This window comes from Papio anubis, chromosome 19, assembly GCF_008728515.1.
Source record: "Papio anubis isolate 15944 chromosome 19, Panubis1.0, whole genome shotgun sequence".
Classification (NCBI taxonomy): domain Eukaryota; kingdom Metazoa; phylum Chordata; class Mammalia; order Primates; family Cercopithecidae; genus Papio; species Papio anubis.
Genome location: NC_044994.1, coordinates 4512196 through 4800553, shown reverse-complemented (window position 1 = coordinate 4800553; position 288358 = coordinate 4512196). Strand labels below are relative to the sequence as shown.

The 288358-nt window shown below is 44.7% G+C and overlaps 2 protein-coding genes and 1 long non-coding RNA gene across 9 annotated transcripts; 2 read left to right on the top strand and 1 right to left on the bottom strand.

Moving 5' to 3' along the window:
* Positions 1 to 45892: 45892 nt before the first annotated feature.
* RAB12 (RAB12, member RAS oncogene family) lies at positions 45893 to 73284 on the top strand. Its single transcript, XM_003914170.4, has 6 exons — positions 45893 to 46321; positions 60128 to 60188; positions 67375 to 67513; positions 69698 to 69787; positions 70417 to 70521; positions 72078 to 73284. Exons 1-6 carry the CDS (start codon positions 46087 to 46089, stop codon positions 72189 to 72191), a joined length of 744 nt encoding a protein of 247 aa, XP_003914219.2. The 5' UTR covers positions 45893 to 46086; the 3' UTR covers positions 72192 to 73284.
* A 73040-nt stretch (positions 73285 to 146324) lies between these two features.
* MTCL1 (microtubule crosslinking factor 1) lies at positions 146325 to 269554 on the top strand. 7 transcript variants are annotated; one of them, XM_031658705.1, is made up of 16 exons: positions 146325 to 146708; positions 157009 to 157233; positions 158918 to 159076; positions 215501 to 215560; positions 221123 to 222436; positions 223538 to 223693; positions 230413 to 230535; positions 233626 to 233856; positions 235518 to 235715; positions 244285 to 244452; positions 250337 to 250591; positions 255658 to 255954; positions 258228 to 258259; positions 261505 to 263038; positions 265679 to 265735; positions 268384 to 269554. In XM_031658705.1, the coding sequence occupies exons 1-15, from the start codon at positions 146673 to 146675 to the stop codon at positions 265715 to 265717; spliced, it is 4827 nt and encodes a 1608-aa protein (XP_031514565.1). In that variant the 5' UTR covers positions 146325 to 146672; the 3' UTR covers positions 265718 to 265735; positions 268384 to 269554. The 7 variants fall into 7 exon arrangements, with proteins under 7 accessions (XP_031514565.1, XP_031514563.1, XP_009190660.3 ...); XM_031658703.1 differs by lacking the exon at positions 265679 to 265735 and having other exon boundaries at positions 255742 to 255954; XM_009192396.4 differs by lacking the exon at positions 230413 to 230535 and having other exon boundaries at positions 146475 to 146708.
* A 5081-nt stretch (positions 269555 to 274635) lies between these two features.
* LOC110741775 lies at positions 274636 to 282023 on the bottom strand. The gene is made up of 3 exons (XR_002518608.2): positions 281527 to 282023; positions 277416 to 277453; positions 274636 to 274814 (listed from the first exon to the last, which is right to left on the bottom strand). It is a non-coding gene; the product is annotated as an uncharacterized LOC110741775 (long non-coding RNA).
* Between the last annotated feature and the right edge of the window lie 6335 nt (positions 282024 to 288358).

Here is a 288358-nt window from a genome sequence, read left to right as displayed (position 1 = left end):
CAACTGACTGAAAGGACCCCCTCTTGGCCAAGGGGACCCCAGAAAATTCTTAAAAACTTAATTCTCTGCCGTGACAGGAAGGGAGGTCAGACATGCCTCATAATACCCCCTTCCTTTCGGAGTTCAGGCACAACTGACCAGCATTATCATTAAAATAGAGATAAGACTGACAGAACAGACCCTCTGTGGCAATAAGATACCGAATTATAAATAAGACAGAGCAAGACTCAGTCTCAAATAAATAAATAAATAAATAAGACCCAAGGCTATGCAAGGATAAGGTTAAATCACACCCTACAAATGATAAAATCTCCTTAAATTGTTTTTTTCAATTATATAACGTGGCTTATTTTCCAACCTGACTCTAGTATAGCATCACATGAGAGACAGCAGACCCCCTTATGTTAAGCATTCCTTGTTACTGACTTCACGTCTTTAGATGAAGCTTAACTCCTGCAATCGATTGCCAACTAAAGAATCCTGAAAACCCACCTATGACTTGTAACCCCCTGCTTTGAGATGTCCTGCCTTTTCTAGACAAACCAATATATACCTTTCATTTATTGATTTATAATTTTACCTACAATTCTTGTCTCCCTGAAATGTAGAAAACCAAACTGTAACCCAACCACTTTGTGATCACTCACTCAGGGATTCTTGGGTTTGTGTTTTCTCCTGGCCACAGCCACTCCTTTTGTTAGCAGTAGCAAATCCGACGGGTGTGCAGCAAACTCAATTCTTCCCTCGGAGGAAAGAATTCAGCCCAGCCAGGGGTCATAAAGCAGAGTGAAAGACCGAGGCAAGTTTTAGAGCGGGAGTGAGAGTTTATTAAAAAGTTTTAGAGGCCAGGCATGGTGTCTCATGCCTATAATCCCAGCACTTTGGGAGTCCAAGGCAGGGGGATCGTGAGGTCAAGAAATTGAGACCATCCTGGTCAACATGGTGAAACCCCATTTCTACTAAAAAAAATAATAATAATTAGCTGGGTGTGGTGGCACGCGCCTGTAGTCCCAGCTACTCTGGAGGCTGAGGCAGCAGAATCACTTGAATCCGGGAGACAGAGGTTGCCGTGAGCTGAGATTGCACCACTGCACTCCAGCATGGCGACAGAGCGAGACTGTGTCTCAAAAAAAAAGTTTTAGAGCAGGAACAAAAGGGAGTAAAGTACACTTGGAAGAGAGCCAAGCGTTCAGCTTGAGAGATCCACATACACTGTTTGGCCTTTGACTTGGGGTTTCACACATGGACATGGTTCTGTGGTGTAGGTCTCTCCCCGCTTGATTTTTCGTTAAGGCGGGCCGTTCACATGCACAGTGGCCTGCCAGCACTTGGGAGGGGCTGCGTGCACAGTGCGTTTGCTGAAGTTGTGCACATACTCATTTGAGACAATTTTCCCTTACCAGTCAAGTGTTCCTAAAGGAAGGTCGGATTCCAGATAACTCTGCTATTTTGCCTCTTCGTGCACATTCATGAGCCCTCTTGCCCAGTTCCCAAGATCTCATCGGGGAGCTGCTGATCACCACCTTCAGGTGACTGCCTGTCCCCGGCATCAGCTGCAACCAATTGTTATTTTAGAGAGACAGTTGAACAACTGCCTGACCATCACCTGATGGTCGCCTGACATTCCTGGGCAGGAGTGCGGCGGCCTTTCCCGCCCTGCTCATGTCTGCCTAGCTACCTACTCTGACAACATAGGCTCAGAAACAAACCTCTTTAAAATATTTTACAGAGTTTGTTTTTTCCAATACAGAAGATAATTCTGACACATGCTACAACATGGATGAACCTGGAGGGCAAAATACCAAGTGAAAGAAGCCAGATACAAAAGGACAAATACTGAATGATGACATTTCCATGTGGGAGCTGGAATAGCCACATCCATAGAGACAGAAAGTACAGTGGTGGCTGCCACAGGCTGGTGGAGGGAGACATGGGGAGCTATTGTTTAACAGGTCAGAGTTTGCGTTTGGGATGGAGAAAAAGTTCTGGAGATGAATAGTGGTGATAGTTGCACAACAATGTGAATATACTTAAGGCCACTAAACTTTACCCTTAAAAATGGTGAAAATGGTAAATTTTCTGTTGTGTGTATTTTACCACATTAAAAATAAAAATAAAATAAAATTACTTTCTTTCTTTTCTTTTTTTTTGAGACGGAGCCTCGCTCTGTCGCCCAGGCTGGAGTGCAGTGGCCGGATCTCAGCTCACTGCAAGCTCCGTCTCCCGGGTTTACGCCATTCTCCTGCCTCAGCCTCCCGAGTAGCTGGGACTACAGGCACCTGCCACCTCGCCCAGCTAGTTTTTTGTATTTTTTTTTTTTTTTAGTGGAGACGGGGTTTCACCGTGTTAGCCAGGATGGTCTCGATCTCCCGACCTCGTGATCCGCCTGTCTCAGCCTCCCAAAGTGCTGGGATTACAGGCTTGAGCCACCGCACCTGGCCATAAAATATACTTTCTAAACTACAGTTCCTTAGTATAATTTGTCTGAGGTTGTGTTAATAATGAAACCAATAAACAATGTGGCTGGGGGCGGTGGCTCATGCCTGTAATCTCATCACTTTGGGAGGCCAAGGTGGGCAGATCACCTGAGGTCAGGAGTTTGAGACCAGCCTGGCCAACATGGTGAAATCCTGTCTCTACTAAAAATACAAAAAAATTAGCCAGGCATGGGGGTGCATGCCTGTAGTTCCTGTTACTCAGGAGGCTGAGGCAAGAGAATTGCTTGGAACCTGGGAGGCAGAGGTTGCAGTGAGCCAAGATCATACCATTGCACTCCAGCCTGGGCAACAAGAGTGAAACTCCATCTCAAAATAAATAAATAAATAAATAAATAAATAATCGGACACAAAACACTCCTCTTGGAGCCCTTAGATTGAGGAAACCAAGGCAGACCAACATTTGAAGCTACAGGGAAGTGGATTTTGACTGAATGGGATCATTAATATACCAAAAACAAAGTCTAAATCAAGTACTCCGAGATGGATAGGACAAAGGATAAGATATGCCAGAACAAGGCAAATGAATGCAAGTCACTTAAGAGATCACAGAATTTAAGAAATAAAATGGAAGGCAGGTAGGAGCAGGTGATAAACCAGGTGGCGGTGTTTGAGGTGTCCGTAGCACTTGGCCTGGGTCTCCAGAGTGACAGAGACCACCCACATGGACCCTTCTTTGTAGCCCTTGATCTGAGATGCAGAGCTGCTTCCTCCGTAGGCCAGGACACCCACTGACTGATAATAAAGGTACTAGCATGGTCATCATTCTTGAACCTTGCTGTGTGTTAGAAGCATGCTGGGCCCACGTACATCACTTACTCAGTCCTCCACATGGCTTGGGGCCTCACCACATGCCTGGCACAGAGCTGGGCCTCAAAAAAAATCTGTTAAATTGCTTAACAATGCTGGGAGGAAAACGGTATAATAGTTGTCACCAAGGTATGGGCAAGAACTCTGCAATTCAGAGAGGTTAACCTACATGTCAAGATCACCCAGCAGGGGAGCCACTGTTCTAGCTTCCAGACCCAGCTCTGTCTTTCCAAGGCTCCCCCAAAGTCTTCTGTTCTGACGTAACAGCCAGAGAATCCTTTCGGGACAAAAATCAGATCAAGTCACTCCCCTGCTCCCTATCCTCGAAGGCTTCCAGCCCACTTACTGTAAACCAAGTGAAGGTGTTCTCCATGGCCTAGGAACCCCTGCATAACCCCTGCATACAGGCATCTCCCACTGATCCCTGTACCATCAGGGCCCGACTCTATCCTCCACCAGCACCACCGCCTCTCAGGGCCTTTGCACTGCTGTGCTCTCTGCCTGAGGTGCAGTTCTGGATTCTGGATTCTGCTCAAACAGCATCCCCTCAGAGAGGCCTCTCCTGACCACATCGTCTAGAGGCATCGAACACTCTGCAACCCCTCACCCTGCTTTATGCACACAAAATTATGTTATGTAATAAGATGTGAATTGGCGATTTCCCCCTTTAGAATGGAAACTCCATGAGTTCAGATACTTTTCACATTTTGGTCACTGCAACCCCAGAACCTAGTGGTCAGTAAATATTTGATGAATAATGAAGGAGTGACTGACAAGCTATGTAATCTTGAGGACACTAAGTTGACCTTACCCCAGGTCAACTTCCTCTTGCTACGAAGCTTGTGCAAACTGTCCCTTGAGCACAGAAAATCATGCCATAGCATACTTACTGAGTGTGGCATTTCCTGTGCACACACATCTGAAGGATATCACAACACACCTTGTCTCATTCCATAGGCCTCTCACCTTGCACACACGGCACAGTGTCTCTTCCTTGACTTCTCCTATGCCCATGGCTTTGACCTTCCTTTCTTAGCACCCTTCGCTCCCTAACAACCCAGATTCCAAGGCTTCATACCCTTAGATAGGTGTTACCCAAATCACCCCACACCAGCTAATTAATGGGGTCATTTCAAGGGAAGAGGCTCTCACAGTTCAGAACTTCAGCAGATGTCTTCAGGGTAAAGGATGGGGGATAGGCAAAAGGGAGCTCAAAGGAATATTAGTCTTTCTCCTTCACCTCACGTCCCTTGACTCAGGATTACTCTGAAAATAAAATTCATTCCTCACTCACAATGGCTCTTGGCTAAATACAATAGACAGCACGTCACTAATCCCAACTCTCTATGTGGAGTGGCCAGCCAGGGGAGTGTCTGCCACAAGAAGTCACCGGGCATAGCAGGACCAGCTGGGCATGGTGTCACGGACTCCTGCATCAGAGGCAGGTTGCAGTCGATATGCTCCAGGGACACTGGCATTGCCACAGTGCTCTGGTGATGGCTCACTGTTGAGTGGACAGCAGCTGCTCTTTTATAGGCTACTAGTTGTTGAGCACTAACTCAGCCCCAGGCACACAGCACCATCACATAACAAACCTATGAAATACTGGAGATTCTTGTTCCTGCCTGTATCTGTTAGCTCTTGCTGCATAACAAACCCTCTCAAAACAGCATAGCTTAAAACAACTGTTTATTTGTTTGCACTTTGAGCTAAGCTTGCTGGGACAGCTGGTCTCCACTCTGTGCGATTGCAGCAGTGCTCACACATGCATGCCATCAGCCACCAGTCGGTGGCCTCACTCATGTGTCCAGCAGTGACTATCAGCAGGGCCCGTGGAGAAAACCAGGTCATGTCCCTCTGATCTAGCAGCCTAGGCAGGCTCCTTCAAAGGGTGTTGGTTCAAGCATTTCCAAGAGCAGCAAGAGAGGCAAGTTCCAACATGCATGCACTTTGCAAGCCTCTGCGTGCTGCGCATTTGCTAGTGTCCCATTGGCCAGACTAAGTCACACGGCCAAGCCCAGCTTCAAGAGGTGAAAAAACAGACATCTTTTCTTGACCAGGGAGCTGCAATAATATGTTGTGGAGTGTTGCAACACGAATGGGAAGAATTTGTGGCAATGTTTGCAATCCACCGTATTGCCTGTTTCAGCATAACGCCACATCCGAAAGAAACATAAGTCCAAACCCCAAAAAAGAGACATTAAATTGCATAACACACAGCAGCAACATTTCCTAGAAATCTGTTTTATCCATCCAAATCCCTGAAGTCCCCAATTTCAAGGCAACTGTCACAGCCTTGTTCATATCTACCCACAAAGTTCATATCTACCAGTCCACAATGACTCTCTTCAATTCCCCATGTCTCCTCCCACCTCCAGCCTTCCTCCTGCCTTCCAGATGTTTTTTCCATCTTTTCCCTTCTTCCCCATTGACACTCCCCTTCACTCATGAACCTAATCAGCACCATAAATGACCAGCAGCAGAGAAATACAAATACAGAATCCTTAAGCAGGATCAGGGCCTATAGTACCCAGCCACTTGGGAGGCTGAGGCAGGAGGATTGCTAGAGGCCAGGAATTGGAGGCTGTAGTGAGCTATATTCATGCCATTGCACCCCAGTCTGGGCGACAGAGCAAGACCTCATCTCTAAGAAAGAAAAAAGAAGGGTTAATTGTCCATATCGGTTTATCACGTACAAATGAGTCCTTGTGTGGTCACCCTTTTTTGTGATGGTGAAACTTCACTCTGAGGCTGAAGGAGGATGAAAGCACTGCTTTGAGCTCTGTGTTGGGTGGCCTATGAGCCTCTGCCATTTCTCAGGCTTCTACGTATTGTTTCTGGAGGCTATGTATTTGAGACAGGGTCTTGCTTTGTCACCCAGGCTGGAGTGCAGTGGTGCGATCTCAGCTCACTGCAACCTCTGCCTCCCAGGTTCAAGGCTCCCACCTCAGCCCCACAAATAGCTGGGACTACAGGCACACATCACCACACCTGGCTTTTTTTTTTTTTTTTTTTTTTGTATATTTTATAGAGACAGGGTTTCACTATGTTGCCCAGGCTTGTCTCAAACTCCTGGACTGAAGCAATCTGCCAGCCTTGGCCTCCCAAAGTGCTAGGATTACAGGCATGAACCACCACACCCGGCCTCTGGAGGCTATTTCAATATTTCCTCTGCCCCTGTGGGTTGGAATTACCAAGTGTAAGTTCATTACTGTGGGGTTAAGTGTTCCAGCTTTTAATATCCCATCTTTCTAAATACTATGGGGACATAAAAAAATAGAAGATAGTTACAACTACTAATTCCGAAGTCCATGCTGTGTGCCAGTCTCTGTATTTGGTGTATGATAGTTGACATCTCAATTAGTCTATTCCTCCCAACAGTCCTATTAGGGAGACATTATAATCTGCTTTTTCTACAGAAGGGAACTGATGTTCAGAGAGATTGAAGTCTCTCAGAGAGTGGGGTCATCCTGGCTCATAGTCCATTCTCCTGAATCTGGCTGAGGTCTGGCTTCTTTTGAGAGAATATCTTCTTGCTTCTTGACTGATGCTTGGAAGGACTTGCATAGAGCCTTTAGTGCCTGCTGGAAAAGTGGGCTGGTGTTGCCCAGCGGACTCCAGCCTTCACAGCAGAGCAGGAGTTCTGGTGCCAGGCAGCTGCTTACTTTGGCCCAGAGCTGTGTTCCTCAACGTTGGTTGCTGACATCCTTGGTGGTCTATCAGTGACTCCACAGGCTGCTGAGTAATTTCAAAGAACAAAATACATGAAAGAAGTGATTTATATACGTTCACGTTTTCAATGTAAAATGAGATTTTTTCAAAGAAATCCCAGATAGTCTTAAAATCACTTGGCTATAAGAACTGTTGGTCAGGCCATCTCAGCTATCAGTCTGTAGCTTGTCCTCGCTAACAGAGTTTCACATTATTTCGGTTGTTTCTGTTCATTAAATTGGAGTTTTCATTTCTTTCCACCGTGCATCTCATATTCACAAATCACAAATATGGAGCAGTGATTCACAAGCGGCTCACCAGGTGTAAAATTAGTGTTGAAAACGATGCTAATGCATTTCAAAATAATGTGAAAACAAATGTGAGTGCTACTTCAGTAAATTTGTAGGTGTTAGAACAAGCGAATCTCCAACTGGGATGGTCTTGCTTAAAATGCCAACATTGAAAAATGCCAATGGATGGGAGTCCGTCACTGTCTTAAACTTTGCCAAACGAAAGTCCAAAACCACTGAAGCTGTTATATTATTTTTAAGGCCCCATGAAATTCCTTTGGTAAACTCCATGAATTCTCCCTAGAAAAATCTCAAAATAATGATTTCTTTTCCTCTTCTTTTTTTTTTCTGAGACAGAGTCTTCCTTTGTCGCCTAGGCTGGAATACAGTGGCGCACTCTCGGCTCACTGTAACCTCCACTTCCCAGGTTCCAGTGACTCTCCTGCCTCAGCCTCCCGAGTCGCTGGAATTACAGGTGCACACCACCACGCCCGGCTAATTTTTGTATTTTTAGTAGGGATGGGGTTTCACCACGTTGGCCAGGCTGGTCTCAAACTCTTGACCTCGTGATCCGCCCACCTTGGCCTCCCAAAGTGTTGGGATTACAGGTGTGAGCCACTGTGCCTAGTCAGTAATGATTCCTAGAAAAAAAAAAAAAAAATCAGTTGTTTACGCAGAAAAAAAAAAAGACCAAAACAACCTTTAGAAACTGCATTTAAAGTCACATTCCCTATAGCAGAAGTAGGTGCAAGTCACAGGATTCTTCAGAAACTTGGGAAAAGTAATGTTAAAGTTAATTAAAAATGTCATGCTCAGAAGGAGAAATAAAAACTACTTGTAGAATCCCTTTACCAAAGGATGCAGTAGAGGGTGACATGGTGTCAATGGCAGATAATGTGGAAAAGCAATTACTATCACACGTCCCCGCTAGAAGACACCGTGCTTGACAATCGGACAAAACCACTGCAGAGCAGAGGGTGAATCAGAGCTTGCGTGTACAGACATGACACGTCTAGGACGGGGAGTTGTTTGATGCCATTTTATTCGTTTATCACCGAAAACTCATCCAGAAAGAGAAAAGATCTTTGTTTAGGTAACTGTTGTAATGTGAGTCATAACACAGGCTGGAAAATGTGCATCAAACTCTCAGCTGATGGAATATTATCATTCAGGGTCCTCCTGTGCCAACGAGTCTGGGTGCTGGGAACTTCTGGAGTCAACATTCTGGCCCAGCACAACTCTTAGGGAAACACCATTCCTCGGGGATTGCACTCAGATCTCAAGCACCAAAACCAACATTGTCTGTGCTTGCTTTTCTGTCTGGACTTTGCTGGCTGTTGAAAAAATGAATGAGATTTTCCAAAAGTTTCTTCACAAACTGCTAATGCTAGTACAGGCCAGTTCCATGATTTTACCAGTTCAATCCAGTGATACGGCTCAGCAATACAGACAGGATCTCAAATATTCTGAACCACTCTAGGGCTGGATAGTATGATTTCTAATGTGGAGGGCAAAATTAGTATAACTGGCTTGGGCAAAGAGTTTTGATATGCTCATGTTTAATGTTGTTTTTCAGCTGTAAGATTAAAAAACAACAGGTTTATGACTTGAGTGGATTTTTAAAAACTCATCCAGATATAGTACATGAAGAAACACTTCCCGAAAAGCCTACTGAATACAAGTAAATGAATGGCATTGACTTGTATTCAGTAGCCTGAAGGGTCACACCAAGTGTGCGGAGTCTAAGGATTTCAGGGCTGTTGCAGAAAGACCGGGAGAGGCAGGTTACCAAAAATGGAAGTATAACTTAACCAAACTCAATTCGTATAATTTTTAACAAAAAATTGTAGAATGAGAAGATGAAGAGAGGGAAAGTGAAGCAGAGATGTTATTTGAGCACTAAATCCTGATTTCCATGACAGAGGATGAATACACTGTCACAGCCCATACAGCCAGAAATTTTAAAGAAGAAAGCAATCCCTCTCCCTCTCCCTTCCTCTGCATCCGTCCCACTCTCTCTCTCTTTTCCCTCCCTTCCTCTGTTTCTCCTTCTCTTTGAGTATTTGTTATTAGGTATTTGATATATATATTTTAGACTTAGTGCTGCTCTGTCACCCAGGCTGGAGTGCAGTGGCACAATCTCGGCTTACCGCAATCTCCACTTCCCAGGTTCAAGCGATTCTCCTACCTCAGCTTCCCGAGTCTCTGGGATTACAGTCGCTCACCACCACGCCCGGCTGATTTTTGTATTTTAGTAGAGACGGGGTTTCACCATGTTGGCCAGGCTGGTCTTGAACTCCCGACCTCAAGTGATTCCCCAGCCTCGGCCTCCCAAAGTGCTGGGATTACAGGCGGGAACCACTGCTCCGGGCTGGTATTTGTTACATTAATCAAGAATATAAAAATATTTTTTGACAGTTTATAATATTGTTACCAAAAAATGTGTTACGTTGGTTAAAAATAAGAAAGTAAAGTCACTTAAAGCAGAAAGGAAGCAAAGGGGGTATGGGGGGAAGGAGAATTGCAGCCAGCCAAGTGCAGAACTGGAGAACGGACGAAGCTGCCAGAGACCTCGGGAGTGGAGGGAGATTTGAGGACCTCTGAGCGCAAATCTCCCTCGCTTTTCCAGTGGCTCTGCTGGTTCGTTTTTCTACTTGTTTACTGCTTGATATGGCCTGAAAATGTGCTGCCTAGAGACAGGGTTTCTGTCCCCTCTCAGCTCTTTGCTTCTAATCTGTTCAGCACACTGGCGTGGCAGCCCTGTGACATTCAGGCACCGTGCCCAGGGCTGGAGAATGCCTGGCTGCCGTGGGATTTGCAGGATCTCTGCCTTTATTATATATCATTCCTCCTTAGTCCATGGCACTGCATCAGCAAGTGGCCTGCGTCAGCTACGTGTCTTCAAATGTGTGTATTTCAGGAGCACAGTTGTCCTTGCACACAGCCACCCATGTATTGATGAAGCTCCTGCTGTCTTCCCAGCACCGTTCTACGAGGGCCTTGAGTTGACATTCAAAATCCTGTGAGCCTTCCTCATAGAAAGCATTAGACTGCCTCAAAACCCTTGCGCAAAGAGCGGGATAGCAATAGATCTCAATCAACTCATACAGACCACCTGATATTTTCCACTAGGGTCACCCTTTTAGTTTCGTACCAGTTCTGAAAATATGAGAGACCTCATCCATGTATCCTGACCTATAAATAAGTTTAAAAAAATAAGCTAAAACCTTCAGGTCACATTGTCAGTAAGTTGCAAAATTGTCACTGGCACAGTGCAGATCAGTGCCACAGCGATGCCAGGAAAGGGCTGGGGACAGGAAGGCTGCAGCCAGGGGTGGAGTCTAGTTAATGCCTTAATGATGGCTTGGGCGGGAGGTCATAATTGGTTTGTAGTAATTGTTTTTACTTTCCCATAGCATGGCTTCCTTTGACCTAATTCTTCCTGGGCCCGAGCCCAGTGCCCTCTGCTAATTAAGCTGGCCGTATATGGACCTTTGGACATCACTGTTCCAGTGTACGCTGCAGTAGGCTGCTTCATGTTTTGATCTTCACACTGCATACTCAATACAGGTAACAATCGATTTTTCTTTTTTTCAGAATTAACGTACATGTTGCCAAAAGGTTTTTTTCATTGTATTTTGAAAAGCTGTTTTGGATTGTCAAAAATACCTTCACTACAAAAATTGTTGGAAGCTAGAGGCTTTTGTTCACAATTTATAAGATATTTTATTTCTAATACAGAAAAAAACATTTTAAAATTTAGATCTGTGGCTGGAGGCAGTGGCTCGGGCCTGTAATTCCAGCACTTTGGGAGGCTGAGGCAGGAGGATCACTTGAGGTCAGGAATTCAAGACCAGCCTGGGCTACATAGTAAGACCCCACCTCTTTCTTAAAAAATAAAATTAAATCAAAATTTTTAAGAAGAGAAAAATTTAGATCTGCTTATGGCTTGAAGTTTTAGGGCAAGGGAAAGAAACTAGTTTTCCAAGCAAAGGGATTAGCATGTGCAAAGGTTCAGAGGCAAGAGTAGGGGGAAGAAAGACAAGCCCAGACTCTGAAGAGCCTGTAAACCAACATTTGCCTGTGAAGCCACAGTAGGAATTAGATAAGTCAATGTACAAGCAGAGCAGGCCACGTTTCAAGCTCTGGGCAAGGCTGGGCGCAGGACTGACAAGCAGATGCAGTAACCCGGGGAGGCACTGGCAGCCCTGCACACTCACCCGCCCTCCTCCGTGAGGCGCTGGCGCTCTTCCCTGCAGGATCAGAAGCCTGACAATCTGAATGCCAAGTGTAGGTGCCCTCTCAAGGACAGACTCACTAACCATGCCGCTTTTTCACAAGTGTGGGAATGGTCAGGAGGACCTAATACCTGCAGCTGTTCTGAGCAGGCCAGCCTCTCCCCGTAGGCACACCGGCAAGGGCAGTTCAGTGAACTGCAATCCCAGCAGGAGATGAAGAACGCAGGCAGCCTGTGGCCGAGACGCCCTCCCTGCCAGACAGCACTCAGGGCGGCACCGAAAAACCCTTCTCTCCTCACCAATTTTCTGAATTTCCTTCTGATTCTCATGGTCATGCTCTAGGGCTGCCCTGTCCGATACAATGGCCCGTGCCACCTGCAAGCAGCCACTAAGCACCCGATGTGTGGTTAGTTTGCAATGAGATGTGTGGGAGTGTGAAATACGTAGATTTCAAAGACTTCGTAGGAAGAAATCAAATGTGAAGTAGTCCTTAATTTTGATACTGATGTCACATGGAAATAATGCTATTGTGAATATACTGGGTTAAGGAAAATATCATTCAAATACATTTCACCTATTTCTTTTCACTTTTCTAAGTGACTCCCAGAAAATTGGAAATCACACCTGTATCTTGCCTCTGGTTTCTGCTGGACAGCGTTGCTGTGGACACATGATTAAGTACAGTGGCATGAAAGTCAGGTGTCACTGGCCTGAGCACCCTTCTGCCTCTCTGAGATACATGTATCTGTCCTGACCATTGATGTGTTGTTTTCATATGAAACAGTCAGAGGGTGCCCAAAGTCAGGCTCCCCAGAAGTAGATTCCAAGGAAGCTTCATGTGCAAGTGGCGCACCAGGGACAGGTTTGTAGGGAGATGGGACAGACAGTAGGAAAGCAGGACGGGGGAGAAAGGCCAGCCAAGGAGAGCTCAGGCCCCGCCACAGAGGGGCAGCCTCCCCACCCGAGCCAGGCAAGGTGTATTTTCACATGCAGTCCCATCTGGTGGTCAGGGGTCAAGGGTTATACCGAGGGTGTGTGCAAATTTGCAGGATATTGGCCTGGGGAGATTTTCCTGGATAACTTGGGTGGGCCCAGTGTCATCTCAGGGACCCTCACAGTTAGGGAGGCAAGACAGTCAAAGTTAGAGAGAGGAGATGCGATGCAGAAACACAGATTAGAGTGATGCAATTTCAAGATGAAGGGAGGGGCTATGAGCCAAGGAATGCAGGTGGCCCCTAGAAGCTGGGAAAATGCAAGGAATAAATTCTCCCCTGGGGCATCCAGAAGGAGCACAGTCCTGATGCCACCTTGATCTTATCCTTGTGAGACCCGTTTTGGACTTGTGATCACCAGAGCTGTAAGATAATAAATCTGTGTTGTTTTAAGCCACTGAGTTCATGATAGCTTGTTACAGCAGCAGTGGAAACATATGTAATGGTCAAATACATAGCAATAACTTATTGTTGCCATATTCTACATGATAAATAACAGTATCAGTGTGTCCAGACTTGATGGCCACTCTACAGTTTAAAAGCTCCTGCAGCTTTCTGGTGCACAAATTAGAATGGCCAGCTATGAAAATTATTTTAAAGCTTATGATGACTTAGGTGTAAAGTCTGGGTGGTCTTGATCGAGAACAAAAATGAAGGCAGTCTGCTCTTCCATTTCCAAATTACAGAGCGTAATTCATCTTTTGAAGCAACTGAACAGCAGGGACACTACACTGACGCCCTGAGACTTTTTTCTAAGTCATGCCCCACTGCAGCCACTGAGGCCTCCTCTGCATAGGAGGGCCGGCTGTGGGCCTTGCTAGCCAGACGCTGGAGAAGGTTGACTATATTCCTTTAGCTCCCACGTCAAGGCCACAGTGACAAGATGTAGACCTTCTCTCATGGCAGGGAAGCTGGCAACCTCAAAGGCTTGGGGGTTAGAAGAGGCAGGATATGGCATGGGAGAATAAGAGAGTGCCCTGTCCCTCCTGGACTGATGGCACCACGGGAAGGAGAGGGAAAGGGAGATGGAAGAGGAGAAAGGCAAGCATTTGGGCTTTCCTGTTTGATCCTCCTCACCATCTCCTCTTTGAGACCAAGCCTTGTGAGGGGAGAGTTTAGAACACGCAGGTGATACACAGCATAGCTCAAGGTCGGAGGGTATCTGCCTACTTTCTGTCTGTAAACTGCTCACTTCTTCTCTTCAAATCTGGAAGAAATGACTGTTATTAGGCAGAGGGAACCCCAAGTTCTCCTGAGAATCTCCCTTGTGAGAGGGAAGGTATCCAGAAAAACCCCTATGACTAGACCCAGAAGGTAAGAGCAGAATGTATAGTTGTTCAGACTGTGCCCTGCACAAGAACACCACATATAAGGAGAGAGTCATTCACATGAGAGACTCTCTATCATTATAGATTTTGAATATTATATCTTTATCCACTTAAAAATGGGCAATTTGGGCCAGGCGTGGTATCTCACGTCTGTAATCCCAGCTGTTTGGGAGGCCAAGGCAGGTGGATCACTTGAGGCCAGGAGTTTGAGACCAGCCTGGCCAACGTGTCAAAAACCCATCTCTACTGAAAATACAAAAATTAGCTGGGCGTGGTGGCACACGTGTGTAATCCCAGCCACTCAGGAGACTGAAGCATGAGAATTGCTGGAACCTGGGAGGCGGAGGTTGCAGTGAGCCAAGATCGCACCACTGCACTCTAGCCTGGGTGACAGAGCAAGACTGTGTCTCAAAAAGAGTGTGGGGAGCAGGTTGTATAATTATGATGACAATTTTCTAGGAGATGGCAGTAACATATCTTGTTTTAACAAAATAAGTATACTTTGATCATTTTTGATGGATAGAAGGAAAAGGTTTTCTCCAATAGTGTAGAATATAATGATTCTTCATTGACTTATGAAGATGGAATCAGTCAATAATCAAAGCCTGTTAATCAAATTCATTAAAATAAATATGTATTTTTAGACAAGGAGCCGTTTTTGATCTGATGTACTGGTCAGTGAGCATCTTTAAACATTTTTTAAACCCTTTACTGATATCAGTGCACTGACTAAATTTTATATTTCATAATTCAATTATTTAATTTGCTGTTATAAAAATCTTGTTAGTAAAAAACTAAGTGCTGTTAAAGTTGAGAGGTTTGTTAAGCACGTGTTATTTCTTAAAGTTAAAAATCTAATATAAAAAACTAAACTATTATATAGTTTCCCCCAAGATGGCAAGAAAAAAAAAATTAATCATCAGGGTCAGTAAACAGAAAACAAAACCACAAATGATTGCAACTACTTTGATCATTAAGTAAATATTTGAAGAAAGCAAGTAAAATGTAAAACTAAAATGAAGCATCTCCAGAGAAGACTGTAACAGGGCTGTATCATCAATGAGAAGCACGGGATCAAACGCTTTGATTCCATGTCAACTGTAACTGTCGATTTCCAGAAAAACTAGAAGATTTTTTTTTAAGAGAATGCATTAAACCAAATATGTTTTCTGCCCAGCCAAGTACATGGCCATGTGATTGAACATTAAAAGCCAGATCATCTTGAAAACCCTTATTAGCAACATTCTGAAAGTAATACAGGCAGAAAGATTTAGAAACTTACTATACACAAGTTATTCCCAAGTGGAGAAAGAAGATTATCAATGGATCCTCCTTATTTTGTTGTATCTCATAGACTCTAAATTGTCTGTGTTGCAAACTCTCTAGGGATAAAAATAAAATAATTAACTGAAGTATGAGAATGGACGTGGAGATTGTCAGTAATTGTCACATGTGCTTGGTAAACATGAAATAAGTGAAATGTACATCTTCAATAATGTTAAGTATTTAAAAATAGGCCGGGCGCAGTGGCTCATGCCTGTAATCCCAGCACTTTGGGAGGCTGACGCAGGTAGACCACCTGAGGTTAGGAGTTCAAGACCAGTTGGCCAACATGGTGAAACCCTGTCTCTACTAAAAATACAAAAATTAGCCAGGTGTGGTGGCGGGCGCCTGTAATCCCACCTACTTGGGAGGCTGAGGCAGGAGAATCGCTTGAACCCAGGAGGCAGAGGTTGCAGTAAGCCGAGATCACGCCACTGCACTCCAGCCTCGGTGACAAGAGCAAAACTCCATGTCAAAAATAATAATAAAAGTAAAAATGTGGGGGAAAAAGTAATAGTCTAAGCCATAGGGCAGAAACTATGTGAAAATACAAAAAACGATTGTCACACTGAACGCATAATATACATGATACAGTTTTTTTCTGTAGACGATGTCTAGTGCTCAGAGGATTATGAGCTTTTATGAATATGATAGTGGCAATTTTCTCCATTTGGTAGAAACAATAGCAAAATTTAATAACATTATAACTGAACATTTACACAGAATGTAAGGATCAATGTGAAATATCACACATTATTTAGGGAATAAAACACAAAACCACATAAAAGTGCAGTCGAAGTGGTGAATGAACTAACTTTGATAAGGTAAGAAATGTAAAATGCTACACATCTGTTTTAGATAAAATCCCATATGTAGTCACGTAGAACAGATAATTATTGCTTTACTTCTGGATTTCCAAGACGCAAATATTCTGTATGTGAGCGCATCATGTGATTTTGCCCAGGAGATGACATGGCTAATGAGAATTTGTGCCATTTTTCAAAGGCTAATACCAAAACTAGGTTAATAAATGCTTGATAGGCCATAAGTATGCCTAGAAAACAGAATAGACTGCAAGAGTAGAACCACCAAAAAAATTCTAGGGCATCCTAGATTTCTTGTTTCGAACATTTTTAAGCATGTCGGTGAGCATTGCAGCAAAAACTTTTTTGTGACACTGAAATTTTTGTTAATATCCGAGAACTACACAACAACTTTGGTGCTTCAGTGAATATTGGAGTGTAGTCAGAAAACACTTGGGCCGGGTGGTGGTTCACACCTGTAATCATTATTTTATTCTGTCTCAAAGACTCAAGACTTGGACTATCCCCTTGGCTCAAGTGACCCTTCTCCCTCAGCCAAGGAAGACCAGCCTGGGTAACCTAGTGTGACTTCACCTCTACAAAGAAACTTTTTTTTTTTCAATGACAGTGTCTTTCTCTGTCACCCAGGCTGGAGTGCAGTGGTGTGATCTCAGCTCACTGTAACCTTCACCTCCTGGGTTCAAGCTATTCTCCTGCCTCAACCTCCCAAGTAGCAGGGATTACAGGCATGTTCCACCACACCCAGTTAATTTGTGTATTTTTAGTAGAGATGGGGTTTCACCATGTTGGCCAGGCAGGTCTCGAACTCCTGGCCTCAGGTGATCCATCCGCTTTGGCCTCCCAGAGTGCTGGGATTATAGGCATGAGCCACCGCACCCAGCCTCTACAAAAAAACTTTAAAAATTAGCCAGTTGTGGTGTGCATGCCTGTAGTGTCAGCTACTTGGAAGGCTGAAGCAGGAGAATCGCTTGAGGACAGGAGTTTGAGGCTGTGGTAAGCTATGATTGCACCACCGCACTCCAGCCTGAGTGACAGAGAGATTCTATCTATAAGAGGGAAAAAAAAAAAAAAGAATTAAAAAAAGAACACATGATAGGACACGGTGGTTCACACCTGTAATCCCATCTCTTTGGGAGGCTGAGGGAGGCAGATGACTTGATCCCAGGAGTTCAAGACCAGCCTGGGCAAAATAGGGAGATTTCATCTCTACAGAAAATTTAAAAATTAGCCAGGTGTAGTGGTGTGCACTTACAGTCCCAGGTACTTGGGAGGCTGAGGGAGGGGGATTACTTGAGCCTGGGAGGTTGAGGCTGCAGTGAGTTGTGATTATGCCACTGCACTCCAGCCTGGGTGACAGCAAGACCCTGTCTCAAAAAGAAAAGGAAAAAAAAGAAGATATTTGCTAAGCATAAATTTGAAAATGTTAAATCTCAATGAGAAGGCAAGGTTGATGACATCAGGCCTCAGATTAATCCACATACAACTTTTTGAAAATATAAATAAAGATGCATATTCTAGAATGCAAGCGAAAGTTATGCTTTTTAAAAATACCTACTTTCAGTTGTATTTGCTCAGCACTTATTTGGAATCATGATTTAAGTAAAATTAATGTTATAAGCAAAGTGATGCAGTAACAAAAATTTAATGTACTAATGACCATGAAAGCATCAAAGGAATTGAGAAGTTCTTTGAAGAAAAAATGCAGTAGTATTTATTTTGAAAAACATGTTATTTAGGTGAAACAAATTGCAGAGTTTTCTGACACTGAAACCAACTTTTCAAAATTAGAAAATTCTAGAAGAAGAAGAAAGAACACTCATTTTGGTTACAGGTTGCACAATTTATGACCCAACATTAGATTTCAAAATTAATTATTTTTGCCCTTCCTGCCCTCTGAGCATTTTCATAATTCACAAAATACATTTAACCCTGCCATTTTCAGTCACCTGTGGAGAACACAGCTTCTCAAAATTAAAAATTTTTAAAAATTGCTCAAGGTCTACAATGTCACTACAAAATCTAGTGAGCATTTCTAGAAATCAGTATCTTGGAGTGATTACGCATTGGAAACGCTATGCAGATTTTCAATGCAGAGATTTTTCAACCAACTCTGACTCGAAGAACCTAATTATTGTTACTGACCCATTTACATTTTATGCTATCTTACATTCATTTATTTGATGTGGATAACTTTTTTCACTTTTATTTTTCATAAAAATTATGTACTTAAGGTGGACACCATGGTGTTTGATATACATGTACAGTGAGTGAATTACTACAGCTGCGGAAGCTGCCCAAAGACTCTGTGCATTAGTCCTGTCATTGAATTGCAGCACAAATTATGCAGATTTAGGGGTCCATTGAGAGTTTACCCAGAATTTTTTTTTTTTTTTTTTGGAAATGGCGTCTCGCTCTGTCATCCAGGCTGGAGTGCAGCGGTGCGATCTTGGCGCACTGCAACCTCCACCTCCCAAGTTCAAGTGATTCTCTGCCTCAATCTCTTGAGTAGCTGAGATTACAGGCACCCGTCACCATGCCCGGCTAATTTTTGTATTTTTGGTAGAAACGGGGTTTCACCAAGTTGGCCAGGCTGGTCTCGGACTCCCGGCCTCAAGCATCCCACCCTCCTCGGCCTCCCAAAGTGCTGCGATTACAGTCATGAGCCACCGCACCCAGCTTTTACCTAGATTTTATTAACCAGTGAGAGCCAAGGTAGGAGCCGGCCAGCAAGAAGAGACGGTCGATGCTTTCTGGAAATATCTCTCAGACCAAAAGGATGGTCCAGATTCTTCCCCCATGGATTTCAGCACCAGAGGCCCCCAAAGACCCAAGGTATCCCTCTGCAAAGAAGCCACGGTGAGCTCCTCCACTAACACAGATGCTCTTGCAGGAGAAGAAATTGGCTGTGGGGAGAGCCTCTGAGACTGAATATATTACAAAGAACAACTAAACATTTCCTAAGTCGACTGAATGGAACTCAATGAAATTTTGACTCCTTCCCCTAGTATGCAAATGATGAGCTACAAACAAAATAAATGTTTATAATGGACACCTGAATGGTGGTGTGAACAGGTCTGCACCCTCTCTACGCTTCCATGGACAAGGGACACCCCACTTTCTCTAAGTCAGCCTAGAAAGAGGGTACTCCTGAGACTTACCAGTGTCCACCCTGAGGGCCACCGTCAGTCAGCCTGGCTGATTCATAGGTCTTGATTTTCTCCCAAATACACTGAGGGATCGTGAAGATTTTCCCCACATGGGGCTGAAACAAGAAAATCACAATGACAGAAAACTTGACTAAAAATCAATAAAACCATTTATTCTTGTGCAGCTCTTTGCATTCTGTTGACCATGGCAAACTGAGTCAGCGGCTCTATATTATGATTCTTATTAAACTTATTTTAGAAACATTTATCTAAATAACATGTATTCAGAGACAGGCACATTTGTAGACATACTCTTCCTCCTGAAATCCCACTAAGAGGATAATAATGGGTTTGGGTTTTGTTTTTAAAGAAAATAATCCCACAAGGATGGAAAAGGAGACAACAACATTTAGATACGAAAAGCAGATGGAAGAGTTATACATTACATGACCCAGTAAACCCAAGGAAATTTACTTAAGCCAGCCGTAGAGAAAGCTGAGAAGCAACGTGATAGACAGCACAAAAACTGCCAAAGGACTCAGGAATTGCAGCCCAGATACTGCTAGAAGCAAGAGATAAATAGGAGAATTGGTTGTTGTACGTTTCATTAAAAAAATAAAATAAAATAGAATTCCCAACCCTCCTCCTGATTTTATGCAGTAGAAACTCCTCCTCTTCCATCTCAACATAAGACAGGGCTTTACTCTCTAAACTGGTAGAGTGGAGGGTCTCTAAAACAGAATTGAGTGTCCAGAAATTCAGACGTGTGTATCTGAATTCATGACAGAGGCAGCATTGCAGTACAGGTCCACTTTTTCCCAACTGATCACTGTAAAGTTGTATTTCATTGGAGGTTGAGCACTGTTTCGTCAAATAACTGACATTTGGAATTCCTCTTTTGTAAAATGCTTGTTCAAGTATTTTGCCCATTTTTTAAAAAACTGGGCGGTCTTTTTCTTATTAATTTATGATCATTCTTCATATATTCTAGATGGATAGAAATTCTTCAATTTAAATGTAGTCAACTTATTGCACTTTTCTGTGTGACTAGAGCTCTTTGTGTCTTGCATAACAAATCATGAAGTTTTTTTTCAAACAAAGTTGTAAATCTTTTATAGTTTTGTCTTTTCATATAACCCTTAATCCACCTGGAATTTATTCTGATGGATGGCATGAGATGGGGGCCTGATTTCATTTTGTGGCCATATGGATGCTCAATTCTCCTAGAGCGGTTCTTTAAAAATATAATCTTTCCCTCACTGTTGTATGGTGCACCTCTGCCACAAACCAAACGTCCACATCAATGTTTCTGGGAACTTTTTCCTGTCCTGTTTGTTAATCTATTCCTGTATCAGTACTGCACTGTTGTAATTACTTTTGTGTTGTAATAATCACTTTGGTATTTGTGCAGCTCAGGTCCAGGACCCTAACCCACGCCCAGTTGCCTGTGTTGCAAGCTTCCTAAACTAATGAGGGCATGCAGGACTCTTAGGTAAATAATGGTAGCCACCAAAATATTTGAGGTGAGTCAAGATTGCCTACAGTGAGTGCTAAACTATCATGAAAACATGTCTCGTTGGGTGCGGTGGCTCACGCCTGTAATCCCAACACCTTGGGAGGCTGAGGCAGGCGGATCACGTAAGGTCAGGAGTTCGAGACCAGCCTGGTCAACAGAGTGAAACCCCATCTCTATTAAAAATACAAAAATTAGCTGGGCATGGTGGCACATGCCTGTAATCCCAGCTACTAGGGAGGCTGAGACAAGAGAATTGCTTGAACCCAGGAGGTGGAGGTTACCATGAGCCGAGATCATGCCACTGTACTCCAGCCTGGGTGACAAGAGTAAAACTCTGTCTCAAAAAGAAAGAAAGAAAGAGAGAAAGAGAGAAAGAGGAAGGAAGGAAAGAAGGAAGGAAGGAAGGAAGGAAGGAAGGAAGGAAGGAAGGAAGGAAGGAAGGAAGGAAGGGAAAAGAAAATATGTCTCAAAAGGGATTCTTTCACATGCATAAATATTGAATAAATAAATATTTATTAATAGGCAGGTACAAAGCAGAAAATAAAGTCTCTTTTGTAAGCTCTATGAAATCCTGAGTTGATGACCACCCTACAGGAAAGTGTTCCCTTGAGGCAGATGCAACAAGTTTTCAGGGGCAGGAATCCGTTTTCCTGACAGTGGATATTAGGCAGCCAAATGTTCTGCCAACACACAGGCAGTTATGGCACAGGAGTGTTTACAGATGGAGCCCTGGATCTCATCTCTAAGTATGGAGTCCTCGCCAACTCTTATATCCTCTTTGTGCAGCTATCTCTACAATACTTTAGCCCATCTATGTATCTTGCATTCAATTTCATTAATTACATGGAGTTCAAGTCTAGCAGTCACATCCCTGTCTGGCCAAGCCATTTGCCACTGCCCAGGAATCTATGGACACTTGTACCTCTGACCACTTTCCACATAGGGGAACAACTGAGAATACCACTTGCAGCTCTGCCCACTGGAAGAGTTTCTTTCAGTCCTGTTTTGTTTTGTTGTTGTTGTTGCTGTTTTGTTTTCGAGATGGAGTCCCTTTCTGTCACCCAGGCTGGAGTGCAGTGACGCAATCTCAGCTCACTGCAAGCTGCGCCTCCCGGGTTCATGCCATTCTCCTGCCTCAGCCTCCCGAGTAGCTGGGACTACAGGTACCCGCCACCACGCCCAGCTAATTTTTTTGTGTATTTTTAGTAGAGACGGGGTTTCACCGTTTTAGCCAGGATGGTTTCGATCTCCTGACCTCGTGATCCGCCCGTGGTCACATTTGGAATAAGTGGTCAAGTTTGGAATAAGTGCGATGTGGTGCTGAGAAGAATGTATATTCTGTTGATTTGGGGTGGAGAGTTCTGTAGATGTCTATTAGGTCTGCTTGGTGCAGAGTTGAGTTCAATTCCTGGATATCCTTGTTAACTTTCTGTCTCGTTGATCTGTCTAATGTCGACAGTGGGGTGTTAAAGTCTCCCATTATTATTGGGTGAAAGTCTAAGTCTCTTTGTAAGTCTATAAGGACTGGCTTTATGAATCTGGGTGCTCCTGCATTGGGTGCATATATATTTAGAATAGTTACTCTTCCTGATGAATTGATCCCTTTACCATTATGTAATAGCCTTCTTTGTCTCTTTTGATCTGTAATGGTTTAAAGTCTGTTTCATCAGAGACTAGGATTGCAACCCCTGTTTTTTTTTTTGTTTGTTTGTTTTCCATTTGCTTGGTAGATCTTCCTCCATCCCTTTATTTTGAGCCTATGTGTGTCTCTGCATGTGAGATGGGTCTCCTGAATACAGCACACTGATGGATCTTGACTCTATCCAGTTTGCCAGTCTGTGTCTTTTAATTGGACCATTTAGTCCATTTATGTTTAAGGTTAATATTGTTATGTGTGAACTTGATCCTGTCATTATGATATTAGCTGGTTATTTTGCTCATTAGTTGATGCAGTTTCCTCCTAGCATCGATGGACTTTACATTTTGACATGTTTTTGCAGTGACTGGTACCGGTTGTTCCTTTCCATGTTGAGTGCTTCCTTCAGGATCTCTTGTAGGGCAGGCCTGGTGGTGACAAAATTTCTAAGCATTTGCTTGTCTGTAAAGGATTTTATTTCTCCTTCACTTATGAAACATAGTTTGGCTGGATATGAAATTCTGGGTTGAAAATTCTTTAAGAATGTTGAATATTGGCCCCCACTCTCTTCTGGCTTGTAGAGTTTCTGCCGAGAGATCTGCTGTTAGTCTGATGGGCTTCTCTTTGTGGGTAACCCGACCTTTCCCTCTGGCTGTCCTTAAGATTTTTTCCTTCATTTCAACTTTTGTGAATCTGACAATTATGTGTCTTGGAGGTGCTCTTCTCGAGGAGTATCTTTGTGGTGTTCTCTGTATTTCCTGAATTTGAATGTTGGCCTGCCTTACTAGGTTGGGGAAGTTCTCCTGGATGATATCCTGCAGAGTGTTTTCCAACTTGGTTCCATTTTCCCCCTCACTTTCAGGCACACCAATCAGACATAGATTTGGTCTTTTCACATAATCCCATATTTCTTGGAGGCTTTGTTCATTTCTTTTTACTCTTTTTTCTCTACACTTCTCTTCTTGCTTCATTTCATTCGATTTTAAATCACTGATACTCTTTCTTCCAGTTGATCGACTCGCTTACTGAAGCTTGTGCATTTGTCACGTATTTCTCGTGTCATGGTTTTTATCTCTATCAGTTCTTTTATGGTCTTCTCTGCATTGATTATTCTAGTTATCCATTCATCCATCCTTTTTTCAAGGATTTTAGTTTCTTTGCGCTGGGTACGTAGTTCCTCCTTTAGCTCTGAGAAGTTTGACCGACTGAAGCCTTCTCCCCTCAACTCGTCAAAGTCATTCTCCGTCCAGCTTTGTTCCATTGCTGGCGATGAGCTGCGTTCCTTTGGAGGGGGAGACGTGCTCTGATTTTTTGAATTTCCAGCTTTTCTGCTCTGTTTTTTCCCCATCTTTGTGGTTTTATCTGCCTTTGGTCTTTGATGATGGTGACGTACAGATGGGGTTTTGCTGTGGATGTCCTTTCTGTTTGTTAGTTTTCCTTCTAACAGTCAGGACCCTCAGCTGCAGGTCTGTTGGAGTTTGCTTGAGGTCCACTCCAGACCCTGTTTGCCTGGGTGTCAGCAGCGGAGGCTGCAGAAGATAGAATATTGCTGAGCAGTGACTGTTGCTGTCTGATTCTTGCTTTGGAACCTTCGTCTCAGAGGTGTACCCAGCTGTGTAAGGTGTGAGGTGTCGGTCTGCACCTAGTAGGGGATGTCTCCCAGTTAGGCTACTCAGCGGTCAGGGGCCTACTTGAGCAGGCAGTGTGTCCACTCTCAGATCTCAACCTCTGTGCTGGGAGCACCACCGCTCTCTTCAAAGCTGTCAGACAGGGGCATTTACATCTGCAGAGCTTTCTTCTGCTTTTTGTTTAGCTATGCCCTGTCCCCATAGGTGGAGTCTACAGAGGCAGGCAGGCAGGCCTCCTTGAGCTGCAGTGGGGCTCCACCCAATTTGAGCTTCCCGGCGGCTTTGTTTACCTACTTAAGCCTCAGCAATGGCAGGCGCCCCTCCCCCAGCCTCGCTGCCGCCTTGCAGTTAGATCTCAGACTGCTGCTGTGCTAGCAATGAGGGAGGCTCCGTGGGACCTTCCGGCCCAGTGTGGGATATAATCTCCTGGTGTGCCATTTGCTAAGACCCTTGGTAAAGCGCAGTATTAGGGTGGGAGTTACCCGATTTTCCAGGTGTTATGTGTGTCAGTTTCCCTTGGCTAGGAAAAGGAATTCCCTTCCCCTTTGCACTTCCCAGGTGAGGCGATGCCTCATCCTGCTTCAGCTCTCGCTGGTCGTGCTGCAGCAGCTGACCAGCACCGACTGTCCGACACGCCCCAGTGAGATGAACCTGGTACCTCAGTTGAAAATGCAAAAATCACCCATCTTCTGGGTCGCTCATGCTAGGAGCTGGATGCTGGAGCTCTTCCTATTCGGCCATCTTGGGCACCCCCTGTGCCACATTTCCTTCATCGAGTCTATCATTTATGGATATTTGGGTTGGTTCCAAGTCTTTGCTATTGTGAATAGTGCCACAGTAAACATACATGTGCATGTGTCTTTATAGCAGCATGATTTATAATCCTTTGGGTATACACCCAGTAGTGGGATGGCTGGGTCATATGGTATTTCTAGTTCTAGATCCTTGAGGAATCGCCACACTGTCTTCCACAATGGTTGAACTAGTTTACATTCCCACCAACAGTGTAAAAGTGTTCCTATTTCTCCACATCCTCTCCAGCACCTGTTGTTTCCTGAGTTTTTAATGATCGCCATCCTAACTGGTGTGAGATGGTATCTCATTGTGGTTTTGATTTGCATTTCTCTCATGGCTAGTAATGATGAGCATTTTTTTATATGTCTGTTGGCTCCATAAATGTCTTCTTTTGAGAAGTGTCTGTTCATATCCTTCACCCGCTTTTTGATGAGGTTGTTTTTTTCTTGTAAGTTTGTTTGAGTTCTTTGTAGATTCTGGATATTAGCCCTTTGTCAGATGAGTGGATTGCAAAAATTTTCTCCCATTCTGTAGGTTGCCTGCTCACTCTAATGGTAGTTTCTTTTGCTGTGCAGAAGCTCTTTAGTTTAATTAGATCCCATTTGTCAATTTTGGCTTTTGTTGTCATTGCTTTTGGTGTTTTAGACATGAAGTCCTTGTCCATGCCTATGTCCTGAATGGTATTGCCTAGGTTTTCTTCTAGGGTTTTTATGGTTTTAGGTCTAACATTTAAGTCTCTAATCCATCTTGAATTAATTTTTGTATCAGGTGTAAGGAAGGGATCCAGTTTCAGCTTTCTACACAAGGCTAGCCAGTTTTCCCAGCACCATTTATTAAATAGGGAATCCTTTCCCCATTTCTTGTTTTTGTCAGGTTTGTCAAAGATCAGATGGTTGTAGATGTGTGGTATTATTTCTGAGGGCTCTATTCTGTTCCATTGGTCTATGTCTCTGTTTTGGTACCAGTACCATGCTGTTTTGGTTACTGTAGCCTTGTAGTATAGTTTGAAGTCAGGCAGCGTGATGCCTCCAGCTTTGTTCTTTTGGCTTAGGATTGTCTTGGCAATGTGGGCTCTTTTTTGGTTCCATATGAACTTTAAAGTACTTTTTTCTAATTCTGTGAAGAAAGTCATTGGTAGCTTGATGGGGATGGCATTGAATCTATAAATTACCTTGGGCAATATGGCCATTTTCATGATATTGATTCTTCCTATCCATGAGCATGAAATGTTCTTAATTTGTTTATGTCCTCTTTTAGTTCATTGAGCAGTGATTTGTAGTTCTCTTTGAAGAGATCCTTCGCATCCCTTGTAAGTTGGATTCCTAGGTATTTTATTCTCTTCAAAGCAATTGTGAATGGGAGTTCACTTATGATTTGCTTCCAAATCATAAGTTTGTCTTTTATTGGTGTATAAGAATGCTTGTGATTTTTGCACATCGATTTTGTATCCTGAGACTTTGCTGAAGTTTCTTATCAGCTTAAGGAGATTCTGGGCTGAGACGATGGGGTTTTCTAAATATACAATCATATCATCTGCAAACAGGGATAATTTGACTTCCTCTTTTCCTAATTGAATACTCTTTATTTCTTTTTCCTGCCTGATTGCCCTGGCCAGAACTTCCATCACTATGTTGAATAGGAGTGGTTAGAGAGGGCATCCCTGCCTTGTGCCAGTTTTCAAAGGGAATGCTTCCAGTTTTTCTCATTCAGTATGATATTGGTTGTGGGTTTGTCATAAATAGCTCTTATTATTTTGAGATTCGTCCCATCAATACCTAATTGATTGAGCGTTTTTAACATGAAGGGCTGCTGAATTTTGTCAAAGGCCTTTTCTGCATCTATTGAGATAATCATGTGGTTTTTGTCTTTGGTTATGTTTATATGATGGATTACGTTTATTGATTTGTGTATGTTGAACCAGCCTTGCATCCCATGGATGAAGCCCACTTGATCATGGTGGATAAGCTTGTTGATGTGCTGCTGGATTCGGTTTGCCAGTATTTTGTTGAGAATTTTTGCATCAATGTTCATCAGGGATATCAGTCTCGAATTCTCTTTTTTTTGTTGTATGTCTGCCAGGCTTTGTTATCAGGATGATGCTGGCCTCATAAAATGAGTTAGGGATGATTCCTTCTTTTTCTATTGATTGGAATAGTTTCAGAAGGAATGGTACCAGCTCCTCCTTGTACCTCTGGTAGAATTCAGCTGAGAATCCATCTGGTCCTGGACTTTTTTTGGTTGGTAGGTTATTAATTATTGCCTCAATTTCAGAGCCTGCTATTTGTCTATTCAGGGATTCAACTTCTTCCTGGTTTAGTCTTGGGAGAGTGTAAGTGTCCAGGAATTTATCCCTTTTTTCCAGATTTTCTAGTTTATTTGTGTGGAGGTGTTTATAGTATTCTCTGACGGTAGTTTGTATTTCTGTGGGATTGGTGGTGATATCCCCTTTATCATGTTTTATTGCATCTATTTGATTCTTCTCTCTTATTCTTTATTAGTCTTGCTAGCCATCTATCAATTTTGTTGATCTTTTCAAAAAGCAGCTCCTGGATTCATTGATTTTTTGGAGGGTTTTTTGTGTCTCTATCTCCTTCAGTTCTACTCTGATCTTGGTTATTTCTTGCCTTCTGCTAGCTTTTGAATGTGCTTGCTCTTGCTTCTCTAGTGCTTTTAATTGTGATGTTAGGGTGTCCATTTTAGATCTTTCCAGCTTTCTCTTGTGGGCATTTAATGCTATAAGTTTCCCTCTACACACTGCTTTAAATGTGTCCCAGAGATTCTGGTATGTTGTGTCTTTGTTCTCATTGGTTTCAAAGAACATCTTTATTTCTACCTGTTTTCATTATGTACCCAGTAGTCATTCAGGAGCAGGTTGTTCAGTTTCCATGTGGTTGAGCGGATTTGATTGAGTTTCTTAGTCCTGAGTTCTAGTTTGATTGCACTGTGGTCTGAGAGACAGTTTGTTATAATTTCTATTCTTTTACATTTGCTGAGGAGTGCTTTACTTCCAACGATGTGGTCAACTTTGGAATAAGTGCGATGTGGTGCTGAGAAGAATGTATATTCTGTTGATTTGGGGTGGAGAGTTCTGTAGATGTCTATTAGGTCCGCTTGGTGCAGAGTTGAGTTCAATTCCTGGATATCCTTGTTAACTTTCTGTCTCGTTGATCTGTCTAATGTCGACAGTGGGGTCTTAAAGTCTCCCATTATTATTGTGTGAAAGTCTAAGTCTCTTTGTAAGTCTATTTATTTTAAAAATTGAATCAATAAGTAATAACCTTCCAAAACAGAAAGCACCTGGCCTAGACGGCTGGTGAATTCTAAACACTGAAGAAAGAAATTATACCAATTCTCTACAATCTTTTTCAGAAGAGAAAATGAAAGAGAATACTTCCTACCTCATTCCCTGAGTCCTGCATTACACTAATACCAAAACCAGATAAAGACATAACAAGAATGGAAAACTACCAACCAATATATCTTATGAACACAGACATAAAAATGCTCAACGGCCCGGTGCAGTGGCTCACGCCTGTAATCCCAACACTTTGGGAGGCCGAGGTGGGCAGACAACTTGAAGTCAGGAGTGCGAGATCAGCCTAACCAACATGGTGAAACCCCGTCTCTCCTAAAAATACAGCAATTAGCCGGGTGTGGTGGTGCATGCTTGTAATCTCAGCTACTGAGGAGGTTGAGGCAGGAGAATTGCTTGAACCCAAAATAGCGCCACTGCACTCCACCCTGGGTGACAGAGTGAGACTTTGTCTCAAAAAAACAAAAACAAAACCAAAAAATGCTCAATAAAATATTAGCAATTCAAATCCAACAATGTGTAAAAAGAATTATATACCACAATGAAGTGGAATTTACTCCATGCAAGGATGACAACATTGAAAAATCAATTAAATGTAATCTATCACATCAACAAACTAAAGAAGAAAAATCACATGATCATATCAAGAGATGCAGAGAAAGCATGACAAAATCCAACACCCACTCTTGATAAAAACTGTCAGTAAACTAGATATGACATGGTGCCTATGGTTCATAACAATGTATTATATTCTTGAAAAGTACTGAAAGAGGATTTTAAGTGTTCTCATCACAAAAAAAATAAGTATATGAGGTAATGTTAATCAGTTAGATTCAGCCATTCCACAATTATACATATTTTATAACATGTTGCACAAGATTGTACATGATAAATATATGTAGTTTTTATTGGTCAATTTAAATACATGCATGCTTACATAATAAATATATAAATAAGTAACTCACTCTCAGTAAATTAGGAATAGAAGGGAACCGTCTTCAACCTGATAAAGAATATCTGCAAAAACCTTATAGCTAACATCATGGTGAGAAGCTCAAAGTTTTCCTGCTGAGATCAGGAACAAGGCAAGGATGCCCCCCTCTCACCACTGCTTTTCAACTTTGTACTAGAGGTCCCAGCTAACACAATAAGACAAGAAAGGAAAATAAAAGGCATGCTTGATTGGGAAGGAAGAAATAAAACTGCTCGTGTTCACAGATGCCATAATCATCTCTACAAAATATTTGAAAGAATCAACAAAAAATAAAAACTCCTAGTACTAATAAGCAATGATAGCAACATTGCAGGATATAAGTTTAATGAATTGCTTTCCTATATACTAGCAAAGAACAAGTAGAATTTGAAATTCAAAACACAGTACCATTTACATTAGCATTCCCTCCAAAAAATGAAATACTTAGATATAAGTCTAACAAAATATGGAAAAGATCTATATGAGGAAAACTGTAAAACACTGATGAATGAAATCAAATATGAAATTTTAAAATGGAGACATATTTCATGTTCCTGGGTAGGAAGGCTTGATATTGTCAAGATGTCAGTTCTTCCCAACTTGATCTATCAGTTCAATGCAATCCCAATCAAAATCACAGCAAGTTATTTTGTGGATATTGGCAAACTGATTATAACGTTTATAGAGAGAGGCAAATGACCCAGAGCAGCCACACAGTATTAAAGGAGAAGGACAAGGTTGGAGGACAGAAGCTACCCAATTTCAAGACGTACTATAATGCTGCAGTAATCAAGGAATGTGGTATCAGCAAATGAATAGGCAAATAGATAAATGGAACAAAACAAAGAGCCCAGAAGAAGACCCACATAAATATAGTCAACTGATCTTGTAATCTCAGCTACTTGTCAATACCATAGGAAAAGACAGTCTTTTAAACAAATGCTGCTAAAGCAACTGGACATCCACATGCAAAAAAATAAATGTAGACACAGACCTTACAGACTTCACAAAAATTAATTCATAATGAATCACAGACCTAAAGGTAAAATGCAAAACTATAAAAACCTTAGAAGATAGTATAGGAGAAAAGTCTAGATGGCCTTAGATTTGGCTTTTTAGATCCAACACCAAAGGCACAATCCATGAAGATTAAAGAAAGAGTTGATAACTGGACTTGACTAAAATTAAAAATTCCTGCTCTGTGACATCTTACAGAATTCAAATAACCGATATGACTCACTAAAATTCACTTAAAAATCAAAGTGGAATGTCATCCTTCAGCTATCAAATTGGCAAGAATTTTTTCTTTTTTTGAGATGGAATCTCGGTCTATTGAGTGCAGTGGCACAATCTCGGCTCACTGCAATCTCCGCCTCCCAGGTTCAAGTGACTCTCCTGTCTCAGCCTCCCAAGTAGCTGGGATTATAGGCGCCTGCCACCATGCCTGGCTAATTTTTTTATTTTTTGTAGAGACTGGATTTTATCATGTTATCCTAGCTGGTCTTGAACTCCTAAACTCAGGTGATCTGCCCACCTCGGCTTCCCAAAGTGCTGGGATTACAGGCGTGAGCCACTGCGCCTGGCCAGATTTTTTCTTATAATTCTTAGTGTTATCAGAATTGAGGAATACAGAAAAGTATACACTGGTAGAATATGAATTGGTTCACTCTTAGGTAATATTTAATATGCCTTTAAAAGGTGCGTAACCAAGGATGTTTAGGGCAGTGAAAGTACTCTGCGGTATCCATGATACTATACTGATAGATACATGTCATTATACGTTTGTCCAAACCCATAGAAAGTACAACAGCAAGAGCAAATCCTAATGTGATCATGATGTGTTAATGCAGGTTCATCAGTTTCAAGAAATGTTGAACTCTGATGGGGGATGCTGCTAATGGGGGAGGTTGCCCATGTGTGAGGGTGTGTGCCTTCTGCTCGGTTTTGCTGTGAACCTAAGACTGCTCTAAAAAAGAAAGCCTGTGGCAGGCCAATTCTCCCTGACAATCACACAGACAGGCCTGTATGCCAGTCACGAGACAGGCCTGCATAGCACTTCAGTTACACAGACAGATTTCCTCAGAATCGCCTGAACATTGAGCAAACAGTTAAACCTAGAGAAATCAGTGCCCAGACATCAAAGCTAGAAAAGAAACATATGGTCAGTAGGCGCCTCGCGTGAGCTTCTCCCTAACCTGGAGCAAACCAAAAGAATAAAGACAGTCTTACATTCCTAGTGCCAGGACCCATCTCGGGTTGTCGGAATCTGAGTCAAGGTAACAGAGGCAGCTGTTTGAATAGATTCAATGGAGAGTCTAAGGCAGCTCTCCGGCCCAAGCTGTAAAGGAGATAGGATAGAAAGAATCACTCCAGTACCACAGTAGACAGGCCTTGAAGGTACTGAGGCCCTTTTAAGTGGACTTGGCAAGCATTTTTTTGCCTGTGACCTTCCATTTGAAACAAAATTAGTTACTAATAGACTTAAGCAAATACTGTACTTCATGCAGGCACAGAACCCCAACCAATATAACCACTAAGAAAACTGTAACGCTTTGAGTTGGTCTGGTGGAATTATCTCCAGCCTTCTCCCTGTATCCAGTTACAGCAATAAATTCCCTTCTTTCCTAGTTTGTCTGCTTCTTGTTATTGGGCCTCAAGAAAACGCTGCCGGACTCGGCTTGGTTCCGGGAACAAGCCTATTTTTTAAAAACTAAGTGTAGGGGCAGGGTGCGGTGGCTCGCGCCTGTAATCCCAATACTTTGGGAGGCCAAGGCCTGCGGATCAACTGAAGTCAGGAGTTCAAGACCAGCCTGGCTAACATGGTGAAACCCTGTGTCTACTAAAAATACAAAAATTAGCCAGGTATGGTGGCACATGCCTGTAATCCCAGCTACTTGGGAGGCTAAGGCAGGAGAATCGCTTGAACCCAGGAGGTGGAGGTTGCAGTGAGCCAAGACTGTACCATTGCACTCCACCCTGGGCAACAAGAGTGCAACTCTGTCTCAAAAAATAAAAATAAACAAAATAAAGTAAGTGTAGGGAGATGGTGGGCTACTGACAAAGATTATGGGGGCAGGAAGGAGATAACACCATGACCCTCACAAGTCATCTGCTGTCTGTGGCACTCCCTTAGCCCGACTACGTCACTGTGGCTCTCCTTCCCAGAACCTACTGTGTCCCTCCGCAGAAGCTTCCCGTTTTTGAGGGCACTGCTATCGCCTAGTGGCAGGTGGGGGTTCAGCCAGGTTGGTTTCTGGGATTCCAAGATGCTGACTCTGGTTTCATTAGAGCTAGATCCTAAAAGCAGAACATTGACTAGGTCTTTGTAATGATCGCCAAACACATTACAGGGACAGAGAGAAAAGAATTTCTGTTCTGAAAAACACAACCAGCTGACCAAGCCTATACCTGGAGCACCAGTAAAACAGAGGCACCAAAAAAGAGGGGCAGGGAGAGATTTAAAGAAAGAACTTCATAAAGGGATAATTATCAAGACAAACATCAGAATCCTTCGGCCCTTTGTTGGTTTCCTACAACTGCTAACAGCAAAGTCCCGCAGAGAGGATGCTGAGAAGTCTGTCATCAAGGGGCCAGCAGGGCCGTGCTGGCTCTGAAATCTGCAGGGAAGAATCCTTCCTTTCCTCCCCCAGCTTCTGGTGTTTTGCTGGCAACCTTTGGCATTTCCTTGGCTCTCGGCTACAGCACTTCAGTCTCTCCTCTGCCTCTGTCATCATTATGTGATGTTCTTTCCTGTGTCTCTGGGTGTCCTCCTTCTTACAAGGATGCCAGTCACACTGGATTAGGGGCCCACCCTGCTGTAGTATGACCTCGTCCTAGTTTAATAATATCTGTGGCAATCCTACCTTCAAATGAGGTTGCATTCTGAAGAGCCAGGAGTTAGGACTTTAACATATCTTTTTGAAGGACACAATTCAACCCCTAACACCCGTCTCACATTTGTATTGAATTCTGCTGTCTCTTCTTTGGAATGGCACACAGGGGAGGTAGCAGTGGAGGACATCCTCTTCATGACTTCGGGCATCTCGAGGTTTTGGGTCACCCTGGGACTTCACAGACATGATAACATCGTGGCTGTTGGGGGGCTTTGAGTAACCTTGACATACTCAAGATTACTCAAGGGACCAAGGGACACACCTTGTCCCCCTTCCTTCCTTGCAAACTTACTGACCACCACCCACCACCGCTCTTTCCTCTGAGGAAAGGGGCAGCTGTCTATTTGCTCAGAGCCCTCCCATCTCTTCCAGGGCTTTGCTCTCTCAGTTCTTCCCTCAGTAGCTTTCAAACTCTTCTTCTTGTCCACAATTTTTTTTTTTTTTTTGAGACAGGATCTCGCTCTGTCACCCAGGCTGGAGTGCAGTGGTGCGGTCTCAGCTCACTGCAACCTCCACCTCCCAGGCTCAGGTGGGTTTCCCCCCTCAGCCTCCTAAGTAGCTGGGACTACATGGGTATGCCACCATGCCTAGCTAATTTTTCTATTTTTAGTAGAGATGGGGTTTTCCCATTTTGCCCAGGCTGATCTCAAACTCCTGGGCTCAAATGATCCTCCCTCCTCGGCCTCCCAAACACAAATTCTCTTTTTTGTTGTTTTTTGAAGAGGCGTTTTGCTCTTGTTCCCAGGCCAGAGTGCAATGGTGCAATCTCAGCTTACCACAACCTCCACCTCTCGGGTTCAAGCGATTCTCCTGCCTCAGCCTCCCACGTAGCTGGGATTACAGACATGTGCTACCACACCTGGCTAATTTTATGTTTTGGGTTTCACCATGTTGGTCAGGCTGGTCTCAGACTCCCGACCTCAGGTGATCTGCCCATCTCGGCCTCCCAAAGTGTTGGGATTACAGGCATGAGCCACAGTGCTTGGCCTCTTTTCTTTTTTACTTGTCCATCAAGTTTCCAACAGACATAAATTCTTATATTGATTCCCCAAGTACAAAACACATTTTTTTAAAGTGTGTTTTTTAAAATATAAATACATCTTATACTCTCATATTTGAAATATTTATTCACCTTAATTGTCATGAGGAGAAAAAGGTTACTTTGATTTGGAATAATATACAACTGAGAGTTTGGCTCTATGCAGATTTATCATAAGTCACGAAGTATAAGTGTCAGAGCCCTTCATTTGCAGAGGCCCCTCTGAGGCTTGGGAAGGGTCCTAGCACTGTGTCCCTGTGGTCAAGTGTTTTTGTAAAATTTGGGCCAGGTGTGGTGGCTCACGCCCATTTTCCCAGTACTTTCGGAGCCCAAGGCAGGTGGATCACTTGAGACCGGGAGTTCAAGACTAGCCTGGCCAACATGGTGAAACCCTGTCTCTACTAAAAATACAAAAAAATTAGCGGGCAGGCACCTGTAATCCCAGCTACTCAGGAGGCTGAGGCAGGATAATCGCTTGAACCCGGGAGGCAGAGGTTGCAGTGAGCCAAGATTGCACCACTGCACTCCAGCCTGGGTGACAGAGTGAGACTCTGTCAAAAAGAAAGAAAGAAAGAGAGAGAGAGAGAGAGAGAGAGAGGAAGAAAGGAAGAAAAGAAGGAGGGAGGGAGGGAGGGAAGGAAGGAAGGAAGGAGGGAAGGAAGGAATGAGGGAAGGAAGGAAAGAGGGAAGGAAGGAGGGAAGAAAGGAAGGAAGGAAGGAAGATTGCAGGAAAGTACTTTGACCGTGATTTGTTCAGGCCACTGTCTTGTCTCGTGCCTTCTCTGTCTATCACACTTCCCCTTGTGTCAGGTGATATTTGAGTGGCCAGACCTAAGGGGAAATTAAACTGTGGGTACTTTCAGTTCAAGCTTAATGGGATCTATTTATGTGGTTCACAGTCACTTCTATGGATAGCCAAATTACTGCTAACAATTTCAAGTTAAGAATGAGTTTTCTGTCCACGGTGCCAACTAACCCAAGGCCGTGACACAAAGGGTCATGGTCATAAGCTGCACTGCGATTGGAACATGTCCTACAGGTGTGCGGGCAATGGGGAAGCAGCATATGGACCTGCAAACTCATCTGTGAAAATAAAAGTTCAAGTGGAGAATCAGTCTTCATCAATGTCTAAGCAAAGTGGGGTTCTCCCTTGTAAGGGATGCTCTTCATGATGTAGCATAGGCAATGGTACATTTTGTTTTATTTTGGGATGAAAATGGTGTGAAAAAAATCGGTCATAATTCCCATATTTCTAGACACAAGCCTAAGGCACAGGTAATAAACAGGGAGTATGTCTGAATAGGAAGTCACATAATTTACACATTTCAACACTTAATCACACGCACAAAACCCAGTCAACAATTCTAAAAGAAAGATTGCATTTCAGTTATCTCTCTAAAAGATGATATTACAAAATCATCGTCATATGATTAAATGTATACAGCCAATAAATGTAGTAAAAAAAATTGTAGAAATGGGCTGGGCGCAGTGGCTCACACCTGTAATCCCAGCACTTTGGGAGGCCAAGACAGGCGGACCACCTGAGGTCAGGAGTTTGAGACCAGCCTGGCCAACATGATGAAACCCCATCTCTACTAAAAATACAAAAAGTAACCAGGCACGATGGCGGGCGCCTGTAATCCCAGCACTTTGGGAGGCTGAGGCGGGTGGATCACCTGAGGTCGGTAGTTCGAGACCAGTTCTGGCCAACATGGCGAAACCCCATCTCTGCTAAAAATACAAAAATAAATGAGGATGGTGGCTGGTGCCTGTAATCCCAGCGACTCCGGAGGCTGAGGCAGGAGAATTGCTTGAACCCAAGAGGCGGAGCTTGTTGGGAGACAATCCTCCATGGATCTCTCATGTTTCTGCACATCTTGTGAGCAGGGGCACTGACCACTTTTGTTCCAGAGTATCTTTTTAGGAATGGTTGCATAGTAAACAACTTTGGAAGATAGAGATTGTGTCTCCGTCCAGGATAGAGGGAGGAGTTGCCTGCTGAGCAGTATAATAATGTCTCCCTCTTGGGCAGTTTGGGCAAGTTAGCGGCAGTCCCTTTAAAAACTGGGGTTTCCTAAACTTGAGGTTCCTCTGCTGTGATACAAACCTGCTGTGTGTGCCACATTCACCTGGGTGCAGCCCTGTGTCACTATGTGGGACTTGGGGGCAAAAGGAACTGAGGCAAATATAAAGCTCATGTGGTTTGCTGTACTGTAATAAAGTAACCAGCTAAAGTAATAAATTGAATCCTGGCAAAAACAGATTGAGAGCTTGCTTCCCTATGTCTCTATCTCTGACCCAGGGGGTCTCATGTCTTCCAGCAGCATCTATGAAACTTTGAGAGGCTATTTAGCTTGTGAGTAGAGCGAAGTCTCAGACCCTTCACAGTTCTTGGCAGTTTTGCGTTTGTATTTTGAAATTCCTTTCCTTGAAGAGGAACCCCCAATTGTAAAAGCTTCAAGCCCCACAAACCTGGATCCACTTTTAAGTTTATAGATGATGCTTTTTGATATCAGTTGCCATATTCACTAGATTTTACCTTGACTTCTAATATTGGGAGATATACTGAACTCAGCATTCTCTAGCTGCTCCTATCTGTTACCTTCCCCCATAACTAGTATGTAGTACAGTTCTCAACTACAGTACCATCAAACGCTTGATCAGACGTAAGGCAGGGCACAAGTGATTTGTTACTGATCACTAAAGTAACAATGTTTATCAATTGTCTTCTTTTTTTAATAGATTAGGGGTGATTCAAGCTTACCTCTATAATGTCATTATATTTGTAAGGATGCATTCATACATTTGTTAGAACACTTTTAGCTCCAAATAATGAAAAAGCCTAATTCAAATGCTTATCTAGGAAAAGAATGTATTATCTTGCATGGTAAGAATGTCCCTAGATGGGAGCCTTCATGGTTGATTAATTCAGTGACTTCACAACTACATCAAAATTTGAGGACTTTTTATCTTTTTACCCCACTGTCTACAACCTATCAACTAGCTCTCCTCAAGACTGCAAATGGCAACAGCAACTGTAGTGGTTACACCCTTCCACACAGAGATTCTGAGGCCAAAAAAAAAAAAAAAAGTAGGGTGTGGTGACTATCTCTCCCTTCAGTCATTTTTCTTTGTTTTTGTTTTTTGGTTTTTTTGAAACAAGGTCTCACTGTACTGCCCAGGTTGGAGTGCACTGGCACAATCACGGCTCACTGCAGTCTCATCCACCTGGGCTCAAGTGATCCTTCGACCTCAGCCTCCCAAGTAGCTGGGACCACAGATGCATGCCACCATGCCTGGCTAATTTTTTATTTGTAGAGACAAGGTCTCACTATGTTGCCCAGGCTGGTCTCAAACTCTTGGGCTCAAGGAATCATCCTTCCTCGGCCTCCCAAAGTGTTGGGATTACAGACATGAGCCTCTGTGCCCAGCATGGTAGCTTTTAAATTATTATTTTATTATTATTATTATTATTATTATTATTACTTTGAGATGGGGTCTCACCTGTTATCCAGGCTGTAGTGCAGTAGTGTAAACATGGCTAACTGCGGCCTCAACCTCCCAGGCTCAGGTGATTCTCCTGCTTCAGCCTCCGGAGCTGGGAGTACAGGTGTAGGATCACAGTCAGCCGATTTTTTTTCTTTTTTTTTTTTTTTTTTTTGTAGAGACAGAGTCTCACTATGTTGCCTAGGTTGGTCTCAAGCTCTTGTGCTCAAGTGAGCCTCCTGTCTTGGCCTTACAAAATGGTCAGTTTTAAAGAGCTAACAACATTTTGTCAGAAGTCTCTAGTCTCCTAAAAATTCCCTTCATGTCTCACTGACCAGAGTGTGGTCATATGCCATTTCCTAAGCCACACTCTGGAGAACAGAATCAGAATGACTGACTTAGAAAATCAACATTCAACTTCCAGTTCTGATGTTTGAGCAAGCTCTGGCCGAAACACTTGATTTCACAGAGCAGTGTGGGTATCTGAACAAAAGTCATGGTTCTGTTAGCATGGAGAAGAATGAGGAAGTGGTGGTTGTGTGGATAACCAACAGTGATTGCTGTAGTTGCTCACTGGCATTCTGATGTGCTTTCTTGAGGAAGAACAGAGGGATTAAGGTATAATTAGAGCAATAGGAATGGCACATAATGTGGTATGTCTCTATCAGAATGTGCGATGAAAATGGCTAAAATGCATCTTGGCTGGAACCAGATTAAGACCTGCTTGCTTCTCTATATCTCTGACCTTCACTTTGCATGTGTTACTCAGTCTAGTGCAATCCCACTCTCAAGCTCATTACAATGAATGTTTTAAATATGGACAGTCCTCTTTGCATGGTAGAAATTTCAGTTACCACAGCTTAGTTAAATAACACCAGTTCCCCAGCATTTCAGATTTCAGTTACCATGGTATATTAACTATGAGTAATTGCAGGAAGTGCAAACTTCACAGCTAGCTCTTTAGTTCACAGATCACTACATAAATAAACAACATGTACATCATAATCAGTGATCAATGATGTCTGTTGTGGACACTTTGAAGAATAGGATGAACTCCCATCAAAATTTTTGGTTTGGATGTCAAGACTGATGACACCATAAACACACACCAAGAAGGTGTATGTGTTCTTTACATTGGTTTGTTATTTCTGGGAAGAATAGGACAGCCCTCCCAAGCTGGTTTGAAAATGGCTTGAACAGAGGAAGGGAGACTGGCTGGGGGTATTTATTGTGCTCTGGGGAGTGAACTAGGATGAGAGTTTTACACATAAGCGGGGACTTGCATGGTTTGAATCTGTCACCAAAGGAGGGAGCACACAGGCTTTCTTGCCCAGATGTGGGGCAGAAGGTGAAGAGGGCGAGGTGAGACTTTAGCAATCAGACATCAAAAAAAGGGGTTAGGCCGGGCATGGTGGCTCATGCCTGTAATTCCAGCACTTTGGGAGGCCGAGGTGGGCAGATCACAAGGTCAAGAGCTCAAGACCAGCCTGGCCAACATAGTGAAACCCTGTCTCTACTAAAAATACAAAAAATTAGCTGGGTGTGGTGGAGGACACCTGTAATTCCGGCTACTCGAGAGGCTGAGGCAGAAGAATCACTTGAACCCAGGAGATGGAGGTTGTAGTGAGTGGAGATCATGCCACCACACTCCAGCCTGGGAGATAGTGTGAGACTCCATCTCAAAAAAAAAAAAAAAAAAATGGAGTTAGATTCTTTACTACAACACCACTTGTTTCAAAGTCTCTTGGTGACTGATTTCTGTGTAAGTCATTCAGTTCATACACAGACAGCAAAGCATGTAGCAGCGATGCCTCCTTGTCTTTCAGTGGTAATAAGCCCATGTGACATTTCACAAAAATAGGCAATCAAAAGAAGAAACTGGCCAACAAAGATCAAAGCGCAGCAGCAAAGAAACAAAATGTGCCACACGGCAGCCATGGATGGAGATGTTGGTTGGGGGCTGTGCACTGGGGTCTGTGCACAAGCCCATGACGGACAGGGGTGTACTCCGTTCCTAAGAAGGACAGAAACTGGAGAACCCAGGTTAGCCCATCCTAGCAGACTTTTTTGGAGTTGTGCTGAAGGGAGGAGAAAGTTATTTAAAGGAAGTTCCAGGGCAGAAAGAGAGGAAAGAGAGAATGAGGCAGAAAAAATAGTTGAAGAAATAATGGCTGAACACTTCCCAACTTTGGTGAAAGATATATTTTCAGATTCGAGAAGCACAGTAAAACTCAAAGCAGAATTTGAAATAAAAAAACAAAGAAGTGTCCCTTGGCACATCATAGTCAAACTGCTAAAAAACAAAGAGAAAGAGAAAATGTTGAAAGCAACCAGAGAAAAAGAACACACTGCATACACAGAACAACGTTTCAATGTCACTGTTTTCTCATGAAAAATGATATAGGCCAGAAGACAGTAGAACATCTTTAAAATGCTGAAAGAAAAAGTCAGCTCAGAAATGCTTTTCCTGGCTGGGCATGGTGGCTCACGCCTGTAATCCCAGCACTTTTGAAGGCTGAGGTGGGTGGATTGCTTGAGCTCAGGAATTTGAGTCCACCCTGAGCAACTAAGTCAGACCCCACTCTACAAAAAACACAAAAATTAGCCGGGCATGGTGATGTGTGCCTGTAATCCCAGCTACTTGGGAGACTGAGGTGGGAAGATCACTTGTGCCTGGGAGGCGGAGATTGCAGAGACCCAAGACCATGCACTGCACTCCAGCCTGGGTGACAGAGCAAGACCCTGTCCTGCAAATACATATATAAATAAACAAGCAAACAGATGCATAGAAATGCTGTTCCAGTGAAAGCATTCTTCCAGAATGAAGACGAAATAAAGCTGCTTTCAGATAAAAGAAAACAGATTTTGTTATCGGCAGACCCACACTATAAGAAATGCTAAAAAAAAGTTCTTCAGAGAAAAGGGAAATGAAACCAGACGGAAGAACAGAGCTACAGGCTGGAATAAAGAGAATGGTAAATTTGTAGGTAAATACAAAATACATTTTTCCTTTTAATGTCTTTAAAATACATCAAACTGTTTCAGGCAAAAACTCTACGGTTGTATTGTGGGGTTGGTAACATATGTAGATGTAACATATACGAAAGCTACAGCATGAAGGATGAGGGGGTGGACTCATACAGTTACAAGTGTCCTGCACGTTACCAGCAGTGCTGCAATATAAACTTGGAAAAGACTCAAGAGTTCAGGACGCAGACTGTAATCCCCAGAGCAGCAGGTCTCCATGTGTGGTCTAGGATGACCCAGAGTCCCTAAGATCCTTTCAGGGGGTCTGTGAGTTCAAAATTATTTTCATAACAATAAAAAGGAAACAAAAAGTGATAATGCTGGAAGTGAAATCTGAATCTACTGTAAGTGGAGTCGTAAAGGAAATAGCTGACTGTGGGAAAGGTGATTTTGCTGCCACTTGGGAGGCTGTAGATGTGCAATCAGGAATTCCGTAACAGCGAGCTCGTCGCTGTCATCAGGAGGAAAGTGACTGTGATGAAAGGACAAAGGTGGCCCTGAGGAAGAGACACAGGCAAAAAGCCTAACATTAAAGAAACTCTCAGAGCTATTTCATGACATTGAAAGCTCAAAGGATGAAAAGTTAAGAGGCCGGGCGCAGTGGCTCACGCCTGTAATCTCAGCACTTTGGGAGGCCGAGGTGGACGGATCACTTGAGGTCAGGAGCTTGAGACCAGCCTGGCCAACATGGTGAAACCCTCTCTCCACTAAAAATATAAAAATTAACTGGGCGTGGTGGCACGTTTCTGTAATCCCAGCTACTCTGGAGGTTGAGGTAGGAGAATCGCTTGAACCTGGGAGGCAGAGGTTGCAGTGAGCTGAGATCGTGCCACTGCACTTCAGCCTGGGTGACAGAGCGAAACTCCATCTCAAAAAGAGAAAGAAAGAAAAATTAGAAGCTGAGCCAAATTTAGAATGGAGTATGATAATTCAGCAAGGCACAAAAAAGATGTTAACTCCTTATAGTAAGTATATGGGCTGGGCGCCATGGCTCATGCCTGTATCCCCAACACTTTGAGAGGCTAAGGCAGGTGGATCGCTTGAGCTCAGAAGTTCGAGACCCGCCTGGGCAACATGATGAAACCCTGTCTCTACTAAAAACACAAAAATTAGCTAGGTGTGGTGGTGCATGCCTGTAGTCCCAGCTACTTGGGGGACTGATGTGGAAGGATTGCTTGAGCCTGGGAGGTCGAGGCTTCAGTAAGCTGAGATCACACCACTGCACTCCAGCCTGGGAAACAGAGTGAGACCCTGTCTCAAAAAAAATAAAGAAAGAAAGAATTAAGTTATATGGCAAGAAGAAGACAAGCACTGTTCAAACTATTATTTATATTTTTTTTATTATAATAGAGACGAAGTCTCACTTTTTTGCCCAGGCTGGTCTCGAACTCCTGAGCTCAAGTGCTCCTCCCACCCCAGCCTCCCAAAGTGCTAAGATTACAGGTATGAGCCACCATGCATGGCCCAAAGTATTCCTGGTAAGTATTTAAAAAAACAAAAAACAAAATACTTAATTCTCAATGTTTCTGGCACTTTAAATTAGTGTCCTAAATAAACACTAACTTTACAATTTTTTTCTTCATGTCTTTATAGACTTATAGTAATAGTTGGAGTGTTCTCAATGTTTTGACAAAAATTTTAAAGGCCATGAAATAATAATAATAATTTTCCCATTGGTTATTAAGATCACTTTGTACTATTCAAGCTTAAACAATGATTTTTATGGTGTCTACCTTGCAAATCTGTGACTGTCTGTACTTATTTTATGTGACCGTTCTGTGACATAGGGCTCTTTTCATCATTCCCGCCTTTGTGAAACACAATTGTGCCCTGTTTTTCCATGACCCCACTATCTCCAGTATCCCCTCCCTCCCATCCCAGGTTTCTTTCCAGCTTCTCTTCTCTTGCTTATCTTTTGGATGTTGGTGATCCTGGAGCTCTGTTTTTGACCTTTTGTTTCTTACTCTACACACTCTTCTGGTTCTGGCCTTTGTTATACTTGAAACTTCTCCCCTGTATTAGCCTGGTTTCATGCTGCTGAAAAAGACATAACTGAGACTGGGTAATTTATAAAGAAAAAGAGGTTTAGTGGACTCATAGTTCAACGTGGCTAGGGAGGCCTCACAACCATGGCAGAAGGCAAAAGGCACGTCTTACATGGCACCAGACAAAAGGGAAAAGTGAGAGCCAAGTGAAAGGGGAAACTCATTATAAAACCATCAGATCTTGTGAGACTTATTTATTACCATGAGAACAGTGTGGGGGAAACCACCCATATGGTTCAATTATCTCCCACTGGGTCCCTCCCACAACACGTGGGAATTATGGGAGCCACAATACAAGATGAGAATTGGATGGAGATACAGCCAAACCACATCATCCACCTCAGGTGGTGATGATGATGTTAAAGTGGAGAAAGGGGAAAAAGGGGACTTCACCAAATGATAGGAGGCAGGGTTTTTTTGGGGAAAAAGCAGGATATGGGGTGTCTAGGTTTAAGACAGAGCCCAAGGAGCCAATGAAGTTTATGGATAACCTATGAAATGTTCTATATAGATATCTATAAAAATGGATATCTATGGATATAGATAGCTATAAAAATTTCATTAATTCATTCACTTCACCAATATTTACTAACTTGTACCGTGTATCAGGCACAGTTCCAGATGCTAGAGCACTGTGGACTGATACCGTGTGCAGTACAATTCGATATCTTGCGAGAGAAAGAGACCACATTCACATAACTGTTATTATAGTATATATCATCATAGTCATTCTACAGTTGACTCTTGAACAATGCGATGGGTAGGAGTGCTGATAGCATGCAGTCAAAAATTTGTGTATACTTTTGACTCCCCCAAATCTTAACTAATAGCCTACTGTTGACCAGAAGCCTCACTGATAACATAAACAGTCGATTAAGACATATTTTGTATGCTATACACATTATATACTGTATTCTAATAGGAATATTATATTGTAAGTTACAAAATACGTAAGTTAGAGAAAAGAACATGTCATTAAGAAAATCATAAGGAAGAGAAAATACATTTACTATTCACTAAGTGAAAGTGGATCATCATGAAGGTCTTCATCCTTGTCATCTTCACACTGAGTAGCTGCAGAGGAGCAGGAGGAAGAGGAAGCGGAGGGGTTGGTCTTACTGTCTCAGGGGCGGCAGAGGTGGATGAAAATCTACATATAAACAAACCCATACAGTTCAAACCTGTGTTGTTCTAGGGTCAGTTGAATTTTATTATTAGTTATTGTTAATCTCTTACTGTGCCTAATTTTTTAATTAAACTTTGTCATAGGTATGTATGTATAGAAAAAACATAGTATATAGAGGGCTCTATACTCTCTGAGGTTTCAGGCATCCACTGTGGGTCGTGGGACATATTCCCAGGGGATTAGGGGCACTATCATAATTGGTTTAAAATGGTGAATATGTACTTACCTGTCCTCCAGAAATACTACCCAACCTCTGTCATTTAGTTCATTAATTATTCTAGTGGCAGAAACTACAGATCTACCTTATGGGGAAGGTATTTTATTTTGGGCAAGAAAGTCTTCAGCCCCACAAGCCATGCCACATGCATCTGCCCATTAGGACAGGCAGTGCTATGAATCAGAATGGACCAAATTAAAAATCTTGAGATTACCTTTGCAGATGCGTCTTGCTTTGTAAAATCACAGTATTCCTGAAAAGCCATGCATAAATCAGTTTCTTTAATTCCTTACATTTATATAGTGCCTTATGGTTGCAACAGACTGCAGAGATCGTTAGTTGTTTTTTTCCTAACAATGATAGATGAAAGGAGGGGTCACTACTCTCATTCCCATAGAACAGAAGAGAAACTCACAGCTAAGAAATGTTCTGCGGCGGGGCACAGTGGCTCATGCCTGTAATCACAGCACTTTGGAAGGCTGAGGTGGGAGGATTACTTGAGGCCAGTTCAGGGTCTCACACTGTTGACTAGCCTGGTTAACAGAGCGAGACCCCATCTCTACAAAACATTTTTAAAATTAGCCAGGCGTAGTGGCACGTGCCTGTGGCCTCAGCTGCTCAGGAGGCTGAGGAAGGAGAATCACTTGGGCCCAGGAGTTCCAAGCTGCCATGAGCTGTGATCGCACCACTGCACTCCAGCCTGGGCAACAGAGCAAGGCTGTCTCAAAAGCAAAACAAAACAAAATGAAAGAAAAAGAAAGAAAGTAAATTCCGTGATGGTAAGTGATGGATCTGTGTTTCAAATAATACAGAGGGATCATATTTTACATATTCTCAGAATTCATATTATAAAGATCCCTACAGTGATTGCACTGTTAAGAATAGTCTCATAGATGTAAACTTCCACTCTACACTGTGGGCAACGCTAGATTTTTACACATCAGGTTTGCTGTGTAACACACGCATGTACTATGCATTACTAAACCTAGTTCTAAATACAGTACAGCTGAAATTTGGTGGGTAACGTGATCATCCAGCAAACGCTGCCAGCCCCTATCATATTCAGAACCCTGTGTTCTGAGGTGCTCAAGTTCAAGCTGAGGAATTTGCTAAACAAATCTCTGGCAAGGAATCAGCAGTGATTTTCTGTATCCTTAAATCCTTCCAAATAGAAATGGCAAGACATACGACCCGAGTCCGTAATTCCCAAAGTTTCGATCTCCTCGCACTGTTTGAGTTTTAACTCGTTTATTCCCCCAAAAGGGTATGCCATTTACTTAATTTAAAAATTAAACAGCATAAAAACTTCGGAATCTGAGACAGCAATCAGAGTTAAAAATAACTGATTTCGTGCGTTTCCGTGGAAAATGGGAAACAGACGTGATGGAGGGTGTGGGGGTGTTTGTGCGAGAGCGCGTGTGTAGACACGAACGCAACGCGGGCGGCCCGGGGGCGCGGGCCTGGGGGGGGAGGCCTTCCCAGCGTTCCAGCTACACCGAGCGCGTGGGGGCGAAAACATGTGCATGGTGTTTGGCGACTGTGCGCATGGGAGTGTTTTCACTGTCAACCAGGGTTCTTTTTCTTATTTTGAACCTATTTTCATGATGCACTGAAATACTTAGTTTAAAATTGCCTACGGAGAATTTTAAGACTAAAACGACACTAAGTTTCTTGTGTTAACTATAAATGCGCGTCAGAGTGAAAGCCGAGTAGGGAGGAGTGAAAAGGGGGAAAAGGGAAGAGGTAAGAGGAAGAAAAGAAGAAAGAGCCGACGGAAGAGTGAGGGAAGCGGGGGCGGGCAGAAGGGAGGAGGCAGGAAAAGAGCAGCGCCGGTTGCGGGAAAGCCCCGCGCGCAGCAGCCGGCCGAAGCCCGGGCGCGCGGTCCTCCCGCCGGCAGGGGGCGCCCGCCCTCCCGCCTCCGGCCCCGCGCGGCCCGCCGCCCCGCCCGCGCCTGCGCTTCCTGCCCCTCCTCGTCCGGGATGCTGCTGCCGCTACTGCGGAGTAGCTGTTTCCCTTCCTCCTCTCCCGGCGGCGGCGGCGGCGGCAGCGGCGGAGGCGGCGGAGGAGGAGGAGGAGGGGACCAGGGCGCTGAGAGCCGGCCGGCGGCGCAGTTGCAGCGCGGAGCCCACGGGCGGCGGCGGAGCGGCGCGAGCCGAGTGGGAGCCGCATGCGTGCATGGATCCGGGCGCCGCGCTGCAGAGGCGGGTCGGGGGCGGCGGCGGCGGCGGCGGTCTGGGCGCGGGCTCCCCGGCGCTGTCGGGCGGCCAGGGCCGCCGGAGGAAGCAGCACCCCAGGCCTGCCGACTTCAAGTTGCAGGTCATCATCATCGGCTCCCGCGGCGTGGGCAAGACCAGCCTCATGGAGCGCTTCACCGACGACACCTTCTGCGAGGCCTGCAAGTCCACCGTGGGTAAGGGCGCCGCGGCGACCCCGGGCCGGGCCTCCTGGCGCCCGGGCCGGTGCCCTTCGCCCCAGGGGCTTCGGGTCTCATCGAGCCTGGGAGCCTTTCAGACGGGAATGGGCCTCTCGGTGAAACTGGGGGCGGGGGTCTCCGTGGAGGGCCCTACATCCCGATCCCAAAGCCTGGCAGAGGTTTTCGTACCGCCTCCGTGCAGACGTGCCCTTGGCCCCCGGCCCTGCCTCAAAGGTCCTGGCAGCCCCTGGGGCCTGTGGGGGCGGCTCTCCATGGAAACTTCGACCCTTTGCGTCCTGGCCCAAGAAAAGGCTGGGTTCGAGTGGGGCGCAGGCAGGCAGGGGAGTGAACGCCGAAGGCCGCTCTTGCCCGGGCCGCCCCGGCCCACCAAGGCCAGCGTGCGCCGTCTACTGCGGGTGTGATCCCTTCGCAACCAGGGCAGTTTTCTTATTTTGAACCCATTTTCAAGAAATAATGAAGTTTAAAGTCACCTATGGAGAACGTTAAGACTAAAACTACAGTAAGTTTCTCATGCTAGCCGTAAGTACGGGGCAGAGGAACTTCAGCTGTATTTATCCATGACCTCAAACAACCCGGTGACTGGCGGGCGTGGGGCTGATTCGTCCAGTGCGGCTCTTTTCGGTGAAGGACAGGAGTAAAGTAAATACAGGAACGCTCCAGGGTCAAGGAGGAGAATAGCCGCGTATCTGAAATGGAAACTGCAGGGGAAATTTTTTTAATGAAGTCATGCTTAGAGGACTTGACATTGAGATTTGTCACTTGGATGCGGGTAGCAGTTCCTTCTGTGGAAAACCCCTTAAAAGATATCCAAACTAGGAGAACCCCATTCTTTAAAGGGCAGTCACCACCTGTGATATAGGAAGTGAGAGATTTCCCCAGGGGCGGTCCAAGAAACTGAGTAGTCAGGAGATTTGATAGACAGAATTGAAAGTATAATTTCATGTAATTCTGTTTATTAATAGTGTTATAACCAGTGTTAGTTCCAAGGCTGTCAGTACGATTTTGAGATGACTTTGTTTGAAATTGTCATGTAACAAAACAGTACTACATTTAAAGTGTCTTATTGGAAAATTAAACCTCCAATTTTTGTGTTGTCTTTTTGTTTTGTTTTCAAGAACTTACTTCCCTTAATGCTTTTTTGGAATGGATCATTTTGGAAATATTTGTGATGTCTGTACCGTATGTTTTAAAAATGTTGGCATTGGGTACATGGTATTAAAATGAGTCGCATAACTATACCTGTTTCAAATATCCAGTCTTAGATCATACAGAGAACAGGGAGTTGTTAAACCATCAAATGAGAGGTGGTTTAGTACCTGACATAAATAAAGCAGGGTTAAATTCAATTCAGAATTGTCAATCTTTTATGGCTGCGTACTTCAGTATATAAAAATGAGGGATAATAGAGTTGCGCTGTGTGATGAAGAGAAATCAGGGGGGTAACTGAAAGCTTCAGTGGATGGAAGGTGAGATGGATGAGCAAAGGTGTGCTTTAGAATGCACAAGAGGAGAGAGGAAGAAGGATTTTCTAAGCCTGGCAGCAGTGGAGCAGCCCCCCACCTCTGGGGAGGGGTCCTTAGGGGACTTGGGAATGGATGCTGCGAGACCTTCACTGCCATGCTGAGGAGAGTGGACCCTATCCTATGGGCACCTGGAACCAAAATCTTCTTAGTAAGGCATTGGCACGAAAACAGTGAAACTGATTTGGCAGAGTTGCATAGGATGTTTGCGAATAAGGAAGAAACCAGGAGGCAAGGAGACCAGGCAGTTTGTTTCTGTGTCCCTTAACAAACATGCACCTACCCGAGCACATACTCCCTACTGAGTGTGGTTGAATTTCTGTCTTGTTCATTTTCGTTTGCTTCACATGTAGCCTATAATACCTGGAATACTGGGGTACTCTAGTACTCAGGGCATGCTTCTAACTGTGGGATGTTCAGAGAATGATCATGGCCCCTGGCCTGCCGCAGAGCGTGAAGACACTGTGAGAAAGGTGACCAGCTCCGCTTTCGTTTCTGCTTCAGAGCTGCTTTTCCCCTCCGCTCATCAGATCGTTTGTTGTGCACCTACTGTGTGTTGGGTGTTACGCTACCCAGTAGGGATTCAGTGGTAAACGGGACACGGGCTCTGCCCAGAAGTGGATCGGAGCTTCTGGGAGCTGCATGACCGCTTGTCAGGGCAGTGACAGATGTGTATGGATATTTGGGAGCACAGTGAAAGCGTCTCCAGTTGGGGCTAGGGATGAGGCCTGGGCAGAGAAGGCTTCCTCGTCATTGGAATGTTTGAAGATAACTTTGTTCCTCTAGTTCCTTTAGAAACATGCAAATTAAATATGGTAGCGGCTGTGATGTAGAATTGTGGTTGCCTCACCTGAACGGTTACCGTTTGAGCAGTTAGCTCACAGTGTTCTTCCCAGGCTGGTTTTTCTAGTTTGATCTTCATGAAGTACAGTGAGTTCCATATAGAGCAAGAGTCTCTTCCACAGTGGGAGTTTTCCCTACCCTGTCAGGGCTTATGGATGTGTGCTGCTCACGACAGCCGTCTGGGAAAGATGGTGAGCCTCACAGCATGGCCCAGAGAAGAGTCCCCGAGTGTGCCTGGACCAAGACGGGTCACTAAAGTGGTAGTATTGTGTAATTCCGAGGCTAGGAGAGTGTTTCCAGTAAGTGCCTTTTTATTTTTATTTATGTATTTATTTTGAGACAGTCTTGCTCTGTCACCCAGGCTGGAGTGCAGTGGTACGATCATGGCTCACTGCAGCCTCGACCTGCCAGGCCCACACAGTCCTCCAGCCTCGGCCTCCTGAGTAGCTGGGAGTACAGGTGTGTACCACCAAGCCCGTTTTTGATTTTTAGTAGAGATGAAGTCTTGCTATGTTGTCCAGGCTGGTCTCAAACTCCTAGTCTCAAGCACTTGGCTTCTCAAAGTGCTCAGATTACAGACGTGAGTGAGCCCCTGCTCCTGACCAGTAAGTGCCCTTTTAAAGTAAATGGGATTCACTTGAACTTTCTATAAAAGATCCGTAGTGGAAGTCCTTAGGGATTCGAGATGATGAACTATTATGTACAATTATAAATGAAGAAAATGTTGATTTTTTTTTTATTGTTAATCACATCAGAAACTGATTTAAAAGATACACAGAATTCACAAGGGTATGAAAAACTGAGAGATTGTGTTTACTAATTGGCCTATTTAATGGAAATTGTGTGATGGAATTGTCTCTTATTTTCAAATGGGATTTTGTTTTCATGGAATTTAATTAGTCTGATTATAATTTACAAGTTCTTTTTAAAAGTACAAGAGTAGCTTTTCAAAGTTTGAGAAACAGAAAAAGTAATTGACTAAAGAAATTTACAACTAACGTGCCTGGTCCACTGTTTTTCTCATAGCAGTGCCTGTATGACAAGCATACGCATCCTCCATGAATCTGTGTGTGCTTTCGCAAGTTGACATTATTACTTCCTGAGTGAAGCTGTAGAAACCATTTCTATCTAGTAATGCCAAATTCTTGATCTTGATTCCTTCTGTTTGACTCCCACTAGTTTTAGCATAAACAGGTAAATATGCTTTTTTTAAAGTATATTTCAAAAAACAACTCCATAAAATTATGTATCTGTCCATCTTTGTTTTATTTCTATGTTACTGTTGGAAGCTGTTTAATTTTGTTTAGTTTGAAATGGTTTTACCTGTTAAAAATCTACCCCCACCCTTGCTCCAACAGCTTTGCATGCTAAGAAAAACACTAGAGTAATAAGAAATGTGGATTCTTGCTCCAGGCTCTTCCACTAACTAGTTTGTGACTTTGGATAAGTAATTTAGTTGTCTGTGCATATAAATAGAATATTGTATTAGTAGTCACTGCTACATGGTGAGCACTTAACTACACCAGCAGAAGGCCTCATCACAGCCCTGAAAGTTATCCCCATTTTACAGATGAGGACACGAAGTCTCACAGAGGTAGAAATTTATCTGCTGCGGCACAGCTGCTCAACAAGTGGTCAGGGCCAGGGCTGCAAGTGAATTCTTTTTAACTGTCTTTCTGTCTGTTCCTTAGGTAGATTGACTTTGCTTTGTTGGAAATACTGACGGCTCACACACATAAAGGTCAGACGTGATGGAGCCCTTTCCTCGTTTTAGAATTTGGTCCTTGTTACAGCACTGTGAAGATAGTGACGTAATTATCCTATGGTATTAGTGAAACTGATTTTCTTTAAGTGTGTCCCTGTCATCGCTTGTCACTTGCCTTTTGGATATTAAAATAATGCTCCAAGAACTGCTTTTTAATCTATATATTCCATCATTCAAATTCAAATGTCTTAAGCCTTTTACATACTAAAATAGGTATTTTGAATACAGGAGAAGTCAAAGTAAGGCAATCTGACCAGAATTCTGATTTTTCTGGGTAGTAAAATTTCCCTTAAAATGCTGGAGGCCAGGATAGGATTGCCAGTTCTTTATTTTACCAAGTTAGAATGTTAAAAAAAAAAAAAAAAAAAAGACTTAAAATGACTTTTAAAAATTAGGAAAGATAAGATATCACAGTTTAAAAGTTTTTTATTTATTTTTTATTATTATTATTTTTGAGATGGAGTCTCACGCTGTCACCCAGGCTGGAGTGCAGTGGTGCGATCTCTGCTCACTGCAAGCCTCTGCCTGCCAGGTTCAAGCAGTTCTCCTGCCTCAGCCTCCCAGGTAACTGGGTTACAGGCGCTCACCACCACGCCTGGCTAATTTTCGTATTTTTAGTAGAGACAGGGTTTCACCATGTTGGCCCGGCTGGTCTCAAACTCCTGACCTCGTGATCCACCCTCCTCAGCCTCCCAAAGAGCTGGAATTACAGGTGTGAGCCCCCGCCCCCAGCCAAAACTTCTTTAAATTTATCTTCATTTTTTTCATTGTGTGGCAGTGCTCTAAACTTCACAGCCCGGCCCCTTTAAAGGATGGCAGCCCTTCGGTGAAGCCCTTTAACTCTGCTGCGGGCCGCAGTCCTGTGTGCTCTCTGCCTGACTCCCCTCTGGCCTGTGTTGACACGAGGGTGCACTCAGGATGCCCACTTTTGGGGCCTTGGCCTGAGACTGCTTGCGCTGGGGAAGTAGGGTAGTGCGAGCGACTCTGTTTCTTTGGACCTGCGGTTGAGCTGGCAACAGAATGGAGAGGTCCGAGAAACAGGTGAGTGTGAATCTCCTGCAGAAATGCTCTCTGGGGGTCTGCCCTTGAATGTTAGGTCGCATGACAGGTCAAGTGCAGTCCACCAGGGTCTTCACCTGGAAATTGACTACTTGTACTTTATTCTGGAAACTTAGGGCAGAGATTTTTGTTAGAAAACCCAAAATGAACATCTCATACTGGATTTAAATGCTTAACTGTATTTTATTTTGCTCTTCTGTATTTGTACACAGTCTTCTAAGCCATGACCAATCTGCCCATGTTTCACTTAAGAGAGAGTTGAGGAAAATCGTCCAGAATTCCCAGTCCAAAAGCCCAAGCTCTGCAGCCCTGCAGTGTGGTTTCGCTCCATCTGGAGAGAACCTCACACGGACTCCCCTGCCAAAATGATGTAACATGATGACTCAGGGATGTGAGCATGAGAGGAACCAACATTTAGTTCTTATACCCACATATGCTGTGTCTTGTGTGATCAGGTTTATTTAATGAACTTAATGCAAGCCGGGAGGCTTGACAAAACGTCCCCTTTTGTGGATTAAAGTAGCCATCTTTCAGAGAAGGCATGCAAATTTAGTTGGTGTTAGGTTGTTTATGTTGAATAAAAATCTATTTAAAGACCTGGCTGAAGTGCATTCAGCCTTTCTCTCACTGTCTGCACTTACACTAAAGAAGAAAGATTTTATTATGCATGACAGAGATCCAGATTCTTAGAGATTGCCTCTTTCCCTCTGCTCTGTGGAATCTGCCAGAAGCCATCTGTTAATGGATCTTGGAACTGACTGTAGAAGGCAGAGTAGGTTCCTTTGAGAACTGATAGGTCCAAATTATTCTCTATCCTTGGGTGCCAGATACATTGTTCCAAATAAGCGTTAGTTTGTAAAGAAAACAGCTTTGTACAGTAGTCATTCTACAAAGAGTTTTAAGAAGCATTTTCTCTTTATGTAAGACACTGTCCTGCTCGACCTTCCCCGGGGCACAAAGCTCACACCTGGTTTACCCTTTTCAGAGAGGAGGGGAGTCACGGAGCTAGCCATAATAATGTGTTAGAAAAGAGTGCCTCCTGCTTCAGCTGAGGAAGACATTTATCGTCCTTTTGTCCTTTAATTCACATCTTTGACATTTGGAAAGTATTTGGAAAGCCAAAACTACAGACCAAAAATTGTGCCCTTAATTGAGTGTGATTGTTAAAAAAAAATAAAAAAATTAAAAAAACTTTTAAAACTGGGAAACACAACACAAGCTGAGCAGAGCACTGGATTCCATAGAAAATGTTTTCCCTCCAACTCTGACAAACTCCAACCTTTGGTTTCTGGTGCCTGGTTAACCAAACAACCTGCAATTCCAACTCCATGTCAGCACTTGGGCGAAGTAATGGGCCCCTGTAAATGAGGAGCTTTTGTGTTTTTCACATGCCTCCTCTCCCCTCTTCAAGCCGTGTGTGGTAGGATCTCGACACTTTTGTCGACTGGCAATCACACCTGCAATCACATTTTCACTTTTAATTTTTTACTTGAAAAAACAGCAGCCTGGGCTACATGGCGAAACCCCATCTCCACAAAAAAATACAAAAATTAGCCTGGTGTGGTGGTGCACACCTGTGGTCCCAGCTTCTTGGGAGGCTGAGGCGGGAGGATCGCTTGAGCCAGGGAGATGTGCCACTGTACTGGAGATGAGCCAGCAGTGATTGTGCCACTGTACTCCAGCCTGGGTGACAGAGTGAGACCTTGTCTCAAAACAGAAAAAATGCTCCACCTTCTCCTTGGCCACCACTATCTTCCCAAGCCATGGTGTTTGTGGAAAGAGATTTCAGAGGCAGGCATAGAGTCCTGCATGTAAGTTCCAGCTCCACGGCAGGCTGCCAGCTGTCCTTAGGCAATAACTTACCTCAGTGTCTTAACTCAAGAAGAAAAGCAAAGCGGGATTTACACTTTCTTCACATGTCACAGTATAGGCGTAAATGAAGTTAAAATACCTTACATGTCTGGCATAGAAAAGGCAATTTATAATTCTCTTCTCCTCATTTATCCTGTAGATCCGAAAACTCTGAAACACTCCATAAAACAATCCTTACCCTTTAATGATTTACACTGATATATACAGATGATACAAATTTCAAAATGTAATCACATGTCCTGGATAAAACATAATCTGTTTGACAGTCCCTGCGTTTTCATGGATCCATTCTGAGTAGTAGTGAAGTTCAAGTTTTTGCGTATGAAGAAAATGTTAACAATCCACTGTTTGATCATGAGTTTTTTCTTCTCTTCCCTTTAAATATTCGTCTCCTCTTTTGACCAGGAACTCAAAATAACATGGTAGCATTTCGGATCGGAGTTTGTCTGAAGCCAAGGAGTGGAGAAGGCCGCCTGGCGCAGGGATGGAGTCTGTCCCAGCCAGCCAGCCATCCACCGTGTCTTACTGTTAATTTTATATACTTGCCTAGCAATGCAAAGTTCTTTTTCAGCCTTAGGTGTATGTTCTTAGCTCCCTTCCAGCCTCTACCTCTTGTTCATCAGGTGGGGCTGTACAGTGCACAGGGAGGAGCACGGCCCGGAGCCAGGCAGCCCAGGTTCAAATCTGTGCCCTCATGCTCACCAGCTTGGTTACCTTAGGCAGTCTACCAGCTTCCCTGACTTCCGTTTTTTCATCTATAAAATGTAGACAGTAATATCTATCTCATAATATTGTTAATGAATATACATTGCAGTAAGTTAATGAAGGCCCTTAGAATATTATCTGAAATATAGCAAACACCACAAGTTCTTAATCTTTTGATTTGTGAAGAGAACATACACCTTTCTGTGGAATTCTCATACGTATATAGTTCCGTGAGAGGAACTGTCCACTCGCTCTGCTGGGCTCCAGCCGTGCCTCTCCTTGGAGGCCCAGGACCTCCAACTGTCCCTCTGACCTCCCCTCCCTGATGCAGTCCGTGGGTCATTGTTCCAGTCAAGTGCAAGGCTGTCTCCTTGTGCTGCTGTGTACAGGGTGGGCTTTATTTGCTCGGTGGGAGTATGCCAACCCTGGAGTGCAAACGGGGACAGAGCTGCTTACACCTGGATGCACATTTGACATCATCAGGCCTGGATAAGCATTTTTTTAATGACACATGGTAACATTAGGATTTTAATAGTACCTGCTTCTGCGTTGATCAAAATATTTTACAGTTATGGTACTTAGTTTCTATTTAAATCCTTACCACACAGCTTAGATAGGAAAAGCCAGATAATATTAAATAGTAGGATGTCACAAGACAGGTCTACTAGCAATGAGTTTGCATTCCCTTTTCCTTTTTTTTTTTTCTTTTTTTTTTTTTTTTTTTTTTTTTGTGATGGAGCCTTGCTCTGTCCCCCAGGCTGGAGTGCAGTGGTGCGATCTCGGCTCACTGCAAGCTCCACCTCCTGGGTTCACGCCATTCTCCTGCCTCAGCCCCCCGAGTAGTCGGGACTGCAGGTACCCACCACCACACCTGGCTGATTTTTTGTATTTTTAGTAGAGATGGGGTTTCACCGTGTTAGCCAGGATGGTCTCGATCTCCTGACCTCGTGATCTGCCCACCTTGACCTCCCAAAGTGCTGGGATTACAGGCGTGAGCTACTGCGCCTGGCCACATTCCCTTTTCCTTATATGGGACGAGAATTCATTTTGAGTTCTTCCCTCGTAGGTGGTAGAGTTTGGGCAGAAGACTGGCCTTGTGCCCACATAACTTGTTTTTAATGCTAGATTTGCCTGTCTCTGTAACCTTAACATGTTCCTTAATTTATTTTCTCACAACTCACTGAAAATGCTTACAATCCAATCCCTTAGTAGAATATTACATCCAATTTTAGATAACATTGTGTAAGATACATCCTTCGAAGAAAAGCCACTGTTCAAAACTTAAGGTCATTATTATAAATTAGCAGTGACATCACAACCACTGGTTGTATTGAGACTTACCTTCAAGTATATGGAAATCCTTCAACTTCTCCAAAGTATTAAGTAAAATCTATGGTCTGGTCCAAATCTATGGTCTGACCTGGGCATGGAAGAAGAGGGCACAGTCCACTCAGCCATAGTCCTAGATTTGGACCACAGTGGTGTTTAGGCTTTTTACCTGAAAGGAGTGTAAAGAAAGAAGTTTCTGTGTGTTTTTGCCATTTTCACTTTTGTAACTTCTTGTGGCCCAGCAAAAAGAAACAGTAATGTGCAAATGTCTTGCGTGAAGGGGAACATAGAAATCTTACAAGCACTAAGTCCAGGGATTCCTCCTGCTGTTGCTACGACGTGTATGTGAAAGACAGCCAGCAAGAAGGCAGAGCGCAGAGTCAGACGTTGTCTTCACAGCTTGGCTGTGGGAACTATGAGCCACTTGAGAACATCTTACACTTTTCTGTTTTTTTCACCCATCTGACTTCTACTATAATAACCTTTCACTGTGGGCAGTGATGTAAATTTGAGTCTTGGTTCTGCTACTTCTCTGGCCTGTGGTAGGATTATAGGCAAATTACCCTGTCCTGTCTCTGGTCATCATGATGTCTGTATGAAAAGGGGGTAATAGTTTCCCCATCACTGGGCTGCTGTGAGGCTTGGATATGGAGTATTTGACTGATGTCCAGTGTCTAGTACTAAAGGAAATTAAGGTCAAGAATAAGACACAGGCACAGTTGCTCATGCCTATAAACCCAGCACTTTGAGAGGCTGAGGTAGGAGGATCACTTGAGCCCAGGAGTTTGAGACCAGCCTGGGCAACATGGTGAGATGCTATCTCTACAGAAACCAAAATCAGTTAGTGGCAGTGGTGCACTTCTGTAGACCCAGGGACTCAGGAGGCTGAGGTGGGAGGATCACTTGAGCGCAGGAGTTGGAGGCTGCAGTCAGCTGTGATCCTGCCACTGCACTCCAGCCTGGGTGACAAAGCCTTCTTTTGTTTGTTTGTTTGTTTTTTTTTTTTTTGGACTCAAGGGGAAAAAAAAAAAAGACTGACTTAAATAGAGCAGTCTAAGACCTTTGATAATAGTGTAACTCTGTAGCCTGCGTGCTTTTCGATAGCATTGTTAAAATACTTTTAGAAAGACTTCCATAAAATTGGTAACCCTAAAGAAAAGCAAGCTCCTCTCACCGGAATAATTCACCTAGTAGACCAGTTCTCTGTCTAAGGGACTGGATGGAGAAACTGTTACCGTAATCCTCTGGGATCAGTGTGTGTAGGGAGAGGCTGTGAGCAAGGATGGCTGCCCCATCCTGTGAGGAACTGGAGGAGGAAAGAGGCTGTGTTGCTGCGCACTCATATTTCTCCTGTGTGCTGGGCACCCCTGCGTTCACTGCTTCCATTCCACACCTGCTACTCAGATGCCTTTTTTTTTTTTAACTAATCAGTCCTGAATTTCCCTATTTTTTCCAAAAATAAGTCACATTTCTTCTTACATATACAGCATTTGATGGAGAAGAAGGAGCAATTTCCAGCCATCAGATTTCTTGAGTTGCCGTTGTGTGCCGGGCAGTGTCCTAGACTTTAGGGGGCTGAAGATGACTGCATCCTCAGAGGGTAGGCACATAGCCTGTGGGGGAGGCCAGCAAAGAAGGAACGATGTGATATGGGCTAGAAGAGAGTTCAGGGCCAAGAACTGGAACACAGATAAAGACAAGAGTAAAGGCGGGTGCAATCAGAAGAGTTCAGATGGGAAATCTAGGGCTTCAGAGGGTTCTGGGCAGACAAGGAGGTTCTCGAAGAAGAGAGAACAGCAAAGAAAGACGCTCTGCCAAGTGCATGGTGTGTTACGTTAGGTCAGCATGACTGAGGTTTTCGAAGGCAAGGACTGTCCCCGTCAGCTGAGCAGTGAGGGCGTGGTGTTTCCTCCCTTCGTCAAGATACCTGTGGGAAGCTGCTTTTCTACAGGGTTGGAGACAGTAGTGAAATCACCACCCTCTTTGTCCCTTGGTTGTTTGTAAACATTTCCTCTTCTGTGACAAGAAGTCTGTTGATTTTTCCTAAATAATCTGCCAGATATTTGAGGTTATTGATGACTTTTTTCCTTTTATTGAGGATCATTATCACTTCTATGACATCCCAATATTTAAAATAGACAATATGAAGGGATATTTTTGACTTTTAATGTAAGAAAGTTTTTAGAAATGTTTAGTTGTGTACTTTGATACAGGTGTATGTTTCTAAGCCAAAAATTGGATTAAGTTTCCAGTCATTGCAGGCTACGTAATGGCTGTTAGATATGGTATAGGTATAGGGTATTTCATGTAAGAGCGAGGACTGTTCTAAGGAACTGATTTTACTCACGGAACCGTAGATCTGGCCCCTGGGTGTTTTCCTGTTGTGTTGTTAATTGTCATTCATCTACTCACTGTAAGATAGTCTTCATTTTGGCTAAACAGATTCTTTTTTTCTTTTGTTTTTTCCTTTCCAACTTTTATTTTAGGTTCGGGGGGTACATGTGCAGGTTTGTTACATGGGTAAATTGCGTATCGTGGGAGTTTGGTGTACAGATGATTTTGTCACCCAGGCAGTGAGCATAGGACCCGACAGGTAGTTTTTCAGTCCTCTCCCTCTTTCTACCCTTCACCCTCAGGTAGGCCCCGGTGTCTGTTCCCTTCTTTTTGTGTGTGAGTACTCAGTACTAAAACAGGTTCTTAGCCCTGTTTACTGTCAGGTAATCTTTGCTTTGTTTTCCTATTAGAACTCATAATGTGTTTATAATCACATAGTGATAATGTTACCACTTATTTCCTGATTTTGAATATTAATGTCCTAGCCTTTTATTTTTATTCATTAAATTTTGTGGTTACAAAATAGTCCTAGTGTAGGACTGCTGGAGTTGGATAAGTTGCTCAAGTTGGTTGGAAAAGGCGGTTTGACATATTCAGACTCCATTGTTAGCAGAGAAAACAGTGTAGTCAAAACAAAGGTTATCTGCTCTAGCCCTTTCAGGGACTCTTACTCAATTTGAAGCAGAGCTCAAAAGAAGTATCATCTGCCAGTTCGTTTCAATAAAGTACCAGCCACTGCCACAAGGTTTACAAAAGTTACAGCTGCTTTAATTACGTTTTAAAAACAAACTTACTTGAAGTAATTGGAAACAAAAGTAAAATAGACTAGTAGTCATCACAGATTATGCATTTGATTAGTAAATTCCATCACAGAGTAGCATGACAGCAGTGAAATCCTAATTCTGTGTTAATAGGAAGACAGTGTTTTGTCATTAAACTGTGCTGCTTTAAACCAGATAGCAAATATCTGCGCTATTTTGTGTGTCTTGTATAGTAACACTTGAAGTTGCGGTTTCCTTGCAGCTGAGTTAAGCCACTCTCTTCAAGGTTCTCCATCATGCAGAACCTGCCTCCTGGGTCAAGGCAGTGTCTGAGCTTCCTTTGACTTTGGAAAGCAAATCATTTCCAGAACTGAAAGTGAAATTGAATTAACTAGCTTTCCTTCAGGGACATCTGAAATTATGTGTTATGTGAGAGGTTAACAATTGACATGGAGTAGTGCTCTCTGGCGTTGTTTTCTTGTAACATTTTATATTCATGCAGCTTCTCTCCTGGGGCAGGAGGGCTGCCTCCCTGGCCACACACCGCCCCAGGGCTGTAAACATGCTTTTGTGTGGCATTGGTGTCCACAGTGTTACTAATTACAAAAATCCGTCACATGTCTTCCACTTCCCCTCAAGAGCCCCATCTGACTGCAGCACCTCATCAGTGCCCCAGAGCGTGGCCAGGGCCTGGTCCTCTGCGGCCACCATACCACTCACAAACGTGGGCACCTGCTGGCCCGGGGAACTGGGATCATCTATACCCTGGGTCCCAGGGAAGCTGTCAGGAAGCCGTTCCTGTAGGGGAGGTGTCTCTAGTTCTAAATTCAGCCAGCATCCCTTTTGTTTGCCTTAGTTGTGAAAATTGTGTAATAAAATATTGTGAAATATTTACGTTTTGTATAACTGGAAGGCATATAAGGGAGCATACACAAATGAAAACTTGGTTTTAAAAATATATCTGAAGCTTTACAGGCTAAACTGAAAAGAAAAGATGCATGATGATTGGCTTAGCAATATTGAAACGAATAAAAATTAAAGTTGGGTATGTTAATTTGTATAAAAGTAAATTTTTAAATCTCACTGTTGATAATATAATGTTATGCTTATATTTACCTAAAATTTTCATGAGGACTGAAATTTTTAGTACAATAATTTCTAACTTCAGACTAAGGCTGTTTGACTAAGGTTGATTAAGTTTGATTAAATTTCCAGTGTTCCATGTAAGAATTTGCCCTGAGAAACCCTTTTAAAGCCACTTATTTGTCCATATAGTTATTAAATGTAATTTTAAACTGGTTTCTGTGCTGAACTGTGGTAGTAGTAAGTTGTGTTATGAACAGCAAATACTAGACCAATTACTCAGGATAAGACATAACATGGCCCAACCTTCCCAGTGTGGACTGAAGCGTGAGAGATGGGAGGTTACAGATACTGATGCAGATGTTCCTTTTCCTTGGAATTAAGTGATGTCAGGTTTCGTGGGGTTTTCTTTTTTTCTGATAATGATATCAAAATACACGAGTAGGATTATTTTATATGACAAATTGCATCTTTGTTGTTCTTGCTTCACATTTATTTGTTTTATTTACAGGTGTTGACTTCAAAATCAAAACTGTAGAGCTAAGAGGAAAGAAAATTAGATTACAGATCTGGTAAGTGGGAGAGTCTGCACCCAGTAATGTGCTTTGTGTGTTTAACAGTCCATGCACTTGTCTAATAAAATGAACTGTTTGAGCTGATTTGCCTCTCCTACTTTTCTCCTCTTTTGCTCATTTTAAAATTAAATGGACAGTGTTTCCATCAAGAGAGAGAATTTAGATAAGGCTGTTACGTTATATGCCACTTGCACATGGGGAGCAGTTGTGGACAGAAGAATGTTACCTTAATGGTAACTAGTTTGGAACCTTTTTGCCTCTATTTTCAAATCATTTATGTGATATCAAAAGTGTCACTACTAAAATGATTGCTCAGATGCTTGTCTTCATGTCTTCATTTTGTATGATAGTAGTCAAAGAAAGCCCAATATGTTCATAACCAGATTTGCGCAATCTGAAGGCAGGTCCCTGCAGACAGTTCCAGAGCTTCTTGGCACAGTGTGACTATGACTACGAGTGGGCATACCCCTTCCGGCTGTGCTGCTGATTCCACGGGACGTGAGCCCCCACTCATGCCTACCAGAAATGAATCCAGACCCCTTCTCAAATCACAGTTGGAATGAGAGGCTCAACCAGCTGTTACAACCGCACTCAGCACTAAGAGCTTTCTGTTCGCTATTAACCTGTTAACAGCCCGCAGGTGCTAGCGACCTCTCTGTGGAAGAAGGGATAAGATCTGGTCTGGTGGTCTGGCGGTGGCTTAAAAGTGGCCCCATTGAGGTCCTCTGAGAATGCCGTTTTGTTTTGAATGCCACAGCTGCAGTGTACTCAGCTTACTAACTCCTCTTGGCAGGTCACCCTCAGCTCTGATTGTTTGTCCACCATGTGTGTGTTTGCTTTCATCTGCGTTAATTGCTGCTTCATCTGTGGCATCATCGGTCACCTAATGCTTGAATGTTAGTGCCATGTCTTCATTCTTCATCCGTGTCCCTGTCTGGGCCGCAGCTGCAGCCGAGCCGCAGTGCCTGCCTACTGGAGGTGTCTGAGGTAATATCTTCATTTGGTCGCCCTTCACTGTATGACACACTTCAAAGATTTTTTGATTTGGGTTTTTTGTTTGTTTTCTTTTGTGTTGTGCGTTTGGTCTGCATATTTTTGTTTTTGGCTTGATTATGAAACATTAAGCCTTGTGTAAACACTTAAATAAATAGCAAATAGATATTTCTTCCTGTGCTAGTCCTGCAGACTTTTTGTACATTGCAGCCCAGCTTTTAAACGCTGGAAATGGCAACAAAGTGTTTTGCACACAAGCTGCTGTTTCTAATGATGAGCTCTGTAAGGTAAAAACTATCTTCAAAAGGATTTGGGATATGCCTCTCTCTGTTCCTAGTACCTGTGTGAGGTACTTTTTGATGAGAATATTGCCCCACAAAAGTGATGTAAACATTATTAGAATATGTGACACCTGCCTGAATGGGTGACAGCCATGCCTGATGACTGTGGCACATGTCTTAATTAATGCACTAATACTTCCATCTTCATCTTTGGTGGCAGTATTCTGGTTTATAAAGTATGTCCAAATGTCCTGGTGCCTCCCTAGAGCTCTGCCCACTAAGTCTGTGCTGGTGACATTGATTACTCCTGGAATCTGACTACAGTGCCCTGGACTCTGAGCTAAGAGGGCCCTACCTGATGGAATCCCGTCCATGTGAAAAGTGAGATACTGTGGTCCTGCGAAGAGCAGCGGGCACTCAGAAACCATTTTTCTCTTGTATGGAACAGCATTCTCCAAGTGACCCCTCCCTCTCCTGATTCTCCCCTGACTCTTGACTACTTTTTCATTCTGTAAATCTGCAGCTGTACAGCACTGGCAGCGAGCGTAACTAAGGGAGGAAGAATGACATGCACTGGACTTATGGAATGGTTGATTGCAAGTTTTCTACATGGAATATTCCAGTGACTCTTTTCCTGCAGGGTTGTCTTTTCCTGCAGGGAGGTTTTGAACAGTGACTCATATATCTACTACAGGCCAGCCGTTTTGTTGGTCACATAATACTCAAAATAAGATTTTTATCTTCTGAAATATTTTATGTAAAAGATGAAAACCTTTTTCTTCATTATTGCTATGCAGTAGGTAAAAAGGAAGTGTTAGAATCATGATTCTAACTTGTTTTACTGTTTTAAAGTAATGGGTGGCTTCTTTTGGAGTGAGGCGCAGCCCTCGTGCTGCTGCTGGCGTAGTCTGCATCGTTGTGGGCATGTTGTCGTTTCACTCTGATCCATTGAGGGCGTAGAGGCGCCTGTGTAGCTGGAAACGGTCCCTCAAGGAGGTGCAGTGGATTGTGCTATGCTAATAATAGATAGCTCTGCTCCGATTTTCTAGACTGGCATGAAAGCATTGCCATTCGGTTTTCATAGGAGGGTCTTGTTGAAAGAAGTGCGTTATTCACTGTAGATTCCTAAAAGCTAAAAGCACCAAAAGCTGCAAGTGTCTGTTACATTTTTACGTCACGTCTTATGTCATTGCCACATATGTCAGTTAGTTGATTATCTGTGGTCAGAAAAAGGACCATTTTTCTCTTCTCTGTACTTTAAAGTATTTCTAATGAATGTTAGAACTCTATGTAAGTAGCTAAAATAAAACGTGTTGACTAGAATGTAGTTTGATGAATTTATATCCAAATGGTGTCCTGGAAATTATTTACACTGAACTTGGAGTTGTGTTGAGATGGACTTGAAGCCATGAAATTTGCCTCTTACCTTTAGGCAAACACAGAATTGAAATGCTTCGTATAAGGGCCCTCTGTTCTGCCTGTGGAAGCAGTCCAGTGTTGGGGGACTTGGTTTTAACCAGCGTTCTTAGGTTGGCATCGTTCCTTTTGTTCTCCGCTTGGAAGAGGGGGAATATTTCATACCCTAAATTGGTGTATGCCCTGAAAATTAGTAATTAAATGATTTAAGTGGATGTATTAAATACAGCAAATAAGAAGCTTTGAATTCTCCAAGCATTGTTTTATTACCAAACTGGGAAAACAGAACTGCAGGATTTTTCAATTTGCACAAAAAGCAGGTAGAGAAATCAGAGTAAGGTGGCATATGCTAACTGTGGTAAACGATGATTGAGCTGCCATTAAAAACTTGCAAACCTCTAGAAATCCGTACCTTATCATTACAGTGAAAACTCAGGTTTGTGGAGAAAAAGAGGGAAATAGTAGGATTCTGCCTTTTCATAGAAAGGTGAAAGCATGATCAGTGCATTGATATAATCTAATTTTCTGAAAAGTAGAGATTTGTGTGGGATTTTTATGGTGCTGGCACATAGTAGATATTTAAGAAATACTTGCTGAATGGAATTAGCATTTCACTTATTATTCTTTGGTTCTACATGACAGCAGATAATTTAGTATGTAAGGGAAATCAAGCAAAGGCAGTTTTGAGAGGAATAGAAAATAAAAGCTTTCTCAGCTCAAATATTTTGGGAGTATGGAATCATCTCTCAAAGAAACATGCTTTTCTACCCCCAGCCTTCAGAGCCAGGCCCAGACAGTGGCATTTAAGGAATGGGCTTAAATGGGGAGTGCTGAACTAGTTCATGTTTCCTCATTGGGATTTTTGTAAACTAAACCAATCTGCTCATTTGCGTTAGAACGATTGCCTCAGGTTTTGAATTTTGAGGTTTCTATCCTCTTTCCTTACATTGGACTTAAAGTCAGTAGAGGCAGCTGACTTCTTCATGTTGAGGCTCTTAATGTTTCTACAATTCCTAAGTGTGCTATTCATGCAAAAACATTTTAAGCTACATCAAAATTGGCTTTTACTATCCCTGTTCTTCGATTGTTTTTATTAAAACTCCTATTATCTGTAATTTCTCTGGTTTTGTGCCTCCAGTTTCTGGATTCTAAAGTCATTCGATGTGTATAGAAGTGCATGTGAGTTGACTTATACCGAAAACCAGATTACAATTGCCTAGAATAAAAGTTTATTGAAGTATGTATTTCCTAAAATGCTTATTGAAGATCTTAAATCTGATTGTTATTTAAATTTGTGATTCAGCTATATTGTGTTAACCACCGATTTCAGAGTAGAAAAAATGCTCATTTTTTTTTAACTTTTTAAAGAACTGGAAAATGTTTTGTAACAGTAATCAAATAGCACAAAATATTTCTCAACATCAAAAACGTTTGATTGAAGCCTGATTTAGACAAGCTATAACTCGTGAGGATGGTAAAGCACTCTCTGAAAGATTTAACTCTTTGTTGGTTTGGAACTAGTAAAGTATACCCCTAAATGCTTAGGATTAGAGAAATAATCTTATTCACTGACTCTTTATGGAAACCAAATGGGATCAACTCTGTTCCTTCTCAGCCGCCTTGAAGGTGACTATTAGTGTAGTCTTTAAGTTGCTTTTAGAAATCCTGAAAAATTCAGTCTCCATCTATCATATTCTTCAGATTTCCTTTTTTTTTTTTTTTTTGCAGTTCTGAGGTCAAAAAATGAAGTTTCTTTGTCTTGCCTGACGTGGCGTCAACTTTCTAATTTTCAAACATGTTACCAGCGCATATCTACTGATCGTGTACTGCAGGACCTGGGTAGACAGGAACATACCTGCCTCTGCCCTCCTCACCTTCCAGTCAGGGCAGCAGGGGATCCTCATAATCTGAGGCAAAGCAAATGGCTTCGCTTTATGTGGAAATGAATTTGCCAGTGAGCTTTTCTGCTTGTTTGATGATAAGGCATCAGTAATGTAAACTAATTTGGTGGCAGGTCTCCTCTGAAGAAAGCCATAAATTATAGCAACATGGTCAAGTGGTGTTTTTAGGGACCCAGTCCCACAAATGCCTAAGGGAAGTGTTCTCCCCTTTCAGGAACTCCCTGCTGTGGGATGAGAGGCTCTGGTGGCCTTGCATGGAAGAGCCTGTTGCCCCCCAGCTTACTCCACTGTGGCGCACTTGGTTGGGGTTCTTTGGGTAAAGATAATCATAGATGGTCTTTAAAGAAATCGCTTTGCGAGTGTCAGTCCTTCCTATTGGAAGCCTTCTCCATTGAGCCTTATTGGAATTAGAAATTTGCAGTGGTTCTCAGTTTCTAGGCTTATCACAATACAAGATATAAACCAAAAAGTATCTGAGACAGGTCTGAATCAATTGGAGAGTTTGTTTTGCCAGGGCTAAGGACACACCTATCACACAGCATCAGGTGGTCCTGACAACCTGTGCCCAAAGTGGTCAAGAGTACAGCTTGCTTTTATACATTTTAGGGAGACATAATACATCAATCAGTACATGTAAGATTTACAGTGGTTCGATCTGGACAGGTGAGACAGCTCAAAGGGCTGGGGCTTCCAGGTCATAGGTAGATTTAAACATACTCTGATTGGCAGTTGGTTTAAAGAGTTATTATCTATAGAAAGGAATGTCTGGGTTACTCTAAAGAGTTGTGGAGACCTAGGTTTTATCATGTAGATGAAGCCTCCAAGTAGCTGACTTCAGAGAGAAGAGACTAAATGTTTCTTACCAGTGGCGCGATCACAGCTAACTGCAACCTTCGCCTCCCGGGCTCAAGCACTTCTCCTGCCTCAGCCTCCTGAGTAGCGGGGATTACAGGCTCCTACCAACACGCCCAGCTGAGAAAATTGGGAAAAAGCAGCCCACTGCCCAATTCCCGGCACATCTTCACTATTCCTTGGGCTCCCTCCGTGTCCGTTTCGCTCTGAGTGCGGTAGATTGGGGACTCAGAACCTTCTAGAACAGAAGTTATGGTTTTGTAAGGGGAAGAAATATGGTCAAGTACACATCTATAATTTAGAGTATTAAATTTCCTTGTACCCTTATGATTTATTCTAGAAGGCCAACACATTGATTACAAAGCTAATGTTGGCTTACATTAGTCCTTCAGGTATGAGGTAAGAAATAAAAAATTACTTTATGCTTTATTTCTGCACAAAATTTCACACTGGAAAGATATTTCATTTGAAAAAAAAATTTTAAAGTTTTACTGTGTACAGGATTTTCAGATCTTTTTTGCTATGAAAATTCTTGTTTTCTAATTTTCGAAATCTTGATTTGAAAGTAATTGGAGACTGGGCTGGTAGCTTACACCTATTACTCCAGCAATTTGGGAGGCCAAGGCAGGTGGATCACATGAGGTCAGGAATTTCAGACCAGCCTGGCCAACATGGTGAAACCCTGTCTCTACTAAAAATACAGTGTTAGCAAGGCATGGTGGCGGGCGCCCTTAATCCCAGCTACTTGGGAGGCTGAGGCAGGAGAATCACTTGAACTAGGGAGGCGGAGGTTGCAGTGAGCCAAGATCATATAATTGATTGCACTCCAGCCTAGGTGACAGAGCTAGACTCCGTCTCAAAAAAAAAAGTAATTGGGACTTACTGATGTTTTTGTTTGAGTGTGACTAGTTCAGAAAAGCTGCTCTCACTGACAGTAGTGGCTGTGCACAGATGTCAGTGCAGACGTGAGGAGCTCCCAGTGGCCGGACCCAGACAGAGGCATTCTCAAGAGCTAGCCCTGCTTGTCTCCACAGACTCAGTGCTGCTAGCCTGACTGTGCCTGCTGGGGTTGTAACTGTGGATCTTTTCTCATCTGAAGTGGTCATTGTAAGCTGTCACATGTGCCCCACGCCTGCCCCCAGCACTCTAGGTGGTGGCTAGTGAGCGAGAAATGAATTCTTTGTGGCTTGGAGGGCATTCATTTTCATAGTCCTAGGATCCCCACCACTTACTGTGTGTGCGCGCGTGGAGTCGGTCATGCATGTGTATAAAGTGTGTGTTCCTTGTGTGGCATTGTTGCTCTTGGGTGTAACAAATGGTTTTGTAAATCACCTACAGTGTGAATTCTTAGGGATGGATTGTTTGGAAATTTGTATTTTAAAAACTTTTCCCCCATTTTATTTTAGAAAAACATCATATATTTTGATGTTATATTAGCATTCCTATTGCTGATTTTCTGTCTTAAGGGAAAAAGTTATTCAGGAGAGTATGTTGATCTCGGTTCATAATTCATCTCCATTCATCTAATTTAGTTGTTAAATACAAAGGTATTTTGTGTGTCATAGTTTTAGTCAACCTGAATTTTTCCTACTTTCTTTAATTGTAGTCATCAGGCCAAAGAGAAATAGGGGTTACTCTTGTTCTTTTGTCGCAGAAAAACTGAAGCGTAGTCTGCTTTGCAACGTGGTGGTGCTCACTTTGGGCATTGTTTGGGAACTAACTTTGGCTGCTTTTTCTTAGGGACACAGCAGGTCAGGAGAGATTCAACAGCATTACCTCAGCTTATTACAGAAGTGCCAAGGGGATCATATTAGTTTATGATATCACTAAGAAGGAGACGTTTGATGATTTGCCAAAATGGATGAAGATGATTGATAAGGTAAATGTTACATTTTTCCGTCCAGTGTGAACTCTCTGCTTGTGAGTCTTAATCATTATTAAAAGAAGTGGCAGAAACACATTTATTGAGCATGTTTTTATACAGACTAAACATCATTTAGCCCATTATAGCCTTCGGGATAGGGATGTAGTCCTGTATTGTGGATGAGGCAAAGAAGAATTCAGTTTATCCAGAATCAGGATTTTTATTCTGGTAGCATGGACTGTCTAGACTACAGGGGCCAAACATGCTCATTCCACTACATCCAGCGCTTTCGTGGAATAGTTACAGGACATTTCATTTCTGCGGAAAGGTCACGTGGACGCTCATCTCCTGCACATCCGCTGAGTGGCAGCCTGGAAGAGACGGCCGCCTCCACGGTGCCTGTGGCTGTCCCACGCGCCTCCGTCACCCACTGGACATCTGTCCTTGCAATTACAGATGCCCTTTAGCTCCTCATTTTGAACAAGAGGAGCTCGCGTTCTCCTTTGGCTCATGATTGAATCATACAGATAGCCTGCGTCCCTGTGGTTAATGTAAACCGTGGGTTCTCCTCTAAGAAACGTGTTCCCAAATACACATTTAGAAGGCAGAGCAGTTGGGAGTGGGATGTGATGGTATACCGTTGACCACATTTTGAGTTTTTCCCCCTTGTGCAGTAATTTCATGTTTAGTTCCTTTGCATAACAAGCATATGCAATATAAATTGGATTTTGTCTACACATTGCATTTAAACCTGTCTGCTAGATAACGTTGGAGGATGTTTGTTTGGCAGCTTTACCAAGCATGTCATTGATGATGTATGCCTCTTTAAAATGCGTTAGGATTGGTGGCCGGGTGTGGTGACTCACACCTGTAATCCCAGCACTTTGGGAGGCTAAAGCAAGAGGATCACTTGAACCCAGGAGGTCGAGACCAGCCTGGGCAACATAGTGGGACTCCATCTCTCTTTTTTTTTTTCTTAATTAAAAAAAAAGTGTTATGATCAGGGTTGCAAGGTTGGATCAGACCTGAGGTGGGTTGCCTGCCCCAGCCTGCTCTGCACTGGGCATCAGTCATACTGGGCTCTCCATTGGCATGTCAGTGGATACTGATGTCCCTTCATGTGGAAGTCAGAGTGCAGTCCTATGGAAATTAGAAGCGAACAGTCCTGATAGTCTAAAACTTTTAGAACTAATAGGATGAATACAAAACCAAAAGAAATGGGCTAAATCCTACCCCATTTGGTACTTGAGTAAGTCTGTGCCCAGGTCTTGAGGTCTAATGCTGTCTCCTTTTGTCATCAACTGCTGCTTTTCACCTTACTTGAGTGACAGCATCATTTCCTGAGTGCTTCCTGAGCGCAGGGCCCACTGCCCCAGCCAAGTGCTGTCACTGTGACCCACAGCTCCCTGATAAGGGGCCGGCACTCCTCACCTGGCTGCATGACTGGGCGATGGCCACACCATTCAGGTGCCTTTTGTTGCAATTGGTTTCAAAGAACTTTCTAGAAATATGCAATTAGTTGCTCAAGAGACTTTAACTTCATTTTTAAAGAGAGAAATCTTATTGTGCCTGTATGTATTTTTAAACTTAAAAGTGTAGCTTAACTTTTTTTCTTGGTTATAAAATTAATGATACCTTCGTTATAGAAATTTGGAAAATGAAGAAAAGCACAAACGTAAATTAAAAATCTGTAGCTCTGGCATCCTGAAAAAGCAAATTGGCTTCACTCTATTTAGCATTACATCTTGCTTATTTGTGAATATTCTGTCACGGAGTCCTTCCTGTGTCATTCCGTGTTCTTCTGCAGCGTGTGTTTTTTTAAATGCCTGTGTTTTTGAAATAACTTGATTCTTCAGCCATTTTGTTTGACTTTTAGGTTTTATTCAGTTGATAACATTTTGAGTATAGAGCTTTGCCTGCATTTTGAATCATTTCCTTAGGAAGGGATCTTGGGAATTGTTGGGTCAACAGCTAAGAGCATTGTGGTTCTTAGTGCTTGTGCCCCATTTCTTTCTAAGACGTAGTGAGCCCTGCCTCGCACCCTGCCCAGTCCTGCCTGGGACGTGGAAGACCCTCAAAGACAGTGGAAGTGAATGGACAAATGTAAATTAATGAAAAATACCGTATTGGTTTACATTTCTGCTGTCAGTGTATGGCAATGCCCATCTTTGAAATGTGGCTTCTTTTAAAATTCCACAGTATGCTTCAGAAGATGCAGAGCTTCTCTTAGTTGGAAATAAGCTGGACTGTGAAACGGACAGAGAAATCAGCAGGCAGCAGGGGGAAAAGGTGAGAGGGAGCGGGAGGCACGGTTGCCACACACTGTGCTTAGCGCTTGAGGTACTGTTTCTTTTAATAAATTACTTACTTTAAAAATTACGAAGAAATGATTGATACAGTGATAACTCAGTCAGATCCTCATTTGTTTGTGCTGTTTTGACTTCCTGCTCCTTTAAATTCATTCTGAAATGGAGGGAGAAAAAAACACATCAGTGTATACAGCATTATTACCTAACCTGACATTTTATACAGAGAAACATATTTTAAGCCATAAAGTTGCTTGTATAATTTACTTTAATGTACTTTAAACTTCCTTGGTTTTTGCTAAGGATTGAATCATGGAGAAATGATGCTATTCACATTTTAAATGTCCGATATGTTACCCTTTTAGAAACTTAGGCAAGTCGTTTCACTGGAAGGTTCTGGCATCACCTTAAGGATTTTGATTGTCTTTTGTTTTGCTAGTTGCTTATAATGTAAGAATGTGCTACACTTGTGAACTTTATATTTGAGCATCAGTGGGCTTTTCTACCCCTTAATCCCAGCCCTTCCCTTGAAACTGAACCCAGCGGCCTCATGCTCGCACGCTGGTCTGTGTGACACCCACACAGAGGAAATAGGTGTGTGTTTCTTCTCAGTTTGCACAGCAAATAACTGGGATGCGGTTCTGTGAAGCAAGTGCCAAGGATAACTTCAATGTGGACGAGATATTTCTGAAACTTGTCGATGACATTCTGAAAAAGGTAAAAAGAGTCTACATTTTGAAAGTATATCATCTGAAACCTGTTGTTTCCTTTATTACTTTTTTATTGAGAATATTGTATTTAGAAACCAAGGAGTCTACATTATGAAAGTATATCATCTGAAACCTGTTGTTTCCTTTGTTACTTTTTTATTGAGAATATTGTATTTAGAAACCAAAGTACAGTCGTCGTGCTCAGGCGCAAGAACCAGGTGTGGTTGTTAACTCGGCCACGGGCGCCCGGCCTGCTGTACCGACAGCCGCTTCCCACCCGGGGCTTCTGCTGTGCTTGGAGTTGGTATATGGCGTACTCACTTCGCTGTAAGATATGGCAGGGTAGACTTAAACCAGGTGTAGCAATGTGCTGTGTTTATTTGACATTCGCTTTTTTCCCACCCGTTTTCCTGTGAGAATTCAGTTGGAGACCTAGCCAAGTCTGCAGGTGTCTTAGCGGAAAAGAGTCCTGTGGTGCTGCGCTCGCATCCCTTCCAGCTCTGCTCCCTGCTGGGAGCCACTTCCTTACAAAGACCTTTCCGTGATGCTGAGTTGCAAGAAAATTGCTGGACAGCTTCATTGAGCAGCAGCGATTTCTTCAGGCATCTTTAGGCTTACATTCAAAAATTGTTAATAAGAACTGAAGTTTATGTTATTAAGTGAAATTTGCTCAGTTCAAACATAATTCAGAAGCTTCTAATAAAATAATTGTTTAGGCTGGGTGTGGTGGCTCACACCTATAATCCCAGCACTTTGGAAGGTGGGAGGATCACTTGAGGCCAGGAGTTCAAGACCAGACTGGGCAACATAGACCCCATCTCTACAAAAAAACTAAAAATGAACTATGATTGTATCTGCACTCCAGCCTGGGTGACAGAATGAGATACTGTCTCTCAAAAAAAAAAAAAAAAGTTTATATAATTGCCAACATAGGTTATGTCTTTCTTTTTAAGTATACAACTACTCCTTGGAATGCAGACCATTTTTAAAATTTATTAATGGATTTTTATTTTACTTGGTTCTGTGAAAATACATGTTTATGAGGTTGATCTGGTCTCTTCTACCATAGGGTACTAAGTAGGCTGGGCGTTGTTGATGTTGATATGAAGTGTCTTGAACGTGGCTTTTTTTTGGCTTAATATTTTAATGTCTAATTGATCTTTAATGATCAGAGGACTTTCAATAACAATACTTTTTTTTTTATATAATTGTATAATTTGGAAAGCATTTACAGTTGACCCTTGAACAACAAGGGGGCTCGAGGTGCTGACCCTCTAAATAGTCAGAAATCTGAGTATAACTTGACTTTCTTAAAGTAAGCCAAGAAAATATTAAGAAAATCATAAGGAAGAGAAAATATATTTACTATTAAGTGGAAGTGGACCATCATAAAGGTCTTCATGAAGCAATGTCGTCTTCACACTGAGTAGGAGTGTAGGGGGTGGGGTTGGTCTTGCTGCCATATATAGGTGGACCTGTGCAGTTGAAACCCATGTTCAAGGGTCAGCTGTATGTGTACCTTCTAAGGTTAACATGGATTTGTCTTTTCTGTTTATCCTTCAGATGCCTCTGGATATTTTAAGGAATGAGTTGTCCAATAGTATCCTCTCATTACAACCAGAGCCCGAGATACCGCCAGAACTGCCTCCACCAAGACCACACGTCCGATGCTGTTGATTTCCTACTTTGGAGACAAAGTGGAAACGATTCCTGGAAAGGGGAAAAAACGTTCTATTCTGCACTACAATCATTTTGACAATTTCCTTTCGCACTTTGTAATCCAAGTCAGAGCTATACACTAACTTGTAAATATGCATATATGCAATCCTGGGTAAGTTTTGGTTATAAGTTACCTATTTCCCTCCAAATTATTATATTTCATTCATTACCCCAGTGTCTAGTGTACATACACTGGGAAACCTAGTACTTCTAATATGAAGAATGGGAGAAATGAAAGGTATAATGTTTCTTGAAATAAATAATTGTCCTTGTTAATTATATTATGAGGACAGAAGATACTCTGATAAGAGAGAACGTGGTGCTTTGCTTACTGTTTTAAAGAAAATTTGTAAAACTAAAGACTTTTTGGAAAAAAGCTATCTTAAGTGCTTTTTCTTTATTTACAAGACATTTCCCCCCGTGGTAGCATTTGAAGTATTGGAGTGTCTCTGCCACGAAGCAAAGCTCCATTCATGGCCGTCATTGAAGGTTATTTATTAATGTTACGTAACAGTAGAATATTACTAGTTAGAGGGTTGGATTTGACTTGGTCCTAAGGCCGCAGAATCTCTCTCATGGCTTCCTAAGGGACGTACCTTTATGCTTTTAAGAACTACAAAAATTCAATAAAGAAAGAAGTGTTTTTGAAACTATAGAAAAAGATTTTAAAACACGCTGCTGTCCTAAACAAATCCTGTTTAAAGGAATTTTAAAGAGATGCATTTTACTATATCAGAGAACATATGTGTATTTGCCTAAACACTCTGTACCTTTGTAATGATGAAACTTCCCCCTTTACAGTGAAGCTTATTCCGATTAAGCTTAGACTGTGTGTGTGTGTTTTTTTTTTTTTTTTTTTTGGTCTGATAATGAATTTGTGAACTCTATCTTTGGTATATCTTTTATTAAACTGCACTGTTTTGTTTAGTCAAGGTAAATAAGTAATTATGTATTTGAATAACTTGGTGTGTCTTGAGTGTTGTGGTATGAAAAGCATTGTGGTCTTTCTACACTAATGAAGTGCAAATAAAATTTTGTATTTATGAATGAAGTTGAGTTGCCATATTTATTTATCCAATTATAAATTGTACATATGACAGGATTCTCCATGAGCTCCACAGCTTAATCCTTTTGAGTGTTCAGACAGGAAAAGCCTGGTCCTCCACTGGGGAAAAGAGTTTGATGGTTTCTCAAAGGGCTGAACATAGAGCTACCATATGTTCCAGCAATTTGACTTCTAGGTTTATATCCAAAAGATCGAAAGCAGAAACTCAAACAGGTACTTGTACACCAGTGCCCACAGCAGGATTGTCCACAAGAGCCAAAAGGTGGAGACAGCCCCAATGTCCAGCAGCAAAATAATGGATAAACAAAATGTGTGTTGTACAAACAATGGGATATTCATCCTTAAAAAGGAAGGAAATCCTATCACATGTGCTGCGTGGATGAACCTTGTCATTACGCCGAGTGCAATAAGCAGTCACAGAAGGACTGATACTGCCTGATGCCACTTACATGAGGTGTATGGAGCACCCAGATTCGTAGAGACAACGTAGAACGGTGGTTCCCAGGCAGGCAGGAGAGGCGATGAGGCATTGTTTCTGGGTGCAGAGTTTCAGCTGGGGAAGATGGACAGTGGCGATGGCAGCACCGCAGTGTGCAGGGACTTTAGTGCCACTGAACTGTAGCAAACTGTGTGGATTGTCGTGTCCTCTAGAAAAGAGTTTCAGTTCATGTATATGCCTTTATCAGCCACAGTTGATCACGACAGCCGGTGATTTCCGACCCTCACCTTCCAGCCTGCCCTCCTGTGCTCTGCTCTGTGATGCTGGCGCTGGGACTCCCAACTAGATTCGCCAAACCCTCTTCCTCTTCCTGCTAAAATCTGCTGGTGGAGGAGCTAGAAGTTGGGAGGGCGGAGGAAGGGGCTTGCTTGCCATTTTTCCGTTCTCATCAGCCTCCCTGGAGCAACATCAGACCACCAGCTCTAGCCTCCAGCTTCCTGCGGGACCCCCGGCTCCAACCTCACTGTGCCCTGTCAGAGGTACCAGTGGCATCGGGGCTTGTCAGTGTCTTGCCAGCCGGGTCATCCTAGCCCTTGCTGGACTGTACCCTCAGCAGTCCCTCTGCCCCCTGGGATCCCGCTCCTCCAAGTCTGCATTCCCCTCTCAGAAGCTTGGACCCAGCCTTGCCGGCGTCCTTCCTCTGAGCTCCTGAGTTGTGGCAGTGCCCTCCTCTTTTTGCCCCCAGGGCCCTAGGGATGGTGGCTGCTTCCTTCACTTCTTCATTGGTTTAGAATTTGAACAACCATGTAGTCCCCTGTATTAAATCCTTCCGTTTAGATATCCCTCATTGGTGTCTGTCTTCCGGACAGAGAGGACCTGGAACCAGGAGTGATCTCAGGAAACAGATCCTCAAACATGAGTTCAACAAAAAAGAGGTGGTGCTTGGCATGGGCGTTTGTAGCTCATTCAGCAATCTGTGGTCTATTTTATGTTTACAACTCAATCTTGCTATCTGCGTTTTCAGTCTGTCAACTGTAGTATTAACAAAAGTGCTATTCTTGTTTAGTAGGATAGTTTACGGGTTAAAGTTGGATTTTGCAAGAAGGCAGTGTGGTTGGTAGCCCTTAATTTTTTTTTTTTTTTTGAGTTTCGCTCTTGTTGCCCAGGCTGGAGTGCAATGGCGCTATCTTGGCTCACTGCAACCTCCACCTCCCAGGTTCAAGCAATTCTCCTGCCTCAGCCTCCCAAGTAGCTGGGATTACAAGTGTGCACCACCACACCCAACTAATTTTGTATTTTTAGTAGAGATAGGGTTTCACCGGGTTGACCAGGCTGGTCTCGAACTCCTGACCTCAGGTGATCCACCCGCCTTGGCCTCCCAAAGTATTGGGATTACAGGCGTAAGCCACTGGCCCAGACTGATTAAATTTTTATTCTTAGGTTTTCCAGTAAGTATACTTTTGGGTTTTTCTTCCAATGAATGCGATTTATGAGAGTGGGACTAGGGCTAAATTTTCTAGACTGTTAATCCCCACATTGTCTTAGGGGCTGGTTATTCAGTATCTGGGCAGTGGTTCTCATGCTGTCAGTGGCCTGTCTCACCTTTGGACAGCCCAGCAGTCCATTGTCTGATCAACTGAAACGCAGTTTGATCCCTCTAGATTTTTGTTTTGTTTTTTGAGACAGAGTCTCACTGTCATCCAGGCTGGTGCAGTGGCGCAATCTTGGCTGACTGAAACTTCCTCCTCCCAGGGTCAAGCAATGCTCCACCTTCAGCCACTCAAGTAGCTGGGATTATAGGTGCCTCCCACCATGCCTGGTAATTTTTGTATTTTTAGTGGAGACGGGTTTCACCATGTTGGCCAGGCTGGCCTTGAACTCCTGACCTCAAGTGATCTGTCTTGGCCTCCCAAAGTACTGGGATTACAGACGTGAGCTACTGTGCCCGGCCATTCCTCTAGATATTTTAAGGGAACTGTCATATTTTTTTTTGTTTTTTTGATTTTGGGAGAGGGTCTCAATCTGTCACCCAGGTTGAAGTGCACTTGTGCAATCATGGCTCACTGTACTCTCGACCTTCCCAGGCTCTGGTGAGCTTCCCATCTCGGCCTCCTGAGAGCTGGGACTACAGGTGCACTCACGACACCATGCCCACCTAACTTTTCTATTTTTCGTAGAGATGGGGGTCTCACTGTGTTTCCCAGGCTGGTCTCAAGCTCAGGCTCAAGCGATCTGCCTGCCTCCGCCTCCCAAAGTGCTGGGATTACAGGTGTGAGCCACCATGCCCAGCTAGGAACTGTCTTTTTGAAGAACAGTTGCAAGTAATATTTTAAACGTTTATAGCTCATTGTACTAGGTTAGTGTCTTATCTGGTTCTCACAGAGACTCTGAAGTAAGTAGAGCCAGATATAAAAGGAATTTTCAGTCATCTATGCAGATAGAAACATAATCCAAGAAAGAACAAATAAAAACCACCCAAGACCACAAGCTCTGCAGATGTTGTTATGGCCACAAAGTTGTATTTCTAGTCTGTGAACTGGATGCTAAACATCCTGGAGTTGAGTGGCTTCATGAATTACAGTGGAATTCTTGTCAAGCAGTGGGGAAACAACAGGTTCATTCTCTTTCTATCTCCTCAGGCTTCAAAATGGAGTCACTAGTGGGCAGCTGGTTTAATTTAACTAATTGCTTAAATTCTTTAAAATGAAATGTGAAGGGTGAATATTCGTTGATGACAACAGAACAGGAGATTTGCCTCGCGTGTCACCAGCTCTCAAACAAGCTTCCTCAAATTAGGGCTTTTTCCATGAGTGACTTACATTACCAGGGAGAGGGAAAGTCCTTGTGTATAGATGACGTGTTGCCTAGAATTTGTAACTCAGCTTACAAGCTGCATAAGAGTGATAAGAGTGGGTCAGGATGTGATAGAAGGAACCCGTTATTTTTGTTGTGACACTGTACTCACAGTTGAAATTTGCTGCGTGGTTGCTTTGTGCAAGGCCTAGATCAATACAAAAACCCTTGAGTTTCAGGTGCAAGGGATGGTGGATCCATAACTGGAACACGCAGCAGGGCAGCCTCTGTGAATCCACAGAAGACGCACGAAGTCCTGGGGAAGCTCAGAGAAGACAGAGGTCAGGGTCCAACTGTCAGTGTACAATGGCCCAGCCTCCACCTGTACACTGATGACTTCCAAGACTGTAGTGCAGACTACTCCTGAACTCCAAATACACCCATCAGACGACCTACTGGCATCTCCGCCTTGGTTGTATAGACACCTCTAAATCAACTGACAGTAAAACTAATATTACCTTCTGTTTAAAAACCAGCCCCCTCCAACTTGCCCTCTTAACAGTGAAAGTAACCACTGTTTACCTAGCTTCCCAAATCTGAAACTTGGGAGTGGTCTTAGACCTCTTCTATTCCCTACATCCCATTGGTCTTCAAGCCCCATTGAATTAAATCCTCTTCTCCAACCTTCTGCATTAATTGAAGTCCCTAGTTTCTCATTTGCATGCTTGCAGCAGTCACTGGTCTGTGCATATATTGTGATTATTCTCCCTGTCTACAAAAATACTCCCAAGCTTACTGTGACAAGTCATCAAACAGATTCAGAAATTCCATTTGTCATCCTTTGTCATCCAAACAGATTCAGAAATTTCTTTTTCTCTGGACTTTCCCCAAATGGAGAGATTTTTTTTTCCCCAACTGTGCCCAAGATTTAGAGAGAGTTCCTCTGATTGCTTGTAGACGGTATGATTTTGCCTATTTAACTGAGTCTCAGGAAGATTAGGCAACTGCCCAAATCTCTATAGCTAGCAAGGGGTAGAGCTGGGTGAGAGCCCCAGGTCTTTAGACTCCTTGCTGTCTTCTCACAGTCTGAAAAGATTTACTAATGTTTTGGCTTAAGTATATAGTAGCATGTTCCTTATTTATTTCTAATAACCAAGCAGGCTTTTGGCTTCCCACCAACTAGAAGATGGCCCAAATGGCTTATGTTCTTAGTGTCATTTTAATTTGCTAGAAATCACTATAAGCACAAATCATTATAAGATGAGCACTGGCTTTAAATATCTACAGAAAACAATTAGCAGGATGGTTTTTTTGTTTGTTTTTTTGTTTTGTTTTGTTTTTAAGACAGGGTCTCGCTCTGTTGCTCAGGCTGGAGTCAGTGGCATGATCACAGCTCACTGCAACCTCGACCTCCCTGGTCTCTGGTGATTCTCCCACCTCAGCCTCTCAAGTAGCTACAAGCATGTGCCAACATGTCCAGCTTTTTTTTTTTTTTTTTTTTTTTTGGTAGAAATGGGGTTTCACCATGTTGTCTAGGCTGGTCTTGAACTGGGCTCAAGTGATCTGCCCACCTCGGTCTCCCAAGTGCTGGGATTGTAGGCGTGAGCTGCCACACCTGGCCAAGATGGTGAATTTAATCCAACTGTATTAACAATTACATTAACTATAAACAGTTTAAACTTACAAATTGAAAGAAGAAATTTGTCATATTGTTTTGTTGATTTTGTTTTGTTTTGTTTTTGTTTTTTTGAGATGGAGTCTTGCTCTGTCACCCAGGCTGTAGTATGGTGGCATGATCTCAGCTCACTGCAACCTCTGCCTCCTGGGTTCAAGCCATTCTCCTGAATCACAGTAGCTGGGATTACAGGCACGTTACCACCATGCCAAGCTAATTTTTGTATTTTTAGTAGAGATGGGGATTCACCATGTTGGCCAGGCTGGTCTCAAACTCCTGACCTCATGATCCACCCACCTCAGCCTCCCAAAATGCTGGGATTACAGGCTTGAGCCACCACACCCGGCTGTATTTTTTTAAAGACCTAACTATATACTGTCTACAACAAACCCACTTTAAATATAAGGATGAGTTAAAAGGATGGAAAAAGAAGTATCGTGAAAACACTAATCAAAAGAAAGCTGAAGTGGTTCTATTGCTATCAGATAAAGTAGACTTCAGAACAAGAAATATTTCCAGGAAAAAGCTAAGCATTATATAATAATAAAGGAGTCAATTCACTAATATGACAGTAATCTTAAATGTGCATGCACCTAACAACAGAGCTTCAAAAGACATGAAGCAAAAATTGATAAAACTACAAGTAGTTGACAGATTCAGAATTACAGTTGGAGATTTCAATGCTCCTTTCTCAGTCAGCAGAACAAGTCAATATAAAATCTGTGAGGGTATAGAAGACCTATTTGACTTACGTGGCCTAATTATACTCAACTTAATTGAACACTATCAAAAGGCATAATATATTCATCCTTTTCAAATACACATGAAACATTCACCAAAATAGATTATATTCTGGGCCATAAATTTTTAACAAACTTTAAAAAAAATCATATAAAGCATGTATTATGCCACAGCTGAATTAAACTGGGATAATAACAAAAATATTTAGAAAATCTCCAAATATGTAGCAGACAAACAATGCACTTTCAAATAACCCATGTGGGAAAAAATGAAGACAAAAGGGAAATTTTAAAGTATTTCTAATGGAACGAAAACCCAAATTCAATATATCAAAATTTGTATAATGACCAGCCTAGCCAACACGGTGAAACCCCGTCTCTACTAAAAATACAAAAATTAGCTGGGCATGGTGGCAGGCACCTGTAATTCCAGCTACTTGGGAGGCTAACGCAGGAGAATCGCCTGAACCCAGGAGGTGGAGGTTTCAGTGAGCCGAGACTGTGCCATTGCACTCCAGCTGAGCGACAAGAGTGAAACTGTCTCAAAAAAAAAAAAAAAAAAAAAAAATTGTATGATGTATCTGAAGTAGAAGAAAAGAAATAATACAGATGAAGCATAACTCAATGAAATTAAGAACATGATAATAGATAAAAACCAAAACTATCCAAAGAACTCAACAGCAACAAAAACCCCAATTAACAAATGTTTAAGGACTTGATAGACATTTCTCTGAAGAAAATATGCAAATAGCCAATAGTGCATGGAAAGATGCTCAACATCACTCATCATTAGGAAAATGCAGAATGAAACCACAAGATTCCACTTCACACCCATTCGGATGGCTATTATATGTGAAAAAATAACAAGTGTTGGTGAAGATGTAGAGAATTTGGAACTCTATGTATTGCTAAATGAGATATAAAATAGGTAGCCACTGTGGAAATTGTATGGTGATTCCTCAAAATATCAAGTATAGAATTACCATATGACCCAGCAATGCCACTTCTGGGTATATACCCAAAAGAACTGAAAACTGGTACTCAAACAGATATTTATACATTCATGTTCATAGCAGCATTATTCAAAAGAGCCAAAAGGTAGAAACAACCAAAGTGTCGATTACTGGATGAATGGGTAAACAAAATCTGGCATGTACATACATGTACAATAATTAATGGAATATTAATTATTCAGGCTTAAAAATAAACTTTTCTTTTTTTTAATTTTATTTATTGGGTGGCTCGCAAGATGGCCGAATAGGAACAGCTCCAGTCTGCAGCTATGAATGAGATCAATGCAGAAGGCAGGTGATGTCTGCATTTCTATCTGAGGAACCCAGCTCATCTCACTGGGACTGGTTTGACAGTGGGTGCAGCCCACGGAGGGCAAGCAGAAGCAGGGTGGGGTGCCGCCTCACTCCGGAAGCATAAGGGGTCAGGGAACTCCCTCCCCTAGCCAAGGGAAGCCATGAGGGACTCTGCTGTGAGGAATGGTGCATTCCGGTCCAGATACTACGCTTTTCCCACGGTCTTTGCAACCCACAGACCCGGAAATTCCCTTGGGTGCCTACACCACCAGGGCCCTGGGTTTCAAGCACAAAGCTGGGCAGCTGTTTGGGCAGACACTGAACTAGCTGCAGTTTTCTTTCATACTCCAGTGGAGCCTGGAACGCCACCAAGACACAACTGTTCACTCCAAAGGAAAAGGGGCTGAAGCCAGGAAGCCAAGTGGTCTAGTTCAGCAGATCCCACCCCCACGGAGCCCAGCAAGCTAAGATCCACTGGCTTGAAATTCTTGCTGCCAGCACAGCAGTCTGAAGTCAACCTGGGACACTAGAGCTTGGTGGGGGGAGGGCTGTCCGCCATTACTGAGGCTTGATTAGGTGGTTTTCCCCTCACAGTGTAAACAAAGCCGCTGGGAAGTTTGGACTGGACGGAGCCCACCGCAGCTCTGCAAAGCCACTGTAGCCAGACTGCCTCTCTAGATTCCTCCTCACTGGGCAGGGCATCTCTGAAAGAAACGCAGCAGCCCCAGTCAGGGGCTTATAGACAAAACTCTCATCTCCCTGGGACAAAGCACCTGGGGGAAGGAGTGGCTGTGGGCGCAACTTCAGCAGACTTCCTGCCTGCCATCTCTGAAGAGAGCAGTGGATCTCCCAGCACAGCGTTTGAGCTTTGCTAAAGGACAGACTACCTCCTCAAGTGGGTCGTCCCTGACCCCCATGACTCCTGACTGGGAGACACCTCCCAGCAGGGGTCGACAGACACCTTGTATTAGAGAGCTCCAGCTAGCATCTGGCAGGTGCCCCTCTGGGAGGAAGCTTCCAGAAGAAGGAACAGGCAACAATCTTTGCTGTTCTGCAGCCTCTGCTGGTGATACCCAGGCAAACAGGGTCTGGAGTTGACCTCCAGCAATCTCCAGCAGACCTGCAGCAGAGGGGCCTGACTGTTAGAAGGAAAACGAACAAACAGAAAGGAATAGCATCAACAGCAACAGAAACACATCCACAAAAAAACCCCATCCAAAGGTCACCTGCTTCAAAGCCAAAGGTAGATAAATCCACCAAGATGAGGAAAAAACAGCGCAAAAAGGCTGAAAATTCCAAACACAAGAACACCTCTTCTCCAAAGGATCACAACTCCTCACCAGCAAGGGAACAAAGCTGGACGGAGAATGAGTTTGATGAATTGACAGAAGGATTCAGAAGGTGGGTAATAACAAACTCCTCCAAGCTAAAGGAGCATGTTCTAACCCAATGAAGGAAGCTAAGAACCTTGAAAAAAGGTTAGAGGAATTGCTAACTAGAATAACCAGTTTAGAGAAGAACATAAGTAACCTAATGGAGCTGAAAAACACAGCACGAAAACTTTGTGAAACATACACAAGTATCGATAGCCGAATCAATCAAGCAGAAGAAAGGATATCAGAGATTGAAGATCAACTTAATGAAATAAAGCATGAAGACAAGATTAGAGAAAAAAGAATGAAAAAGAACAAAGCCTCCAAAAAATATGGGGCTATGTGAAAAGGCCAACTTAGTTTGATTTGTGTTATCTAAAAGTGACAGGGAGAATGGAACCAAGTTGGAAAACGCTCTTCAGGATATTATCTAGGAGAACTTCCCCAACCAAGCAAGAGAGGCCAACATTCAAATTAAAGAAATACAGAGAACACCACAAAGATGCTCCTCAAGAAGGGCAACCCCAAGACACATAATCATCAGATTCATCAAGGTTGAAATGAAGGAAAAAATGTAAAGGGCAGCCAGAAAGAATTACCCACAAAGGGAAGCCCATCAGACTAACAGTGGATGTCTACAGAAACCCTACAAGCCAGAAGAAAGTGGGGGCCAATATTCAACATTCTTAAAGAATTTTAACCCAGAATCTCATATCCAGCCAAACTAAGCTTCATAAGTGAAGGAGAAATAAAATCCTTTACAGACAAGCAAATACTGAAAGATTTTGTCACCATCAGGCCTGCCTCACAAGAGCTCCTGAAGGAAGCACTAAATATGGAAAGGAAAAACTGGTACCAGCCACTGCAAAAACATTCCAAATTGTAAAGACCATCAACACTATGAAGAAACTGCATAAATTAATGGGAAAATAACCAGCTAGCTGGTCATAATGACAGGATCAAATTCACACATAACAATATTAACCTTAAATGTAAACGGGCTAAATGCCCCAATTAAAAGACACAGACTGGGCTGGGCACAGTGGCTCATGCCTGTAATCCCAGCACTTTGGGAGGCCGAGGTGGGTGAATCACCTGAGGTCAGGAATTTGAGACCAACCTGGGCAACACGGCGAAACCCTGTCTCTACTAAAAATACCAAAAATTAGCTGGGTGTGGTTGCAGGCGCCTGTAATCCCAGCTACTCAGGAGACTGAGGCAGGAGAATCACTTGAACCCGGGAGGCAGAGGTTGCAGTGAGCCAAGATTACACCACTGTACTCCAGCCTGGTGACAGAGTGAGACTCCATCAAAAAAAAAAAAAAAAAAAAAAAAGAAAAAGAAGAAGAAAGACAAGTAAGCAGCGGGGAAGAGCCCCATAGGCAGAGACCCAACAAGTACAAAGGACTCAGGTGAGAGAAGGTGAGGGCTATGGGCTGGGAGACAAGAGCAAAACTCCGACCCCCAAAAAAAAAAAAAGGACACAGACTGGCAAAATGGATAAAGAGTCAAGACCCATCATCAGTGTGCTGTATTCAGGAGACCCATCTCATGTGCAAAGACACACATAGGCTCAAAATAAAGGGATGAGGGAATATTTACCAAGCAAATGGAAAGCAAAATAAAAAGTGGGGGGTGGGGGGTTGCAATTCTAGTCTCTGATAAAACAGACTTTAAACCAACAAAGATCAAAAAAGACAAAGAAAGGCATTACATAATGGTAAAGGGATCAAATCAACAAGAAGAGCTATCCTTTTTTTTTTTTTTTTTTTGAGACAGAGTCTCGTTCTGTCGCCCAGGCTGGAGTGCAGTGGCCCGATCTCAGCTCACTGCAAGCTCTGCCTCCCGGGTTCAGCCATTTCCTGCCTCAGCCTCCCAGTAGCTGGGACTGGGTGCCGCCACATAGCTAGTTTTTTGTATTTTTTAGTAGAGATGAGGTTTCACCGTGTTAGCCAGGATGGTCTCGATCTCCTGACCTCGTGATCCACCCGTCTCGGTCTCCCAAAGTGCTGGGATTACAGGCTTGAGCCACCGCGCCCGGCCAGAGCTATCCTAAATATATATGCACCCAATACAGGAGCACCTAGATTCATAAAGCAAGTTATCAGAGACCTACAAAGAGACTTAGACTCCCACACAATAATGGTAGGAGACTTTAACACCCCACTGTCAATATTAGACAGATCAACAAGAGAGACAATTAACAAGAACCAGTGACAAAAACCACATGATTATCTCAATAGATGCAGAAAAGGTCTATGATAAAATTCATGCTAAAAACTCTCAATAAACTAGGTACTGATGGAACATATCTCAAAATAATAAGACCTATTTATGACACACCCACAGCCAATATCACACTGAATGGGCAAAAGCTGGAAGCATTCCCTTTGAAAACTGGCACAAGACAAGGATGCCCTCTCTCACTACTCCTATTCAACATAGCATTGGAAGTTCTGGCCAGGGCAATCAGGCAAGAGAAAGAAATAAAGGGTATTCAATTAAGAAAAGAGGAAGTCAAATTGTCTCTGCAGAATGACATGATTGGCCGGGCGCGGTGGCTCAAGCCTGTAATCCCAGCACTTTGGGAGGCCGAGACGGGCGGATCACAAGGTCAGGAGATCGAGACCATCCTGGTTAACACGGTGAAACCCCGTCTCTACTAAAAAAAATACAAAAAACTAGCCGGGCGAGGTGGCGGGCGCCTGTAGTCCCAGCTACTCGGGAGGCTGAGCCAGGAGAATGGTGTAAACCCGGGAGGCGGAGCTTGCAGTGAGCTGAGATCTGGCCACTGCACTCCAGCCTGGGCGACAGAGCTAGACTCCGTCTCAAAAAAAAAAAAAAAAAAAAAGAATGACATGATTATATATTTAGAAAACCTCATCACCTCACTCCAAAATCTTCTTAAGCTGTTAAGCAACTTCAGCAAAGTCTCAGGATACAAAATTAATGTGCGAAAACCACAAGCATTCTTATACACCAGTAACAGACAAACAGAGAGCCAAATCATGAGTGAACTCCCATTCGCAATTGCTACAAAGAGAATAAAATACCTAGGAATACAACTTACAAGGGATATGAAGGACCTCTTCAAGGAGAACTACAAAGCACTGCTCAAGGAAATAAGAGAGGACACAAACAAATGGAAAAACATTCCATGCTCATAGATAGGAAGAATCGATATCGTGAAAATGGCCATACTGCCCAAAGTAATTTACAGATTCAATGTTATCCCCATCAAGCTACCACTGACTTTCTTCACAGAATTAGAAAAAACTACTTTAAATTGTATATGGAACCAAAAAAGAACCCGTTTAGGCAAGACAATCCTAAGCAAAAAGAACAAACCTGGAGGCATCATGTTACCTGACTTCAAACTATACTACAAGGCTACAGTAACCAAAACAGCATGGTACTGGTACCAAAACAGACATATAGACCAATGGAACAGCACAGAGGTCTCAGAAATAATACCACACCATCTGCAACCATCTGATCTTTGACAAACCTGACAAAAACAAGCAATGGGGAAAGGATTCCCTATTTAATAAATGGTGTTGGGAAAACAGGCTAGCCATATGCAGAAAACTGAAACTGGACCACTTCCTTGCACCTTATACAAAAATTAACTCAGGATGGATTAAAGACTTAAATGTAAGACCTAAAGCCATAAAAACCCTAGAAAAAAACCTAGGCGGCAAGATGGCCAAATAGGAACAGCTCCAGTCTCCAACTCTAAGCATAAAGTGACACAAGAGACAAGGTGTTCTACATTTCAACTGGTACTGGGTTCATCTACTAGGGTGTGGGACAGTCGGTGCTGGTCCTTCTACTGTGGCAACGGAAACTGAAACAGGGCGAGCGAGCCTCACCTGGGAGAGCAAGGGAAGGGAATCCTTTTTCTAGCCAGGGGAACTGAGACACACAACACCTGGAAAATCGGGTGCTCACTGGCCACTGCACTCTACCAAGGATCTTAGCAAACAGGCATACAGGAGATTATATCCCACACCTGGCCCGGAGGGTCCACTGACCTCCTGCTAGCACAGTGTCTAGATCTAACGCTTAGCAACAAAGACTGGGGGAGGAAGCACATGCAGGCTTAAAGTAGATAAACAAAACGGCTGGGAAGCTCAAACTGGGTGGAGGCTCACAGCAGCTCAGGTCCACCACACCTGTCTCTGTAGACTCCCACCTCTAGGGACGGGTGCAGCTAAACAACAACAACAACCAAAAAAGCAGCTGAAACCTCTGCAGGCCTTGACTCTGTCTGACAGCTTTGAAGAGCAGTGGATCTCCCAACCACGAGGAGGCTGAGATCTGAGGAGCAGGGGACCCAGACTGTCTCTGCTCAGAGTGGGTCCCTGACCCCTGGGACCTTCTTTAAGGGAGCAGCTATCCCCCACTGGGAGCAGACTGACACCCACACCTCTCCTGAGTGGGAGTACACGCTGAGAGGAAGCTTCAGAGCAAGAATCGAACCGTACCTTTCGCTGTTCAGCAATATTCTATCTTCTGCAATACTCTGCTGCTGATACCCAAACAAGCAGGGTCTGGAGGTGGACCCTCAGGCAATCTCCAAACAGACCTACAGCTGAGGTCCTGACTGTTAGAAAGGAAAAGCAAACAGGAAGGACACACACCAAAACCCCACCAGTACGTTGCCATCATCAAAGACCAGAGGCGTTAGCCACAGGGTAAGGAAAAAGCAGGGGCCAGAAAAGCTGGAAATTCAAAAAATAAGAAGCATGCATACCTGCAAAGAACGCAGCTCATAAGCCAACTTGGATCAGCTGGATGGAGAATATTTGATATGAGATGAAGAGAAGAGCTCCAGTCCATCAAACTCTCAAACTAAGGAGGAATTACGTGCAAAGCATAAAAGAAACTAAAATCTTGAAAGGTGGAAAAGTGTGCTAGAATAATTAATGCAGAAGGCCATAAATGAATTGACAGAGATGAAACCATGACCACGAAAATAAGTGATAAATGCACAAACTTCGGTAAACCGACTCGACCAACTGGAAGAAAATTGTATCAGTGATTGAGGATCAAATGAATGAAATGAAGTGAGAAGAGAAACCTAAAGAAAAAGAAAATGAACAAAGCCTGCAAAGAAGTATGGGATTATGTAAAAAGACCAAATCTACGTCGGTGGGGTGCCTGAAAGTGAGGGGAAAAATGGACAAGTTGGAAAACCTCTTCGGATATCATCAGGAGAACTGACTAGTAGGGCAGGCCAACATTCAAGTCAGGAAATACAGAAGCATACAAAAGATACTCCTCGGGAAGAACAACTCAAGACACATATTTACTTGGGTCACAAGAAAGTTTGAAATGAAGGGAAAAATGTTGGGGCAGCCAGAGAAAGGTCAGGTTACCCACAAAGGAAGCCCATCAGACTAACTGTAGATCTCAGCAGAAACTCTACCAAGCCAGAAGAGTGGGGGCCAATATTCAAGCATTCTTAAAGAAAGAATTTTAAACCCAGAATTTCATATCCAGCCAAATAAGTTTCATAAGTGAAGGAGAAATAAAATCCTTTTACAGATAGAAAAACCGTCTTAGAGATTTTGTCACCACCGAATCCTGCCTTACACAAGAGACCCTGAAGGAAGCACTAAACATGGAAAGGAAAACCCGGTACCAGCCATTGCAAAAACATGCCAAAATGTAAAGACCATCGATGCTAGGAGAAACTGCATCAACTAATGAGCAAAATAACCAGTTAATATCATAATGGCAGGATCAAGTTCACACATAACAGTATTAACCTTAAGTAAATGGACTAAATGCTCCAATTAAAAGACACAGACTAGTAGAAGCTGGATAGAAAGAGTCAGACATGAGTCTCCTGTGTTCCAGGGCCCACATCTCATGCAGAGACATACATAGGCTTAAAATAAGGGATGGAGGAAGATCTACCAAATGAAAATGGAGAACAAATAAAAGCAGGGGTTGCAATACTATTCTGAAATAAAACAGACTTTTAAACCATCAAATATCAAAAGAGATTAAAGAAGGCCATTACATAATGGTAAAGGGATCATTCAACAAGAAGAGCTAACTGTCCTGGTAGTACTGGCCACAGGGCACCCAGATTCATAAAGCAAGTCCTTAGAGACTTACAAAGAGTCTCAGACTCCCATACAATAATAATGGGAGACTAGCACCCTGTCAACGTGGAGCAGATCAACGAGACAGAAGAAGTGAACAAGGATATCCAGGAATTGAGGCCAACTCTGCAGCAAGCAATTGTGAACATCTAGAACTCTCCACCCCAAATCAGCAGAATATACATTCTTCTCAGCACCACATCACACTTATTCCAAAATAGACCTACATAATTGGAGTAAAGCACTCTCAGCAAATATACAAAGAAGAAATTATAACAAACTGTCTCTCAGACCTGAAAGGTGCAATCAAACTGAACTCAGGACTAAGAAAAATCAATCAAAACCGCTCAATACATGGAAACTGAATAACCTGCTCCTGAATGACTACACTGGGTACAGAACGAAATGAAGGCAGAAATAAAAGATGTTCTTTGAAATAACCAATGAGAACAAGATACAAGCATACCAGAATCTCTGGGACACATTTAAAGCAAGTATTGGGGAAATTTACAGCACTAAATGCCCACAAGAGAAGCTGGAAAGATCTAAAATTGACACTCTAGCAAAATGCAATTAAAAAGAACTAGAGAAGCAAGGAGAGCAAACACATTCCAACTGGCAGAGGCAAGAAATAACTTCGGTCAGGCAGAACTGAAAGAGATGAGACACAAAAAACCCTCCAAAAAATCAATGAATCCAGGAGTTGGTTTTTGAAAAGATCAACAAAATTGATAGACGCTACTTAAGACTAATAAAGAAGAAAGAGAATCAAATAGGCAGCAATAAAATGATAAAGGGGATATCACCACCGACCCCACAGAAATACAAACTACCATCAGAGAATACTATAAACACCTCTACGCCAAATAAACTAGAAATTCTAGAAGGAAATGGATAATTTCCTGGACACTTACACTCTCCCAAGACTAGACCAGAGGAAGAAGCTGAATTCCTGAATAGACCAATAGCAGGCTGCCACAGAATTGAGGCAGTAATTAATAGCCTACCAACCAAAAAGTCCAGGACCCAGATGGTTACAGCTGAATTCTGGGGATGCAGGGAGGAGCTGGTACATTTCCTTCTGAAAGTGATATTCAATCGCTGAAAAAAGGGAATCCTCCTAACTCTATGGGGCCAACATCATCCTGATACCAAAGCCTGGCAGAGACACAACAAAAAAGAAATTTTAGACCAATATCCCTGATGAACATCGATGCAAAAATCCTCAATAAAATACTGACAGAGCCAGATCCAGCAGCATCAAAAAGCTTACCCACCATGATCAAGTGGGCTTCATCCCTAGGATACAAGGCTGGTTCAACATCACGCCAAATCAATAAACGTAATCATATACACAGAACCAAAGACAAAAATCATGATCATCTCAATAATAGATGCAGAAAAAGGCCTTTGACAAAATTCAGCAGCCCTTCATGCTAGCTCCAACAGAATTAGGTATTGATGGAACATACCTCAAAATAATAGAGCTATTTATGACAGATCCACAGCCAATATCATACTGAATGGGCAAAAACTGGGAAAGAATTTCCTTCCCGAAAACTGGCACAAACGAGGGATGCCCTCTCTCACCACTCCCATTCAACATAGTGTTCTGGCTAGGGCAATCAGGCAAGAGAAGAAATCCAAAGGGTATTCAGTTAGGAAGAAGAAGTCAAATTGTCCCTGTTTGCAGATGACATGATTGTATATTTAGAAAACCCCATCATCTCAGCCCAAAATCTCCTTAAGCTGATAAGCAGCTTCAGCAAAGTCTCAGGATACAACATTAATGTGCAAAATCACAAAGCATTCTTATACACCAGTAACAGACAAACAGAGAGCCAAATCATGAATGAACTTCCATTCTGTTCACTTCAAAGAGAATGAAATACCTAGGAATCCAACTTACAAAGGGATGTAAAGGGACCTCTTCAAGGAGAACTACAAACCACTGCTCAGTGAAATAAAGAGGACACAAACAAATGGAAGAACATACCATGCTCATGGATAGGAAGAATCAATATCGTGAAAATGGCCATACTGCTTGGGAATTTATAGATTCAATGCCATCCCCATCAAGCTTCACCAATGACTTTTCTTCACAGAATTGGAAAAAGCACAAACAAAGTTCATGGAACCAAAAAAGACATACCAAGACAATCTTAAGTCCGAAAGGCATGGCTGGAGGCATCACGCTACCTGATTTCAAACTATACTACAAGGCTACAGTAACCAAAACAACATGGTACTGGTACCAAAACAGAGATATAATTGAAATGGAACAGAACAGAGTCCTCAGAAATAATTCCACACATCTACAGCCATCTGATCTTTGACAAACCTAGGAAAAACAGAAATGGAAAAGGATTCCTTATTTAATAATGATTGCTGGAAGGTGGCCATAAGTAGAAAGCTGAAACTGGATCCTTTCCTTACTCCTTATACAAAAATTAATTCAAGATGGATTAGAGACTTAAATGTTGACCTAATACCATAAAAGCCTAGAAGAAAACCTAGGTAATACCATTCAGGACATAGGCATGGGCAAGGACTTCATGTCTAAAACATCAAAAGCTTAGCGGCAAAAGCCAAAATTGACAAATGGGATCTAATTAAACTAAACAGCTTCTGCACAGCAAAAGGAAACACCATCAGAGTGAACAGGCAACCTACAGAATGGGAAAATTTTGCAATCTACTCATCTGACAAAGGGCTAATATCCAGAACCTACAAAAGAACTCAAACAAATTTACAAAAGAAAAAACAAAGCAACTCCATGAAAAAAGTGGGCAAAGGATATATGAACAGACAGTTCTCAAAGAAGGCGTTCAGCGGCCGGCGGGCATGAAGATATATCATCACTGGCCATCAGAGAAATGCAAATCAAAACCACAGTGAATACCATCTCACACACCAGTTAGAATGGCAATCATTAAAAGTCAGGAAACAACAGCTGCTGGAGGATGTGGAGAAAGCCAGGGCACTGTGGTTGTGGTTCTTGCGTGGAAAACAGTATATAAGCGATTCCTCGGGATAGAACTAGAAGTACCATATGACCCAGCCATCCCATTACTGGGTATATACCCAAGGATTATAAATCATGCTGCTATAAAGACACATGCACACGTATGTTTGATGACACTATTCACAATAGCAAAGACTTGGAATCAGCAAATGTCCATGTCAGTGACAGACTGGATGAAGAAAATGTGGCTTTATATACACCATGGAGTGCTATGCAGCCATAAAAGAGGTGAGTTTCGTATGCTTTGCGGGACATGGATGCAACTGGAAACCCATCATTGTAAAACTATCGCCAAGAACAAGAAACCAAACACCGCGTGTTCTCACTGCGTGGGTGAGACTGAACAATAGAGAGCCGCGGGACTCGGGAAGGGAACGGTATTATACAGGGCTATAATGGGGAGGGGAGTGGGGAGGGATTGCACTGGGAGTTATAGCTGATGTAAATACAAGTTGATGGGTGCTGAGGGTTTGATGGGTGCAACAACATAGCACAAGTATATATATGTAAACAGAAGCCTGCACGTTGCACATGTACCCTAGAACTTAAGTATAGTAATAATAAAAAATTAAAAAACCGACAATACCATTCAGGACATAGGCATGGGCAAAGATGACTAAAACATCATGACTAAAACATCAAAAGCAACATCAACAACAGCCAAAATTGATAAATGGGATCTAATTAAAGAGCTTCTGCACAGCCAAAATAAACTGTCGTCAGAGTGAACAGACAACCTACAGAATGAAAGAAAATTTTTGCAATCTATCCATCTGATAAAGGGCTATCATCCAGAATCTAGAAACTTAAACAAATTTACAAGAAAAAAAAAACCATCAAAAAGTAGGTGAAGGATATGAACAGACACTTATCAAAAGAAGACAATGTATGTGACCAACAAACACATGAAAAAAAATAAAAAGCTCATCATGCTGGTCATTAGATAAATGCAAATCAAAACCACAATAAGATACCATCTCACGCCAGTTAGAATGGCGATCATTAAAAAGTCAGGAAACAACAGATGCTGGAGAGGATAGAAATGCTTTTACACTGTTGGTGGGAGTGTAAATTAGTTCAACCATTATGAAAGACTGTGTGGCAATTCCTCAAGGATCTAGAACCAGAAATACCATTTTACCCAGCAATCCCATTACTGGGTATATGCCCTAAGGATTATAAATCATTCTACTATAAAGACACATGCACATATATGTTTGTTGCAGCGCTATTCACAATAGCAAAGACTTGGAACCAACCCAAATGCCTATCAATGATAGACTGGATAAAGAAAATGTTGCACATATACACCATGTAATACTATGCAGTCATAAAAAAGGAAGAGTTCATGTCCTTTGCAGGGACATAGATGAAGCTGGAAATCATCATTCTCAGCAAACTATCACAAGAACAGAAAACCAAACACCACATGTTCTCACTCATAAGTGGGAGTTGAACAATGAGGACACATAAACACAGGGGCGGGAACATCACACACTGGGACCTGTGGGGCGAGCTAGGAGTTCCAGATAGCATTAGGAGAAATACCTAATGTAGATGACGGGTTGATGGGCGCAGCAAACCACCATGGCACGTGTATACCTATGTAACAAACCTGCACGTTCTGCACATGTACCCCAAAACTTAAAGTATAATTTAAATTTTTAAATTAATTAAAATTATGTATTTTAATTTATTAAATAAAACTTGAACTTCAAAAAAATTATTTTTATTTATTTATTAAGAAGGAGTCTCAGTAAGTTGCCTAGGCTGGTCTTAAACTCCTGGCCTCAAGTGATCCTCCCACCTCAGCCTCCCAAAATGCTTGTTGCAGGTGTGAGCCATCATGCCCAGCCAAATTAACACAACTGATAAGCCTCTAGCCACATTGACCAAGAAATATAGTGAGAAGACGATTATCCATAACTGCAATGGGAGAGGAGAAATCATTACAGACGCTAAAGAATAATGAGGCCGGGCGTGGTGGCTCACGCCTGTAATCCCAGCACTTTGGGAGGCCGAGGCGGGCAGATCATGAGGTCAGGAGATCGAGACCATCCTGACCAACATGGTGAAACCCCATCTCTCAAAAATTAGCTGGGTGCGGTGGCCCATGCCTGTAATTCCAGTTACTCAGGAGGCTGAGACAGGAGAATCACTTGAACCAGGGAGTCAGAGGTTGCAGTGAGCCAAGATCGTGCCACTGCACTCTAGCCTGGCAACAGAGCAAGACTCTGTCGCAAAAAAAAAAAAAAAAGAGTAAGAAGGAAACAGCACAAACTATTCTAAGTCTATAAATTTAGCAACTTAGATTAAATGGACAAATTTCCTAAAGACTACAAACTGCCAAAGCTATTTAAAAAAAAAAAAAAACATAGGGAACTTTCTCAACCTGGTAAATGTTACCTACAAACCAACAGCTAGTCTTATCCTTGATGGTGGAAGACTTGTTGCCTTAACTTTAAGAATAGGAACAATACAAGGATTTCTTTTTTAAATTAAACATCATACTAAAGGTTATAGCCTGCAATAAGGCAAGAAGAAGAAATTAAGGGAAACAAAAGTATTCGCATGATTGTCTGCATAGAAATTCACAAATAATTTACAGCAAAGCTGTTAGAACTAATAAGTGCGTTTAGCTAGGTCACAGGATACAAGGTCAATATACAAAAATTTATTTTTATTTACTATCAATAAACACTTGAAGGTTGGATTTTTTCAAAGTACTGTTTAAATAGTACGCACATACCCACACACAAAAAAAATTATGTAAGATCTACATGATGAAAACTACAAAATTCTGATTAAAGAAATCAAAGACCTAAATAAGTAGAAAGATATATACCAATCCAATCAAAATCCCTATAGGATTTTTTGTAGAAATCAACAAGCTAATTCTAAACTTTATATGTAAAAGCGAATAAACTAGAAAGGCTAAAACAATTTTGAAGAACAACAAAGTTGGAAGAGCCACACTATCTAATTTCAAGACTTAACTAAAAATCGACAGTAATCAAGGCATAAGGGATACCAGGGATGGTGGTACATGCATGTCGTCCCAGCTACTCAGGTGGTTGAGGCAGAAAGATGGCCTGGAGTTCAAGACCAGTCTCAGCAACATAGTGGGACCCTGTCTCAAAAAAAAAAAAAAAAAAAAAAAGAGAAGAGAAAAAAAAGAAGAAAAATAGTGGAGAAGGATAGACATACAGGTGACTGGAACAGAATAGAGTCAAGAAATAGATTCATACATGTATGGCAAATGGACTTTCAACAAGTTTGGAAAGGCAATTCAATGGAGAAAGGATAGATTTTTCAGTGAATAGTGCCGGAACAATTGGATATTCATATGTAAAAAAAATGTACCTCAATCTAAGCCTTGCACTCTCTACAAAAAAAAGGTCACAGACCTAAGCATGACACTTAAAGCTAAAAATCCTCTAGAAGAAAACGGAGAAATCTTTCTTCCAGCAAAGTCCTAACCCCGTTTGGCTTTGTGAGGCGGGTTGATAGAATTGTTACGATGATAAGTGAGATAGGAAAATGCAGGTTGCTAACACAGTCCCTGCTCTTCTAAATATCTGTTGCTTTGTCAGTTTCCTTCTCTTTCCCCCCATGACTGATCCCAAAATAACTTACCACAGCCTATTTGACAAAGCAATGGAAGTATCAAGTGATTGTGAATAAACTGAATACTAAGACCAGGCTGGTCATCTCTTGAGTCTTGCATTTTCATTAGGTTCTTAATTTTCCACCAGAAATGACAGCAGTCCTACCATCTGTTTGGTGCTTTTAAAACATACGGATTGCTCTTAATCAGCTACACAAACTGCCCACACTCCAAGCTGCTGAAATTGAATACCAGCTTCAAATATCTGCTGCTCAACTTTATCGAAAATCCTGTGAAGCACAATTTGAAAGTCGCACTCTCTATTTTCTTTTAGCATTATTTCCCAGGTCAAGATAGCTTGGACAGAGCTGCGTGAGGAAACCATGGTCTTGACTCCAGGAATTGTCTTGACTTGGTGTCATGCCTTCATCTAAAATGAAACAACTTTAGGAAACCTCTCATGGAATCCATTATTACCTTTCGTGAACACACTGTAAACCTGCATTTCAACTTATTCATTTTACTTTGTGATAGTGTGTATGTCCACCAAGCCACCTCAAATCTCTTGGGAAACAATATGGACTCTAAAAAATTCTGGTGCTGTAATAATCTCTGAAGAGTAGGTGCAATTATAAAAAGCTTCCACTAGGAGGAGCCAGAGTACCAATGATAAAAATTCAGGTTACTCTCATTTATATGTTGTACAATTATTTTCTAAATTAGAATCTTTATTATTTTAAAAAAACATACATAATTAAAATAGATCATTTGAATATGTGGATGTGGTATAATTTAGAAGAGGAATGTAAATTTTAAAAATTATGCCCTACATTTTAGCTGCAATTTGAACAGACATAATGAATTCAGTTGGAACTCAGGGGAATTTTCCTAAATAGAAGGCTGAAGACTTTTAAGCATAAGGAATTGTTAAATGTAGACAGTGTACAATAATTTTTAAAGGTAACTCTTTTGATAACATTTATTGTTTGCTTTTTTTTCTAGGTGCCATTTAAGGAAGACAAAACTGTATTTTATTCACTAAATCTACTTGGCATTTGCTTTTTAAACTTTAGTCATGGACTATACTCAAAGATGGTGACTCATGACCTTGGCGTATATCACAGGACCTGCTGAGGACAGGAGTGGGGGTCTGTCAGTGACACAGTGGGGAGGGTTGTAGATAAAGAATCCACAAAAGATAGGAGTAGTCAAGGGCTAGTTTCCACAAAGTGGCACTGTCCTCACAAGACTGGGAAAGTGTTTAAAGAAGACCCAGCTGGGCGTGGTGGCTCACACCTGTAATCCCAGCTCTTTGGGAAGCCAAGGCAGGTGGGTCACCTGAGGTCAGGAGTTCGAGACCAGCCTGGCCAACACAGTAAAACCCTGTCTCTATGAAAAACACAAAAATTAGCTGGGTGGGTGGCAGGCACCTGTAGTCCCAGCTACTTGGGAGGCTGAGGCAGGAGAATTGCTTGAACTGCGATGCGGAACCGCAGTGAGCCGGAGATTGCACCACCGCACCTGGGTCAAAGCAACAGGAGTTTACCTGTCAGAAGAAGAAGGAAGAAGAAAGAAGAAAGAAGAAAGAAGAAGAGGAAGAGGAAGAAGAAGAAGAAGAATAGGAAGAAGAATTTAAAATAAAGAGGAAGCAACAAAGAATAAGGAAGAAGAAGAAAGGAAAGAAGGAGGAGGAGGAGGAGGAGAGGGAGGGAGGGAGGAGAGAAGGAGGGAGAAGAGGGAAGTTAGTGAGGAAGAGGAAGAAAATGTCACGGCTTACTACTTACGCCATTACTTACTTACAAAACACAAACATATTTACGTTACATTAATAATGTCATTTACTTACTACGCATGTTACGCATTTATTTACGCACATTAATAAACATGCATGTACCATATTATTTACGCACATGCATTTACGCTAGAGGAGGAAGAGGAGGAGGAGGTAGAGGAGGAAGAGGAGGAGGTAGGAGGAGGAAGAGGAGGAGGAGGTAGAGGAGGAGGAAGAGGAGGAGGTAGAGGAGGAAGAGGAGGAGGAGGTAGGAGGAGGAAGAGGGAGGAGGAAGAGGAGGAGGATTGGCTTAACACACACATGTCACACAAACATTTACTTACAAACATTTTACATGTTACACATGACACATGACAAACATACAAACATGAAACATGAAATATATATGGAAGAGGACATGTAAAGAGGATATAAATATGGAGGAGGAAGAAGATGAAATATGGACATGGAAAGAGGGAGGGAGGTAGAGGAGGAAGAGGAGGTAGAGAGGAGGGAAGAGGAGGAAGAGAGAGGAGGACAGGAGGAGGAGGAGGAAGAGGGATGATGGAAATATGATGATGAAGAGGAGGATGAAGAGGATGATGATGAAGATGATGATACCAAACATTTACGCAAACATATTTACTTCAAAACATGCAAACACGTCATTTACGCAACAAAACATTTAATGTTACGTCATTTACTATTTACGGATGATGATGGCAAGCCAAATGATAAATTTTATTAAAATGCATAAATGAGCAGCTTATACGTATAAATGTATAATGATGACAATGCATAACGCACGTCAACATTTTACTAATGAAGGACTTGTGCACTCCCTATGTGAAAGGTCAGCAACAAAGAGACTGGGAGTATCAAAAAAGTCTCGCAGCGACAAAAGAAAAGGGAGAATCAAGTAGATGCTCTGATGAATTCTGTATGGAGGTAGCCTGGGCGAGGATACCATAGAGTTGGGATCTAACTGACACCAGCTAAAGGAGAGCATGATTTCTCCTGCTATCTGATGATAGGCAAGTAATAATTAGGTTTAGGAAGTCAGGAAAGATACTAACTTTGCTCCGGTTTCTTTCCTGGGCAATGGAGATTAGGCAGAGGGTGTGCTTAGACAGGCCTTTGTGGGGTGAGCAGGGGTAGGTGGTAAGAAATAGAGTTGAGAAAAAGACAGGTCTCTCCTGGCTTCTTAGTGGGGAACCATCAGGGAGGCCAGCTGTGGCTCCTGGGGGCCCAGGATCCTCTGGGCTGGGGGAACCAGGGCTTCTCGGGGGCAAGTTCCCCTGGGGGGTTTTGGTTTGGTTCTGTTTTGTATTGGTAGCTGTTGTTGCAGTATAATATACATAAAGAAAAGAATGCAAATTATGAGTTGTTCAACTGATAGATTTTCCTCACAATGACTCTCCTTACGCCCAGGACAAGAAAGAGATCAGAACTTCAGAAGTGCCCCCGCACGCCTTCCTGACCCCCTGGATTAGGCTGCTGGGTTGTGAACTTGACAGAAATGAACCACACATGGAGCGCCCTTCTGGGCCGGCTTCTTTTGCCCAGCGTGATGTTTGTGGCAGTCACCCGTGTTGCTGCAGGAAGCTGTGGCATGCCCAGCCTCCTTCCCTGGCAGCTGGGCTTCCCTGGACAGTCATTGGAAGAGAGTAGCAGATGCCGACACCATTGCTAGGATCAATTCCAAGAACCAAGGCTCAAGTTAAAGTCAATCCAATGAACATGTGACTTTGTGTTTTACCGGACAACTGTTTGCAGCGTCTTCCAATAGAGTGTTCCTTCAGACTGTGGTCTAAATGACTGATTGGCGTAACAAGAATGATTCCTTTGGGAGGCCAATGTGGGCAGATCACTTGGATCAGAAGCTAGCTTGGCCAACATAGTGAAACACCATCTTTACTACAAATACAAAAAAATTAGCCAGACATGGTGGCATGTGCCTGTAATCCCAGCTACTCTGGAGGCTGAGGCAGGAGGATCACTTGGACCCTAGTGGCAGAGGATGCAGTGAGCTGCGATCGTGACACTGCACTCCAGCCTGGACAACAGAGTCCATCTCAAAAGAAAAAAAAAAAAGAATGATTCATATATGGCTAATGATTTGATACCAAATGAGCACAAACAGGCGCTACACAGAACCTTGGCCTTGTTTTCGCTGATTTGGAAATAATAACATTGGTTCTGCTCACTTTCTGCTCAGATGAATTTACAGAGAAAGTTAACCCTGGCCGTGGTCACTCAGAAGTTAGGGCTTTTCAGTTAGTCCCTGTGAGATCGTCAGGAAGGCTAGGGACTGTCTTGGTGGTGGCTCCTCTGACTCAAGTCATAATGTGTGTTCACACTCCTGGCAGGCTGTCCACACATCCTCTTAATCACTTCACAGTGAGGGCCCAGGGCAAGGCGATGACTCACCCCCACTGGCCCTCTGAAGGCCTCATCTCTGACGAGGTGGGTGACAGCAGGCACTTAGGAGCAGATTTCCTGAGAGCCAGGAGCACCTGCCGACTGGCCTAATCCAGCAGTAAAGTCTGCCTGCTCGGAACCAGCCTGACGCTTTTTTGCATTTTGTGCCTGGCATCACCTGTGACTACTACTTGAAACTGCCACTTAAATCCATTTTCCCGTTATAGGAAAGGTCTGATTTCATAGGAAGAAATGCTTTAAATTCAAGGCAGAGCAGTCTCTAGCCACCATCAGCACTGAATATAAAACTGCTGTGTGCTTCTGGCTGCGGAGGGCGGCTGCCGCTGTTCCATTTCTGACACAAGTCTGGCTTTGTCATCACCAAGGTCACTCCCTGGGCCTCCCTGGTCACGCATTGCCCCAGGCTGCAGGGACAGGGGCCTTGTAGATGCTTTCATTTCTTTTCTTTTCGGCTCCAAAGATCCAGGTTGCTGCTTGCTTTCCTCCTTTACCTTTCCTCCTCGGCAAGATTTTAAACTCCACCAAGGTATTGTGTTCTCACTGTCCCTTGCCTTCATTTGGTTCTTTTCTAGTGTTTATGGTGACCTTTTCCTTTCTCCATTATCACACAACTTTCTTCATCATCACCATTTATGGTATGTTTCCTTCACCATAAAAAAATACACTGTAAGGTCCTACATATACTTGGAGCTCCTTCCAGAACCCCTGAGCCCACCAAACCCCCATGCAATAGCTTAGCTACCTGCTGGGCCTTCCTCCTTTCTGGCCCCATCCTGCCCATCTCTGGAGGTTGCTGTGTTGCCATGGCAACTAGCAACCTGCCAAGTCAGCAAGCTCAGGGTATGCTTGCCTGGCCTTGGGAGTTGGTCCAGCAGCCAACCTCCCTTAGCACTGCATGAAACGACCCCCTTAGATAGCGCCTTCGTTGTCCTGGAAGGATCCTACCAGCTCTGGGTTCTCACCCGTCCTGACTCAGTTACATGTGGGGACGAAGATCACCCCAGGTGAAGGGCAACAGAAAGTTTTCTGTATTTTCTCTGCAGAGAAATCTGTCATCACTCTGTCCTCAGAGTAGGTTTATTGCAAAGTCAAGAATGAGATTGGCTGTGGTGGCTTATGCCTATAATGCCAGTAATTTGAGAGGCTGAGGTAGAAAGATCACTTGAGCCCAGGAATTTGAAACCAGCCTGGGCAACATAGTGAGACCCCATCTCTAAAAAAAAAAAAATTTTTTTTTTAATTAGCCAGGCATGGAGATGCACACCTGTCATCCCAGCTACTTGAGAGGCTAAGGCAAGAGGATCACTTGAGTCCAAAATGTTGAGGCTACAGTGAGCCATGATTGTGCCATTGCTCTCTGGCCTGGGTGACAGTGTGAGGCCCTCTCTTTAAAAAAAAAAAAAAAAAAAAAAAAAATGAATGTCTTTTGAGCTGAAATGATGGTCTCTGTGTCTTCATAAAGAATCTAGTTGGGGACAGGGAAGAGAACAGGACTCTAAGAAATTTGGGGCAGGGAGGAACCACACAGATTTTATGACATTTGCAAGGGTAGTTTGTATTGTGTTTCAACATCTTGCCGTTCCTAAACTATAGGAGTAGCTGGTTGTCCTAGGGAAGGGTTTCTATGGCGCCACTGTGGAATTTCTCTCTGGAAAGCTTCTAGGTAAAGTAGCTTGAACACATCATGCACAGGCTCAATCACGTATAAACCACTTTGTAACAAAGGCTCTGGGGCAGAGTGGCCAGGAGAGAAGCACCACAGAGAGGGGGCAGAGGGGGTAGGAAGAGAGGCGCCGTCACAGCAGCCTGGATGACTCAGCCAGGGGCGGCCACCAGCCTGACCTCCCCAGAAACCCCCCCCAACCCGACGAGACAGTCGTCTGGGGACCTGCAGATGATGAAGTTAAAAGCACTTACTCTTCCTTCATGTATCTTGGCGACTCCTGGTGCTGATATCCATGACCAGGCTCAGATGGAAACTCGGCTTCCTCGCAGGCCGTCCGTGACAGAAGTGGCCGCTGGAGATGGGCTGGCCTGAGACGCAGCCCCCGCGCAGAACGCCCGAGCCGGGGCAGACGCCTGGGCCCCAGCAGAATTCCATGTGCGTTGGAAGCCTGCCCTTCCTGACTGTGAACTGGGAAAATGCGCTGGATTTCTGAAGCCTCACTCCCTCCGTCTGTAAGATGAGATTGTGGGGAGGAGACGCACCTGTGAGCGCCCCAGCCACGCGGGCTGAGAGGTTCCAACGCCCTCCTTTCCTGCCGCGAAGAAGGGCCTGCTCCCCGGAGGCCAGGTGGGCTCCAGGTCAAGCTCGCAGGGGGGCCAGGTCTCCTCTGGCTGTGAGGGGGCCGCACGTCCCCTCCCTGTACAGCCCCCACCCATGTCAGCACCCTCTCCACCCTCCTCAGATGACCAGAGAAATCCAGGCAGGCCCTTGGCTTTCAAGACTTTGCTTTAGCCATGCATAAGTCCTTCACTGAAGTGTCAGAGGAAGGACAAGCGGCTTTGTGGGATTGGGGCTGGAGCCCCGTGCCTGGCTGTGGGTGCTCCTGGGAGAGCCTCGCCTGGCCTTGCGCTTCCCAAGAGTTCGCCGGGAGCCCAAACCCTGAAAAGCCCACGGGAAGAGCTCACCAGCCCCACCTCACAGAGAGGGAAACTCCAAAGTGGCCGTGGACGTGCCCAGGGTCACCCAGCGACAGGCAGCTCAGACTCCTTTCCCAGCTCCAGCCACCGAAGTTTGCAGGCGCGTCCCTCCCAGCTCAGATAAGCACCTGCGCCAGGCTTTCCTCCCAGCTCAGATAAGCACCTGCGCCAGGCTTTCCTCCCCAGCCTCGATAAGCACTCCCGCGCGGCTTTTCTCGCACGTTCATCCAATCTGGTGTTTCCCATCCTGCACGCAGCAAGCACTTCTGTTAGCGTTAATCTGATTAACATTTCTGAAGCGTTAATCGTGTTCCAGTTTGACTAGCTCTTCCCTCTCTTCCAAAGATGCCTCCTGACTTCTACCACCGCACACCAGTTTTGCAGCTGTTGAGTATTAGACAAGTGGACTCGCAAGGTATCCCATGGTTGGGCTTTTACAAGACACTCACTGGCTATGTTCCTACCAGCTCTGGTATGGGCGGCCTCTGAGCTGCTCACTCACCGAGCTTAACCTTCCTGCAGGTACCAGTCAGTACTCACTTCTGGAAAGAGAAGACTTAATTTAAAAACATAAAAAATAAATTTAAAAAAAAGCTTTCCTACCAAATTCCTGATGGGTAACTGTAGTAGCAAATTCAGGTGGGATTTCCTGACCTTGGCTTCTGACTGTCTGGGATTCGTCATAGCTTCCTGGATGAGTCTCTAGAATGTTTTAAAATATGTTTAATTTTCGTGGGTACACAGAGTCTCTAGAATATTATGAGACCTGTATATGAAAATTCCAAGCCTGGGCAAAATAGTGAGACACTGTCTCTACAAAAAATAAAACAATTTAGTTAGGCTTGGTGACACAGGCCTATAGTCCCCGCTACTCGGGAGGCTGAGGCAGGAGGATGGCTTGAGCCCAGGAGTTCAAGGCTACAGTGAGCTGTGATCACACTATTGCACTCAGTCTGGGTGACACAGTAAGCCCCTGTCTCTAACAAAAAGAAAACGAAAAATCCATATGTGAAAATCCATGCCAAAAAAAATTAATCATGATCATTACAAAATGAAAGTAATTTCTCTGCTTTACAAAATGATTCACTATGAAGTTACTTTAGATAGTAAGCTCTCATCCTGTGTTTTAAAATAGATGATCTAAATGAATCAAATCAATTTTCAGGAACATATTCATACCTATATCAAGGCATACCTGATTGGACCCTATATAATTTTTGTTCATTTATTTATTTGTCCCTCGATTTGTCCAGCCTGCCTCATTGATCAGCCACACCGGAGGGGAGGGGACTTGGGAGTGAAGTCCTGTGGGTGGAGGAGGGGACGAGAATGGAAACTGTGGGTTGTCAATGTTAATGTGATTTTCCTGACTCAGCGGGCTGGAAAAGGCTGCTTGACATTTGAGATATAACTACTTCTTGGTCTGTCTTCCAACTAGATTGTGAAGTGTTTAAGGACAGGGGACATTTCAGTCTAAATGTGTCTGTCAAGAAAAAGAGCAGGAGAGAGGAAGGAAGGAAGAGAAAAAGGGAAGGAGGGAGGGAAGAAGGGAGGGAACGAAGGAAGAAAATTGTATACAGCCATGATGTGTCTGTGTAGGTACATAAATGGATACATAGATGCATTTAAACCACAACCTTACAGTTATTCAAGTATTGCTACTTCTTTATAATTCTGGGACAGAGAAAGAGTAGTCACTACTCTCTCCTACAAGCTTCTTTTTCATATTGTAACCTGAGAATTCAGCATTAATTGCTACATAGGAAGCAAATAAAACTCACTTGTGAAAACACAAATTGCCCTGATGCCTTTTGCTTTTTTTTGCCTATTGATACAAATTGAAAAATCCACCAGGAACAATCAAACTTGCAGTCGATGGCATTGACTGCAAGAAGGATTAGGAAGTGAGAGAACAGGTTAAAATGTACTCTGCAATTCTCAGCGATGGCTGGAGGTCAGCCTTCAACAGGGAGGAGGGTTAGCTTATGGCTCAGGCTCATTTAAATATTTTCCCCTTCCTCTCCTTCCTGTGAATTTAACCAGGAAAACAGCACAGCCTGTCACCTAGGTAACTGGCTCTCCCGCTGACTGGTGGAGATTGGAAACCGCACCCTTTCTCATTGCAAATTTGCATTCGCAGCTGGGCTTCGGGTGACCTCGCAGGAGGACAGAAAGCTAATCCAATCCTGCTGCTGCTGATTGAGGGTGCCCAGTCCTACCCGGTCCACCTGATACGCATCTGCCTCTGTGAGAAGCCTGTTTAAGGATCACACGTGTCCATTGCTTTCCCCCAGAAGGAGGCTGGAAAGTGCTTTTGATTTGAAAATGATGAAAATGAACATGCTCCTTGCATTGGCACTTCATGCAAAACCCTCTGTTTCTAATTCGGACCATCGCTTCTCCCAATCATGTTCCCGAAGAGCCTGCAGGTTAGGCTGGCGATGAGGACAAAGACCTTGGGTGCTCAGTTTAGTTATGCTAATTAAAATAAAAAATTGAAGGGAGGAGGCGAGAGGAGAATGTGCCTGGACAATAGGAACCCCGGGCCACGGTCGCCAGCTCAGTCTTTATTCTCAGCCGCTCCTTTCTTTGCCCCATTGTGCTGTCAGCTCGGTGACTTCTAAGGGGCTGGGCGCCAGCTGTATGCAAAGTGCAGAGGCCCTGGGGCGGATGCCTGGGGAGAGGGGCTGCCTGCACCACTTCTATATTACTCGTTTTCTCCTTCTCTTCATGGAATAACGGCTAATTCACACCTTCATGTAATATCAGTGAACTCACACCTTCATGTGATAATCGCTAACTCACACCTTCATGTGATAATAACAGCAAACTCACCCCTTTAGTTGTTAGGTGTTATTCTCAGGGTTTCGTGTGTCACAGTGACTTCACCCTGACCATAACCGAGGAGATGGGCACTGTTCATGCTGATTGAGAAACAGGCAATCCCAGATGCAGACAGGGGAGATGATTTGTGCAGGCCTCATGGCCAGTGACTGACTCCTGACACCCTTGGCACCGGCCGCCCCCCAACTCGCCCCTACATGCAGGTGGGTTCAACTCAGCAGGAGAGGTCGCTCAACGCCCTTGAGAGCAGGTGTGGGACCCAGGCTGCAACTGGCCATGCTAACTTGTCCCCGGCGTCCTTACTCGCTGTCCGGCCTGGCAAGCCGCAGTGAGCTCCCATCTGTCCCCTGTCATCTGCGCTATGGAGCTGATCTGAAGGGTCATCCTCCTCCCCCTCCACCCATGCTCCCCAACCTTGACTGCTCCCTTAGTGGTCCCTGCAGGACAGGCGGAAGCCAAAGGAAAGGAAAAGAGAGGCTGCATGGATACCTAGGAAAAAAAGCCTAGTTAATGATTGTTAAGAGGCGTTATCTAAGCTCATTCCGAGTGCCAGTCCCAGCTTGGAATGGAGAGAGGCACTGCCAGTGAGGCAGGCTGGGTCCCAGTCCTCCAGGCTGACCTGCTGACCTGCAGGGGACACGGACAGGAGGTGCAAGGGAGCAGCAGGGCCTGAGGGGATGCACATGTGGCCACAGAAAGAAGTGAAGAAGCCGAGGTAGGGGCTGTGACTTCCCTAGGTGCTCAGAGAACGCCCCCGAGACAGAGGCCTGCCCGCCAAGACATTAGGGGAAGGGTAGCCTCAAGAAGACCAGGGGACAGGCCCCAGCAGGGCTCGGGAGCAGAAGCCAGCCAGATGTGCCCCGGCCAGCAGAGGACAGTGGCCAAGTTAGGTAAGTGGCTCACATGACTCGCAGGCCTTGGAGAGGAATCTGTGCTTCATTCTAACTGCAATTTTTCACCCAAGAGAAAGGAAGGTAGCCTCGGGTTGGGAGGGATCCATTGTGCAGTTTGTTGTAAGGTCAATACACACCTAAGGTGAGCAAAGACCCACTGTGAGTGATCGGAAGAGGGATCATATCCTTCCAATATCTGTGATCGATCCCATCCAACCCTCCCTTTTCTGCATGGGGCCTGACGTGGATGCTACTTCGCCAGATCTACATGTTCAGCACATGGCAGAGCCTAAACTGGAGGTCAGTCTGGTGGGGGTTCTGGTTTGCCCCAAAGAGATGTGGGGTGAATGAGAGAGTGATGGCATCAGGCTCATTTGCTGACCAGAACCCTGGGCTGACCTAGAGAATGGTGACGAAAGCACAGGATAGATGAAGAAGTCGGAGAAATGGGGCCATGCACGTGTGTGTGTGTGGGGGGGGGGGGGGGGGGGGGTGTGTGTGTGTGTGTTCTAATATTGGAATGTGCTTGCGATATTACCGTATAATGACAAGTGAAAAGAAAGGAGAATAAAGAAAAGATGGAAAGTTCAGTATTTTGACAAAGAGAGAACTAAAGACAGAAAAGAAGAAACTGTTCAACAAATGAAGAGATCAGGGTTTTATTTGTTTTTACTGTGAAAAGGAATCCTTTGCTACCTTTGGCCTCAAAGATAATGAGGCCAAGTCCCTGCTCTGAAATTCAAGAACAGTTGTCAAAAATCTAAAACAATTTTCATTCAGTAATAGATACTCAAGTATTTGGTAAAGATAGGATGTCTAGAATAAAGTCAGTTCCCCAGCCTCACATAATACACATAAATTAGGTCAAAATAGGTCCAACTAAAACTCTTAGAATAAAACTTAGGAATAAATCTTCGTGACTTTGGGTAATGTCATCTTAAATATGGCACCAATTGCACAAAACAACAAAGGGAAAAAACAGATATATTAGACTTCATCAAAATGATAAACTTTTGTCAGGAGTTCAAAACCAGCCTGGGCAACATAGCAAGACCCTGTCTCTATAAAAAAATAAAAATTAAAAACTTTTGTGCTACAAAATATCATCAAGAAAGTGGAAAAACAATGCACAAAAAATGTTGTTGTCTATATCAAAATCTTTGTCAATCATGTCTCTGACAAAGGACTTATATCCAGAATATATAAAGAATTCTTACAATTCAATAATGAAAACACAACCTGATTTTAAAAATGGGCAGATGATTTGAATAGACATTTATCCAAAGCAGATATACCAATGGCCAAAGCACATGGAAAGATGTTCAACATCGCTAGTCATTAGGGCAATGCAAACCAAAACCAGAATGAAAGCCTTCTTTACACCCACAAGGATGGCTATTATCAGAAACATACACCCTATCAAGTGTTGGTGAGGATGTGGTGAAATTGGAACTGTCTTACATTGATGGTGGGAATATTGAAGGGTGCAGCCACTTTGGGAAAAAAATTGGTAGTTCTTCTGTTACTGGTGGAGGCTCTTGACTGCAAGTTGTCCAGTTTCTAGGCATTTTGAACAAAGAATTGGACAAAATGCACAGCAAAGCAAGGAAAGAATGAAGCAACGAAAGCAGAGATTTATTGAAAATGAAAGTATACTCCATAGTGTGGGAGCAGCCCGAGCAGCAGCTCAAAGGCCCCGGATATAGAATCTTCTTGGGTCCAAATACCCTCTAGAGGTTTCCCGTTGGCCGCTTGGCGTTCACCCCATGTAAACGAAGTGGTGGCCTGCAATCAGTCTGATTAGGTACGCAAAGCAACCAATCCAAAGCTAAAGTGAGGTTACAAAGATGCACTCCTATGCAAATGAAGACTTAGCCCACAATCAGAGTCTGAAGTTACACAGTTACCTTCCTATGCAAACGTCTTGTTGCAGAAAGCAACCAACTAGAGGTACTTTGAATTTTCCATCTGCCTGGCAGAGAAGGTGGGGGTTTGCAAAGGGAGTAGCCTCTGGTCCTTTTGTTACTTCGGCGTGGAAAGTTGGGATTTTTCTTTTGATTTAGTTCTAGGAAGTCAGGGTGAATCACCCTTAGGTTCCTTGCCTCCAGATCCTATTCGGCCTCACTTCAAAAAGTTAAACATTTTGCCATATGACCCAGCATATGACTCAGCCACTTCTACTCTCTTGGATATATATTCAAGAGAAACAAAGACATATCTCACATACACACTTGTACTTGGATGTTCAGGGCAGCATTATTCATAAAAGTCAAAACCCAGAAACAACACAAATGTCCATCAACAGATAAACAGAGAAGCAAAATGTGGTCTATACATACAATGAAATATGACTTGGTTGGATGCCATGGCTCACGCCTGTAATCCCAGCACTTTGGGAGGCTGAGGCGGGTGGATCACCTGAGGTCAGGAGTTTGAGACCAGCCTGGCCAACATGGTGAAACCCTGTATCTACTAAAAATACAAAAATCAGCTGGGCATGGTGGCGCACGCCTGTAATCCCAGCTACTCGGGAGGCTGAGGCAGAAGAATCACTTGAACTTGGGAGGTGGAGGTTGCAGTGAGCTAAGATCATGCCACTGCACTCCAGCCTGGGTGACAGAGTGAGACTCTGTCTCAAAAAAAAAAAAAAAAAAAAAAGAAAGAAAGAAAGTATGAAAAGAAATATTACTCAGCTATAACACTACAACATGGATGAAACTTGAAGTGGTTCCAGTGGTTTCACTTATGCCAAGTAAAAGAAGCCAGTCAGAAAATACCATACGCTGTGTGATTCCATTTATGTGGCATGTCGGAAACTCCCCCATCTCTGCAAGTCCCCTCACTATCTCTGAAAGTGTGTTCATCTCCAATTTCATGCCCTGCACTCTAGGCTCTGCTCACACTGGGGTCCTCACCACTCCTCAAATATGGTACCATCCCATCTCCTGTGTCCATGCCTTTATTTCTCATGTTCTCTTGAGTGGGAGGTTCCCACACATCCTTCAGAGGTCTTCGTCAGCCAGGAAGTCTACTGGTCTCACTCTATTCCCTCAGCACTTCTGCTTCTAAAATAACACACAAGCAGATGGAGACTTTCAGGCGAAAGTCATCAGAAGAGTGCTTAGTCCTTTGCAGACATGTGTGCACACCGTGGGCAAAAAGGAGGGTTGCACAGGTGTGAGTGGACTTCACGGAGGTGGGATGAAGGAGATGGATGAGCAGATGGGGAATATAACCAGTAATGCTAGCTGGTACTTTTTGCACACTCACTCTACCCTATGCATTGTGTGTAAACTGTATTCGTTTAGTCTTGTCAACCTAAATAACAGACAGGGAGATGCTCTAAAAGAAAATGATTAATTGGGAATAGGCATTGTAATAGTAGTATGTGTATTATAGTAAACTATGTGTGTATTCAGGGAGGTAAAGGAAGACTAAGATTTTTAAAGGGAAAATTAGGAGGATCATATCATTGTTGAGTCAGATAATTACCTGGCTTATAAGGATCAATTAACAAGAGTGGTGCTAATCCAAGGTTGAACAGGCAACAGCTGGGTAGATGTCTTTGAAGAGGTTTTTTTTTTGTTTTTTGGATGCAATAGTTTTGGGGTAAGATGTCAGGTATTGTAGAACCTCTTGTGATAGTTCTTGTTATCAGACATTTATGCATGAGAACCTTCCCTCCATGGCCTTCCCCAGATCTGTTTGTCAAGGTTTTCAACACAAGTGACTCTTCTTTGAGTCTGACAACTTTCACATTTTCCCCTTTTGACCAAAATTTTTCTCCAAAAGCATTGCTGATCAATCATCATGTAGTTAGGTTGCTGTTGTTTGGAGATGAGGGTCTCGCTATGTTACTAAGGATGGCCTTAATCTCCTGGGCTCAAGTGATTCTCCTGTCTCAGCCTCCTGAGGAGCTGAGGCTACAGGCACATGCCACTGTGCCTGGATTGTGGTTAGATTTTGATTGTCTTTTGGTGCTGGGACAGACTTGTCCCAGTTTGGTCCGGTCTGGTCCCGTTGGAAGGAAGTGATTAGTAACCAGGAGTCAGCATCAAAACCGTTCTAGCTACATTTGAGCAACAAAAGAGGTTGGAGGGAGTGGATCTCATGCTAGGCCCACAGTGGACCCGGAGTCCACTGTGCAGCTCAATTTTGTCTGTTCTGTAGTTGTTTGCTTCCTCTCAAAGTGCTGGGCCAGCATTACTCTGCTGTACTTATGCAGAAATTTAACAAGTAACAAGTACACAGTTTAAAAAGGAAAATATGAAGTAAAATGATAACCTCAATTTGTATAATTGAGCCATAAACCTAGGCTTAAAGACAATCAAATTGAATAAATCAAATGACCACAGGGAATTAAGTGAGATTTATAGTAAGTATGTTGTCCGTTTTCTTATTTTGTGTATGTGGGTCTCAACTTTCCCGGAGGAATTTATCCTGGTACAGCATGTAGCATTAGCAATAGTGCAGGCATTTCCTTAGTTAACCAACACATACTGTAGAGCAATTTTATTTTATTTATTTATTTATTTATTGGACAGTTTCGCTCTTGGTGCCCAGGCTGGAGTGCAGTGGTGTGATATTGGCTCACTGCAACGTCCACCTCCCAGGTTCAAGTGATTCTCCTGCCTCAGCCTCCCGAGTAGCTGGGATTACAGGCACGTACCCCCATGCCTGACTAATTTTTGTATTTTCAGTAAAGGCAGGGTTTCACCATGTTGGCTAGGCTAGTCTCAAACTCCTGACCTCAGGTGATCCTCCCCGCTTGGTCTCCCAAAGTTCTGGGATTACAGGTATAAGCCACTGCACCTGGCCTATAGAGTAATTTTAGCATCTAGTATCCTATGGCTGGATTGAATTAAAGCAGAGCAAGCAACAGTTGTATTAGGAATGTTGCCGAGGTCACCCACTAGGCCGACTAAAGGATCTCTTAGGCCAGGTTCTGTCAAGTTACCAGCAGAAGACACTGGTTGTAAAATTTCAACGATACCATTATCCTGCCAAGTGGGCAAGGTAGGCATTAAGAGTGGTAAGAGTTTCATTATAATATGGAGTCATTAAGTTTGGGCATCTTGGGAAAAGCTGTTTACAGGGTGAAGCTGTCAGCTTCTTGCCCTGGCTTGCAGAGGTTACGGCATCAGGCAGTTTGGTGAACTTTCTGTGTGATCCATACATCAGGCGCTAGACTTACTCATTAAAATTCATCTAATTTCAGTTTATAAGGCTCCAGGAACAGTTCCTGTTTTTAGTAATTCCATGGAAGAAAGTCGGATTGGAGGCATCTAGAAGAATTCAGGATCTAGCTTACTCTATAGGTAAATAATGAGAACTCAAAAACAGTGTTCAGGACTACAGTCTAATTACAGGTGTACTATCGCTTTTATTTAGAAACATTTTCTTCTTTCTACGTTGATCACAAAAGAATCTCAGATTTCAAAGGCTCTTGAGGCTAGAAAGCCGAACCAAGGTAGATTTCAGACTTTACATACAGTCTTAAGATTCCTGGGCCTTTCCAGGAAGTGGCAATTTTTACTCATTTGCTGCAATACTGGGAACCCTTGTTCCTAGCCAGGTAAGTATGCTACGTACATTCTTGGATATAACATTCCAGTCAAAGCCTTGGTAATACAACCAATATTTCCAACTGTATCGTATTATAAAAAGAGAGCAAATTCTTACTGAATGTATGCAAATAACCATATTGCCATAAGAATACTCATGAATAGTTTCCAAATTCTGGTGAGATCAAGTAGGAAAAAAAAGTAAATGCTTCTGTCTGTGTTCACAAAAGTGTATTTTACCAGTTACTATAAACTATAGATAGCTTAAGAGAAAAAAATTATGAAATCTGAAAAACAAAACATTTAAGTAATGAGCCAACAATGTCTTAAACAGAGTCACAAAAACATTTTCTTCATCAGTTGTTTAATCTTATGTAATTATTTTTATTCTGCTTGATTTCCTGAATGATCAAAAAATTTAATACAGGCAACACAGGAAATCATCTTAATAAGTCAGAAAATATTTTTTTCTTAGGAAAGTTACCAAATAGGTAAAGAAAAACCTCCTGCAGTGTGATTGCTTCTTCTTATGGGGCGCCTGTTTGGATAGCCTAGAAGTCAAACCTGATTACAAAGATATTGTATTGTGCCACTGTGCTGAGATTGTGCCACTATACTCCAGCCTGGGCGACAGAGTGAGAACCTGTCTCAAAAAAAAAGAAAGGCTTACAAACAATTTCCTTCTAATTGTAGCTTGATCACATGCAAAAATTTCTCTCATAAATTCATCCTACACAGACCTTTTATGAACAGGTCTTCTTCCTTTATTTAACAGACCTTCTACAACATGCTTAGAATTTTAGTTTTGTCCTATACTTCTTCTTTCTTAAATAACTAACCATTTTACTTTAGGACAAAAATTTACCATATAATATTCTTTATCATACACAATTATTCTCTTTCTAATATTCTTTACCAATAATATATCTTTATACCAATAACTTTCTTCACATCTCTCTCCTACTTTCTATTTTGTTTCTATTGTATTTTCTTCCTAAGTGCATATTTTGAAACAACATTTAATAACTTCTGAAGTTAGACAAAATTATTCCTTTTTCTCAATAAAGAACATATATTATGCTTTCCTTATCATTTTTATTATCAAAAACATTTTTGTACACTTTGTATGCAGAATCATGTATATTAATTAGAATTTTTACCTGGTAGTAACACTAATTTCCAGTGAAAACCAAGGAAACAAGAAGTGTTAGACTGTCACATATTTTATAGAGATGAGCCATTTTGTAATTTTTGAAATATGTTTCCCCAAAATACAGTTGTTATGTATATTAATAGAATAAAATAAATTTAGTCTTTTTTATGAAATTCTAAAAGTCAAGAAGAAACACTTATGGGCAGCAACTTATGCTTCAGTGTTTTAGCTTGTTTGGAAATGACTCAGACATTTAATGAGTACCATTTAATTTAATATAACATAACTTTCAAGGTTTTAAGTGACAGGAAAAGTTCATTTATAAATGTTTATCCCATTTACATTTACCTAAGTTATTTGTTTTTCATAATTCTACCTAGATTACTTATGAAAATGGAGATATCAGACAAAGCTAATCATCACTTCAAGCTACTTCTCTGTTAACCATTTTTATAGCCTGTGAATACCAGGTGTTCACCTAAGAAAAAACCTGAAAGTTAAATATATGGATATTTTTTCAAAAACTCAGGAGATACAGCTGTTTTTATGAAATGAGTAATATTTCATTGGTCTTATTTATCAGAGAGTTACACAAAAATCGTCCTGTTTTTAGGCTGGGTTTATAGTTTTGTGACCTTTAAACACGTAGCAGAGACAAATATAGTCCCGCCTGACCAGTAAAATCAGGCAAAAGCATCTGCTGATAATTCTGAAGACATTCTATTTTCATCTTATCAACAAATTTATAACTAGCTCAAAGATTTACCTAAGTCAAGTGAACTAAAAGTCATTCGGGTTAATTAATATATATTTTACATGAGTGCTCATTTATCTAAGCTAATCTGAGTAAAATTCCTTAAGGGATTTCTGGCCGACTATGCCACATTTTGCCAACTAAACACATGTGTAAATACACTCACGCATACACATAATTAAAGATCTTATAGCTTTAATTTTAGAACTTTAGTCATGAGACAGTAAAATTTAATAATACAAATACATCAGTTTACAAAAGACAGTCAGATCTAAATTATATTTCTGATAAAGTGGGACCTGTCCACATGGCTAAATTTTATTTTTCCTGATAAATAGTCTAACAAAGGCTGTGGACCGAAATTTTGGATTTTTTACTAAAAAATACTTCTTTTAACCTTTTTTTCCAGTTCCAAATGAGTTTATGGTTAAATATTTAAATGTTTATATTTCAGCTGAAACTAGCTAAATTATATACAAAAAACAAAATCTCCAAGTGGCCTTGAATTAATCTATCTTCTGTTTCTAGTCTGGTTTGCTTGACTAGTCAAATGTAGATGGAGAAACATTTGCCATGTAGCCCCTATATAGCAGACAAATCAATTTGTATGCTGGACAAAGATAGCTTATGTTATTGCTCTGAACCCAAGATTTTGACCCGTTTGATCTAAGACAGCCCAACTTTTATAAACATTTATCTAGTTATTTTATTTTAGAGTATCAGTCCTTCAATTAACTATTCACTCTAAGCAATTGTGAGTCAGGCAAACCTAAATTAACATTTCCAAAAGGTATCTAGTTTGTTGGTTACCATACAGCTGTTGTAATTTGTAAAGCCATTAATTTGAAAGCCCTTTAAGACATTAAAAAAGAAATTTGGCTGGAATGCCATAAGCAGGGAAATTATCTCAACACCAGCAAAAAAGTTAGCAGATTCAAAGCAGACAGAAAAAAAATAGAAGGAGAGGGAGACAGAGAACTTAGAAGTCTCTACATGTTGACTCTACAGTCTGTTGCAGTTTTTAAATTCAGTTCTAAGGGAAAAACAAGCTTGGGGAACTTGAACGAGCCCCATGATGGCCACTGACTTAAAAACATGCACAAGGAAAGCCTTGTAGCCAGCTGGAGTCCTAGAAAGTTGGCATTCCTTAATGTTTGAGGAACCCATTTCATTTATTGTTAATCTCTTGAGAGGAAAGAAAATCCTATCAAGGAGTTTGGATCAGTATCTTAGATGGCAGCAACCACCCTAGTGGATTTTAATTAGCCATCTCATGCCAACCATTTAAAATGTTTATTTTTGAACCAAGCATGGTAGGCCACAACTATAGACCCAGCAACTTGAAAGGCTGAGGCTGGAAGATCACTTGAGCCCAGCAGTTCAAGTCCAGCCTGGGTGACATGGCAAGACCATGTCTCATAAATAAATACATACATAAGAAAGAATGTTTATTTTTGTTCTCAGAAGATGTTCAGAAACAAGCAAGGGAAAAAAAGAGTCAATTCATTTCCAGACATGTGTAACCCAAACCAACCAAACCAAAATGAAACCAAAATCAGAGTGCTCACAAAAATTTTAGCCCAACTGTGCAGATGAAACAAAGTATTAAACTAGGTACACAGAACCAGACGTGAAGTCACCCTGAAAGACATGCCTCACGGACAGAATGTAAATTCTGTAGAAAGCAGAGTACTTAAACCAGATAGACATTGCCCTTATACCAGAAAGGGCTCGCCAACAAACAAAAACAAAAACAACCTTTTATATTCCCAAGAGGGACCCAAGGTTCTCTGTGAAAGGAGGCCTTATGATAAAATCGGATCCTGAATGAGGTCAAAAAGAACCCATCAAACAGAAGTAGTCCAAGAATCCAAGAGGAGATTCACCAGGACAGAAAGAGCAACTCATGAAAGTGGAGAGCACAAAGGGCTCAGCTGGTACCACATTCAATTCCAGGGGCTGCTGACTCACCCCAGGTGAGCTCACTTCTGTCCCACTTCTGACACCATTATGTCAAGATAAATAACAGACAGAGAAGCTGTCTTGAAAATGGTGTTTATTTGGGAATAGGTATTGTGATGGGAATATGCATGCCTTGGGTAAACAATGTGTGGATTCAAGGAGGTGAAGAAAGACAAATGTTTTTAAAGAGAAAATGAGGAGGATTACATAATTGTTTTGAGATGATTTTCCTTGGCTATTAGGACCAATAACCAGAGTAGTGCCAGTCCAAGTTTGAACAGGCAGTTCCTGGGTAGATGCCCTCAGAATAATTTTTTTTTTTTTTGGTAAGGTTACAGTGACCTTTGTGCAAGGTTGTGGTTTTTGCAAAGTCTTTTGTGATAGTTTTTGTTATCAGGTCTTTAGGCATGAAAACCCTTCCTCCGTGGCCTTCCCTGGCTCTATTTGCCAGGATTTTTAACACAAGTGACTCCATATTGATTCTGACAACTTTCACAGTTTTCACAGCCCTATTGGGATTAAATGCACTGATATTCATTGTGTCTACCGCAGGGTCCTGATCCTGAATGCTATATAATTGCTTGTCAAATCAAATATACACATAAAATGGAAACAGATAGATACCATTATTATCCCCATTTTACAATGGAAGAACTCAGGCACTGAGGCACAGAGAGGGTTAATCAGTTGCCCAAAAGTTCACACTAGTAAGAGACAGAAGCAAGTTGTGTAGTGCAATGCAGTGCTAAGAAAATGGAAGAAAAGAAAGAAAATACGAAAGAACCTAATTATAGTTAACAATATGGTGTTGTGCACTCAAAAACTTATTGAGAGAGGTAGATCTCATGCTAAGTATTCTCACCAAAAGAAATAGGAAGGAAGAAAGAAGAAAAGAATAAAGGAGAAAAGAAAGAAGAGAAGACAAAAGAAATTTTGGAGGGGATGGATATCTCTATTACCTTATTTGTGGTGATGGTATCATGGGCATATGCATTTAAAATTTAAGCACAATTTAAAACAATATTTTCAAGCTATATAGTAGCCAGTCAAATCACCTATGTGAGAATTTAAGGGGAAAAGCAGAAAACTTAATTAACATAATGTGATAATTACTACATGTGGGAAAAAAGCGAGTCAAATGAATAGAGAAAAATTGAAGGTGACTATGGTTAACAATCATGTTTCTTTAGGCAGATTTTTAGTTTCTTTAGTTACTTAAAATTATATGGAGTAATGTATATTCTAAAAGTTGCTTTCTGTTGAGTATGCATTATTTTAATGACAAAAAAAACAAACACTAAGGTTTTTTGTTTTTGGTTTTTGTTTTGAGAAGAAGTCTTGCTCTGTCACCCAGGCTGGAGTGCAGAGTGGCATGATTTCGGCTCACAGCAACCTCTGCCTCCAGGTTCAAGCAATTCTCCTGATTCAGCCTCCGAGTAGCTGGAATTACAGGCACCTGCCAGCACGCCTGGTTCAATTTTGTATTTTTAGTAGAGACAGGGTTTTGCTATGTTGGCCAGGCTGGTCTCAAACTCCTGACCTCAAGTGATCTGCCACCTCAGCCTCCCAAGGTGCTGGGATTATAGGCATGAGCCACCACGCCTGGGGCAACACTAAGGATTTAATTTTTTAAAGAGAAGAAATTAAATCAACCAGTGCGAGGATGAGGACCTCATTTTTGTCTCTGGCTGCTGGCTAGAGGGGAGTTTGGATGGAATGCGGAGAGGGCCTACTTGCTCCAGGTACTCTGAACTTAACAGGGCACTGCAGAGCAATCTTTTCTGTTTTGCAGAAATGTCTTCCATTCCCTTATACTTTTTCACATAAAGATGGCTCTCCTATACATTTGAAGAAAACATTTTTACCTTGTTTGCCTGTCTGTAGCCCTTGGCCTATACAACATTCCCTGAGCATCAGAAGAGTTACCCGAGAAAACTTAAAATACACCAACATTTGGCCCCTGCCCCAAGACACTGATCTAATCTGACGGAGTGGGGGCTAGGCATCTGTATTCTGGGTGATTTTAACGGGCAGCCAGGGCACGGGACCCATGGGACTCTGCACCACCCTACCCACCCGCTGGCTCAGGACTTCCAGCCAATTCTATTTGTCCCCTGGAAATGTGGAAATTGGGGGATGATAGTTCCTTCTTGGAAGTGCGGAGATGGGAGAGACTGAGCCAGTGGCTGGAGGGTGGGTACCCACGACTGATACGTGTGAGTTGGCACCACAGGCAACACCAGCTCTGCCAGCAGAGCAGGGGCTCCTGGGCAAGGGAGGAGGGGCAGTGAGATGTTGCCAGGGAATGAGCTCAGCTCAGACGCCCTCCAACCCCTTGGAACAACAGCACGCGGGAGCTGACCCTCCGCTCCTTGAAATGAGCCTCTTTCAAGGTCAGAAGTTGGGACTTTCCTCCATTGAAAATAAGGGAGGAGATTAAAAAGCAGGAAACAGGCCAGGTGCGGTGGCTCACGCCTGTAATCCCAGCACTTTGGGAGGCCGAGACGGGCGGATCACGAGGTCAGGAGATCGAGACCATCCTGGCTAACACGGTGAAACCCCGTCTCTACTAAAAACTAGCCGGGCGAGGTGGCGGCGCCTGTAGTTCCAGCTACTCGGGAGGCTGAGGCAGGAGAATGGCGTGAACCCGGGAGGCGGAGCTTGCAGTGAGCCGAGATCTTGCCACTGCGCTCCAGCCTGGGCCACAGAACGAGAGGCCGTCTCAAAAAAAAACAAAAGCAAAAAAAGCTGGAAGCAGTCCTGGAAGACCCCTCGAGAGGAATCTGCTCAGGCCTGTGCCTCACGACAGAGTCCTTAATCTGGAGTCCCTAAATACGTCGGCTTCTGAGTCTCTGTGCTTGCTCAGGTAGAATTCTATGGGCATTTGTGCATACATTCATTTTATAGAGGAAAAAGTCTGTATGTCTTATTCTGAAAAGGGTCCATGAACCTAATAATTAAAAACAACTGCTCCATAAGAACAGAAAATTTTAAGAACATCTCTCCTTCTAAACCTAGGTAGGAATTTAAATGTTTTAGAAAACAAATACGGTGTTAATATTACAGAGAAAGGCAGAGAGAGAGAGAGAGAGATCATCAGTATGTTCAGTGCAAATTCTAAACGTATGTATATTTTGTGTGTATGTGTGTATTTATTGGAACTGAGGCTGCTTTTACAATTTATCTAGAAGAATAGTTCCATATGTTGGAGGATAGTAACTCTCATACAATTTGATGGGAGTAGATTGCGGTACAAACATCATTTTGGAAAACTTATTTTGTATTATCTACTAAAATTATAGCCAACAGAACTGCATGCACACGTGCATCAACATTTTTTTATTATTGTTTTTTTAGATGGAGTCTCGCGTTGTCACCCAGGCTGGAGTGCAATGGCGTGATCTTGGCTCACTGCAATCTCTGCCTCCTGGGTTCAAGTGATTCTCCTGTCTCAGCCTCCTACGTTGCTGGGACTACAGGTGTGCACCACAGCGCCCAGCTAATTTTTGTATTTTTAGTAGAGACAGCGTTTTGACACGTTGGTCAGGCTGGTCTTGAACTCCTGACTTCAGGTGATCCACCCGCCTTGGCATATCAAAGTGGTGGGATTACAGGCGTGAGCCACAACGCCCGGTCCCACAGTAGCATTTTTAAATTGACAATAGTTGTCTATATTTATTGGGGCAGCATTATTAATATCCCCCAAATGCAAACAATTGAAACCACCGTGAACAGTGGAATGGATAAATTGTGGCAGTTGTGATAGAACTCTACACAGCGATGAAAAACAATATGTGTGTATGAAACTCGTAAACATAATATTGAGCAAAAGAAACAAGACACAAAAGAAAAAACCTCTAAAGTATTTCATTTCTGTAAAGCTCAAGACAGGCAAACCTAACCTACGGCGCTGGAAGTCAGGACAGTGGCCACTCTAGTAGAGGCACGAGGAGGCTTCTGGGGTGCTAGTGATGTTCTATTGATTGGTGAGTACTTGGGTGTGTGCACTTTGTGATAATTCATCAAGTTGTACACTTACAGCTTATATACTTTTATTTCTAAATATTACGCACTTTAAAACTGTTCTGCTTATTATCTGCAAACACATGCATACTGTGTTACATTTAAATAATGAAGGGCTTATACGCACAATATATAAGCAATTGCCACAGATATAAAATGTAGAAAATTGGCAAAATAAGTGAAAAGGGGTTTCACAAAAGAGTGATGAGCAGTCAAGCAGGTCCTAAACCGCAGCAGTGGGAGCTGCCAGGCTGACTTGCTCCCTTTCCATAGATTTGCCTGATAAGAAAACCATGATCCGTATGGATGCCGACGACTGATTTTGAATCAGCTCCTCTTACCCTCCCAATCCCGTGGGGACTCCGTGGAGGCAGGCACTGGGGAGGCTGCACAGACAGGGGATCTGTGCACAGCTGAAGAGCCCTGAGCCTAGGAGACCCCCAATCTCAGAAGGGGCTGCCGGTGGCCTAGTGACTCTCCTGTCCAGAGACATTGTCATTGTCACCCTGGAGTGCAAGCAAGTCTCCAGGGAGAGTTTTTGCTCTCTCTTTTCAATTTAAAAATAAATTATGGGCTGGATGTGGTGGCTCACGCCTGCAATCCCAGCACTTCGGGAGGCTGAGGTGGGCAGATCATGAGGTCAGGAGATCGAGACCATCCTGGCTAATATGGTGAAACCTGTCTCTACTAAAAAATACAAAAAAAATTAGCCAGGCGAGGTGGCGGGCGCCTGTAGTCCCAGCTACTGTGGAGGCTGAAGCAGGAGAATGGCATTAACCTGGGAGGCGGAGCTTGCAGTGAGCTCAGTTCACACCACTGCACTCCAGCCTGGGTGACTGAGCGAGACTCCGTCTCAAAAAATATATAAACAAATAAAAATGAATAAATAAATAAATAAATAAATAAATAAATAAATAAAGAGCTGGGCATGGTGGCTCACGCCTGTAATCCCAGGACTTTGAGAGGCCAGGCTGGTGGATCACCTGTGGTCAGGAGTTCAAGTCCAGCCTGGCCAACATGGCAAACCCTGTCTCTACTAAAAATACAAAAAATTAGCTGGGCGTGGGGGCACGTGCCTGTAATCCCAGCTAGTCAGGTGACTGAGGCAGGAGAATCACTTGAACCTGGGATACGGAGGTTGCAGTGAGCTGAGATTGCACTACTGCACTCTAGCCTGGGCAACAGGGTGAGCCTCTGTCTCTAAATACGTAAATATAAAATAAAATAAATTATGAATTTTTGTCTTTTTTTCATATACTCAGACTAAATAAAGGCATTTTTACTGGTGTATTCCTCAACGGACTTTTCTTGTATGTGTTTGTAATCCATAGCAGAAAAGATAATGCTACTCACACTGTTCTTTCATTTCTGAGCTTAGGAAATTTGTGATGCTGCACATTTTCACTGGTTAATTAACTGTCTCATCTTTGGGTGGTTACATTGTAATCCAAAAGGTGTTAAAGTTCTCAACTTTAGTAAGGTTAAGAAGAGTACACTTTTCCCCTTATAAATGAAAAATGTCTTACCAGGCCCTCCGGCTAATAGAGTGTGAAATGTTTCCTTAAATTGATGGTTGACCAAACTTCATTTAGTTAGGAAAAAAATTGACTTATGAAACTCTTTAGTCCTTCATTTGCACAACTGCCATTTTCTTTTTATAAAATTTAAGTAGACATTTATAAAAAGTATCTCAATTCTGGAAGCCACAAGCCTGTAATCCCAGCACTTTGGGAGGCCGAGACGGGCGGATCACGAGGTCAGGAGATCGAGACCATCCTGGCTAACACGGTGAAACCCCGTCTCTACTAAAAAATACAAAAAACTAGCCGGGCGAGGTGGCGGGCGCCTGTGGTCCCAGCTACTCGGGAGGCTGAGGCAGGAGAATGGCGGGAACCCGGGAGGCGGAGCTTGCAGTGAGCTGAGATCTGGCCACTGCACTCCAGCCTGGGCGACAGAGCCAGACTCAGTCTCAAAAAAAAAAAAAAAAAAAAAAAAAAAAAAAAATTCTGGAAGCCAAACCTCTAGTTTTCATCCCTCCTTGAAATGTGCACTTGGAGTTACGTACCCTTAAGTGGCACAGTCCGTGGGGCTTGACAGTGAATGCTTTACTTCTTCTTTAGGAATTTCCCAATGCTCAGAAGAGAGAACCACTTAAAGTAAAACTTAATTTGTTTTTATAAATAAATAAGAGAGAAAAATGTGTAGTGAAAAGAAAATTGCACAGAGGCCGGGAAATATGCAGTGAGGATTTTGAAAGATTAAACCTATCTAAGGGGCACTTTATGATGAACAAAATATTTTTATATTTTTTTCTATAATTGAATGAGAGTGTTTGTAAATCATTGAAAGGTGAGGTTACCTATGAGATTTGTTTCTCTCTCTCTCTCTCTCAATTTTTTTCCTAGAGACGGTCTCACTCTATTGCCCAGGCTGGTCTTGAACGCCTGAGCTCAAGTGATCCTCCCACCCTGACTTCCCAAAGCACTGTGATTACAGGTGACAGCCATCGCATCCTGCCATGTTCTGTATTAAGATATCTGACTTGAGGCTTCTGTTCACCCTCTCCAGAGACCCACAGAGCCAAATCTTAGAAGGGTGAAAGGGACTCAGGAAAGGGACAGGTGGTGAGGCAGGAGTTGAGGAGCGAAGGCCAGTTTAGCTGCTACCTTCTCTCTATCTAAACCAGTGGTTCTCAAAGGACTGTTCCTGGACCAGCATCTGAGATCTTGTTAGAAATGCAAGTTCTTCCTGGACCTGCTGAAACAGAAACTCTGGCAATGGCCCCCTGCAATCTGTGTTTAGACAAACCCTCTGAGTGATTCTGATGCACACAAATGTCCGAGAACCATTGCCCCATATTTCCAACATGAAAATTACTTTTAAGTTCAGAAGGCTCTATGAATAGCTTCAGAAGACAGTTCAAAGCAGAAAAACAAAATATAATAGAGAATAATTCTGGATAAACTATTTTCTTCCCAAAATATATGAGAATTGAAAAATAAGGAGAGGAGGTTACAGAAAGTGCACACATGTTTAACTAGTGATAAATATTCTTTTCCATAATTTGGCCAAACAATTTGAAAAACTACAGTTAATCTGAAAGAGAAAGTATGACTTTTTAGTTAGAACTTTTCTCTTTGAAGTTTCCTTGTCTAAATTCTTTTGGGAATCACTGGTGAAAATGTAGGAAACTACCAAGGTGTATAAACATAGTGAAATTTATCTTCAGGATTTTCTTTCTTCCTGACCTGAAAATGATTAAAAACAGTAGTCAGAATTCCCAAAGGAGATGTTTCAATATGTTCCTTCTTACAGTGCCTAATTAATCAATGGCTGGCCTGATATATAGCAAATAATAGTAGTGTACTCATAGCTAAAAAAACTGAGGAAGGGCTGGGTGAGGTGGCTCACGCCTGTAATCCCAGCACTTTGGGAGACTGAGGCGGGTGGATTACCTGAGGTCAGGAGCTCGAGACCAGCCTGGCCAACATGGTGAAACCCTATTTCTACAAAAAAATACAAAAATTAGCTGGGCGTGGTGGTGGGGGCCTGTAATGCCAGCTACTTGGGAGACTGAGGCAAGAGGATCATTTGAGCTTGGAAGGTGGAGGTTGCCGTGAGCTGAGATCGTGTCACTGCACTCCAGCCTGGGCAACAGAGCAAGACTCTGTCTCAAAACAAAACAAAACATAAGCAAAACAAAACAAAAAACCCAAAAAACTGAGGAAGAAGTTTTTTTGTTTTTGTTTGTTTGTTTGTTTGTTTTTGAGATGGGGTCTCACTCTATCACCCAGGCTAGAGTGCAGTGGTGTGATCATAGCTCACTGCAGACTCAACCTCCGGGGCTCAAGTGATCCTCCCACCTCAGTCCCCAACGTAAGCTGAGACTACAAGCACGTGCTTCCACACTCAGCTAATTTTTCATTTTTTTTGTAAAGGCAGGGATCTCTCTATGTTACCCAGGCTGGTCTTCAGCTCCTGGGTTCAAACAGTCCTCCTGCTCCAGCCTCCCAAAGTGCTGGGATTAGAGATGTGAGCCACTGTGCCTGCCTGTATTTTCTTTTTGAGCTTTGGGAAATAACAAATGCTAAACCAATGTATGGCTAATTGTACTCTAGGTAGAAAGGTAAGTGCTTTGAAATGAAAGCAAAACCAGTAGCTTCTTCCCACAGAGACTGGCCCCCACCACAGTGAAGTCAAGGGTGCACCTGAACTTGCAGGTGCTCTGAAGCCCTAGTTGACACTGTCTTACTGAAGACTCAAAGTGAGGGGCCACAAGTCCACGCAGAAGGTGACCTTTGATTGTGGCACCGAGTTCCTATCTTGTCTTTCAGCATAACATTGTGTTGAGTCAAAAATGCAGCCAATGAAAATGCGACTTCTATTGACAGAAAGTCCTAGAAATGTTGATAAAATTAAAATTTAAAAACAAATAGCCCAGGCACAGTGGCCTGTAAACCCAGCACTTTGGGAGGCTGAAGTGGGAGGATTGTTTGAGGCCAGGAGTTTGAGACCAACCTAGGACACATAGCAAGACTGCATCTCTACAAAAAATATAAAAATTAGCTGGGTGTGGTGGTGTGAACCTGTAGTCCCAGCTATTAAGGAGACTGAGGCAGGAGGATCTCCTGAATCCAGGAGTTCGAAGTTACAGGGAGCTATGATCTGCACTCCAGCCTGTACTATAGAGTAAGCCCTAGTCTCTAAAAACAAAAGTTCAGGCGCGGTGGCTCATGCCTGTAATCCCAGCACTTTGGGAGGCCGAGGTGGGTGGATCACCTGAGGTCAGGAGTTCAAGACAAGCCTGACCAATATGGTGAAAACCTGTCTCTACTAAAAATACAAAAATTAGTTGGGCATGGTGGCGCATGCCTGTAATTCCAGCTATTCAGGAGGCTGAGGCAGGAGAATCGCTTGAACCCAGGAGGCAGAGGTTGCAGTGAGTCGAGATGGTGCCATTGCACTCCAGCCTGGGCAACAAGAGCGAAATTCTGTCTCCAAAAAAAAAAAAAAAAAAAAAAACGGTGGGAGACAGCGCGGTGGCCCACTTATGTAATCCCAGCACTTTGGGAGGCCAAGGCAGGCAGATCACTTGAGGTCAGGAGTTTGAGACCAGCCTGACCAACATGACGAAACCCCGTCTCTACTAAAAATTCACTGGGCATGTTGGGGGACACCTGTAATTCTAGGGAGGCTGAGGCACAATAATCGCTTGAACTTCGGAGGCAGAGGTTGCAGTAAGCCGAGATTGCACCACTGCACTCCAGCCTGGGTGATGAAGTGAGACTCTGTCTCGAAAAACAAAACAAAACCAGAAATAAAGAGGGGAAGAAAGTAGAGGGGAGATGAGGAAAGGAAATAAATCTCCCTGAAGTGAATAAATCCACATATTCAAGCAGCATTTGGATTACAGTTAACGGCATGGTTTAAACCCTGGAGGTTAAGGTGCAATTTTACACATCTGTAATTTTTCTGTCACTTTTTCTGTAAAGAAGAAATCTTTGACCAAATGGTTACACTTCTGATGAGTGTGAAGGAGAAGTGTGTCGCTACTCCCTGGTGTCCTGGGCTCGCAGCCCTGAGGTCCCACCCGCTGTGTGCGGCAGAGACTGTGCTGGCTGTGCAGCCTCTCAGTTCAGAAGAGCATCCTCGGCAGACTGTGCTATGCTGCTAGACACAGTGGACCAGAACCCGCGACTTGATTTCCTAAACTCCTGATGGAAGAAGAACGAGGTGAAGAAGAAACTTTTTTTTTTTTTTTGAGACAGAGTCTCACTCTGTCGCCCACATTGGAGTGCAGTGGTGTGATCTCGGCTCACTGCAAACTCCACCTGCCAGGTTCAAGCGATTCTCCTGCCTCAGCCTCCCACGTAGCTGGGATTAGAAACTAATCTTCATCAAGTGTCCAGTATCTGTCTTACAATGTGCCGGGTGTCTTACACATGGTCCTACATAACACAGTAAGACAAAGGCCGAGGGACACACAGCTGTCATTGCTTCCCATACACTCTAACCCCTTCCTCCACCAGTTGGGCTGGGGGCAGACACCTGGCCCAGGCTGGGTCAGTTGGATTTTCTCTCTCAGGAGCTTTGGAACACAGGTCCTGAGAAAAAGAGCTGATGTGCTGCAGGCAACAGAACTGCAGTGTCATATATGGTCATAGCTTCAGCTATTGTTGCAGTAGACCAAAGCCATGTGCAGATAAATTACAGGAGGCGAGAGAAGCCACGAGTGGGCCAGGCTACATCACTTGCGGAGAGAAGCAGACACAAGGAACTCCGCAGTGCGGAGAAGACAGAGGTCTCCGATTTTCCAGCGTGATGTGGCTGCACGCTGTTTCATTTCTCAGAGGCCTGAGGGAGTAACTATTGTATCCTTCATAAAACCATCTTTTACTTAATGTTGACTCAAGTGAGCTTGTGTTCTTGGTGTAAAAAAGTGAAAAGTGTATATTCCAAATGTAATCTAGGGACAGAACCTAATTTTGTGTGATGTAATCCCCAAACTTCTGGGAAGAAATTTTTTTTACTTAAAAATTTTTTTTTCATTTGTCTTTTACCATGCAAGACTTCATCACCAGAAATCAACATTTTTGATTTTGAAAAATTAAGGCAATTTAATATTAAACTTTAATGGGGTTAAGACTTGTTCTGGGAAACCTGTTACTCACCCAGTCAAGCAAGACAAAAGTGACCTTTAATCAAACATTCTTTTCGGGTTGTATCTGGCCCCTTGATGATCATCTGATAAACTTTTCCCCCTGTAAAATGTCCCTGCCAAGAGGAAATTGTATTCTTCTTCTTTTTTTTTTTTTGAGACAGAGTCTCGCTCTGTCACCCAGGCTGGAGTGCAATGGCATGTTCTCAGCTCACTGCAACCTCTGCCTCCCAGGTTCAAGTGATTCTCCTGCCTCAGCCTCCCAAGTAGCTGGGACTACAGGCATGCACCACCACGCCCAGCTAATTTTTGTATTTTTGGTAGAGACGGGGTTTCACCATGTTGGCCAGGCTGGTCTTAAACTCCTGACCTCAGGTGATCCACCTGTCTCGGCCTCCCAAAGTGCCGAGATGACAGGCATGAGCCACCATGCCCAGCCGGAAATTGTATTATTCTAACAGGGGACTTTTCCTTTGAATGCAAGATTGTACTAATCTCATATACAAATTGTCTGAAAGTTTGCTCAGGCAAGGACAATGAGGCAAGCTCTGAGGCAGCAAATGTCTCAATGTTCTCCTCAGCAGTGGTCTTACCTGGGAACTTGCTAGAAATGCAAAGTCTCCGGTCACAATCGACCTACTGAATAGGAAACTCTATAGGTGGGACCCAGCCGTGTGAGATCCAGGTGATGCTGACATGCATGACATTTAAGAACCTCTGCGCTCAGGACGCTGCAGCTCATATAGTGCTTGCTGGATTCCTCTGAAGACTGGGCTTGGGTTGGGTGGTACAGGAGTAAAGGATGTAACCAGAACAGGCTCCTTGTGCGATGCACACAGCACGTCAATCTGCTGAGACAACCAGGTTGCAGCAGATAAAGAGGTTGAATCATAGGGTCACTGAACAAGGAGATGGGAGGGAACCTCGAATCCATCTCCTCAAGGAGTTTGGGGCCAGGGTTTTTAAGGGTTTGAAGTGGGCCGAGACGTGGAGCTTGTTGGTGGGAGACAGCAGGGTGAAGTTGTGGGGCAGGGAGAGGAAGAAGCTGTGTTTTCAGGCTGATCCCTTCCTCTGTGGGGTCTTCGAGCTGGGTGCTGGAATTCAGGGTCTGAAAAACATCTTAAGCAATCGTTAAACAAAGTCCTTATACTTCTAATGTCAACGATCCTGTCTATAAGAACAATGGGGAGGCAAATTAATTCTTATGCAGTCTTCTGACCCTAATGTCAGAAATCTCAGAAACAATAGGGAGGCCAGTGGTCAGGGTCCAGGGCTCCATGACTTTCAGCAACAAGGCAGTGGGCCAGAGTGCAGCCTGCCTGATGCTGATTATAACTATATTTCTGTGCAGAACCCAGCACGCAATTTTTGTTCACCCTGTGGGGACATACCCACGTGCCGGTTTTCCATATTCTTCTTGGCTCAAAGTGGCCTCCCTTCGATAAATAAATGATTCCCTTGAGAGGGGCTTAGACAGTGACCCAGTGAAAAGCCTCCTGCTGTTTCCACTGTGGACTGTGGAGCTTTGTTCAGACAACAGGCCCAACTGCGGCTCCATTAGCCCTGTGATAACCCTACCCTGTTGGCTGGCCTGGTTCCCCGTCCAGAAGGAGGTTAATGAGGAGGTGAACATGAGCACTCCTCACAGGGAACGTGCCCGAGCAAGTCAGCAGGACTCAGATTTGCTTGCAGTTGTTAGCCAAGCCAATCTCCTACCGACACATTTAGCTTGGGGACAATGTCCTGTCCCCAGACAGGAGGCCTGAAAACTTGACAGATGGCAAGAGCTAGCATCTTTTCTTTAGGATGAGGAGCAGGGAAGAAGTCCTCATTATTGAAGGAACACACATTTTGAGAAGGAAAAAATGGCCACTCCTTACTAGATCATTCCTCACCAGCCCCTCCCGCCTTCCTCAGGGGAAAACTGCTTTCTGTTTCCTCTGTGCCCCAGGGCAGCTCCAACTCCCCAACACAGCACACTACTGTTGTCCTTGCTTCTAGACGGCTCCTTAATGAGACTGTTTGAGGGCGAAACCAATGATTAGTCATCTTTGTATTCTCTGTGTTTGGCAAAATATATTTGCTGGATGAATGAGCTTTAACTAGGGCTGGTGCAGATGTTTGGGTGGCAAGGGGAGTTGGCTAGCAGATCCTAAAACCCAGGCAATCAGCCCTTCCTGACTGTAGATTCCCTTTGACCTTGCACGCACACACACATACACACATCTTAATGGTGATTTCAGGACACTTAAAATTCCCTTTCAGTTTAAAAAAGTTTTAAATGGTCCTGGCACGGCGGCTCACACCTATAATCCCAGCACTTTGGGAGGCCAGCATGGGTGGCTCACCTGAGGTCAGGAGTTCGAGACCAGCCTGGCCAACATGATGAAACCCCGTCTCTACTAAAAATTCAAAACTAGCTGGGTGTGGTGGCACTTACCTGTAATCCCAGCTACTCAGGAGGCTGAGGCAGGAGAATCACTTGAACCCAGGAGGTGGAGGTTGGAGGCTGCAATGAGCTGAGATCACCCCATTGCACTCCAGCCTGGGTAAAAGCAACAAAACTCTATCTCAGAAAAAAAAAAAAAAAAAAAAAAAAAAAAAAAAGCTTTAAATGGCTCTGGTGACTAGTTGCAATGGTCCATTCAAATACAAGAATTAGTTTCTACTGCCTTACTCCCAAAGAACACGCACGTCTTACAGAAAGGTGAGATGCTACTCACGTGTAGGGTCATTTCGGTTCCCATCACAGAAAGCAAAGAAAAACACTGGACATTCAAACTGCATTGTGTCAACCTCATTGGTTCCTTTGGGACTGCTGAGAAGTGTACCTTTGTGTTCTCCATGCACAGGGATTTGCTAAGGAAATGTAGAGTGTCAAGAAACAGACCAGAGACACTGTTTTCTTAGTTGAGCGGGGTGGCTTCATTCAAGGACTTCGACATTTGCATAGAAACCTCATGATTGCAGGGACAGCAGGAGTTGGCATGAATTAGGCTGGTACTTGATATGCTAATTACGATTCTCTATAATCTTTGAAGGCTGTTTGGAAAGAGAATTTAGAATTGGAGAGACTGGAAACGCAGTTAGGTTAAATGACTTGCCCAAAGGTCTCAGAGCTAATGAATGGGAAATTTGCTATGTGTTTCCAATGTACAAAGAATACTACACGCAATACCTCCTTTAATCCTCTCAGCAATTCTCTGGTGAGTATTTTATTACTATTATTTGCCCTGCTCTAAGGGAAGCCACACAGAGCTGCCACTTGCCCAGACTTACTCTGTTAATGAGTGGAGGAGTCAAATGAGGTTTGTTGAGATTTCGGCTGAGGTCAGTCTGGTCCCAGAAAAGAACATTCGAAGGTCATTCTATGCTTACCGGGAACAGAGCTAAGATTGTCTCCATTTTTTTTTTTTTTTATCACTCAAAGATTTTAATGCTCAGTTTTTACAAACACATTCAAGTTTCCATCCAATTTTCTGATTCATAGCAAAATGTACTAGCTTTAAAAATGTGCATTCTTCAGCTTTCTCCTACACTTTCTTGCCTATTTTTCAAAACTGAGCACTGGGTATTTTTAACATAAGTGATATTATATTATATGTGCATTTTAATTGCATGTTTTGGGGAAGAAATGAAATCCATGGTATTTTGGGTAACTCATAGTGTACTTATAAAATGAAAAGCTTGCTATCAAAATATACTTTTCACTGGGAGAAATAAATAAAACAAACAAATGGATCTACACGAATTAAACATTGCCTTTGGTAGATTTCAGTGCAGGACAGTCCAGAACAAACATATTTGCCCTTATTTCCCCAGAGCTACTCAAATTCTGAGTTATTTCAATTTTTTTTTTTTTTTTTTTTTGAGACAGAGTCTTGCTCTGTCGTCCAGGCTAAAGTGCAGTGATGCGATTTCGTCTCACTGCAACCTCCACCTCCCAGGTTCAAGTGATTCTCCTGCCTCAGCCTCCCGAGTAGCTGGGACTACAGGCGTTGGTCACCACACCCAGCTAATTTTTGTATTTTTAGTAGAGACAGGGTTTCGCCATGTTGGCCAGTCTGGTCTTAAACTCCTGATCTCAGGTGATCCGCCCGCCTCAGCCTCCCAAAGTGCTGGGATTACAGGTGTGAGTCACTGTGCCTGGCCTATTTCACTAATATTTTTAACTGAGATTTTATTATGTTGCCATTTGTTTATCATTCCACATCTGTAGCCAAGCTCTGAGCGCTTACAATTTTCTGATAATTGTTGGGAGCTTACTCAGGAGCATCTGGACCACTGGACACTTGCGGTAACTGTCCGCACCCAGCACTCCCTGTCATCAGATGCTCCACGCCCTTCTCACGCTCACCTTGAGCTAGTAACTCTCCTCTGAGCTGTATTTCTTCAAAGATTTCTGAACAACTTCAGCAACTTTAAGGTCAGGTCACTTGCAAAGCTCAGCTCTCTCCTTGGCAAGTTTCTGTTTCTTTCTTTCTTGTCACAGTCTGTTCTTGAAGTTAGGGTCACTCCGTCTGTTGTGGTCCAAGTAAATGCAGGACCCAGTGAAAAGGACTCTGCGTTCCCTGGCTGTGATGGCGCTCTTCTGGCCCAGCGTCTTTTGTAGACTGTGGTGGCGGGGTCTCAATTCTCAAACCAGCAATGAACATCTGCTGCTCAGTTCCTATTATTACTGTACATAATAGGCTGCATTTCTTAAACTGGAAAAAAAATGGGCATTTTGTACATTCAAGTTAGCCTTCTAGTTAGTTCCCGACCAAATTAACTAATTATCAAGATGTTTATATTTCATTGAATTCACAAGCTGTCTGACAGCAACAAAGGTCGTGTGAACATTGTGAAATCAGGAGCAGAAACATGGAGGTGTCTTTTTTCTGCTTCCCCCCTCATTTGAGATTTGCAGCGTACCTAACAGCAACTGATGTGGTATATTCTGTCCTTAAATTTAAAAATTAAAAAAGTAAACACTCAGGTTGAATATTTGGAGGGAAACATTGATACTTTTGCACAGCAAAAATAAATACATACATATATTTCTCCTTTGTTCAAGACATTTCTCAGCAACTGGAAGTGCTGCTGTGAGATTTCTCCTGAAATCTGCACACGCTCTGGTGGTTGGTGCAGGATAAACGTGGGAATGTGCTGGTTCCTACGGCAAAGGCCCCGGTTGGGGCTTCTCCCTCCCAAGCTGTCTGGTGACGCCAGCCACCCATGCAAGGACAGCAAATTGGAAGCTGGTCATCACTGAGGCCTTAGGAGAGCTTGGGTGGGTGTTCAGGGTAGATCTGAGGGGCTAAGGAAGGGGCACAATGACAGGGATGGGCGCTGGCTGTGCCTGGCATGCAGTAGATGCTCAACAAAGGTGGAGTCTCTAGACAGGTGGCTCAGAAGTCTTCAGGGAAGGGGTAGGAGAGGGAGGTCAAAGATGAACTTTCAGAGCCCGGTATCAATTCAAAGGAGCAGAAAAGCAGTGCAGACAAGGAGGCTTCTCATCTCTAAGCATCTGCCTGTTCCTCTGCCTTCTAGAAGACACTTCCTGTTAGAGTTTCAGGCTCATGCTCCTGGTCTTCCCTCTTCTCCCTGGTTGGATCAGAGCCTCGATCAGAACATAGCTCCTGGGAGAACCCACTGGCCTCCAAGACAGACAAACAGGAAGAGGGGGATTGTGGCAAGTCTTTCCCCACTCAGTAATGTGGAGAAACTGCCATGGGAGACGAGAAGCTGAAAATGTTTCCATCTATGACCTAATAAGCTAAGGCAATTTCACACACACACGCACCCCATCAAAAACATAATGAATCCTGATGACATCATTTTTGCATCTGCAATGCTATTCCTATTGTCAAGGGCCTTCCTAAAGCACCTTGTTAAATCAGCATTTGATTCAATCACACTGCCTGGACTCAAATCAGCCTCTGAGACTGCGACAGGCCATGCTTCTTCACCGCACCCACAGAAGCACAATCCAAGCAGGTACTTGGGCTTTTGACACTTGGCCACTGCGTGTTTACTCACGTAGCACAAAGGGACGCTGGGCCACACACGGTCGTGTTGTTGAATGGAAGCTGAAATGTCACAAGCAGGTTTCCTTGAGCCTTAATGGGTTTTGTTTTCCCAAAGTCTCAAAGAATCGAACCGCTTGCGCCTCTCCCTCGGTCTTCTCAGAACACTCTCCTAGGACCGAATTTAAACTTCTGGAGGGATCAAAAATCAACTCGTTAATCAGGAGCTCAAAGCCAGCCTCTTCCTGGATCAGTGTATGGGGGCTGTGCCCCTCCACACTCACGGCCCTATTCCATGTTTTAATTAAACATTTTCTTCCTCATCTTTCCCGTTTTTAACTTGTATAGAACTCGTTTGAGTGGAACTCATTCTTCCTGTGGGCTCCATGCACTCCCGAAGGCCTCCGATTCCTGATGAGCGTAAAACCTTCTTTCCACCATCATCTCGTTTGCAAATGGAAATTCCAGAGCTGCTCCTGGCACTGAGAACCGCAGAGCAGACATCTGGTGGGAACTTTCCATGAGGAAGCAAGACATTTCGGCGTGTCTGTCTGCCGTCTGAGGACCCTCAGCTCTTTCCTTCCAGCCGCTTCTCTGGCATCTCTTTCCTCTGTGCATCCTGCAAAGTCGGCCCGTCTCGCTCCTGGGAAAGCCCCCAGCTCTGATGGTGGCCTGGTCCCCATGGGGAGTAGAGAGTGTATGAGAGGAGGCAGCACCCAGTGGGGCAGGAGTGTGTGCACCGCCAGGCAATTCAGAGTTCAAAGCCTGGCTCTGCCACTTAACAGCGTTAGGCTGTGGGGTGGGTGGCTTCTTCGCCTTCTGTCTTGGTTTCTTCATCTGCAGCACGGACAGAAAAATAGCATCTGCCTCCCCCAACTTAGGACCCATTACTGCGTTTGACAAGGCTCATTTGCTACCTTCACCATAAAGCCTTGCCAAACCTAATTACTTCCTTTGTAGGTTTTTGTTCTTGTTTTTGAAATTTGCAAAACAGAAAACCTATTTATTTTGATGAGAAATGGAACTATCAAGCACATTGTTTGCCTGTAAGCAGATTTATACAGGAAGCTAAATTATTGTCAGGATGTTGGCTGCACATGGCTCAGAGGCGCTGGTGTTGTGAAGCAATGATGGCCTCACATATTCATCTCCACTAATAATAGCTCATCCTTATTGAGGTGGCACTTGATGCCAGGTGATGTGACTCTAATGTTTATTTATTAAATTTTAATCCTCACTATAACTTATGAGTTAAGAACTGTTGGCCGGGCGCGGTGGCTCACGCCTGTAATCACAGCACTTTGGGAGGCCGAGGTGGGCGGATCACGAGGTCAGGAGATCAAGACCACCCTGGCTAACACAGTGAAACCCTGTCTCTACTAAAAATACAAAAAACTTAGCCAGGTGTGGTGGCTGGCGCCTGTAGTCCCAGCTACTTGGGAGGCTGAGGTGGGAGAATGGCATGAACCCGGGAGACGGAGCTTGTAGTAAGCCAAGATCACGCCACTGCACTCCAGTGTGGGAGGTTGAGGAGGATAGCTCACGAGGTCAGGAGTTTGAGACCAGCCTGGCCAACACGGTGAAAAATTGTCTCTACTAAAAATACAAAAATGAGTTGGGTGTGGGGGCGGGCACCTGTAATCCCAGCTATTTGGGAGGCTGAGGCAGGAGAATCCACTTGAAACTGGAAGGTAGAGGTTGCAGTGAGCTGGGATCGCACCACTGAACTCCAGCCTGGGCGAAAGAGCAAAACTCTGTCTTGAAAAAAAAAAAGGAAGACTTTCATCCTTAGTTTAATACTCTGCTGTTTCATTAAACTTGAAATTCTTAGCCCATTGATCTCTGAAACTATGTTTCTTAAGAGAAATCCAGTGGGACAATGGAGTGTATGGATTAACAGAGCAGGCACATGCAAGATGCATGTCTGCTGTTCTTTGCCATCTGATTTGCACACTGCATTCATGTGGCCCCTGAGCACAGCATTCCAGTGGGCCGCGATATATGGAATTCAGCAAGGCTCAACGCAAATACAAGGTAAGGGTGTTGTGTCCATGACCAAATAGGCAGAAGCACTGGAGCTCTGAGAGGCCATGCTTTCCTTTGGATCAGGAACTGACCAGAACTGGCTTTTGAATGCAGAAAGGAGACAGACAGTAGTGTTCAAATACACACAGATGGCCAAGAAACCCTATCACATCCTTTCTCACTCATGCTGTCTCCCTCTACTAGCCAACCCACTGTTCTTTTTCTTCTAATTCTTCCCTACTCTTTAGTAAGCTGAAGGAAGAGTGTTTGTAAAATACATGAATATCAAGAAGCAAAACAAAAACAGTTGAGTTAGTTTGGGACAGTGTTTCTACAGTTCTAGTAAGAACAAAACATATCAGTATATGGGATTCAAAATACAAATTGTGTAATATCTGTGATCCAATGTGGGCTAAAAGCTCATGCTTTTTGCATTTGAAAGTGGCATTGCACAACAGAAAGATTTATGGTCTTGTTTTTGTCTTGATTGTCACAGTCTTAGAGTGCCCTTGTGCAATGCTAAGTTTCTGTGAAATGGTTTATATTGAGCAGGAGAACACAGGGCCTTGCTCTGAGGGCCAGGTGAGGTCCTAGGAACACAAACGCCAGGGTGACCATGGGGGCCAGCTCCTGATGTCAGCCAAAGCTTTTCTCTTTCTTGTGACATTTCCTGTATGAGATTATGTGCCCCATCAAGGCAGGTACCATGTTTTTTTTTTCATCCCTGCTGCTCCCAACCTCTACACATGGCCTAGCATTTTTGAAGGTGTTCAATAAAGAATCTTTAAATGAATGAGTGTATACACGAGTGAGCGGATGAACAGGCTATGAGGATTCTTCATCTTCTATCCCAGTTGGATTCAATTTGGAGATGTTCTTACCTGTGGGAATGTGCATTAGTCATGGCTGACCAGGCAGGCTGAGTTACCCGGCCTGGGCCAGTTCGCACCTGTTGTCTCCGGTAATTACTGAGTATCTCCTTTCACTCTCAGACGTTCTATGATCCGGATGATAAACTATATGACCACCCTAATGACAGAAAGTAGGAAGGCTTCAGAACAAGAACAATAGCCAGAAGACACCAGTCACGGGACTTCCTAAAGCTGGGTGTTGAAGGAAGGGACAGCAAATGCTTTCTGAGGCCTCTTTCTTTTTCTTTAGATGGAGTCTTGCTCTATTATCCAGGCTGGAATGCAGTTGTGCATTCATGGCTCACTGCAGCCTCAAACTCGCAGGCTCAAGCAATCCTCCCACCTCAGCCTCCTTAGTAACTGGGACTACCGGCACACGCCACCATGACCTGCTAGTTTTTTTTGGTGGGGGGGACGATGGGGTCTTGCCATGTTGCCCAGGCTGGTCTTGAACTCCTGGGCTCAAGCATTTCTCCTGCCTCTGCCTCCCAAAGTGCTGGGATTACAGGCTTGGGCCACCACACCCGGGCTCTAAGGCTCTTTCTGCTCTCAGATTCTTAGATCCTGTGAGATATATTATATATACACATACGTATTCTATCATATATATTTTATATGTTATTATATATATAACTTTTTCTTTCTTTCTTTCTGTTTTTGAGATGGAGTCTCGCTCTGTTGCCAGGCGGTCACGGCTCACTGCAACCTCCGCCTCCTGAGTTCAAGCGATTCTCCTGCCTCAGCCTCCCAAGTAGCTGGGATTACAGGAGTGTACCACCACGCCTGGCTAATTTTTGTAGTTTTTTAGTAGAGATGGGGTTTCACCACAATGGCCAGGCTGGTCTTGAACTCCTGACTTTGTGATCCACCTGCCTCGGCCTCCCAAAGTGCTGGGATTACAGGCGTGAGCTGCCGCATCCAGCCATTTTTTTCTTTATTTACAGGCACACCTCATTTTATTGTGCTTTGCTTTATTGCACTTTGCAGATATTGTGTTTTTTACAAATTGAGGCTTTGTGGCAACCCAGCATTGAGTGCGTCTATTGGCACTACTTTTCCAACAGCATGTGTCACTGTGTCCCATTGTGGTGATTCTCACAATACTTCACAATTTATCATGACTATTATGACTATTATCTGTCATGGTGATCTTTGCTCGCTGATCTTTGATGTTACTATTGTAATTGTTTTGGGGTGCACTCACATGAGATGACAGACTTAATTGATCAATGTTGTGTGTGTTCTGACTGCTCTGTGGGCAATATTTAAAGAAGGAAATACAAAATTTACTTATTCTAAATCCACAGTATTGAAAAACACAAAAGCATGGTTAACTCTCAACATTCTACCCCAGTAAGGTATTCAGGAATATGTAGAACTAACTGTGACATTGTGAAATATGTATTTGGTCTTCCTCCTCCTCTCCTGGTATATAGCTCCTGAAATCCTTGGACTCTTCAAAGTGATAAATGCCTTTCTGTAGCTTCAGGATGGGGGCTATCCCTGCAAAAACCAAGGCAGGATTACAGAGTTGGGACTTTCAACGCCACCTCCCCATCTCCGGGGAGGGGAAAAGGGCTGAAGGTTAAGTTGATCAGCAATGGCCAATGGTTTAATCACTCACGCCTACTTAATGAAGCCTCCACACAAACCCAAAAGGACTGGGTTCAGGGAGCTTCTGGATCGCTGAACTCGCAGAGGTTCCTGGAGGCTGGTATGCCCATGGAAGCTCCATGTCGCTTTCCCCATACTTCACCCTGTGCATCTTTTCTTCTGTGTCCTTTGTAATATCCTTTATAATAAACCAGTAAACATGTTTCCCTGGGTTCTGTGAGCTGCTCTAGCAAATCAATCAAAGCCAAGGAGGGGGTCACGGGAATCCCGATTGATAGCCAGATTGGAAGCACAGGTCACAACCTGGGGCTTTTGATGAGCATCAGAAGTACGGTGGGTGGCCTTATGGGGCTGGGGCCTCAACCTGTGTAATCTGAGGCCATCTCTAGGTAGACAGTGTCAGAATTGAACTAGAGGACATGCAGCTGACATCCACTGCAGAATTAATTGCTTGTTTGCAGGGGAAAAATCGCTGTACATCTGGCATCAGAATGGTGTTGTGAGGGTAGAGTGGGAGACAACTGAGTTTGTTTTTTTGACTCACCAGCATTTGTTATATTAATTCCATCATATAACCTTCCTAATTATGCTAGTCTATTAAAATTAGTTAACATCTTTTGAGTGTATTTTGTCTGAGAATGAACGGAGGTGATGACACGGTTTGGATGTTTCTTCCCCTCCAAATCTCACATTAGATGGTGACCTCCAGTGTTGGAAGTGGGCCTGGTGGGAGGTGTTTGGATCATGGGGGTGGATTCTTCATGAATGGCTTAGCACCATCCCCTTCGTGATGAGTGAGCTCTTGCTTTGAGTTCACATGAGATCTGGTTATTTAGAAGTGTGTGGCACCTCCCCCAACCCCTGTTCCCACGCTAACCACGTGGTGCCTGCTCCCTGTCATCTTAACCATGACTGGAAGCTCCCTGAGGCCCTCACCAGAAGCAGATGCTGGAGCCAGGCTGGTGTAGCCTGCAGAACCACAAGCCAATTAAACCTCTTATCTTTGTAAATTACCCAGCCTCAGGTATTTCTTTATGGTGACACAGAAATGGCTGAACACAGGTGACCTACAATTTATTGTGAATAATCCCATATTGATAATTATTAGGTTGGTGCAAAAGCAATTGTGGTTTTTGCCATTAAAGGTAATGTAAAAAGGGTGGGGCACGGTGGCTCATGCCTGAAATCCCAGCACTTTGGGAGGTTGACGGGGGTGGATCACCTGAGGTCAGGAGTTTGAAATCAGCCTGGCCAACATGGAGAAACCCTGTCTCTACTACAAATACAAAAAATTAGCCAGGCATGGTGGCATGTGCCTGTAATCCCAGCTACTCAGGAGGCTGAGGCAGGAGAATCACTTGAACCCAGGAGGCGGAAGTTGCAATGAGCCAATATTACGCCACTCTACTCCAGCCTGGGCAACAAGAGCGAAATTCCATTTCAAAAAAAAAAAAAGGAATGTGAAAAGTAATAAAAATAGCACCTTTAAGTCAACCTTAACTCTCAGATTCATAAAGCTGGGAATAATATTGAAGCTTATTTAAATTCAACTCCTTAATTTTATAGACAAGGCCTCTAACGCCCAGGAAGACTGAGCCTACATTGTGCAAGGTCACTAAACAAATCATTGTGTCCAGGTATAGAACCCACATTGTTCTATCTCTTCATTTGTAAAGTATGCCTGACAATAATTTTACACAGGAATGATACTTAAAATGTTTATTTCATAAGCACTGTTATTTGCTGCTATGGAACTTTCTATAAATCCATGGTTCTATTTTTGCTTTCCATGTAAACATGCCCTTATTATGTATGTAAAGATGAGCTTAGAGTTGGGCTGGAAAGCCAGACTTCCTTCCAGACAGCAGGAAGAAATGGGAACTGGCATCCTCTATTTCAAATCTCTACTTCTGTTTTGACAGGTAATAATGTTGCCAGATGCCAGGGGTTCAGGCCAGGTCTTGTTGTCACTGTACAGAAAGCCAATCACTGAGACGATGAGTGTTGCTGGGGAAGAAAGGCTTTAATGCAGGTAACGTCAGCTGGGACATGGGAGACCAGTCTCAAATCTGTCTCCCTAACCAACTGAAGTTAGGGGTTTATATAGCAGGGAGTTAGGGAGAGGTAAAGAAGGGGCATTGGTCAATAGGCAGCAGGTGCATCTCATGACCGAATGCTGTCATCTGAAAAGTTTCAGTTCCCTGATACTATCTGGGAGGCCTGATGGTCGGTTTCCTGAGAAAGAAACTCAGACAAAACAAATATAAGTTCCTCAGGCTTCAGCTCTATGGGCAAATGAAGCCGGGTTGAGCAACTCTGTAGGTAGAGAAATCAGCAATGGTGAATTATGATAAGAGCAAACATGGTGAGATGTAGAATGTTCTCAATTAACCTGTTAATTTCTCTTAAATTTTTTGGAAACACATGCTGCTGACCAGGAAAGGTAGAGAACTTTGATTAGTTTTCCTTACATAACAACGTATTTTCCCTGTGCAACAAGCCTAGAATCCCAGGATAATTTTTGAAAGTTTAGCAGTTATGTTTTAAGAGAAAAAGAGTTCAAATGTTCAATTTCAAGGCAACATGCCAAAAGGTTGCAAACATGTAGCAAACATGCCAAAAGGTTGTATAAGGGAATTCTGCCTCCCATGATGAAGAAGATTCTTAGAACCACCTGGAGGCTGTTTTAAATTATACACACACCCATCACCCTGGGACTGACCATTCTATAATAGATTTTATTTTATCCCTGTAGGGAAGGGTGCCATCCCAAAAGCCACCACAAGGCGGCACCCTGCAGGACATCGCGACTCTCCCTGGGCAGGAGCTGTCTCTTTCTCAACCCTGCCAGCCCCAGAGCCCCACCTCCCGCCTTTTTTTTTTTTTTTTAAACAAATGCCCTTTAATTTCTTGAAATGAGAATCACTACTTATGGTTGTCACTCCCCTAACCATATATTTTTAAAAACTGTTATACTTCTCTAATGATAATACAAAAAAGAAATAATAAGAAAGCAACTTATAACAAAATAATATCTATTTCAATATATAAAGCTTAGGTACAGATACACTACAAAATACATAATAAAGTAGTCAGATGCTCCACATAGAAGCAACTGCTAAAACACAGACAAATATAGGTGGGTTCTATTCATGACTCCAGTCCCTTGAGTGGCACAGACTCAATGAAACGATCAAAGATAAAAAATGCATTGAAAATCTCCAAATAAAATAGTCTTCATTTTATTTGTATTTTTTATTTTTTGAGACAAAGTCTCCCTCTCTCACCCAGGCTGGAGTGCAGTGGTGCGATCTCGGCTCACTGCAACCTCCACCTCCTGGGTTCAAGTGACTCTCCTGCCTCACCCTCCCAAGTAGCTGGGATTACAGGCATGTACCACCATGTCTGGCTACTTTGTTGTATTTTCAATAGAGACAGGGTTTCACCATGTTGGGCAGGCTGGTCTCAAACTCCTGACCTCAAATGAGGTCCTGGCCTCGGCCTCCCAAAGTGCTGGGATTACAGGCATGAGCCACTGTGCCCAGTCCAGTCTTGATTTCTATTGTGGTTTCATTCCTAAAAAAAAAATTCAGCTGATATTAAAACAGCCCTAAAAACACTGCTTTAGTATACGTATATCAAAATAACATGGTGCACTCTGTCAATGTAATTATGATTTGTCAATTAAAAGTTATATTAATTTTTAAAAAATGTTTTAAAAGCTTAAAAAATACTGCTTTATATGTAAAAGTGTCGCATTTACATGTAAAACATGTACTTCTAGCCTTAGATAATGATAAACAGATTTTTTTTTACCCACGTGAATGTTTCAGGGGACACTTGGAAGTCCTGTAGTAGGAGAGATGACTTTTTTTTTTTTTTCTGAGATGGAGTCTCACTCCATCGCCCAGGCTAGAGTGCACTGGTGAGATCTCAGCTCACTGCAACCTCTGCCTCCCGAGTTCAAGCGATTCTCCCACCTCAGCCTCCTGAATAGCTGGGATTACAGGCACATGCCACGACGCCCGGCTAATTTTTGTATTTTTAGTAGAGACAGGGTTTCATCATGTTGGCCAGGCTGGTCTCAAACTCCTGGACTCAAGTGATCCACCACCTCAGCCACCCAAAGTGCTGGGATTACAGGTATGAGCCACCTCATCCTGCCTGGGACGACCCTTCTCTGGGCACATTGCAAGATATCTAGCCACCCTGACTACTCCCCTGGCCTCACTTAAATGCCAGTAGCACCCTCTAATCCAGTTGTTGTGACAACAGAAAACACCGCAATATATGTCTAGCATGCTCCCCGTGGGTGCACTCTACGCCCCTATGAAGAACCACTGGTCAGGAAGGAAAGGGCCTCCTTACACCTTCAGCTCTCTACTTCCTCTGGTTCTCACGTCACAGGGAGACTCCCCTGTTCTCCCAGCAGACTCTAGGGCATGCTAGGTTGGGACTCTCTAGTTCAGGTTTAAGTGAGCAAATATCCATCACCCAGCATCTCACATGCATAGAGGTGGGTCACCCCGCACAGTAGCGGAAGGAGTTTTGAACAGAAATAGGAAGAATGCAAATGACAAGCCATGTGACACTTGGACCTGTGTAGAAACAATAACACATGTGCCTGTGGTCCCAGCTACTTGGGAAGCTGAGGTGGGAGGATCACTGGAGCCCAGGAGTTGGAGTCTGCAGTGAGCTATGATTGCACATTCCACTCCAGCCTGGGTGACCAAGCAAAACCTTGTCTTTTTTAAAAAAGAAAGAAGGAAGAGAGAAAAAAGAAACACTAATGCAGTGCTTTTCAATGAGAAGTAAGATAATTACTTGCATCAAGTAATTATTGCATTGTTAAAATTACAGCCTTCTGACCGGGCATAGTGGCTCACCCCTGTAATCCCAGCACTCTGGGAGTCCGAGGCGGGCGGATCATTTAAGATCAGGAGTTTGAGACCAGCCTGCCCAACATGGCAAAATCCCGTCTCTACTGAAAATACAAAAAAATGAGCTGGGCGTGGTGGCAGGCACCTGTAATCTCAGCTACTCAGGAGTCTGAGGCAGGAGAGTTGCTTGAGTCCAGAAAGCAGAGGTTGCAGTGAGCCAAGATCATGCCACTGCACTTTAGCCTGGGTGACAGAGCAAGATTCCACCTCAAAATAATAATAATAATAATACAGCTTTCCAGGCTAATATCTCTTAAATCAGATCCCTGGGGATATGGCCAGATAATCTGCATTTTTAACAGTCTCACCAGGAGATTTTAATGTCCTCAAGCTTTAAGAGCCTCTTAAGTTATTGTCATTGTCACCACCAACACCACGCACAGCTGCCAATGTGGATATGAAGCCTTTTTCAGGTCCCATGTGGCATTTGGGCAATCACCCCTGCAAAGAAAGCTGGGAGGTCCCCACAGACCCTAGTGTTGGATGCAGACTCCAGCTTCAACCTTGGCGGGTGGTGGGGAGGCGGGGGGGATCAGGCATCAGGTTGTCCCTTTTTAAAGGTAACTTTCCTGCAGTGCCCAAAAAAGCCACTCACTCTGAAAAATTCCCTCTTCTTTCCACTCTTTTCAAAGAGGATGATTTCTCATGACTTCAACCAGGAATGCTTTCATATTTTAAATGTGCCTTTCTGTTAAAATAAGGGGAAAAACTGGAAGATACATATATGCCTGGGTTTGGACAATGTATTAAAGGTATAGAAATTCTGCATGTAATTCTGCCTGGGAGTATAGAGTGAAGCATGGTCCTGAGTAAGTCACTTTTTTTTTTGGTCTATGAGTCAAACCAAGTAAAAAAAGAATTCATTTCTCTTTATATAACTGTATAGATACAGAATAGATTTCTAACTCTCTGAGTGAGTTTGGAATCTGAGTGAAAAATCTGGTTTGCTCATATTTTAAGAGTTTTGAAGATTATTTCACTGGCGTTAAATAATGATGATGATGACATTGATAATAATACCTTACCCAAGGCCACACAGACAGCAAATGACTTGGGCAAGATTTGAACCCAGATTTACCTAGTGTCAAAGTCTCAGGTCTTGTCACCATACCACACCGTTCTTGGACAAAGAGGTTGTGAACACAGCACACAAACATTACTCATCACAGCACTGCTGCACGCGGCTCCCTAGGACGGACGGTACTTGGGCCTCTGCAGAGGAATGAGACGATGGGGCCCTGGGCCTTGTGCCAGCATTTACAACCCAGGGTTGCAATGCAGGGAATCAGCCACAGTGAAGCAACCCGGAGATCTGCAGGCACAGGAAGCCACTACCACCCTGGACACGAGGCAGTGGAGGACGAACAGCTACCAGGAGGAGCAGGCCATCCAGAGATGGCTGGAACCTCAGAAATCCACTCCTCATGGAGACCCAGCCACTGCCGGAGAAGCCGCCTGCAGTAAAGAGGGTAAGAAATAACCTGGTTTCTTCCTTCTGGGTCCACTCTCATCTCCTGACAGCACCTCCACTGGCCAAACCCAGTCAGCAAACCCAGCGGCCTGGAAATCCACGCTTCCGCTCACCGCAGAGTAGCGCAAGGGCAAGACTGGATCTGAGGGCACACAGATGAAAACAGGCATGCCCATGCCGGGTTTTGTTATTTCACGGAATAAGCACTTTACAGTTCCCCTAAAGAGTAAATCCCCTATTACCTTTAGATTCATTTGATTTAACAGAAAAAGACTTTAAAATCACGTGTTTCCTTTCTTTGCTCCCTCCTTCCCTTCCTCCCTTCCTTTCCTCCCCTCCCTCCTTCCTTCTTTCCTTCCCATTTTTTTGAGACAGGGTTTCACTCCCATCACACAGGCTGTAGTGCAGTGGCGTGATCATGGCTCACTGCAACCTCCCCTCCTGGGCTTGAGGGAGCCTCCCACCTCAGCCTCCCAAGTAGCTGGGAGTACAGGTGTGCGCCACCATGCCCAGCTTATTTTTGCTTTTTTTTTTTGGTAGAGACAGGATTTTGCCATGTTGCCCAGGCTTATCTCAAACTCCTGAGCTCAAGTTCTCTGCCCACCTTGGCCTCCCAAGATGCTGGGATTACAGGCGTGAGCCACCACACCTGGGCTACTTTTTCTTTCTTTCTTTTTTCTTTTGAGTGACTTTAAAAACATCTATTATGCAAGCAGGTATCTCTTTATACCTGTAACTCACTGAATACTGGAAAACAAAGAAAGCATTATTGGCTGGGCTGGGTGGTGCATGCCTGTAGTCCCAGCTACTTGGGAGGCTGAGGTGGGAGGATGGCTTAAGCCCAGGAAGTTTGACTTCAGTCTGGGCAACATAGCAAGACCTCATCTCTTAAAAAAAAAAAGGAAGAGAGAGAAAAAAAAGGGAAAGCATTGATTGAATACTTCCTTACAAAGGGCTAGTAGTCCCATTTGCCGGGCAAATAATAAGTAATACGGAGGATGAATTTTATCTGACTTACTACCTGAAAGAAAGAGAAGCTGGCTGCAAATCCTAGGGTCATCAAGCTACTGTCTTTGGAAGACTAACGTATTGAAACATTCTTGGGGGGCCCTTTCCTTGAGTGTATTTGGTATGAGAAGCTGGCAAGCTTGTGCTGAGAGTCCCAGCCATAATTCTTCGGAAATGTGAGGGTGTGGGAGGCTTCAGGGTCTCTGGAGGAAGTTCTAGGCAGAGGTCGGTTGTGCTCTGGCCGGACCGCGAGCCCCCTCCCGCGGAAGGGGAGAGCTAGAGCGCCCTCTGGGGACAGCCGGCCCGGCGCGCGCGGCGGCCGACACCTCTCAAGCCTTTCGGGCTGTGCGGTCATCCACGCCCACCGCGGAGCCCACAGTGTCCTTCTCCCAGCGCTGGAGAAACGGCTAGGGCATTGGCCTCAAAGGAGATTAAGGAATTGGATTTCGTAGAGATTGGGTTTCGTGCGTGCCGTCTCACATTCAGAGGCATTCCCAGAAAAACGACTCACAAAGACCACAACAGCAGCGGAGCAGGCGAGGTCTCAGTGTCCCCAGAGCTCAGCCAGGGCCAGGCAGGACGACTTCGGGGCAGGGCTCTCCTGACTTACAGGATTACAAAAAAAGGGTTCATCCTGCATTTTTTTTGAAGGAGATGGCTAAGTAGGGTAAATCTGTGGTTAAGATCACAGACTTTGGAGTCGATTTTTTCCTCTTTATTTTTGTGAGTCGCCCCCCCCCCTTTTCTGTCCCTGCTCCCTCGGCCCCCTCACCGCGCATACTGCCACAGCCACTCGCAGCTCCCATGGCCCACCTCCCTCTCGTCCAGGCTGGTGCCCCCGGGGTCTTTCTGAGCACATCAGATCATCTTGCTCAGAATTGCCCTGGCTACTGCCTCTAGTTTAATGCCCAACGGCCTTGGTAGGATATTCGGTGCCACACACCCTCCAGTCTCCCCTCTAATCCCTAACCCACCTGCCTCCCCGCCTAGGGGCCCTGCTCTCTGCAGGCTCTACTGTGTCCTGGGCCCTCAGCTGCGAGACCAACCCGTCCTTCCAGGAAAATGCAAGCCTCCCCAGGCGGGGTTACGCTCCCGCCCTCCACCTTGTAATTATTACCTGACCCTCTGTCTCCTGCAACGCCAGGGCTAGAGGACAGGCTGGCCCTTATTCCTATGGACACTGGCCAACATCCAACGCCTGGGACATAAACTGCACCCAATGGGATGTGAACTGCACTTTACAGTTTGCACGGTGTGTTCTGGTATTTGCTCAATCTTCACACACACTCAGGTGGCAGTACGTTTTAATGATGCAGGCGAGGGAACTGGGGCTCAGAAAGGTCTAGTGCCTTCAAGAGGTAGAACCGGTGCCCGGGCTCCGGGCTGTCTAAGCGGAGAGCCTGCAGGACCCGGAATCCTGAGGACCTGGGTTTAAGACCGCTCAGCCAGGGACTGGGTGAGGCATCGCAGGCAAGTGACTTCACCTCCCTGCGCCGGTGCCCTAGTCTTTACCGAAGACAGCAATTCCAATCCGGGACTGTGGTGAGGTTTAAATAAAACAATGCCCAGTAAGCGGCCAGCAGGCCTGGCTCGCAGCCGGAACTATAAATGCGAGTTCCCTTTCTGACCCCAGCTTGGCAAAGGCTTCTCCTGTTTGGGCAGCAGCTCCTCCTCTTCTGAACTCCCGAGGCCACAGGGGTGCCAACTGTGGAGCGCCCGCCGTGCCATTTTGACGCGAGAGCTGTGTCTGGTACCAGCGATCCTTAAAGGAGCTCGGGGACCAGGGACACAGCTTAGACAGGACGCGGGGGAGGGGACGGGCCTCGGGGAGGCGGGCGGCGGATGGAGGGGCACGAGGGGGGCGTTGTCAGCCGCGGCACATGCCTTCCCCAAGTGGCCGGTGCCGCCCCTTGCCCCCACTTCGCCTCCGCCTCTTCCCTTCCTCCCTAGCTCCTGGCAGCGTCTCTAGGGCCTCAAAAAGCAAGGAGGTCCCCGAGCGGCGAGGGCGCGTGGACCCAGCCTGCGCCTGCTCCCAAGGGCGCGCAGGCCCCGCCCCGTCCCTGCCGGGCGCCCGCCCCCCGGGAAGCGCAAGCCCCGCCCCTTCCCTCGCCCCTCCCGCGCGCGGCGCCGGCTGGCTGGAGGCGGGGCATGCGCACGGGCAGCGGGCGAGGGCGCGGGGCGGCGGGGCGCGCGCGTGCGGCTTCTCTCAGCCGGGAGCGGCGGGGGCGGGCGCGGGCCGTAGCGGGCCGGCGGTGGGCGGGGAGCGGGACGCGGGAGCCGGGCGCGCGCCGCCAGCGCCGCCGCGGCACCGGTGACCGCGAGCCCGGAGCGCGGGGTCCGGGGATGCGAGCGGCCAGGAGCCGCCGCGCTGCTGAGCCGGGAGAACTCGATCCACGGTGACCCCAGCGAGGGGCGAGCGCGGCGGCGGCGAACCCCGCGGGAATCCTTGGGGCCGGGGTGCGGGGGGCGGGGAACGGCGGGAGCGCGGGGCGCAGCCCGGGCGGGGCTGGGACAGTGATGAGCGAGTGCGCGGGGAGGCTGCACGCCGCCGCCGCCGCCGTCGCCGCCCGGAGCGTCTGCCGCCTGAGCTGCTGCCCGCGGACCCCGCCATGGAGACGCTGAACGGCCCCGCGGGCGGAGGCGCCCCGGACGCGAAGCTGCAGCCGCCCGGCCAGCACCACCGCCACCACCACCTCCACCCGGTGGCCGAGAGGCGGCGGCTGCACCGAGCGCCCTCGCCCGCCAGACCCTTCCTTAAGGACCTGCACGCCCGGCCCGCCGCGCCCGGCCCGGCCGTCCCCTCCTCGGGCCGAGCCCCGGCGTCCGCCGCCCCGCGCTCGCCCAACCTCGCGGGCAAGGCGCCGCCCTCGCCGGGGTCCCTGGCCGCGCCCGGCCGCCTCTCCCGGCGCGGCGGCGGCGTCCCGGGCGCGAAGGACAAGCCCCCGCCGGGCGCCGGGGCCAGAGCGGCGGGCGGTGCCAAGGCTGCCCTGGGAAGCAGGAGGGCGGCGCGCGTGGCGCCCGCGGAGCCGCTGTCCCGGGCTGGGAAGCCTCCCGGAGCCGAGCCGCCGCCCGCCGCTGCCAAGGGCCGCAAAGCCAAGCGCGGCTCCCGGGCGCCACCCGCCCGCACCATCGTCCCCCCGACCCCGGCCGCTCGGATCCCTGCCGTGACCCTCGCGGTGACCTCGGTGGCCGGGTCTCCGGTCCGCTGCTCGCGCATCAGCCACACGGACAGCAGCTCCGACCTCTCCGACTGCCCCTCCGAACCCCTGTCCGACGAGCAGCGCCTGCTCCCTGCCGCCAGCAGCGACGCCGAATCTGGCACGGGCTCCAGCGACCGAGAACCCCCCAGAGGAGCGCCGACGCCGAGCCCCGCAGCCCGAGGAGCGCCGCCGGGCAGCCCCGAGCCCCCAGCGCTCCTCGCCGCGCCCCTCTGTCCCGGGGGCCGGAGCATCCCGGGCGGGGTTTCCGGGGGTTTCGCGGGGCCCGGCGCGGCGGAGGATGCCCGGGGTCGCGCGCCGCCGGAGCGACCAGTCCCCGGGACCCCCAAGGAGCCCAGCCTTGGCGAGCAGCCTCGGCTCGTGCCAGCGGCGGAGGAAGAGGAGCTGCTGCGGGAGATGGAGGAGCTGCGCTCGGAGAACGACTATCTCAAGGTGAGCCGCGCCTCGGCCGCAGGAGTCCCGGGGCGCCCCCGGAGGGCCTGGCTGCGGCCGGGACCCGCCAACCCCGCCTTCCTGGGCCTGTCCAGCGCCTTCTCCCTCCTGCCCTCCACGGTCCTGCCCCCGCATTGTCAGGCATTGGGAACTTAAGGCTAAACTTCTGGAAGGAGCAGCAAGACCTGGGGGTCTCCGCCAGTTCGCAACCCACTTCGCTATTCTCGCGTCTAGAACTCTTGCCTCTCTTCGCTGACACTTTTACTTTTGTTGACCTGTTGGGGCCTAGGAGGCTGTAATCGTTTTGGGGACATCAGCCGACACCCCCGTCCCCGCTCAGAACGTGCCAGCCTCACTTGTGGGAACAGGTGATCCTTCGCCAGGGAGCTCTAGCCGGGCCACGTGCAGGCGTGGCGGTTCAGGACAATGCCACTGGGGGGCCCCAGCTGCGGACCCGCCCGCCCCTTCTGCAATAACAGAAAGAGCTGGGGGCCCTCGGGGTCTCCTGGGCTCCGACATCCCGGGTAGAGGGGGCCGCGCCGTTTTCGGTGACCAAGCTGAAGCTCAGTAGTGGTCCCTGGAGTGTGGCCCGGGTTGAGGAGCAACAGTGTTGCGCGGGCCAGTCCTTTGTAAGCATCCAGGAGCCGGCTTTCTGTGTCAGGAGAGGCCACGCCAGCACTTTCTAAGGAATCGCGGCGCCTGCTGCACTCTCTGAGTATTTTCCGGCAGGGCCTGCGGGCAGTGGCCTCTTAGTCGCCTTAGCACTGGGTGCTTAATCCGGCTCCATCTTTTCTCCACGGAGGGGGGCTGACGCTGCAGACGGGGTTCCCGGGGTCAGGACGATCCAGGTGACTTGAGAGAAAATAAGGGGAGTTGTACTGATAGCAACTGTTTTATTTATTGTAATCTTCAGGTTCGTAAACAACTCCAGTGGTATAAATCTGTGTATCTGTTAAGTCTTAGTGAGCAGCCTTCAAACCCAGGGGTGTGGCCCTGCGTCTTCAGGGGGTTATGTGATTTGAGCTGTTTTCTCAGCAAATGATGAGCCTAACCAATACGGGCCAGTTTTTGGCTAATGGGATTGAGGACTGGGTTTTAAGGTGAACGGTGGTGAAGTCTGCAGTTCACAATCAGAGCACGTTAACACTGCTGAGTGGTCCCAAGCCTAAATTTCTTATGGAGCTGCTCCAACCAGCTGAGCCATGTAGTTATTTTACTTTGTGCAAGAAGTAACAGTGAGGCAGAGAAAGAGGTGACAAAATAAAGATTGGGACTTACGGCAAGATGTCTCAGATAGTATGTTTGCTTTTGTCACTTACTCTTAGGTAATAGACAACGGAGTGAAGTTCAAAGGCAACTATGTTGCGGGTGACTCCATCATGAAAGCAGCTGTTTTGTAAATCTCCAACAAATGTAAGCTCCCTGAGGGTGACAAAGATAATCTTGTTTCTGTATCCTGGGCTCTTAGCATAACCCCTGACTTACTTTCTGATTGAATGGTGTTTATCCAAGTGACTGGTATGCAAGGGAAAATTGTATTTCTTTAAAGAAGTTTCTCATTATACCTTTGATCTTAAGGTAGGCTATCCATCATTTTGAAGTTCATTCTTGGTTCAACTGGTTATTTGCTTTATTTTTTCGCAATGAATGAAATGTGTCTGAGCCTGGAGTCTCATATAGTATATTTGGTATTTCAGTGGATCTTCCCAATAACATAGTGTGGTGGTGGTGGTATCATGGTCATAACTACTATTTCACAGACGGAGATGCTGAGAACCTAAAACAGAAATGACGTGGCCAAGGTCATGCAACGAGTAAGTGGTGGCACCTGTGTTTCCCCAGCGCCTCTGCCCATTTTACTGCACCGGGATGCAGCCCTATTTCCAGCGAGGCTGCTTTCCTCTGAGCACACTGCTTCTGAGTTGTTTTCATAGCTCAAAATGTTCCTTGTGGTGAGCTTTTCTAGGGGCTCTCTGTTTTCTTTTCAGGTGAGAGGGCCGTCATGCCCGTCTCTCCACTAGCCTGTGTACGAATGGCCACATAAATCCCACTGCCAGTGTTTCAGTTGTGAGGACTGTTCAGTTGCCATTTACTGGGGAGGAGGTGTCACTTGCATCCATTTACTCTGCCTGAGCCCACTTCCCCACCCTTCCTCTGGCAGCAGGGGAGAGAAGAGGGTTCTGAAGGAGGCTAGCAAACCAGATGATTACGTGTATGCATGTGAGGTGCTCACTTGGTCACTCAGAAGCTTAAATGACAATAGTTCAGTTCGGGAAAGAAACGCAAGGATCCGAATGGACTTTTTTTCTACAGGTCATGGAGCCTGCCCACATGTGCAAAATTGGATCCAGAGCTTCAGGGACCTCATGGGGCAGAGGCAGTAGTCATGCCTTTGCCTTTGCAGTGGTGGTTAGCGTGTGCCCCTTATAAATCAAAACTTCTCTTTTTGTTGTTTTCAGGGGTACTTTTTTCTGGTTTTTTTCTTTTCTTTTTTCTAAAGAGACAGAGTCTTGCTCTGTGGCCCAGGCTGGAGTGCAGTGGCATGATCATAGCTTATTGCAACCTTGAAACTATGGGCTCAAGTGATCCTCCAGCTTCATCCTGCTAAGTAGCTGGGACCACAGGTACACACCACCAAGCTGGGCTTTTTAAATTTTTTATAGAGACAGGGTCTGGCTATGTTGTCTAGGCTTGTCTTGAACTCCTGGCTTCAAGTGATCCTCCCTCCTTGCCGTCCTAAAGTGCTAGGATTACAAGTTTGAGCCTCTGTGCTCCGTAGGGGTACTTTTTAAAGAGGGTAGATAAAAGTACATCCTTGACCTGCTGCTTTGTTAGGGAGCTGCACAGAACTAACTCTCAGGATTAGATACAGCATCCATCTATTCCATTGTATCTGACAAGAGGCTTGGCCCACAGATTTTATGTTGCTGTATTCTGGAGGATTCCAAGTAAGTGCTGTCATCATTGTACAAGACTGTCGCAGTTTCTGAACTAGAATGACCAAAGCCCAATTCAGCAGAAAAATAAGTCCAGCAAAACCTTAGGAGGATGTCCTATGGATCAGGACATTTAAGTGGAATTATCTTGGCTTTTAGCCAGGCTGCTGTATTTTTTAATTTTATTTTATTTATTGTTTTTGAGACGGAGTCTTGCCGTGTCGCCCAGGCTGGAGTGCAGTGGCGTGATCTCAGCTCACTGTACCCTCCGCCTCCGAGGTTTAAGCAGTTCTCCTGCCTCAGCCTCCTGAGTAGCTAGGATTACAAGTGCCTGCCACCATGCTTGGCTAATTTTTGAATTTTTAGTAGAGACAGGGTTTCACCATGTTGGCCAGGCTGGTCTTGAACTGGTGACCTCAGGTGATCCACCTGCTTTGGCTTCCCAAAGTGCTGGGATTGCAGGCATGAGCCACCGCGCCCGGCCTGGCCTGTATTTTTTTAAATAGCCAGTGTCAACAGAGAAGTGGACACCTTCTGTTGTGCTGTAACAGAGCACAATTTCATCATCTCTGACTCTGCTTTCTGTTCCTTCTCCACCTTCATCAAATGGTGCCTGGGTGACTAGGTGAAAAATGCAAAATCAATCCACGTAGCTGGCTTTCGTGTGAAAACACAGACAGAAAAGCACTCTTGTTGTCCTTTGACCTCTGATAAACTCAAATACATTTGGAAGTATTCTGAAATTCAAGTGAGCGCTTCAGTTGAGTTACCCAAAGGCCTGGGCTTCTCATAAAACCCAGGCACTTTCTTAATGTCGAGGACTTGGGTAGAGTGCTGGTGTGTTCCTTCCCTGCCAGGCTGCCAGGCCTGTGTTTTGCTCGAGTGCTCTGAGACAATCAGACAAGCCGGAATGCTCATTGTCAACATATTAATTATGTTCTCTGTTTCCGCAGGCTTTTCAGGAGGACTTAATCAGTTGGCATTTACTAGCCTATTTTGAAAATGCTTTTAGTGGCCATAACCTCACACCTCCCCCACCCCCAAAGAGTGTCCTCTTGCCATGCTAACCTCCACAGGGTGGGTGAGGATTGGGGTGGGAAGAGCTGTTTCTTTTTGCTTTGCTTTCTCAGTTATTTCATAGGAATTGTTTTTTGTTAAAAGAAAACAAGTTGGTGCTAGATATAAGGGCAGATAAAATTGGCTTCTTGGAGAGGAATGTGATTTCCTAAGGGAGAGGTTGAGCTTTAGTTTTATGGGTTGCAGTGTCTCACTGCTGATCCAAGCTTACCATCCTGCTTCTCATTGGAGTTAGCCTTTTGAGTTTCAAGCCCTGACCTGGTTAGTGACATTTGGCTGCCGGGCTGCCCAGGTGCCTGGGCTCAGTGTGGCCTGGGGATGGAGGGGCACTTGGAGAGGAGCGCAGGCGGTGCTCTGCTGCTGACGTGTCTCAGCACCTCCTTGCTCCCTGCCTCCTACTCCTTTCTCTTTTGGAAGGGTTAACATGGACAGTATTCCCCATTCTTTCCCGATATTCGCTGTCCATACCCGCTGTGTATTCAGCCAGTGAAAGAGAGCGGCTGTGATCATTTTCAGTGGCAGCTAATGTAGGCGAGAGCTGTGGCCACCAGCTGCTGGCTGGACCATCACCTGGTAGACAGTGGGAGTGGCCCTGCACCTCCTTAGTGACAGCTGGAACTCTTGGAGGAGAACATTTCCCTTGTCCAGAGGGAAGTGAGGTGGATTATTCGTATGTTACAAAAGACAGTAGTTTCTGTCTGCCCAGAAGATAGAATTATTGCAGCGGTAGCCAGATGACTGCTTCTACCATCCAAACTGGGTCTATTTAAAGAGGAGGTGCTAAAATAGAGATAGTTACTGATTTTGGGTATTTAAAAGAGATTCAGATTTTCATATAGTTATTAACATGATTAAGAGTTTTCATCACTTTACTAAGAAACATGGATTCGGTTTTTATTATATATTTATGAATAACTATCCTGTTAGAGGTTTTCATCGAAACATGTAATTTTAATCTTGGTTTACTCTAGTGCACACGTGGTACCTCATTATTCCTCTAATTTGAGATACATGATAAGGCTTGATTTGTCAGCCACAGGCAAAGGGGAATAGTTGACCGGACTTCACAGTACTTCAAGATTTCGTTTTATATACAAAACTTAAAAAAGATACTTAATTAAAACTAGCTTTTCAATGAGATAATGATCTAACACTTAAGTATCCTCTAGACTTGGTGTTAATTCGGTAAAAAACTATTAAGGACAGTTTTTTTTTCTTATTTCCGTGTATAAAAAGACAATAGCAATTTTCCAATTTTATTTACTATCTTTTAAGTTACGCCTGTCAGAAACATCATATGCTCTGCTAGATTTGGTGTACGTAAACTTTTAGTAGGCAGATGTCATTAAGGTTCTGCAATACAGTTTTCTACATTGGAGCATGCTGTAAGAAAATTAATGTAATGTTAGTTTGAAAATCGCTATCCATCATGACCCTAATTCCAATAATCATAGTTTTTGCTTTTCAGATGGCTGCTGCCAGCTTACATGGTTTATAATTTGCTTCTGTTTAACTGCTTTTCATTGAACCTGAAAATTACTTTTTTCTAGGCTCTCTGGGAAGAGTTGAAATACTGGCCCTGGTCCTATCTCTGCAACAGACCAGTGGTAGAAAGCCATTTATACTTATAGAATCTCAGTTTCCTCATTTTAAAGATGGGAGTATTAGCCAGGCATGGTGGCATGTGCTTGTAATCCCAGCTACTCAGGAGGCTGAGGCAGGAAGATCACTTGAGCCCAGGAGCTCAAGGTGGCTGGCAGTGAGCCATGGTTGCACCACTGTGCTCCAGGTTGGGTCACAGAGTAAGACCCTGTCTCTTTAAAAAAAGGAGGGAAGAGGCATGGATATCTTTGCCACACATTGCAGTGTGTTCCTAAGAGCCAGTTGCTCTAATGGATATGCTTGTGTGTTGTCACTTGTCGAGCTGTAAATGTTAGGCTGCTTTTATTGGTTTACACTGATGATCGGCTTTTAAAAGTACAATTGAAGGTCTGTTATTGTTTCATTCATCCAGGTTGAAGCAAATAATTTATAGTATTTACTTGAAAGAGTGTGTGTTTGAAAACAGACAGGCCCGGGTTTGCAGTGTGGCTTCCGTTTACTAGATGTGAAGCTTTGGACACATGTAACTAGCCTCGGTTTTGTTTTTTTGTCTAGAAACTGTGTAATATGTTCCTGACAGGGTTGTTGTAGGGTTGGTAATGAGGGTGAGGTGCTTAATAAACGACGCCTGTTCTGTAAATTTAGATAAAATATGAATTATAAGAGCAGTTATTTAAATACATGCAGTTATGGTGCATTAGTCCATTTTTATACTTCTGTGAAACACTAGACTGGGTAATTATTATAAAGATAAAAGGGTTTAATGGACTCACAGTTCCACATGGCTGGGGAGGCCTCACAATCATGGTGGAAGGCAAAGGAGGAGCATAGACACATATTACATGGAGGCCCGTAAGAACCGTGCAGGGGAACTGCCCTTTATAAAACCAGCAGATCTCTTTTGAGACTTACTCACTATCACGAGAACAGCACAGGAATAACCCGCCCCCATGGTTCAGTTACCCTCCCACTGGGCCCCTCCCATGACACATGAGGATTATGGGAGCTGTAGCTCAAGATGAGATTTGAGTGGGGATCCATATGGTATGGGGAACCATATCATATGGTCTCTCCCTAATTTTCTTTTTTCTTTTCTTTATTTTTTTTGAGACAAAGTCTCACTCTGTCACCCAGGCTGGAGTGCAGTGGTGCCATCTCTGCTCACTGCAAGCTCTATCTCCTAGGTTCACGCCGTTCTCCTGCCTTAGCCTCCCGGGTAGCTGGGACTATAGGTGCCCCCCACCACGCCTGGCTAATTTTTTGTATTTTTAGTAGAGATGGGGTTTCACCGTGTTAGCCAGTATGGCCTCCATCTCCTGACCTCGTGATCCGCCTGCCTCGGCTTCCCAAAGTGCTGGGATTACAGGTGTGAGCCACCGCGCCCGGCCCCTAATTTTCTTTTCAGTACAACTAATGTTGGTGATATTTGTGCCAAAAAATATTGCTATTTACATCTGGCCTGCTCAATGATGTGGAGGCGTGGTTGCATCTAGCCCTTGAACAGTTTTCATCACCTGTAACATATGTATGAAAATGTAGCATTTAACATTAGGGTGGATGTGGGTTCTCCTATTGCAAAGTCTGAAAGCTAGAGAGGTTTTATACCTGGAAGCTGTATCTTGCATCTTAGGGCTATATTGCATTTTAAAAACATTTGTCTGAGTTAAGATAATCCCAGGCATTAATGACTCTGGAAGGCTTTCTGGAAGGAAAAGCAACCACAAACCATTCTTCTCATGAACAGAATGGCCACAGTCACTGTATATTTGTATGTAGGGATATACATATACATATATTGACTTAGTGTTGAACATTTAGTGATTATTGCTTGTATTGAACCGATTTGTATTAATGATTCAGGGAAACAATTACCTCTTTACTCAGAAACAAGCATTGCTATTAGGTTCTTAAAGTCTGATCCATTAGCTTCATGGATGGGGTGTGAATCAAACTTGATGTTGATTTTTGAAGATTCAGAACTAACTTCCCACTCTATTGAAAGAGTGACAACCACAAGGCTCATTTTAAAGCGTTCAGTCTGCAGTTGACCTCCTCTAGGAGTGGGTAATGTAGGGGTACAGCTCCCGTAGGGCGTCATCAAAGCCTCAGTGATCAGGCGTCAGTAACAGCCTCCTCTTTGTGGAAGATTTCTGGAAGGTTGGCAAGCACTGTCCTGAAAGAGCTGTGTTCTCTGGTCCCCTGAAGAGCCCAGACCACCCATTCTGTTTATGTGTGTTCAGCTGATCAGCTCCTGTGCTCAGTTCAATAACTTCCAGTTCCAGCAGATCTTACCACAAGGACCAGGATTTACCAGGAGAGATTTCCACGGAGGAAAAAAGAAATTAAACTCGGTTAGAGTTCACAACATTTTCAGTGTTAAGATTGATCTTTCTTAAGACACATTAGGACATCTTATATTTTTAATATTTTCATCATTGGTATAGAAATTCTGTAGGAACATTTAGGAGCCAAGAAGAAGAACATTTTATGCATTTGACTACTGGGAAGTTGGTGAAGCTTTCTTCTTTAACATCTGTTCTCCTTGGTAGCCTATTGAAACAGGCTCCAGTTGAGTCCTGGTCAAGTGAGTAGCTCATTCTCTTGATGGGATAGTGTAGGCAGAGTGGAGAGAACCTACAGGCTGGATTGGGGGATGAGTTGCCATATCTGTGCCCTATCCAGTCGACCATTGTGTATAGCTAAGATTGACTGAAGCATCTTCGTCACCCCATTTTGTGCCGACTCTTATTTTTCCATAAGGATTCCCAATTTTATTTGTTGTGTTTCTTGTACTTAATCTTACCTAGGATAGACACATCTTCAGGAGATTTCTTTTTGTTCTTTTTTTTTTTTGTCTGAGGCTCAGATGTTGGGCACGTTGTTTTATATTGTTAGTCAATTCCTGGTTTTAAGAATAAATACAGGATTAGCATGAGTGGTAAGAATCCAGGAACAAACTAAATAGCAGGACAAGAATGGACAATTAGGGTGTCTAAGTGTAGGCGATACTTTTTTTTCTTGAACCTTAATATTAATTGAATAAAGTAAATGGGAATAACTGAGTGCATGCTATTCTGGAGGCATCTAAAACATCAATTATGAAACCAGTCAAGAAAACCCCTAGAGTGTTTTCTTAATCTTCCTCCTTCCAAAGTGTTCCTCCTTTAAATCTTGTGTAACACTTCAGTAGCGTGAGTATCTCATACCTGCAGCTACATCTGTAGGTTTGGGAAGAAGCTTTCATCATTGGGCTGCAAGACTGGAACAAAGCGAGCATGCAGTTGTGTCTGATGTTAGTTGGCTTTCTGACTTGGTGTTTGTAAGTGTTCACTGGCGCACCTGTGTGTTCATTCAGCAATATTTATTGAGGGCCTACCGTGTGCTCCATGCTGCTCTGGATGCAGAGAGAAGCAAGACAGACAAGCTTGCTCCCCTCTGAAGCTTACCTTGTTAGTGTAGGTGACAGACAGTAAGTAGGAAAAAATACCAATACTATTAGATGGCACTCAGAGGTGGGAAGGAAATAGAGCCAGCAAGAGACTAGAGACTTGGGGGCTGATGAGGGTGGTCAGGGGAGGCTTTGCATGACCTCAGGTTATATGATGGAATGAACTCTGCAGAGATCCGGAGTGGGGAGTGTTTTCAGAAGTGGGAATAGTAGGTAAGGTCTTGAGGCCTGAAGAAGCAAAGGTGCGAGCAGTCTCAGACCCTGCAAGGCTAGTCGTGGGCAGGGAGGGAGTGTGGCCAGGAGGCCCTAGGAGGCCTGGAAAGAAGGAAGCCCCTGGAGGGTTTGAGAAGGGAGTGAGGTGGTCTGATTTGCACTATAAAAGGATCACTCTGCTGGGTGGGGGACAGACTATAGGAGGATTAAAGGGCCAGCTGGGCAGTGGGCACCTGTGTGTCTCCACTTACATCTGTGTGTGGCTCCCCTCCCCCAGGGATGGAGGCCTGGACCAGGGTGATCCGTCCAGAAGGGGCACAGCTCTGGCTGAGGGCTTGGCTGCAAAATGGGAGGGAAGGGAGAGCCAGGAATGACTCCTTGGGTTCTCCTGTATTCACGGTACATTCCTGTGGACAGCAAAGAGTGGAGGTGTGGGAAATACAGGATGGGTGAATGGGAAAAAACATACCCAGTGTGTATTTAAAATAATGGAAAATGTCTCATTTGTGGATAGAGTCGCTTAGTCGATGCTGAGATGCGTCTTGTGGAATGTTTTTTTTTGCAGGTATGTTACAGTTCCAGGGCAATTAGCAGTTGTTATCCTACTGAAGTGTATGTTCTTTGAAGGCAGGGTCCCTATGATTCATCTTAGTACCTAGATTATGCCTTAGAGATAAAGGCTTAGGTCAATGTTTGGTTTGAATCGAAAGGTTCGATTATCTGCAGAGTTGATTTGATTTGATTATGTACGGAGATGTTGGGAGTGGGATAAGTTCTGAGAGGCCACAGTGAATAATCCAGTTTATTAGCTTCTGGTTACGTAAGATTTGAACAGATACTCAGTTCTATTATCTCGTGCAAATTTCCAGAGGTTCTGCTGCCTATCACACAGGCGTGGCCATGAGCTGATGGGTAAGCATGCAGGTTTTCGATATTTAGTATTGAGGAGCGGGGATGACGGAGAGACACACCATCCTTTTTTGATGTACTTGGCTCATAAATCTTCTCTGTCTGGTTTGCATAGGATGAGTTAGATGAACTCCGTGCTGAGATGGAAGAGATGAGAGACAGTTATTTAGAGGAAGATGTTTACCAGCTGCAGGAACTTCGGCGAGAACTGGACCGTGCTAATAAAAACTGCCGAATCCTGCAGTACCGTCTTCGGAAAGCTGAGCAGAAAAGCCTGAAAGTGGCTGAGACAGGTCAGGTGGATGGCGAGCTTATTCGAAGCCTGGAGCAGGACTTGAAGGTGAGTGAGAGGGGTGGTGCGTGCACCCCCGAGGCTGCAGGACTGGCTGGCCACGTGCACATTGCCCTGGTGTTTTTTCCCTGCTTGTGTCTGTCTCTACAGATTGCAGCAGAAACAGTCTTGGTTTGCTTTATGGCTTATAGAGTGTGTGTAGTTGTGTGACTTTGACAGCCCAAGATTTAAATTTGTCATGATGTTAACTTTAGAAAAATGATAATAATCTGCGATAACAAAGAATTAATACATGCCAATGGGTCTGACAATTGGATAGAAATTCTGCAGAAACTCTGAAAGATATGAAATTTAAAAAAAAAATCTATTTAAAAAAAACTCTATTATCAGTGTAGTCAAAGGCCACTCGTAAAAGTTGACCATATCACTTCACATTTTTTATTGTTATTTAGGTTTCTAGGATGCAGAAATCCTGACATTCCCATAACCCAAGCGAGACTTGTGTAGTGAGGATCTAACGCCAGGAGAAATCATCACAAATTGTCTAAGGTGTCTTTGAGAACCACTGGGAGAAGTGGGAATAATGGGAAGAAATCCCAGACTTTATGCCATTGTCTCTCCGTGGGCAGTGAGGCCCTCATGACCTGATTATCAAATCATTTATCTAGAGATGAATTATGCATACTGTTCTCTTTATTACCAGAGTACTTGTGAAATCTCATCTAGCCTTTCAGTGTGATAACAGGAAAAGAACCTCTGTAATTCTACCAAAGTTATAAACCACTAACAAAATGTCATTCAGTGTAATAAAGGGTGATTTATATTTCTCTTACAAGGCCTCTTTCCTCATTTGCTTTTAGAAAGTAAACATGTTTAACTGCTTTGCTCATTCAAATGGTTTACCATACCAGAGCCACAGTACAAAATTTAAAACTTGACTACATTGAACATCTTAAGCATGCAGCATTTTTTTTTTATTATTTTAGACACAGGATCTTGCTCTGTCACTCAGGCTGGAGTGCAGAGGCACCATCATAGCTCACTGTTACCTCAAACTCCCTGGGCTCAAGTGACCCTCCCATCTTCACCTCCTGAGTAGCTGGGACTATAGGCACCACCATGCCTGGATTATTTTTTATTTTTATAATTTTTTTAGAGACAGGGTCTCACTGTGGTTCCCAGGCTGGGCTCAAACTCCTGACCTCAAGTGATCCTCCTTTCTTTGCCTCCCAAAGTGCTGGGATTACAGGCAACTTATTTGTTTTGTTAGCAGGTGGGTTCGGTATTACTTTAGTGTATAGAAATGTTTATTTGTTTACTATTATTTAAATTTCTCGCTTAAAGCCTGTGAGCCTGGGCAGAATTGGCATTCGTGGTGACCATCTATGGGGGAGGAGGGTTATCCAAAGTGGGCTTTAAAAACTATTTATTTTAAAGCCATTTAACTTTAGCAGTTGAGGGGGTTGTATACCAACTTTAGTGACAGTAATGTTAGCACGTTCTGATAATGCACCACTATCAGACCAGCCGGAGGGCCTTTTAGTCCAGATGTTGATTTCATTTTTAAACGAATCTCCTCCTCCTTTTAAAAATAGTTCGGTTATGTACCGCTAGGGTCTTTGCTATGTGGTGCAATATCATATTAATGATTTTGCCTCTGACGTTGTCTGATAGTACGCTTAGCACACACAAAGCCTCATATCCTGATAATGATCTCTGTGGGTCGATGCAGGTAGCCAAAGATGTATCTGTCAGATTGCACCACGAACTGAAGACGGTGGAGGAAAAGCGCGCTAAAGCTGAGGATGAAAACGAAACTCTCCGACAGCAGATGATTGAAGTGGAAATATCCAAACAGGCCCTCCAGAATGAGCTGGAGAGACTGAAAGAGGTAATCCAGAACCGTGGGGCTCCTGCCCCTTTGGATTTAATAAGGAGGAGCTTGGAACTCCACGTGCCCCCTTCTCGTTGTGGTCGAAAGCCGGCGTTGGCAAACCGTGGCCTGTTTGGCTCAGAAGTTAGGTTGTTTTTACATTTTTTTCCTAGCATGGTAAACAAACAAGCAAACAAGCAAAACTCGCAGGAAAGAAAGCCCCCAAAAGTAAAGAAGGCTATAGATTCAATACTGTGTGATGCTTGCAAAGCCTAAAATATTTACTATCTGGCCCTTTATAGAAAAGGCTTATTGGGGCCTGGTCTAAAGCTAGTTTTTGTAATTATCACTCAGATGAGCTGACCATTAATTCCTTTGATGTGTCCAAGTGGAGGCTGCTATTGCTAGAATACAGAATTAAGAAGGAGCTTTTTTCCCCAGAGTCTTCTCCAGTGAACTGGAAAGTATGTTATGGTTGTCTATGAAAGCTGTGTAAACAGACAATGTATGTATGCCACCTATGTAGCTAAAATGAGTTAAATATAGACATTTTTAAAGTTTAGGGAGTGATTTTTCTAGCAAAGTAGTCTGGAAAATGAATTTTTTTTTCTCATGTGCATACAGCAATGCGAATCCTGTTTTGTTATTGACTTCCATTATAAGATTAAAGCAGAGTGTTTTCTTGGAAAATGTCCTGCATGTGTTGAAATTAAAAGCCTTTGGCGAAGGCTTTAAGCTTACAGTGAATTCTGGCACGTTACCTGCACCTGCCAACAGCCTTGCTTAGCGGCTCATTTTTCCTTTGGAAAAGTTTCCTGATTCACACGGTTCTTCCCTATCCATGCTCCCTCCCATCCGCCGCACCTGGTTCTGGCCCAAAAGGCTCTGGGTGGAGTTGTGCGTGTGTGGTGCAAGTCCTGCTCTCAGGGCGCCTCCATTTCAATCAGGTGCATAGATAATAAACAAATCACAGCAAAGTAGCAGGCGTGCCCCTCTCTGCTTCTGCCCCCACCCCTCTGCTCACAGCTGCCTAGGCCTCCCTGCTCTTCGCACGCATATCCTCAGGGAAGGTTCTTTCTCCAGGCACTCACCTGTGGCTCATTCCCTTATCTCTTTCGGGTCCTGAGATTCACTCAGCCCCTGCCCTCAACACTGGTGAAATTTGTCCCCATCTCCACCCTGGCCAGCCCTGTTCACCTTCCCATCTGACAGATGTATTCTGGGACATCATTTGTCTATTGTCACCACTTATCTGACAATGCTGTGTTTTCTTTCTCTGTCTTTCATCCCTGCCCTCCTTTACTGGTGCCCCTTCGGATCACAAGCTCTGTGGGGCAGGGACAGGGGCTTTGTCTGTCTGGCTTACTGTGGGGCCCTCATGCCTGGAACATGCTGGGTGGAGGAATGAATGAGGGAGCAGAGCATAGAGCTGTGTGATCAGAGTGTGCCTGGGAGATGAGGTGGCCTCCCAGAGGAAGAGGTTAGCTTCTGGGAGCTTGCTTTCATCACAGGTAACCCTCACCCCTTAACTTACACTTGTATCTGCCCCCAGGACTCCAGGAATTTGTCCTCTAACTGAGGAGCTCTGCCTCAATTAAAGTACCAGTTGCTGGTACTTTACTTCCCTCCCATTCCTTTGTTCTAAGTTTGCTGGAATAATTTCCTTTCTCAGTTTGAGCCTGACCTTAACAGTTAGAGGGTAGAGAAAATAGTTTACAGTTGACTCTGGAACAACGTGGGGTTGGGAGGCATGGGGGTCACCTCCTGTGCAGTTGAAAATCTGTGCATGTCTTGTAGTCCTAGAGACCAGGGAGGCAGAGGCGAGAGGATTGCTTGTGCCCAGGACTTTGAGGCCGGCTTGGGCAACACAGCAAGACCCTGTTTCTTGAAGAAAAAAAGAGAAAATAATGTATATAGCTTTTGACTGCCCCAAAACTTAACTAATAATAGCCTACTGTAGACTGGAAGCCTTACTGATATAAAATAGCCAATCAACACATACTGTGTATGTTGTATGTATTATGTACTGTATTCTTACAATAAAGCTAGAGAAAAGAAAACATTGTTAAAATCAGAAGGAAGAGAAAATATATTTATTGTTCATTAAGTGGAAATGGACCACCGTAGAAGTCTTCATGCTCATAGTCTTCACATTGAGTAGGTAGAGGAGGAAGAGGAGGGTTTGGTCGTGCTGTCTCGCGTGGCATAGGTAGAAGATTTGAGTGTAAGTGGACCTTCACAGTAAAACATACGTTGTTCAAGAGTCAACCATAGAAGTATATTTTATAAAATTTTATATGTGTATATATTTGTGTATAAATATATAAACATATAAATCTATATTTTAAGTAGATGAAGATTCTTTTGCATACATTTAAATGGATTTGTGTAGGACTTGGCATCTCTTTGGAGGAAGAAACGATTATTGTTGCTCTTGACATTCAAAAGCAAGGCCAGGGTGAGACAAAGATCTTCAGAGAGCCTGATGCTGGCTCAGGGTGGATGTGAGGAGAGAATGGAGAGGGATCAGCCCTCCCTTTGTAGGTTGGAATTACTGAGAGGAATTGTTCAATTAGGATGAAATAAGTATTTTACTTCCAGAATTGCACTCAGCGTGGTGGGACCGTATATTTACACCAAACTTCTAAATGAATCATAAAACTGACAGGAGTCCCAGGAGGGTTAGATGCTGGTAGATTAAACTGGAAGCAGAGAACGATGGCATCTCGTGATACAAGGTTCAAAGGTGGTGGAGGAAATATTTATTGGAAAATGAGAATGGGTTCTTTTTGTAAAAGCCAGTACAAACAGGCTAAGCTTTGCTCTGGGGTGAGGGTAATATTTTTTCTATCCTGAGCCTCACTTTTTGTTGTTCACCCCTGGAGTTTTGTAAACGGATGTGTGACCTCCTGAAAACGGCAAGGACAGTTCATGGGTTGTGTGTCTGAGCAGCAGCAGTTGTCGCAGGTGTGTGTGTATCCCCTCGGCCTCAGGAGTCTGTGAGACAGCATCTCCGTGCTTTTTTTCCTCTGGAGCCACCACTCCCTTCTCTCTGAAGCTCTAGACTGTTCTCAGCTGCCTAGTGGACATCTCCAATATGAGTTTTTCCTAGCACTGTAGACTCTGTCCAGAAGAAACTCATCGCCCCTTGCGCCACCCTGCACCTTCTCTGTCTCCTATTTGTGTAACGGTCCCTGAGTCCTTTCAGTCCCCAAGGCTGACAATGGTGTTACCCTTAACCCTCTTCTCCCTTCTTCAGCTGCTTGCTCAGTGCTGTAGGTTCGGCTTTTGCAGGCTTTGGACATTTCTTTCTCACTGATACCTGATAGAACATGAATGAACCTTGAAAATCTGCTAAGTAACAGAAGTCAGACATACTGTTTGATTCCATTGATAAGAAATATCCAGAGTAGATGAATTCATATAGACGGAAAACAGATTCGTGGTTTCTAGGGGCTGGGCAGAGGGGAGAAGTGGAACCAACTGCGTAATGGGCAGGCGGTTTCCTTTTGGGGTAATGAAAATGTTTTAGAACGAGATAGATGTGGTGGCTGCACAACCCGTGAATGTACTAAATGCCACTGAGTTGTGCCCTTGAAAATGGCTTGTTTTCTGTTACGTGAATTTTAACCTCAGCACTTTGGGAGGCTGAGGTGGGTGGATCACCTGAGGTCAGGAGTTCGAGACCAGCCTGGCTAACATGATGAAATCCTGTTTCTACTAAAAATACAAAAATTAACCAGGCGTGGTGGCACGCACCTGTAATCCCAGCTACTTGGGAGGCTGAGGCAGGAGAATCGCTTGTACCCAGCAGGCCGAGGTTGCAGTGAGCCGAGATCATGCCATTGCACTCCAACTTGGGCAACAAGAGCGAAACTCCATCTCAAAAAAAAAAAAAAGAAGATTTTTCTTTCTCCAGCCTATCCATACTTTTACCAGTCCCCCACCTCAGACGAGTATTTGAGAGCTGACAGTGTGGGCTGACCACGCACGTTGAATGTATACACGATTTCTAGTCCTTTCCTTTTCTCGCTGCATGCCAAAATTCTGACCATCTCACTCTGCTTAGACAGACAGACCTGTCTTGGCTTGTCTAACTCTTTCGCATGACACAGCAGCCTATTACCCTCTGACCCATCCCTGGCGCGCTGTTGGGTTTGCCACTCCAGGGCTGTAGATGTTGGCCTGAAATGGAAGAGCGGTTTAGAAGGATGACGGGGACTGTGCACTCTGATTCTTTTTGAACTGCTAGAGGTGTGTCTTTGAAAAGTTACTTTCTCTATTGATGAAAAAGGGCTGATCTGGCTAGAATTGTCCCTTCCCACTAGCCAGCTTCTCGCTGGCATCCTGTGCCTGTTCACTCTTGGAGTCTGTGACCCCAGGCACCCACATGCCCTCAGCTTGTACCAAAGCTCAAACAATTTTCATCTTTTTTTTTTTTTCCTGATATATTTCTTCTAGTATTCAACTCTACCTATAGCGGAGTCTCTCAAAAAGTAGAAAATGGTTAACCTTGGCTTAGTTTCCACTTCTTAGATTGCCCTAATTCTTTCACTGAACAATATTTTATTCTACCCCCAATTTTTAGAGTTCTATTACATGCTAGACACAAATAACAACTAGCCAGGTTAGCCAGCACTTATAGGGATGAGAGACATGTTCTAGATCATTCCGGTGAGCTCAGGTTATTGAAAAGAGTCCCAGGGAACCAACTAAGAGACGGCTTCTTGTGGCCGCCTTTTCTCAAGCTCAGAAAATGACATGGATTCCCTGGGTTTGGTTGAGACTTCTTTTGTGCATAGTAAATCATCAGATTTTGTAATAATTCCTGTGTACTTGAGAGGAACGTGTTTTGGGGTGCAGACTTTGATTTAAATCTCTATTAGATTGAAGACTTCAAACTTCAATTGTAACCCACAGCAAAAAGGGCATCATCACTCAATATACAACTATAAACAAAAGTTTAACAAAGTAATGCTTAACTTTGTCATTTGGGGTGCACTCCGATATTTTCCATTCAGGTAAAAAATTTTTTAATGGTGGTTATAAGATTGATTTATAGTTCATTAGTGTATTGTTGCAATTTGGGAAAATGTGTTAACTCATTTGTTCACTGTATACAAATTTTCTATATCCTTTATAGCTTTTTGTCCCATTATAATTATGCATTTTAATTTTATTCTTGTAATTTGTCAAACTTTGCCTTATGTATTTTGATGCCAAATTTTTAAGTGAAAACAGATTTAGGACTCTTCCTCGTGATGAGTTATTCCCTTTATCAGTTGGTAATGACCTCTTTCTTCTAATGTATTGCTTTTTGCTGTAAAGTCTTTTTTATCTGCTTTCATCATCTATACCAAATTTCTTTTGGATAGTGTTGGCTTGGGATAGCTTTTGTTTCTGTTTGTTTGTTTTTTTTTTCCTTAAACAACAGACATTTGTTTCTGCCAGTTCTAGAGGCTGGGAAGTCGAAAATCAAAATGCTAGTCAGTGTGGTTCCTGGTGAGAGCCCTATTCCTTGCTTACAGATAGCTGCCTTCGCGCTGTGTTTTCATATGGCAGAGAGCATAAGAGTGAGAATAAGAGAGGAGAGAGAGAGAGCGAGCGACAAGCACATGTTCTGGTGTTTCTTCCTCTTTTCATAAAGATATTAACCCCATCATGGGGCCAAGGCCCCACCTCTGTAGAACTGAGGGTCAGGGCTTCCACATATGAATTTGGGGGAGGGCATAAACATTCAGTCCATAAAAAGGGGAGACAAGAGGAGGCAAGTTAGGAGGCTTCTCCAGTAAATCCTTGAGAGAGATGGTGGTGATCTGAACCCCAGGGTTTTGGTAATTCTTTTAAAAATTCTTTTCAATTTTAGATTCGGAGGCATGTGTGCAGGTTTGCTACATGAGTATCTTGGACAATAGTGAGGTTTGGGCTTCTAGTGCACCCACCACCCAAACAGTGAACATTGTACTCGGTAGATAATTTGTTTAAACCCTCACCACCATCCCACCCATTCTCCCCGCCTAAGGACTACCCAGTGTCTATTATTTACATCTTTGTATCTATGTTTACCCATTGTTTAGCCCTCACTTGTGAGAACATGCAGTATTTGATTTTCTGTGTCTGAGTTATTTGACTTAGGATAATGGCCTCCAGCTCCATCCGTGTTGCTGCGAAAGACAGGGTTTCATTCTTTTTTATTGCTGCATAGTAGTCCATGGTGTATGTATACCACACTTTTTTATCTAATCGTCTATTGATGGATACTTAGGTTGATTCCATGATTTTGCTATTGTGAATATTGCTTTAATAAACATATGAGTGTAGGTGTCTTTTTTATATAATGATTTATTTTGGGTAGATGCACATTAGTGAGATTGCCGGGTCTATTTTTACTACTTTGAGAATTCCCCGTACTGTTTTCCATAGACTTGTACTAATCTGCATTCCCACTAACAGTGTATAAGAGTTCCTTTTCCTCCATATCCATGCCAACATCTGCTGTTTTTTGATGTTTTAATAACAGCCATTCTGACTGGTATTTGATGATATCTTATGGTGGTTTTAATTTGCATTTCTCTGATGATTAGTGATGTGGAGCATTTCTTCATGTTTCTTGGCCACTTGTATGTCTTCAATTGAGAAATGTCTGTTCATGTCCTTTGCATCGCCTGGGATAGCTTTTCTTTGGTTTCTTTAGTTTCTATTTTTCTATGTCATTATATTTTCTGTGTATGTCTTGTGAACAGAATGTAGCTACATTTTTAAAAAATGCGATCCCAGACTCTTTTTTAAACTGATAAATTTAATCCATGTATATGCATTGTGGCTACTGATGGTTTGAGTTTATTTCTATCATTGCATTTTATTTCTTTATTTTCCCTGCTTGTTCTTTCTTTCTCTCTCTTTCTCTCCTTCCTTCCTTCCTTCCTTCCCTCCCTTCCTTCCTTCCCTCCCCTCCCTCCCTCCCTCTCCCCTTTCTTTCTTTCTTTGACTTCTGTTTGAGTTTTTAATTCTGTGTCTTAGTTGGGCAGTTATACATTCTATTTTTGTTATTTTAATGATTACTCACATATTTAATATGCATGTTTGAATTGAAGTTTAAAACTAATAATTAGCTGTATTCTCCTCCTGAAGAATACAACCATCTTAGAAAGCTTCAACTTTAATCAAATCTTGTCTTTCATATGTTTTATATCATTTTAGTTTCATCTTTTTAAAATGACCCTTTAAAAACTTATTTAATAGCTAATGCTTGTTTAGATTAATTTACAGTCAATTCAATTGCCAGTTTGTTTACTTATCATTGCTTCTTGAGTGTTACTCCTCTGAGTTCGGTTTCCTTCTTGCTGATCTTTTAATACATCCTTCAGGGGTTCTTTTCAGTAAGCAGTATTGCCTGAAATGCCTTCATTTCATAATGTCTTGAAATCTATTTAGTTGGGCATGGAATTCCAACACTTTGAAGATAATATTTTATTATCTTTTGGCTCATTTTGCTATAGAGAGGTCTGCTGTCAGCATAATTTTTATTTTTGTAGCTAATCTGTCTTTACTTCCTGATGACTCTTATGCTTTTCTTTTTGTGTTTGGTATTCTATAGTTTCTGTCCACTTTGTCTAGATTTATTCTTATTTTGCTCAGCATTCACCGTCAGTCTGATTAAATCTGTCATGAAATCTGGAGAGTTTTCACTCCAAATAGTGTTTGATAGTGAAATTTTGTCAAATCGTATTTCCTTTCATCACCTGTATTCTTTCTAAAACTTCTGCTAGTCTCATGTGGGGCCTTCTTATGTTGCCCATTCTTTTTTTTTTTTTTTTTTCCTCTGAGACAGGGTCTCGCTCTGTCGCCCAGGTTGGAGTGCAGTGGTGTGATCTCGGCTCACTGCAACCTCCACCTCCGGGGTTCAAGCGATTCTCCTGCCTCAGCCTCCCAAGTAGCTGGGCTTACAGGCATGTGCCACCATGCCCAGCTAATTTTTTTTTATTTTAGCAGAGACAAGGGTTTCACCATGTTGGACAGGCTGGTCTCAAACTCCTGACCTTAGGTGATCCACCCGCCTCGGCCTCCCAAAGTGCTGGGATTACAGGTGTGAGCCACCACACCCAGCTGGATGGCTTGCTTATTGTACTGTTTTTTGAGACAAGGTCTTGCTGTCGCCCAGGCTGGAGTCCAGTGATGTGATCACAGCTCACTGCAGCCTGGACCTCCTCGGGCTCAAGCAGTCCTCTCGCCTAAGCGCCTTTCACCCCCACCCCGGGCCCCGAGTAGCTGGGACTACAGGCTAGTGCCACCGTGCCCAGCTAATTTCCATATTTTTTGGAGAGACAGGGTTTTGCCATTTTGCTCAGTCTGGTCTCAAACTCCTGGCCTCAAGGGATCCTCCTGCCCTAGCCTCCCAAAGTGCTGGGATTACGGGCGTAAGGCCTGCCTGCTATATATTTTTTTCTCATGGTTGAGTTTTGAGAGTTCTTTGTACATTAAATTAATTAATTAAAAATTTTTTAGAGACAGGGTCTCCCTCTGTCACCCAGATTGGAGTACAGTGGTATAATCGTGGTGTACTGCCACCTTGAACTCCTGGGCTCAGGGGATCCTCTGCCTCAGCCGTCTGAGTAACTAGGACTACAGTTACACGCCACCGCACCCAGCTGACTGCAGAAAATCTTTTGTAGAGCTGGGGTCTCGCAGTGTTGCCCAGGCTGTCTCAAACTCCTGGACTCAAGTGATCCTCTTGCTTTGGCCTCCCCAAGTGTTGGGATTTTAGGTGTGAGCCACTGAGCTTGGTGTGTCTTAGATACAAGTCCTCCATTGGATATATGGTTTGCAAATATTTTCTCTTACTCTGTAGTTCATCTTCTCATCCTCTTACAGGGTTTTCTCAGGGCAAAAGTTTTTAGTTTATGAAGCCCAATTTACGAATGATTCCTTTTATGGTATCAATTTTAAGAGCTCTGTGCCTAACCCTACGTCCTGAATATTTTCTCTTCTGTATTTTTCGGAAAGTTTTATTGTTTTACATTGCACATGTATGTCTTTGATCCATTTTGAATTAATTTTTGTATATGGTGTGAGACTTAGGTCAAGTTTCATTTTTTGGCCTGTGAACGTCCGGTTACTCTGGCACCGTTTGTTGAAAAGACCACCTTTCCTCCATTGAATTACTTTTGCATTGTTGTCAAAAATCAGTTGGGCACATGTGTTTGGGTCTATTTCTGGGTTCTCTGCTGTGTTCCATTGATCTCTGCCAGAGCCACCCAGCCTTGATCTCTTAGCTATGCATGTCCTGAAAGTGCTTTCTTGGTACAGAGTCCATGCCAGTCTCATTTTGGTCCCTCAGTGGCATTTTGGCCTACTCACCTCTTTGCTTTCAGTATGTCTGTGTGTCTCTACACAGCCTCATCCTTATGAAACGCTGGATAAATATTTGTTCCATGGGTGAAGTTTTTATCATCTTTATTTTCCCTCGAGAAAGAGCCAAAACATCATTTAAAAATCTCTTGCTGAGGAATTTCTGATTCTTTATATCATTACCTCAGGATAGTTAATAAAAGCCAGTAATTCCACTGTAGGTCAAGCTTTTTGACAATGACTGTGAGTCATGAAATTGCCCTGTTTGGTTAGTGATAAGCGAAGCCGCTTCTGTTCATCAACTTCCTGAACGTCAGCCAGGCTCCTCGCTGGGCTTGGACAACACCGGCTTGTGCCCTGTGTGCCGTACAGCTGCCTTCTTTTTATTTCCTGTGCAGTCTCACCCACAGCACTGCAGGCTCCGGGGGACCTTTTAGGGCAGATTATGGTACCCTTGGGATGGCTGCATCGGACACAGCTATGCTATGTGAGCAACCTGTTACTGTGCAGACTTCCCAAGAGATTGAAGATCCATCTATTTCTGCCCTTCTCTAAGATAGCCTTTCTTGGAAAATGCGAATCTCTGATAATGTGCAGGGCGTTTCAACATTTTACCTTCATGTTAGAATGGAACCTCTGACTTGTTGTGAAACGGGCACTGTGCTTCAGTCACTTTTCTTAAAAATAATTGGCCAGGCGCGGTGGCTCACGCCTGTAATCCCAGCACTTTGGGGAGGCCGAGGTGGGTGGATCATGAGGTCAGGAGATCAAAACCATCCTGGCTAACATGGTGAAACCCTGTCTGTACTAAAAATACAAAAAATTAGCCGGGCGTGGTGGCGGGTGCCTGTAGTCCCAGCTACAGGGAGGCTGAGGCAGGAGAATGGTGTTAACCCAGGAGGCGGAGCTTGCAGTGAGCTGAGATAGTGCTACTGCACTCCAGCCTGGGCGACAGAGTGATACTCTGTCTAAAAAAAAAAATAAAAATAAATAATAATGATAATTAAAATAGGCTAGGTGCGATGGCTCACGCCTGTAATCCCAACACTTTAGGAGGCCGAGGCAGGCAGCTCACCTGAGGTCAGGAGTTTGAGACCAGCCTGGCCAACATGGTGAAACCCCGTCTCTACTAAAAATACAAAAATTAGCCGGGCATGGTAGCAGGTGTCTGTAATCCCAGCTACTCGGGAGACTGAGGCAGGAGAATCACTTGAACCTGGGAGGCGGAGGTTGCAGCGAGCCAAGATTGCATTCTAGCACTCCAGCCTCGGGGGCAAGAGCGAGACTTCATCTCAAGAAAAAAAATAATAATAAGAATTAAAATATAGACAGCACATATTTCTGAATAATTTAGACTTTCACTAGGCAGTCAACTACATCAAATTTGTAGCATTATCTGTTCTATGGGAAAAATAGAAACTACTGCTCTTCTTAAAAACACATTTTTTTTTTTTGAGACAGAGTCCCACCCTGTCACCCAGGCTGGAGTGCAGTGGTATGATCTCAACTCACTGCAACCTCTGCCACCCAGGTTCAAGTGATTCTCCTGCCTCAGTCTCCTGAGTAGCTGGGATTACAGGTGCGCACCACCACACCTGGCTAAATTTTTGTATTTTCAGTAGAGACGGGTTTTCATTATGTTGCCCAGGCTGGTCTTGAACTCCTGACCTCAAGTGATCTGCCTGCCTCAGCCACCCAAAGTGCTGGGATTACAGGCGTGAGCCAGTGTCCCACCTCAAAATTTATATTTGAATCTCTTGGGGGTCTGTTGAATTTATATGCTACAAGTCATGTTATTGATGTAATATAATTTAGGTAACTTTATTCTTTTAATCTTCATTTTTTTGAGACAGGGTCTCGCTCTGTTGCCCAGGGATCATGGCTCACTGCAGTCTCGACCTCTTGGGCTCAAACAGTCTTCCTGCCTCACCCTCCCGAGTAGCTGAGACTACAGGCGTGTGCCACCACACCCGGCTGATTTTTTTGATTTTTTTTTTTTTTTTTTTTTTTAGTAGAGACTGGGTCTCACCGTGTTGCCAGGCTAGTCTCAAACCCCTGAGCTCAAGCAATCCTCCCACCTCAGCTTCCCAAAGTTTTGGGATTACAGGTGTGAGCTACTGTGTTTGGCTAGTTTAGGTAACTTTTATCTTCAAACGCAAAATCAAGAGTCAGAGAAATAGAAATGCTTAGAAAATACTCCGTAATATTCTCTGCGGCCTGAGTGCTCTTTCTTTTTTTTTTTTTTTTTTTTTTTTGTTGAGACGGAGTCTCGCTCTGTTGCCCAGGCTGGAGTGCAGTGGCCGGATCTCAGCTCACTGCAAGCTCCGCCTCCCGGGTTCACGCCATTCTCCTGCCTCAGCCTCCTGAGTAGCTGGGACTACAGGCGCCCGCCACCTCGCCCAGCTAGTTTTTTGTATTTTTTTAGTAGAGATGGGGTTTCACCGTGTTAGCCAGGATAGTCTCGATCTCCTGACCTCGTGATCCGCCCGTCTTGGCCTCCCAAAGTGCTGGGATTACAGGCTTGAGCCACCGCGCCCGGCCAAGTGCTCTTTCTTGGTGTTGCTCAGACTCAGGTGAGCCGTCGTACACTGAAATGGTATGACTGTGAGCCAAATAAGCAGTTGTGTTGTTTTTTTCTCCCTAGTAATACAAAATCATTCAGCACTGAAAAGGCGCCGAGTTACCTGTACACAGTTACACAACCTAACTGAATGTCTGTCCCTTTTGGGCAGGTAATCAGGCGGCACTTGAATTCTGACCTGAGGATAAGCCCCAGAGAGAGGACGGACCCTAGGTGCTGGCAGAGCGCCGCTCCCCATGGCTGTTTGTACAGGGTGGTTATTCTCCCCTGAAAGAATGTTGGGGGTGGGAGCAGTTAGGTGCATGTTTGTTCCTTGCGTCCTAGATATGCTTTCGTGTGACCTTCAGCAGTGTTCCTGGGACAAGGGAAGCAGGAAATGGGGAAGGCGTTCGTCAGGCAGTTGGCATTTGAACGTAGACACTGTTCATCTTTGGGTGCGGATGTGCTGTGGTCTCCCAGGCAAAGCCGTGTTCATTTAGCAGACATCTATCTGTGTACTGTTTAGCGCTGAACAGCTGCGGTAGACCTTTGCCAGTTGTTTTCCTATCACACGTGGCTCATCTCTCCTGGCAGGAGGGAGGAAGGTGAGAGCTGAGGACGCAGTGCCTGGGAGTCAGGGCATAGGGCAGCCCTCGGGAATGTCAGACCACCTGGTGGGCCGAGGTGAGATGAAGCTGGGGAGTGTTTGGTCCTCTGTGTTTATTCATAGGGATTAGTAAAGCTTTTTTTTCATAAATGAGAGAAACAAAATCACTGCTGAAAAATCTTCCATGTATTGTTTTTGTAAATTATAGGAAACATTAAAATTTAAAGATGATATAGTTTTTCACAAGTCCCTATTTCTGTTGGCCTCATTTTTTGTTTGTTTGTTTGTTTTTGAGACAGAGTCTCTCTGTCGCTCAGGCTGGAGTGAAGTGGCGTGATCTTGCCTCACTGCAACCTTTGCCTCCTAGGTTCAAACGATTCTCCTGCCTCGGCCTCCCCAGTAGCTGAGATTACAGATGCCCGCCACCATGCCTGGCTAATTTTTGTATTTTTAGTAGAGACAGGGTTTCACCATGTTAGCCAGGCTGGTCTCACACTCCTGACTTCAAGTGATCCACCCACCTTGTCTCTCAAAGTGCTGGGATTACAGGTGTGAGCCACTGTGCTTGGCCGTTAGCATCCTGTTAATAAATGAGAGCCTCAGCACTGGCACCGAGGAGGCTACAGGAGCGTCCTCGCGGGTGGGAGTGGGCCGGCCAGCCGGCTGGGTCAGAATGGCTGGGGCTTGGCCAGGCCCTTTTTACTTTTCAATTTTGAAGTAACACTCAGAGTTTCTTGTTTGTTTCCAAGGGTTCTCGTGTAGGAATCTTGGTTTGGGTTTGGATGTGTCATTTTTATCTTCCCTTGAGAAAGAGCCATAAACATTATTTTGAACTTATTTGTAAACAAGGTTACTCACAGGGTCACCTAAGTAATAAGGCCCAGTTGTCATCTAACCCTCGTGGAAACATCACAGGTGAGGGTTGCTAGAGGAATCACTTGAGTAATCCGCTTGGAGCAGCGTTTCTCTGCTGCCGTTTTAGGCTGGGTCCTGCTTCGTTGTGGGGACTGTCCCATGGACTGCAGGATGCTTAACGGTGTTCCTAGCCTCTGCCCACTAGATGCTAGTAGCACCCCCCCCTCCCCAATTTGTGACAATCAAGAACTCTTTTCCCCTCCAACTCCCCTGAAGCTTTGGAGGGAAGAATCGTCGCTTGACCCTGAGTACTTGGTGTTGAAGAATTTCAGCTGTCTTGAAGGATGTGTTTGACAATATTGTGGGTTGGCTGCACAAGGTTGGTTCTAGCACCTAGGAAAACTCTCTCGTCTCCCTTCTTACTGTCTCAGGTCACACCCTGCTCCAGAGCCATCGCCGTGAAGTCTCCAGCTTGGCTTGTTATGTATTTTCTGAAGGGTACCCTGCATTTTCTAGCTGATTGATGAGATGGGTAGAAGGTGACACCCATGTTCACCTTCGTTCTCAACCGCTTGCAAAACACCCTTTTAAGTGACTCCATAGATGTTTGGGCCCTTCTCTGTGGGAAGATTAGAGGGTGGCAGTGCCAGGGGCAGGTTTTGACAAGTGGTTTCTTGTGCCATTGCTTTTATTGAGGCGGTGAAAGATTGTAGAGTGCGTGCCCGGAATCAAGCCCTTTGGCCAGTGATGCCAGGCCCTGGCTGCACGGTAGCATCCCTGGGGAGCTTTTAAGAATCCTGCCGCCCAAGCTACACCCTGGCTCTTACATCAGACCCTGGGTTGGTGACCCCGGCATCTGTGATTTTTAGAACTTCCCCGGTGGTTTCAGGTCAGCAGCAGTGTGCCTACAGCATCTCCTTCACGGAAGCTAACAATTTTCCACCAGGAGAGGGGCTGGGAGTTGGTCAGATTAATGAAGGGTAAAAGTAGGAGTTTCCCAAACTGGCATTTTGTGAACATGAGGCTTCGGAGTCACTTGTTTGGACAAATGACCTCTTTCCATCAAAGCCAAGGCCCCAGACAATTTAGCTATTATATATAATTAATGAGTTAGTAAGTTCCCAATCATGAGTTTTATATTTCCAGGACTACAGAAGTTGTAAAGGACAATAACTATATGGTTTCCTGTTACAATTTTCCTAAAGCAAATCTGAGGTCAGATTCTAGCATATGCATGAAGGTGGCCTTTGTCTACGATGGATTTGAACCTGCCACTCATCAGTTCCACTCCGCCACCTTCAGTTTCTTTTCTCCTCTGTCCTCTTCCCCTTTAGCTCAGCTGAAGAGCACACTGTTCTGGCTGTTGTGAAAGATGGCACTGAATCTGTGTAGCTCTGTTCTCTGGGTCAATGGCCGACGGAATCTAACAGGACGGGAACCCTTGCTGGAATGTGGGTGGTCTCTGACCTGTCCTTCCTGGCTGCCTTTTTCAAGTCATCCCCTTCAAAGGCCGGGTTTCGTTTGATCCCTGCTGCTCTAGGGGTGTTAGAACACATTTTCTGTAAAGGAGGAGGTTCAGGGGAGTTTGCCAGCCTGGGCAGGCTTACTCTGCATTACTTCTGGAAATTCCTCTAGTTGGGGGGTGGGCATGGAGGTAGGAATGGGAGTTGAAGGAAAGTGGGAAGTAAGAGCGTGTGAGCTGAATGAGTGAGGGCCCGCTCAGAGCCACGGGCTGAGTGTTTTCCAACGCTCAGAGCAACCCAGTGTCAGGGCACACTTCCCCTTGAGAAAAATCAAAGCTCAGGGAGAGTAAGTGGCATGCCCCAGGTCATACAGCTTGTGAATGGCAGACAGGACCTTGCGCCAGTAGGAGCCATGGACTGTAGGGGACAGAGCAAATACTTTATGTATTTATTTTTAACCAAAATCACTTTTCCTTTTCTGAAAAGAAATGGGGAAATGCAGCAGTATTTGTGTGAAATGTATAAATTTGTCTACTATCATATATTAAGGCTGTGTGTGTACAAAGTAAAGAAGACAATTAAGTCCTTCTCCTCACTTTTTAATCCTGTGTCACATAAGCAGCCAGGGTATAGCTGCTTCCATGGACAAATCGTATTTCACCTGCTCTGCCATTGGTTGAAAGGTACGCCGTTAGGAGAAAGCAGAACATGCTGCCAGTTACATGATGGCGTGCCATAGATCATAACATGCAGCCTGATTTCAGAGATGTTAAAATGTGACACCGTGCGTCTTAAAATCAGTGAAATACGGTTTGTGTAGCTGCTCCTTGACTTGTCATGGGGTTACATCCCGACAAGCCCATTCATTGTAAGTTGAAACTATAGTAAGTCAGAAATACATTTGATACACTTAGCCTACTGAATGTCATAGCTTAGCCTCACCTGCCTTAAACAAACTCAGCATACTTACATTAGCCTACAGTTGGGCAAAGTCTTCTAACACAAAGCATGTTTTATAATAAAGTGTTGAGTGTCTCATGTAATCGATTGCAATACTGTACTGAAAGTGAAAAACAGAATGACTGTACAATGATTTGTACAGTCAGGTTTCCACCAGTAACACTGAAAAGTTATACCTGGAACCATCAAACATTGGGGGCTGTCTATATCCATGTCTTTTTAAAGTTCCCTTGGATAAGCCCTGTTATGTCCTGTGCCCCAAATATTCCTACCTGAGTAGAAACCTCAGGAGGCATGAGGGGATTTGAAGAGCTGTTCGCCACTATGTCTGACTCCAGAGGACACCTTTTTGGAGGATTCCTGTGAGCCGCACTGGATATTGCCTGTAACTCTGCGTATTCCCTTGTGCAGTGAAGTTCAGGACGGGACATTCACACGCAGGACGCTGGCACCACCCTTCACTTTCATCTTCGCAGCAACGAACCAAACTAAGAGAGTCGCTGATGTTTATGATAAAGTTTTCTTGAGTTCTTGCGCTAGGCTCTGTTTTGACGTTTAGTAAATAGCTTAAACAGAGACAGGGAAGTTTAACGAGTTTTAAGGATGGGTTTAGAGAAAGCATTAAGAAACTTCCTGTAGTAATCTCACTTCGTACCTGTATTTAAAATTCACAGCTGGTTCCAACAGCTTCTTGTATCTTTAACAAACTCTGGGCTGGGCAGTGAGGGGCATGTCACGGCCGTGGGGTCTGGGCTGGCCATCAGGGTGCGTGTTGTTGAAACTGTTCTCAGAACCTGATTGACAGCAAGTGAAATGAGCAGAAACCATCTAAGATGCTAAGCAGGTGACCAACGTGAGGGCAGCCAGGCATCTGGGGTCTCCCTCAGTTTCCTCAGGGCTGAGACGATGATGGAGGGAATGCTGTATAAACAGTGCAGGCTGAGGATTGAGCAGTGGGTTCGAGTCCCATGACATACACACGGGGGAAGGTAGCCCCTCGCTGCTTTCAGAACTGCTCAAGGACTGGGGTCGTGCAGGTCTCCGTTACCAACTGCAGGACAGAATCTGCTAGTAAACCAAGGTCATGGCCCATCTGACCCATGACTCCAGTTGGCCGGTGGGCTGGCTTTCCTGCCTGTTGCTTTTTGGGGCCATGTCAGCAAGATGAGAAAAAGTGAGTTTGGTTTAGGCAGCCATCATGTCAGTCTTACTGGAGTGTGTTGGTCTCAAAGAATCAACAACATACTTTTTCATTTTTCTTATTTCTCCTTCAATAGTATTTAAGAAGCAACAGTTTAGTCAATAATTTCATAGCTAATATCATTTCCTTTGGAAAGTTTTGCCTGGTCTCGCATTTCCAAACCAGAACGCCTCTCCTTTCTCTTGGGTGGCTACGCGGTGGGGTGGGCCTCCTCTCACCGCAAAGCTTAGGGGCCCGTTCCCACCTGGGCTCTGAGGTTGTTGATGCAGTTTTTAAAAATAGTTGTATGCATTAATCATTTGCTAGAAGACAATGTTTGTTGTTCTTGTTAAGTTACTCTATATACTAATATTCTTTGGATTTATGGATATGACACATGTGTTTACATATAATTCCCAGTTTACGTGTGGTGGGAAACTCATGAGTAAGGAGGTGATTTCTGTCTGCTTTTGTAAAATCATTTTTATAGGTACTTTTAATGTGAAGCCCTGTGGATTTATAGCATGATTTTTTAGGTGGTGCTCTTTCATATTTTGAGACAGACATGTTGGCCAGTGGACACTAATAATTTAAAAACGACTTTGGGAGAGACTTGGAGGTCCAGTTGACCTCATATGATTAGCAGAGAACAGTGGTGTGGCATTTCTTTTGCTTTCAGGATAGAAAATAGAGACACTTCTTTTGAGTTTCTCTTCCTTTTCCTCTGCACAATACAGTTTTGCTTTTTATAGGGAATAACTGCCTTTTAAAGTCAGGTTAGACCTACCTGGTGCATTGATAAGGACGCGCTGCTTTGAGAGTGGATAGGGAGGCTCACACAGTCCTTCTTGGCTAACCTCCCCTCTGCAGCGTCTGTGACATCTGAAAACTAGGCTCAACAGAGTAAGAAACCCAAGTTAAAACCTTGGACAGCCAATACTATGTTGGAGTGAGAGTTCACTTAACTCATAGGTGACATCCCTGAAGTCTGGACTTAGTATATTTTGGTGCATGTCGCTTGTTCATCTAAAAAAAAACATCCTGGCCAGGCATGACGGAGCATGCCTGTAATCCCAGGCACTTGGGGAGGCCAAAGTGGGAGGGTTGCTTGAGGCCAGAAATTGAAGACAAGCCTGGGCAACACAACAAGACCTTGCCTCTACAAAAATTAAAATTAAAAAATTTAGCCAGGTGTGGTGGCATGTACTTACAGTCTCAGCTACTTGGGAGCCTGAGGCGGAGGGATCTCTTGAGCCCAGGAGTTCCAGGCTGCAGTGAGCTTTGATGATACTATTGCACTCCAGCCTGGGCAACAGAGTAAGGAAAAAAATTAAAAATTAAAGAACACCGTGAAATATGGGATGCTCAGGGGTGAGGATACTAGTTAGGAGCAGGCAGGGGACGCGGTGGAAGAGAAGCAACACAGAAAGGTTTTCTGCTAGAATATGAATGCGCTTCCCACAAAGAGTGCCTGTGCATATCTGTGGTGTTTATGAGATACCCTACACTGCCTAGGATTCTTTTTCTCATGTTAATAATGAGAATGCATCTTTCGGAGATCAACAACAACGTCTTTCATATTCAGAGAGGTCAGAGTAATTGAGAAACTGACAAGTTCAGGGAGAACACTGTGAAACAGCACTGTCTGGTCATACAGCCTTCTGCTCGGAGGGGAGGCCTGTGTGTGGGTTTAAGTGCTGATACCAGGAGGGCTGCCACAAGTATCTGATTAAGGAGATTGTTTTTGTATTTTTGTTTGTTTTGAGACGGAGGCTTGCTCTGTCGCCAGGCCAGAGTGCAGTGGCCTGATCTCGGCTCACTGCAGCCTCCACCTCCCAGGTTCAAGCAATCCTCCTGCCTCAGTCTCCCAAGTAACTGGGACTAAAGGTGCATGCCACCACTCCCGGCTAATTTTTTTGTATTTTTAGTAGAGACGGGGTTTCACCATGTTGGATGCTCTCGATCTCTTGACCTCATGATCCGCCTGCCGCCACCTCCCAGAGCGCTAGGATTACAGGCATGAGCCACCCCGTGCCCAGCCAAGGAGATTGTAAAGAGGAAATGAGAGTAACATTTCTTTTCTGGCTGTAATTATAACAATTGCTTTGTCCTTGTAAAAGATGTTAATGTCTCCTCCAGCCCATCCTGCTGAGTGAATTTGGAGGCAGGCATCATAGTAATTGGTTAGTCAAGAAACAGTTGTATATTGCTCTTTTTACTCACTTATCTTTAAGTTGTTTTTAAAGCAGGTTGTTTTCCCATTAATCAAAATCCAGTCTTTAGAGCTCTGTTACTCATATGTGTTTAGGGACGCAGGAACCAATCCTCTGAAGCATTTGGAAATCCATAAGAAGCAAGACAGTGGCCAAACTGTGTTACAGCCCTGTGAGGCAGGCGGATTATTTTGTCACCCTCATGGGACAAATACCATGAGGCCCAAGGAAATGAAATAACTCAATTTTTTATTTTAATTAATTAATTAATTTTTTGAGACAGAGTCTCACTTTGTCACCCAGGCTGGAGTACAATGGCACAATCCCAGCTCACTGCAACCTCCACCTCCCAGGTTCAAGTGATTCTCCTGCCTCAGCCTCCCCAGTAGCTGGAATTAACAGGTGCCCGCCACCACACTTAGCTAATTTTTGTATTTTTAGTAGAGACACGGTTTCATCATGTTGGCCAGACTGGTCTCTTAACTTCTAACTTCTGCCTGCTTCAGCCTCCCAAAGTGCTGGGATTACAGGGGTGAGCCACCGCAGCTGGCCGAAAGAACTCAATTTTAGATTACTCCTGTTATGAAGCTGTGGAACTGTAGGCTTCCTGAGGGCAGGGGTTGTGTGGTCTTGCTTGTTGAATCCACAGCCATAGCCTAAGGCAGCACCTGGGATGTCCTAGTTGCCCTTACATTTGTTGAGTTGAGTTGAAAAGTGAACACCAGACCAGATCTTTTGCCTCTTAGGTCTTCTCACCGCAGACTCCGTTCTTTCCACAGAGCAACCCTAAATTGACCCCTTTTACATAGGGCAGTACCAGAGCCCAGAATGGTTAAGGGACATGGCCAGGATTTTCTTGAGTCCCCATCGAATGTTCTTACTACAGACAGGTTCATGTATGTAGGTACTTGGGGATGGGGAGCACTTTGAAGGGGGATGGGTGGAAGGAGTTTGAAGGTTGTCTGCATGAAGTTAGATGTCTGGACTGCAGGACCCTGGTTCCCTGGTTGATTACAGTGACGTTAATTACTCAGGAATAATTATGTCTGGCTGTCTGGCTGTCCTTTTCCCTGCCGTCCATGTGGAATTGATGAGAACACTCTTATTTCAGTCATTCATCAGTGTTCTTTGTTCAGCTTCTGCTTTCCTAACTGCAAATAAATTGCTTTTAATAGCAAGTACCTTTTATTCTATTGTTAACACTTGAGAATGTTTAAAGGATGGGTTTCAATTGCATTCCTTAATAGAAGGAACTGGCTGCTTTTCCAGGGCAAAAATTACCTGAATGGCAAGAGCAAACTGTGCAGCTAAGTAAAAGATTATGGGATGGGAAACATAAAAGGGACATAACAGCTAAATGGAAAACTGCGACTGAGCACCAACTCATGCACACCCAACCCGGGAAGGACAGGAAGGAAAATAAGAAAACAAAAATGATTTACTTTTGTGCCAAGCAGCACAGACTCACAAATCAGTTAATGGGTACGGTAAATGATGATGTGCTTGCTGTTTGGGAGTTTTTTTCTCAGTGGACTTGGTGGCCATCCAGGAACTCATCAAATCAACTTAATGGAGAGTTAAATGGCTCTTGAAACAAGCTGGCTTGAGGCAGCTGGGAGCCAGGGCCTGTGTTCGCTTGGCTTAGCGTGGCTCAGCCCGCAGGGTGCGCATCCGCTGGTAGAAGAGCTTGTTTTTCGCAAAGAAGAGTGGGTCTGAGGGGAAGCTGCTGGAAAACAGTTGCCTGCGTCTCCAAGAAAACGCCTGCTTCCTTGATCCTATTCAGACCTGCCCTGGTGTCCTCAGGAGCTCTGATGCAGGGCAGAAAACAAAGCACTGTGCTGTGGAGCCAAGCCTAATATCTTCAGACAGGCAGAAGCCAATTCTAGATAGGACAAGACAAATCCCAGTTTGGTGGGAGTATGTAGGCAGGTGGGACACATACCTGGTTAAGAACTTTTGTTTATTATGGAGAGTTTCAGACGTATACAGAGAATAATGTAAGGATGCGTGAGATACCTGTCTCCAACCTTTCCACAGACTGCTTTTATCTGTTCCCTCTCCTGCTCTCCCTCTCTCCCTCCGTCTTAGTGCGTCCTCATGCTGCTAATGAAGACGTACCTGAGACTGGGTAATTTATAAAGGAGAGAGGTTGAATTGACTCACAGTTCCACATGGCTGAGGAGGCCTCAGGAAACTTACAATCATGGCAGAAGGGGAGGCAAGTCCTTCTTCACATGGTGGCAGGAAGGAGAAGTGAGAGCCGAGCAAAGGGGGAAGCCCCTTATAAAACCATCAGCTCTCCTGAGAACTCACTCACTATCACAAGAACAGTATGGAGAAAACCACCCTGTGATTCTGTTGTCTCCACCTGGTCCCACCCTTGACACGTGGGGATTATTACAATTCAAGGTGAGGTTTGGATGAGGACACAGCCAAACCACATCGCCTTCCTTTCCTTTATGCTGACCATCTTTAAGCAAATCTCAAATACCTATACACACGTTATTTGGTACTTCTGAATTTCTTATTTTTCTATGGAAAATGTAAAGCGTATAACAAACGGAAGTCCATGGTTTATACAGTTTTCCCTTAACGAAGCTCACCTTTAGGGAGGAAGTGTGACACCAATAATATGACTACAGTAATACTGTGGACTTTGAAAACACGTGCACTACTCATGGACCTGTATGCCTTTGACTTTCACTTTGAGGTTGGCAATAGAAGTTATTACTGTTACTTTTCTACTCATCACAATTAAAACTGTATCACCTTATTAAAACTATTTAGAAAATTTGAATGAGTTACTTTAACTAGGGAAAATTGAGTAAGTTACTTTAAACTGCTTTTGGTGGAGCCGTAGATGGAGAAGTCCCGTGTGGAGGAGCTAGAGAAGGTAGTCTAATTTTGATTCATTGATAGGTTCCGGTTCCTTAGTACAGAACATTGTTCTAGCAGGCTGGTAAGGCTAAACAGTTTTTAAATGACGTAAACACATGCAAATATATAACATACATAAATGAATTGATAAATGTAATCACATGTTACATATTGGCATTTTATGTTTTCTTTTTTCTTTATTTTTCCTTTTACTTGCATGATTCTGTCTTTCCCAGCACAGTAGAGGTCCAGTCCTAAGCATAGAAGGTCTTAGTACTACAGATAAAGATATTAGTTTACTATTGATGCTGTAACAAATTACCACAAATGTAGTGGCTTAAAACAACACAAATTTATTGTCTCATACTACTGTCGTTCAGATGTCTGAAATCGGCATCACTGCACTAAAAGGAGGTTTTCTGCAAGACCGTGTTCCTTCTGGAGGCTCTAGGGAAGAACCCATTTTCTTGCTCATTCCAGCTTCCAGAGGCTATCCACATTTCTTGGCTCAGGCCCTCTTTCTTCATCTTCAAAGCCAGCAATGGCGGGCTGAGAGCTTTCCCTGCCATTTGTCTGATACTCTCTCCTGACTCCCTCTTTCATTTTTAAAAACCCTATGATGGCATTGGGTCCACCTACATAATCCAGGATAATCTCCCTATTTCAAGGTCAGCTGATTAGCAACCTCCACTCCCTTTGCCGTATAGCATGATACAGTCACATATTCTGTGGATCAAGGACGTGGACATTTGAAGGGCATTATTCTGGCTACTGTAGTAGGAAAGCGAAACTTGAGAGCTGGTGAGGTTGGAGTTCATTTATTCTGTCTTATATTTGCATGGTGGGGAAACTGAGGCCCAGGGCATCACATTTATGGTGCATAACTGGATGCTGGCTGCTCCTAATCTTCATCTAATCTTAGGACAGCCCTTTGAAGTGGGCGTTTTTATATTCCATTTTTATATGTCTTGTAAGATAAGAAAACTGAGGCTTGGAGTAGCTAGCAAACCTGCCCTAGGTCCCATAGCTAGCAAGTGACAGAGAGCTGAGTCTCACAGCTGTGACTGGCAGCTGCCCGGGCCCACTGGCGCCCTTTCCGCTGCTTGCTAGGTGCATGCGGTTAGCTGCCAGGTCTCCGGTTTCCCATCTGGCATTCTTCTTCTGTTCTGCCATTCTGCTCGCTCACATTTTCCTCCAGTGACATGAGTAATAATACATTTTCCAGAACTTCTCTTTGAAAGATTGAAATATCATCGGTGTTATCAAACCTTTTAAATTGTTGTAGCTTCTGACTTCCTTCTTTAATGGACACTGTATTTTCTTCATCCTCTTGGAACATTAATTCTGTTGTAAGTTACTCAGTTCAAACACGTCAGATTTTTGTGGAAATTCTGAGATAAAAACTTCTCCTGGTTTTCGTTTCTCACCCTGCCTCCTGCTGCTTCTTGTGACTACGTCCCATATTTTTTTCTATTTTTATCTTCTTTCTGTTTTTAATTCTTTTCTTTTCACAGGTTTGGATACTTTTTTTTAGAGCGTATCAACCTGATTTGTAACTGTCCCATTTAAAGCATGGTATGTTTTTTTTTTTGAGTAGCATCTGTTAGGTTTTTTGAGTAACCACCACCGCCCCTTTTGTTCAAGATGGGGGCGCTCACCTGGTGGTTTTCTTCTGTCCCTTCTGCTTGTTGCAAGGATGTGGGTTACACCAAACTTCTGTACAAGAGTCCTCCATCCCACCCGCCACCTCCCAGAAGTTCCCTGGCTCTGACGACTAGAGGCTTATGCAGGGAGTGTTTGGGAGGGGTGGCCCTGAGCAGGGCATCCAGCCCCCCTGAGCTGTCCAGCCGTGGCCTTCTGTGGTCTCCACAAATCCCGTGATCCGTAAAGACATTACAGCCGCCAATGGAGGGTCAGAGCGGTGAGTTCACCTCCCGCCTCCTGATTTTGAGAGGCTTTGGGAATTGGAGAGTCTCAGTTATAAGTAAAGTTCATGACCTAATTATTTTTATGATTAAAAAATAATCATTACATAGAAAAAGAATGTATATTTTGTGTAAACTATATAATTTAAAGAATCATAAAAAGAATACCCATCTTAGGAAATAAAGCATTATCAATTGGTTGCAAAATCCAGATATGTCTGTCCCCTATTAATGGTGTTAATTTTTTCCTTGCTCTCCTTTACAGTTTGCCAACATCGTGTGTATCCCTCGGATGCATATTGTTTAGTTTTCCTTATTTTTGAATAAGCCAAGAGACGGAGTCACACTGTAGCCGTCCGTCTGCGGCATCCTTCTATCACTTGGCAGCATGTTTGTGACATTCTTACATGCTGATGCCTGCAGCTGGAGTTCATTCATTTTTACTGTTCTTTATCATTCCGTTGTCTGGATATACCACACATTATTAGTCTCTTCTCTTGTGTTTTGGGTTGTTCAGGAGCTTCCTGGTTTTTGTTATTACAAAACATGTGTCCGTGAACACGTGTCACTGTTCATTTCCCGGTGCCCACGTGCAGTAAGTTCTCTAACGTGTGTTCCCAGGAGTAGATGTGCAGGGCCGTAGGGCGTGCACATGCTCAACTTTTATCTTTTTATTTTTAATTGTGGTAAAACATACACCACATAAAATGTATCCCTTTAACCAACTTTCAGTTGCAGTGCAGTGGCATTAAGTACACTCACGTTGGTGTGCAACCGCCATCCATCTCCAGAACTTCTTTCATCTCGCAGAAGTAAAACTCTGTATCCATTAAACAACAATTCCCCATTCTTCCCCCCTCCCAGCCCCTGGCAACCCCCATTCTATTTTCTACCTCCATGAAATTGCTGTTCCGTGTTCCTCGCATAATGGGAACCAGACAGTATTTGTGTTTTTGTGTGTTTGGCTTATTTCACTTATAGCATAAATGTCCTGAGTCCATGCTCGATCTGCGTTGCAGCATGTGTCAGAATTTCCATCCCTTTTAAGGCTAAATAATATTCCATGGTACTCCACACTGATCTGTTTATCCATCAATAAACACTTAGGTTGCCTTTTGTCTGTTGTGAGTGACCCTGCTATGAACGTGAGCGTACACATGTCTGTTCACGTCTCCCAGTTCTTTTGGGTGTGTACTCGGAAGTGGGATTGCTGGATCAGATGGTACTTCTACTTTGAATTTGTTAAGGAGCCGCCCCACTGTTTTCCACGTGGCAGCACCGTTTTGCACTCCCATCAGCATTGCACAAGGCTTCCAGTTTCTCCACATCCTTGCCAACTCTGGTTATTTTCTGGTTGGTCGTGAGGACTTGAGGTGAAATATCTAAAGTGCTGAGGCTACTTAAACAGGGGCTGTCACTCTTCTCAGCATTGTCATTCTTTGAAGTGTGGAGAGGGGGAATCCCATGGATTTGAATCTAGAAAACCCTGGATATGTTGAAGTGGGCACTTTCTTGTCCTATGTGGAGTAAAAATAAGATTGAGGATAAATTGGTTTTCCTTCTTGCACAGAAGCCTTCTCTCAAGCTGTATTGTGGGGTCTGCAGACCCTGCTAACAGGGGCCCCTGCGCTGCTCCCCATCTCCTGCCCACGTGGGCGCAGGAGACGGGGGAGTCCCCACAGTGTGCTGGATCCAGGCCTGGGCAGTGATGGATGTGGGTTATGGATGTGGGATTATTAAACAGATAATTATCTCATTATATCAAAGAGTCATGAATATATACCTGGGGACCGTGTGTACCTACAATAAATACAAAAAGGGTGGCGGGAGAGGGGGCAGTTCTGTTCTCAGAGAAAGGAGACAAAAGTGGAATGGGCCAGGGAAGCCCATTTAAGATTTAGCTGGAGAACCTGGACTGCCAGTTCCGTTTCTCCACCCACGCTGAGCATTGTCACCTGGGCCGGGGTATCGCGACGATGCTCACCCTTCCGGTGTCCTGTGTTGCCCCGGCCCTTCCATGTGGACATCAGAGATGGTCAGCCTTTTGGAGAGACAGGTCCAGAGCCCACACCATGCCTCTTGTAGTCTGGACACCACTGGTCCTCACAGGCACTGACTCTGTCTTTCCTAGGATGGCTGCAACCAAGGTGCCCCCCACTGAACAGCTTCAGGACCTGAAGCTTATTCTATCACAACAGTGGGGACTGCGGTCCAAGATCAGGGTGCCTGCAGGGCACGCTATCTGGAAAGGCCCTAGGGGAGAGTCTGTTCCATGCCTTGTGCTTTGCTCCTTGGCTTGTGGCTGAGCCACCCAAATCTCTGCCTCTGCCTTTGTCATCACACAGCCACTTCCCTCTGTGTGTCTGAGTCTCAGCTGACTTCTCTGTGTGTGTCTCCCGTCCTCGGCTTATAAGGACACCAGTCATATTGGATCCGGCCCATGCAGTCTAGTGGGTCCTCCTCTTAACGTGCAAAGCCTCTATTTCTAAATAAGGCCATATTCCCCGGCACTGGGGGTAGCCGTTGAACATATCTTCTTGGGAAATAGTTCAGCCTACAACACAGAGGAAAGCACAGAAGCTGAGTGAGCCCTGAGGAAGTTTTGCAGGAATCTGACACTGCCCTGCCCTGCGAGGACAGGATCAATGGGCTCGCGTTTTCTATTTTTTGTTAGTATTATCTGTATTATGTTTTTCCTGAGTGGCTCCAGAGGATAGCCTCAGCAGCCCTGTGCAGGCTCCTGTCCTCACTGTGTCCTCCTTGTGTGCCCCATGCTGGAGTCCACTGGCAGGTTGTGAGAAGAGCTGCCTGGATGTCACCTACACACCTAAGCTCTGTGTCCTCCTTCTAGGTCATGTTGGTGCCCCTGGTCTTCCGTCCCCAGAGCATGCCCCTCAGAACTGCTTGTGGCCGCCTCTTTTGGGGCCCCACACCCCTGTCAGCTCTCTCCCTCACACAGTTTCCTGGTTCTGCCCTGTTGCTTTCCAGTCTCTCTGCCTCCCCTGAACCGAGGCGCCCAGACCTCACACCAAGCTGGACCCCTTCCTTCGTCCCTCCCCTGCAGTCAGTTTTGCACAAAGCTGCCAGGTAGGTCTTCTTGAAGAGGCCTCACAACACTAAATGTATTAATATATTAGTAGGTGCCAAGGCAGGAGGATCGCTTGAGCCCCTGGGAATTGGAGACCAGCCTGGACAACATAGTGAGACCCCATCTCTACAAAATTTTAAAAATTAGCCAGGCATGGTGGCATATGCCTGTGGTCCCAGCTACTTGGGAGGCTGAGATGGGAGGATCATTTGAGCCCAGGTGATCAAGGCTATAGTAAGTGATAATTGTGCCATTGCATTCTAGCCTGGGTGGGTGACAAAGCAAGACCCTGTCTCCAAAAAAATATACATACATACATAGATACACACACACACACACATTCTGAATGTGTATATTCGTGACTCCCTGAAATAAATTCAGCTTATATATATGTAAATAAGTTCTGAAGACTCTACGTATGTGTATATATACATGTATATTTTTGTATTAACATTAATATTAATATTAGCGTTAGTTCAGGGTATCAGCCAGTTCTGTCTTTCTGGATGGAGTCACTGGACTGAGGCAAGACTTCAGTGAAGGAAGCCACGTGGTTTGTAAAATGAAACTGCTAGGGGACCTTTGTATCTTACGGTCAGGTGGTCACAGCTCCTTCTTCAGGGTCATCACAATCACCTAAGAGATTGAGTTCCTTCAAAGCAGTTTCTTGTGCACAAGGACAGACGGGGTGTCCTCTGTTCCCTCTGCTGCCGTCAAAATGGCACACATCATCTCTACTTTTAGTTCTGTTATAAATGGAGACCCTGGACTTGCCTCAGATGACCTTGTGAGATATTTTACTTGTTTGGCAGCATTAAAAGGTGGAGCCTTCGATCAGCCAGCAGCATTTTCCATTCCTGGGACATCCCTTCTTGTGCAGCATCTGCAAGCTCATTTCATAAAGGCATGGGAGAGCCAGCTGGAGAATGACAGGTGTGCTGTGGCAGCCCCGAATGCAGTTGCCGCTGCCTCAGGCCTTACCAGTAATGACACTGTATCAGGGTGGGGAGGACAGTGGGTACAGGTTAAGAGTTGGCCAGCCTGGGGCTGCAAGCCATGCTGTCACCATAGCAGGGGACAAAGTGTATGGAGAGGCCAGGCTGGCTGAGGATGGACCACACGAATCTAGGGTCCTGGCTCAGGGTGTTTGATGTACTCTGAAGGCAGTGGGTGCCACAGGAGGTTTTTCAAGGAAGAATGACATGGGCAGTTGTATCTTTGGAAAGTAAGCGGAGGAAGAGTGAAGTGAGGAGACAGAGCCAATGAAGAGGCTGTTGCCGTGGCCTAAGTGAGAAGAAAGCGGAGCCTGAGCTTGGGCAGATGCAATCAATGGTGGGCCCGAGAGAGTGACAGGAGCACAGGGATGGGGTTTGGCCACCTGTAAATACCTGTAAGCACAGCGCCTCCCACTGGCCCTGGCGCTGGACCCCAGCGAACAGGACTTGGGGCATAATCCTGGACTGTGCAGACATGGGAGCCTGTTCTTTCCTTGACAACTATGGGACTTTGGGCAGGTTGCGTAATGGCTTGAACTTCAGTGTCTACACCTGTAAAATTGAGTTGTTGGGACCCGGCTGTAAGCTTGTTTCAATGTTTCAATAAAACAAAGCTTTGCTCTAAGAGTAACTTTACTACTAAGACTAACATAAAACTGTATTTTCAGTTTGTTTCTGTTAACCCATAGGGAATATGAAAGTTGCTGTTAGCTGGATGGTAATGTCATTTTATTTTATTTATTTATTTTTATTTTTATTTATATTATTTTGAGACAGAGTTTCATTCCATCACCCAGGCTGGAGTGCAATGGCGTGATCTCGGCTCACTGCAACCTTTACCTCCTGGGTTCAAGTGATCCTCCCACCTCAGCCTCCCGCTGAGTAGCTGGGATTACAGGCTCATGCCACCACACCAGCTAATTTTTGTATTTTTAGTAGAGACAGGGTTTCGCCATGTTGGCCAGGCTGGTCTCGAACTTGTGACCTCAAGTGATCTGCCCGCCTCAGCCTCCCAAAATGCTGAGATTACAGACGTGAGCCACAGAGCCCGGCCGGCAATGTCATTTTATGTCTTTCCCTGGTGTGACTGCCTAAGCCAAATACACCTGGAGAGAGCCCAGTCCTGGAGGGTGTCCCTCCTCCCAGGTGGGGCCCCGCCTGCTGCTCTCTGTGCCCTGGGCACTGTGCAGGAAAGACTGGGCAGCTGGGGCCAGTGCAGCCTGCGCTTGTCTCCTGGCTGGCTGGAGGTGCGAAGGAAGGAAGGAAGTTTCTATCTTCTAATCAGATGGAGGGCAGGGAGGAGGTACTGAATGCTACCAGTTCTTCCTTGGGGTTACAAACCTGGACTCCAAATGCCTATATCCAGAGGACACCGCCCTGCAACCGTCTTAAGAACAGTTTTCTAGGCATGGGAAAAGTTGTAACAAGACTATGAACATGCTTTTTGAATGCATTGCAATTATAATCAGATTATGTGTCTGATTTAAGGGAGTCTTGGCTTTTAAGAGTGCTTTGTCTTCATTACAGGGAAATGACTTGCTGATAAAACTGAATTTATTTCCGGGAGTTCCAAGCTGGTCCCCCTTTGGCATGGCTGGGAATGAGGCCTGTAGTTGCCTTCTCTGGATGCATTGATAAAGTTACTGGCAAGCCGGCCTGAGTGTTGGGTGGGGTGGACAGATGCACAGTGTGCACCATGGCCAGGCCCTCTCGTGCTCCAAGGAGGAGGAGGATGGGGCGGACAGTGCCCTGGGCAGTGGGCCCCCAGAAGGACCAGTGGGTGTGGGCATCTGACTGCACGTGTGCATGACTCATGCACACATGTTACCCACACATGGACTGTCTGGATTCTGTTGAGAACAAAATATTTATGCAAAAAAGATCTGTAAGGCTCAGGCTGCTGATGACTTTGCACTTTCACTTGGATGTTTATGCAGAATTTTCGGCATGTTTGGACATTGCTTGTGTGTGTTCTGTCAAAAGAAGGCTCCACAAGGAGATTTCACCAGGCCCTCAGTTGTCTGTTTTAAGTTTTGCGTGTGCAGACATTAAACATGCCTCTTTTGGTGACCACCCAGGAGTGAAATGTGATGCTTGATCTATGCTTCTGAGGATGTAAGTGATGTTGCTGCTACTGTTACTGCTCAAAAGTGGGGACCTAAATCCTTCCAGAATAGCGTGGTGGTGTTTTGGGACGAGAAAACTGACATTTTGTGCCATAGTTTCTCCCTGGGTTGCTATTTTTGACACTCATGTCATCAACACTCTAAAAACAAATGCTTTTTGTTTTTGAGGGTTTTAGCTCCATTCCCTTCAACAGTCAAGGAAATCTGAGGTGGATTTTCTCATTGCTCTGAGTCACATGGGTCCAGTGCAGGACGGGGTACGTGCGAGGCAGATGTGAGGGGTGTAGTTGAAGGGAGGTTGGCTGCTGTTGCAGAAGAGGGAGACGTCACAATAAAAAAAAAAAATCCTTTTTTGCTGTTATGAAGACTAGATGAGATTAGAAATGCTCTGAGTTGGGGCACATGGAGCCAGTGGGATTCACCTGTGAAAGCTGTTTCACTGACCTGTGTGTGAGGTGTTGAAGATTTAGGTTAGGGCAGCGGTGACATGGAAAAGAGATTTGTAAGGCCAAGCTGCTGCAGACTGCACTTTCACTTGAATGTTTATTCAGAATTTTAGCATGTTTGGACATAGCTGGTGTGTGTTCTGTCAAAAGAAGGCCCCAGAAGGAGATTTGAAAGCAGGTTGTTGATAAATCTATAAGGCTGAAAGGTAAAGAAGGCGCGGGATGGAAAGGACCCCTGAGCTTTGACTCTAGGACAGAAATAGAGAGGGCTGACGTGGGGAGAAGAGGACCAGGTCAGCACTGACTTGCTGAGTATGAGATAAAACTAAATATAATCCAGTGTTTTAAGTTAGAACATTAAAAAGTTTTATTTTGAGTAAGATGTGTAAATATTGTGACTGCTTATAAAAAGTCATCTGCCTATCCAAAGTACTGAGCAGTGGTTTTGAAAAATTTGTTAAAGTTTTATCTTTTACTATTTAAACCTCCATGTACTAGTTGAATAGGAACTGATAGTTATTAACATAACTTTTAAATAGATTTTTTTTTAAGTTTTATTGCTTTCTTTAGCGACTGTGCCTCTTTTTTTTTCATGTTTGATTTGAAGGAAAGTTGTACGAAGGCCTGGCCTGGCACTTGTCCCAGAGGAATGCTCGTGGCATAGCACGTTAAAGAGTGCAAATGTCTGCTGTCTTAGAGGGCTGAGTTTTTATGCCACAGACACACAGAGTATTTCCAAGGTTCTTGGGGGGTAACTGTTTAAAAATCCTTGTTACCATCCCAATTGTTAAACACAATAGAATGATGTTGAAAAATATTGTCATAAAGACAGTCTAGAAGTGATGAAGAATCCGTTCAGCCACGTATCAGATACTACTGGTTGCTCCTGGGGTTCAGGCACCCTATTGCTGGGTGCGTGGGCTGTTTCTACAAACAGCATATCCCCTGCCTCCTAGAGGAATGACACAAGGTTGCTCTGGGCTTTGGACAGTGCACAGTGAGCCACAATGAGGCCTGAGTTCAGCGCCACAAAGAGCTGGACATGAGCAACCTCAGAAAATACGGTGGACAAACAGCCAAATGCATGAAGACGTCGCCCTATCGAACATGGCCATCCTGACCTGCTCCTGTATAAAGAGAGAGGATGGAACTGGCCAAAGCCAGGGATGATTTTTACTATAGACCCCTAGGCTGTAAGACCAGGTAGCCTCAAGCAGAGCCACAGGAGCCCACAGAAAGAGATGAGAGTAGAACAAATAAGCCCAAACTCCTGGTCAGGCAGCGGGGTTGCCGGCTGCATCTGTGCATGGCGCAGACAGAAACCTTCATGCACATTCATACCTGGACCCAGGGAAGCCCAACATGGGCAAGAATGTTTTCCTAAAATGCTAAAATCATTGTTTAAAATAGCCAGTGCTACATTCCATTGTTAGAGGCATGGCCTTCTAATCCAGTTGTTTACTTGTGAATCAACTATAATGTCAATTTTTTTTAAATGGGAGACATTTCTTATTTGAAATAAAGGTATTGACAGATCTGGGATTTGATTTTACTCTACTCACAAGCTAACAAGCTACCCTCCTACCATTCTATGGATGCTGGCAGAAGACACGAGACTCGTGGGTCAGAGACAAAGGACATCTACTCAGGGCACAGCAGGCAGCATCAGCACAGTTAGTTTTCCTTATCCCCACGTCCAGTGAGCATGACCCAATGGGCCAGATGGATGCTACGCAAACAGTCCAGCTCTGCCCTGACTCACTGGTCCTTTACCTGGTGGCGTCAGAGAGCCCCTGATGTGAGCTGTGGTGTCACAGCTGAGGAACACAGCCTGGAGAACCCACCATGTTGTAGCCATTTTATACCATGTTAAGCAAGCCTGCTCTTCATTGCAGAGGGAGACGTCACCTCAGCCGTAAGGTTTCTCACTGCAAACACAGTCCTGAGAAATGGTCCAGGTAGTGTATGATTCCAGCCTTACATTCACGACACACCCAGCAAGCTGTATAGGAGTGAAGAGCCCCATGAAGACTGTCTCCTAATGACATAAATCTATAAAAATAATGATACTGTAGGTAAAAATCTGAGGGGACTGTTACAGTTTGTGACTATTAATATGGGACCATTTCATACCATTTGGTGATATACTTCAAATTTAAAATATATGTTAATTCTTATCACAAACTGAAAATTTTATTGCTTTTCATACAGACTTACATGACAAGCAACTGGTTGCAATTTTTCCCCTACTTCCTATTTATTTATTTTGAGACATAGTCTTCCTCTTTCGCCCAGGCTGGAGTGCAGTGGCACTGTCTTGGCTCACTGCAACCTTCACCTCCTGAGTTCAAGCAATTCTGGTGTCTCAGCCTCCTGCGTAACTGGGATCACAAGTGTGCACCACCACGCCTGGCTAATTTTTGTAATTTTAGTAGAGACAGGGTTTCACCGTGTTGCCCAGGCTGGTCTTGAACTCCTGGCCTCAAGCAATCTGCCCACCTTAGCCTCCCAAAGTGCTGGGATTACAGACGTGAGCCACCGCACCTGGCCTCTCCTTTATTTTTAAGCAAGCATCTATAAAATAACCCCATGTGTATAAGTGTATAATACTCTACCAGGAGCTTTTGGGAATATGGAAGAAGTAAATGGTTCAGTTCTTGCCCTTGGCTTTATAACATGTTAGAGTGATGAAACAGCATTACAGGAAACAAGCAAAGTAAATCCATCAAGTGCCTGGTAATTAGACACCAGTAATGTCAGAGGAAAAGGGAACCAAGTCATTTTGTAAGATTTTGATAGAATCTTATGATAGATGCAGATTTTTAAATTTGTATTTTTGCAGCCATAGCCACCCAGGTTCCTAATAGCTTTAGTGTAGATGTGTGCATTTCTGCAAAATGTCTGCTATCTAATATTGCCTTTTTCTTCTCAATTCTGTTTTATATTCTCTATTGTTCTCCATTTCTTGGTCCCTGTCTCTCTGATGTGTGGAGTGTTAGCGGAAAGAGGACTTAGCTCTTCAAGCTTTTTGATGGGAAGAAAATAGCTTGCGGGTGGAGAATACCTGAGAGTCCTTTTTACCTAGCGGCATCAGAGAGCCCCTGATGTGAGCAGCCTGGTGTGTTTGGTCCTGCAGGGGTTATCTTGAATCACTGATAATGCTTTGGAGTCCCTCGGTCACTGTTTTGTGAAAATGGCTACATTGGCGACAGTGCATTTGAGTCACACCGCCTGTTGCACCAGATGCCCCCGCGCCACGGCTGCTCTCACTGCCACTCTGAGTTAGATGGTAACTTCTCAATGCATGGGACGACTGTGGCTCAGGGCCACCAAAGGACTTGCCCAAGGTCACACACGTGACAGGACAAGGTGCAAGACCCAGGCCTTCTCCTGCCGATGTCGCAGGTGCTATTGGGGGTGTCGTTTGTTACTTTTGTTGTTTTACCCTGGATTGGTTTGAGGTGAAAATGACCACATCAGCACCAAGCACCGTGTTTAGTCCTTGACTCTCTCCTCAGCAGGCTGGAGTTTAACAAGAGATTCGGTGGTGGCAAGGTCGTTCCTTGGCCCCAATCTTGCAGAGTGTGTGAGTGTCACTCTTTATGAAATGGTGATGAACCGAGCCAGCTGCCATTTCTCCCAGGAGCACTTCAGGGACATCTCACATGCTTCTCCTCACTCTCCCTGGGACCGGGTCTGTCCCAGAAAACCTTCCTGAGGCCAGTGCAGCTTCTGAGTTCCAGGACACCTCTCAGGGGGGCCCCACGAGAACCTGACCTATTTTGTGGCAGATCATGACTATCTTTAGAGTCTAAGCCACCTTTAAAAGACAGACCATCATCCTGCTTTAGAGAATACAGTCCAATCAAGTCAACAGAATGTCTGTTCACAGGGAGTGGGGCAAGGAAGAGGATGTGGTTATGGAGGTTCTACAGTAAGTTATGAAGCATGACACACATGTGATTCTTTTCATTTATTTTGTTAGGTCTGTATTCAGAGTAGGAATTATTAGCCAGGCATGGTGGCTCACGCCTGTAATCCCTGCACTTTTGGAGGCCAAGGCAGGAAGATCACTTGAGCCCAGGAGTTCAAAACCAGCCTGGTCACCATAACGAGACCTTGTCTCTAGAAATAAAAAAGTAAGTCAGGTATGGTGATGCACACCTGTAATCCCAGCTACTCAGGAGGCTGAGGTGGGAGGATTTCTTGAGCCTAGGAGTTTGAGGCTACAGTGAGCCAAGATCACACCGCTGCACTCCAGCCTGGGAGACAGAGCAAGACCCTGTCTAAAAAATAAAAAAATAAAAAAAGAATAACCATGTAGAAGCTTTAGCACTTTCATACTGGGGTGTCTCTTGTAGGGTCAGGGCCTTTTTGGAGGTTGTCAGACCACCTGGTGACTTCTAACCCATGTCACATTTCCACTACAGAACAGTGTGAGATTTCAGCCTTAGCCATGAAAAGGAAGTGTGTATACATCAAAGGCAAGATATCCAAATTCTCACTTAGATGGAGTTTCAGGAATATTGAAGGGGAGAGGCAAACTTGTTGGAGAAAAGAAAAACTTAGAGCCTTTACAGGCAAGGAAGAAATAAAAAATAGGAGTGTTTGTATTTCTTTACGCAGTGATGTCCAGAGTCCAGGCATCATCAGTTCTGAGCATCTGGGATGTGGCCAAACCACAGGGTGCTTCAGAAAGCCTCTGAGTTCCCAAAGAAGTTGCAGGGAATCCCAAGCAATATATTTAGCGGGCAGGATCTCCTCTTAGAGCCCTTCCCTGTGAAGTTAGCTGGATTTCTATCATCTTCTAGTGGCTGTGGTTGTCTAAGGCCCCAGCCCCTAGTGGATTTGACACTTGCAGAGCAAAGGGCACTGCTGACACCCCAGTGATGAGTGAGGGGAGCAGCATTAGCACCGTGGAATCGTCAGCCAGAGAGCTACAAGGTAGGGTCCCCAAAGACTGGTAAGGGGACCCCAGACACAAGGAAGATGTTGACCTGCATTCTGTGAAGTTCATATAAGAAGGCAGGAGATAACCTGCGCCTTTTCGGAAAGAGTACCTGGGAATGAGAAATACTGGCTGTGCCACTGCTGAATGCCGTGGGCAGCGGTGGTGTTTTCATCCCAGGTTCAGAATTTGGGAGTCTAGAACTTCACAGCCATCTATAATGCTTGACTCTGTGTGTTTAATTCTTGCTTTAAGTTTTAGCTTCTACAGGAGAAAGCTTCATTTCCCTGGAAACATAGGAAACCTGTTTTCCTGAGGTTGCCAGATCAGGAGCAGTCAATGTAGGGTAAAAGATGTGTGTCCTGGCAATCAAGGAGACCCCCCCAGACTTTGTGACAGGTGATTCAGTTCTTCCTTTAAGAAAGTTTCCATACAGTTTTTATAGAAAACAGGTTAAAAACAAAGATAGAAGGGGCTGGGGAGCAGGGAGACCTGTCGTACGTGTGAGCATATGCTGTCACTGGCAATCAGTCAGCAGTGACGAGACCAGGCAGGGATCTAGAACAGGAAGGGGGCGTGTGTGCAAAGGCCATGTCGCCTTGCAGAAGCACATCTGTGGCAAATGCCAGGGTTTGTTTGGAGATACATTTGCATTTTTTAGGGTTTTTTTCATGAATATTGTCTAAAAAAGGTGATCTGATCAAGTTTCACAGTTTTTTGAAAGCAATAGGTTCTTACTGTGAGTTAAATGCTCTCATTGTCTTTTATTGTTATTGCTATCAATAAAATGTATGGTTCTTATGACATAATTTTTCTTCCTTTGGTTTTAGAACCTTGGATTTGGCTGGAAAAGATTTTAAAGACTGACTTGTCAGCTTTTTTATCCAAGACAGATAAAAGGGAAAAGCACAATCTGCTCCTTTGTGAAGGGTTTTCATTAGTGACTCAAAGTTGATGGGTAGCACCCACTCTTTTTTTTTTTTTGAGACAGAGTTTCACTCTTGTTGCCCAGGCTGGAGTGCAATGGCGCGATCTCGGCTCACCGCAACTTCCGCCTCCCGGGTTCAAGCGATTCTTCTGCCTCAGCCTCTGAGTAGCTGGGATTACAGGCATGCACCACCACACCTGGCTAATTTTGTGTTTTTAGCAGAGACAGGGTTTCTCCATGTTGGTCAGGCTGGTCTCGAACTCCTGACCTTAGGTGATCTGCCTGCCTCAGCCTCCCAAAGTGCTGGGATTACAGGTGTGCGCCACCGTCCCCAGCTGCACCCACTCTTCTAATCCCACCGGAGTTATGCCAGCTATACTACCAGCAGATCTTTCCACTCATCTAGTCATGGCTCACTCCTTGTTTCCTAGGTGGAAATAATTTCACACATTTTCTTCTATGGATTTCAGCAGTGTCCTTCACCTGGGGTTTCCTTCATCCATAGGATTTGGGGTAATTGAAGGCAAGGGATACATTTTTTCAGGCTGATTAATCTCGCCTGTGATTAGTGTCGTGCTTCTGCTTTAGGATTCTAGGTAGGCTCTAGGACTTGATAAATCTAACACAGTCTGGTCTTGCATAAGCTATATGACTGCGTTCCTTTGTGCTGAAGTTTTCCTGAGAAAAGTTTGTGTTTATCCCATATTCAGGCGCTTTCTCATCTCCCAAGGGCCCGGGGACTTCAGTCATTCTAACTCCTTGGTTATCAGGAGTTTGCGATCACACAGTAATCAGTGGCACAAGGAAACAAAACTATTGTTGCAAATTCTGCTGATACCCAGGGAAACCAGATGACAAGAGTCCAAATAGAGATGAGAGGACCAAATACATCTATCTTGCAGATTTCTCTGAAAAATTCCTCCCTTTCCCCCTCCACTTATTGGAGCTAGTGAAATCCAGTTGAAACACCTCCTCCGAAGTTTCAGTCCAAGCTAGTGACAGCAGAGGGGCAGAAGGACAAGAGGACAGCAGGGGGTGTGGAGAGCATCCTGGAGGAAAACGGGGGTGTTGTTACTGTTTGTAATTCTGCATTTGTGATCACACTGTGAAGAAAATTGCCTGGGAGCAAAGTCTTCGTGTGGAAAGACTTAAGTAGCAGATCACATGCACGATGATGCTGAATGCTTCCAAACTTACTGATGCCTTAACAGGCCACCGAGCATGTCCTCTGCCGAGATCATCTGTATGACTTCGGTCTGAAAGTAAATGCTGGTTCCTCTCAAAGCAGAAAAACATTGTGAAGTATTTTCAGCATCTTTCCTGGGGCTCAGTACTTTGTTCATTCTTGGTCACTAGCTGGTATCTGAGCTGAGTTCAGGAGGAATTTGGAAAGAATCCTGTTGATTTCAAAGACTGCTGGAACATTAAGTGCTTGAGGGTGAAGAGTTGACTATGATTTCTTCCGTACAGCTAGGAATATGCAACCTGAATCCTTTCCCTGTGTGCTTAGTTCATTCTGAGGCTGCTTTTTCCCAAGGGCACTCCGAGACCCTTCTGAAAGGAGAGTTGGAGAGGTTCTCATTTGTCACAACCCAAAAACAATCTCGTGGGAAGAAACCTTTTCAAAGAGCAGGAGGCCACGACGAGGCTGTTATTACAAGGGAGTTGCCCTTCCAAGCCCAGGATTTTTAGAGAAGCACATAATTGGCATAAATTTCCAGAAAAAAGTGTGATGGCCACAAATGTCACCCTGTTATTATAATCGATTTTCTGTTTCTGCCAGTAATCTAGAAAATGCCAGGTCTGGGTCTGCGGGGGGGTCCCAGAGCTTGAAGAGGGATAGAGGTGGCACCCGACAGGGAGAGGTGCACGTCCTGGCCGAGGGAGGGTGGCGTGGTTTGCGATTCCAGGTTTCTCCAAGGGGCCCCGGGGGCTCATGCTCATGGGGCCTTGGTGTCCTGAGGGTGGGTCTGCTCCACCACGGCACGTCGGGCCGTGCTGTAAAGTAGGTCAGAAGCGACTCCAGCTGTATGAGAAGTGCTTGAACCCCTATTTGCCCCCTTTGGGAGTCACCAAAATCCCAAAGCCACAGCACATTACTTGTCATATCTTCTTCTGAAACGTGGGCTCGCCTCATGTCCATCTGGAACGCGAGAGCGGTCAGCAGGAGGTGGACGGTCCTTCAGTGATTCCATCCTGCCTCCTTGTAAGTCCCTTCTCCGAGAGGCAGTGCTGGGCTGTGGAGGGTCGCAGGCTGTGGGGAAGGAGAACGGGTTCAAATCCTGGCCATGTGATGGGCAAGTTACTTCCTCTGAGCCTGTTTCCTCATACAGGAAATGAGAACAAGAGTCCCCACCTCATACTGGTGGTATTAGGATTGGGGATCTCGAATATAAAGTGTTGGCCATCTAAAGTTAGACGCAATACAAGCGCCGTGTTTACTAACTCCCCTGGTGTTCTCTAGGACAGCTCTTTGGGGGATGTGTTGTCATCTCAGCAGGTGGCCCCACTGACCTGCTAGGAAGCAAATGTTAGGATTTTGACTTCTCAGTCAATACAGAGGGTCAGCTACAGCTATATAAGGAATAGAAAGTAATGCTTGCAATGTTTTCATTTTTTCTTTCCTTTTTTCCTTACCTCCGTTATTTCCAACCTTCTTTACTCCTTTCATTCTTTTTTCTTCCTGTGTTTCCATAAGAAACCGTGTGTGTGTGTGTCTGTGTGTATGTATATGTGCATTTACATAAAGCAAATATGGGCTTTTGTAGAAGGCATTCTTCCATTATTTCCGACCAATTTTAAGATTTTACAACTCTATTAGAAAATAAAATTTCTTCCTCTAGTATTTTCTGGTAAATTTTAGAAATATTTTTCCACAAATAAGGATTGAGAAATGGTGACTTCTTATGAAGAAACGATGCGTGTAATGGTTGATTAAAATATATTGCCTTGAAATGTCCAGAGAGAAGAAACTGCCTTTAGAGATGTAATAATATAAAAATTTTAAATGTGTGTCATCATTTTTTTAAAAAGTAAAGTCTTTGGAGAAAAAACTTGCTAAAGCTTTGGTCGCTGTTTAAAGGCTGCCCTCACAAAATTTATAAACAGTCTGGGTCTATCTGGATGTGTATTTTACAGATTAAAGGCAGTACTCGCCTGTCTTAGCTTCTTGGCCATAAAAGGAGAGAAAAGCGAACGTATAGGGCTGTTCACATGGAAGGTGCAATAAATCACAGATTGCACAGTGATGCCCAAAATGTAAGCCAGGTTGAGTCACATGTAGAGCTTTGTTTGGGGTGCTTCTGACTGAAAATAGACAATTTTTGGTGTAATTAGTATTTTTTATTGTGATAAATATACATAACATAAAAGTTACCATTTTAATCTTTTTTAAGCACCAATTTGGTGGCATTAAGTACATTCACAGTGTTGGACAACCATCACCATTATCTATTTCAAGAACTTCTTCCTCATCTCAGACAGAAGCTTGTACCTATTAAACAATAATCCCTCACTCCCCTCTCTGCCCGTCATCCTGGTAACCTCTGTTCTTTCTCTCTCTATGAATGTGTCTATTCTGGGTATCTCATATGTATTAGTGTATTTTCGTGCTGCTGATAAAGACATACACAAGACTGGACAATTTACAAAAGAAACAGCTCTAATGGACCTACAGTTCCACATGGCCGGGGAGACCTTACAGTCATGGTGGAAGGTGAAAGGCACATCTTCTGTGGCGTCAGACAACAGAATAGAGCTTGTGCGGGGAAACTCCCCTTTATAAAACCATCACATCTCGTGAGACTTACTCATTATCACGAGAACAGCACAGGAAAGACCTGCCCCCATGATTCAATTACCTCCCTCCAGGTTCCTCCCACAACATGTGGGAATTCAAGATGAGATTTGGGTGGGGACACAGCCTAACCGTATTTTCATGTAAGTGGAGCCGTACAGTATTCGTTCATATTTTGTCTGGCTTATTTCACTTAGCATAACATTTTCAAGGTGTATTCATGTATCCGAATTTCATTCCTTTCTATGTCTGAATAGAATTCCATGGTACATACTGATTAGGTTTTGTTCATCCTTCCATGTGTTGATGAACACGTGGGTAATTTCCACCTTTTGGTGATTGTGAATCGTGCTGCTATGAGTATTGGTATAGGTTTGAATCCCTGATAATTAGTGCCTTAAAATATGTCTTTTTGTAAGTTTAGATTTTCCAAGAGAAGGTTCGAGGACACCTCGCTGAACGGCATCCTCTTGCCGTCATGAGGGCAGGTACCTGGCATGTTGCTGTGCAGTCTCCATGGTAAAGCTGCACCCCTGCCTGTGAATGCACAGTACAGAACCCATGCATCAGCCGAGAAGCAGCACGCGGTGTGCGCTGGGACATTTCAACCAGGGTAGCTGCCACCACTGCTCCCAGCCCAACATTATTCAATGTTCAGGATTGATTAAGGAGAGTAACCCTGGGGGGATGCCCCCACTAAGGAGGCTCTCAAATGAATAGTCGGGATGACGGAGTCTTCCTTGGCCATGGAGAACAGAAGAACATAGAGAAAAGGTGCTGTCCCACAGGAGGCAGTTTTCTACATGGAGTGAGGAAGGACGGAAATCGATGATGACTTCCTGGCTTCCACCCTTGAGGACAGAGCCACTGCCAGAACCCCCACAGGGATGACAACAGGAGCGATCATGCTGACAGCTGAAAGGGAGGTACAAGAAGACAACAGCATGCGCAGCACGGGGTGTGCAGGAAGGAAGCAAGCAGGGAGCCCCTCTCGGTGAGGGGCAGGAAAAGCAGGAGGTCTGAGGCTCTGTGGGATAGGCGGGAAGGAGGAGATGAGCGTGAGAGCACAGGGAGAAGGGGGCTAGTGTGGTGCCCGCTCAGGCTTGGGAAGCAGCGTCTGCACCCATCTATTGTCACAGTGGCTGTTTCTGGGCTGAGTTACGTTTCCGTTTACGTGTACTCTGTCTCCTCTTTGTTAATTTCATTCTTAATTATTGTTTGGTAGCTTCTATAAAGTCTTCTATATAGTCTACAGGCTGAAATGACCTGCTAGCTGCACGAAGAAATTCTTCTCCCCCTGGAATGGTAGTTCACAACCAAGTCCGCTCAATACGTCCTCACTGATAACATGTCCCATGTCTGTCTGGAGGAAGGGGGCCTGTGACAAGATGTGCCGAGTTGTTCTGTCTGGCTTCAGTTATGTGCAAGAAAACAAAACTGAAACCAGGAATTACCAGGGGGTTAGAAATCAAGGAGGAGGAAAGCAATGTCCAAGAAAGGGACAGCTGTGAAGTGGCCATCCTGGGGTAGGAATGAGGCCGACTGACTGGGGCTTCCCTGACGGGCCCGCCCAGACCCCAGGGTCCAACCTGCTGTAAAGTACCCACGGAACATAATCTAAGTCTGTCCTCATTTTTTCCAATTGGATGCCAGTTCACTTCCAAATGAGATGTCACGTGCCTGCGCATCTGGCTCACGTTGCCACCGAAGCAGAGAGTCTCCAGCCCAGCTCGTGCCACACTCTAAGCGTCTCACTTTCCATCTAAACCCAAAACTCTTGTATAGAAGAGGTTTCCTAACTTCTTTTCCTTTTATTTCCCTTTCCTTTGCTTCACACTTTCCTAACTTCTTTTCCTTTTATTTCCCTTTCATTTGCTTCATGCTTCTACATATCCTTTGGTTCAGTAGGTCTCTCTCAGCCTTATTGCTCATTTGATTTTAATATGTTGACAAAAAGTCTTGTCAGTTCCGAAGAGGAGTGTCTGTCCTTTGATAATGAGGCCCTAATAGCAGGGGAGAGAGCACACATCATCGGTTTTCTCCTGGTGGTTTGACTCATCCTATAAATTGTGTGTGAAATCACTTCTGCCATTGGCTCTTGGCATACTTAATTGCATTGTGGAAAATCTGACCCACTTATCTCCCTGAAATGATAGAAATAATGCCCTCTTACTGTGGGAGAGAATTTTGTTGTGAAAATTTTTCCTAGGAATTAACAGATTGGGATTTTTATTTCAGACTTTATATACTCGTGATGTGAAGTTAGGGTTCTAAATTAATTCTGTTCTATATGTAGAATAGATAGAAATCACACAGTTAAAAAAAGTTCATACTTCAAACACACATTTTCCACGCAGAGTGAAAAAGCCTGTTTTCTAAACATTGATTTTTCTCCTAGAGAGAGAAGAAAGCCAAAGTGATTAATAGTGGGTCTTTTTCTCTACTTTGAAAAAAAGGAGGGGGTGATTAGCACTTGAAAAATATTAAGCAAGAAAAGAATCATAATTGGCAGGGTACTATTGCTTTTTATGGTTATCACTTGTTAAGCATATTACTTCATTTGATCCTTAAAAGAATGCTTTATATAAGGAAGGTATTATTCTCACTTTTTTTTTTTTTGAGACGGGGTTGCGTTCTTGTTGCCTAGGCTGAAGTGCAGTGGTGCGATTTCAGCTCACTGCAACCTCTGCCTCCAGGTTCAAGTGATTCTCCTGCCTCAGCCTCCCAAGTAGCTGGGATTACAGGTGCCTGCCACCATGCCCAGATAATTTTTTGTATTTTTAGTAGAGACAGGGTTTCACCGTGTTGGCCAGGCTGGTCTCGAACTCTTAACCTCAGGTGACCTGCCTGCCTCAGCCTCTCAAAGTGCTGGGATTACAGGCATGTAATCCCTGCTGGGATTACCAGGCCTGGCCCCCAACCCTGCACTTCTAAGTAAGGAAATTGAGACCACAGGCTGGCTCGATGTGCCTGAATTTGGACGTGAGCGTCCATGTCCTTAATTCATCTTTCCATTTTACCCGCATAGCCTGGGCACTTTCACATGGTTGCTGGACAATTGAGACTTTGTAAGGATGTTGGGTCACCTTTGGAATAAAGTTCATTATCCAATGCAAAACAAACTATACTTTGAATTTTCAAAGTTTTTCTAAAGGCATTATCATGGAGGCTTTTAAAAACCAGTTAAAATTACACAGTCAGCACTGAGAGGCACTGACAGGTGCAATTACTCCCAATGATCAAAAGAGAGAAATAAAATGCCCAGAAGAGTCAAAACAAAATAGTGGCCTATGTGGCTATGTGACTAGGGCACCGTGGGGCTGCCTCAAAGCTTGAACTTGTGGCAAGTAGAACAAGGGAGTTGATACCCGGTGGGATGAAGGAAGGTTCTTCCCTTGGCCTTCACCTACCTGCAGGCCATTTGCTGCTTGATCTCCAAGAGGCTCCTTCTCTGAACACCGGTTAGTTTTTTGAAGCACATTTGCACCTCAGGATAGATGTCATGGCGGCAGGCCTGTGTGCCCTAGGAAGCTTGATGCAGCCGGTGAGCGGGGTGGAGGTAGAAGGAGGATGGAAAGTTGGGGCAACTGTGCCAGAGACACACCCACGCTCTTCCCCAGTGAACCCAAGGGGCAAGAAATGACTGGCTGAACAGACGACTGATTGAAAGAGCAGAAGTACCTCCACACCAAGTCTCTGCACTGTTGGTGGCCTGCTTGTGTGCACGTCAGAGGCAGCTGTGATGTGGTCAAGCAGAGCACCCTCGAACGAGAGCCTCCTTCCCCCAACAAGTCCTTGGGCAAGTCACTTAACTTTCGCACGCCTCCATTTTCTTCTGGGGTAGTGACTCCCACTGCCCGTCCTCGGGAAGAAGTGGACCCAACCACACGAGGGATGGAAGTGCCAACAGGAGGGTGCTGTAGCTACTCGGGCAAGCCACTCCTCCCATGCTTCCTCAAGGAAGCTTCTCTCTTCTCTTTTGGGTGGGAGTGATTCTGTTGAATAATCAAATCAGAGAACCTAAGCATTAGAAGAACCCAGGACATGTACTTTCATCCTTGGAACAGTGATAGAAGAGAAGTAGTCATGCGGGCTCCTGGGAGATGTGAGGTCTGTCCCAGCAGGGAGCAGCCACATCAGAGAAGGAAGCAGGCAGAGCTTCCAGCAAACAGAGCTCCCTGACTGGGCCTCTTTCCTCCTGTCCACTCAGAAACCAGCCTGATTGCACAAATGGATCTAGACAGCCCCAGGAGGAGCCATCCCGACACAATGCTGCCACAAGTCTGAATAGTGCACGCACTCGCCCTTATGTACCCACAGGAGGTCTTCCGGATTTTTATAGCTTGCAAATAAAGATCCAACAACATCTGGATTTTCTCAGATGTGAGAAGCTGGTCATAGATTGGTGTCATTTAGAAGACAAAACATGAGATTGATGTGTTTTTAAAAGCATGCAGCAGATGCTGCACACAAGAAAGGCGTGGTTAATGAGCACTCCAGGCCTGCATTGCAGCAGGGGTGTGCCAAAGAATGATGCCTCCTGAGGCCTCCTCCCTCATCCTCCATGGAGCGTCTGTTCTGTGAGCTGATCCACCGAGCTCCCACCTAGGTGAAGCATGAGTTGTCCGAGCTCTGGGAGAAAGGAGCAGCTGCCTCTCCTGTGGCTGCTGCAGAGACACTCTGTAGGCTCTGTGTCCTGGTCTGCATCAGAGACTGGGGCCTGGAGGGTCCCAGTGGGGACTTGCAGACGATGGCTTTAGCTGTTGAAAGGCTGCAGTGAAAACACCAGCTCTGGCAACTGATCCTGCTTTTCAACACTGTCTGCAATGTTCTGTCTCATAAATATAATATACTAGCAGAGATATTCACAGTTGGGGGTGTTAACCTTCTTAGCCTGTGTGTTCATTCCAGACAGCACCAGAGATAATCAAACTGGCTTCTTTGGTTTTCATCACATGAAAGCATGGCTGTTTATTTTTCTGCCGAATGCCTGCTTCCAGCTGTAGCCCTGGCCCAGCCGCCTTCTTCGGAGAGGGCTCGGCAGGACAGAGCTGAGGGTGGGCAGGTGCAGCTGGGACATCCCTCCCTCTGTTCCGCTCTGTGCCCGTCCTGAGTCCCAGGGCTGGGTATTGTTCTTTGATGATTTTTTTCTGTTTCCAGGTTGCCTTTTAGGAGAAGCGTGTTCATTCCCAGCCCTCACTGGCTGACCCACCTCAAAGACCAGGGCTGGCCAGCCCCTTCCGCAGCGTCAGAGCAGCTCTCTAGCCTCCAGGGGTTTGTCCTGTTGTAGGAGCAGGTTGCATCCTGTGCCTCTCCCTGCAGCTGTTACTGCTCTTGCCTAATTAAATCGTCTGTAGTTCCCAGGACAGTGGCAGAGGCTGATGGAGGAGGGAGGGTTTTTGCTCCTTAAGAATCATGAAATCATGGAGCAGAAAGTTACCGCCTCCTCTTAAATCACTTAAAGTGTCGTGCCCTGGGGCTTAGAGCTAGGGATCCAAGCTGCCAGTGCTTGGAGATGAGAATTGCTGAGGATTTGCCCAAGGGGCATCCATAGCTTTTGTGCAGTAATGCTAGCCAGTGATGCTTTTGATATTTCAGTACAGTTTAGTAGATGATTTATGGAACCAAGCAGTGGCTCCAGATAACAAGAATCCCAGGCAGATATGGGTCGGTAAGTCGGACAGGGTGTTATTAGGCCTCGCCTAGTGGGAGAGTCTCTTGGATACGAAGCCTTCAGCCTGGGAAGGCAATTAGGGTTTCAGAGTTTTATTTGCTGTCCTCAGATATACATTAAGCCCTTTGTCCTCTGTGCAAAGAGGTATTTGATGATCCACAATGGCACAGAGCTAATCCTGCCTGGGGGTTAATCCTGCAGTTTAATCTCCTGTTCATTTCTGTCTGGCTTGAGTACCCAGGGCCCATCAGTCTTGTCCATCATTTCCAGGTGAGACGGAGCAGAGGTTTAATGAAGGTGTGGGATGTTTGCATTACACTAGGTCAATTCCGTTGTCCTTAAAAAATAAGAACCTTTCTGATTTGAAAAAAAACAATAATATTAATCTTGATTATTTGGGGGAATGAAAAAAAATCTATAAACAAAAACATAAAGTCATCCATAATTCTGTTCCCCATTGATAAGACCTGTTAGCATTTTAGTGTATTTGCTTCCAAACATTTCCAAGACAAAAATATTTAATCTTGTTGAGATTATATTAAGTATATATTTTTAATCCTATGTTTAAAAGGTTAATCTTTTATAAAAAATTTTGTCATTAAAATTTTTTAGTAATCACAATTTTTAATGGCTACACAATATTAACTGTTTTTAATGCAAATGAAAATTTATGTGCCTGATTTTGTTTTTCCCAATATTTTGTTGTGAAAATTTTCAAACAGATAGCAAAAATAATTTTGTAGTGAACACACCTGTTATCCCCACCATTCACACTGTGTGTTAACATTGTACTATACTCGGTTTATCACATGTCTATCTACACATCTTTTTATTCATTCACCCATCTTATTTTTTGGTGCATTTGGAAATAAATTGTAGATGCCTATTCACTTTCTCCAAAATACACGTTGTTACCTAGAGCTAAATTTTTGTTTATATAGTTTTTGAGTAAACTCATGTGGACAGAAATGCACAGATCTTAGTTCACATTTACTGAGTTTTGACACCTGTATATACAAAGTTTTACTACTGTAATGGTGTACTCTATAATTAGAATGATACTTAAAGTCAAATCAGAGGGTCTGTAGGGACACTGGCAGATTAGTATAAAATAGTATCAGGAGTAGCTCAGAACTTTCTTATGTGCTCTTTGACAGTTAAATATTTTTTCACATTACATGCATCTGAAAAACTGATGATGGGTTTTCTCTGAAAAGAGGGCAACATTTTAATATGTCATTTATTTGTATGATTTTTCAGCTTTGTTTTGTTGTCAAAGTAGTTCTAACTCTCTTGCATTATTTCATCAAACTAGGAAATAATTTGCCTCTCTTGATGGACTGGTAGATTTCCTTCCACTAGACCAATGGCAGAGGTGGGAACAGATTATTTTCTTTTTTTTGAGATGGGTCTCGCTCTGTCACCCAGGCTGGAGTGCAGTGGCACGATCTTGGCTCACTGCAACCTCCACATCCCAGGTTCAAGCAATTCTCCTGCTTCTGCCTCCCGAGTAGCTGGGATCACAGGTGTGCATTAGCACATGGGCCCGGCTAATTTTTGTATTTTAATAGAGGTAGGATTTCACCATGTTGGCCTGGTTGGTCTTGAGCTCCTGACCTCAGGTGATCCACCCGTCTTGGCCTCCCAAAGTGCGGGGAATACAGGCATAAGCCAGTACGCCAGGCCAGGAACAAATTATTTTCTAAAAGACACAGCCTTATATTCAGTCTGACAGGCAAATGTCATGTGTTTCTACAGACTTTCAACTTTTGTAAATGCCCAAGGGCTCATCTGTAGGGTTTTCTCAAATGTATGATTCTGATTCCGTATTTCCTACCATGCTCCATGGTATTGCTGAGTGCCTGCATGGATGTGCACAGTTTGGATTCTTGCAATCTGGGGGAAGGATCCTTGTGTTTTGGGTGTAGTCATCATTATAGTTTTGTCATGGTCATCAGTTTCAATTTTACTTTGCACCGTAATTGTAATTTACAGTTTTACTTCATTAGCTTTGGTTTAGTTTATTTTGCAATGTTGGTTCAGAGTACTATGTGATCGTATGTTTTAGCCAAAACATACCTAGCTTTTTCCAAAAACTAGGCTTCAAGGTACATATCACAAAGGTTAAAATGAGCCAACCAACTCATACTGCAAAGCAAATGTATGTCATGTTCCCGAGTTTGCATGTGCAGCGTTCTTCCTCCAGGAGAAAGTGGCATTTGCTGGGGGGGTGTGCTGGGCACCTGTGTCCATCCCAGGTGGCCTGGTGACCCTGACCTTCCACTTGCTGGACAGGCTGTTGCCTTTGGGACCTTCCCAAACTCGTTGACTTGGCTGCTGGGAATCCTGAACCATGCTGTGGCTCATGGCTCCACTCTTCTTTAGCCAAAGCGTCTCAATGTAATTTTCCTCTTCTTTCTCTCATTTACTTACAACGTTTGTCCTCTAATAATAGTTTTGTGTCTTACTTTTCCAAATAAGGAATTCTGCTGTCTGCAGTCTCAGATCCTTTGAGAAGTCATCAGTGCCAACAAATATTATTTCATAGCCATCAGGCACCTGCGAATGTAGCAACTTGTAACCATTCCTAGAATAGTCCTTTGTGCTCTTTCGCTAAAGAAAGGCAAAGATTTTTTGGATGAGAAAAATTGGCAATTTGGGGCTAAGAAACCAGAAAACAGCCCAAATATGGGCGATTGGGCTATGAGAGCCCTGGAAGGTGGCTCTGAGGGTCTGAGGGCTGTGACCTTGAATGTAGGCTTAGGGTTGGGCCCAGGTTGGTAGCCCATCTCCAAGTTTAGGGGATCTTGAAACATTACCCCACTTTTGACTGTGTTTTAGTTTTCTCGTCTGTTACTCAGTGGTAATAACATAATGTGTCCCCAGGCTCTCGTCAGGATTGAATTAGATTAGATATTGTCTTAGTCAGCTTGGGCTGCTGTAACAAAATATCACAGGCTGGGGGCTTAAAGAACACATTTATTGCTCACAGTTCTGGAGGCCGCAGAGTCCAAGGTCGGGTTGGGTTCTGGTGAGGACCTTCTTTCTGGCTTGCAGAAAGCTGCCTTCTCGATGAATCCTCCCGTGGCAGAGAGAGGAAGCTCTGGTGCTTCTTCCTCGTCTTATAAGGACGCTAATCCCACTGTGGGGGTTCCACCTTCACGACCTCATTGGAACCTAGTTATCTCCCGAAGGCCTCACTTCCTAGTACCAGCACGTTGAGAATTAGGGCATCCACATATGAATTTGGGGAGACACAAACATTTAGTCCATAACAGATGTGTAAAGAGAGTTTAGCATTGTGCCTGGCATGAGTGAGTGCCCAGCACATATGGTAGTTGTTAATATCATTATCATTACTGTGCTCTTAACGGGGCCAAGGACAAAGGGTTTCCTTTGCATTATGGCTAAGGAGGGTTTCCACTGGGTCCGAGAAGGGGATTTGTGTTTATTGGGTCCTGCTGTGAAATTCCAGTGCGAGGTGAAGCAAGCAGCCCCATGGTGTGAAAGGAACCAGGCTCCCCGGAACTGTTAAAGGGATAGGTGAAAACATAAATAAATAATACCTCTTACGGCATAATATTTAGAATAGAAACAAATAAAGGCATGAGTGAAGAGGAGGAAGGGGGAGGGGGCGTCTTCCTGCTAGGATGTAGTGTTTCTGGCTGAACGCGAGGCCGATTAATTCACATCCTTCACATCCATCTTCTAGCACTTACATGACAACTTTAATATGGGTAAAATAATCTTTTTTATATCATAGAGATGGGGTCTTGCAATGTGGCTCAGGCAACATTGAACTCCTGGCCTCAAATGATTCCCCTACCTCAGCCTCCCAAAGTACTGGGATTACAGGTGTGAGCTCCCATGACCAATTTAATATGAGTAAAGGAATCTTGAAGACCTCTGTACCTTCATTTCGTTAATCTGATTTTATGCCTGTGTATGCTATAAACTACCCCCCAAAAACCTACAAACTTTCTAAATAATAAGAATCTGTAAGAATTCTGAAAATTATCAGTCTGCCTCTACATCCTCGTTCCCATACTGACTTATAATTTACAGCATCTTAATTTTTATTTGTCTCCTTTTATTACCAATCTAAATTTTTTTAAAAATTTAGACTTTCAAAGTCTGTCTCTGACACACTTTAGCCATTGAGAGCTTATGAATTTTTCTGAAATTATTTGGAAGAAATTGGCCAACTTAAAATAGGAAACATTAAGAATTGACATGAAAGTCCAAATAATTGCCTAACTTTGTATTTTATTTAATCATTTTCAGTGCTCAGCAAAGCATCAGCCTTAGATGGATTCAGTTTGGATTCACAAACTTAATTTTTTTTTCTTTTCAGTAGGAATATGCAATTGATTTGCTGGCAGTTGATCAGGCTAAAAGGAGGGAGTAGAATTAGTCACCAGGCAAAGCCCCCACTGAGGGGTTCATGTTATTTAATAGTCTGCATTTACCTCTTCCCTTCATTGTTCCTTGGAAGAGATTGGATCTCTGAGGCATTCAGAGGAATAAACTGGGCATGACTGATGTGCACACAAATTGTCCTACACCCGCGGTTACTTCACCCAGGGTCCGGTGGCATCTAGCACTCGACACTGGACAAGACCGTGGCAGGTGGCCATTGAGGAGCCTGCACGGCTCCGTGCTGGAAGCACAGTGCTTGTTCCTCATGACTGCTTGGCACTTGGCCAAGGGGACCATATGCCTGGAGATGTGTAATGCAGTGGGGTACCTGGCCAGTTTCCCCAACCCTCAGGGGGCTTCCTGGTCTTTTTAACCAACCACATATGCATAGGCTATACTCAAAGGACCAAGCTGATGAAAACAATATCAGCTTATGGGAAGAGACCCAAGAAACTGGTGAATAACTTCCATTGAATCGTTATTGCAATCCCACATAGGAAGATCTGTGATAGTCTCTTTTCTCTGACATCTTTAAAATACAAGTTTTATTTTCCTGACCTTTTTTTTTTTTTTCCATTTTAAAGGAAATAATACTTACTGTAGATCATTTATGAAAAGCCACCAAAAAAAAGCGAAAATCACTAGTAATTCTGTCATCTGAACATGATGACCATTAACATTTGGGGGTATCCTGCTCCAGGCCACTTTCCTAACATACATATATATATATATATATATATATATATGTTATATATTAATATTATTTAATATATGATATATATAATACATGTTATATGTTAAATATAAATATATTTTAAGCATTTTGAGATCACTAAATATATGCTGTCTGTAACCTGTATTTTCCTTATAGTGTGTTGTAAGCATTTCCCGTGTCCTTAAATAGTCTTCAAAAGCATGACTGTATCTAGAAATCTAGTATACAACATGAGGACTATAGTGAGTCCTATTGTATTATGTACTAGTGATTTGTCAAGAGCATAGCTTTTAGGGATGCTAACCACAGAAAATAAGAAAGGAAGGTAACTGTATGAGATAATGGTTATGTTGATTTGCCTAACTGTAGCGATCATTTCACTGTGTGTATTCTGAGATGAGCATATCAAAACATCATGTTGTGTATCTTAAATATATACAATAAAATAAAAGGAAAAAATTTTAATACCTCCATAGTACTCATGATGGTAAAAGGTGCTGTGAAGAACATTCTCATTCATAAATCTTGGTGCGTGTCTCTTGTCCTTAGGGTATGTTCCCAGAGGTGGAATTACGCCTCTCAACCTATGCCTTTGTAAGGCCGAGCTGCACCACCATCCCCCACCCCAGATGCTGTGGGTTTCTCCCGCCCCTTCCTCTGCACAGAAGTGCCCGTCTTCCTGGGTTCATGCTAACACTGAGTGCCCTAATTTTTTGAATCTATAAATCTCTAAGTGAAAAAAAAAACTTGTTTTAATTGTCAGTAATTGTGTTTATTGGCCGTCTGTTTATTTTATTAAGACGTGTTTTGTGTTGCTTGCAAGATACTACTCTTTTGTCTGTCATGTGTTAGAAACATCTTCTTTCCGGTTTGTCATTTGTCTTTTAATACTATAAGTGGTTTCTTTTGATGTATTTTTTTTTTAAAGTTAAAAATCTTACCAATCTATCAATCTTTTCTCCGGCTGTTTCTGCTTTTGTTTCTGTGTTTATAAAGGCCATACTCCAAGAACAAACATCAGTTCATCTTTTTCTTCTCATGCCTTTATGATTTTTTTTGCATCTAAAATGTTAATTCATCTAAGATTTATCTCGATATAGTATGTGTCTCATCTTTTTTGATCTCACGATGTGTATAGTTGTTTCACCAACACATACCAAGTAGTTCATCCTTTCCTCACTAGTTCAAAATATGACCTGTATCAATTGTTAAAATCTCATGTATTCTTTAATCTATTTGTGAGCCTTCTGTTTAGTTTCATTAATCTGTCTGTTCTTGTACCAGCACCGAACCATTGTATTTTTATATCTAATAGCACAAATACTGTCATTATTTTTCCTTTTCAAAGTATTCTTGGCAATTTTCACCAATTTATTTTTCTAAATCGGGGTCAGTAAAGTAGTTTGAGGCTTTGCAGGCCCTAACAGTTTGTCATTAGTGCTCTCCTCTGCCCTTGCAGTGCAGAGCAGCCATAGACAGTGAGAAATGAGGCTGTATTCTAATTAAACTTTGTTTACAAAACAGGCTGTGGGTTGATTTGTCCTGAGGGCTATGGTTTGCCAACTTCTGTTCTTGATGAGTTTTTGAATTATTTTGTCCATTCTTACCACCCTCACAAACACATAAAAAGTATGTATAAATACACATACACACACACTGTTTTCGAATGTGTGTGTGTGTGTGTGTGTGTGTGTTTTAAGGAATTTGGTTAAAATGACATACTTCCAAAATGGTTCAGAAGAAACATGATCTCTTTATAACAAGGTCTTCCCATTAGGCAGCATTAAGCATTATTTTATGTTGATCTTCAGTGTTCTATGGTTTCCTTCATACAGGTTCTGCAAATTTCTGGTTAACTAAACTAACTAACTTACTTTCTTTCTTTCTTTCTTTCTTTCTTTCTTTCTTTCTTTCTTTCTTTCTTTCTTTCTTTCTTTCTTTCTTTCTTTCTTTCTTCTTTTCTTTCTTTCTTTCCTTTCTTTCTTGTCTGTCTTCTCTTTCTTCTCTCTCTCTCTCTCTCTGTCTTTCTGTCTTTCTCTTTCTTTCTCTCTTTCTTGAGGGAGTCTCACTCTGTTGCCCAGGTTGGAGTGCAGTGGCACAATCTTGTCCCACTGCAACCTCCACCTCCTGGGCTCAAGCGATTCTCCTGCCTTTGTCTCCCGAGTAGCTGGGATTACAGGTGTAAGCCACGACGCCCAGCTAATTTTTGTATTTTTAGTAGAGACAGGGTTTCACCATGTTGGCCAGGCCAATCTCAAACTCCTGACCTCAAGTAATCTGCCCACTTCAGCCTCCCAAAGTGCTGCGATTGCAGGCATGAACCATCGCCCCTGGCCTCTGGTTAACTTTAAAACTTTAACCCTTGCAGTGTTTTTCATTCTAGTTGCCACTGTGAATGGAGGAGGAGCGTCCCATGACTCCCTGCCTGTTCTGTGAATTGCTAGAAGGATGGCAGGACTCAGAGCTACAGTTGACAGCCCATCAGCAAGGCAAGGGGAGACATGGAGTGGGTAGGGGTGGCTAAAAGAGTCCATCCAAGGGCTCCCACCCAGAATGTGCTCCAGCCTCCAGCCTGAAACGCAGCAGCCCATGATTCTGCATAGATTTTGTCTCCAGTTCTAGCTTTCATTTTACTTCTGTTTAGTTTTCTTTCAGTGTGTACATTGGGAGAATGTGATGAAAGCCAGGGACAGCAGGCTCTGCACTCACTGCGGGCCCTGATCGCTATTACAGCTCTGGAATTAAGTCCCTTAGGTTAAAGCTTGGGAGAGAGCCTGCTGAATCATCAGGATTTATCTCACTCAGCTCATTCAAATAAAAGAAACCTCTGGCCGCGGACGGTGGCTCATGCCTGTAATCCCAGCACTTTGGGAGGCCAAGGCAGGTGGATCACCTGAGATCAGGAGTTCGAGACCAGCCTGGCCAAAATGGTGAAACCTCATCTCTACTAAAAAAAATATATATATATATATGTATTAGGTGGGCATGGTGGTGTGCACCTGTAATCCCAGCTACTTGGGAGGCTAAGGCAGGAGAATCGCTTGAACCAGGGAGGTAGAGGTTACAGTGAGCCGAGATCGTACCACTGCACCCAGCCTGGGCGACAGAGTAAGATTCTGTCTCAAAACAAAACAAACAAAAGAAACCTCTTAACTGAAGCATGAAGGTGAAAATCTTGGCGAACTTCCTTATTAAGAGTGGAGAAATTCAAGCTGTCCTTAAGACAGGCTTACCTTTACCTGTTGGTGGAGACTGGTTCTCTTTGTAGTGTGACCCGCTTTACCAAAAAGGCTAAAGGAAATAAAGCCTTCTGCAGCTGGGGTTCCCTCCACCTTTGTTAGTCAGAGAGCCTGCCGCCCCTGCTCCACGGTGATTCCGTGGCCCTCTTCAGCCCTCTGCCCTGAGGGCCTTCTCTCAATTATCTATTTTATATTTTCCGGGTCTCCAGCCTCCTAGAGGCCAAGGGTCAGCTAGAATTTTAACTGTTTCTTAACCTAGGATTCTTCCAATAAATGGCAAGGGCTGGCATTCTGAGAGTGAGACACTTAAAATGTGAACAGTACTGAGTTAATGAACTTAAGTTCTAACAGCGATGTAAGTGACTTGCATATAGCCTCCTTTGCAAACTCTTCTGATACAGGGTGGGCACCCGGGAGTAAAGCCGAGAGAGTCAGGGCTCTGAGCAGATCTCAGATGAGGTCCTGGACCCCGAGGTGGAGGTGCAGAGGGGAGGGAGGTGGGTGTCGGGGACAATCTCTTTCCTTTTGCAGACTTGCCTTATAAGTCTGGGGCCAGCAGAGCTCTGCTTCCCCACCTGCTTCCTTCCAGCTTTCCTCAGGATTAACTTAATCTTTGCAGATTAAGAGGCTACAAATCCGTTCATATTCCTCTAGGAGGCTTCTCACTCCTCATTTCTTTCTGCCTTCACACTTTCCCTTTGCAGGAGCTGGCGTATCTCCCAGTTAGTCTGTTGCAGACACCCCTAGGCCCCTTTACTCATACTTCTGTTTGTATTTTCAGATGTATTTGCAATTTCTTGCCTGGAGTCTATAATGTAAAACTAGGCAGGGCTCCCAGGCACTGAAGGACACAGCCAAGGCCTTCATTTCACATAGGAATAAGTTATGAGCTTTGTAAGATCTTTAAGATGGAGGTTTAGCCATGAATTAGAGTGGGTTTTCTGAGAATTTCACAACCTAGTTAGGTTTTGTCTGTAAACAAGGGCCGCCCTTCTTCTTCCTTCACAGCACTTTTTATCTGGCCACTCAGGAAACACCAGTTATTTGTTTGTTTGTTTGTTTATTTTTGAGGCAAGGTCTTGCTCTGTTGCCCAGGCTAAAGTACAGGGGTATATAGGCCTGATCATAGCTCATTGCAGCCTCGAACTCGTGAACTCAAACAGTCTTCCCGCCTCAGTCGCCCTAGTAGCTGAGACTACAGGCACACGACTCCACACCCAGCTAAGTTTTTAAAAATTATTTTTTGTGTGGCCAGGTGCGCTGGCTCATGCCTGTAATCCTAGCACTTTGGGAGGCCAAGGTGGGCAGATCACGAGGTCCGGAGATCGAGACCATCCTGGCTAACACAGTGAAACCCTGTCTCTACTAAAAATACAAAAAATTAGCTGGACGTGGTGGTGGGCACCGGTAGTCCCAGCTACTTGGGAGTCTGAGGCAGGAGAATGGCGTGAACCCGGGAGGCGGAGCTTGCAATGAGCTGAGATCGCGCCGTTGCACTCCAGCCTGGGAGACAGAGCGACTCCATCTGAAAATAAAATAAAAAATCTTTTTTGTGGCGACAAGGTCTTATTACTATGTTGTTCAGGCTGGTCTCAAACTCCTGGCCCCAAATGATCCTCCCACTTTGGCATCCCAAAGCATTGGGATTATAGGCATGAGCCACTGCACCTGGCCAGGAAACACCAATTAATTCTCATATTAGCCCAAACAAAACATGATTTGGAAAGTGAACCAGCCCCAGAAATATGAGTTATCTGTTCCCAAACTTCCTGCCTTTCTCCTCCTCTTCTTGCCTTCTCTGCACTGTTAAAATTATCCCAGCCACTCTCCTTTTTCATTAAACTGAATACTTAAGGAATACCCCCAATACAATAATTAGGATTTCAAGAATCTTAAGATTCAAAGACCTCCTCCAACTTCTCCAACTGCATTTACACATTGACTCTAAGTTGTTTCTTGATTTTGGTGGGAAACAGCCTCCATCCAGTGTGTGTGTCCTCACCTGTGGGGACGATGTTTGCTAATGCTGGCTGTCACATGTGAGCCCTTGGTCACAGAATGTCACTTGGATCTATTTCAGAGTTCCCTAAAAAGAAGAAGCACTCGGGAAATGTACAAGGAGAAGAAAACCTTTAACCAGGTAAGCAGAGGTTTTCATTCTAATGTTACATCTCCCGTAAGTGAAGTCACCTCATTTTGAATTTTTTTCAGTGTTAGTTTTGCCTTTAATACATTCAAAGAAACATTACCTGTCCAAACACGTGGACTCATTCCTAACCTCCACAGTGTGAACATTTTCTTTGCAAACCCACAGATCCTCCCTCTTGTTTCTCCCCGACGCTGACAAGCTGGTGATTTCTTCAGGAAAAAGAACTGGCTTTGTGTGAAACAGAATTAAGTGTAGTTTGGGGGCCTGAGGTACTTATAAATGGTAAAAAAGTGTTTTGACCTTCAAAGTCATCCACACAGTGAAATAAAACAGCCACTGTGGAGTCGAGTCATTCATATGACACTGTTTTGAATGTTGTTGTTGTTGTTTTTTAATGTGCGAGCTGAACAATATCTTAAATGGTCCTCATTGAAGGTAAAGTATTCTCAGCCCTTTCTAGATGCACAGTATGCATTCTTCAAAACTTTCTTAGCTTTTCTGTAAAGCTGTTTTACTGGATTCTGTTTTTAAATTGCTGCTAACATTAGGTGGTGGAGAGAACAAAGGTATTATTGGGATATCAGCTCACTGCACTCTGAGAGCAAGTGGTAATTAGAGAGACACAATGAGTCGGGGTAACTAAGAGCTCAGCAACCTCCACCGACCTCCTGCCGCCCTGTCCCTGTGAACTCCCCTCTTAAGGATCCCCTGGGTTTCTCCATTCTCCAAACTCACTAATCCCCAGGGCATCATTCAAGGAGGGGCAGGCCCCTGCAGCAGCAGAACGCGGAAGCTCAACTATTCGCTTCCACCCTCCCCAGCCTCCCAGCCTCACTTTGGAATCCATTAATAATAGGGAAATTAAAGTCTGCCGCCCACTGCTGGGTACTTACACTCTCCTGGGCTGAGAGTGTTTTCAATCGACTGGCTCTTGCCCAGGGAAGATCTTTTCCTTAAAAGGGGAAATTCTGCCCCATTGTGAAATGAACAGCATTCGCCCCGTGGGTAAAACGGGCCAAGAACAGGAGCTGCTGCTCCTTGGGCGCGTGTCCGAAACCCTGGTACCTGGGATGCGTTGAACGCCCGCCCAGCCGGCGGGATGATTGAGGAAGGAGTTTCTGTTCAGCAGAATGGTGGAATGGAGCGCCCTGGGAACTGCAGGCCCGCAACCAAAACCCAAAGGAAGCTGGCGCCCCGGCGCAAGGGAGGCACACGGGCAGTCACCCGCTCGGGGTGCTGGCTGGGCGGCTGACTTGCAAGCCAAAGAATATATACAGAGAGCGATATATTTCTGTGGCTTGACAAGGCCTTTCCCGCTGGTGGTGACGGTGGTGGGCCCCTGGGTGTCTCCCTTCCTGGCCGTGCCTGCCTTCTGCCTGCAACAGGAATCGTGTGTCATATGGAAAGTTGGACTTGACCTGCTTTCATACCACATTCCTGGGGTTATCCAATGATCTCTTGAAACCAGAAATGATATCCTGCAGTTTAGACTGGGCCTTGCTCCCTGCCCCCCGCCCCGCGAGAGTCTTGGCAGAGTTTTAAGAAGTCTATGGTTACAACATAAGATGGGCATCCAGCCTCCCGCTGCCTGAGCTGAAGCTGTGATTCCCCATCTTATGAGGAGTGGCTTCCCCTGCTCAGAACAGGCCGAGCTCAGCTTCCCTCAGGCCGCCCCTCTCCTGCACACAACACTCCACAGGTGCAGCGGGCCCTGCCCTGGCTGCCTCGACCTCACCGAGGACGTGTGACTTCATTTCACACACACTCTCCCATGGCTTCCAGGACACTCTTTCTCTCAACACGGCTTTCGTCTTGGTGGCAGCCTCATAGTGCATGCATGGTTGTCAAGTCGAAATGACAGCATGCTGTCATACTGACAGCTTTTTTCTTTAAGGAACGAGAAGATGTTTTGGACATTTTATCAATCCTCAGGTAATCTACACACTGACACTCGTTAGAGTATGTCATAGGATCTTGCTGCTTTAACTGACCTGGGTTTAGGTTCAAGGAGACGGAAGAGAATTGTTCTATGATAGATTTGTAGTGGATGGTGGACAGAGGGGAATGGTGTGAAGTTGAAGGTTTCCGGAAATCAAGGTGATTTGAGGGCTCTATGGGGACATTCTGCCTGCATGAGGGGTGCAGATAAGCATGTATAACCTCCGGCGTGTTTCAGGACCCTTCTCAGAAATGATCCTCCTTCCCCAATGTTTCAGTTCAACTTGTTGGGAAAGACCCCGCGGAGCTGGTCGTAGCTATTTCCCTGAGCCTTTCTTGTCATATCATTTTTCCCCTTACACGGGGTTTGTGGTGAGCAAGGAGGGACCAGGCAGAGTGGGATTGCCTCAGTCCCTGGTCCACGCGCTTGTTTGAGCCAAAAGCTTCCCGTACCATGCAGGCAACAGTGCCCCTCGCCTGCCCCTCCTGGCCTGGCTCCACCACATCAAGGCCTCGCCAGCTGCAAGTTTCTGTGGACACTGGTCACAGCAGGCGGCCCTGCCCCCACCTTGTCCAGCCCAATCTCGAGTCCCAGGCTCAAGAATGGTGGAGAGTGGGCCGAGTTTCCCTGTAGCTGGACAACACTGCCCTCTGTGATCTCTGCTGCTGTGGATTTCTGTGCTTCAGAGGTGGAGATGGGATCATTTAGATGATTTTTGACAATGGACGGACACTGGCTCTCAAATTAACAATGGGGCTGAGGGCACTCCCCTGTTTTCTGGTCCCAAGCTTTTAAGTATTTACAATCCATCTCCGTTGATAGATATTTTAGCTTAAACTGCATTCCTTCATGGGAACAACAAAGACCTGTCTGTGTATTTGAATTTCTTACAAATGTGTGTTTAACAAAAATTGAAAAGGTGCTTTTTTGTTTGCTCTACTTTCGAAAGTTCTAAGAAGCTGGGGTTGTTTAAAAGTAACTTGCCAACTTCTCGTACGTAGTAGGTACTTAATAAATATTTCCTGAAAGAATGAATGAACAAGGCCAGGCTCGGTGGCTCACACCTGTAATCCCACACTTTGGGAGGCTGAGGTGCTGGATCACCTGAGGTCAGGAGTTCGAGACCAGCCTGGCCAACATAGCAAAACCTCATCTCTACTAAAAATACAAAAATTAGCTGGGCGCGGTGGCATGCTCCTGTAGTCCCAACTACTCGGGAGGCAGAGGCAGGGGGCAGGAGAACTGCTTGAACCTGGGAGGCGGCAGTTACAGTGAGCCAGGACTGTGCCATTGCACTCCAGACTGGGTGACCAGAGCAAGATTCCATCTCAAAATAAAATAATAATAATAATAAAGAATGAATGAACAGATAAACAAGCATGCTTTTCCTCTAGTATTAGTATTAAACACAATGTATATCTTTTACAGCCCATGTATTCTGTGTAGGTTCTTTCAAAAAATATGTCATTACCCCAGTGGCGATGATAGCCCATTCGCCTCAGTAGTTGTGAGTAGGGCAGACAGCCTTACTTCAAGTTAGTCACAGGATTGATTTTTATGTCTGCCTAACCCAAACCCAACCAAATCCTTCATGTGATAAGTTCTCAGGACTCAAAGACCATGTGACATTTATATGTTATTCTCCTAATGTGCAAAGAAGGAAAAAACTCTTTACTGGCTCCTTTACCCAATACTAACTGTGTTTCAGACAAATAAGATACTAATTTCAGAGAGCTAGAGCATGGTGATTTATCATATACAAACCAGTTTATATATAAAAAATACACTTTTTAGGTTTATGATTTATCATATACAGACCATTATTTCATTTGACCCTCATCACAACCTTGCGGGTCTGTGATTAGCCCAGGCCCCTTGGACAGTAGGAGGGGCAAAGCTAGGACTCCAGGCAGGGTGTTTGACCCCAAGTCCAGCAGGCCTGGTTTTGTCCTCAGCTAAGAGATGACAATGGGCATGTCATCCTCCCGAGGACGCACAGATAGCGCCACGGCAAGCTTTCCCTGTGGCAGTGGCTGCACATTTGGTCGTAGGTGTGGGCCTGAGCCTTCCTGGTCATACCGTTTTTTCCCTTTCCATGGGGTTCGTGGTGAGCAAGGAGGGACCAGGCAGAGTGGAAGGAGGAAAGTTGGGAGGTGCCGAGGGAGGTTTTCTTTCTTCCAAATTGTGAGTGTGCGACCAGACTGCGGCAGAGAACGAGCCATGCTCTCTGAGTGTAGAAGCTGCATTGTGAGCACACGTGACGATCTGAAGGGGTTCATTCTCCCCCGGGGGCTGACTTGTTCCAGAGAAGGGCGACAGGCCTGGAGAGCAGTTTGATGCCTTTTCCTCTACGAGGGCTGTGGGATTTGACTCCCGTAGAGCCATTGTTGACAGTTTCTCTGTGTGATGGGGGAAACCTTTGCTGAAGCCTTTTGGAACTTTTGATGGCCGATCAAAGAGGAGTGATTTGTGAAATTGGTTATTTTTCCCATCTGCTGGATGTGAATAGTAAAACGTTTTTGCAAAACCAAAATGGGGAGTTCCTCTGGCTTCAAAACAAGGAGACCAGCCCTGCAAAGCAGAGTTGACTTCCCAGTGGATCCAAAAAGTGCCGTTCTGACCTCAGCCAAGCATCGCAGGCTGTGAACAGCAGAGTCAGCTTTGAGGATCCTCCAGAACCCTCTGTAAGGCCTATGAGGACACTTCTCAGGTTTTGATACACTTGACTATCCAACATTTAACTCCTTGCCTTGGGTCTCTGAGTTTAATTTCCTGCTGTGTCACAGCAACTAAAGGAAAAGGAACATAAGCAAAGGTTCTGAAGTTGCACTTGCACGGCGAGAGGCTGCAAGGAGCCCAGGTGACTGGGTGTGCAGTACCCAGTGTGTACCCAGAGCTCAGTACTGACTCAGTACGTGCCTGGACTTCCAAGCACCCTCATGCTCATGCCTCATTTTTTTTGTCTTATCATTCTTGTGGGACCTTAGGGCTGGGGAGACCGGGATGGGGAGAAGCGAATTGCCCTGTCTCAGGTGCCTTAGGAAACCAGGGGAAAGCTGAGCTCTTATTTGGGGTGGCCTGACTTCCCCATCCTGGTCAGACCTCGTGGATTGCCGGGCACTTTGAAAGAAGGAGGTCCGCACGTTGGAGGTGGGTGAGTGCAGCAGGGTGGAAGATGCTCTGAACCCTGTCTGCCTGCACCAGGCCTTGGTGAGGGGTCCTGCTGGCTCTTACTGGTGCCAGTGAGTAACCAGGTGGGATCCACAGAGCAATGAGGGGTTGCGCATTCCCGCTGGGTTTTGCGCCTCATTTCGTTTTCCCTACTTCGCTCATAACTTGTATGATGATTTCCACGTGCACTTTTTTTTCCAAACTAATTTTTTTTTTGTTTCTTTTGTTTCTGTGGCAAAGCAACAAACTGTAGGCCTTTCACAGGCCCCAGGCCCACCTCTGCTTTGTCTTGGCTCTTTCTCTGTGTAACTCAACGGCACCGAAGGGAAGATGGGTGTTTGATGTTTGTGTGCATTGGGGGCGAGGTGTGAGGGGAATCATGAAAAACACGAACATTTGGTATTTTCAAATAACCCTTCTCCCGGGCTGTTCTCTCCTGGCAGGATGACAGTGCCGATTTGAGGTGCCAGCTCCAGTTTGCCAAAGAGGAAGCCTTCCTGATGCGCAAAAAGATGGCCAAGCTAGGACGGGAGAAGGACGAGCTGGAGCAGGAGCTCCAGAAGTACAAGTCGCTCTATGGGGATGTGGACAGCCCCCTGCCCACGGGGGAAGCAGGCGGGCCCCCCAGCACCCGGGAGGCCGAGCTGAAGCTGCGGCTGAAGCTGGTGGAGGAGGAAGCCAACATCTTGGGCCGGAAGATCGTGGAGCTGGAGGTGGAGAACCGTGGCCTCAAGGCAGAGATGGAGGACATGCGGGGCCAGCAGGAGCGGGAGGGCCTGGGCCGGGACCACGCACCCAGCATTCCTACCTCACCCTTCGGCGACTCCCTGGAGTCCTCCACTGAGCTCCGCCGCCACCTGCAGTTCGTGGAAGAGGAAGCGGAGCTGCTCCGGAGATCCATCTCCGAGATCGAAGACCACAACCGGCAGCTGACCCACGAGCTCAGCAAGTTTAAGTTTGAGCCTCCCCGGGAGCCGGGCTGGCTCGGGGAGGGTGCGAGTCCTGGTGCCGGGGGTGGGGCCCCCCTGCAGGAGGAGCTGAAGTCAGCCAGGCTGCAGATCAGCGAGCTCAGCGGCAAGGTGCTCAAACTGCAGCACGAGAACCATGCGCTGCTGTCCAACATCCAGCGCTGCGACCTGGCAGCGCACCTGGGGCTGCGTGCCCCCAGTCCCCGGGACAGCGATGCCGAGAGCGATGCAGGCAAGAAGGAGAGTGAGGGGGAGGAGAGCCGCCTGCCCCAGCCCAAGCGGGAAGGCCCTGTTGGCGGGGAGAGTGACTCGGAGGAGATGTTCGAGAAGACGTCGGGCTTCGGGAGCGGGAAGCCATCGGAGGCCAGCGAGCCGTGCGCCGCGGAGCTCCTGAAGGCCCGGGAGGACTCCGAGTGCCTAGTGACCCTAAAACACGAGGCCCAGCGGCTAGAGCGGACGGTGGAGCACCTCATCGCGGACACCGACAGCTTCCTCCGTGACGCGGGGCTGCAGGGTGGTGCACCCTCGCCGGGGCCTGGCCTCCAGGGTGAAGAGGAGCCGGGCGAGGGGGACCAGCAGGAGCCTCACCTGCTGGGGACCATCAACGCCAAGATGAAGTCTTTCAAGAAAGAGCTTCAGGCCTTCCTGGAGCAGGTGAACCGCATTGGGGATGGCCTATCCCCCTTGCCCCACCTCACAGAGTCCTCTAGCTTCCTCTCCACTGTGACTTCCGTGTCCCGGGACTCCCCCATCGGGAACCTGGGGAAGGAGCTGGGCCCAGACTTGCAGGTAAGGGGGCTCGTGGCTTCGCCTCCCTGCTCCGCCTTGCTCTTCCTCCTTCTCGCTGGCATTGCTGCACTCGGGCTCACGCTGCTCACGGCTGCTTGGTTATGATTTCAAACCTGCATTGTACTAAAGCCTCCGGGGCAACCGGATCCTCTCTCTTGGTTGGGCTCCGTTTTTTTTGTTTTTTGTTTTTTGTTTTTTTTAAGTTTTCTTGTATTGCCTTGTTTCTTTTTCCTTTTTCCTGTCTTATTTTTAACTGCGCCACGGCTCATGGTTTAGAGGCCCTCCCAGACACGAGGCTAAGCCCAGTGGAAGCGATAGGGCTCGACGCAGGCCGGCCTTGCTCCTCTCTCGGTATCTCAACCAACCAGCCACACGCTGAAGAAGCCGTGAGGAGGCTAAGACAAACGCATGTCACAGTCAGGATAATTAGCAGACTCGCTACCAAGCACGTCCCTTCCTGGGTGTGTTTCAAGGGACACAGTGCAGTCCAAGGCCCTAGGCAGCCCAGGCCCCCATTCCCGCTGGAGGATCAGCCAAAGCGGGCGAGGAGCGCGGTGCTGAGAAGGATGGTTTTGGTGGAAAAGCGCTGCTGGCTCGTGCCGCCCTGCCGCCGCTGGGGAGGGCGCGGAGGGCCTCCGAGGACTGCTGTCCTAGCCTCGCCTGGGTGCATGGCCCAGCTGCCGCCCTGGACTGTGGCTTTGGCTGCTCGACCCACAAGTAAGGAAGGAAGAGCCTCGTTTTCCGTTTCCTTCACGGGTAGCGTGCTTGCGGTTGAGTTCTGGATTCACGCATCGCCATCGCATGTGCCCCGTAACCAGTGTTTCGCACCCCCACTTTCTCTTTTTGCTTTTCCGATGTGTCCACCCGCCCTTTTGCTCATTCTCATCTTGGGTCTGTTCTCTTCACTTTCGTCCACCGCTGTCTTTAAGCTGGTGTTTCTATTTGTGCTGTTCTTTGGTCGTTTTCTCAGTCGTCTCCCTTATCCATTTTTGTTTTCTTTATCCCCTCTCCCTGCCTCCACCTTCTTGTCCTTTGTTTTGTTTGTTTGTTTGTTTGTTTAAAATTTAAAAAAAACAAAAATCCCTCCCGTGCACCTAACAGTCCAGACTGAGAGAGCAGCTAGAGTGGCAGCTGGGGCCGGCCCGAGGGGACGAGCGGGAGAGCCTGCGCCTCCGAACTGCACGGGAGCTGCACCGCCGCGCAGACGGGGACGCCGGGAGCCATGGGCTGGGAGGCCAGACCTGCTTCAGTCTGGAGGTCAGCGTGGGCAAGCAATCCCCGCCCCCCTTCCTTTTTCTGTGTGGCTGACTGCGTGACGTTTTCTGTCCCGGACAAGGCCCTGAGGGAACATGGCAGGAGGATGTGGAACTAGGTGGAACTCACTTGGCAGCAAACCCATTGTGTGCACTGGGACAGGCAGGTGTGTGCAGGTGCATGCGGTGAACTGCTGTGCTTGTCAGACAGAGGGACAGCTCACTGCAGGCGCTGTCCACCTCCTGTTTCCGCAGACAGGGAGCCCCTGGAGGCAGGCCGATTGTTGAGCGCGCAGTGGCTTCTTGTGCAGTTGCAGAGAACAGGGATGAAAACTCAGCCCGGGCTTCCCTGCTCTGGAGGAAACTCCCCTTAGGGCTCCCCTTTTTCGGTTGTTGCCTGTGTCTCGTGTGACCATCCCACGGTCTCAAGTGATACTGCCAGCCGGTTGCTAGAATCAGGGAGGCTCACTCCTGACCTGTGGGCACCCTTAGCAGGCTCTTTCACCACAGTAACCCAGTGTACACAAGGCTGCAGCCACCACAGGGACCATGGTTGGAACTGTTGTCAGAAGCCTGGGAGAGTGAAAGCTCTTAGACACAGGCCACCCCACCCGGGAGAGAAAGAGGGGGTTCCCAAGGAGCTGTTGAATGAGGAAACACCTTTAAAAGTCCAGATGCTGTGTCAGTGTAAAGTATGATTAGTAACAGAGAGAGAATGCAATGTCCTGCCATTGGGGACTTACAAGGGGGAAGTGTGTCATAGCTCCCCTAGTCAGGGGCCAGTTTTCCCTTCCCACTGTAGCTCTTCCTTCTTTGCCATGGGCTGTTTCTGGAACCACAGCTCCGGCTACACAGGGCGGCCCCCTTCCCTTTGATGGTTGGTTTTACAGGAACTGCATCTCCCTTTCCAAGTGTTCTGCCCTTCAAGGTGTGTCACACATAGCTGTGTGCAGTTAGAGCCTGTGTCAGACAGCTCTCCTCCCGGATTCTTCCTAGGTCCTTATTGTGTAACCTGGAGCAGTGATAAGTGGTCACCATCGTGAATGCGTAGCATAGCTGCAGAAACTGGGACTGATTGGGGAGAAGCATACTGAGTTGAAGCAAACCAAATACTGAGGGACAATAAAGCTTCACAAGAAGTAGATTAGCAGAGTGAGCTGGTGCCACGGGGCAGCACAGGATCTCCAAACGGTGCAGCTCGGAAGGGAACAGCAGGTCTACAGATGAAGGCTCTCATTCTGCAGATGAGAAAAAGGAAGCCCGAGAAGTGAAGCGGCTTGCCAGTAAACTCTCCTCCTGGTTGGTGGCAGAACTGGGTCTAGAACAGCCTTCAGCCAGCTGCAGCCCCCACTCCCCAGCACATCCCCGGAGGGGCCTGATCTGTAGCGGTGGGAGAGCCCTGCACTGACCCCTGGGTGCGTTTCTAAAGAGTCACTCTAACAACTAATTGTACGGCCGCAGTCTTGCCATGGAATGGCACCACATCCATCTAGCTTCCTTTAATTTTGTATATTTTAACAAGAAAGCTAAAAATCTCCATAGTGAAAGGCCAGATCTAGGGAGCGTCATTTCCTAGAAGGGGAAGCAGTATGAATCAGGAGTTCTAAACAAACATCCCTCGTTCTGATGTTTTTTATTCACAAAGACATTTCACACAGGAGAGAAAACTCAATTATGCTGCAAACACATCCTATTTTATTTTATTTTATTTTTTAATAAGGCATGTTCTGGAGCCACTTGGAATCTCCACAGTGTTTCCTTTTATTAGAGGAGCTGGATGTGGATCTGTCGCAGAGCCTGGGTCGGGAGAGGCAGCCCCGTCCCTGGTGTGAATGTCACTCTGACAGCCTTGTTAGTTTGGTCTTTGAATATGACATTGTGTTAAGGAATTGTACAATGGATAATTCTGGGGAGCAGAACTCTTAAAAGCCTTTTAATGAGAACATCCCTGAATTTGCTGCCAACAATTGCTTTCCCATGAGGCTCTAATGGAAACAGTACACAAAGCCCCCGTAAGTCAGCCCAGCCGCCCAGCCGGAGCTGGAGTAACTGAGAGAAACACAACACCGACACCTTCATGCAGACTGAGGCAGGGCTGCAGCTGCAGGTCCCGCCGGTAGCTCTCTTTGCTCCCTTCTACGTTTCCCTTGAAATAACCACCAATTTTGCCCTCAGGCCAGCCACGACTGTACCTGTGTGGATCCCCTTTAGCTCTCTGCCCGTAGTTCCTCGGGGGTGTGGGAGGGGCCCAATAGCACACCTAGTATCAGGGCATCAAAGAAGAAACTTTCCATATTTGAGCAGAAGTTTTTAAGGAGGATTCATGTCTCAAGCTGCACTTCAAAACGCCTCTGTGTCTTTTGCCTTAAGGATTTTTGTATTTGGGGAAAGGGGAAAGAAGGTAAGTTATTATTTTGAAAGATGGAGGCATTCTGGCCAGACCAAAACTGTAACTGCTACTCATAGTTGTACCAGCCACAGCAGTTATAACATTAAAGAGGAGAAAGAGAAGTGCATTCTTACACATGACACATTTTAGCAGATTGCAAATCTGGGCAGTGGAGGAGCCCTGCTGCTCAAACGCCGTCATTCACTAAACCTGGGAAAGGGGCGGTTTCTCCAAGGCCAGCATTCTTACAGCCACAGCCAGAGCAAACTGAAGTCAGAACCCACGGACACCCACTAACACATCAATGCAACCACGCAAAAATGAACTGCTAAAAAAATAACAGACTTCAGGACAAGTGTTCCTGCTGCCTGCTCTTCTCAGGAGATAGTAGCGAGATGCTCACACTGTGCACTGGACTCTTCCCTGACTTGGCTCCCTGGGGTTCCCATCAAACGTGAGACATTCGCATTTGTTAAGAGAGAGTGGTGTGTGGAATGGTTTGGAATGTGTGAGGCACCTTAAAAATAGTCCTGAATGAGAAGTAGCCATGCACGGACGCTGGTCGGATTTCAGATATAAAGGAGACCAGGCCTGTGACCAGAGGATTGAGTTTCTGGGTCAGAAATCTCAAAGAGCTCTTCTCCTCAGTGCCTGCTTTTATCCTTCAATCAAGGAAGCACACAAAGCACTCACGATCCCACGTGCCTCAGCTGTGAAATGCCAGCCACAAGGAAGTTACGTGGGGTTTTATGCCAAGTATTTGCACACATGTGTTGGCCTCATGTACTGCTTTTGAAATAAGTGGTTGCGAAACTGGCCAGGACAAAATGGAACCCTCCAGAAAATGACGCCGTGGTCTTGGTGATGGAATTGTCCTAATACAGGAGTAGTATTGCTAGGCACTTTAGTGACGGCCATGAGAAGCCTTGCTTTTCTGTTTGTGTTTGAGATTGTGAAGATAATCTTCGTAGGTGTGGGAAGTAATTTATAAGCTGCTTTCTCTGGAGTTGGGGAAGTTAGCCTTTGTCAGTCAGTGTGGGATGCAGCTCTACTGGGGATGACATGGGCGGGAGTTTCAGAACACTGATGTGGGGAGAATGGTTACGGTTGTCAAGACTAGTGTCTCAGCAGCCTCGGAAACAAGTGAGGGTGGTGTTGGTTTAGATGAGCTGCTTTAATAGGGAGATCAAAATGAATTTGATGTGTAATCAGAATCCTAGGTAAGTGAACAAAGAACGGTTTTTTTTTAGAATCAAACCTTTGGGGATTGGGTGGTAAAGGGAAATACTTATTTTTTTAGAAGATATTTATGTGTCATGTGAAACTTTTCTCCAGATGTATGTGGTCGTATGCAGTTGTGTGGCAGTAGAGTAATTCTAGGCTGAACCTGTTGCCATAGCATGTTTGTATGTTGTTTTTTGTAACATTGGAGTGACGCTGGCATCCCGGCTAGGAGCAGTTGTCCGTGGGAGTTTTAGTATTGCATTAGCAAAAATGGACAATAAAGGAAAATGAAACTTCTGATAGATCAGGAGGATCTAAGCGTGTCTGTTTGTGAGCAGGCAGCAGTCTACAGAGAACACTGGAGCCTTCGCAGGTGAATCCGACTTCCCCCGTGAACAGACTCGTAGGACCTCCTTTTCTGTAACTCTTCAAAGGTGTGGTTCAAACAGTCATGCAATCTATAGAAACTAAACTAATACATCTTTGCTTTTCTTAAACAATACGCTTGATTAGGATGTCTGTTTTTACACCTCATAAAGCTTTTGGCTAGCACCTAATGCATTAAATAAGAAGGATTTTTACATTTTGAGTTTATAGAGTAATGTGTAGCTGGAAAGTAAAGCTGGCAGGAGAGCAGCCTAGGTGACCTGGAAACAGTCCTGCACAGAACACCTGAGACAGGAGGGAAGCCCCGAGGGCAGGTGTGGCCACCGTGTTAACGCTGTATCCCCCCACGCTTTAGACGGTGCCTAGCACTGGAGGTGCTCAATAAATACTGAATAAAACACTGCATAAAATACGAAGTATCCTCTTAAATACATTGCTGAATTCCCAGGAAATTTAGGGGAATCTTCAAGAGTTGGAATTGATTTTAGAATTGGGACCCAGAAGGCCAAACACGGTGGCTCACGCCTGTAATCTCAGCACTTTGGGAGGCTGAGGCGGGCAGATCACTTGAGATCAGAAGTTCGAGACCAGCCTGACCAACATGGTGAAACCCTGCCTCTACCAAAAACACAAAAATTAGTCAGCTGTGGTGGCATGCACCTGTAATCCCAGCTGCTCGGGAGGCTGAGGCAGGAGAATCACTTGAGCCCGGGAGGTGGAGGTTGCAGTGAGCCCAGATCGTGCCACTGCACTCTAGCCTGGGTGACAGAGCGAGACCCTGTCTCAAAACAAAAACAAACAAACAAACAATTGAGAACCAGAGCGGTCTCTGTGGCCCTTGGGTTTCAGCAGCTCCAAAGGAACAGAGGATGGGACCCGACATCACAGGGAAAGAAAGGAAATGAATGAACCAGAGAAGCATTTGCCTGCTGGCCCTGGGGCAAGGAGCGAGGAGGCAGTGCGGATACTTGTTTCCCCAGCAAGAGCTCTGCATCAGGAGTGGGAGGGCTAGAGCTGGCCTCACCCAGGGTCAGGCTTTGAATTGATGTTACCAGTTTGGTCCGGGAATCCCCAGAGAAAGGGATTTGTGTAATATTGCGAGCTCCAGCAAACAGGAAACCAATCTGGAGGCACATCCTCCACCCAGATCCATACCAGATCCATAGGTGAGTGCCCCTAGGAGATGAAGTCACACAAGCCAGTAACGTCCAGCAGGAACACGAGTTGGCAGACTCGGCAAATGGGATTCAGCCCTAAGACTGCAGATAATAGAATTTTCAGATGGACGCTATCAGATAAGTGCGTTCACAGTTATTAAAGGCAACCAAACAGGACAACAGTATGCCACCATCATAAAAGACCACATATATTTTTTAAGTAATAGAACTTTTAGAAATGAAAAATTAGTCATTGAGGTCAACACGTAGGGAAATGCATCTTTTCAGAGAACCCCAAACAATGCTTCATATGTATAAAAGACTATAATAGTCTCGAACAACTAGCAAATCAAAGAAGCATTTAATGCTCTCAGAAATTACTGAGTTTTCTGAAAATAGGATGTTTAAATCTCTAGTTTTCAAAATTTTATGCCAAACTTGGTGAATCCCCAGTGTCTGATTTTCTGTCTCCGTTCTTCTTTCCTTAATACCCCTTTCTCGTATCCCCAGTGCTAAGGAAAGTGCTCTGCTCTTTTATTTTTTGCATTTTCTGTTCTTAGGGTGTGATCTTCACTCTTGACTACCCAGGTACCATCAGATTAGGAGGAGCAAACAGTATCCTCAGGGAGAAGTAGTAGATGAGTTAAAGGGACTCAGAATGAACCAGCGAAACAGCACATATTTTATTGCAACAATCTACTCGAATTCCCAGTTTTATAAATCACCTGTTTTCAAGTAGCATAATCCAGTGGGTAAACTATCATGCTTAAATTTTGATGATGCCTGAGATTTTTAGCATAACAGTGTTTCCATCTCTAAACACATTTTATTTCAAAAGTAGTGACACTGACTCCTCTATCATGGCATTAGAACATAAAAGGTATACTTTACCAATAAAAGTCATGATACGGATTCCACCACCTGTCTTTAAATGTAGTAAGTACATCTTTGTGCGATTCTCCTTAGGCAACATGTGCGATTGGGAGGCCTGAAGCCGTGCATCTCTGCTCATTGATGAACCCCCACCCTATTGCCCTGAGCATCGGGGTCAGATCACCTCGATAAAGATACCCTCGGCTGAGCAGGAAAAACTCTAATAAGAAAGCATATGAAAAAGTTAATTATGCAACTCAGAAAGACCCCATGACTTGGGGAGGGAATCCAAGAGGCTGATGTGTAATAGGTGGTCATGCTTGCCTCGGTCATAGTCAGCTCTGACCATCCCAGCGTCCAGAAGCCACTATGGGAGCAAGGTCACCTCTGGTGTACTTTGGCCTTCTTCTCTCAGTCTGGTTTGTGGTTATGGTGGCGGGTGAAGCTGCCCACCCCCCTCCTGGGTAAGAGATGCAGGGCAGGTGGAGCTGTCCCTCCCCAGGTAACTCAGGGAGCGGTGGGGTCTAGCGGGAAACCCCAGGGGAGCTGCCACAGTCACTCCACTGCTGCAGCGCCCACACATGCTGTGTCGCTCCGTGTGTGTCCCTGGCTTGTGCAGATGTCTGTCCTGCGTCATCACCTCAGGCAGAGTTCTCATTTCCACTAAACCCCTTCCTTTATCCCACCGATCAGCTCAGGGGCCCCTCTGTTTTACCTGAGCAGAGTGTATCCATAGAGGAGCTACAGGGTCAGCTCGTGCAGGCGGCCAGACTGCATCAAGAGGAGACAGAGACATTTACAAACAAGATCCATAAGGTAAATATTTAACACGGATTTTTCAGCACAACCGCTTCGTGAACTGCACAGCCCCAAAGGAGAAATGCCACGATGCATTTTCAAAGAAGGCTGTCTGTTGCGTACAGGCTGCTAGACTCCCGGGCACCTATGGGAAGGTCACCCAGTAGAGCTGTCCCCTCTCAGATGTCCCTAAAGATAACTCTACCTTTCTGCTCTAGCACATGCTTTTCAGCATCTACACTGTGGTCTCAGCAAGGTCTTCCTCATACCTAATCTAAACTGTCCTGCAGCAGTACCAGCCTAACATCAAGTAAGAGCCTAAATGCAACTGGACAGAAAAGTGTGTCTGTCACCTCTGCTAATGTTGGGTGAATTTTCTGATAGAAAAATCAGCAACCTCACCCTAAGCCATTGCCTTCAGAAAACTGCCGCAACTTGAGCTGTGGCCTGATTAACCTCTGTTACTCTCGCTAATTACCTTTTATCTGCAAATCCTTCCCTAGAGTTCCCAGTAGAAGGGATTCACAGATGTAGGCACTCATCGCCCTGGACATCCATGAGAACGGCCCAATCCCTGCCACCCCAAACCTAATTAAGTTGTGGACAGAGATCTAGGTTCAGAATTGCTGCAGCTGCTCTTCCCCTCTGTATTTGTTCTTGAAAGATAGTTGTGTCTTTAAAACCAAACAAAGCAAAGCAGTTGATCTTGAATAGAGCACCTTGGTGTTTTAAAATAAATATCCTATGCAAATAAAGTCCTGGTGTATCTAAGAACTTACTTTGGCAAGGAATGTGTGCTACACATAAGCCCCCATGTTGACTGAGGCCATGTGATTTAAGTGGGTCACAAACTGATTAAAGGAGTGAGTGCCTTCTCTGTACCTTGCAGCTTAGGGAAGGCAGGGCCGAATGCCAAGATCTAAATACTTTCTGCCAACTTCTACCACTACATGCATGACTCAATTTTTAAGTGTTTCATTTAGGGGTCAAATTGCACATCTTATTATCAGAGGAAAATAATTCCATGTTACTTGAAAGATAGATTCCTAAGTAATTAAACAAAAAAAGTTTTGCATGGCACCAAAAATTGTTTGAAAAGTGCGTTTATCACTGAAGATGCTGCTAGCACAATGTCCGGGGCCCACGTGTTTCTAGTATGTGGGTTGATGATGGAGGAGTATTGCGGAAGAGCTTTCGAATGGTAGGAGATGTCCTTCAGGCTTGTTCAGAAGGGAAGGGAAAGTGTCCCCCAAGGTGCCCAGAGGGCAGAGGACTGAGTTCTGAGACTTGGGGAGTTCACGGAGTCGTGGAACAGAAGGAGCTGGAAAGGGCAGTGGAGACGTGAGGGAGAGAAAAGAAGGCTCTCCAGGAGGGCCTGGGCGCAGTGCTGGAGGCGGGTCCGAGTGTCTCAGCACCTCTCCACAGCCTGGCCCAGGGCCTCTCCACAGCCAGGCGGGGAAGGGGCTCACATTATCTTCACATGGCCCCTGAGGCCAGTGAAGCCTGCCTAGCAGGAGTCAGTTGGCTAAGACTTGTAAAAGAAAATAAAACTACAGGACTTTCTAAATGGATTATGTCAAGGGCAAAGTTAAGTCCTGGAGACTGAGTCATGAACATGTTTGCAGTTTTGTTTCTTAGATTATAGATGAACTCTCTTCCTCATTGTTCTTGTTCTGTGAATGACCAAGAGACCAGAGACCAGACCGCCCTTCTTTTTAATTACTGATCTTTGTTATAGATTAACTGCCTCTTCTATTGTCATGTACCTAACTCAAACCAGATGGTACAAAAGATCCCATGACTGTTACATCTTCAGTGTGAAATGTTAAATACACTTCCCCCACCCAAAAAAATACCACGTTGACTTACCAGTAGGAAATTGCAGATGCTGGGTGTCTGGTGCACTAGGCTGCCCTTGTGTCCACAGGGGAGAACAGTGGTGGAATGCTGAGGGTTGCTGAGATGGTGAATAAAATCACCTATTTTGTGTTATTTCGGCCAAAACTACAATAAAGGTCAGGTATTAGGAGAACAGCCACCAGGTCGTTGTCTAGACCTGTGGACCTTTGCAGAGCTGCCTCTGACTCTTCACTGGCCTTCAGCGCGTTGGCCTCCGGCAGCTGTGGTTCTATTCCCATGGCCTCTGAGAATTAATCTAGTACTTTAAAGAGAAAAACAAATCCCTTCCTTGGTTTTTGGCATAAGAAGGAGTGTTAAGAGAGGACAGCTGATAACCTTCAGGCTGGCATTCGAACCTTTTATTGGTCTATAGAACACAAAGCTTTGATCCCATAGTATCACTTTAGCTACTGTAAATATTATTTATAGATCCTATTCTTGTGCCCTTCTGTGCAAAGCGGTATTTTATTCACTCTTCTGCTTTTCAGTGTTGATACACAATTATCGTTTGTTGCTTAGAAGAGTGTCTATACCAGGGGTGTTTTAAAAACGGGAATTTAATGTGGAGATGCAAGATACGTTTTCAGTGACACTTTTCTTTTCCTAAGAGATACGCACATCTAATAGGAATGTCAAGTCTTTAAGCATGGAAATAGGCTGTCAGACCCACTTTTCTGTTTCCTCGCTGTTGTATGCAGTCGAGGCCTGTGTACTTGGAAGAATTCCTTCCACCCAGCCTGCTGTGCTCTCCACCAGCTGGGGTTCTCTTCTGTCAGGGCTGTGGGGAGTCAGGGGGCTCAGGAAGTAGAGGGGAAGGATTTCCACTTCTTTTCTTCTTTACAATTGAATGTGCGTTTGAGTGCCCAGCCCATGGACAGAGGGGAAATGGAATCTGCTTACATGGGATTTAAGTCAGTGGTAAGCCGCACTTCCGAGACATATAAAAGACCATGAGAGACTTGGCAATGAAAAATTGTCACAATACCTTATTTTGAAATAGCACTTGTTTCTGAATCACAAGATTCATGGGGTTTTGTCAACAGGAAACGTCTGAAGCCCTTAATCAAACTAAACTTCTGGGGGCTCCTGTGTTTCATATCTTATATGCAGCATGACAGAGACTGAGTGGCAGTTTGCAGGGACTCTTGGTTTGGTTTGAGTGGCGGATTGGATTAGCCGCTTGTCACACTGTCTCTTGTTCCGTTCAAGATGGAGGAGGAGCACCTCTATGCCTTGAGGTGGAAAGAACTGGAAATGCACAGCCTGGCTTTGCAAAACAGCCTCCATGAGCGAACCTGGAGTGATGAGAAGAATCTGATGCAGCAGGAGCTCCGGTCCTTGAAGCAGAACATTTTCCTCTTCTACGTCAAACTCAGGTGGCTGCTGAAACACTGGCGGCAAGGGAAGCAGATGGAGGAGGAAGGAGAGGAGTTCACTGAGGTAACTCCACTGTCGAGTTCCTTTTATTTGCATCTGTTTTGTTCTTGACCCCAGACACTGCTATCTCCCCACGCACCCTACACACAGTCATGTTCTATTATTTTATTTCTCAATATTTGATTAACATCTAATATTGCTACAACAAACATTTAGAGCAATTCATACAGACGCTTAGATAAGAGAAAATTGAACACAGGTGACTGAAACATCCATCATTTTCCTATACACAAGCAAATATAACAGAAGTAACATTACAGTAGCAAGAACAGGTATGCAGTGCTAGGCATAAACTTACTGAGAATAGTGCAGGAACGACATGAAGAAAACCACAGACTTGCCTATGAAACCTGCGTGATGTTCGTGAGTGAGGGACTGGCAGAGGCAGGTGCTGTTGGTTGCCTGCTCAGTATCTACTCTCTCTTTTTTTATTTGCACATATTCATGGGATACAATTGCAGTTTTGCCACATGGATATTTTGCGTTGTGGTGAAGTCATTATTATTTTAAATTGTTTTGTCAATTTTGATCCAAGAAATGGAAATGCAGCAGCTTGTCCAGTTATATATGAAACTAAGAATTCCGTGCTATGCTCTGACCTAGTTTTAAGAGTGCCCTGGTCCATAACTCCACGCTGTAGCAAAGTTTCGCTCCTGTCTCCTTTGCTGCTCATTTATAAATTCATTGATGTTATCACCCTGAGGTCCTGCACCATCTCATTCAACCTGGCTGGTTTGTAAAAGCTAGTTTCTAAAACTTTTGCTCTTCTTTCTATTTGAGTTTTGTTCCTAGATGTGAAAAGCCGTCCTGCCCACACAGTTTTAAAAGGATCTTTTCTAAGCTTCAGATGACTCACTTTGCCACCTCTGGAATTCGTATATGTTCTTCCTGTTATGCCTCAATTCCTAGGTTTATAATAGAAACAGAACAGAGATCTTTGCCTTCTGATTGCTTTTGTATTGATTAAGTCAGAGTGACTGATTGCACTGCGGGCTCCTTCCTGGCCTTGCTTCCTGGTGCACCCGGGGCGGGAGCCACTGGTGTTCTGTGTATTCTGTACATCCACGACCCTGGCTTCTTGGCCAGCTGCTTTGAGGCATTGTGAATAGATGGTTTCTTTTTAGCTCCCAAAGACCTTTTGTCTGGTTTTCATTCTAGGGAACAGTGTACGTAATTCTAAGTTCTCATCCTAGGAATGGGAAAATACAGTGCTTCTCTTTCCTCAGGGTGAAGAAAGTCTTCAAAAACTAACTCCGCCAGCTTCCAACTCTCCGTGACATAGAAAACCATTATTAAGCAAAGCCTAGAAATGGTTTTAAAGTTTCCTGTTGATTAGTACTCTGGAGTTCCTCCTCCTTTAACTTACAAAACCATAGCTATTAGTAATACTAATTTAAAAAACAGTAGAATTAAAATTTCTCCTTAATGTCTTCTAATGTCTTCTCTTAATGTCTTCTAATAAGCTGAGCACCCACCCTGTGCTATTTAAATGCAGAAGGTGCCCATGAGTGAAATGGCCAAAATGAGCATTTTAGGGGGAAGGACTAAGAAGTGTAGGCGTTGATAATCCATAACATGGATCATTATCCTCAAACAATGAAAATCAGACTCTACAGCAAAAGGATTTGGCTGAAACTGTGATCGTCACCTCCTGCCTGTTTCAGGGTGAGCATCCAGAGACCCTCTCTGGGCTTGGGGAGCTTGGAGTCCAGGGGAGTCACCAGGCGGATGGCCCAGACCACGACGACAGTGACCGAGGCTGTGGCTTTCCAGTCGGGGAGCACTCCCCACACTCCCGGGTGCAGATAGGAGACCACAGCTTACGGCTGCAGACCACGGACAGGGGACAGTCCCACAAGCAGGTGGGTGCCTCAACCCGAGCCCGTCACCCTGCCCACACCAGGGAGAGGAGACTTCTAAGCCACATTTGTGTCATTTTGTTTCCAGTGTTGGTGTTCAGGTAGCAGAAAATTCCACTGTCTGACTGCGGTCACCTGTTGTCATTTGTGATGCTGGGTTTTTCCTAGAAATCACCTCATCAAGCCTTTCATCTTAATGTCAGCCCACCCTTTCATTTGAGTTACCCATATAAATAAGGACTGTAGTAAGGCCAGATCAATGGTGGTGTCCCTGCTGGGGCCAGTGAATTTACCTCAGAGAGTCTGTCATTGGCAGCATCATTCATTTGGCAGCATAACATATAAGGAGCAAAGGACAAGTTAAAAAAAAAAAAATCCCCCAACGTGGAAGAAAGATTTCAAGTTCTCTTTGGCCCACTTGAAACATAATGCTCCCAGATAAAAGTATTTGATGACACCTTGAAAAAAAGTAAAGTATGTAGAATGAGAGGTGAGACTTCAGTGTTATTAAGTAGCTGTTATTGTTGCCAAACACCATAGAAATAGACTCTACTTAATAAACCAAAAGATACTACTCATAACATCCAAACTGCCTGCATTTTTATACCAAAATGTCAGTGACGGAGGATTTGGAGTAAGGAGCTCCTGAGTAGGACCCTGTGTTAACGCTCTGTCGCTCCCAGGCTTCTGAGTCCCCTCTAACCCAACTTTATTATGTATTAATGATAATAAAGCTGCTCAGGAGGCTTCTGGGGTGCAGCTGGACGCCCCTGCCCTAGGAGGCCTGCGTTCTGGGCTGAGTGCGCAGGGCCAGGTGGCCACGGGGGGCGGCAGTCATATGGGCGCGGCTCTAGCCTCTCAGCTGTAGACACTCTGGGGCACTCCCTCTGCACTGGACGCCGCAACTGCTGCTCCTCCCTGGCCCGGGCTCCCGGGGCCCAGAGCCGCTGCTTCTAATGGGAGCGGGCTGTTGCCAGAGCGCTGGCTCGGATCCAGATGACAGGCGGCGACCTTCTGAGTGTAGGCTGAGGGGAATTTGGGTTCCCCCTGCTCCCTCTCTATACAATCAGATTTTCACACCCAAACAGCTGTTTCCTATGTACACCCGTCCCCCCTTCATTCTCCCTGAATAACATGACTTAAGGAGATGATACTTTCAAAGGAACTTTTATTCACAGCCATCAGAAAGTATGCCGTTACGCCATTGTTCGTGGGAGAATTTAGGTCATGGAATGAGTTTTCCAGCAATAATCTAGTTAGAAATGAAAATGCTACTTTGCAAATAATGCTTTAAAATCTATTAATTTTACTTTTTTGAAAGAAATGTTGTCATTCAATCTCATAAAGCATGTGTGCTTGCCTGCCATAATATTGCCACTGATGGCCACTGTTCCCACCTCACCGCAAACCTGCTGCATCTAAGACAACGTGTTTCCCACGCACTCACGCAGATGCTCTGGACGAGGAGACACCTCGCACATCTGGTTTTCTAAACAACAGTCATGGAAAATGTTATTCTCAGGGTGGAAAATAATGTGAAGTCACTCAGCTGGAACCTTACATTCAGCATATTTTAATGTCGTTTCCCTTTGCTTCCTGCTTCTTCCAACACTAGTTTTTAGCAAGAGATGGACCCGTGAGCTTCCACTGCGGGCCACGTGTTATAGAAGCACGTGGATAGGTGGCCGGGTGGGGTCCAGACACTGAGACCCAGGTCTGCCGAGTGGGCCAGTGTCCACAGTAGTGAGCAAGGAGCTCACTACTGCGTGCACAACACTCATCTGTCCAAGGACGGAAGATGGACGAGCTCTACTGTAACGACAGCTGGTTCTCTGGGAGGGAACATTCCCGGTTAGAGGATTTGCCTCTCTGTGACTGGCATGAGTATTAGCCAGGCAGCTGGGGTGCAAGAGCCAGGGCACGTGTCTCGCAGAGCTGCACAGAGCCGGGCCGTTCCAGAAACGCGGAGCTCCTCGCAAGGCGATTAGTAGCATGGGAAACCTAGCCAAGCCGTTTTCCCAAGGACAAGTTCTCAGTCACAGTGTTCCTCAGGCCTTGGTCTTTGCTTTGTGACATATGGAACATTCTCACAATTGAACTCAAGTAGATGGCAACATTTATCATGTCCACAGAGGTTTAAAAAACAACTGCATACACTGATCAACCTTGGGATGGCTCATAACAAATCATCAGGTTGGCAGACATTTGGCTCTGCAGACACTCCCTGTTTCCCAGTGTTCAGCTACATGAGTTCATGGTCATGACCTGGTAGCTCTAGAGCCACAGTGAATGCTTTTCAGAGGGAATCGTATAGTTCTCCTTGAGCTCCAAGACTCTTGCCACTGTGTTAAGCATTTGAGGTCAGCATTCCTAAGGCTGTTTATGCATTTCATACTGATTCGTAATTCCTGGAATCCAGCTTCTTCACACAAGGTGATGAATGGTGTGGGAATGATGGCCCTGGGGCGCCAGCATCTCGTTTTCCCTACGTGGGTTAACTGATTTAAAAAGAAGTTACTTTCTCATTCAGGGATGTGACCTAATTCTCTTTATCATTTAATAAAACAACTAAGTAAAAAAAAGTGTGAAGAACCTAATATAAAATTCATAGCAAGAGCTGAAGGAATTGTATTTCATATTTCAGTCTTTTCCTGCTACGGGTCACTAAAGAGCCTCACCCAGTCCAGCCTCGGAACTGAGTAGACTCCACTTCCCTGGACCTCTGCTCCTTGTCGGGGCTCCTGTGCTGCATTAGGGCCTTCAGGGGCTGCCTGAAAAGTCAGCCTTTCTCCTGCAGACAGAAAGCCCTTGGCTCCCTGGGCCTCCGGGGCTGTGGCTCTCCCAGGCCCCAGCAGTCTTCCTTTCCGGCCATGCAGGCTGCCCACCTTTGCTTGCCCAAGTTGCAGAAACTGCATGCTTGCCAGAGGAGGCCTCACATCAGAACTGTGATCTGCCTGACTTTTTTTTTTATATATAAGAAAGTTCTCTTGAGCCTAGATGGTGTTTACATTTCAATTTTGTACGTCATACTGTGGTTCATTCTTCAGTTTATCCTGCAACTGGGAGGCCTCCCCTATAAGGCATGCTTCTCTTTCTGTAAAAGGAACCAGACCAGAGCTTGGGATCGTGAAGTGTTTTATCTTTGCCATGTACTTGTGGTGCCAGTTGTTCTGTCACTCCGAAAGTAGCCCCTGCGTGAGGTAAAAATTCACATGCACAGATGGGTCCTTGGTGGAAGGACTCTCCCCGCCCCGTCCTACCTCCCAGAGTCAACCATGGCCAGCAGTTTGCCACAGGCCTTCCAAAGTGCCTAACTCAGCCTGGGACCTCACAAATAACTTTCTTCCCTAGTGGCCACCTGATTTTCATCAGACTTGCCCTGGTTTCCTAAGCCTTTGGGTTGAAAACTGTGTTTACAGCTTATAAAATATGTGCCTCATCTATTCTTTCCCGGATCCACATTCGTTCTTGGGAAGCTCTCGGTGACATTTGTGGAGACTGCAGCCCAGAGCCCTCCTGGACGGGATCACCGGGCAGACTCTTGGCCAGAGGGCAGAGGACTTCTGTGTGTAAATGACTCTAATTCCCATGATATTAATCGATGATATTTTCAGGGTTTGTCTTCAGTGGCCCATTCTCTGTAGGGGATAATGGCTTTTAGAAAAGAACTTTTCTGGATGTAACAGTGAAGGTTACATTGAGGAGAACAACAAATGGCTCATTTATAAAAATGTTGCCGGCTGTGTGAACGTATCAATTCTAGCTAATCTCACAGTAAAGAATTTCTCCAGGGACTCCTGCTGGTGGAGGAGTTGCCTGTGTTGAATGCTAAGTGAGGTCTCTAAAAGGAGCTATGCGTGCCTTGTGGGGGTCTGGGCAGCTACTGCATCATTCTGGAATTCCCCTGCCTCTGTCAAGGAGCCTAAATAAACGTGGATGCTGTCATCTCTATTTTGTGACTGTTGTTTTGTGGGTTAACCCATAGCAGCAAGTCAATGTGTGTTCCAGCTTCAGATTAAGCTTATAATCTGTTATAAAGTTAGTGGCTCTGATGCAAGCAAAGTAGTTGGTGGTGGTTTAGCTCTTTTGTCGAGCTGTGATTTCACCTGATGAAATCCTAGAAATCTTAGGCAAGAACAATTTTGAAAAATAGCCAGCATTGCATCACAAATACCTGGATACATTACCTTATCTACAAACTTCCATTTCCCTTTCTATTAGTAATACTTATTAATAGACTTGGATAGATAGACTTGGATAGCAGTCTGATGGACCAAAGACCAATTCTGAACCCGTTAAAAAGTTTGACGTATTACAGCACATTGTAAGTCTCACTCAAGAGAGCTGAGCTAGGTGAGGCTGGAATGCCTGTAGGCGGAGGAGAGGGAAATAGTTGGAAGCTTTTTATCCTGCTGCTTTGCTAGAAAATCAGCCAGCTGATATCTGAATGAAAAGCCCGATTTTTGAGCTGAAACTGACCTACACTCAACACATGTACAAGCTAAAAGGTTGCATCCTAGACCCCGGCACAAAAGGTTCAGAAAGTCCCGCATCCAAGAAGACTTACATCATAAAGACGTCTTAATGGACCTGAGTCTTCATTTGATTCTTGACTTGATTTGGGTCATCTTTTTACCCAAAAGGTAGCCCAGCAAGGGGTGCCACCAGGGGAAAAAAAATAAGAGAAGTTAACTTTTAGGTATTCTCTCAGAATGACTCACTATCATTAATTTCCCTTGATATGGGAAATGGAATTAGCTTCATGGGGATTAGATGGCTTCTGCAAGGTGAAGTTAAAAAAAAAAAAGAAGAAGAAGAAGAAGAAAAAGGCTTGGCAGGGTATAATGTCAGAATTCGAATATTCCTGGCTCCGTTTGTTGGCCTTGGAAGGGGACGACCTGGACTGCAGTCCAGGATCTCACTTCCTTGACAGTAGAACCTTGGCCCTCAGCCACTCCAAGCCGTAGTTCCTCCTCTGTAAAATGGGGAACATAGCATATGCACTCAAAATTGATGTGACATATAAATAAGGTCATGTTGGCGGTAATTTAGTACACCCCCTGGCCATAGGAAACACCTATAATATTAGTAATTATCGTTGCTTTTTTTTTTCATGTGTGTGAAAGTCATTAGAAAAATCATGCCCATCTACGGCTCATTCTGGGTCTTCAGAAATGTTGACATGGACGTCTACTTATGCTGTTGCGTGCTAATGGTAGGAGCTGGCCTGGCTTCCTGCTGTGCCACATGCTGCTCTTGGGGAATGATGATAACAGGTACCAACAGCATTGAGCTGGGCTCTTTTGCTCCCTTTGGCCACCTTCACCCCAAAGCAATTCTGGAACTCATTCCACGTTGATTAATGTTATCCGGGTTTAATAGAGCACTGTTTTGATTACTCTGATGCAAATGTGCATAAATCATTAAGGCTTAAATTTTATTGAATTCAGTATCTGTTAAAGCCAAAAAGTACTTGCTACCAGAGAAACCAGGTTTCCAATCTGCAAGAGGACTGTACAGTTCTGATTCTAATGTCGTGTAGTGTATGGGCCAAGAACAGCATAGTCTGATACCATATGTAACTTGGCATTCATAGGAAACTATTGATTACATATGACAATGTATTATATGGTTTTCTGCTTTCTTTTCAGTGAAAATTAAATGACTTCTCCAAAAACTGGATCAAAATTATTACCATTATTTTCTGCTTGAAATACTCTTGACTCAAAAAGCAGTGATTTTTAATTTAAAATCCAAAGATGAAACTCCCAAACAAATCTACCACAAAATATATGTGATTATTCAGCAAACAAATTCTATATGAAGATGTATATTTCTGAAAAGATTGTTGTGACACGTCTTATCACTCAACTGTACTTAGATAAGTTTTAGATTTTTTTTTTGAAACAGGGTTTTGCTCTGTCACCCACAGTGGAGGGCAGTGGTGTGATCGTATCTCACTGTAACCTTGAACTCCTGGGCTCAAGCCATCCTCCCATCTCAGCCTCCTGAGTAGTTGGGACTACAGGCAAGAGCCATGACACCTGGCTAATTTTTAGGTACTTTTTGACGTGGACTTTTAAGAACTGTTCTGCGTTTGTCACAGCTTCACATATTTGGCGAGCATGTCTTTGAGTATAGTGCTAATTTATTTCTATTCAGTGGGTTGGTAAGAATATATAAGACTCATAGATGGTTCCCTAGCTTCTGAGTTCTTCAAATGTTAACTGAACTGTACTCTTAATGCATTTTGTCCCAGAGTTATTAAAGTAAAAATTGTTCCCTGTGAGAAAAAGAGCAATAAATATGAACAAACAGGCCTTTCTCCTCCATCAAAAGTCCATTGTAGCTGGGCACAGTGGCTCATGCCTACAATTCCAACATTTTCTGAGGCTGAGGCAGGTGGATCACTTGAGACCAGAGTTTGAGACTAGCCTGGGCAACATGATGAAACCTTGTTTCTACAAAAAATACAAAAATTAGCTGGGTGTGGCGGCACACGCCTATAGTCCCAGCTACTTGGGAGGCTGAGGTGGGAGGACTGCTTGAGCCCAGGAGGTTGAGGCTGCAGTGAGCCGTGATCCACTGCATTCTAGCCTGGGAGACAGAGCAAGACTTTGTCTCAAAAAAAAAAAAAAAAAAAAAGTCTACTCGATTAAATACTGGCGACAACTATGGAGATCCCTATAATAAATCTGCTCATATTAAAGAATTTCTCTTTTTAATACAACTTTATTTTTGAATATATAAATTATATAGAATATATAATTATAAATGTATATAATATATATTTTAATATATATATAATTTTAGGTTCGGGGGTACATGTGCAGGTTTATTATATGGGTATATTGCATGATGCTGAGGTGTGGGCTTCTAATGACCCCGTCACCTAAGTAGTGAACGTAGTACCCGATAGGTAGTTTTTCAACCCTTGCCCCTCTCCTTGCATCCCCTTTTGGAATCCCCAGTGTCTGTTGTTCCCCTCTCTGTCCGAGTGTACCCCGTGTTTGTCTCCCACATATAAGTGAGAACATGCGGTATTTGGTTTTCTGTTCCTGCGTTAAGTTGCTTAGGATAATGGCCTCCAGCTGCATCCGTGTTGCTACAAAAGCCATGATTTCATTCTTTTTTGTGGCTGTACAATTTTATATAAATACAAACATCCATCCAAAGTATCTTAAATTCCTCCCGTATATGTTTAACCATTTTTGTGTATGTTTGGTGGATCAGCTAGATGGATTTAGAAGCATGACTGCGGAGTGAAGGCCGGTGTGTGTGCAGAACCGGAAGGGGGGTCCCCAGTGTGCTTGCCGAACCAGGGAGGAGAGGTTTATCAAGTTTGGGGGATGAGGAATTCTGAGAGGGTGGGGCTCTGTTTTTCCATACTAGAGCTTGTCTATATCCAGTGGGACTTAGAGAGCTTTTATAACTCCTGCTTCATAAATGCACCAAAAAGAATGCCCTGAGACCGCCCAGAGAGCTTGTGATGTGCTTTCAGTGCTGATTGGAAGAGATGGGCTCACGAGGCTTTTATTGTCAAGGTACCATAATTGATTCAGCATGTTTCATTCATTTGGCCAAACCTTTCTGATATAATGCCCTTGCTGAAATGTACTAAGATAGAAATCATGGCTTTGAAATTTGACTTCAAAAGGCTGGGCAGGTTTTAGAACATATAAACCATTTTAAGTTAGATATAAGCACATTAGTAATAAAAATGCACTCTTCATTTACCAGACACATTTGCATGCTTAACATGAGCCAAGGATTGTGCCAAATACTGGAAATGTGAGGGTGGGTCTGGCTTGTCCCTTTCTGAGAGGCAGAAAAGTGAGGGCTAGTAGTTCCATCTCAAGGAACCACAATAAAGCCTTCATGAACAGGTTGCGCATTTCACCTTTGGCTTTAATTATTAAGCATCAAAATGTTTAATAATTAAACCCACCCACCAACAGTGGCCATGTGTGTCATATCTGTGTCCTTTTAGTAACCACAAGTCAGAGTCTGATCTGACTTCTGCATAGGAGTCCTTGGCCTTTGTTAATTTTCCTCTAGTACAACATCTGGCACTAGAATGGCAGCATATATATGAGTGGGTGTATCGGTCTTGTCATATCTGCACCCCCATGGTAGTCTTGTCAGCCCAACTCAGTGTTCTGGACATCTGAAGTCACACAGTGACTGGCAGCCCTGGCTTCGCGGTTCCCTGTGGCCTCCTAGAGTTTCCTTGCTCCTGCTCCTCAGGGCCCAGAGCACCTCTGTGGCAGGTTCCCACAGCGCCAGCCTAGGTTCCAGCCTCTGAACACAGCTGCCAGGTCACCAGGGCAGCCTTCCTTCTACCTTCCTGCCGATCAAACAGGTCCTCAGTCTCAGGCCCAGGAGACTGATGGCCAGCAACAGGGACCCCTTGCTCCCTGGCAAACTGCAGACTCCCCACCCGCCCTGCACCCACTGCCAACAGCACCTGGGAGACAACCCCCACCCTACCGTGATGGCCAGATCCTCTCCTCTTCTGACCTAAAAAGTACGCTTGCAGGAGGTGGTGGAGCCTGACTCAGTGTTCCCACAGGTGGTGGAAAACCAGCAGCTGTTCAGCGCCTTCAAGACCTTGCTGGAGGACTTCCGTGCGGAGCTGCGCGAGGACGAGCGTGCCCGACTGCGGCTGCAGCAGCAGTACGCCAGCGACAAGGCAGCCTGGGACGTGGAGTGGGCCGTGCTCAAGTGCCGTCTGGAACAGGTACCACCCTCCCAGGTCTCTCTTGATCCTGACTATGTGTCTCTGCTGTCCAGGATATGTGGAGGAGAGTGGGCAGAGAGAGATTCAGAACCATGGGCTTCTTGTCCAGGAAAAAAGAGAGGAGTGACTGTGTCTCTTCTTAAAGTGCAGAGGCCTCATTTTCCCTGATGTCCCCTCTCGCACGTATGCAGTACGGCCTCCACCAAGCAGCATTTTCAGAGCAGCATGTATTCTCCCATTCTGCATTAAACAAGCGTGTATTTAGCTCCATCAGAGGATGGCCAAGCTGAAGCTGTCATCACACTGAGCTGACATCGCTCTGGACAGCAGCAAAGCAAAAGCAGACTGTGGTTTAGTTGTCTTTGAAAAAGGTAAATGCATGCTTTCGTTGAGATTTTTCAAAATATCAGAAAGAACTTCGAGACCTCCCACTGCATGCCCAAGAATTCTAATCAATTTCAGTCTCCTTATACCAAAGGAAACTGAGGCCCAGAAGAAACAGCTCAGCTCAGCTAACAGAGCCATTTAGTGCTAGGGCAGGAAGATCGCCCAGGTTTCCTGCCTCCACCGCACACCAGAGGGAAGCCCCAGCATAGGAGTTAAGATCAGACATAGCAAGAAACATCCTTTCCTAAGTGTTTCTTCCTTGGAAACCATTGAATGTCATGTGACTTCCTACATGGCATCTGCTCCTGAGAGCAGCTCTCAAGGTTTCTTCCAGCCCCTTGATCATGAGGAGGGAGGGCAGATCTGTGTATCCTTGGTAATCTATTTCCTAGATTCTATTTTGAGGCAAACCATAAAGTAAGTAAAATTTTATAGGAATTGGCCTGGTCATGAAAGGAACAGAATTGCCTGGAAAGGAGACCCCCTGTCACATGGTCTTGATAAAAGATGAAAAAGGCTTGATGTGTCAAAAAAAAAAAAAAAAAAGAATAAAAAACAAAAAAATAAACTCTAGCTCTCCTGGTGCCCACAAGTTCCCCTGCATTTCCACCTGGCCGCAGCAAGCAGCGATGTTGGGCTGACAGCCGTGGGTGGGGCAGGGACACAGCCTTGCAGGCCTGAGCATCAAGTGAGAGAGCAGCTGGCCTGGTTGTGGCTCCTGCCTGCTGCCCGCGGGAGATTTGACCTAGATGCTCCGTTTATCTAAGTCCCCGCCTGCAGCGTCAGCAGCGAAGGAGAAATGACTAAGGACAGTCTCTGATGAACTGCCTTTAACCCTATTTAAAAAATATGTTTATAGAGGGAGCTAAATGTTTTCAAAGCCCGAACTGTGGCTAAAGAAGGGAGGTGTAATCTTCGATGCAAGCCAGTTTCAAAACATTTCATCTTTGTTTTATAGGAACGTAGTATCCACCCACAGGTTTGCTACAAATAAACCCTTAGGGAGAGTCCCTAAATACCAAAAAAATAAAGCTAGAACTTCAGACCCAGAAGCCAGCAGGTGGTCATAGGTAGAGAGTTTATCTTCTGCCCAAATCATTTAGGAAGTTTCTTAAACGTTTGCAACCCAGGAAGCAATGAATATAGGATGATGCTAGCCCATTTGTAATAATCCCATATTTACTCTCTTCTACTTAAATGCAAAACAGTTTAATTCTGCTACAAGTTCCCTTCAGTGGAGCCCATGTTGATGACACTTCCCAGGTCCTCGATTCCTTCAGCAGACTCCTGATTCAGGCCTTGCTCTAAATGTTGAAGATCCAGCAAGAAATCAGATGTTCCTTGAAGGGGTTCTCAGTGCAGTGGGGGACCCAAACAAGTGCTGTCCTTTATAAAAGCATGGAAAGTGCCCACCAGGCTTGCACATAGGGCTGTCAGGGAACAGGAACATGCAAGGTACATGCCTTGGCTTGAGAATTCGGGGAAGGCTGTGAAAGTCCTGCTGAGAAAAATCTCAAAGGATGGACAAGAACTGGAATGTGGAAAAGAAGAGAAAGGAAGTTTCAGGCAAAGAAAAAAAAAAAAAGAGTACCGTGAAGAAAGGAGCATGGCTCATTTGATAAGCTTAGGTATGAGGGGAAAGAATAATATTTAAGGAATTGATCCTTTAATTCTGATTTTATCATGAAAGCTTAGATTCCCTTTTTCAAAAGATTATTCTGGCTTCAAGATAGAGAATGGATTAGGAGCCATTAGAATTGAATGGATTAACCTAGGGTTAGTGGTCTATAGACTGAAATCAGGGAATTGCCGAACTAGAATAGGAAAGAGATGCATCTTTACGATCACTGACTTTCCACCAAAATTGAGCGTGTCCTCCAGTTATAAGTGTAGGCAACAAGCCCAACAGAAATCACAGATCTTTTTGAAAGGAAATATGGAATGAAAGAATAAGAAGTAATCACACATCTCTCCATTTCCCTTTACAATTGTTGTGGATATCCCAGAATTAACAGTGAGGAGGAGACTTTTGGCTTCACCAGGCTGCCACCTGGGTCCACAGTAAAAATATTGAGGAGCCCTGGGTTGCAGAGATTGGAGGTGAGAGGGGTGACTCTGAAGTAAAGCAGCAGCAGTGGAGAAGGAGTGGAGGGAAAACACCTGAAAAAAATAGAGCAAGTAGAGAATGGCCGGGCCTGGTGGCCGGTTCATGAGACACCGTGGAGCAACAAGCACCTCGCACGGCTCTCAGGTTTCTAGTGTGGGTGCCTGGGCGATGGCGCCATCACCAAGACAGGAACGCAGAGAGAACCAGTTGGGATGGAAAGGGAACAGGTTGGATTTGAGTTGAGGTATGTGTCATCACAGGCACTGGGGGCTGGGCTGAAGATGTATATACCTGGGCGTGAATGAGGAGGTGGGAGGCAGGGCCATGGAGGACTCTCCAGGACTGCACAGAGTGAGAGGAACTCATAGAAGGAACCAAAATATTCATTTTCAAGAAATGAGTAGAGGGAGAAGAGACTGGAAAGGAGCAGCCAGAGAAATGTACGAATATCCAGAGCAAATGCCGTCCCAGAAGCCAAAAGGAGAGACACCGTGGCGTTCCAAGTGGAGTTCAGCAACATCAGAGGCTTTGAAGAGGACGGGACAGATGAGGGATAAAAAGCTTTGTTGAACTTGGCAGTGAGGAGGTCCCTGGAAAACTTGACGAGCAGTTGCCGTCGGGGTGTGGGGCTGAAGCACTGTGCACTGTGCAGAGGGACAGAAGTTGAGTTGGGCGGGGAAGGGGAAAGAGGGAGCACAGACAGTGCAGTAACAGGAGCCGCGGGGTCACGGGGAGGCCTGTCCAGTGAGACCTGACAGTGTAGGGACACTGATGACACGAGGTCCCTCAGTAGGCGGGGGGATTGGGCTCTAAGCATTGAGGGGAGGGGGTGACCCTGACCATGAGAAACCTGAGAGGTGTGGACAGAGGAGTTTGTGGGCAGAAGGAATGTGCCTTCACTGTCTTCACAAAGCAGGTGAGCAGAGGCGATGTGGGGCCCAGGAAGGGGTACGCTGCATGAGGAGATTCTAAAGAGAGGACATGTTGGTGGCTGGAAGCATCTGCAGGTGAACAGACGTACCTGCGAGGGGCTCAGCGGCCTTTCATTCTGGGTTATGTGGGCTTCCAGCAGCTCTTTTAAAATGGGATTTTGTGGTGCTTGGTGTTTTTCTGGTAGTCTTCTGGTTAGCTAACACTGGAAGTTTCTCCCCTCTTTTGTTTCTGCATTCTTTCTACTTAAAAAAAGTTTTATTTTCCCCAGATTTGCGTTTTATAATTGATCAAGAAGTGTCACCACTGACCCGTGCCCGTGGCTGTCATCTGCTTCCTCAGGCCTTTCCCTGCTTTCTCTCCAAGAAGGCCGGAGTCGCACTCAGATTCAGGGACAAAACAGTGTGCTCTCCCCACTTAATGAAGGGTTTGCCTTTATTACAGAGGCGAGATTCGATGTTAGCTCTCTCCCAGTGAGTCCCTGGTGGGCAAGAACTTTCAGTTTCACTGAGCACACACTCAGCAGCCTGTCTTAGTCCATTTACTGTCGCTGTAAAGGAATACCTGAGGCTGGGTAATTTATTTAACAACGAGGTTTATTTAGCTTACAGTTCTGCAAGCTGCACAAGAAACATGGTGCCAGCATCTGCTACTGGAGAGGTCCAGCTGCTTCCACTCCGCAAAAGGCAAAGGGGAGCCGATGTGTGCAGATCATAGGGCAAGAAAGGAAGTGCAGGTGGGAGGAGGTGCCAGGCTCTTTTAAACAACCAGCTCATAAAGAAATAATAGAGGGAGAAGTTACTCAGTCCCTGCCGCAGGGCATGAATCTATCCACTCCCATGACCTAGACACCTCCCACTAGGCCCCATCGCCGACATTGGGGATCAAATTTCAACGTGAAGTTTGGGGGACAGACATCCAAACTACAGCACTGATATAGACGTCTTTCTAAATGTAATAATACTGGCTGGTTTAAGTCATTAATCTTTATATTTTTATATACATATATATAGTCTTAGAAAAGTTAAAACAATCTGCTTAGACATGGATAATCAGCCATGAATTATTTTAGTGGGTCTTGAAGTAACTCATTATAAGAAAGTTAATTGAACTCTACATATGAATATTGGTTACTGACTTACCATGTCCCTTTGGCAAGTCCCTGAAGCACTGAGCTGCCATTTCTTCACAAATAAACTGGAAATAAGGATACCTATACGTAGAGGATTGCAGTAGAGACCAAGTGAGGCAATCTGTGTGAAAGGCCTTTCTTTGAAAAGTATACAATTTGTTAAAATTGTGCACTTAATAAAATATAAGAGATTGCTTGTGAGGATAAAAACAAGGCACTGAACAGCAAGCTGTTGTGCGGTTTTAGTGTTTGCCGTGCAGTTTTAGTGTTCGCCCTAGGGTTTATAATATACGTATTTAATTACTCAGCGTCTACCTTGAAATCCTATTAGGCTACTTTTCATGGTGCCTGAGGAAATTGCAACAGTATATTCCCAGTTCCTTCCCATCCTCTGTGCTATTGCTGTCATAGTTTACCTCTACATATTGTGCAAACACAACACATTGTAACAGTTTTTGCTTTAGATAATCAAATATTAAAAATAATTAAAACAGAAATAATGAGTTTTATATTTACATAGATGTCATTTCCAGTGTTTATTTTCTGTAGAGATCAAAGTGTCTGTTAGTATATTCCTTCTGCCTAAAGAACTTCCTTTTTCATTTCCTGAAGTGCAGGTCTGTTGGCAATGTTTTTTTTGTTTTTGTTTTTGTTTTGTTTTCAGTTTTCATTTGTTGAAAAGTGTTTTCCTTCTGTTTTGAAAGATACCATTTCTGCATACAGAATTGAGTCTAGGTTGAGATCTTTTTTCTTGCAGCACTTTAGATGCCACTCCATCATCTGACTTGCAAAGTTTCTGATGAGAAGTCTCCTGGAATTCTCGTCTTTCTGCCTCTATGGCATGTGTCATTTTTCCCTGTCTTTAAGGTCTTCTCTTTGGTTTTCACAAGTTTGAATACATAAGATGTAGAATCTTGTTTGGTTTTGATATTTAACCTCCTGGGTATTTGACAAATATTTATTGAAAACTGTCCCATCCCTAGGTTCCATATAGGAGCTAAGGATATAGGGACAGGTACCTTGTGGTACCTGCCCACAAGGAGTTACACAGAAGTACAGGCAAGAGACAGTGGTGACTTAGACTAGGAAAGTGGAGCAGGGAAGCTGGCCATGGGAAGCTCAGTTTACTCACCGCTTAACATTCTTCGTGACTGTCTGTGTCAAATGCTCTTAATTAGGACTTTAAAAATAAAATTTGTTTATACTATGGGATTGGTCAATCTCGGTTTAAACATGTTTCCAGGGATCACATGTAAATGTGCTGAGACTTCATCCTTGAATGCAAGACTTGTCAGAGAGGGAATTCCTAAGTCTTTTTTCCTTGACAGCTAGAAGAGAAGACTGAGAACAAGTTGGGAGAACTAGGCTCCTCCGCTGAGAGCAAGGGGGCCTTGAAGAAGGAGAGAGAGGTGCACCAGAAGCTCCTGGCCGACAGTCACAGCCTGGTCATGGACCTGCGCTGGCAGATCCATCACAGCGAGAAGAACTGGAACCGGGAGAAGGTGGAACTTCTCGACCGCCTGGACAGAGATCGGCAGGAGTGGGAGCGGCAGAAGAAGGAACTCCTGTGGAGGATAGAGCAGGTAAGGAGGCACCCCGGGCCCTAGAGCATAGGCACAGAGTGTAGACTACTCAATGGACCCAGAAAGCAAAAACATTAGGCTGTTTTGTGGTCCTTGCAGCATCAGGATGCATGGGCTTCCAAAGGACGAGAGAGAAATACTAGAATTGCTTGTGTTGGAGACCTAGGCTCATGCCTCTCCATGACACAGATCTTTTCATTGCAGAGTTCATAGGTAACTCTCCTGTGTGTACGTGTGGTAGTGGCAGCGCAGGGTGGGTGGGTGTTGTGGGAGGGGGGATAACTTTTTAAAGGAATTTAAAGACTAAACTGGAAAGAGGAGGTTATTTCAGGTCTTATTCAGTTGAAAACAAACTATAACTTTTAAGATTGCCACTAAAGATGTGGTCACAGTGACTGCTCCGACTTGAATGGAATTGTTGTCATTAGAAAAGAAATTGCTGAATTCAGTTGGAAGTCAGGCTGTTTGCTGGTGAGTGTGCCCGCTGTGGATATTGCTGAGCTGTGATTAGATGGACCATAGTCAAGAGAGGTAGCTGGTAGCTCATCATCTTAGCTAAACAAACAATTCAGAAACTCAGATGAATTTGGGGAGGACGGGGGTAGTCGTTTTTCTGCCAATATAACCGTTCTCTGCATTGCATCAGACTTAGAACAGTTTGCATAGTTGCAGTAGTTCCTGAGGGATACACAAATTAAATTGATGAAGATCTGGAATTCTTCCCTGGCTGGATTTTTACATAGTATACATTTTGTTTATTTCAGCCAGTCACACACTTACAAATTTATGCGGTCTCAAGGAAATGTATTAATCACTAAGAAATTGAGCTCAGGAAAAATAATCTCATTACTCTATTTTAAATACCCATAGAGCCTTTTGAAAAATGTGCTCTATTATCCATAGACATGGTGCCTGTGTTATGCAGGTACAATGACAAAGGTGAGCGTATGCATATGTTGGATAGGGAGGGAGGCAGAATAAACTAAATGGTAAAAAAGACCAAGAGCCTTTGGCTTAGAAACCACTGAGAATAATAAAATCCCCGCAGGTGAGCTTTGATCACCACTGCATTCCAGCCTGGGTGACAGACGGAGACCCCATCTCCAAAAAACAAAAGAAGGAAAGTACACTGCAGATAGAAGAGCTGAAACTCTTCCCAGGTTTCACCACTTACACAAATGAGTCACCTTACTAATCTTTGATATTCCCCAAATCCTATCAAGAGGAATGCTGGCCACCCTTTCTGGCTTGGAAATGCAGCACTTGTGAAGAGTCTCCTTTATTAAATCTCCTGTGTGTCTGTGCTCTATGGTTAGGTGGAAATCTTAGGGATAGAAGTGGCACTAATTTATTATATCCAACTTTAGTTGACCGGTGTCACAGTAACTCCAGGCAACTTGTCGCCAGGGAGCTTCATTCTTGGCTCATGCTCTAGGGCCACTCACTTTTTACGTCCCTCCTGTACCCTGGTGAGGCCATCATGATCCCTGCCATGGCCCCTTTAGGGTGCCCTTCGCCTGTTAGCCATGGTGGCTTGTTGGACTAGTCACAGGCTTCATTTGTTTGGGAAGTCACACCTTGGATATAAATTAAGCAAGTCTTTTAGGTTTTTATTTTTACTTTTGGGAATGAAGAATTTCTGCTAAAGGAAAAATTAGACACTTGTGGTGATACTCAACTTTTGAAAAGTCAGTGACTTAAAGATGAGCCACAGCCTCATTTTGAGACTATATTTTGGAAAGGTAGTCGTCAGGAGCTGACCTCCAATTCCGAGTTGTCAGTATCGGAATAGTTCGGCCACACTCACCACCTCAGAACCCAGTCCTCAAGGTGGACATCTTTGAGCATCGTGGATCTGAAACACATGAGTTTCGGGCATGCATCTGTTCCTGAAATCTGTCTGATGGATCCCACAGTTTTTGTACAATGATGTCATTGCTGTTTTTAGAAGACGATTGGTTACAAATGAACTGACGCTTCAGACATGCAATTGTGGCTTTCAAAAATAAATCTGGCCTTTTCCCCAAAATAGTAAACATTTTTAAAGACGATTTCTTAAATCTCAGTGCCCCATCCTGATAATGAGGGAGAGCAATTATAGGCATTATCTCAACTTCCTGAAAAGAGGATATTGGTTCCAGTGTGTCTGGGCGTGTGTAGATTTGGTTCGTTTATTAGTCATTAGGTTGCTTGTTTATTTAACTTCTAGCTACATATGCCGTAGGTAAATGAGAAATGTAACTGAACATTCTTCACAATGTATCCTCTCAACATTTGACTGCTTGGTAAGCCATATAACATAACCTTGACTGTGATAACCTAATACAGATGGTGAAAGAAGTAACACTAAATCCATTTTCCACTTTCAGAACACATGCTTCATACTTGTCCGGTGTCATTAAATTCCTACATAATTTCTGCACCACATGAGGCATGTTATGTGATGTATGACTGTGGGAATGTGGCTAAGGTCATATAACACATTTTATCTATCTTATCAGCCTCTCTTATCTCAATCCCAGTTTGATTGCGGGGTGGGGGTAGGAGACTTTATGGAGTCACATTACATTTCTCCTTAGAATTGTTGAGTTCCCAGTTAACATACAGATGATGTAAAACTTGCTGTTATATTTGCTGTACTGATGGAGCTAAAAAGTGTCATCCATAGGATTTGCTGTTATATTTGCTGTACTTACCAAACTAAAAAGTGTCATCCATGCATTCTCCTTCCAGTAACTTTCTTAAATCAGCTGCCATTCTTTTAAAAAATCCATTCTTTTAAAACCTGTTTACAAAGTGGCCTTTTTTCTTTCTACCAGTCTGGGTAAGGTGACACTCTTGAGGTCACCTTTATTGTTTCCTGTATTAAAATACGAATCTTTAACATTTTCGACTGGCATTAAAAGTTGTTTTACTCCAAGATTGCAAGTAGGTGCTGATGCTGGCTGAAATGACTCCTATAGGAACCCCTCCCGCTCTGAGGACCGTTCTATTACAACACCCCAGAGGCATCTTAGCAGCAGATATCTCCACCACAAGCACTCCAGTTCGTTTTTAGGAAACCTAACACTTAGCAGCTTGAGTACAAGTTGCTCCTAGCTGCCTGCGTTTATTTTTGAAATCCCACTTCACTGAGTTAGAAGGTGCTTGTTCATAGCTCTCCTCTTCAGTCATTCTTTTCCCCCTTCACTCCACACCCTCGGCGCACATTTGCAGCTTCAGATGGGATTCTTGCATTTTAATTTCTTGCCCAAAATAGCTTAGAGATGATCATGTGTTGAAACTAAATTGTGCCGACATGCATTAAATGAACATATAAAAAGCCTTCCTTTTTTTTTTTTTTTTTTTTTTTTTTTTAAAGCAGTTAGCATCTTTAAGAAAACTGCAAAGAACTGTGTCATCATCAGGGAGGAGGAGGAGAGAGCAGAGGGGCAGAGCTAAAACGTAGAGTTTTTAGTATTTGCTGGGTCCTTCATTTGACTGTGAACTGCCTCAGATGCTAACATGTAAGCTTTGGCTGCATCAGACTCCATCTTTCTCAAAGATAAAGATAAATCTCTGTTCTGCCGCCTTAGAAATTACTAACAATGAGCCAACGTCCTTTTGTCTTTCCTGTCTTCCATGGCTTTCTCCTGACTATACAGAAAGCATGTTTGCATCCAACGTGTGGATGAATGCTCAGATTAGGACACAGAGATGCAGTTTGTAAGTGATGCTTAAAAAAAATGAATTGATCTGCATTCAAGGAGGTTTTAAAATTTCCTGGCACCGTCTCAGCGCTTGAGGACTTTAAATCATTGTTTGGCCACTCCTTCAGGTCAAATTCAAATGTCACTTTCATCGTTCAGATACTTATTCAGAAGAGCAGTCAATCCTGTAGTGTGAGCTTGTCATCCAATAAAGGCTCCGTTAAAGACTCATAGGCGGAAATAGTTTCAGATCTCCGTTGTGCTTTCTGTGGCTGTTTTAGAAAGAGAAGCAATGAGGAGGGATCAGGAGAATGGAGTGGAAGCTGGTGAGGGCTCCTCTGGGGAGGGAGGCCGTGCGCCCTGCAAGCCATTTGCCTACCTGCCTCAGCAGTTCCTTGTGATTTCATATGGGCCCCCTTCCTGAGCCACCTCCACAAGATCTCCACCTAGTGCCCCAAAACAGCCCAGAAAGGCATAATGCCTTTACATGGGCTGGACCCCCACTAGCCAGCCTGACTCCTGTGAGCCCACGTGCACAACCCATCTTACAGATAAGGAAGCTGAGCTCAGGACAGTCGGGAACTTGCACCTGCCTGCGAACCAGCAAGCCACACACTGATGGTTCCAACTCAGGTCTTCTAACTCCAGGTGGCCCTGTGCTCACCCACTGCCGCTTCTTGAATTCAACGGAGTCGGGCAAAAAAGTATGACTATAATGTAATGTGGCTTTTTAAACTTTTCTTCACTCAGTCATACCAGATCTTTACTTGCCTTTATAGCTAAGTTTTTATCATCTCAAATAAAGTGTAAGTTATGTTTAACACCAAATGGTTAACAGCCGTTTGAGTTTGTAACACCAAATGGTTACAAACTCAAGTTTGCTCACTTGAGTTATTGATAGGACCTGTTCCACATGCCCTGGGACTAGTTAGGAAAATCAGCTTCACACTTAGAAGTTTGATATCACTGACAGTATTCCACTGAGTGTGTCTTCAGTTCTGAAGGAAGTTCCAAAGAGCATTTCAAACATATTCTTTAATAGCATTAGATTTTAAAATAGTAATAAATGTAGAATTTCCCACGAGCACAACTCTCAGAGTTATGTACAGTAACACATATATTGGTGTCAGAAAGAGTTCACCGTATTTGTGTGTGGTTAATGCAGATTTTCTGGGCCAGATAAAATTGTGGGTTTTGTAAAGCATCTGTAATGTGTTACGTTTTGAAATTAAGATCAGAACGTTAAGAACATTTGCTTCTCACAATGTTTTTCAAACTGACCTATGAGTACTTCCAAATTGTGGAGAAACAATGGTCTTAGGGAGACCATCAGACAGAAAAGTGAGGCTAATTATTTTCATTTTTAAAATTCTCAAGTTGCAGAAAGAGAACAGTCCCCGGAGAGGTGGCAGTTTCCTCTGTGATCAAAAAGACGGCAACGTTCGCCCCTTTCCCCACCAGGGAAGCTACCGCGTGCCCCGTCCTGTGGCCATGTGGCCTTGTGCAGACGCCGACTCCATCCCATTTGAAGACCAGCCACTGTCCAAGCTGAAGGAGTCGGACAGGTGCTCGGCCAGTGAGAATCTCTACCTGGATGCCTTGTCCCTGGATGACGAGCCAGAGGAGCCACCAGCCCACAGGCCCGAGAGGGAGTTCAGGAATCGCCTCCCTGAGGTCAGCCAGGTTTTCTCCATCCTAGTTGACTACTGTGGAATAAGGGAGCCGTCATGAAGCCTAAGAGGCATCTGCCAGATTCCTCTCCTGGCGGGCTCCAGCACTTTTGCACACTGCAACCTCCGAACTGAGTAAAAATGAAATCTTCACAACACCAAGGGTTTTGCTTGACCCTCAATTAGCATGCCCTGCTGTCAGTTTAACTTTGCCCCTTGTTTCAGGTTTAGAAATACTGGACTAGAGTCCTATACAGAAGGCAGGTCTCACAAATGAGTGTGTCCCATAAAACACACAAGAGGAAGTAAGTAATTCTGGGACGTGTATATGCTCAACTTTTTCTTTTTCTTTTTTCTTTTTTCTTTTTTTCCTTTTTTTTTTTTTTTTTTTTGATTTTTTGGAGCTGGAGGTCTCACTGTCTTGCCCAGGGTGGAATGTAGTGGCTGATAACGGCTCACTGCAGCCTTGACCTCCCAGGTCCAATTGATCCTTCCCCATCAGCCTCCTAAGTAGCTGGGACCACAGGCACGTGCTACCATGCCTGGCTAATTTTTTTTAATTTTATTTTTTAAGTAGAGACAGGGTCTCCCTGTGTTGCCCAAGCTGGTCTCGAACTCCTGGGCTCAAGTGATCTGTCTGCCTTGCCTTCCCCAAGTGCTGGGATTACAGGTGTGAGCCACCACACCCAGCCTCAACTTTTCTTGAAATAATAGTACAGTCTTCTGATTCTAGAAAACTAATATAACCAAAAAAATTCTGCGCAAAGGGAAAACATCCAACACTTAGAAACCTTACATAAATTAGACCACCAAATGAGTGAGCTGAGCTGTAGACATTTCCATGGCACAGCATCAGGTATGTTTTTCTGGCTTTAAGATTTTTAAAACCTTGTTTTAAAAGTTGATTCCAGGGCTGGGCGTGGTGGTTCATGCCTGTAATCCCAGCACTTTGGGAGGCTGAGGCAGGCGGATCACGAGATCATGAGATCGAGACCATCCTGGCTAACACAGTGAAACACCGTCTCTACTAAAAATACTAAAAAATTAGCCGGGTGTAGTGGTGGGCGCCTGTAGTCCCAGCTACTTGGCAGGCTGGGGCAGGAGAATGACGTGAACCTGGGAGGCGGAGCTTGCAGTGAGCTGAGATCGTACCACTGCACTCCAGCCTGGGTGACAGAGCGAGACTCCGTCTCAAAAAAAAAAAAAAGTTGATTCTAGGAATCATTACCTGTGAAGCAGTTCAACAGTTGCTGCACATATCATTTGGTCTCCTAAACACTTAAGACTTAGACGAGTTCATATCAAATAGTGTTGTTGAAATATGCGGAAATTATACTTCACTCACATCAGTAAGGTCAAATGCCTTATCCTCAGCAATGTGTATCAGGTTGACAGGACATTGCTGCAGTCCCACCCTGTCTGATCTATTGGCAATCTAGTACAGTCCAGTTACATAGCAGAGGTAACATGGGGTGGGGTCGGGAGCCTGTGGCTGGGTTCCAGCCCACTGGAACCTGCATGGCAGAGACAAGGGGCATGCTTACTAAGGGGAAGTGATAAATACCCCTTGCTATTTACTGTCTTGAAAAATACGCTTCCATTAAAGTTAGTCAGAGGCTTGCTGCTTCACAACCACGTCAGCACAAGAGTGTTTTCTCAGTAGACAACCTTGGGTTTCTGTTGTTCTCTACAAACACAGCATCATTCTTCTTAAAGGGGAAGGCACTGTACTTTGCCTCTGATTCTAAATGGGAATGTTTAAAATCAAGTGCCCGAGCCTAAGGATGTCACGTCAACTTCTACAGCAAGACTGGGACCAAGGGACACCAGTCTCCTAACGTTATTCTGTCACCTTCCATCTTCCTCTCTAACAGTACACACACACTCACACACACTCTCTCTCTCTCAGTCTCACTCTCACTCTTAGGTTGTTACAAAAGCTGGCTTTGAAATTCATGTAGTCGGTGAGGTCCTTTGAGGAAGCACAGAAGAGCCACTTCCTCCATGACAAAGTTTATAGCCAGTTGTTCTCACTCATGTGGGCTCCTCCCTGAACTGCAGAAGCTCCAACCCCTCATCACGCTGTGGCCTCGCTTTGATGATTGTACTTCAAAGGCCTCAGGGCCGTAGCACTCCTAACCAGAGCTTGGCCTCAGTGTACATTTTAAATGGTGTTTTCCTGGGGGTGCAGAGCAAACAAATCACTTAAGTACAATCAGGCCTAGTTCTAGGCAACCAAAATTAACCGATTCAGACGAAGTCATTTCTTCTTTATAGGAAGAAGAAAATCACAAGGGGAATCTTCAAAGGTAAGTAAGATTGATGAAAAAAAATAGATTACTGGAATAAAAATGTCTTGGTCTTAAAATTCTGTTTTGTCAATGCAGTCTATTTTACCACTCTCTCCAAAATGACTTAAAATTATGCCACTTCTGAAGAAGTGGCTGCTTTACTATTCATTTCATAAACGTGGTATTTTTGATTATTAACAACAAAGAAGCTAGACATGCTGTGTCATGGGTGTATGAGTTTTATGGTAGACTTTCCAGTTGTAGTTGTGTTATGTATACAAAGGAATGCTTGTGTTTAGTGATTATTGAAAGGTCCATGGAAACCTCTCTTTTCTCTTTTAAAGTCTGGGAAATCTCTCTCTCGTATGCTGTGAGATGTTTTATACACTGTATTTAAAAGCTCCACTAAGAGAATGTATTAAAATATTTTCGGGCAGTAGAGTCCTAGAAGGAGATATATAGTGGTTGGTGTGGATGTTAGTTATATACCAGTTTTTTCCTCCCCAGTTCAATTTCCTCCAGTTTTACTTTTTCTTCATTCTCCAAATGAGTACATACCATTTCTACCACATGAAATTTCTTCTCAGGCAATTCAACATTTCCAGATCGCCTCATCCTTGATTTCCCTCTGAACTTTGAGTCTGTGAATGACCATCCCTTTCCCATTTGCTCTCCGCAGCACCTAGCCGTGCCTGTGGCACACTTCAGTCCTTCACACTGTCTTCTCTGGTCCTTCTTGGGTGGTACAGGACAGTACTTGAGAGCTCAGGCTCTAGAGCCAAACTGCCTGGGTTGATTGGTTGGTTGATTTATTTATTTATTTTTGAAATGGAGTCTCACTCTTTCTCCCAGGCTGGAGTACAGTGGCACAATCTTGGCTCACTGCAACCTCTGCCCCCTGGGTTCAAGCAATTCTGTATCAGCCTCCCAAGTAGCTGGGATTACAGGCAAACCCCACCACAACGGGCTAATGTTTATATTTTAATAGAGACAGAGTTTCGCCATGTTGGCCTGGCTGGTCTCGAATTCCTGACCTCAAGTGATCCACCCGCCTCAGCCTTCCAGAGTGCTGGGATTACAGGCGTGAGCCACTGCGCCCAGCCCAAACTGCCTGGGTTTAAATCACTTCTGCCTCCTTGCGTAGGTTACTCAACTGCTTTGTGCCTCCATTTCCTCATCTGTATACAGGAGGTATTTTGATTATCTTTTTTTTTTTTTTTTTTTTGCAGCTTATGTATGTTAATACACATAATGAAAGCAGCACATGGCACAAAACAAGCAGTAAACAGAGTTTAGTCATTACACCCTCCCACCTTCCCCATTCACAGAAGCAGCCACATCAATGTTTCCGGGTAGGCTTTGGAGCAACTGTACTCCACCACTCAAGCCATCAGCCTTTATGCTTTCAAAAGTAACACATGCTTGTTATAAAATGGAAATATTGGCTGAGGCAGGAAAATTGCTTGAACCTGGGAGGCAGAGGTTGCAGTGAACTGAGATTGCGCCACTGCACTCCAGCCTGGGCGACAGAGTGAGACTGTGTCTCAAAAAAAAAAAAAAAATATATATATATATATATATCTCAAAATGTCCAAAAGGAAAACTGGATGTGCCCTCCCCACCGGCCCCTTTTCCTCTGGCTTCCAGCTGCCTGGTATGTTTGCACCACTCTCTTCGATGCACCCAGAAGCGCCTACACGTGCTCCAGACGTGTCCTGCATTTTCTCATCACGGTTTTGTTTGCTTTGGCTACTGCTGAGGTTAATGGGCTTTGTTTGCTTTGGCTACTGCTGAGGTTAATGGGTTTTGTTTGCTTTGGCCACTGCTGAGGTTAATGCCTCTGCTCTCTCTGTCTTTTTATCATCTCTGTTCCACCATATCCATCCATGCCCCAGAGGCACTGAGTTCCCACCCAGGTAGGTGCCACTGATGTAACTCTGAGACAGTTCCTCTGTGGGCAGAAGTGGGAGTTCGATGAGCTATGTCCACAGAAACGTGGAAAGGACCAGGGTGTCGGCATGTGTTCGGCACTCACAGTCCCCAGCGAACAGTGTTCTGAAACTCGTTATTAATTCAGCAACTCCTTGAATTGAGAAGAAGGAAATTCATACTTGCTGGAAAGCTCATGACCTTGGGACAAATCAACCCATCCCTACCATTGCCCTTCCTTTCCGGCCCTGGATCTAGCCAGCACCACTGGACAGTTGGTAGATTATTTCTAACAACAACAAAAAGATAACAAGATGGAATGCCTAACGACGTCACTTTTAGCCTGCTGTTTTACCCCATGGGGCTGACCACATGGGTGGGTGCCTTGCCCCCACGGTGAAGCCAGCTGTCAGCAAAGCTGCCCAGAGCTTTGCTGGTTCTGTGTACCAGTGCACACAGTATGGGGACTTGCTCAGAGCAGACCCCAGTTCTGGCCTCATCATATTAATAGGTCCTGTGGAGGAGTGGTCCATACACTCAATCTGGGACCCCTTCCACAGGGCCTGCACTAGTCTAGATCCCTAGGTTTAAGCCTGTGCTTTGTGGGGTGAAAGGAATATCAGTATGTCCTATCAGAATCTGGACAGTGAGTCTGCAGACACCTCACCTCCCCATCCCACCCCAGCTGGAGGGATTCCAGGCCAAAGAGGTTCTGTTGCCTGAGACACCGGGCACAGCCAGCCCCAGCCCCGTTCCTGACCACCACTTCTTTGCCCTGGTGGTAGTTGTGCCCAAGCACTCCGGCCACTTTCTGTCTTAGCCTGGAAGCATTGCTGGCACCCCTGCAGCACCTGCCGGGCGTGTGAGAGGCACTGAGCGAACTCATGGCAGATTGAAAGTGCTGACACATGGAAGAATCCACACCAAATCTGTGTCTGTCAGGTGGCAGCTTGCCAAAACCTGGCCATCGCCGTGACTCACCGTCTTCACCCTTCAATTGTGGTCCGAGCAAGTCTCCTGAGAATTCTCACTGAGGCACTGAGGCCTCAAGTGATTCTCCTGTCTTGGCTTCCCAAAGCGTTGGGATTACAGGTGTGAGCCAGAGTTGGTTATATTAAATTCCGACCAATGCAGGGCTTCAGGAACAATTCCAGAGCCACACAGAGTCCAATAGCTGCCCGCAGGATAAGCCCGTGAGTGCAGCACATGAGCAGCTGAAAGTGTTCTCCTGGTGTGGGTGGAAGCAGGCGCCTTCCCTGACACTTCCCACGCAGGGCAGGACATGGGTGCTGTGGTGTGGCGGGGGCTGACACCCTCTTTTCTGCTTTTCCCAGGGCAGTGTCCGTGTCCTCCATGTCTGAGTTCCAGCGCCTCATGGACATCTCCCCGTTCCTGCCTGAGAAGGGCCTGCCGTCCACCAGCAGCAAGGAGGACATTACCCCACCCCTGTCTCCAGACGACCTCAAGTACATTGAGGAGTTCAACAAGAGCTGGGACTACACACCCACCAGGGGCCACAATGGTGGGGGGCCAGACCTCTGGGCCGACAGGACCGAGGTGGGGCGGGCAGGGCACGAGGACAGCACGGAGCCTTTCCCCGACTCCTCCTGGTACCTGACCACAAGTGTCACCATGACCACGGACACCATGACCAGCCCAGAGCACTGCCAGAAGCAGCCGCTGCGGAGCCACGTCCTCACCGAGCAGTCGGGGGTGCGCGTGTTACACAGCCCGCCTGCCGTGCGCAGGGTCGACAGCATCACGGTGGCAGGTGGCGAGAGTCCCTTTCCCACAAGCAGAGCCAGAGGGAGCCTGGGAGACACCAAGGGGGGCCCTCCAGAACCCATGCTCAGCAGGTGGCCTTGCACCTCCCCCAGGCACTCCCGGGACTACGTGGAGGGGGCACGGCGCCCCCTCGATAGCCCTCTCTGTACCTCCCTGGGGTTTGCCTCCCCACTGCACAGCCTGGAGATGTCCAAGAACTTGAGTGATGACATGAAGGAGGTGGCCTTCTCTGTCAGGAATGCCATCTGCTCTGGGCCTGGTGAGCCACAAGTCAAGGACATGGCCTGCCAGACCAATGGGTCCCGGACGATGGGGACCCAGACTGTTCAGACCATCAGTGTGGGCTTGCAGACTGAAGCCCTGCGTGGCAGCGGTGTCACCAGCAGCCCCCACAAGTGTCTCACGCCGAAGGCTGGGGGCGGTGCTACACCCGTGTCGTCTCCTTCCCGAAGCCTTAGGAGCAGACAGGTGGCCCCTGCCATCGAGAAGGTGCAGGCCAAGTTTGAACGCACATGCTGCTCCCCCAAGTATGGTTCTCCCAAGCTGCAGAGGAAGCCCCTCCCCAAAGCTGACCAGCCAAATAACAGGACGTCACCAGGGATGGCCCAGAAAGGGTACAGTGAGTCAGCCTGGGCCCGCTCCACCACCACAAGGGAGAGCCCCGTGCACACCACCATCAATGATGGCCTCTCCAGCCTCTTCAACATCATCGACCACAGCCCCGTGGTGCAGGACCCCTTCCAGAAGGGGCTGCGGGCCGGCAGTCGGTCTCGCTCAGCAGAACCCCCACCGGAGCTGGCCCCAGGCCAGGAAACAGGCACCAATTCCCGAGGAAGGTCACCTAGCCCCATTGGGGTGGGCTCAGAGATGTGCAGGGAGGAAGGGGGAGAGGGCACGCCAGTGAGGCAGGACTTATCTGCTCCCCCTGGCTACACACTCACTGAGAACGTGGCCCGGATCCTCAACAAGAAGCTGCTGGAGCATGCCTTAAAGGAGGAGAGGAGGCAGGCTGCCCACGGGCCCCCGGGTCTCCACGGTGACAGCCACTCGCTGGGGGACACAGCCGAGCCGGGGCCCATGGAGGTAATGAATGCCGAGTGCCCCACACCCTCCCCCGCCAGCTCTTCCCTTTAGCTGTGGGGCAGGTTGGGATTTGGGATTGTGCTCTGTCATTTGATCTCAGGAATCGTCCGTGATTGGTTATCGGGAGCTGGGGAGGTGTTGGATTTATGGGAGAACAGAATAGGCAGAAAAAACCCTGAGGAACTTTTCTAAAGAAAATGTTCTTTTATTGTCCTCGGGAAATCATATAGTACACGATTTGATGTGGGTTCTGTCACCAGTCTAAGTGATTGGTCCTTGCTTATCAGGGCGTTTCATTTGGGGTCATAGCTTGCCTTCTTTCTGTGAATTTGTGCACGTGTACAAACTATGGGATGGTTGTGTCAGGCTTTCTGCATACTGCAGACCTTCATGTGGGACAGCATGAGGTGAGCTGCAGAGGGTCTGGACAGCGTGGGCACGAGCACATCTCATCAGGAGCCATAAGATCTCGATTCCTGGGCTGGCTTCCTTACAAAACAGCCATGTGGCAGCTCACAAATCACTTACCTTCTTTGTGGCCATGAGCCCCCCTAGCAGTAAAACCAAGTGAAACAAATAGACAAAATCAAAATCCTGCCCTAATACAATATGATTATCATTATTGCCCTTGACACTACTCACAAATCAATCCACTGTGAACTGGGTTCTGATACGTATCCACATGTAGTGTTTTTGTACGAACAGGGAGCAAAATGAAAGCCTGATGATATGCTGGTGGTGACGGCTATGGGGATGCCACTTTGTGGTTTGTGCAGCACAGAGAGGACGTGTCTGTCTGGGGAGTGAGTCCAACTCGCCTGGAGTCTGGATGAACAGGCTCCACGCTGGGAACCCCTGGCCCCATGGGCACTCTCCCAGCCAGGCTGCTCCCGCAGATGGTAGGGGTCAGAGGAGGAGGACGGCAGCATGCTCCTGGGCTGCCCGCTGCTTTCTCGCCAGGACCCGAGCAGCCCCGGCTTCATGGGCAGGGAGAGGAAGAAGGTGTATTGCCTGTTTCACCCGGCCCATGTTTCCCACAAGAGGGTAAATGATGGCTGGCTTCCCAGTCCGGCCCACCAGTGAATGTTTAACTCAGAATGCAGGCTGGAAATCTGAATAGGTCAAACCTGTGGAACTGCCAATGACTTAGAGAAATGGCAATTCCGCATGGTTCACACCTAATATAAATATTGATGCTACATGGCCTACATGTTCCAAGATCTGAGTCTTTGTGATAAAGTTGTTTGCATGCTCTGAGGACAAACTGCTGGTTGAATGTTCTCAGGTGACAAATGGTGTCTTCTTTGGGCTACTGTCACCCTATCCTTCTGGGGTCCTCAGGTAAGTACTGCTGCCGCGGAAGGGTCTGTTTAAATGGGAATGCCCTGCCTTCTTAGGGCTCCCGAGGGCTCTAATTTCAGTTGACAGTGAGGCTATGTCACAAAGCATTAATCGCCTGTGCCTATGTTGTCTATTTATATTACACACCAAATAGAAATTGTTTTTTAGGAACCAAAAAATGCTTTGAATTACTAATAGTGAATCCTGCAAGCAAAAATAGGTTCATGATGGGATCCCAGCATCATGGCATGAAAATGGTTTTATCAGTACAAAGTGGCCCAACCCCTTTTGTCCTCCGTATTCGTTTAGATTTTCTCTTCACTTGGTGTGTTTGCCACCAAAAGAGATGACGTGAAGGGAGCGCAGTTGCAGGGACTCAGAGCGGGCACGGAGCACTCATCGGCAGCATCTCAATGCCATGGGCTCTTTTTTCCATTTCTGTTGGAATTTTGCTTGTTCTGGATTCCAGTGGGATTATTCCTGAATTGATGTAATATATTAGGGCCACTGCAACCCCTTCCCATTGCTCCATAAATTATGCAGTAGTTCTAGGTATGCATTCCCAAATCCCCAGGACTGCTTCTGATTCCAAGCCCACCCCGTGCCCTGCTGCGGAATCTCTCCCTGAATGTTCACTCAGGCATCCAGACCCAGGAGTGACGCAGGTGACAGGCAATCTCCCTTTCTCACTGCACTCTTCTCCCGGAAACCACTCAGGCCTCTTTTTCTCGCGACACCATGGCACTAGTTCAGCAGTGCAGAGAGAAGCCGTGAGGAGGAGTTCTAGTGTGAAGAGAAGGAACAATCTGAAAATGGAATGCTATTCCTCCCTCCCCTAAGTGGAAAATATGAGGGGAACTTTTTAGAGTAAGTGGCAGTAGCTTGGTGGTTGTGACCAAAACAAACGCAGCCGAATAAAGGTCTCTGTTTTAGATAACAGTCATGCAGTTTCCATACCTCCGTTTGCCAGAATGCTGTTGGAAATGTTAAATGCTAAAGGGTGGCTCGGCATAGAAACTAGAGGGAGGTCTGTGGCTCCTCCCTGGACTTTCCATCTCTCTGGGCAGATGGCAGAGGGCAGGCCTGTCTGCCCAGCGCCCGGCCGCTTCCCCACACCTGCCTTGGAGTGAATGTGCTAGATCTGAGAGCCCGCAAGTCTCTCCTGGTGGCTGTCCCTGAGTGAGAGGGACAGCCCTCTACCTCCGGGCTTGCTGACTTGAAACCTTTATTGTTCTCCTGTTTAAAAAACACTTTCCAACCTTCTTGCTTTTCTCTTCTTTCTCTGTCTGTTCTGTCCAGAACCAAACTGTCTTACTAACTGCCCCCTGGGGACTCTAGCCCTGCCTGCCTCACGCTGTAAGTGCTTTCTTCCTTGTTTCCCCACTGTCTGGAGAGCTCGTGTTGTGTAACTCGCAGTTGGCACCCGACACTCATCGCCTAAGGGAGTTCTGCCCAGTGGTGGCACCCTCGCTCACCCCGGGTTCCAGGAGGCTCCCCTAAACCCAGCAACAGATTGACAGGGCCAGAGACTCATCTGCCCTGCGAGAGGGTTGACCACTCAGTGCAAAGAAGGGTTTTTAGGTTATAGAGATTCTGCTGAGATTTCTGTACTTTTGTACATTTGCAGCCAATTTGCTTTCAGAGAACTGAGTAGATACTGGCCAGGAGGGGACATCCTAGGCACAGGGGTCTTGCCTGAGGGGGTCTTTGGGCCCAGCCACCCAGGACTGGTTACCAACATTTTGCTTACATATGTGCACTGGCATGTGCTGAAATGAGGTGGGACCCTAATGCGATAAGGCTTTTTTTTAATTTTTCAACAATCATACCACAAGGAATAAGCCCAAATATATCTTGACCTTCCAAGTGAGCACCGTAAGTGACAGAGTAGATGCTCAATAGATATTTGTTGAATGAATAAAGAACAAAGCCATCCCCACTCCAGATATCTTGAGAACGTCTCTCAGAATTGCTTTCAGAGTCTGAGTCAAAGCACATGAGAAAAGATATACTTTGTGTTTGATCAAGGATATAGTCATCCACTCACCTCATCCACTGGCCTTAACTCGAAGTGTTAAGTACAAAAGTATCTGTTGTCAAATACAACAGACGTGTCCCCGTGAAAAAAATGACAAGGAACACAGGGGGAGGGCCATTTCCCAGAAACGTGCTACAGGGGCAGCATCCCAGGACAAGATGCCATGCAGCGACCACAGTGGCTTCTCAGGAAAGCACAGCATCATTTGCTTGTACACGCTGGCGTGTTACTAAGGAAAAGGTTCATTCCCTTGAATGCAGACTCACAACGTTTCTTCCTTCACAAGCAGAGGCTGGCAAAGGGGGTACTGAATGGTCTCATACAAAGCCTGCTCTTCAGCACCGGCCAGGAGGAACGGGACACAGTGGTGTCAGATAGACCTATGACAGCAGCTTCACCGACACACCACACACACCGAACAGATATACAATACACAACACACACACTCCTCTTACAACAAGGGGAGCACAGACACACAACAGATACAGATTTCCCAAACCGTGTGTCCCAGCCAAGCACTGTGGGCTGTGGTGAGATGACACAGGAGCACCTTGAGTTAGTCTGCATCTTGGTGGCTGGTGGAGTTTTAACTGGAGAGGTGTTTCTGGTTGTCACGGTACTGTTAGCATAATGCTTTGGGAACAGAATCTTCTGCCTGTGGCCGTGTGAAGTGCCAGCCACAAAAGCAGCAAGGAGCATGAAGCATAGGCTCCAGGGCCACTGTTCCTTGTCTGCTGACCCCAGAGGGAGGCAGGGAAACCACTGGCCCCATTGCTCTTCTGGAAGCCTGTGGCTCCCACGCTCTCCTTGGGCCATGCTGTCTCTGCCATGTTCCATCTTCTCCCGAGTGACACTGCCCATTCCGTGCAGCCATCTGTCCCCCCACTGCTGCTCCCCTGCACCACTGGCTGGGCTGTCCTCATCCTGGTCTTTTCAGTTGCTTGTCACATCTTTTTACATCCTCCAACTCACTTCCTTTCTTTGAGAGTCCTTGTTCTCTGTCATCCTTCCTGTGCCTTCCATTCAGTTCACCTCAGCGTCCAGTGTCTTGTCATTCCAGCCAGCGGGCTTCACGCTGGGCAGCTCAGTTTCCTCATGCCACAGCTTTTTACATTTCTGTATATCAGCAAATTCCAAGTTTGGGTGTCCTGGTTTTGTAACATGTAGAGTAAGGACAAGGAACTCAACATTCTTTAAAAACAAAGTAGCTTGAGAATAGGATTCTAGGTGATTTGCACATGGTTGAATGTGTCTTGCGTCACCTGTTCTCAGAATATTAGGATGCCTGAAACAAAACTACCAGTACATTCTGATTCTACTTTTTTAAAATGCTGCTGTAATTGAAGAGTCATTAAAGAAAACTAGACCCAAATTAAAATTTCTGCCTGCAGCATCTTTGCCATGTTGTGGGAGTTTGTTTAATCTACTGCCAGTCAATTTCAAATAAACAGTAGCAGAGTTCGTTTAAGACGACTGCCGTTGCTAACACAGCTGAATGAAATCAGAGGTCTCTTTGTGGGCTCCCAGTAGATCCAGGCCCTATAGGACCAGTTCATTTGTCCACTGTCACTAAATAGATCACTCTAAAGGACCAAAGGAAGAGATCTACCAGATGGGAATCTGCTGAAGTGGCCTGTGGAGACCGCTGCCACAGTCACTCTGCCATGTCTTCTGTATACCCCAGCCCAATTCTAAAGGAGCTTTGCAAGCTGACTCATCTCACAATATTGCTGTGTTTAATCATAATTGGTCTCTTCCCATTCATGTCACTGATCATGTCACATGTGTTGAATTCTTTATTATTTTAAGTTATTCTGCATGAGCATAGAACGTCGTTAATATTCACGAGTTGCCTGTGGTGTGTACTTCATCTCACTTGAGTCTGTTGAGAAGTGTGTTTGGGGGAATCATCCGCTGGTGACACTGCCGGTCTGAGTAACCCTGTCTCCCTTTCTCGGCTCTGAAGGAACTACCTTGTTCTGCACTAGCTCCATCCCTAGAGCCCTGCTTCTCCAGGCCCGAGAGACCAGCAAACCGTCGCCCTCCGTCCCGGTGGGCCCCACATTCCCCCACTGCCTCACAGCCTCAGTCACCCGGAGACCCGACGTCCTTGGAGGAGCATGGTGGCGAGGAGCCGCCTGAGGAGCAGCCACACCGTGATGCAAGCTTGCATGGATTATCACAGTATAATTCACTGTAATTTGCATAACCACACCATCGCCATGAACAAAACTCTGCCCAAAAGGAGAGATCTAGTTTTCTCAAGGTCAAAGAATGTTTTTTAAAAACACACAGCTGCTGAATGTTCAACCTGTGAAACTGAGATGTTTCTAGAATGAAACAGTAAATGTGCCTGTAATAACTTAATTTTTTTCATAGCTCAGAAAACTATTTTTGTCTCCATCTTTTTTACACACAGTATATTAAATGAAAAGGTAAATAAGGTATAAATAGATTTTAAAAATAAAAGTTTTAAAAAATGTACATTTTAAGAGATTCTGAACACCCTTGCTGTCAATGCCTGACTGCCTCTCTGTTAAATTTGCCCTGTTACATTTTGGTTCAGTTTATTTCCATGTTGAATTAGAGTGGATTAAGTTAATTTTATTTTATCAGTGTTACTGTTTTTTAAGACTTTTTTAATGCTTCAGACTGTCTGATTCAGTGAACTTTTTGTAGCGAAAAAGCCATGAAGCCAGTAGACAAGACAGATATTCTGTATACTGGAGGGGATACAGGACGTTTTTGAAAAGGTACAAAGCCCTCAGTGGGCTTAGAAACTTCACTGTATGATCCTTGTATTATCCTACTTGGCTTGCACGTCTTCGGGTGCATGTATATACCGCTACTGTGTCCTCGCCATCACCTAAATGTGACTCAGTCTGTTCCACTGTAATACGTTGTGAATTTCCTTGTACTGTACTTTTATTGTTGGTCTTCTTGCATCGATGATCCAACAGCAACATTTTTAAATTATTGTGAAAAGATTAACTGGCAGTGTACAGAGTTTACTCCAAGTTTTCTTAAGGGAAAACACGACAAAAAGGCACGAGGATACCAAATGGAAACACGTGCTGGTGCCTCTGAGTCTGTATGAGACCGTGATGAAGTAGAAATAAAGCCCTTCCGAGATGGCAGCGTGTCTCGGGCTCTCATTTCACACACCCTCCATCTCTTCCTAAGGACTCCGATGGAAAGTTTTCCGTGGCTACAGGAATGAGGGAGAGAGATCATGGAAAGAGACAACAGCTGCTGATCTATCTTGCGGGGAATGCACGCTTTGGGTACCTGATCATGCTGCAGTTTTACTGTTCTCTGTAAGAGAGTCCTAGGATGGAGAGACGGCTTTATTGTTGAAAAGCCAAAACTGTGGTGTGGGCAGGGATGTGAGGAAACTGGTTACCTACAAGTCCGAGTGTGCCCGGCCTCTCTCCCGGCTCTGCTCGTTAGGAGAGAGGGAGTGGCCAGTAACGCCAGGAGAGGCCTTTCCACCTCTGATCCTGAGATGTCGCCCGCCTCTCAGTGTTTGGTGGAGTAGAAGCCTACAAAGAAGTGATGCTACTGAAGAGCCCAAAAAGAATGATTTCAGGCTGAAGCTTCTGGCTTTAATATTTCATTGAACACTTCATTAACCCAACAGTTTTCTTCTTATCTAGATGAGCTAATGTAATAGGCTATCCTAGCATTACCACAGCTTCATCCTTAAACTGAAATATTTTCAAAAAATAAAAACCAATAGAGCAGCATTATTCATAATAGCCAAAAGGTGGAAACACTTCAGTTGTCCATTGACGGATGGATGGATCAACAAAATGTGGTATATGCATATAAAGGGATACTATTCAGTCCTAAAAAAAAAGTAAATTCTGACATATTACAACATGGATGAACCTTGAGGACATTATTCTAAGTGAAATAAGCCGATCACAAAATGGCAATTATTGTATGGTTCCATGTATCTTGTTTATATATCAAGAGTAGTCACATTCAAAGAGAGAAAGTAACACGGTGGTTACAAGGTTTGAGGAGGGAATGGGGAATGGTGTGTAATGGGTACGCAGTTTCAGTTTGGGGTGATGAAAAAGTCCTGGAAATGGGCAGTGGTGATGGTGCACAGTGAATATACTTGATGCCACTGAGTTGTACACTTAAAAATGGTTAAAATGATAAGGCATGTAGATTTTACCACAACAAAAACTTTTTTTTTTTTTGAGACGGAGTCTCGCTGTGTCACCCAGGCTGGAGTGCAGTGCCATGATCTCAGCTCACTGCAAGCTCACACCATTCTCCTGCCTCAGCCTCCCGAGTAGCTGGGACTATAGGCACCCGCCACCATGCCTGGCTAATTTTTTGTATTTTTAGTAGAGACAGAGTTTCACCACGTCAGCTGGTTGGTCTTGATCTCCTGACCTCGTGATCCGCCCGCTTTGGCCTCCCAAAGTGCTGGGATTACAGGCATGAGCCACTGCACCTGGCCTAAAAACTTTTTTTTGAGATGGAGTTTCGCTCTTGTTGCCCCTACTGGAGTGCAATGCGTGATCTCAGCTCACCACAACCTCCGCCTCCCGAGTTCAAGAGATTCTCCTGCCTCAGTCCCGAGTAGCTGGGATTATAGGCACCCGCCACCAAGCCCAGCTAATTTTGTATTTTTAGTAGAGAGGGGGTTTCTCCATGTTGGTCAGGCTGGTCTCAAACTCCCAACCTCAGAGGATCCGTCCGCCTTGGCCTCCCAAAGTGCTGGGATTACAGGCATGAGCCATTGTGCCTGTAAAAACTTCCAGTAAATGCAAAATATAAATATTTCACTTTACCACTCTAGATATACCTGCAAACAATCAGTCAGTAAATATTCTTTGCCTATTCTGTGCAGATTGCAAATGCCGGGAGGTATACTGGTAGTCCTTCAATTGGAAGCAACCAGCCACCAACAAGATGGGAAGTTGTGGCTCTCATGCCTGAGAGCCTCAAACCATGCTATCAGGACTTTGCTCGGTCTCCACACTCTGTGTGGCTTTCTTCTCAGACAAGCATCACAAAAATTGGCAACGATGGTCCCCAGCTGCTCCTATTAGTTTAGCAACTCCTAGAGAAAGGGGATCTCTTACCAGGAGCTGCAGTGAAAGCGCAGGACCAATGATTCTCATTTGGTAGGGCTTAAGTCTCATGTCTGGCTCTGAGCCAATCGTGGTGACAGGAAGACCCAGCAAAGGAAAATCAGGGTGCAATTACAATAGAGGGTGTCAGGAAGGCAGTAAAGGCTATATACCACTGTGGGACACCCCAAAATTGCAAGGAAAAAGCTCTGACCACCAAAAAACTTGCCAGTTGGTTGGAAGAGGTAAAATTCCCAGGCACAAAAACAATAAAATGCAAAAATGGTGTGGTAGAAATTCTAAGTACAGTAGGGCTTGAGTTGGGCTTGGCAGTACGGGAAGCATTTCAATGTGCAGGAAGAGAAGCAATGGGAGATGGGAGGAGCAGAGGTGTGAGGGGCAGGAATAGACACAGGTCGCACTGGGCAGTGATGCAGGAACTAGGCTGGGAGCAGAACTTTCATCAAAAAAGCCACATCTGGCAGCACCAGTGCCTTGAAAGCCATCTGGGAACTTCTCCTAGCATTCATTTTCTAAAAGTTGGGTATATGTATTCTTAAGTCTAGGGTGGAAGCACTCCAACTGTTAAAGGCCAGGCAAGACAGTAGGATGAAATCATTTTCCACACCACTGTCCAGATGAATGCCAAGGCTGCTATGTGGGTCACACATGGCTGTGAAAGGGGAGCAGCTGCCTGAAGGGAATGGCTCCATGAGCTGCCATGAATGTGCCAGTTGCTTTTATGCCCTAAAGAAAGCAGCAAAAGATTCCTCAAACATAGCCACAGACCTCACACACCAGGCGTGCCCTGCCCCCTGGGTAACAGCCAGCACCAGCAGCCCAGAGACATTTCTGGTCCAACTGCAGCCAAATTGGGCAATAGTGGCCACATTTCACCCTCTCTTTTTATCAGAAGGTAACATGTTAGCATTTTCAGTATTACGCATCTATGTTTTATATCTGTGTACATCATAATTCTATTTCTTAAACACATTTGCTTCAACCTTTTTTTCCTGTAGAATGGCTTGCAATTCTTATGTAATACGTTTGTTTCACCCTTTTTGTTCCTGTACAATGAATGTAAGGTTTACAAACTCCTTATTTTTTAAATTTAATTTAGTTTTAATTGTATATATTTAAGGTGTACATGATGTTTTGATATGCATATACAAAGTAAAATGACTAGGCAATTAACATATTAACATCTCACATAGTCATGGCAAGAGCACCTAAAATTTACTCTTTTAGCAAAAATCCCAAATACAATACAGTATTAGCTATAGTCCTTATGTTGTACGTTAGATCTCTGCATTTTATTAAGCATGATAGAGTTATGCTTATGTATTTTGTTTAAAAAGCAACTAATGGCCGGGCGCGGTGGCTCAAGCCTGTAATCCCAGCACTTTGGGAGGCCGAGACGGGCGGATCACGAGGTTAGGAGATCGAGACCATCCTGGCTATCACGGTGAAACCCCGTCTCTACTAAAAAATACAAAAAACTAGCCGGGCGAGGTGGCAGGCGCCTGTGGTCCCAGCTACTCAGGAGGCTGAGGCAGGAGAATGGTGTAAACCCGGGAGGCGGAGCTTGCAGTGAGCTGAGATTCGGCCACTGCACTCCAGCCTGGGCGACAGAGCGAGACTCCGTCTCAAAAATAAATAAATAAATAAAAAGCAACTAAGAAGTACAACTATCATTTTCTATTTTCCAGTTCACGGTTTTAAACTGAGGTAAAATACCCATAATATTTATCATTCTGGCCATTTCAAAGTGTATAATTCAGTGGGATTTAGTACATTCACAATGTTGTACAATCACTACCACTATCTACTTACAGAATATTGTCATCACCTGAAAGGAAACCCCATATGCATTAAGCAGTCAGTGCACCCAGCCCCTGGCACCCACTCATCTAATTCTGTCTCCATGGATTTGCCTATTTGGGATAGTTCATATAAGTGGAATCATGTACCACGCAGCCTTTTGTGTCTGGCTTCTTTCAGTTAGCATAAAGTTATCAGGGTTCATCTGATGCAGGATTTTTCTCAGCCACTTTGCCAACCAGGGACCTCCATGGCCAGAGATGCCCTGCTGCTGCCCAGGCCTCATTCAGCCTGGGCCTGCCACTGGAGGTGCCCCGCCCACTCAGCCCGCCTGTGTTATAGCTTATACCCATGTTTGGCAGTTCCTGAACTCTTGTCCCATGTCCAAGAAGAATAAAGATATACTGACAATTTGAAGGGGAGGAGGGTGGATTAGAATTTTACTGAGTGATGGAATAGCTCTCAGCAGAGAGGGGACATGGGGGTGGTCCCCCACCTCTATGGTTAGGTGATTTCTCTCTCAGTGTAGCTGGGTCCGGGACTTTTATGGGCTCAGAATAGGGAATGTGTGCTGACTGGTTTGTGAGTTTGCAAAAAATGTCAAAACAAAGGCAGTGCTCAAAGGTGGGCATGACAGTGTAGAAAACCAATTAGGAAAGGGTAGGTATATGTAAAATAGGTGAAAGGTGGGGATCAATCAAAGGAAAGCCTGCCAAATGGGAAGACAGGTTCTCAATCCGGTTCATGGATTTGACTTTTAGCTTGGCTTTCAGGCTTTAACTGTCTTTTATTTGGAGGTGGGATTTCACCAGGGACCTGCCCCATCTGCCTGGGCATTTGCCTGTCTCCTGCCACTATCACATCCATGTTGTAACATGTATCATTCTTTCCATAAGGCTGGATAATATTCCACTTTTATGTATCCATTCATTGGTGATGGTATGTGTGTATTTTTAAAACAAAACCTTTGATTACCTTATTTTATTTACTTATTTTTAGAGATAGTCTCACTTTGTCACCCAGGCTGGAGTCCAGTGGCACTATCACAGCTCTCAGGCTCAAGCGACACACTGCCACAACAAACTAACTTTAAAAAAAAATGTATTCTGTGGGCAGGGGTGGTAGGGGAGGAGGGTTGTTTCAGCAGGGGGAGGGTGTCTCACTATGTTGCCCAGGCTGGTCTCCTACCTTGGCCTCCCAAAGCAGTGGGATTACAGGTGTGACCCATTGCACCTGGCTGGTTACCTTAAACATCTTTAAGCATTCCCCCCAAAGGAGGTAATTCACAGTGAATCAACAATCAGTTTACATGATTAAGGCACTTTGGTGTCTTTAATCTTAAATCTTTCATCTTAGTTGTTTCAAGAGACCACCAGTAGATATTTTATACTTGTCATGCTCTTCTCTGATTGCATTTGGTCCTTTCAGCATCATTCTTTGGATGCAGTGTGTATCAGAATCCAGTACAGCAGGAAATTAGGCTCTGAATCATAAACAAACTCGTCACTTGAGTGAATTTGATGACTGTAGGTCTTTAGTACACTCTGGTTCACTAAAATCAAGTGGCACTGAGAGTGACAAATCTGGATTTGAACCCTGGTTCACACACTTAAAGTAATGCAACCTCAGGCCATCTCTTTAATACTTGTTTTTGTTTTTGTTTTGTTTGATATAGAGTTTTGCCCTTGTTGCTTAGGCTGGAGTGTGATGGCGCAATCTCAGTTCGCTGCAACCTCTGCCTCCGGGTTTAAGCAATGATTTTCCTGCCTCAGCCTCCCAAGCAGCTGGGATTATAGGCATGCACCACTATGTCCAGCTAATTTTTATATTTTTAGTAGAGACAGGGTTTCACCATATTGGCCAGGCTGGTCTTGAACTCCTGACCTCAGGTGATCCACTCGCCTCAGCCTCCCAAAGTGCTGGGATTACAGGCATGAGCCTGGGATTACATGCAACCAGCCAAGACTTATTTGAGAAACAGCAACAGTAATACTTCCCAGGGCTATTGTAAGGATTAAGGTTTGTTGTTTACAAACCTGTGTGCAAGATACCATTCTAAGAATTGCGAACACCAGAGATATATACAGAAAAGACAAGCTCCCTGCCTTGTGGAGCTTAATTATGAGAAACACACAGCAAACAAGGCTAAGTGGGATAGAGAACTAAGAGGCTTCTTGTTCAGACAGAACAAGAATCTGTCTGCCAGGTAGAGGGAAGAGCTGGTGCAAAGTGGAGATGGGTTGGGGGGCATGAACTTGGTGTGTTCCAGGAAGTGGACAAAGGCCACTGTGGTCACAGCAAGGTGGGCAAGGGCACCAGAGAGGGGCAGGAGGAGGGGCCAGGGGGCTTAGAAGAGGCCTAGTGGTCCACAGTAAAGGGTTTAGATTTTGTTCTAGGCAAGGGGAAAAAAAAACCCATTGGAAGATAAAAAGCAAGGAGTTACATAATGTGATCTGTACTTTTAGATTACAGTGTTGGGGATTAGAAGTGGATGAGATTGGAAGGCTTCCAGACACAAGGCTGTGGTGTTGACCCAGGGAAGCACCAATGATGGCTCAAACAGGTTTTCTGCTGCTGTTATCGGCCTCACCACCACCAGGCCAGCTGCATGCTGCTTGGCGGGAACCACGCTCTAGCAGGCCCCGCTGCCAGACTCCAGAATCTACCCCAGCTGTTCAGCCAGAAACTGAAGGAAGCCCTTGGTTATTCTGCTGCTGCCTCTCAGTCCAGGCCAGGCTTCCTGCAGATGGCCTTGGGCCAAGAAGAACCTTCTAAACCCCATTGTTTTCAGGGCACAGGATTACACAGCAAGGTTCACAGGCCTGTCTGCCTTGTTTCTTTTAAGGTGCGATCCCCTTCTCCAACTTTTAGGTTGGTGCTTCCAAACTACCGTCAGTCATTTATAATTTGGTAAAAATGAGTTCCTTCTCTTTAATTTTTTTTTCAGGAGGGGACAACTGAGGTCTCTGGGGGTGGGGCTGGTAGGGTAGGGGGTGGGGCTGGTAGGCACAGCTCTCGGTGCTACTGCACAATCTAATCGGAGAGAACAGAAAAGGAACACAAAGAAAGACTGCTGCTTTTTCCTAGGCCCAGTTCTGTCTATTAAACTGAAAGGCCCCAGTTCTGTCTATTAGATTGAAAGGCCCCAGTTCTGTGTATTAGATTGAAAAAAACCCACCCCATTTCAAAGACGGGGCCTTCTCTAACTTCCCAGTGAGCTAATAAACTTCAACAGGGGTCCGGGAATCCAAATAAAAGTTCATAATTCCCATGGTAATCCTAGAGTGAACTCATCAGTCATCAGTGGCCCCAGGTCTACAGGCCAATCCCAGCCCATGTGGTCCCCTATAAATATCATTTCAAATTGGTTAGAATAAGAACAAAGCACTGAGGACACAATGATAAAAGTACCTGAAAGTAGCTGTTGGAATGATAAATTCCAAATCTCGGGAGGGTGATGTAAGCAATTATCTATAAAACTGCTGCTTATATTTCTTGAGTCATTTCATTTAAGGGAATTTACCCCAAATAACCCCAATGAAATCAAACTAATTTATACAATATATTTGTAGCAGTACAATACCGTAAAATTTGGAAACAGGCTAATCAAGTTATGGTCCATCAACAGGTTTCACTACTGTGCTTGTTCACCTAATAAACACTCCTAATGGCCAAGTACTGAGCTAGCCTGGTGAGGAAACAAAGCTAACCATGACCTACCTGCTCCCCAGGGGCTCCTGACCTAGTTGAGGGAGTCCAATTACCTGGGCTCCAATCCTGTTCCAGTGCTTTCTCACCCAATGGCCTTGTGGAAAGTACCTACTCCTGAGCCTCAATTATCTCATATGCAAAACGGAAGTAATAACAGTAATCACTGTTAGGCAGGTTATGAGGACTAAACAAGATAATACTGGTTAAGCACTTAGAATAGTACCTGGTACTAAATTTTGTTAAATGAAGTAATGGTATAAATGGCAAATTATAACACAATATAAGTGCTATAATAGTATATGTAAGGATACAGTGAGCACCTAAAGGGCTTCATTCTGTCTGGGAGGATGGTCTAGGAAGACCTTACACTGACCTGTTTGGTAAGAGTCCTTTGCTGAACGCATAAGATTTCTGCAGGTAGAAATGGGGAGGGAACAGAAAGAGTGAGAGAAAATTTCAAATGTACTACGTAGGGTATGCATTTTACTCCTTTGGGGGTTTTCAAGATAAATACAAAACCAGAGTGGGGAAAAGGAGCTCAGCCCTCCTGATACCCAGGACCCTGCCATCCATCCTCACATAGAAATCCCTTAGTAACAGCTGGCGGCGTGCAGTGCATGCCCTAGCAGAACACCAGTTCACTCCTTTTTAGGCACACCACCTTCTATGGCATTGTGTAGGAAGAGTCACCTTTCATCCTAGTCCCATAAAAAAACTCTCCCTCCTTGCTTCCCATCAGTTCATGTCAACTTCCCTCAGCATGTCCTACTGACATCGGCAGCAATATCCATACTGTCTTGTGGGTTTGTGGCTGTTTACTTGCAAGATACACTCTAGACAGGTGCCAAAGTTCTCAGGGTAGTGCTAACAAAAAGGAGATATATATATATATAAATTTTGTTGTGTTACTCATTAGAGCGGCTCAAAATATTCTATTTGCTCCCTCTGAAGACATAATAAAATCACACTTTTCCACTGCCCTTTGAAGTGAGGTACAGTTCTTTGGTCAATAAAATGTGAACAGTAGCCACTGTCACTTCCTGCAGGAAGTTTTTAGAGCCAATGCCCACTTACCATGTTCCTTTTTCTGCTTCAGCAATTGTAGAAGCATCACATGAGGGGATCCCTCAGTGACTGGGATACGTGCACCCACTTTATGAAGCATGAGTGAAAAATGAGCTCTTACTGCGTTATACCACTGAGATTTGGGGAACTGTTCATTAATGCGGCATAACTTGGCCAATCCTGACTGAATAACTGTCTAAAAAAATGGAAATACATATGTAAGTAACATCAGGGAAATAAATCAAAGCAGAAGATAGAATTTCCACAGCATATAAAAATGCCACTTCAGATTAACAGAGGTAAAAGAATTTAAAGCTCTCCAAAGTTTTTTTCTCCCTTACTCAATTCTCTGACTTAATAATAAAAGAAACTTTCAGTTCCTTTGGCTAAGAAGGTAGATGAAAGTAGAATTGAGCTCACTAGTGAACTAACTACATGTATGAGGCACAAGAGACTGGGCTAAATATTCCCAGGATGCTGCTCCTACCCTTATTCCTTTTTCCTCCAAACACTTGTTGGAGAAGTACAGGTTGCCTTCCTCCCTTGAACCAGAACACAGAGACAAAGGTGAACAGCAATTTTCCTAGGGAATTACAAATGCAGGTTGGAATGGACCTTAAGAACATCCTTACCAAATCTTCATTTTATACATACTTTCAATAACTGCCCACATTCTCTAGCTGCTTACTAGTGCCAGGTGCTTTCCCTATAATGTGGCACAGCAGTCTACCTGGCTGCATCTTAGAATCATCCGGAGTGACTTAAGGCTCCATCCCAGACCAAGCAAATCAGAATCTCTTGGCTGTGGCTTTTGGTAATATTTTAAATGTTTCCCCTGGTGACTCTAATGAGCAGCTAGGATCAACAGTAGAGGAGAATTTCTTAAGCACGTGGTTCCCAAACTATAATGCACGCTGGATCACCAGGGGAGCTTCAAAAACCCCTGATGCCAGGCCAGGCACAGTGGCTCATGCCTGTAATCCTAGTACTTTGGGAGGATCCCTTGAGGCCAGGAGTTTGAGACCAGCCTGGTCAATATAGTGAGACTCCATCTCTACAAAAAATAAAACAATTAGCCAGGTGTGGTGATGCATAGCTATAGTCCTAACTACTCCAGAGGCTGAGGCGGGAGGATCACTTGAGTCCAGGAGTTTGAGGCTGCAGTAAGCAATGATCACACTATCATGCTACCAGCCTAGGTGACAGACCAAGACCTTGTCAAAAAATAAATAAATAAATAAATAAATAAATAAATAAATAAATAAGTGCCTGGCCCCACCCCAGACCTCCTGATGTAAGTGGTCTAGGGTGAGATCTGGGCATCAGAACTTTTTAAAGCTCCCCAGGTAATTCTACTTTGCAGCAACATTTGGGAGCCATGGCGGCAAGCAGATTTAAGAGTTTGAGGTCTGGTCAGACAAACATGGGTGCAAATTCTCCCTACCATACTGTGTGATCTTGGGCATGTTCCTTGCCCTCTCTGGAGTTCAGTTTTCTCATGTTGTCAAGTGGGAGAATGACAGCACCTTTCCAAGGTGGCTCTGAGGGACTAATGAGGCTGTGAGTCAGTGCAGGGCCTGTCACATGAGAACTGCTCAACAAGTGCAAGTTACTATTGTCTCATTGAATTCTCCCAGTCAACTGCCAATCAAGGTGACTGCCCTATTTTATAGCTACAGGAACTGAGAATCAGAAAGGTATCTGGCTGTCTCAAGATTACGCAGTAATAACTGGCAAAGCAGGCTTTCACACCAATGCTATACTGACCAGGTACTTGCAAACTGACCCAAACCCACTGCACTAACCACCCCTCTGGGAAAGCAAACGGAGCCAGGCTGCACACTGTTGAACCAGCCTCACTAAAGGACACATGTAGGCTGTCATGGTGGACCTGGGCCCATCTCAGCTCACCTGCTTCTGCTCTGGAGCTCAGTAGACTAAATCATGTCTTGAATTTCATTGACTTAATTTCATCTCTTTTCAAGGTTGCAAAATAGCCCCAAATGACCTATTTGACCAGAATCCTTTCCTCAGTGTATTCTAGAAAAGCAATAGCTACTGATGACTGTTTCTTTTATTAATGTGGTACCATTTCTAAAGGGATCATGGCCTGTTAAATCTTCACATAACTCGTGACACAGAAGGATGAACTCAGACACTACTGACACATCATTATATTTGCTGAATGGCTTATGGAGAAGATAGGGAATTTGCCTAAAGCACTTCTACACCCTGAAGTATATATAATACTTTGACCCAATGTGTGAAGAAAAGTATACAACCACAGTACTAGATGGGGTACCCAGCACCCTTAGGACCACAGGTTTACTTTGTTTACTTAAAATGTGTGTTCATCACTAACAAGATGTCACCAGTGCATCGCCCCAGGTGCCCCACCAAGGCCCCACCCTGTGTGAGGGCTGAAACCTTAGGGCAAGGAAGACAAGTATTCAGCTCATCTTCTCTCATCTCCATCATCCTCTTACTCCTATAGCTGGACATGAACAATTGACTTTTCCCCGCTACATAGAGTGACACTACCATTTCCAGAAATTCCCTCGTCCTCATTCAATTAGAATGAAACCCCTAAGCTGCCCCTACCTAGGAACTCTGGAACAGCCACAACTGAGCTAAGGCAAAATTTCCCCTGCAGAGGCAAGGAGCTACAGGGTTGCAGGACTAACTGCCTGTGTTGGTAATTTTGATGCCCCCAAGAATGTGGAAGGGATTTCTGCACATGGAAAGTCACCATTCTCTTGGCCATAGAAGAGACCTACCAGTCACTTCTTGCCTTGTTGGCTCCACCTTGAATGTGAACAAGGTCACCCCTAGACCGTATTGGCTGCAAACACTCCAAATAACAAAGCAAAAGTATCATCCCCCTGAGAACGCTGTGTCCCTAAAAGTCAAATCTAAACTGAATTGAAGTATCAGAGCCATGACAGATCTCATCTAAATTTACCCTGCCCCACTTAGGGGAGGAGCCAGAACCAAGCCGATGTTTTAAAAACGAAATTTGGGACACTGTATTCAAGGCACAAATGCCCCATAAAGCAGCCTCAAAACCAATAGTTTCAAGGTTCAATCCAATGATTAACTTGCCGTCTGTGAGATCAGACAGGCAGAAAAGTGCATCCGTGGCAGTCAAAGCAAGGGCTGCAGTTAACACCTAAGCATGACAGCAGCACCCAGGGGGCAGCAGGCAGGGCAGTGACGCAAGTGGCCCAGTGAGGTGCAGGAGCCCGCCTTGTTGCCTAGCAATGTCGTGCAGACGTCACTTAGAAGCATCAGTAGCCACAACCGGTTAACACATTACTCTGGCATTTCAACAAAGCATAAAATGAGCTTTAAATCACTGCACCAGGTGGCAGATAAAATGCAGCGGATGGGGCATGTGCGTCAGAGGCCAGAACACCTACCTCTGCCTCTGCATTTAAGATGACAAGATCTCCTTCCCCAGGGCAGAAGCGCACCTTGTGTGCGTCCAGACAGGTGGTGCAGCCCAGCAGGCAGCTGCACACTTGCCAGGGAAGGCTGGTTTCCGCTTCCGGCTTCCGCAGGCTGATGCCGCTCTGCCGCGTGCAGTGACAGGAAAGCTAAGGCAACTTACTGGCCTGGCTGGAACCATGAATTAACAAATTATGGCTTCATGGGCACACTGGCTTGTAGACACCATGGAAACAGGAGCAGCCTCTTCCTTGTGACCTCACAGTGCTCTGCATAAGTTTAGGAGACCTTCAATAAATGCTTGTTGGATCCAATACTTTCATTCCTAATTTTGGGGGAGTCAGTACATTACAATTTAAGGAATATGTAAAAAAGGACATCCTGTCATTTGAGACATGGATGAACCTGGTGCATTATTTTAAGTGAAATAAACCAGGCCCAGAAAGACAAATGCTACATGATCTCACTTATATGTGGAATCTAAAAAAGTTGAACTCATAGAAGCAGAGAATAGAATAGAGGTTACCAGGGGCTGCAGAGGTGGTGGTGGGTTGAGGAGATGTTGATCAAACTATAACATCAGGAGGAATTAGGAGGAATATGTTAAGGACATCTACTATACAACATGGTGACTGTGGTTAGGAACAACGTACTGTATAATTGAAAATTGCTAAGATAATAGATTTTAAATGTTCTTATCACACCAAAAAAGATAAGTACGTGAGGTAAATGACAAGTTATTTAGGTTGATTTAGTCATTCCACAATATATACATATATCAAAATATCACTGGATGCGGTGGCTCACGCCTGTAATCCTAGCACTTTGGGAGGTTGACGCGGGCAGATCACTTGAGCTCAGGAGTTCAAGACCAACCTGGGCAACATGGTGAAGCTCTATCTCTAAAAAAAATAAATACAGAAAATTAGCCTGGCATGGTGTTGTATACCTGTAGTCTCAGCTACTTGGGAGGCTGAGGTGGGAGGATCACTTGAGCCTGGGAGGCAGGGATTGTAGTGAACTGAGATGGCACCACTGCACTCCAGCCTGGGTAGCAGAGCCAGACCCTGTCAAAAAAACAAAACAGAATAAAACAAAAAAAAACCACCCCATCATGCTGTACAACATAAATATATGTAATTTTTACTTGTCAATTTAAAAAATAAAAAATAGGTTGGGCATAGTGGCTCATGCTTATAATCTCAGCACTTCAGGAGGCTGAGGTGGGAGAATTGCTTGAGCCCCAGTTGAAGACCAGCCTGGGCAACATAGCAAGAACCCGTCTCTACAAAAAACATTTTAAAAATTAGCCAGGTGTGGTGGTGTGTGCCTGTAGTCCCAGCTACTCAGGAGGCTAAGGCAGGAGGATCGCTTGAGCCAAGGAGTTTGAGGCTGCAGTGAGCTATGATCACACACCACTGCGCTCCAGCCTGGGTGACAGAGAGACCCTGTCTCTAAAGAACAATTAAAGAAAGAAAGAACAATTAAAACATAAAATAAAAAAGTATAAAATGTAAAGAATATAGCCTAAGCCATATAACCTGAAAGACTCATTGCCTAGCATAAACACACACATGATAATAAGCATATTGTAATGCTAATAACTACAGTGCATATGCTAATTGACGGTTTCACAGAGTGCTTTTACACACATCATTCCTTGACTGTTCAGGACTTGGGGACCTGAATGAAGTACTTTTCACACTCAGTCACTTTCTCAACCCTGTCTACAACTCTCCCTTGCTCAGGCCTTCTCCCTGTCACTAAGGTGCTTGCGAAGCTACTAACTGCTCTCCCTGGGAGGCTCTCAGAGGGCCCCACTACCCTCAGATTCCCCTTGAGGGGCTTCCAGAAAACATCAAAACAGGTCCTGAGCTATTCCAGACTAAAGGGAAAGGGGAGACAGGAAAAGGAAGTGTCAGAAACCTCACCTCTCCCCTCTACCGCCAGTAAACCGCCTCCACTTAGTCCCCAGAATTATTGGCTGGGCCAAATATGTCTAAGTCTTTTAATCAATAATAAACATGATAACAATTATTTATTAAGCACTTGACCATGTGCCACAGATTATCTCATATAATACAACAATCCTAAGCATCTTTTTTTTTCCCCCTAAGCATCTCGTAGATGAGGAAATGGAGACTTAGAGAGGTAAGGTCATTTATAGGGAGTAAGAGTGGAACCAGCAGTTCAGATCCTAGACCGTCAGACCCAAAACCCATGCTTATAGTCAAGCCAGCTCATGCTCCTTCCGTGCGACTCGGCCTCTCTTCCCTGATTCCATACAGAAATCTCCCAGCAGCACTTCTGAATAGCTCCAGAAATACATCATTACTACTATTGTTCCCTGCCCATGCCCCACTTGGGGGCCATCGGTGAAAGGTGGCAGAGAGGTTTCATGTCCACGTATTCATTCACTCAGCAACATTTCAGGAGTACCCATCCTTACTGGTCACTCTTCTACACTCTGGGCACAAAGTCAAAGAAAACCTAGTTCCTGTACTCAAAAGAAGGAGACACATATCCAAGCAAATACATTCAGAAGAGCATGTTAGACAAGGCAGGGAGACACCCGAGAGGCTTGGGGAAAGGTGTGGCCACTCTACTGGTAGCTCAGTAATGACATCAGAGAGTAGATGAGACATTCAAATCCTGTCATCATCTTCAAGTAAGACCGATTAAGCCCCATGGGTGGTGTGTCAAGGGTTCATACCTAGAGACCTTATAAACAGACACCTCCCTTAGTCCTGAGAGACAAATCCTGTCCCAGTCCCTGCACAGTGGCCCCTTGTCTGCAATCATTTGGCAAGTATTTCAGCTCTACCTTGTGCTTGGTGCTCTGCAAGGGGCTGGACGTATGGCAGGAACCAGAGGAAACCAGGTTCCTAGCTTCATGAAGCTAATGGCTTTGTCACCAGACCTGTCACACACCAAAAACCTGCCCAGGCATTTGTTAAAGCAATGACTCCTAACAGGAATTTTTTGTGGTGCAATTTGAAAAGCGGGCGCATGCACGGTTGCAAACAAACTAGTTTAAGTCAGAGCCCTTGCACCAGATGCTGTGGGTGACATAAGGACAGAGGCAGGGCCAGTATCTGCAGTGGCCCAGGGCCAAGAGCCATAACACGTTGATGTTTGCCAAGCACTGTGCTTCTGTAAGGTGATATTTTGTTAAAAATAGGTGATCTGTGTGAATGAGCCCATTTCTCAAAACCTTCCAAGAAATACAATAGGCACATATTTCATTCCCATCCTCATCGCTACCCTCCAATATCCATTCTTCTATTAATTGTGCAGGTAAAGCTATCATGAAGAGCTTACAATAAGTGTATAATAAATGAGCAGGCTTGGAGTAGGGTATGCATAAAATCCCAACTGTATTTGTTTTTTTGTTTTTTGTTTTTAATTTTTTTTTTGAGACAGAGTCTCGCTCTGTCGCCCAGGCTAGAGTGCAGTGGCGCGATCTCGGCTCACTGCAAGCTCCACCTCCCGGGTTCACGCCATTCTCCTGCCTCAGCCTCCTGAGTAGCTGGGACTACAGGCGCCCGCCACCGTGCCCAGCTAATTTTTTGTATTTTTAGTAGAGACGGGGTTTCACCGTGGTCTCGATCTCCTGACCTTGTGATCCGCCCGCCTCGGCCTCCCAAAGTGCTGGGATTACCGGCATGAGCCACCGTGCCCAGCCCCCAACTGTATTTGAAACTACTGTTGGACTCTGATAACTCTAGTGCCTATCCTGCCAGCCAAGCCAGATGATAGAGATGTTCAATGTCTCCGCCTCAATTCTCAGTTTCACTCTTATTATTACTATTTCTTCCTGTTTGTTCAGCCACCTTTCTGTCCAGCCCCAACCTCACCATCCATCCATCCATCCATCCATCCATCCATCCATCCATCTTCCATTCACATCATTCACTCGTTCATTCCAGGGCACTGCTTATTAAGAGATCCCCAGTGCATCCTCCCAACTCAGAATAAGAGATGATTCTGCAGAGAAAGAAAAAATTGGTGTCCTCCTGGGCTGTAGCTGCTGTGATGAGAGAAACTGGGCTTCCCTTTGAAATACGATCTGCAAAGGGACCCTCCATTGCATAGACACAAAGACACAAACAATTTCTGTGTAGCCCATGGAATGAGAGGTCACCATGTAACACTGAATCACTTCATGATGTATATTGCATGGGCTATGGAGGGTGGAAAGAAGTATGGATAAAGAAGGAAATTATACCATGATAGAATTTGGAAGAAGCAGGACTGAGGTCTCAAGGAGATTGAAATACAAACAAAATGGAGAAAAGACAGTTCAACAGGAGATTGTGGCTGTAGACATTAGGATTGAAAATGGCTAGCAGGACAGAAAACTCAAAAGAAGAGTGCCTTAAACAAGATTGAGGCTTATTTCTTTCTCATAGAAACGTAGGCAACACAGGGCTGTTACAGAGTGCTATGATCATAAGGGAACCCAGGCTCCTTCTACATTGTAGCTCCATCACCCTCAACATGATAGCTTCCAACTCATGGTCCAAAATGGCTGCTCAAGACCCAGGCATCGGTCGGGAGCAAGATGGCCGAATAGGAACAGCTCCAGCCTCCAGCTCCCAGCACCAGCAACACAGAAGATGGGTGATTTCTGCATTTTCAACTGAGGTACCGGGTTCATCTCACTGGGGAGTGCCAGACAATCGGTGCTGGTCAGCTAGTGCAGCCCAACCAGCAAGAGCTGAAGCAGGGCAAGGCATCACCTCACCTGCGAAGCACAAGGGGGAAGGGAATCCCTTTTCCAAGCCAAGGGAAACTGAGACACACAACACCTGGAAAATCGGGTAACTCCCACCCTAATACTGCCTTTTACCAAGGGTCTTAGCAAACAGCACACCAGGAGATTATATCCCACACCTGGCCTGGAGGGTCCCACGCCCCTGGAGCCTCCCTCATTGCTAGCACAGCAGTCTGAGATCTAACTGCAAGGCGGCAGCAAGGCTGGGGAAGGGGCGCCCGCCATTGCTGAGGCTGAAGTAGGTAAACAAAGCCTCCGGGAAGCTCGAACTGGGTGGAGTCCACCGCAGCTCAAGGAGGCCTGCCTGTCTCTGTAGACTCCACCTCTGGGTGGAGTCTGACAGCTGTCTGACAGCTTTGAAGAGAGCAGTGGATCTCCCAGCATGGAGGTTGAGATCTGAGAACGGACAGACTGCCTGCTCAAGTGGGTCCCTGACCGCTGAGTAGCCTAACTGGGAGACATGCCCCACTAGGTGCAGACCGACACCTCACACCTCACACGGCTGGGTACACCCCTGAGACGAAGCTTCCAGAGCAAGAATCAGACAGCAGCACTTGCTGTTCAGTAATATTCTATCTTCTGCAGCCTCTGCTGCTGATATCCAGGCAAACAGGTCTAGAGTGGACCTCAAGCAATCTCCAACAGACCTACAGCTGAGGGTCCTGACTGTTAGAAGGAAAACTAACAAACAGAAAAGACACCCACACCAAAACCCCATCAGTACGTCATCAGCATCAAAGACCAAAGGCAGATAAAACCACAAAGATGGGGAAAAAGCAGGGCAGAAAAGCTGGAAATTCAAAAAATCAGAGCGCATCTCCCCCTCCAAAGGAACACAGCTCATTGCCAGCAATGGATCAAAGCTGGACGGAGAATGACTTTGACAAGTTGAGAGGAGAAGGTGTCAGTTGATCAAACTTCTCAGAGCTAAAGGAGGAACTACATACCCAGCGCAAAGAAACTAAAAATCTTGAAAAAAGAATGGAAGAATGGATAACTAGAATAATCAATGCAGAGAAGGCCATAAACGAACTGACAGAGATAAAAACCATGACACGAGAAATATGTGACAAATACACAAGCTTCAGTAACTGACTCAATCAACTGGAAGAAAGAGTATCAATGACTGAAGATCAAATGAATGAAATGAAGCAAGAACAGAAGTCTAGAGAAAAAAAAGGAAAAAGAAATGAACAAAGCCTCCAAGAAATATGGGATTATGTGAAAAGACCAAATCTACGTCTGATTGGTGTGCCTGAAAGTGAGGGGGAAAATGGAACCAAGTTGGAAAACACTCTTCAAGATATCATCCAGGAGAACTTCCCCAACCTAGTAAGGCAGGCCAACATTCAAATTCAGGAAATACAAAGAACGCCACAAAGATACTCCTCGAGAAGAGCAACTCCAAGACACATAATTGTCAGATTCACCAAAGTTGAAATGAAGGAAAAAATGTTAAGGGCAGCCAGAGAGACAGGTCGGGTTACCCACAAAGGGAAGCCCATCAGACTAACAGCAGATCTCTCGGCAGAAACTCTACAAGCCAGAAGAGAGTGGGGGCCAACAGTCAACATTCTTAAAGAAAAGAATTTTCAACCCAGAATTTCATATCCAGCCAAACTAAGTTTCATCAGTGAAGGAGAAATAAAATCCTTTACAGACAAGCAAATGCTTAGAGATTTTGTCACCACCAGGCTTGCCCTACAAGAGATCCTGAAGGAAGCACTAAACATAGAAAGGAACAACCGGTACCAGCCATTGCAAAAACATGCCAAAGTATAAAGACCATCGATGCTAGGAAGAAACTGCATCAACTAACGAGCAAAATAACCAGCTAATATCACAATGACAGGATCAAATTCACACATAACAACATTAACCTTAAACGTTAATGGGCTAAATGCTGCAATTAAAAGACACAGACTGGCAAATTGGATAAAGAGTCAAGACCCATCAGTATGCTATATTCAGGAGACCCATCTCACATGCAGAGACACACACAGGCCCAAAATAAAGGGATGGAGGAA

Coding starts and splice junctions, on each gene's coding strand:
- MTCL1 (XM_031658701.1), top strand. CDS start 146,673: ATGGAGGAGCTGCGCTCGGAGAACGACTATCTCAAG. Junction 250,592..255,657: donor TCCTGTGGAGGATAGAGCAG/GTAAGGAGGCAC, acceptor AAAATTCTCAAG/TTGCAGAAAGAGAACAGTCC. Junction 255,955..258,227: donor TCAGGAATCGCCTCCCTGAG/GTCAGCCAGGTT, acceptor TCTTCTTTATAG/GAAGAAGAAAATCACAAGGG.
- RAB12 (XM_003914170.4), top strand. CDS start 46,087: ATGGATCCGGGCGCCGCGCTGCAGAGGCGGGTCGGGGGCGGCGGCGGC. Junction 67,514..69,697: donor GGATGAAGATGATTGATAAG/GTAAATGTTACA, acceptor AAAATTCCACAG/TATGCTTCAGAAGATGCAGA. Junction 70,522..72,077: donor TCGATGACATTCTGAAAAAG/GTAAAAAGAGTC, acceptor TTTATCCTTCAG/ATGCCTCTGGATATTTTAAG.